This window comes from Melanerpes formicivorus, unplaced genomic scaffold (assembly GCF_026170545.1).
Source record: "Melanerpes formicivorus ecotype bairdi unplaced genomic scaffold, bMelFor1.0.p_v2 SCAF_81, whole genome shotgun sequence".
In the NCBI taxonomy this organism is placed as follows: domain Eukaryota; kingdom Metazoa; phylum Chordata; class Aves; order Piciformes; family Picidae; genus Melanerpes; species Melanerpes formicivorus.
The window spans coordinates 987,250-1,229,777 of NW_027142433.1; the positions used below are offsets into that span (position 1 = coordinate 987,250).

Genomic DNA, 242,528 nt, shown 5'->3' on the forward strand with positions numbered 1-242,528 from the left:
AAGCCCGTGGGGCCCAGACCTCCCCACATCTGGCCAAGAGGGCAATGGCATCCACAGGAACAGTGTGGCCAGCAGGAGCAGGGAGCTCATCCTGCCCTGTGCTCAGCACTGCTCAGGCCACACCTTGAGTCCTGTGCCCAGCTCTGGGCTCCTCAGGTTAGGAAGGAGGTTGAGCTGCTGGAAGGTGTCCAGAGAAGGGCAACGAAGTTGGTGAGGGGCTTGGAGCACAGCCCTGGGAGCAGAGGCTGAGGGAGCTGGGGCTGCTTAGCCTGGAGAAGAGGAGGCTCAGGGGAGACCTTCTTGCTCTCTCCAACTCCCTGCAGGGAGGTTGTAGCCAGGTGGGGGTTGGTCTCTTCTGCCAGGCACCCAGCACCAGAACAAGAGGACACAGTCTCAAGCTGTGCCAGGGGAGGTTTAGGCTGGGGGTTAGGAAGAAGTTCTGCAGAGAGAGTGATTGCCCATTGGAATGGGCTGCCCAGGGAGGTGGTGGAGTCACCACCCCTGGAGGTGTTCAGGAGGAGACTTGATGGGGTGCTTGGTGCCATGGGTTAGTTGTTTAGGTGGTGTTGGATGATAGGTTGGACACCATGATCTTGAAGGTCTCTTCCAACCTGGTATTGTATTGTATTGTATTCTATTCTATTCTATTCTATTCTATTCTATTCTATCCCATCCCATGGGCTTCATCACTCTGCAGCCGGGGGGACGCTGCCAGGCGAGAGATGTGCCCAGGAGCTCTGCTCTGCTCTCATAGGTCTCCTTGCAGAAGGCAAGATGTATTTCAGCACTGTGAGGTGCTTTCTATGTGTCTGTACATGGCTGGTGATCAGCATAGCCTTCTCTGCCCCTCACTTGGGAGGAAGCTCTGGTTCCACCAGCTTTGCATGAGCTCTCAGAACAAATTGTGTTTTCTCTCAGTAACCTCTCAGTGACACTGCTGGAGGCTCAGGCATTCAGACCTCAGCTCGGCCCACACCCAACCCCCTGCCTTACATCCCAGCATTTCACACATCCAGATGAAGGTTTTCTCAGAGCTCCTGCTCTGAGGGTGCTTAGGACAAGTTTGAGTTGTACAGCCCAGCTTTCTCTTTTGGGAACAGAGAGCTGGAGCCCCCTTGAAATGGAAGCTGAGGGTATCTGCTAGTCACAAGACGTCAGCAGCCAAGAGGTTTAAGGAAAGCAGGAGGCAGAGAGGCCTCCAACACAATCCTTGGTGCTGGCAGCACTGTGCTTGTGCTGCAAATAGCTCGTCCTGTGGCTCATCTGCTAACTCTTGACATTCACAAGACTTGGCTTACACTGTGGTTACCTTACCTGCCAGCTAGGCTTGCCTGCAAAAGCAGCAGAGGAGTGCAAAGGCATTCCCACACCGAGCCCTGCAGGAATGTGCTGGGCAGCCTGAGCTGCGGCCCCGCTTAATCGCCCTGGGAATTCGTGCCCTCTGCCCTCCCCGCTGCTGCCCTCGCTCTCAGCAGCCCCAGGAGTATTTATATTGCAGACAGAGCTGCATAGCTTTTACCAAAGTTGGTCTGGCCTGCAGGGTGGCTGCTGAAATGCTCCTGGCTTTGGCCATGGAATAGGCCAAGAATTACACCAGCTAGAAGGAGGAAATTGATTATGCTGAGGGTGATGAAGCACTGGCACAGGCTGCCCAGCAAGGTGGTAGATGTCCCACCCCCAGAAACATTCCAGGTCAGGCTGGACAGGGCTCTGAGCAACCTGCCCCAGTTGAAAATGTCCCTGCTCACTGCAAGGGGGTGGACTAGGTGAGTTTCAAAGTGCCTTCCAACCCAGTCTGTGATTCAGGGCCTTGCAGTCCTCCCCTCCGGGCGGCCGCTGGTGCTGCGTGGGGGTACAGCTGCTGCTCTCCATCTGCCTGCTCAGATCCATCCCTGGCTGCCTTTTTTGGCAACTTCGGAGGGGCTTCCCAGATGGGAGCCTGCAGCTCTCCCTCTTGGCCAGCAGCTGCTGGGGAGCTGCTCCTCTCCCAGCACACCAACGGCTCATGAAAGCCACTCCTTCAGGCACCTCTCACTATGGGCTGGCCACCAGGGCATGCTCCTCATGACCTGCGGTCCCCGTGCAGGCAGGGGCATGGGAAAACAAAACAGAGGCTTCTTCCTACTCCTGTGGGACCCAGAGCTCGGCTTCAGTCCCTTCTGGCACGGCGTGGGAGCCTGGTGCTGCTCCATACAACCAACCCCAAGCCCCTGCTGAGCCGCAGGTCACCCCAATTCCTCCTCACCTTGACATTTGTCTCCCTAGGTGGATGCCGGGGCAGACGCCATCACAGCTGCAAAGGGGCTTCTGGCCATGCGTGGGGGACATGCAGCCCTGGGAAAGGTCCTGGGGAGCCACCCACACCCCAGTCTCTGTGGGCTCCTCGTGGCTGAAGCAGACACATTTAGTTCTGCTCCTCTATGCAAATCCTCTGCTGCTGTGGCGAGGCTGCACTTTCCCCTTCAGGGGCTGTGCCACAATGAGCTGGGGGCAATCCATTTCCAGGGAGCGTGGGCAGCATGCCAGGGGAATGGAGCGTGCTGGGGAGCACTCAGAGGGCCAGGGGGGAGGCTGGTGAGATGCTGGGGGAAGGAGAAGAAAACCCAGAAACACGTCAGGGGCAAGAGGCTGATTGTCGGAGCGCGGTGCGCAGCTCCCCGGTGCAGAGCGCCGGGGCTCAGGCACGAGAGGGTTTCAGAGCCATGCCCCAAAATCATGCTGAGCTCCTCCATGCAGCTCTCAGCCTGGAGGAAGTCCCATGGTGGGGTCTGGCAGCCCTGCTGGGGCATGCAGGGGGAGCAGGGACTCCCCAGCTTCCGCTTTGCCCCCCTGGCAGGTCTGAGAGCTCAGGTGTGACTGCAGCCAGCTGGGAGCAGCCATGTGAGGTGCTGTGAGGCTCAGTGCTGCAGGCACTGCCCCTGGCAAAGCCTGGGACACACCTGCGCTTGCAGGGGACCCAAGGAGTGCCCAAGCAAGAGAAGAGGGACAGGCTGGGGAGGTGAGGTGGCATGGCTGCCACAGGGGAGGCCAAGCCACGGACACAGGTGAGCAGCTGTGTCAGAGGCTGTCCATGAAGGACAGGCAGAGCTCTGTCCCCTGCCCAGGCAAAGCATCTGCAGTAGAGAAGTCATACAGAACCTCTCCCCAGTGTTGGCTGCAGGGGCTCAGGAGCAGCTGGGCCTCCAGGGACCCCCAAAAGGCTCAGGTCTGGGGGGCTGACAGGCATGGAGTGGGGAGGCTGCCAGGAGCTGGGTGGGCACCCCTCTTTGCTGCCCTGGAGCTTGCCAAGAGCCAGAGCTGGGGACCAACCCAGCTGTGTCTCACCTGGGATGGGAGGTGGAGTTTGCTAGGACAGGACATGGAGCTGACTCAGGCCCACGTAGGAGGGCAGGTCCTGGCAGTCAGCTGCCCATGGCCAAGGCCCAAGCCCAGCACCCTGTCATCTGAAGAGCCTTCATCTTCAAGCAGCAGAAAATGGGCATCTTCCTTTCCAAAACATCCCTGTCTCAGCAACACAGCAGTGTGAGAAGGGGAGGAAGGTGACCTCCTGAGCCCTTCTCCCTGGCCCCCGTGGGACTGAGGACTTGCCAAAGGGACAGAGCTGCAGTGGCCCCATGGCAGATCCTAAGGGAGGGAGGACAAGGACCAGGGTGCTCAAAGGATGAACTCCAAGCCCTGCCACCCTTGCCATTGCTGCTCAGGCAGTTACCTGGTGTCGAGTGCCCTGGGCAGGCACTTGCCTCCCTGCAGGGATTCTGGCACAGCCCTCCACACTGTTCCACCCGTGGCAAAGAAGCTGCCAGAAATCACATGGGGACAGAATGCCCAGGAGTCCCAGGGGGAAAGGTGCTGGAAGTGGCCTTTTCTGAGAAGCTGCCCCAAAGCTGAGGCTGCAAGTGCAGAGGCCTGAGTCACAGCAAGGGAAGCAGCTGGTGCCCAGCTAAACACAGGCAGACATCAAGCCCTGCAGTGGCTGAATGGCTGCTCCCATGAGCAAGTGACAGCGCAGAGCACAGCCTCAGCCTGAGCCAGGTGAGACCTGGTTTATACCCAGCACGGTGGCCAGTGCCCACTGCCAGCCCTCGCCACCCTGCCACACTCCTCCTCACCACAGTGCCATGCCCCACCCAGAGCAGGTTTGGCAGCGTGCAGGAACCAGCCCTGCCTGTCTGCTCTTGCTGCTTCGCTCCTCAAACGCTGGGAAAGAACTCTGCCACCCAGCCCTGGCATGCCCAGCAGTGGGCCAGGGTGGGCACAGCCACACATTGTCCCTTCAGCAGGCACCATCCCCCACAGCAACCCTGCCCCTGTGGGGACAAGGACCCCCAGAGGAGTCCAGACCTGTGGAGCAGTGGCAGCAGCAAGCACAGCCCAAAGTGGTATCTTTTCTGCCCCCCCTTGCAATGAGGTTTGTCACCTCTGTGCTCCTGTGTCGAGCTGAGCAGCTCTGGGGGCACCTCACGCCCTCCTCTTTTCTTCTGCACCCTCATGCCCTCTGCCCATACCCTGTCCCAGCAGTCATGGGCATGGCCAGGGCCCCGGGAGGGTCCAGCTCTGCCCCCTAAACCACCCAGCACAGAGGGCTGGAGTGTTTCAGAGGTGCTCCAGGATCCTGCTCCCACCTGGGCCCCGCATGCAGCTGCTGTGGGTCGAAACCTCTCAGCCTCCGACAGACGGAGGGGAAAAGGGGCAGGAACTGTGGGGATGGCTGGTAGGAGAGCACGGCAGACAGGGGCTGCTGCGGAGCCTCCGGAGGCGGCAGGGCAGCTCAGAAACCGAAACGAGACGGGCGCTGGGTAGGAGATGGCTTGGGCAAGGCTCGGGAAGCGTCACCGTCCAGCGCCGTCGCAGCACCCCCGGGGTGAGGCCAGGCAGCGCTAGGTCCGGGAGCCCTGGCAGGTCCGTGGGAGGCAGCCCTGGCCCCGAGAGGCTGCCAGTCTGCGGGGAGGTCAGGGCTTTGCAGCGAGACAGGGACGCCCCTAGGAGGAGCCCCCTTCTCTCACCAGCCCCGGGCACGGCTCCATGGCACACAGCAGCTCCGCGCAGCCACCGCCACCTGCAGGCGGCGGCGCCGTGGCCAGCGGCAGCGCCGAGCGCACGGCGCCCCGCACCCGGCGCCCCGCACCCAGCGCCCCGCACCCCGCACCCAGCGCCCCGCATCCAGCGCCCCGCACCCAGCGCCCCGCACCCGGCGCCCCGCACCCAGCGCCCCGCATCCAGCGCCCCGCACCCGGCGCCCCGCACCCAGCGCCCCGCACCCAGCACCCTGCGCCCCGCACCCGGCGCCCCGCACCCGGCGCCCCGCACCCAGCACCCCGCACCCGGCGCCCCGCACCCAGCGCCCCGCACCCAGCGCCCCGCACCCGGCGCCCCGCACCCAGCGCCCCGCACCCAGCACCCCGCGTCCCGCATCCAGCGCCCCGCATCCAGCGCTCCGCATCCAGCGCCCCGCATCCAGCGCCCCGCATCCAGCGCCCCGCACCCTGCGCCCCGCACCCGGCGCCCCGCACCCTGCGCCCCGCACCCGGGAGCGCTGCAGCCACGGCCCAGCCCCGAGCAAGCTGCTGGCTATGGCACGGAGAAATCATCCATGGCTTCTCCTCCCCTCTGCCTCATGCCTGGCGTCTCAGGAGGGGCACAGAGCCCTGGGGCAAACAAACCCAGGGAGCCCCTTTCGCAGAGCGGCAGCGCCACCCCTGCCCGCTGCCAGGGAGCAAAAGGGACTCCGCGTGTGGAAGAGGAGCTGCTCCTGAAGCGCTCGCTGGAGCCCCACGCTGGCCTCTCTGCGAGCAGCATTTTCAGCTCTCTGCCATTAGTACTCCTACACACCATGGGGGACCCTACCCCAGCCCCACATTCTTCTGCTTCACACAGAGAGCGCTGCAAAAGCGTCCCCTCCAGCCTCTGCCCACGGCCCCGGAGCTCTGCCGTGCCAAAGCCTGCCCCCATCCAACAGGCAGGGAAAGGGAGCCCTGCTACAGCTACAGTGTAGTTTTCCTGCCAGAGAACGGTGGAGAGCACGGATTTCTGCCCCCAGAAAGGAGCCCTCACCCAGCTGGCATCAGCTACAGGGCCTTCACCCTCTTGTGCTCCTGGGAGGAAAGACAGCAGGACAGAAAGACAACACAGGAAACCACACTGCAGAGGGGGGTTTTCAGAAGCCTTTATTTCACTGCTGACACCAGGGCTGCAGGAGGCAACTGCTCACCAAGCCACCCTTCAGCTGCAGAAAGGTCACTCCCCTCCATCACCACAAGCCACCTACCCTCAGCACCTGCTCCCCTCTCAGCACCCACACTACACAGACCTACAGCACTGGGACAGTCACCTGGTAAGGGACACCACTTAGAAGGATTCAAAGTAACGAAGAGAGTAATAACAAAGCAATCGATGAAGTGATGCTTGGAGGCAGATCATGCAGAGTCCAGATGCTTCCTAGACTACATGGCAGGGCAGATTTGCTAGGCTCACTGGTGGATGAATGCTAACTGCTTCCCTGCCAGGCCTGGTGACCATCCCCAGGCAGGACAACAGCTCCCTGTTTCCCACCCAGCTGCAGGAGATGCTTCCAGGCCACAGTTTAGACTTCCTGAAGTACACAAGATGATGTGCTTGTAGGAGGTGCTGGGGAGTCCTGAAACTTCCTTCTGTGGCACTGCCTGCTTCCTACCAAGTGGCAGACAGACACTTGAGTGCAGTGAAGTGCCTGAGCTGTGGGGCTGCTCTTCTAAAATAAACCCAAAAGCTGGCTGCTAAAACGTTATTCTCAGCACAGGTGGAGCAAAGGGAACACAAGCAAGTGAAAAATCACATTGAACTGGAAATAGATTGGCCCAGAAGAAAGAAGCTAGAGACTACTGCCCCATGGTGAGCTTTCCTTCACCTACAGTTTCAGCTTCCCAAGTGAGGTAGGGAGAGGGTGGCCACAGGAAAAAAAGGAGGTGTTTCCAAAGGATTCCCTGTTCTAAAGTCATCCTTTGGAATCCTTCAGCCATGTCAGGCCTTCTCCAAGGAAACACTGCCTTTTCTTCACAACAACATTCAGAGTTTGGGGCTTTTTGGTTGTTTTGTGAGGGAACAAGGGAGGAAGAAAACAAGCACCCAGAGAGGAAGTGCTGGCAGTTTTGACACAGTCATTAAAAACCCAAACCAAAAAGGAAATAATGTAGTGAAACCTGCAGGGTGGAGAGAAAGCTCTGGGTGCTGCCACAGCCTGCACTGTGCCTGCTGCACAGCACTGAGCCTGCTGTACAGCACTGAGCTACACAGCCTGCACTGTGCCTGCTGCCACAGCACTGAGCTGCTCAACCTGCACTGTGCCTGCTGCACAGCACTGAGCTACACAGCCTGCACTGTGCCTGCTGCACAGCACTGAGCTACACAGCCTGCACTGTGCCTGCTGCCACAGCACTGAGCTACACAGCCTGCACTGTGCCTGCTGCACAGCACTGAGCTACACAGCCTGCACTGTGCCTGCTCCACAGCCTGCACTGTGCCTGCTGTACAGCACTGAGCTACACAGCCTGCACTGTGCCTGCTCCACAGCCTGCACTGTGCCTGCTGTACAGCACTGAGCTACACAGCCTGCACTGTGCCTGCTGTACAGCACTGAGCTACACAGCCTGCACTGAGCCTGCTGTACAGCACTGAGCTACACAGCCTGCACTGTGCCTGCTGTACAGCACTGAGCTGCTCAACCTGCACTGTGCCTGCTGCACAGCACTGAGCCTGCTGTACAGCACTGAGCTACACAGCCTGCACTGTGCCTGCTGCCACAGCCTGCACTGTGCCTGCTGTACAGCACTGAGCTACACAGCCTGCACTGTGCCTGCTGTACAGCACTGAGCTACACAGCCTGCACTGAGCCTGCTGCACAGCACTGAGCTACACAGCCTGCACTGAGCCTGCTGCACAGCACTGAGCTACACAGCCTGCACTGTGCCTGCTGCACAGCACTGAGCTACACAGCCTGCACTGTGCCTGCTGCCACAGCCTGCACTGTGCCTGCTGCACAGCACTGAGCCTGCTGTACAGCACTGAGCTGCACAGCCTGCACTGTGCCTGCTGCACAACCTGCACTGTGCCTGCTGCACAGCACTGAGCTACACAGCCTGCACTGTGCCTGCTGCACAGCCTGCACTGTGCCTGCTGCACAGCACTGAGCTACACAGCCTGCACTGTGCCTGCTGCACAGCACTGAGCTACACAGCCTGCACTGTGCCTGCTGCACAGCCTGCACTGTGCCTGCTGCACAGCACTGAGCTGCACAGCCTGCACTGTGCCTGCTGCACAGCACTGAGCTGCACAGCCTGCACTGTGCCTGCTGCACAGCACTGAGCTGCACAGCCTGCACTGTGCCTGCTGCACAGCACTGAGCTGCACAGCCTGCACTGTGCCTGCTGCACAGCCTGCACTGTGCCTGCTGCACAGCACTGAGCTACACAGCCTGCACTGTGCCTGCTGCACAACCTGCACTGTGCCTGCTGCACAGCACTGAGCTACACAGCCTGCACTGTGCCTGCTCCACAGCCTGCACTGTGCCTGCTGCACAGCACTGAGCTACACAGCCTGTTCACATGGAGACAAAGCCTCACACACAGCTGTCAGGAGAGGGAAAGTGGACACTTACAGATGTGTAGTTTAATTTTGTAGGAATCACTAAGACAGAAGCTTCTCCTTGCCCCTCCTAGACCTACACAAAGTATTTTAAGGCATAATTTAACATCCATTTCTTCCTAAAGCAGCTGGAAGTGTAACAAGCCAAGATGCCAGACAGAAAACTCAAGGGCAGCTACTCTGACAGAGGTGAAAGCTTTCCTATGTACAGTGCAGTATTGGCCTGCAAACAGGGGAGTCTTGTCTTTAAAAAACAAGGAAGGAAAAGAACTGCAGACCCAGGGTCTAAAAAAAGCCAACATTGCCACCACAAGGAATGTTCATTAGAGTCCAGCTCCCACCAGAGCTACTCAGCAGGAGAAGGTTTGAGGTGATGATGCCAAACTGCACTGACTGCTCCCAGAGCACGCCCCGGGGAAGGGGGCAGAACCCTGCAGTGCCCTAGTGCAAAGTGCCTCAGGAAAAGCCTGCAGTCAGCAAGCCTCTACACCTAGTGGCAGGCTTCAGGAAGAGGTGCAGCAGCCAGCTGTCACCCAGCAATGTCAGGACTCTCCGGCCAAGGTGATGGTCCTGGGTGGATTCTAATGCACATCCCCGTGAGCAGTGTCCTGCACACATACACCTGCCAGCCTACTGGCCTTCCCTCTTCGTGGCTGCAGCTGCCTCACAGCCACCAGAACCTCACATAGACGATCAGCATGATGAAGAACACAGCCACAGCTGCCAGCTTGGCGTAGGTGGAGCGCATGTTCAGGTACTTGGCGTCCTGGCGGTACTTCTTGGACAAGCTGGACAGGTTGTTGGCCTTGGAATCCAGAGCTGGGAAGGGGGAAAGGAAAACCAACAAGAGAAGCTCATCAATGGTAACCCAGCCAGAGGGCTCCCACATGGTACATGAGCTGTACAAGTTTCTCCAGAGCAGCTGCCAGTGTGGCAGTTTCATGTGGCAGTGCTCTAGTCCTTTCCTGCTGGGATGAGACCCACTCAGGCTGGTCTTGCCTAAAAGAACTTCCAGTACTTGCCAGGTGCTTTGGGATGCAACTGATCCAACTGCAACACCCCCTGAGTACACCCATGGCTTTTCTCAGGAGGCTTTAGAATCAGAGATCTGTCAGGACTGGAAGGGAGCTCAAGGCTCAGCCAGCTCCAAGCCTGAACAGCCCCAGCTCTGTCTAGGTATTAGCAAGCCTTCCCCTCTGCTATGCTCTGCTCACCCAGCTGACTGAGGGGTGAAGGACCCCTACAGCCAGCATTGGCCACTCCATGTACCTGAGAGAGCCTCTCCTCGCTGCAAGACCTCCTCGATGTTGGCCACCATGATCCTCTGCACGTCCTGCAGCTCGGTGTTGATGGAGCCCAGGTTCCTCCTCGCCCGACTATCGATGTAGAGCTTCTTGGTTTTCTGGATGTAGGTGTCTGGAACAAGAGTGGGCAATCAGAGGGCATCTCACCCACAAGAGAGCAGCCTGGTTGCTGAGGGAGTGCAAGCATTGCTGGGACAGCCAGCAGGCTGCTTGCAAATGTTCCCTGGAGCAAAGCCAAGAGGCTCACAGCAGGAAGTCTGAATCAAAGGGCATCTATCATTCCCCTGCTGATTCTCTGCTCCCTTGCTCAAAACATCCATTTCTCCAGTCCCAGGAGGCTGAACTTTCAATTCCATAGGCCAAGCTGGAGAAGATCCCATGGCTGCTACTGCCCCCCAGCCCCCCCCAGGAGATTCCTACTCAGCCCCAAGCAGAGGCACCTCACCAAACTCAATGAAGGAGTACGGCCTGGAGACCGTCGGCACCTTCTTGCCATGCTGCTCGTCAAACTCCGAGTTCAAGTCCTCCAGATAGGCAAAGGCCAGTTTTTTGGGGAATGCAGCTTCACACAGGACCAGGTAGCACACTCCTTTCTCAATGATGTAGCTGGAGGAACAGCAGAGAGAGGGTTAAGCCATTTGGAACCGATCCCTGCGCCTTCACTCCCCTGAGGCAATGGGAGCTGGGCACAGGGACTGCCACTCTGCCCTCTCTGCATCGGGGCTAAACCTTTCTACACAGTAATGGCTCCTGTTTTCTTTACCTGGCAGCTCCAGCCCCCACACCCATGCCAACATGCCTGCACTTTGACTTCCCCAGCACACAAGCTGCCCTGCAAGTCTCTCTGCTTACCAGAACACAGAGGGGCTCGGTTTGCAGAGGAAAGAATCAGGAGGATGTCCTCCTTCCCTCCTGCACTCAGAGGAAGGGAGTGCAGCAAAGCTGTTGCAGAGCAGGGTGCCTGAGGCGTGCAAGGGGGAAACTCTGCCATGAGATTTGGCCACCCAGTGACAGCCAGCTCCCACCTTGCCCTGCAGAAGGCTGAGTATCCCCTTCAGCCCCCAGTGTCAGCCTGCTGGTGGGGTGTCTCTATCCACATGTGACCTCAAGAGCAGCTGGCAAAGCCTACTGCTGCCAGATGGGTTCTGGTGCCTTCCCCAGAGGGTTGCCATGGGCAGGAACAACTGTGCTGCCAGCTCTTCAGCTGTGCTGCTAGGAGTTCCAACCCAGACACTGGAACAGGAGCTGCTCTTGCCCTACACTGCTGTTTGGTTTGCTCAGCAGCAGCACACACACAGACTCTGCTCCTCTCCCTCTCCCACCAGCCCTTCCCCACTGCAGCTAATCTGTGTTTGTTTGCAGGGGTTTAGTGCTGTTTAGTTTCAGGGTGAGCCCCAGTGCCTCTGGCAGCACCAAGAACAGAGGCCTCTCACTGTAGTTCAGCTAAAACCCTGCTGAAGCAAGAGAAGATAGAACCAATCTTCACATTCTGTAGGCTCTGCTGCAGCTCTCTGCTGCAGCTCTCTGCTGCTGCCCCTCCCCAGCTACCTTTGGCTCCCATTTAGCCAACAAACAAAGGCAAGAGGATTTCCAAAGCCAAAGTGGAGACAGCAGACAGCCCTGCATGCACTCTTGAATGTTCATCTCCATCATGCAGGGTGGGACTGGAATGCTGCTTCCCCCTTGCCTGCCTTTGCCTTTGTGCATAATGGCACTCTGCAGCAGCCCAGGGAGCAGAAAGGGTCAGGGTGTGCTGAAGAGCTGCCCCAGCCATGCAGCCCCAGCAGTGAAGGGAGCAGCTTAACATCTGCAGCTGCCTTACGAAAGAACTCCTCCCTCGCTCTGCTTTCCCTCACAGTGCCCAACAGGTCCCAGTGCTTTGAACCAGTCATCCTCAACTTGTTTCTGGCCCCAGGAGTCCCCATACCTCTTCCCCTCACACAGCCCATCAGCATCCAAGTCAAAACTGGTCCAGCCCAAGCAGAAGCAAGAAACTCCAGCTGCTACAATCCATGACCCCTGGGCCCAGGGAGGGGCCACACAAGCGACCAGAGGGCTGGAGCAGCTCTCCTGTGAAGACAGGCTGAGGGGTGGGGGTGTTCAGCCTGGAGAAAAGGTGGATCCAGGGAGACCTTACATCAGCCTTTGGGTACCTGAAAGGGGCCTGCAATAATGCTGGGGAGGAACTCTGCAAGGGCATGGAGCACCAGGACAAAGGGCAGTGGTTTTAAACTGGAGCAGGCGAGACTGGGACTGGACATTAGGAAGAAGTTCTTGACTGTGAGGGTGGTGGAACACTGGGAGAGGCTGCCCAGGGAGTTGGTGGAGGCCCTGTCCCCAAAGACATTCAAGGTCAGGTTTGATGGGGCTCTGAGTGACCTGATCCAGCTGGGATGGTCCTGCTTACTGCAGGGGGGTGCACTGGATAACCTCCAGGTGTCCCTTCCAAGCCAGGGCATTCTGTGATGCTCTGACTCTCACTCCTGCACTTTGTGCCTGCCTCCAAGCCCCAGCACAGCTCCCCTGCACCAGCCTCTCAGTGCTGTACATGCCCAAGGTGCAGGCACTGCTGGGTGCCACTGCCAACTGCTGCACTCTGGAGTTCTGCATGCTGAGCTGTAGTGGTTTGAGCCTTAACTGAGAGTTAAAAGCTCAAATGGGGAAAAGGCTGAGAACCTCTTTCCCACTTCCCCCCCACCTCCTCCCTCCAAACAGGGAGAGGAGGGAAAAAAAAAGGTAAGGAGCAAATCCACTAAGCAACAATCTGGAGTCAGCTTGGAAGTAGAGAGGCAAGTAATTTTTTTTTCTTCAAAACAACAAGAATGGATGGGAGGGGAATAGGAAAAAAAAATAATACAAAACCAGTCTGTCTCTGAGGAGGCGCAGAGGCAGCAGGGAGAAGGAGCAGGTCAGGCCACGTGGCTGAGGATCAGGAGAGCAGCTGCAGGAGCTCTCATCCAGCAGAGGCAGGAGCCAAAAAGGAGATCCAACAGCTATGAGGTCCTGCTTTTTATACCCTTGCTGGGCAGGGAGGGGGGAGTGGAACAGACTCAGCTTTCCCAGGGGGGAGATGCCCTTCAGGGAGGGTAAAGTACCCACAAGCCCTCCCCCTGCTTTCTTCTTTTGTTTTCAGAAAAAGGTGTTAACCCACCACGTGAGCACAGCCAGCAGGCTTCTTGTGCTTATCTTGGATCCTTTTGGAGAGAGAAAAGCTTCACCCTGGTACCAGCAGCAGAGGCCAAGGGTTGCTTTCAACATGACAGGTAAGAGGACCTTCAGCCCTGCACCAGCCAAAGGTCAACTACAGCACAGCAGACTCCACTGTGCTGCAGTACCTCACAGCAGTGTGCACAGTGCTGTCACTGAGAGGTGACACAGCTTTTGGAGCCAAAGTCTAAGCACTGCAGTTGACAGGAGCCACCTCAGCAGGCACAGTTTAAGCTTCACACTGCAGCAAGCCTAGGCTCTTCTCTGCACTGATCAAGCTAGAAGTGTCCTGCATCACCTCAGCAAGTTCAGCAATACCCTCAGCCACACTTCAACCTCCACACCACTAACTGCTCTCCCCCTGGCTTGTGCTGCCCTCAGCAGTCAGAGCTCTGGTTTGGCAGAAAACCTGATGTGCTGCATCACCAAACAGCAAGGCCAGCACTATTTCAAACTAAAGCTCAAACTCCTGCTCCCTCTCCTTGCTGCACTGCCACCACAGCAGGATTCCTGGGCAGGGGGGAGTTTAGGCTTGATCTTAGCAAGAAGTCCTTCCCAGGCAGAGAGATTGCCCTTTGGGATGTGCTGCCCAGGCAGGGGCTGGGGTCAGCATCCCTGGAGGTGTTTAAGAGCAGCCTGGGTGAGGCACTCAGTGCCATGGGCTGGCTGATTAGTTGGGGTTGGCTGATTGGTTGGACTTGGTGAGCTTGGAGGTCTCTTCCAGCCTGGCTGAGTCTGTGGTACCCTTTTTATCCAGGTCCCACCTTAGGAAAGGGCTATCAGTGGAGTGCTTTGCAGCAGCAGCTCTCAGTTCCTGTGGGACTCATCTAGGGCCTAACTCAACACAGGAGGAGAAAGCAGCTGGCAGAACATGAGCTAGCCCAAGCCCTCCTGCCTGGTCAGAAGCAGGGGCATTTACAGCCACCATCAGCAGGCTTCCATTTCCTGGGCACTGCAAGTTGTGCAACTTCCCAGCCACTGCCCTGCCTGCGTCATGGCAGCAGGACACCAAGGGATTTACTGGGATCTGCATGGACTCTTTCCCAAGGCTTCACTGCCAGCCAGAGCCAAACCCTGCAGGGCCATGGAAACACTGAAATCCAGAGGTTTCAAACTGGGGAAAGTTTGTAACCTCTGGAGAGAAGACAAAGCAGTGCAGCACTCTGCAGCTAGCACTGGCAACAACACCCAAACCCAGCAGGAGAGGGATGGCCACGCTGTTTTGGCCAGGGCCACCCTCTGACCAGCAGAGCTCTCTGTGACAGGCAGCCAGAAGCCCAGAGAGAGGAAAAACAGAATTAAGAAGTGTTGTCACAGTCATCACACATAAGCCAGCCCCAAGAAAAGCTGCCCTCCAAACCACATGGCTTGTGACAGGGCCTTCCAAAAGCCTCCTGTCCCTCTTTCCATGCTGCTGAGCTCCTGCAGAAAGGGACAGGGCAGGAGATCTGCTAAAGGGCCCTTGCTGCAGAAGCAGAGGCCTACAGTCAACCTTGCCCTGCATTCAAAGGCCATCCTCCCACCCAGCCAGCCAGATACAGACACACCTGGTCACCAGGGCTCAGGAAGTGAGAGGGAGCTCACTGGCAGTGGCACAGCAGAAGCAGTGCCAAGCATAAAACATCCTGATGCACCTCTGGCAACAGTGCCCAGCTTTGTCTCAGTGCCCTCACGTGGCACCTGAGCTCAGAGACTCCCCACATAATCCCTTCTGGTAATAGCATGATACCTACTGCTGACAAGGTCTGCACTGACTGATTCCTCCCTGATACCTACTGCTGACAAGGCCTGCACTGACTGATTTCTCCCTGATACCTACTGCTGACAAGGCCTGCACTGACTGATTTCTCCCTGATACCTACTGCTGACAAGGTCTGCACTGACTGATTTCTCCCTGACACCTACTGCTGACAAGGCCTGCACTGACTGATTTCTCCCTGATACCTACTGCTGACAAGGTCTGCACTGACTGATTTCTCCCTGACACCTACTGCTGACAAGGCCTGCACTGACTGATTTCTCATGATACCTACTGCTGACAAGGTCTGCACTGACTGATTTCTCATGATACCTACTGCTGACAAGGCCTGCACTGACTGATTTCTCATGATACCTACTGCTGACAAGGCCTGCACTGACTGATTTCTCCCTGATACCTACTGCTGACAAGGTCTGCACTGACTGATTTCTCCCTGACACCTACTGCTGACAAGGCCTGCACTGACTGATTTCTCATGATACCTACTGCTGACAAGGCCTGCACTGACTGATTTCTCATGATACCTACTGCTGACAAGGCCTGCACTGACTGATTTCTCATGATACCTACTGCTGACAAGGTCTGCACTGACTGATTTCTCATGATACCTACTGCTGACAAGGCCTGCACTGACTGATTTCTCATGATACCTACTGCTGACAAGGTCTGCACTGACTGATTTCTCCCTGATACCTACTGCTGACAAGGGCCTGCACTCCTTGATTTCTCCAGCACTGTCCAGCTAGGTCAGTGTGTGCTGTGAGGAGAACTAAACACACTCAGTGCATTTAGGTACAAGATGAAGGAGTGGAGTTGGTCAGATGCTAATGAAGTAAAACCACCTCAGAGGTGCTCCATATGCTTGTGAAGAAGCAGCTGAGGCCTGAAAAGGAGGTATGGAGAGGGAAGTCTTGCACAGGAGGATCTCACAGTTGTACTGCCCAGCTGCTTTGCCCAAGGACTCCTGTTTCTGATGCAAGATGTGGGAGGCACAGAAGAGACACTGAAGGTATCTTAAGAGGGTGCAAGCAGACAGGCAAATCTTCAAGGGCACAGAAGTGCATGGGCTTCAGCAAAGGCAGAGCTAAGAGCCTGGCTGGAAAGCCCACGCCAGGCAGCTGTGCCAAGGGGTAACAACTCACTTGCCCTCCACTGCAGGCTCCTCTTGCCTCGTGGCTGGCAGGGCAGGGGCTCACTGACTCAGCCGCCCTCAGCCCGGTCTGTCAGAGGCTCAGGCGGCAGCGGCCTCGCTCCTTTCCCGGGCGGCAAGAGCCTGCGGTCCCGCGGCTCCCACACTACTTACTGGAACGCCATGGCGCCTGCCTCCAGCGTGCACCTCGTGGGGGACTGATCGTTCAGCTTGCGGAAGAGCTGCTTCGCTTGGCTCTGGTACTGCTGCAGATCGCGGCCTGACTGAGAAGGGAGAGGGAGCTGTCGGGGGCAGCTCTCGTGGGAGAGCCACTGCCGGCCCGCAGGCAGGGGAGTCCCGGCCGGGGTCCCCGGGGCGACGAGCGGCAGCCCGGCAGCACGGAGGCTGCTCCCGCTCCCCACCCGCGACCGCCGGGCGGGAACGGCTTCCACGAGACCCGCTCTGCCTGTGAGCCGGGGCTGCGGGGACCCCGCCGGACGGGCCTCCCCCGGGCCTCCCCACCACAGCGGGCCGACCCCCGCCCGCGCCCCCACCTGCTCGTCCTCCTGCATGGAGGCGGCCAGAGGCAGCCCGTCCGCCACGCGGGCGATCATCGTGAGCAGCACCATCTCCGCGCCCGGCCGCGGCCCGCCCGCCGCTCAGCCCCGCGCCCGCGCCCGCCCCTGCCACGGAGCTGGCCGGAAGCTGCCCTCGCCACATCCGGTCCCGTCGCCGCCAGCGCCACGGGCGCTTCCGGCCGCGCCCCGGGAAACGGCCCGGGCGGCAACACCACCCCGCCGCTAAGCGGCCGCAGCGAGGCAGGGGGAAAGCCAAGCACCGCCGGGCGCGGCCGCATCCCGACCCCGGACACGCCCCCCGCGCACGGACACGCCCCCGGCACGAAACCCCGCCCCCGACAGGAAACCACGCCCCTGACAGGAAACCGCGCCCCCGACGAAAACCCGCCCCCATAACTAGCCCCTCCCGCGCCCCTGGCTCCGCCCCATCGAGCCCCCACCGTGATTTCGCCCCGCCCCGGCCAGCCCCACCCTTTCGCACGTGACGCCCCCCGCCGGGGCGGGGCCGGGCGGCGGCGCGAGCGGCGGCGGCGGCCGGTGGGCGCGCGCCAGGCCGGCAGCCATGGCGGCGGCGGCGGAACGGAGCCGCCTCAGCTTCCCCGGCGGCACCGGGGCCCTGGGGCGGCCCGTGCCTATGAACCTCTTCGCTACCTGGGAGATCGACGGCTCCAGCCCCAGCTGCGTCCCTCGGTAACGCCGGGCGGAACCTTCCCCCTAAGCGCTGAGCCCCCGCGGCCTCACGGGGGGCGCGGGCCTCCGAGGCGCGACCCTCCGGGGTGCCGGCGGCTGCTCCCGCGGGCCCCTTTGCCCTGCGGCGTTGCCGTCCTTCTAGCGGTTGGAGGATCCGCTCCCTCCGCTCCGGCTGCCCCATCCGTAGGCTTACCGCAGTAGCGGGCAGCGTTCCTGAGGGCTCCTGGGTGGGTGGAGGATGCCCCTCCAGCAGGGAGGGAGGGAGCTCTGCCAGCCCTGTGAGAGGGTCACCCTTGCAGGGGCCTGGGCTGTGCGCTGGCGCAGGCTCTGGGCTGTGGGGCTCCTTCTCACGCCGGGCTGTGCTCCCCCGCCTTGCCCTGCGCTCCGTGCCCTGCTCGCGGGGCTCTGCCCGGGGGGTGCCCCGCGGCAGCTGCCTCAGGTTGGGCAGCGGTTTCTCGGCTGCTGGCTTTTCACCTGCTCCCGGGCTGGGTTCTTTCCCTGCCGCTGGTGCGTGACGCGCGGCTGCCATCCCTGCCGGTGCCATTTTCAGCCCCTTCGGGAGGGATCCCCTTCTTGGAGTCTCTCTGCAACTTGTGCCCTTCGAGCCCGGCTTTGGCAGCACGCCTGTGGGGATCTGAACGTGCCGGAGATGGATCTTGGAACTCCTCTTTCCCTTTTGGTTTTTCATGGAGACGCAGCAGATGAGCAAACAGGGGAGCGGAGTCCCTGGGCTGAGCTCTCAGCAGTGCAAAGCTTTGTAAGCTTTACAACACCACCACCCCCAAAGCCCTTTTGTCTTCGGCACCATCCAGCCGGGGACTAGCAGCTTGCTTGTGAGAACAGCGACTGTCTTAGCCTAAACATCAGCCCCAGCTGGAGTGCTTTGGCAGCACGGGCAGGAAGGTAGCATGGGGCAGAAGACAGGCTGAGTCCTGCAGTTGTAGATGATCCTGGTTTGTAACAGTCCTCTGTGCTGACAGCACCTCAGCGTATCTGTTGGGCAGCAACTCTCTCCACTTCGGTCTTGTTCAGCCTTCTCTGCAGCAAGAGGTCTCGGAAGGGGACTGGCACCCAGGGGAACGTGCTCCTCCTCGAGGATTCTCTTTGTGGTGGAAGGGGTTGCCCGTGTGAGGGGAGCTGGAGGGGCAGCTGATGCACTTCTGATCTTTGCACTGGCTTCCAGCGCGGTTTGCAGTGACCCTGCCGTGTCCAGAGGACACAGAGGCCCTCTGGTAAGGCTGCTTTGAACCCTGTGCTCTCCGTTGCGCTCTCCACTGCAGCAGGGTGGTTGGCTTTCCACACTCGTGGCAGTGCCTGTTACACTGACATCAAAACACCCCGAAGTCTGTCGTTGTCAAGGACTTCTAGTGCTGCATTATCATTTATGCTGATAGCTGCAGGGCTGAAAAAGCTCACAGCGTGGCTTGCTTGTTGGCAGATCCACAGATGAGCAGAAAGTGCAGTGTAAGGACATGCCCTGCCTTGGGCTGGTAGGGAATGGGGGGGGGGGTGTGCACCTGCACAGGATCTGGCATTCAGGGTGGGTCCTGGGGACTCGAATTGCATTGGGCTGGTGGGCAGCAGATTGCAGGCAGCTGGTCAGGGTGCCTGGGGGCAGCTGGGTGGTGTGAAGGACAGGTGGCTGTCCGGACAGGCAGGGTGGAACTGGGGCTTGAGAGGGAAGTTCTGGGAGCTGTGAAGCAGGGGCTGGTGCAGGTGCTGAGATTGCATGCAGAACTGGGGCAAGTGGGGGCTTCCTTCTAGGAGCATAGCTGTTTTGTGAGGTGGTTTGTGGGCAGTGGGGGGTCCCTCTGGGTTCCACCCCATGGTCATGGAGCCCAGGGCTATAAGCAGACACCCATCTGCTGCTGCTGAGCAGGGGGGCAGGTCTGCATGCACGGTGCTGTGAGGGCAGGTCTGCAGTTGTTGCAGTGGGTGCCAAGTGGTTTTTGTTACTCTGAGGCTGCAGCTTCTGCAGTGATGGGAGCCTGGCTGGTGGCGAGGTGTGTGCTGTGCTGCAGGTGCTGGGCACACACTGGATGCTGGAGCAGCAGAGGAGGTGCTGGGCAGGAGCCTGGGTGCTTGGCTCTGCTGTTTCTGGTCATTGAACCTTGTGTTTTGTGACGCTGCATTTGGGCCATGCCTTGCATCTCATTACAGGCTTTGCAACAAGCCTCTGCCAGAGAAGGAAGGAGTTGGAAAACCTTTAGGTTATACAACTGCCTCTGTATTTTAAGCTGTAATGATTTTCCCTGTGGCACAGTGGCTTTTTGTTTGAGTGAGAGAGCCCAGGGTCAAAACTGTGTGGTGGGGAAACAATATCCCAAATGAGCTGCTGTTCAAGCAGGAGGATGTGGAGGAGAGTGGGCCTTGGTGTGGCCAAGTGCTGTGGAACTACCTTGCTCTCTTCTGAGATTTCCACCACCTAGGAGTTCCCCTTTGGGTCTCTGTTGGTAGGACAGAGCTTCCTAGCTGAGAAGAGGCTTGAATTTGGCAGAAGTAGGACTTGGAGTGTTGCTTCCTTCCCTTTTCTCCGTGGTACAGTGAATCTCACCCCGTTTCTGACCAGTTTCTCCTGCAGCAAGCTGGTGCTGGAGGTGTTTGGAGCGAGCTGTGCCTGTGTTGCCCTCAATAGTGTGGGTGGGTATGGAGGTGGAGGGCCTCAGCAGATGTGGTGTGTGCTTCCCAGATGATGGCTGGGAGCTGCCCTGGGGGAGGGAGCTCTCTGCAGCACTGCTCTTCGGTGCACTCTGCTTTGCTGAAAGCCCATTCAGCTTGGGTGGGGTGTCAGTGAAAGCTGGAAGGCTCCCTTGGTGCATCTGTGGAACCTTCTTGTGTGAGAAGGCTGAGGCTAAACTTAAGGCAGAGCAGTGTGAAGAGTCATGGAGCTGTTCTGCAGTTGTGTTTTGAAGCACACATGAGGTTAGAGCAGGTCTGCACTGCTCTTGGTCTCTCTCTCCTCTGCCCTTTGCAGAAATGATTTTCCTGTCTTGTCTTCTGTGTTTTCCATCCAGCACATACTGCTCCTGGGGCTCCGGAGCATGCTGCCTCTGAGATGAAATGCTTTCTTTTAGTCATCCTAGCAGTGTGACTCAAACCATCTCACTGGCTGGGTGTAGCTGCTACATACCAGAGGGAAGAGATGCCTACCTTCCCCTGCTGTTTGCTGCTTCTTTGCACTGAAATCTTCTGCTCTGGGGAAGGTTCCATGACTTAGAGGTCTCCCTGCCACCTGCACAACCTGTGTGAGATCTCCCTGCTCTGTGAGCTCTCTGCTGTGGTCACTTCACACTGAACACTGAGAACTATTCTGTGGGGTTTGGCATTTGCTTTTTTCCCTTCCCAATGCCTTGGTGAAGCTGTGGGTGTGGATGGCAGGATGCTGGACTGTCCCATCTTGAAGGAGACAGCACTGTGAGAAGGCTGTGCAGAGGAAGGTGGTCCCAGAGAGAAAGCTTTGTTGGATGGAGGTCTGCTGGAGCAAGGGAAGGCAAAGGTTGGTGCTCCCCTTCAGAGCAGGCTTGGGGTTGGGCTGCTGCCTTAATTGTCTCACAGAATAGAGAAGTTCCTGCTAATGTTTGAACTTCAAAGTGAAGTTGAGCATATTGAGACCAAGCTGCACATGGAGCAGATGTGACCTGGTATCACTTGGAGACACAAAGGGAGCCTGTGGAGCAGACCTGGGAAAGAATGGTGCTGGAGGTGCAAGGCTGCTCACAAGGCACTGCCTAAGTGTTTCAGATGCTGGCTCACCGCTGCAGCTTGCCTGCTGGCCGAGGAAGTATGAAGAGAATCCATCCTCATGCTCCAGACTCAAATAGCAGGCTGCTGGTGCAGGCAGGCTGCCGGTGCAGGCAGGCTGCCTCCTCAGCCTGCTGTGGGATGGCCTTGCAGCAGTCAGGCATCCACACCACCCCGATGTGGACATCCCCCGGGGCAATGGAAACTGCCTGGGCTGAGGCTTCGGAGTCCCAGCGGCTGAGCGGATCCCAGCAGTTTGCTGTGTGCTCCCCTCCCATCTTCTCCCACTGCTCTGCCTGCCTGGCAGTTTGCTGTGGGTGAGTGTCTTGCAGTGGTTTGCAGAGCCTGTGAGTGTGTGAAGGTGAGTGATGTGTGAGCAGGAGGGGCACAGTGAGGAGCAGTGGGGCCTGCAGCCGCTCTAGCGTGTTCATGCTGCTCCGTGGTGTTGATTCCCTCCCCTGGCCCAGTGCTGGGGGTGCTGTGACCTGCATGGAGCCCATGGCTGGCACTTCTCTGTAAGGGTTTGCTGCAAATGTGCTCAGCAGGGTGAGGCCTTGCCTCTTGGGATGAGGGATGCATGCCTGCCCTGGGAATGGGAACCTCTCTTGGCCAGGGAAGGTGTGCTGTGACCTGGCTTAAGCTGCAGCCCCCTTGTGCAGGGGAGAGTACTCCTAGGGTCGTGGCTATGGTGGGGTGGTGCTGCACAATGCTGATCAGTTGAGGGGGGAGTGATGGTCATTGAAATGTAACCACCTTAGCCTCCTGCTCTGGGTGTGCTAACATTTGGGGGGGAGCTCCTGTCTGGGGGATAACTGCTGGCATGTTCAGTGGGAGCTGGTAAGACTTTGGGTCTCTTCTTGGGTTTTGACTGAAGAAGATTGGCTGCAAATGAGCATACTCCATAGGCTTTAGAGAACAAATGGCTGAGGCAGTGCTGCAGGAGGAAAGGCAGTGGAGGTGCCCAGGGGCCAGAACCAGCCCCTTTAGATGCAGGGTCTAGAAATCCAGTTTCTCCTCCTTAGCCTTCATGGAGGAGACCCAGAGCAGAATAGCCTCCCCTCGAGCAGGATGCAGCCATCCCCCCGTGCCAATCCCATCACACGTACTGCCCGCTGTGTTGCCTGGTGTGGCTCTGCTGAATGCAGCTTCAACTCTGTGTTTGGTAGGGAAAAACCTTTCCGTGGAGGCCAGCTTCCAGGTGCTGCTGTTGGGAGTTACCTTGTGGCCGGCGTGAGGCGAAGCCTGTGCGATCAGGCACCCTGCTGGCACGGCTGAGGCTCCCAGCCCTGCTGGAAGGGCTCCGGCTGGAGTCTCGCACATGCCCGGTGCAGAGCCGTGCTGGGAGTGGGCGGGAAGGGCTACTCTGCTAGGCCTGCCCCCAAGAGAAGATGCTCAGGGGACCTTCCCTTTGTGTTCCCTGGCAGGTCTGGCCTGTGCTGCAGCTGCCTGTCCAGGAGAGGAGGGCTCTCTCCTTGCTCCTCCAGCTCTCACCAGCTCTGAGCATGCAGATGACTTCTGTGGCAAGCTTGTGGCTGTATCGCATTAGCTGCGAGCCGATTTGCATAATAGATTAATCAAGCAGCAACAAAACATCCCTCTTTCTGCCAAGAGGAGAAAAGCCCCAGCTCGGCCCTTACAAGAGGCCATTGTGTTCCCTGCAGCCCTTAATCTCTCTTTGCAGGAGCCCTGGCTGCTCTGCCCCGGGCAGGAAGCTGCCCTGCTCGCTGCCTTTATTCACCTCTCCTCTTGGCAGCCCTCCCCAGTTCTTCTGGGCCACAGTTTGCCACCGTTAGGGTGACCTTCGGGGGGGTATTTCCTATGGAACCCCCGGCTCCCTGCCAAGCCATTCTCTACTGCTGGGTAGCCTTTGCCTTTCCACTGACTTACTGCAGGGAGCAGAGCTCCTGTGGGCTCCGGGTGCCTGCAGGAGCGCTGCGTTCCCCGGCAGGCAGGGGAGAGCCTCAGCCTGGGTGGGCAGCAGCTGGCCACTCTGTTTTACCTGTGCTTCTACCTCGCTGCAGGCCAGCACTGTGAATTGCCCCTCCTGTACAGGGTCCTCCTGCAGCTCCAGATGTGACATCTGTGTGTCCTTGGTTGCAAAACCTCTCCCCCCAGCAGTGCTGGGGGAGTCTCCGTCCGTCCGGATCCTAGCGCGGGTGGTGAGAGGCTTAGCTGCCTAATTGAATGTGATAGCGTGAAGCTCCTCTCAGGGTGAGCTTTAATTGGATTATAGCCCTGTGCAGGGACGGGGAGGCTTGCAGGGCACGCAGCCAGCCTCACAAGGAGAGAGTGGATCCTTGCTAATCACTCCTGTGTTTAAAACAAGGAGTTGCCTGGAGGCAGGGCCCAGCCGGCGGCCCTGGGGGAGAAATCCTCAACACCCAGGGTCCCTGATAGGTCCTGCACAGGCCCACCCTGTCCCCGGGGCCAGGGCAGCTGGAGCAGCAGGTCTGCCTGGGGAGCCTGAGTCTTGGGAAGCTCTTGGTGTCTGGAGAAGCAGAGGTGTGGGCTCTCTTGTGTGCTGGAGTCTGGAGCCCATTTCCTTCTCTAGAGCCACCTCAGCCTTTCCTGCAGCACTTTGTGTGCTCGTGTCCCTTGTCACCAGCTGTGCTGTACTTCCCAGGTTGTTCCTTTCCATCTGGCCAGCAGGAGCAGGGAGGTCATTCTGCCCCTGTACACTGCACTGGTTAGGCCACACCTCGAGTACTGTGTCCAGTTCTGGGCCCCTCAGTTTAGGAAGGAGGCTGACTTGCTGGAACGAGTCCAGAGAAGAGCAACAAAGTTGGTGAGGGGTTTGGAACACAGCCCTATGAGGAGAGGCTGAGGGAGCTGGGGTTGCTTAGCCTGGAGAAGAGGAGGCTCAGGGGTGACCTTATTGCTCTCTACAACTACCTGAAGGGAGGTTGTAGACAGGCAGAGGTTGGTCTCTTCTCCCAGGCACCCAGTACCAGAACAAGAGGACACAGTCTCAGGCTGCGCCAGGGGAGGTTCAGGTTGGATGCTAGGAAGAAGTTCTATACAGAGAGAGTGATTGAGCTATGGAATGGGCTGCCCAAGGAGGTGGTGGAGTCGCCGTCATTGAAGGTGTTCAGGAGGAGACTTGCTGGGGTGCTTGGTGCCATGGGTTAGCTGTTTGGGTGGGTTGGATTGGTTGATGGGTTGGACACGATGATCTTGAAGGTCTCTTCCAACCTGGTTTGGTTTATTCTAATAAAGGTTTATCTAGCAGCTGCAGTTCTGCAGACCAGTCTGGCTTCCAGGGCAGTTTCTTGCAGGGCAGTAACTGGTTCTGATCAGGAGCTCAGATGGCAGTGCTGGACCTCCCCTGCTCCAGAAGACAAGTAATCTGATTTGTAATGTTTGTAGGCTGTGAAGTTTGCTTGGTGGAGGCTCTGGTGAGGCTCTGCAGGGCAGGAGGTGTGCTGCTGCTTGGCTGGCTCAGTGTGGCGCCTGCTGGCACCTTGGCAGCCCCTGTGTTTTGGGGGCAGCTCCTGGGGGCTGTGTGCTTTGTGCCTGCCTGAGCTGCCTGCACTGGAAGTGAGAGCGTTTGTTTTGCTGATGTTTCAGAGCAGTCTGAGATCTGCAGAGCTGCTCAGATCTTGCTTCAGAAGAGCTGTCAAGGCAAATGGCATTTGTTCCTCTGCAAGCAGGCAGATGAGCCTCAAACACCAGCTTTGATCTTGTGCACGGGGTGCTGCTCGTCCATGCCCTCTCTGCTGCTCTGGAGAGTTCTCACAGATGTTTGGCCATGCTGAAAAATGCCCCCAGGGACAGTGTGTGCCACAGGGGCCGGGAGCAGCACCCAGACACTGAGTGCTTTGGATCCACTCGCCCTCTCTCCTGCAGAGGCTTCTCTGAGCTGTACTGAAGTGAAAGAGACAAACGGGATCACTCTGCTGTCGCTGGGGCCTGGCCGCCTTTTGCCTGCTGCTCTGGGTGGGACCTCCTCCCCCCGAGCTGTAGCTGGGGCTAAGGACAAAACAATTCCCCTCTCCTGCCCACTCACCTTTCTGGCAGGGAGGTGCTCCGGAGCTGGGAGGAGGTGAAGTGCAAGGGAGTGGGGAAGTGGGAGCGTCAGTGCTGGACCAAAAGCTGCCCAGCTTGCAGGTCCCCCTGAGCCCTGGGGGAGGTAGTTTGGTTTGTTCCAACAAAACCCCGGCCCAAAAGGAAATGAAGAGGCAAACCTTGTGATCCAGGATGGATTTGTGGTTTGGTAGGTGGGTGCTGGGCACTGGGCAGAGGTGCTGCTCTGGAGGTCTGGGGGTGTAAAGGAGGAGAGGGCTCAGGTGTGTGCCTGTGTGCAGAGCCAAGTGAAGCCTGTTTCTACTGCTCAGCAAAGCACTTTGTTTTGCTGCTACAATTCTCCTTCCATCAGATGCCTTTGCTCTGTTGAGCTTGTCTGTTCAAAGAACTCCTGCCCTGCACTTCCTGTTTTCCTACAAAGCCACTGTAGTGTGAGGCTGTGGAGGGCCTCCCTGCTGCTGGTGAGTGAACGTCCTGGGCAGGAGAGAGGCTTCTCAAGGGAGCTTCAGCTCTCCAGGGAAGCACCTGAAGGGCTGCAGATGGAGACAGGGGAAAGCCATGGAGCTGACAGTGTGGTTCTGGCCTGTTTCAAGGGTTTCCAGTGCAGGGCTCTCGCTGCTGGCAGCGCTCTGCACTTGTCTGATGTGTGTTTCCCAGCAGGCACTAGGCCAGATCTAGATATAGAGCAGAGACTAGCAGGCATGGAGAGATTCTTAGGAAGCCTTCTCTATATATAGTCAGTGCAAGGCTGTATCCCCTTTCTGCTGAGGGGACAGGCTCTGCCTGGGCAGCGTGGCTGGGGCAGGCCTGCCCCAGGGTCTGCCCAGCAGGCGTGGGGCTGCAGGGTCACATCTGCTGTGCCCTCTGCCAGTGGCTCCTGCGCTCACCGCAGGGCTGCCCCTGCTGAGAGCCCGGCCTGCACTGCCCTGTGCTCCTGGGGCTGGCTGCTGACAGCTCCTGTGGCAAGCTGCTGACAGCTCCTGGGGCTGGCTGGGCTCATCCTCTGGGGGAGCAGGCGGAGGGAGCAGCTGTGGGGGCTGGGGCACATGGCTCATGCAGAGCTGCCGCTGCCCGTGCCTCCCGAGCACGCTGGGCTGCCGAGGGCTCTCATTAAAGCCGTGAGATCGTAGCTGGGCAGTGACTTGTCATGAAACAGCTCTGGTAGGACTTTGCCAGCACATTGCTTGCCATGAGAGGAACCTGCACAGATGTACTGCCTCTGCTGGAATGAGAAACCATTCACAGAGCTCAGCCTGGTCCAGAAAACCCAAGCCAGGAGCAGGCAGCTTAGGTCAGGAGTGGGAGCACCCAGCGAGGTGGCCAAGGCTGCCCTTCTGCCCTCTCCCACAGCAGTGTGGTCTCCTGTTCATTCATGTCCAGGTGCACTGTCACTGGCAGGGTGTCCATGGCCACTCCCAGCCAGCCTGCCTCTCCATCTGGTACCCAGCTTCTTCCAGCTGGTGCAGCGCTGGGGTTTGGGGCTGTGCTGGCAGCTGCTGGGGGTCAGCCTTGCAGCAGCACAGCCTTCTTTCCCCTGCAGGGAGTTTGCTGGCCACCTGGCATCTTTGCAGTGCATCCTGAGCCTGAAGAAGTCAGACCCTGGGAGCTGTGTACCAGCTTCAGTTCTTGGTCTGTGGATAGCTCCTAGTGTTGGACCTGCTGGAGGCACAGCTTCTCTCTGGGTGCATCTGGCTCTGGGATCGTGGCTCTGGGTCTTGCTTGGTAAAAGAGCAGCCACATTTCTGACACTGGTGAGGCTGATTTCCTTCCTCTTGTCTGAAGGAGCTGGTCTGGCAGCTTAACTCTTACCCCTGTTTAGGCTGGGACACTGGTGAGGCATCCTCTGTCTTGCCTAGGACCGGGGCCGTGGGGGGGCTGTTGGAGGCCATCTCCTCACATGTTTTTACAGCTCCAGCAGGACCCTTCGAGGTCACTCAGGCTTGAGGCTCTTCAGGGAGAGCACATTTCAGCTGGAGGCTGTGCCAGAGCTAGATTTGCCTGCCTCTGGGGGGGCTGTTCTGAAGGTGGGTGCCTACAGCACGGGCTGTCACCTCAGGATGGGCCTGCAGCCTTTCCAGCTCCTCAGATGTGTGCAGTCCTCACTTCCCCTTGGCACGCACCTCCTGATTTCACTGCTCCCTCCACTGTCAGCTCCGTGGTTTGTAACAGGGGGAGGCCCCTGGCAGTGTCCCTTTCCCATCCGTGGGGAGGCAGCCTCAGGGCTCCGTGCCGTGGGGAGCTGAGTGTGAGACACGAGCACTGACCACTCCTGCCTGCCACGGCAACCTTCCAGAGCTCAGCCGCTGAGGAGCTTCCTCCGGTGTGCACAGGGCTCCGAGGTCTGTCCTCACACCTTCGGGCAGGCTTAGGGCTGTTGCCAGCTCCTGCCAGGCCAGTCTGGAAGCTGTTTGTACCCTCCCTGCTTAGGCTGCTGCCTGCCAGCGCCTCCTGCCTTGTGCCGCTGCGAGGGGCTGGGAGCTCCGGCGGGGAAGTGGCCCGGGCAGGATTCGAGGGGGCAGAGGTGAGGCAGTCTGCTGGCCGGCAGTCAGCTCAGCCCTCTGCTCTGCTCTGCTCTGCTCTGCTGCACGGTGGTTCCAAGGAGGGGATGGGGGCAGAGCCTGGGTAACCTCGCAGTGGTGTTGGGGGGTGGCCAGGTGGAAGCAGTAAGAGGCTCTGCACGCTCCCAGCGCCTGCGCCACGCTTCTGAGGTAGCAGAGCTTCCCTCCAGGCGAGGGAAACTGCTCTTAATGGCCGTGGGAGGAGAGGGCCAGCCCCTTGCTTAGAGGCTGCCGTGTTAGCTGCCTGCTGGAAAACCTGGGTGGTCTGAAGCCGTGTGTGTTCCCCAGCCTGGGGCTGCTCCTCAGAGCTGCAGCCTGGGGCACGGGGAAGAGAGGCTCGGGGGGAGGTGCTCTTTCCTCCCTCTAGGCTCCGAGGGCAGGACTCTGGTTTGGGGAGCTCGCCTTCCTGCGGGGAGGTTGTCAGGCCCCTCCTGAGGGGAGCACTTGGCAGTGTAGCCGAAGCTGCTGGAGCTTGCTGGGGATGGAAGCGAATCTTTCACACCGATTCTTATGCAAATTCCAGCATGTGCTCCTGGTTTCTAACGGGACACAGCCGGCTCCCCTCGGGGCTTGGCATCAGTGCCCTGCATCTCTGAGTTGCTAATGCCCTGCCGAGCCCCATCGGGAGTGCTGCTCTTCCCTGGACGCTTGAAGCTTCCCTGGAAGTGCCCTGTGGGGGTTCTGGCCCAAGGCTTGGTGTGTTTGGCACTGAAGCTCTCCATTGCCGTCCTGCTGTGGTTCAGTGGCACCAGAACTGCACTTAAACGTTCAGGCTTTTCTTTGCTGATGGCTTGGTGCTCCCTGAAGGTGAATCAAGTGACTGCCCAGGTCTGCAGAGCACGATTTGGTGTACTTCACACCGAGTGCAAAAGAGCTGAAGTTCTCCCCCCACTTAGTGTGAAAGATCTGAAGTGTCCAGCCAAGAGCTGGTGAGCACATTGGAGAAGGATTGATTTGGGCTCCTGGGGGGGATTGGTGTCTGCAGCCTCCTGGCATGCCATCAAAATGGGGCTGGGGTGTGTTTGGGTTTTATCCATGTGCCATGGGCTAGTGGAGCAGTTGGTGAAGCCCATGTGGGCTTAATTTCCCTCAGATGTGAGCAGCCTGAAGTGCCTGGCATGCACAAAGCTCCAGCAGTGGGGGCAGGCCTTCCACCTGCCTGCAGCAGGGGCAGGCCGTTGTGTAACAGCAGAGTTTCACAGGGCTTAGCTGCCCTCCCAGCTGGCATCAGTTCAGTTGGTGTTTCCAGCTGGGTGACCTCTTGGGGTGGGGAGAAAAGGAGCAGAACAGAAAACGTGGCTGGAAAAGGCCTTCCCAGGCCACCCTCCAGCCCCTGGAGAGCCTGGAGCAGCTCCTCTCTACAGCCCCTGACAGCTGTTGGGGGAGCAGCTAGTCCTGCTGGGCCATGGTCTGTGCTGCTGGGTAGATACTGCGGGAGGTTTGGTTTGAGCTGGCTGTGTGCAGCCCTCCCCCCTGTAGAAATGCTCTTCAGACCAAGCAGATGAGCTGCAGCAGGAAGGGATTCCTGCTTGAACAGACAGGGATTGCCAGAGCAGCCCTTGCAAAGCTCCAGCATCTCTGAGCCCCTTCTCCCACAGACCCTTCCACCTGCCTGCTGACTTAGTTCGTGGGCTCTGCCCTGGGTTTCTTGGGGCTGTCCTGCAGCCTTCCTCTGTGGTCTCCTCCTCTCCTCCAGGCAGCTGTGGGTGTCAGAAGGAAGGCTTCAGGATGTCCTGGTGCATGAGGATCCACCTGCCTGCCCTCTGCCTGGAAGGTGATCGGCTGCTCTGCTGATCGGCTTGCACTCACTGCCTCCAAGGGAAGGATTTGCAAGGAAAGCTGAGAGCTGCCACAACTGCCTCGTGTATATTTAATGGGGCTTGGGGCTTGCTAGGGGCTCAACTCCCTTTTATTTGCTCTCCTGCCTCTCCCCCCCGGGCTGCCTCCCCTCCTGCCTCTCTCCCCCCTGCCGCCCCCTGCCTCTCCCCCCTGCTGTGCCTGAGAGCATGCCAGAATCCAAGGTGCTGCTGCTGCTTCCAGGCTGGTGGGATCTGGCTCTTCCTGCTGGCAGGCTTGTGCTCAGTTTGGGTTACTAGAGCACTAATCCACACCTTGCCCTTGCTTCACAAATGGATTTTGAGTGTCTCCAAGTAGCTGGAGAGGTTTTACCTGCTCCTGTCGGGTCCCAGGGAGGATCTGAGGCTGCTCCTTGCAGCTCCCAAAGCAGATGAGAGAGGGTTTTGCCTTCCCATGTGGCACTCAGCAGCTGAAGAGCCGAAGCTGAGGGGGCTCTTCACTGGGGGCCCAGGTGCTGGAGGAGCAGAAGCCTGGCCAGAGCTCTCAGCAGGAGGAGGGACTGCAGAGGGGTTTCTCAGATCAGCCTTTGGCCAGGCTGCTCTTGTTTTCCTGGCATGGACATGACAGGCCTTGGGGGGTGGCCTTGGGAAACCCTTCTGTAGTAGCCTGTTGCTGCTCCTTCAATTGTTCCCTTGAAGCAGGATCATAAACACAGCCTGGCAGCACTGAGCTGCTCTGTGTTCCTGCTGCACCTGTGCTCAAGGCCAGCCTTGTAGTGCTGCTCCCTTGCTGTGCAGCTCCTGAGGGCAGAGCTGCTCTTGATGCCCTGCACAGCTGCTGCTGGCTCTGCCTTTTGAGAGTGCCTCTGTCTGCCCTCTTGGCTCCAGATGCTTGAGTTTGCTTGCAGCATTGCTCTTCTGCTGTTCCAAGGAGCCTGCTCCCTGGTGCTTCTGCCTTTGTGCCATGCCAGTGTCCAAGAAGCTCTCTGGCTCAGAAGGTGTGCTGCAGCCAGGTGCTGGAGTGCAGGCTGTGGGCCAGAGCAGGACTGGGAGTGGGTTCAGTCTGACCTTGCCAGTATCCAGCTGTGTGCTGTGTTCTCCTGGTGTTTCCTTCTCCCCTGGCTGCTCTCAGCATTGCCCCAGGCTGCTGTTGTGGCTTTGAGCTGTGCTTGGCTGCTCTGGGGCCTTGGAGTCAGTGCATGCTTGCCTGCAGGAGGGGCACTGAAACTCTGCTGAATGTTGCCCAAGCCAGAGCCCTGCACAGAGCTTCTTGGCAGGTGAGGAAAAGCTGCTTTGTGTTTTGTGTGCTGCTGAGAGAGGAGCCTGGCAGTAGGGCAAGGGACTGCAGAGGATTCCTCATTGGCTGTCAGAGTGCTGGGTGTGAGGCTGCACCGAGGTGAGCTCTTGCTTTAGGATCACCAGAGGGGAGGCATCCAGAGGGACCTGGACTGGGCCCAAGCCAACCTCCTGAGGTTCAACAAGATCAGGGGCAGGGTCCTGCAGCTGGGTCAGGGCAATCCTGGGCAGGGACTGGCTGGAGAACAGCCCTGCAAAAAGGGACTCGAGGGTGCTGGTGGATATAAAGCTCAGCAGGAGCCAGCAGGGAGCACTTGCAGCCCAGAGAGCCAAGCAGAGCCTGGGCTGCAGCAAGAGAAGTGTGGCCAGCAGGGCCAGGGAGGGGATTCTGCCCCTCTGCTCCACTCTGCTGAGACCACAGCTGGAGCTCTGGGGCCAGTTCTGGAGCCTCTGTGCCAGGAAGGCTCTGGAGGTGCTGGAAGGTGTCCAGAGAAGGGCCAGGAGGAGGAGCAGAGGGCTGGAGCTGCTCTGCTGTGAGCACAGACTGAGGGAGTTGGGGTTGTGCAGGCTGGAGAGGAGAAGGCTCCCAGGAGACCTCATTGTGGCCTTGCAGGATCTGCAGGGGCCTCCAAGAAAGCTGGGGAGGGACTTGTGAGGGTGTCAGGGAGGGATAGGACTGGGGGGGATGGAGCAGAACTAGAAATGGGGAGATTGAGATTGGCTGTGAGGAAGAAGTTGTTCCCCAGGAGGGTGGTGAGAGCCTGGCACAGGCTGCCCAGGGAGGTGGTGGAAGCCTCCTGCCTGGAGGTGTTTGCAGCCAGGCTGGAGGTGGCTGTGAGCAACCTGCTGTGGTGTGAGGTGTCCCTGGCCATGGCAGGGGGTTGGAGCTGGCTGAGCCTTGAGCTCCCTTCCAGCCCTGCCAGCTCTGTGATTGTATCTGCTCTCTCCCTGTCCCTTGCTTGCCCTTGCTTGCTGTATCTCTGGGGTGGTCAGATTTGCTGATGGTTCATATTTGAGCTGGGCCAACTGCCCCTTGTTGGGATTCTGGTATGTCTGTGTGAGTGGGCTGGGAACAGCTTCCAGCACAGCTCTAGCAGTTTCTTGGAGCTCTTTTGTTCAGCAGAAATTCCTTTCTTTCTCTGCCCCTTCCCATCCCCCTGGCAGCCCACCTCTGTCCCACCAGGGCCTGCTGAGGTAGAAGTCAGTCCTGTGACTGCAGGGAAATGTGCACAGCTGCAAATGCATTGGTGAATGACAGCTCCCTGTGCAGGCATCCATCCCCCTGAACAGGTTGGCAGTTCCTCTGTAGCCAAGTGAGCAGGAGGTGGGAACAAAGAGGATGTTGTGGAAAGCTCTTGGCTCTGGGGCTGTTGGGCTCTGAGGCTGTGTTGACTGCTTGTGAGTGCAGATAGGAGGTGTCTGGAGCAGGGGGGATGCATGCAGGGGGAATGGCTGTGTTGGATGTGGCCCTGAGCAAAGGCTGAGCTCTCCTCTGCCTCCCCACACAGGCAGCTGGGCTGCCCCAAAGCACACACCAGACAGGAGCTCTGTTGGCATGTCCCTGCCAGCTCTCCTCTGCCTCCCCACTGAAGGGGAAAGCTTTGCAGCTCTTTCCTCCTGCTTCTGAGACTTCCTGGGGGTTAAGGTGCCCAACAAAGGGCAGCAACTGGGAGCTGCAGGCCTCCAGGAATCTCTGGCAGTCCCTGTGGGGCAGTGGTGCCAGGATGTGGGTTGGAGCTGAGTGCATCACAGCCAGTGTCTGGTCCTGGGTAAGTTGAAAGAGGTTGACTGGCAGCTGGGCCATCACAGCAGGCTCTGCCCAGGTTGGAGGCAGAGTTTGGTGTGGCTTGGTTGGGCCATTGCTCTGGAATTCCAAGGGTCCATCTTGGCTCCTGCAGAGGGACTCCAGGCTCCTTCTGTAGCTTTTGTTTCTGCTCTGCCCTCTGCCAGCAAGCTGCTGCTGCTCCTGCTGGCAGTCTCCTGGGCTCTCTTTCTTCCAGAGTCATCACCACATTTTCCAAGCTGTTGCATGAGTAACTTTGGGCTCTTCTCTTGTGAGTGCATTCAGAGCCTCCAGCAGCCCTCAGAGGAGCTGCTCTGAGCAGAGCTGCTCTGTGTTTGGATGGTGCCTCTGCATGCTGAGGGCCCTGCTGAGCAGCACCCAGGGGAGGCCATCTGCCTCTGCAGGCTTCTTGCTGCCTCAGCTGCAGAAGCAAAGGGTGCACACAGTAATTAGTGGTTGTGTGAACATCTGTGTGTGGTCAGAGCTGTCACACATAGCACAGGGCAGTGCTTGGAGCTGCAGCATGCCCTCTCCTCGGGCCCAGGGCTTTCCTTTCAGCCAGTTCTGAGGGGCTTGCTGTGAGCTGACCTTTGCTTTGCAGTGGTGAAATGAAAGCTCCAAGTAAACCCCTGGGGAGTGGCAGCAAATCTCTGCTGGTTTTCTGGAGACCTCAGGCTCAGCAGGACTGTGGGAGCCCCCAGACTGCTCCCACTCCCTCTCTGCAGAGACACATCTCTTCAGAGATGTGGGCTTGAGTGCCTTGGTGCTAATTACCATGCCAAGCCATGGCCTCTGGAGACTGCCTGTGGTCTGCAAGCAAAGTCTTCCAGTGAGAGGCATTGCTCTGCTGTCTGTGAGGTGTGACAAGGTAGGGCTTAAGGCTCCACAGGTATCCCACAGGAGAATTTCTTGCCAGTCTCTTGTGTCCAGCTGCAGCCAGGTCTGGTGCTCCTCTCCTAAGAAGGACACAGAGCTGTTGGAGCAAGCCCAGAGGAGAGCCCCAGGGATGATCCAGGGACTGGAGCACCTCTGCTATGAGGACAGGCTGAGGGAGCTGGGGGTGTTCAGCCTGGGGAAGAGAAGGCTCTGGGGGGATCAATACCTGAAGGGATCCTGCAGGAAGCTGCAGAGGAGCTTTTCATGAGGGTGTCTGGCAACAGGACGAGGAGGAATGGCTTAAGGTGAGGGAGAGAAGCTTTAGACTGGATTTTAGGGCTCTGGAATAAGCTGCCCAGGGAGGTTATGGATGTCTCCTGCCTGGGGGTGTTCAAGGCCAGGCTGGATGAGGCCCTGAGCAGCCAAGTCTAGTTGAGAGGTGTCCCTACCCATGGCAGGGAGGTTGGGGCAGGTGGTCTCTAAGGTCCCTTCCAACCTAAGCCATTCTACAATCCTGTGAAAGCTGAGCTCCACCTGCCAGCTGGGGCATGGTTAACAGCTTCAGAAGGTGTTCAGGTCCTTTGCCTGGGCTGTGGTTGAGGCTGTTGGTGGCAGCTGTCAGCAGTGAGACACAGAGAAATGCTCCCCACGTGGAGTCCCTGAGGCAGGCCTGGGCTGCTGGCTGTAAGCTGTGGTCATGTGTTGAGAATCAGAGCTTGAGTGTGGCCCTCTGAGTGGGGAGGGCATGAACCTGAGGGTAAAGCTCACCCTGATGGTTGCAGAAATAGTGAGCTGCTTGTCCCAGTCCCATCCTCAGTGGTGAGCCTCAGCTGTGGCTGTGGCACAAATGCTGCCAGCCTGAGGACCTGCACCGGCTGTCAGGGTGCTCTTTGCCTCACCTCTAGGCAGGAGCCCTGACCACAGGAGCTGCTGGCACACATCCCTTGCTCTCAGCGTCCCTGTGTGAGCTGCTGGCATCAGGCAAAGGCACTAGAGTGCTTGCAGGCAGCTGAGGTGGTGTGGCTGTGGGGCCTGCTCCCCATCAGTGATCTCCTGTGGTCCTGTTCAGAAGTGGAGTAAGCTGTCCTGGTGCTGGGGGCTGCTAGGCGATGCCTCCCAGCAGGGCACCTCCCTGTGCTGCCCAGGAGGAGCTGCCTCCAGCCAGCCTTGGCTGCTTCCTGCCTCACTGGCCTCCAGCTGCAGGGGCTGGAGGGCAGCCACAGTTTATCTGGATGGAGCTGGCTTCAGGGGGAGCTCAGAGAGGAGAGGAAAGCTTGTGGGGACCGAGGGGGTTCTGGTTGTTAAGGAGAACTCTGTCCTGTTGCTTCTCTGCAGTGTCACAAAGGCATGGAGGGGTCTGGCAGGAGTTCTGAGCAGCATCTGAGAGCACCTGCTCTATCTCTCTGCTTTGCTCCCTTGCTGGTTCACACAGGTCACTGATACTGCCATGGACATTCCTGACTCATGGAACCAGCCAGGTCAGGCCTTTGGTTTGCTCTGCTGCTCCCTCTCTGCTTGCAGGGACGACAGAGCTCTGACCACGCTGCTCAGGGAGGGGGATCTCTAAACAATCCTGAACCTCTGCTTGCCAGCTCAGCTCCTGACAGCTGCTGGGGAGGTTCAGAGTGTTAGGGAAATGCAAATGTTTCTCTGGAGCTGATCACTGCACTCTGCCTGCCCCTGCCAGTGCTTGGCACTGGTGGCTCTTAGCTCCTTTAGTAAAAGTTGTGATTCTTTTCTCCCCTGATAAACACAGCAACAGTCAGGCTGGAGCAGACCTCAGCAGCACCAGGCCCAGCCCAGAGCCCTGCTCTGCAAGGCTCACCCCTAAACCACAGCCCCAAGCACCACAGCCAAACCACCTTCAAACACCTCCAGCCTTGGGCACTCCACCACCTCCCTGGGCAGCACATTCCAGTCCCTGACCACTCTTGCCAGCAGAAAATTCTTCCTCCTGCCCAGTCTGAACCTCCCCAGTGGCAGCTTGAGGCCATTCCCTCTGTTCTGTCACTAATGACCTGTGAGGAGAGACCAGCAGCAGCCTCTCCACAAGGTCCTTTCAGGGAGCTGCAGACAGCAGTGAGGTCTCCCTCAGCCTCCTCTGTTCCACACTAACCATCCCCAGCTCCCTCAGTTGCTCTTGACCAGGTTTATTCTCCAGGCCCTTCCCCAGCTTTGTTGCCCTCCTCTGCACTTGATCTAAGCTTTCCTAGGAGAAGGAAAGCAGAATCTGAGTTCCCAGGCCTTCTCCCTTTGCCATGAGCAATGCAGAGAGCTCTGCCATGAGGGGCTTTGCAGAGGCAAAGAGCAAGGGGAAGTGTTGAGCTATTTTCAAAGCAGTGCTTTCTTTTTCAGCAGCAGCTCACTAAAGTGGAGCACACAGAGTATATTTAGATGTGGAGAGAGAGATTGTAGAGGGGGCAGGGAAGATGCTTGTAGGGTGAGAGACGTTTTGAGATCACCTGGATATCAAGAGTTTCCCTACAGAGGGCTGCTTTTGTTGGAGGGGATCAGAAATGCTCTGCAAACCCAAGCTGTTAGCAGCCAGGGTCTGGAAGATCATCTCCTGGCTCTTCCCCAGGCTGCAAGGGACAGCCTGGGAGTGTGGCTCCTTCCTGCTCCCTCCTTAGAGCTGGCTGCAGCTGCTTTAGGCACTCTTGGTCAGTGCTGCTGCTCCACTGTCAAGCAGCCTGTGTGGGTGTTCCTTGGTGAGGTTTGGGTGGGTTCTGCAGTGTTCCAGGCCTTTGGTGGAGAGCTGGTGCTGTGCTTGACAGCAGGCTAGGCTCTGCACCCCAGGGAAACCTTTTCAGTCCACTTCAGCTGGTTTGGGAAGCCCAAACATCACTTCTGCTTCCAGCTCCAGTACCTTCCCTGGCACAAGGGGCTGGTAGTTTCAGTTCAGCCACCTCCTCCTTGCATCAGCCTGGGTACTGTGCTTCACTCTGTGGCTCTGCAGCTCTCACTGGATCCCTTGTGGCCATTTCCCTCCTGGCTTCTCTGTGCTCCTCTGAGCACTCCAGCAGACACTCTGCATATAGGCAAGTGCTGCCCAGAACGCTTGAGAGAGCTGCTGGAGCACAGTGCAGCTTCAGCCAAAGGCTCCCAGGAGCACCTCTTTCCTTGCAAGGACTGCTGAGCACCTGGGCATCTTCAGCCCTTCAGCCCACTGGTGGTGCTGCAAAGCTCCTCTCAGCTTGCCCCTTCTGTGCCAGGGAGGCAAGCCTGCCAGGGCTGGTGCATTCCAGCTGCTTTGCCCCTGATGGCTTGCTCCAGTTGGAGGGCTGTTTAGCAGTGTTGCCAGGGTGTGGGATGCTGAGCAGAGGTCCCCAGCCCCGGTGGCAGTGTGCAGAGCTCTTTGTGCATTGTATTCAGCGCTGGTGGAGGCTGCTTTGTCAGCTGTGTGCTGTTGCCTTGTCAAAGCTGGCACCATTCAGCCCTAAAAGCTGCTGGGAAAGAAAACCCTTCCTTTTAGAACTGTGTGCATGTGTTTGGTTTGGAACATCCTCTGGGCTGTGGCCAAAGAGCAAGTCAGTTGTCAGTGCTCCAGTGCCCTGCTCCAAGCACTCGTGCAGAGATGAGCTGGGCTTGGAGGAGCTCTGCTCCAGGGCCAGGCTGCTCTCAGGGCAGCTGGGGGAGGGAGGTTGGTACAGCTGCAGATCCTGCCCTTGGGGGAGCTGGTGGCTCTCCTGACCCTTCCTTCTGCTCTGCTGTTGAGTACACTGGGGGCTGGAGCTGCAGCTTTCCCTTTGCTGCTCCTGGCCCAGAGCTCAGGCTGCTGGTGGTGTATTTTGGGAGCCTTTTCTGGATGGAAAGAAATCCTGCTTTGGGGTGCCAGACAGCTCTGTGCTTGAGGCATGATGGGAACTGTGCAACAAAAGAAGCTTCCAGCTTAGGTAACAAATTCCCCTGTGTCTTTGACTGTCATCCTCTTCATGTCTGAAGTCAAGGGAGGACTGAGCTGGCCTTAAACATGGGGCAGTTAAGGGAGCAGTGTGGAGCACTGGCTCTGCAAGGTGCTAGGCTGCTGATCTGGAAGAGGGCCAGAAGGGCATTGCTTGGACAGACTTGTGGCCGTGAGGCCAGCTCTGGGGGCTGTGAAGTGTCCTAGTCTGAAAGCAAGCCTGCAGCAGGGTGCTTGGCATGCTTGATTGGTGTGCTGGCTGGGACCAAAGGTGCCACCACAGATGTGTTTCAGTGCTGCTCTGCCTTGTCCTTGCAGGGCACTCTGAGCTCTCAGGGAATAAAGCAAAGAGCCATTTGGGCTCTGAGCCATGCCCATGCACTTCTCCCATCTTGCTTGTTCCAGGCCATGCTGCACACTTCACAACCAAAAGCCTGTGTGTCTGGCGATGGTGGAACTGGTTTAAACCAAGGCTAGAGTGAAGGTCTGTTAGGAATGGGGCACCTGCCCTGGCTTTGCTCCTTGGGTCAAGAGGGGTCAGCCAGGCAAAAGCAAGCTTACAAACAAACACAGAAGGCCACCCCCCAAAATTCCTCTAACAACCCCCCAGAAAGCCCCAAGCAACAGCAAACCCTCCTGGAATGATGCTCAGAAGAGTTTGTTCAGAGGAGCAGGAGGTGGCTGTCTCCCAGAGGAGCACCCTGTCTGCAGAATTGCATGCCATCAGGCCCTTGGCTTTGCTGGGGGAGGATGTGCTTGGCTTGGTTGTGAGCTGGGAAGCCTTGGGAGGTGGTTGAGTGAGAATAATTTGATGTGCCCCGTGGTGTGAGCCTGCCTGGCCCCAGGAGCCACCTGCTCTGCAGCTACCTCTGTGCCAGGAGGTGTGGGGGAAGCTGTTCCAAGCACAGAGGAACAAGGCAGAGGGATGGCAAATTGTTCATGCCCTGAGAGCAGGCTGGGATTTGGGTCTGCTGAGAAGCCATCTGTTTTTCCCTGGCTGCTGTCTGAGCTGGAGGCTTCCCTGATTTCTCAGGATGAAGAGATCACAGTGACAGGTAGCCTGAGCAGAGCTGAGCCCTGCCTTACAGCTCCTCTGGCACCAGCCTCCAGTCAGGGCTCCTCTTGGCTTAGGCTTGGGGATTTGTTTCCTCTTGATGGGGGCCTCTGATGGCTGATTCACAGACAAAGGCAAAACCCAGGATGTTTTGGGCTGAGTCCTGGCCTCTAATGACTTGCAAGCCTTGGGGACAGTAGATGCTGTGCTGGGACTGCAGTTATCTTCTGGAGCCTCTGCTACAAGAAGGCTCTGGAGGTGCTGGAAGGTGTCCAGAGAAGGGCCAGGAGGATGAGCAGAGGGCTGGAGCTGCTCTGCTGTGAGCACAGACTGAGGGAGTTGGGGAAGAGAAGGCTCCCAGGAGACCTCATTGTGGCCTTCCAGGATCTGCAGGGGGCTGCAAGAAAGCTGGGGAGGGACTTGTGAGGGTGTCAGGGAGGGATAGGACTGGGGGGGATGGAGCAGAACTAGAAGTGGGGAGATTGAGATTGGATGTGAGGAAGAAGTTGTTCCCCATGAGGGTGGTGAGAGCCTGGCACAGGCTGCCCAGGGAGGTGGTGGAAGCCTCCTGCCTGGAGGTGTTTGCAGCCAGGCTGGAGGTGGCTGTGAGCAACCTGCTGTGGTGTGAGGTGTCCCTGGCCATGGCAGGGGGTTGGAGCTGGCTGAGCCTTGAGCTCCCTTCCAACCCTGACAGTTCTGTGATTGTGTCTCCTCAGGGTACCAAGTGACTGCCAGGAGTGAGCAGAGAGCACAGCCCCAGGTGGCACAGCCCCAGGTGGCACAGCCCCAGGTGGCACAGCCCCAAGCTCTCTCTGTGGGCCCTTCAGCAGCATGGCACCCAGCATTCTGAAAGATGTCAAGTGCCAGAGTGCTCAGAGACCTGTGCTTCTGCTGTCAAGAGGAAGGCTCTCAGTGCTGGGCCAGCCTGGCTGGTGCTGGCTGCTGGGCACTGCCCCTGCCTGCCCTTGCGTGCCCCGGGGGTGCTCAGGCTGGGGATGGGACAGGAGAGCTGCTGAGCAGTGCTTGTTTGGAGGCCAGAGTTCTTGAGCCAACAGTGAAGGAGGCTTTGCAGACTGCTCTGGAGGGGCCTGAGGAGGGGCAAGCAGGCTGTCAGAGGAGCTGGGCTCGTTTGTTGCCTGCTCCTGGGGCTGGTGACGTGAGGGCTGTGACATCCCTGGTTGCTGTGGAGATGTTACAGCTCCCAACCTGCTGCTGCTGCTGGGTGCTGTGCCCGGGGTTGGGGCAGGATGTGGCGTAGAAGAGAGGGGAGGGAGTGAGGGTTATGGTCCAGGCAAGGCAGATTCTCTTTAACCCTTTGGTCTCCCTGGCTGGTGCCTGCAGCCGAGCCAGCAGTCCCGGCGGGGATTGCCCCGGGGTGTGCTGCCAGGCTCTGTTCCTGCAGCAGCTGCCGCCCGGGGGGGGCACGCCGCTGCAAACGATGTGCTGCCCTGTGCCCGGCCGGGAAGCCTTTAGCCCTGGTGGTACTTGTCTGTGGCTGCGTTGTGCAGCCCCTGCTGGTCCCACGGAGCTGAGGAGGGGCACGCTGCTGCAAAGGAAGGCAGAGGTGTGCTGCCCTGTGCCCGTCCGGGAAGCCTTCAGCCCTGGTACTTGTCTGTGGCTGCGTTGTGCAGCCGCTGCTGGTCCCGCGGGGCTCGGGGGCAGATGGGAATGGCTCCTGGCAGGCGGGAGGGAGGTCCTGTAGCATGCTTGGAATGGCTGATCCCGGTGATCAGCCTGCTGCGTGAGGAGCCCTGCTGCCTGGGGAAGGGGCCGGGCAGGAGAGGGCAGTCAGCATTAAGGAAGTCATGCAAGGGGAGGGGTGAGCTGCGCAGTGGAGTGCTACTGGGTTTGTTCCAGCTGTGAAGGCCTCTCCTCTTCATCCCCCAACCCTGATTTGGTTTTGCTTCCTTCCTCCCAGAGTCTCCTTTTGGCTTGGGGTGATGAGTTCATGCTCTTGTGCCAGTCTGTAGAGCATGCCCTGCACCCTGGCTGGCTCTGAGCTGTGCCTTCTTTTGCTGCTGGCTCCCTGAGAAACAGAGCCCTAGCAGGGAGGTGGCTTGACTGGCTGGCATCCTAAAGGCTCTCCCTCCTGGATGTGCTGCTTTGGCTCTCTGGCTGGGTGCTCCAGTGGCACACTGGCCTTTCAGTGCTGTGAGGCTTTCTGGGCAAGAGGCTCTACTGCAGTCAGTGCAGGGGTGCCTCCTTCCAGCTTTTTAGAGCCACAGGCACCAGTGGCCTTAGGGCAGGTGGATATGCTCCATGTGGCTGCTTGTTCCTTGGTGGAGCTGCCTCTGGTTACTCCAGCTCCCATCACATTAATCAAGCAAATACATCCTGGATGTAATCTAAGAATCCTAGTCCTGAGAGTCTGCCAGTGAAGCCTCAGCTGTGGCTCTGCTTTTTGTTCTTTGTTCACTTCAGTCTTGAAAGCTACTGAAACACCTTCCTCTTGCCTCCAAGCCTTAAAACCCTCCAGCAAACCTAAGACACCAGTGCCAGAGGCTCTTGCATTGATGTTCACTTTGGTGCCAGATGCTGTGCAGTCCTTGTGTCCTGGGTGCTGGAAGATGCAAGCCAGGAGAGGCTTAAGCTAGACTTGTGCCTGTGCTTGGTTTTGCTGGCAGCACGGTGCGGAAATGGGTGAGGTTGCCTAACTCCTGTGTGTCCTGTTGCATGTCTGAGAATCACAGAACATTAGAGGTTGGAAGGGACCTCAAAAGCTCATCCAGGCCAACCCCCCTGCCAGAACAGGATCACCTATACCAGAGCACACAGGAATGTGTCCAGGTGGGTTTTGAGTGTCGAGACTCCACAACCCCTCTGGGCAGCCTGCTCGTGTTTCATCACCATCCTCGCTCCCCCCTGAGTCACCCTGTAAAGCAATTTGAAAGCATCAAAATGAAGAGTGAGAAGCCAAGTGTTCAGCAGTGTGCTGAAGAGCTGAGATCCCAGTTGAAGTCAAGAGATGTGTGAGGAGAGCTGCCTGTGCTCTCCTCGAGATGCCTTCTTGAAGGGAGAGCGAGCTGCTGCTCCTCATCAGCACTGCTCAGTGCATGTACCTGGGGGCAGGCAGCTGGGGGCAGGCTGATTTCCTGCCAGTGTGACTTGGAGTCCATCAGATCTGTGCCAGGCAGTGAGAGCATGGTGTGACACCATTGCCATCTTGCCCTAGAGGCTCTGCTTGACTACCTGGAGAGTTTGTGGAGCTGTGGAGCTGTAGCTGTAACCCCTGTGGGTTTCACCAGCATCGCGGTGCCTCGGCAGTGCCCTTTCCTCTCCAGACTACTGAAGCACTAAGAAATGAGAAGTACCTATGTGAGGTACCTGTGTGAACTCTGCTGTGAGAGAGTTCCTTAGCTTGCAGGGATCCTCATCCCCTTCTGCCTGGGGTGAGTCCCGAAGCCAGGCAGCGCTGCCTTGTCCCGCCGCAGGAAGCCGGCTCGGCGCTGCCCGGCGGTGTGTGGGCCTGGAGCGCCTGAGCGGGGCTGGGCTGCGCTCCTTGCTCCTGCCAGCTGTGTGCTGCTGCTCAAACAGCACAGGCACCCCTGCAGCATCCTAGGGGCTTTGAAAGGTCCTGCAAGTCTGCACAGTGCTGGCACTTGCCCTCAGCTGTGTGTGCTCGGTTTGGAGCAGGTATGTCTGGAGCAGGTCTGAGGTGAGCAGGGCAGTGGTTCAGCTGTGAAAGGGCAGTGTGTGGCTGTGCAGGTGTGGCCCTGCGAGGTCCTGGCTGGAGCCTGTTGTGTACAATAACCTCCCAACCCCTGACCTGCCTGAACAGGACCTGCTTGCTGCAGCCTTTCTGTGCATCTTAATGCCTCCAATCTGAAGAGTTTCATTCTCTGGGAAGAGGATTTCAAGATCCTTGAGCGCAAGAGCAGTGGCAATACTTGCTCTGCAGTCGCTTGCTGAAGCTTACTTGCATGGCTCTGTAGCCAGAACAGCTGGCTGAAGGTTACCACTTAGCTGGGTGGTAAGTGTGGATGAGGGAGAGGCAAATGCAGGGCTCCAGTGTTTATTGCAAGTTACTCAGGTTGTGTTTCTGGCATGACAGAGCGGGGAGCACTTGACCTCAGCCTCCTCATTTACTTTCTTCTTGCCTTGGAGCTCAACTGAGATGAGATGACTTTGAGGGAATTAGCTCCTCAGCTTTGGAAGGTGAAGCAGCACTCTTCTTGCAGCCTCTCCTATTGCAAGCCTTGCCCAAGGGCCCTGCTCTCACACTTCAGTGACAGCAGAGGACAGCTCTTCTCCCTCTGTCTGCCCAAGCTGCCCTAGGCCCTCCCAGAGCTCTGCCTTCAGCAGGAGGTGCAGCATCCATGTGGTGCTGCCTTCTCCCTGGGCGTGGGAGGGCCCCAGGAGCTGCCTGTGCAGTTGGCTCTGGATGCCCTGCATGCTCTCATGCCTCGCTTCAGCAGCTGTCTGCAAAATGCTGTGCAGGGCTTCTGGCTCCAGCCTCTGCTGCACAGGTGCCCTGTAGCTCTGTGCAGAGCAGCCCTGTGTGCCTGGCAAGTGAAGGGCTGGGTGGGTGTCTCTCTCCACTTCTCCTTCAGGCAGCTTCTGGTTTATTTCTGGGACTGGCTCGGGCGTGAAGTGTCAGCGTGGCACAGAGCACTTGGAGTTGAGATTGAGAGCACTGGGGTAGGAAGCTGCTTGCTGGCCTGAAGTGCTGAAGTCACTTGGGTGACATGAAGCTGTCCAGTGACCAAAAAAAGCTGATTCCTTTCTTAGTAGCCTTTGGCTGGTTGAAGCTTACAGGCTTCAGAAGGGAGCTGCCTGGCATGGAACATTTTCTGTGGTGACAGTGCCTCCACAGCTGGGCAAAGGGTACCTGTGCCGTGGGCTAGGCTCTGCCTGTTCCAGCTCCTGCCCTGCAGTTGGTTGAGTCCCCTACAGCTCTCCTTTTCCCTGACTACTGTGGGCCTTAATTAAAATACAGGTCTTTAATTTTTCATTCTCCCTTCCTGTTGATTTGCCTGTCTCTGTGTGAGCAGGAGCTCAGTGCAATTACTGTGCTCCCTGGGGAGAGCAGGCACTCCATTCAGTGAGGCAGACTTTCTTGGAGGGGGTTTGTTTTCCTGGTCTTCCTACTTGGAGGGCTGCAAAAGCAAAGCATTGAGTGAGTAAAGAACGTGAGACCTCCTTTGGCTGCTCTGGACACGTTTGGATCTTGGTTACCAGCATGCTGTGTTCTTTGCAGGTAGCTGCCTCCTTCAGCAGGGAGCTCCTGATGAAGCTATTCAACACAGCTTGCGTTAGCAGGGCCACTAGAAACCATTGGGTCAGGTCCAGATTTCCTCTCTAAAACTGAGTTCTTGCAGCAGTGATGTAAAAAGATGAAGAGTTTTGGTCTTGTGTGATGCACTAAGCTCTCATGATTTGTTAACCTGAGAGCTGAGTCAGGCAGTACCTTGTGCCTCTCTGCTGTGGAGGGGGCTGTGTGCCCCGAGGGAGTGCCAGCCCCTCAGCAGACACTGCCTGCTGCTGTGGGGGACCCAGCTGTGCTCCTAGCAGGGAGATCTACAGTGAGCCTTCAAAAGGGTGGAAGTCTTGGCTTTCAGGCTTCCATTGCCCCTGTTTAAGCATTTGCTAGCTTCACTCGATGTGTGCAGCCAGAGCTCAGGGCTGCAACGAGCCTGCAAAGAAAGGGTTTGTCTGCACCTCCTGTGCTGCAGCCCCAGGCTTTTTAGTACCTCAGGCTCCTTCAGCTCCAGACTTGAGGCTTCCTCGGTTCCTCTTAGGTCTGTCTGCTAGGTTATTTCCCCTGTGTTCACAGAGACCATGTGTGTATGCATTAGAAACTTCCAGCTGCAGCTCTGTTCTTTTCCCCCTCAAATCTTTCCAGGCTGCCCTGTGGCTGTCTTGCTTTGTTCTTGCCAGCGTTTAGCTGTAACAGCCTGGTTGATTGAAGTGTTCTGGGAGACCATCCACCACTTTGGTGGAAGCACAGCAAAACCTAGCCTGAGATAGGTGTATGGAAGGAGCTGCTGCTGCTCTCAGAGGCAGTTACAGCAGACAAACCCTTAGGCAGCCTGAGCATGCGAGCCGGCCAGGCTCCCTGTGCCGGCGGCAGGGCCCCGCGCTGGCTCTGGGTGCAGGGACACACTTGGCAGGTCTGTCCCGACTGAGTGAGGTACGGCCCCGGCCTGCCACCTCTTCCCAAGCTTGCTTTGCTTTGTAAACTGCAAACTTAGACTGCAGACCTGCAGCTTGGTGAGGGTGAGGGTGGCTTGGTGGGATTCAAACCCTGTCGGATTTGTGTCCCGCTCCCCGCGCTGGTGGAGGAGATAAACGTTCCCTTGCTGGCTCGTGTGTGGCTGTGAAGTGCCTTTTGGTACCAGCAGCCCAGCCCTGGGGGATGAAGGAAGCAGATGCATCTCTTGTCGTTTTTAACTGCCTTTGTGTTTCTGGCCATGGTAAAGCAGGCTTTTAATTACTCCTGTTTTCCAAGCAGCAAGTGCTCCGCAGGGCTGGATCAAAGCTCCGAAGGGACGAATGGAGGCAAAGCCCAGTGGAGAACAGAGCACCCTCCTTGTGTTCTGCTCTGCCTGCTCAGAGCCCCATTGTTTCCTCCCGTACCTTTCTCCTCCTGGAGCCCGGGCGGCAGAGAAGAGGCCTTTGTGCCCTGCCTCTGGGCCCAGGCAGTGCCAGCGTGATGTCCTGCCGCTGCTCTCGGCCGCCACGCTCCTGGGTCCTGGCCAGCAGAGCGCGGTTGTGCTACGGCCCTGCAAAGAAGGCAAATGGCATCACAGCCTCTTTCCTCCAGGCCCTGGCCCAGCCAGCGCCTGTGCTTGCTGCCGTGCCGGGGACGTGGAGGGGGAGCTCCTGCAGCACTTGGTGTCGAGAGCTGCTGCTGCTGCTGCTGCAGGTGCCTGCTCTGCCGGGGGGATGCTCAGCCCCTGGCTGCAGGCACGTATGCTTGCCCTCTGCCAGCCCAGCAGCAGCAGCAGCTGTCCTGCTCCTGCCATCCCTCGCCCCAGGACGGCAGCCAGCCCCTCCAGCTGCTGCTGCTGTGTGCCGGGGGCGCTGGGCACAGCTGGCGCCCCTGTGACGGACGGGAGGGGGGCCCAGGCAGGCCTCTCTTTCCCACCTTCCCTGGAACTTCTGTACCATCTCTGGCCTTGCTGTCCCCTGATGCAAAGCCCTGCACTGGAGAGTCTCCTCTGTCTCGGGTTGTAGGGGCCGAGAGCAGGAGGCAGTGTTTGGAAGTGGGCAGAGAGCACAGGTGGTGTGGGCTGTGGTGTGGGCTGTGGTGTGGGCTGTGGTGTGGGCGGTGGTGTGGGCTGTGGTGTGGGCTGTGGTGTGGGCTGTGGTGTGGGCTGTGGTGTGGGCGGTGGTGTGGGCTGTGGTGGGGAGGAGGCTGGCAGGGGCAGGTGTGGGAAAGTGCTTCAGTGAAGGCCATAAATTAAAGACCTCTCTTCCAGCTTCCAAGCCCTGTGTGAGAGGGCAGAGCCCAGGCAGCAGCAGACGTTTCTGGATGAGGCAGGCAGCAGTTGCTTCAGCACCTGCCACTGCTCCTTCTGGAAGAGCCTTTCCTGCAGTTTTGCTCCCAGGATGATTGTTTGCCATCAAGCATTGCAGCAAGGCAGTGCTTCAGCTTGCCCTGTGGTGAAGGAGGTGATGGAGGTGCACACTACCCTTGCAGTGCTGACTTGTGTTGCTGGCACCAGCGTGGAATCATGTGGTTGAGGTGCAGGCTTCAGTGAGTGGCACTTCTGCTGGTGCTGCTGCCTGGGCACACAGCAGCAGCCAGTGCCAGCTCCTCTTCCTTTGCAGCTGACTTGGCCCCTTCAGGAGCAGCCCTGCTGCTGTGCTTGAGCTGGGAGAAGGAGCCCTGCAGTGGGTTTCAGAGCGGCCATGCCGAGGCCTGCTGACACTCCGTGGCAGAGGCCATGCTGGGGGGTAGAGACCTGGCACGAAGGCAGTGCTGGCTCCTGGCCAGCGTGGTGAGGGATGTCGAGTCACCAGAGCCCACCCAGCAACTTCTCTGGCCTCTGCTTTCCTCCAGCTGAGCTGTCACTGCTTTACTCTTTCCCTGAAGCTTGTTTCTAGGCATGCTGCCTCTGGCACACCAGCTGGCGGCAAGGTCTGTGCAGTCATCGAGTCAGTAAGGCTGGAAACGACCTCAGAGACCATCCAGTGCAACCTCACCCAACACTCCTGACAGCTAAACCATGGCTGCAAGTGCCACAGCCAGTCCCCTCTTAACACCTCCAGGGATGGGGACTCACCACCTCCCTGGGCAGCACATCCCCAGGGCCAGTTCCTCTCTCTGGGAAGAACTTTCTCCTCACCTCCAGCCTGAACCTCCCCTGGCACAGCTTGAGACTGTGTCCTCTTGTTCTGGTGCTGGCTGCCTGGGAGAAGAGGCCAACCCCCAGATGGCTACAACCTCCCTGCAGGGAGTTGGAGAGAGCAAGAAGGTCTCCCCTGAGCCTCCTCTTCAGGCTAAACAGCCGGGGCAGTGCCAGGGCTGGGGTCCCGTGCCGGGGCAGTGCCAGGGCTGGGGTCCCGTGCCAGGGCAGTGCCAGGGCCGGGGTCCCGTGCCAGGGCTGGAGTCCCGTGCTGGGGCAGTGCCAGGGCTGGGGTCCCGTGCCAGGGCAGTGCCAGGGCCGGGGTCCCGGGGCAGGGCTGGGGTCCCGGGGCAGTGCCAGGGCCGGGGTCCCGTGCTGGGGCAGTGCCAGGGCTGGGGTCCCGGGGCAGTGCCAGGGCTGGGCTCCCATTACTTCAGAGCCTTAGCTTAGCAGCACCCAGGTTAAACTTTGCCTGCCCCCCAGCTCCCTGTGCTGGAAGGCCGAGGAGCAACCAGCTCTAAGCAGAACAATGGAGCATTGCCTGGGTAGGAATGTGATTTCCTTGCATATGTGTGGCATGTGAGTGCCAGGGCCAGAGGGCACAGCTCCAGGACTCCCTTTTCTTGGTCTTTTCTCCCTTTCCCATCAGAGATGCCCCAGCCACTTGCATGCACTTTTGTCTGGGGGTAGGAGGAGAATGTGTGGGTCACCAGAGGAGGTGGGAATGAGCCTTGGGTGCCAGGAGTTTGAAGCTGCAAAGCCAACGCTCTGGCAAAGCTCTGTAGAGCAGTTCAAAATCAGTCTGACCTGGAGCTCTTCTCTGGCTGGAATGTCAGGCTTCTGACCCCAAGGTCTGGCTCAGAGCTCCCAGGCTGTGGTTGGCTGGAAGACCGTGCTGTGAGGCTCTCAGGTGGCCTTGGGTCTCATCAAACAGAGGCCTCCCTCCTGTCCAGCTCCTTGTGTTTGTGTGGAGCGGTGCAGTCTGAGGAGGCAGGGGGTCTGCACCGGTGTCTGCCTGCTGTCTGCAGCCTGTCCACCCTCACACTGGGGCAGTGCTGGTGGAAAAGCTGTTCAGAGCTTTGCCCTCCTCAGGCACGGCTGTGACTGGTCTTCTTCTGTTCCTTTTGCAGGTTGTGCAGCTTGACCTTAAAGAAACTGGTAGTCTTAAAGGAGCTGGATAAGGAGCATATCTCTGGGGTCATTGCTGTTAAAATGCAGGTAATTGCTGCTCACTTCTGGGAAGGAGATGCATTGCTTGGTAAGAACAGAGGCCTGGCTGAGTCCCTCAGGGCCTTCTGGCTGCGTGGGGCTCCTGTCATCCTTCCCCCAGCTTCTGCTGAGCTGCCCTGCTGTAGGTGCCCAATACTGTTCACTGAGGGCTCAGCATCAGCCTACCTGCATGTACAAATGCTCTTGGCAGCTCACCTGCTGGCACCTCTTCTCCCTGAGCTGCCTCTAAATCCAGGTCTCATTCAGCTCACTTCAGGGCTTAATGTCTTGGGGCCTGGTTTGGGGATCTGCCTCTCTCTGCTGATAGGCAGCTCTGCTGTCAGGCCTCCAAGTCATCTCATAGCCAGGTGCTTGTCAGTGGGTTTGTAAGGGGCCTGTACATTGTAATCTGGTTCCATCCAAGGGGAATAACCCACTTCACAGCACACATCTGTGACATTTAAGTGGGTGCCTCCATGTAGGTCACACTGCCTAGAGGCAGGCTGGGGGACTTGGTACCACAGTGCCTCACAGCATCAGTGCAGCTCACGTGCTCCAACCACTGCAGGTGCTGAGGTGGAAGCCTGGCTGACCTGCAAGTAGAAGACTACCATAAAGCATGCTGAAACCCAGCTAAAAAGCCATGGAAACCCCTGCAGGGAGCTGCTTGTGTCAGAGCTGTCACACAGTCATCCAGCTTGGAAACTGAGGTCCTGCAGGCTCTGTGGTGCAGCTGAGGATGTAACCAACATCCCTCATGGCTGTGAGCAGTCCACCTGGGTCAGAAAGCATCCCTCTGCGTTGGAGGGGCTTTGTGCACCCACAGCAGGGGGCAGGAAGGCAGGGAATTGCTCCACACAGCTGGACTGGTGGAGCCTTGGTTCAAGAAGCACAGCTGTGGGTTTCCAGGCTGTCAGATGCTGCTTATCAGGGCTGACAGCTTCCCATATGTCTGCACTCTTGGGTGGTGGATACATCACTGTGAGGGCCTGGGGCTTGTCAGTGAAGGATCTGCATGCAGAGCATGTCAGGCTTGGGTTGGAGAATGCAGTGGCTTTTGCTGCAGCAAAACCTTCTGCTGCCCAGATGACTGCTGTCTGCTCCCAGCTCCTACGGGTGAAAAGGTTGACAGTGCTGCCCCAGACCTGCAAGTCCAGAGGGAGCTTTCACAGGTGGGACTTGCCTGTCTGTCTGGGGTAGAGGTGAGCTGCCTTGCTCCATCTGACACTGGAACTGAGCACTCCTGCAGTCCCTCCTACGCCAGGGCAGATCGCTGAAGATGTGGAAGGCAGCAGGCCTTGCCCTGGCTGCCCTTTGGGGTGCTCATTGTCAAGTCCCAGGCTGCAGCTCACCCCCCCAGGCTGCAGCTCACCCCCCCAGGCTGCAGCTCACCCCCCCAGGCTGCAGCTCACCCCCCCAGGCTGCAGCTCACCCCCCCAGGCTGCAGCTCACCCCCCCAGGCTGCAGCTCACCCCCCAGGCTGCAGCTCACCCCCCCAGGCTGCAGCTCACCCCCCCAGGCTGTTCTTCTGCCTCTGGTGTGCCCTTTCTGTCGAGCTGGAGGTGAGAGTGGTTGGAGTGATCCCGTGGCTGCGTTCCCAGAGGGTGCCTCACCTTGGCTGCCCCCCGTGCTGGGTCAGCAGCCCTGTTTCTCTGTGCTGTGCTGTTTAGCAGTGGGTCAGTGGCACTGCAGCTCTGGGGCACAGGCAGGTTTGAAGCCCTATCACTGAAAGGCCTTTTACAGCTGGCAGGTTATGGTGCTGCTGCTGCCAAGCTCTTTCAGCACTCAGGTTTCTGACATGGCTGTTGCTGGAGGCTGCTGATCTGGACCATCAGATCCCTGCTCTGTGTGCCAGGCCTCCCTGCCTTTGCTTGGCAGGAGAGAGGTGGCAGGGCCTGAGTCCTTCCTGGGGGTGGCTGAATTCAGGCCCGATGAGAACACCATACCTGCATTTCCCCATGTCTCCTTGCAGCCTCCTGCACAGCCATGTTCAAGGAGCTGTCAGCTGTGTGCCCAAGCTGTTGCTCTCTCTATCTGCTGCAGCCTTTTCAGCGCAGCTGTGCTTGGTCTTTGCTGTTGCATAGCTGGCAAGGCAAGATCGCTGCCACCAGGAGCTTTGCCCCCATGGCACAGCTGCCACTGTGGCCAGCAGCAGGGCTGGCTGGGCTCTTCCTGCAGGCATGCTGCTTTCCTGAGGGAGAGGCACTTGGCCTCCTCACACTGCTCTGCTCTCTCCTGCTCAGCAGGAGCTCAGGTGCCTTGGCACTCCCCAGAGGAGCCCTGCGGGGGCCCAGGCGCTGCTGCCGGCGGCTCTGGCTGCCTGGGCACTGAGTGAGGGGAGGCAGGGATGGAAGTGGGTCTGGGCTGCTCTCTCAGGATGCTGTTTGGGGCTGGTGCTGGCAGACAGGATTTTCTTTTGGATGTGGCTGGAGGTGCTGACTCCCCCAGTCTGTCTCTGCTTTCCCAGATGCTGCCTGTTGTGAGAGCTGCAGCTCTGTGCTTTTGGGAGATCAGCCTGCCTGGGCAAAGCCAGCTCTGCAGCTTCAGCAGAGCTCTGAGCCAGGCACCTCTGAAACTTGTCTCTGTGTTTGGGCAGCACAGAGGGGTTTGCTGGGCAGCACTCACTCACAGTTCCCTTCAAGCTTCCCCTGGGATGAAATGGCCATGCAGGCAACAGCTCCTGACTGGGTTAGCATGCAGCAGCCCAAACTCAGTGCTGGTCTGGACTTGCCCTGCAGGGCTCTCAGCTCTCCAGACTCCACTAGGATGCTTCCTGCACAGTTTCTCTTTTACAAGCCAGGTTTCTGTCAGTTGTTTGAGACAGGTTGAAATCTTCCCTTTGCCCAGGGAGGGATGTGTGCAGGGGTAGGAGAGGCCAGCCTGTGGTGGTGAGGCTGCAGACTGCAGCATGGTGCTGCACTCTCCAAACCCAGGAGGTTATGGGATGTGTACCTCCTGGGCAGAAGTGAGGATGGGAGAGGTTTTAACGTGAGGGGTGGGGGCTGACTCCTGGCTTCGGCCTGCTGGGGTTTGGCAGGAAGCAGAAGGCTGCTGTGCTGTGGGTGGGGGCAGTGAATATGCCCAGACCCTTGCTGGGCAAAGCTCTCCTTGTCCTCTCATTAATGTTTCACTGAAGCACAAGGTCAGGCCCAGTCACTGGCTGTGGCAGGCCTGCTCAGTGTTTCCTGGCTGGCAGGGCTGGCTCCTGGGAAGCTGACCCTGGGCTTTGTCTCGGTGCAGGGCTCCAAGCGCATCCTGCGGTCGCACGAGATCGTCTTGCCCCCGAGCGGGCAGGTGGAGACCGAGCTGGCACTGACCTTCTCGCTGCAGGTGAGCTGCATGGGGGCTGCCATCCGGGGGGCAACAAGCTGAGTGTGGCCAACAGGTTCTGCTCCCCCTCTGCTCTGCCCTGCTCAGACCACAGCTGCAATCCTCTGTCCAGTTCTGGGCTCCCCAGTTCCAGAGAGACAGAGACCTGCTGGGGAGAGTCCAAGGCAGAGCCAGGAGGATGCTGAGGGGACTTGAGCATCTCCCCTGTGGAGAGAGGCTGAGAGCCCTGGGGCTGTTGAGTCTGGAGAGGAGAAGGCTGAGAGGGATCTGATCAATGTCTATCAATAGCTGAGGGGTGGGGGCCAGGGGAGGGGCCAGGCTCTCTTGGGTGGTGCACAGCAATAAGCCAAGAAACAAAGGGTTCAAGATTGAACTGAGAAGGTTTCAGCTCAGCATGAGGAGAAACTTCTTTGGTGTGAGGGTGCCAGAGCCCTGGAGCAGGCTGCCCAGGGGGGCTGTGGAGTCTCCTTCTGGGGAGCCTTTCCAACCCCCCCTGGATGCATTCCTGTGCAGCCTGCCCTGGGTGATGCTGCTCTGGCAGGGGTTGGCCTGGGGGAGCTCTGGAGCTCCCTTCCAGCCTCTCATGTCCTGTGGTTCTGTGACTTGCTGCCTTACAGTGAGCAGAGGTGCACAGTGGGTCAGAGATGACCCTCCCAGTGCTGCCTGAGATGCTGGCTCTTGTGACAGCCCCAGCTACTCCTGAAGAGCTCTCAGAGCTCTTGGCTTCATTCTGGGCTGGGGGCAGTTTGAGCAAAACTGGCCCAGCTGCTTCCAGGATCTGGGGAGGAGGAAGCCCACCAAGAAGGCTGCCATATAAACCCCTGGAATTTTCTTGGGGCCAACCCTGCATCATGGGCATCAGCTCTCTGGTCCTGCCTTGTCTTGGGGCAGCAGACAATTTGCAGGTGCTCAGTGCAGTGACAGAGAGGTTTCTGGATTGCCTCTCAGCAAGGGGGGCCTGGAGCCCAGGGTGCTGGTTCACCTTCCTGGCTGTGCATCCAGCGTTTGGAGTCAGCAGCATGAACACTTTGCTGTAGTCCCTCCTCCTGCTGTAATGGCTGTGGCAAAGCTGAGCCTGATGCATCTTCTTTGCCCTTTGTGGGCACTGGAGGGTGGCAGCCATGGAGGGTGGCATGAAGAATCAGCCTGATGGAAGGCAACAGCAGGAGTGGGACAGGAGAGCTGCTGATGTGGAGTTGCTGAGAGAGACTCTGTTTAGGGAAGCAGAAGCAGAGCACAGGCAGGAGCTCCTGGCTCTGGAGCCATGGGAGTACCTGGGAGCTGCATTTCACTGCTTCCCCTTTTCCTCCAAGTGTGCTGCCCTGGAGCTACCTCCTGAGCAGGCAACTAGACAAATAGAGGCTGGCTTGCTCCCAGCAAGAGGGAGGCAGGGTGCTGCAGGCACTCAGAGGCATTCCTGTCTGGATTAGCAGTGCTTTGGGAACATTGGCTAGCCCTTGAAGTCAAGAGTTTGAGCTGGTAAGGAGGAAGGCTCAGGTGATGCTGAGTTGTAACTGGTTGTTGCTCAGGCCTGTGCAGGCTCCAGGCACCTCAGCTTTCCTTGCTAACCCTGCTGCTGCCCAGGCAGATGCACAGCTGGGGGCTGCTTCTGATCCTCTTCTGCTGAAGCCCACAAACTGTTAGCTGCAGCACTGCATCTCCCTTCTTCTCAGCAGGAATAGCAAAGGCACATGCCAGCACCTCCTGGGTCCTGGGGCTGCAGCTTTCCCATGCTGGGAGCAGAGCTGTGAGAGGAGCTCCCTCTGGCAGGCCTCTGTCAGCAAGGAGCAAGGTTTGCTGCAGGTCTTTCTGAATTCACTGGGAATGTGTGAGGTGGTTGGGTTTTGCTCTGGGGACTCAGAGCAGTGCTGCAGCAGGACACAACATTGCCTTTAACTCAGTTTCCCTTGAGGGGGCTGGGAACTGAGCCAGGACAGGGAGAGCAGTGATGTGTGTGGCACTGAGCCTTCAGAAGGGCCAGCTGAATGCAGGGCTGTGCTGCTGGGCCCTGCTGCAGGAGGGATTGGTGGGCTTGAGTGAGGCCTGGGAAACCTTCCTGAAATAGCAGAGGAGGGTTTTTAGGAGAGATTTATTGTTACTTAATTGGATGAAGCCTGGGAAGCTTCTCCCAGCTGGCAGTGGCAGCTTAAGCCAGCTGCAGCCTGAGTGTAGAGCCTGGGCTGTAGCTGAGAGTGGCAGAGGGCCACAAGGCAGAGCCATGAGGATGTCAGAGCACAGGCAGGTCTCAGTGTCTGCCTGCTGCACTGGCAGCCCTTCAGGCAGTGTGCCTGGCTTTGTGCTGCCTCTGGATTTGCAGCTCCCCTCTCCTCACAGTCACTGCCTTCTCAGCTGCTCCTCCTGGCTGGAGTCTAGGCCTTTGCACTGAGCTGAGCTAGCAAGGTGCCAGTGCAGGCTGGCACCACAGCCTGCTGTCTGGCAGGCCTCTGCTTGAACAGAAGGGAGGAGTTAGCCTTTGCTGTTGTTACACAGCTGGGGAGAGGCTGGAGCCAGGGATGGGTCTGGTCCCTGCTGGCTAGGGCCAGCCCCATGGTAGCTTTTGTGGCAGGTGAGCTTCTGGAGAGGCTGAGAGCCCTGGGGCTGTTCAGTATGGGGGGCAGAAGGCTGAGAGGGATCTGATCAATGGCTATCAATAGCTGAGGGCTGGGGGTCAGGAGGGAGGGGACAGGCTCTGCTCACTTGCACCCTGGGATAGGACAAGGGGCAGTGGATGGAAACTCCAGCACAGGAGGCTCCAGCTCAGCATGAGGAGGAACTTCTGCCCTGGGAGGGTCCCAGAGCCCTGGAGCAGGCTGCCCAGAGAGGTTGTGGAGTCTCCTTCTCTGGAGCCTTCCCAGCCCCCTCTGGATGTGTTCTGTGTGCCCTGTGCTGGGTTCTCTGCTCCTGCTCTGGCAGAGGGTTGGACTCAGTCTCCAGAGGTCCCTTCCAACCCCTGCCATCCTGTGAGCCACTGTGGGTTCCACAGCATCAAGTGAAACTCCCCAAGAGTTTCCAAGCATAACCTTGCAGCTCTGTGGAGCACTTAAGTCCTGTGGAAGGCAGATGGAAGGCAGCACTTCACTAAGGCTTCAGAAAGTGTCTTGTCCTGACTCTCTTCTGGTGAGTGTGGTGATCCCTGCTGCTCACCCCTTGGAGGGGTCTTGGGGTGCTTGGTGCTTCCTCCCCAGGCCTTGTTTCCAGAGGTTTTGAGCCCAACTGTTTTCCCCTCAGCCTGTGTCACAGCCTGAATTACTGAGCAGCTGTGGTTGGCATCGTCCTGCAGAGCTGACAGCCCGTGGCTGCTGTTAAAAATAGCTTGCCTGTGCTCTGGGCATGGCTCAGCTTTCCTCCCAGAGCCCTGGCTCCTGAGGGAGGAGATGAGTGCCTTGCGTCTCACCCTTTCTCTTGTCCCCCCTGTGAGCACTCACCAGGAGTGGTCAGGCAGCACACCTTGGCAAAACACAGACTGCAGGCATGGGCCTGAGCTGTCCAGGTCACTCCCTGAGCGTTGTGCACCTTGGGGTGAAGCTGCCCTGGGACCAGGCATGGCACTGGACTTCAGCTGCAGGCTTGTGCTTAAGGAGCCTTGGTGTGGCCCAGGAGCTTTGAGCTGAGAGTGTGGAGTCCCCATCCTGCTGCCCTGCCAGCCATGAAAGAGCCCCAGAGTTCAAGTGGGTGCCAAAGGTGCCTTGGGCTCTTTGAGCCCCTCTTGCCTCTCCCCTCTAACCCACTGCCAGCCTTGTTTAGGGGTGCTTCAGGTCTGCAATGCAGAGAGCCCATCTGTGTGTGGATGCATGGGCTGGTGCTGCTCCCCTCTGAGGCCTGCTCCCTGGAGCAGTGCTCAGCAGGCCTTGCCCTTGCAGAGCAGTCAGCTCATTAGCATTCTGCTCCCAGCTCTCTGCCCAGCAGTCAGCCTTGCTCTGGACTGCAAATTACCATCTCAGGGGTTCTGGGAGCACTCAGCATTTGTATTTATCAGGTGCTTTGTTCTGCAGGAAGTGATTTTCATATGTCCCAAGGGAAAGGGAAAAAAGGGCAAGAAGAGAAGCTGTAGGTGTAGGCTGCAAGAAGGGCATCCAGCAGAGCATCCTTCCCTTGGCTGTGCCCTGCTTGAGCCCCTGCAGCTGGGCTCTCCTCTGCAGGTTATGGAGGGCTCTGCCCCCTTCACCTCTCCTCTTGAGATGAGGCTGCTCCAGGTGGCTGCTGGATCTGTTCCTGGAGATTGCTCTTCCATTGTGTGGCTTCTTCCTCCCACCACAGAGTGAGCTGAGCCCTGGGCACTGTCAGTGCTCTGAGGAGCATCCTGGCAGAAAGCAGGACCTGGCTGCACTGATGCAGATGAGCAGGGCCAGCTGAGGGAGCAGGCTTAGCCTCACTCTTGCCCTGCAGCCTCTGCTCTTGGGGAGTGCTCTGGAAGGCACACAAACAAATGTGCTGCCTTGTGGAGCACATGCCTTGGGAGGATTTATGACTGCAACATAGTTGGGTAGCAGGGCAGAGATTTTCTGTACTGACCTTGAAGTACAAGCACTGAGCAAGAGAAGTTTGAGGGTGCAAATGCTGGAAGCCACTGGCAGTTGGCAGAGCCAAGTGCCTGAAGGAGACAGCACTGTCCTGGGGAGAGTCAGGGCATGACTGGGCAGGTCTCTGGGCTGTAGCAAAAGAGGGACCAGCAAATCCTGGGCCTCTTCCTAGCTCTGCCTCCCTTTGCTCCCCTTTCACAGCACAGTAAGCTCTGCAATGTGGGCAGCAGCACTGAGAAATGGCCTTGTGCTGGAGGGAAGGTGGTGTTGTACCAGCAGTGCAGGGGTGCTTAGCTGCCTGCCACTGCATGTGGTTTGCTCTTTGCCCAAGGGCAGCAGCTGGTGCCCCAGCTCTGGGCAGTCTCCATTTGCCTCTTGGGGAAAGTGTCTCCTGGAGGCTGTTCCTCTCTCTAGAGCTGGGCTTGGGCTCAGTCCTTCTCAAACTGAACAGCTCCTCTGTGCCCTTGGAATGTGTTTCCAGAGTGCTTTGCTGGGGCAATGAGAGCCCAGAGCTGAGCTGCTGGGACAGAGACGAAGGCTTCCTTGGGACTGTCCAGAGAGCAATTAGCTGTAGGCACCTCTGGAGGCCTGGGGCCAATCCCTGGGAGTGGAGCAGCTTGGGGGATCATGGCAGGAGATGTAATGGTCCTCTCCCTTGTGTTTGCAATGGCAGTACCCTCACTTCTTGAAGAGAGAAGGCAACAAGCTTCAGATCATGCTGCAGCGGCGGAAGCGCTACAAGAACCGAACCATCCTAGGCTACAAGACTCTGGCTGTGGGCTCCATCAACATGGCTGAGGTGGGCAGCACCTGAGATCACCTCTCTTTGCAGCAGTGGGCACCTGCCCTTCTCTCCCAAGCCACTGTTGTCACTTTCCTCACGGAGAAGCACCTGGCAGGATTTCCTGCGGTGGCTGATCAGCGTTCTCAGGCAGTGTCCTAGGCAGGTGTTAGCCTCAGTGGGAGCATTGGACACCTCCTGGGCAGCAGCTGCAGAAGGTGCTGAGAGGTTACCTTAATGTGCAGGGAGGGCTGTGGTGGTGGTGTGGTTGGGGAGGTATTTTCAGAGCTAGGGGGTCCAGATCCTAAGTGCAGAACAGGCTGGTCAGGGCCACCTCAGAAGTCCTGAGGCATGGTTTGCTGTGCTCCTCTGTGCCACTGCGTGAGCTAAGGCTCCAGGGTAGGTTCTCTCCTTCTGCTGTAACACCCTCAGCAATTTCATTTCTTGGCTGTTGGTAGTCTAGGTGGAGTTCTGGTCACACTGGTTGCACTTGGTGGTCCTGAGGGTCTTTTCCAACCTGAATGTTTCTGTGGTTCTGTGAGAATAAAGCTCTCAGGGTTACACAGACTTGGCAGGGCTGGAAGGGAGCTCGAGGATCATCGAGTTCCAGCCCCTCTGCCGTGGGCAGGGCCCCCTCACACTGGATCTGAAGATGAGTGCTGGAGTCAGGCACAGACACAATACTCACTGGGGCTCTCTGGGTGGCTTAGCTCCATGCTTCATTATTTCATGCCCTGCTTAATCCCTGCCACTGCTGTTTCTGAGCATTTAGAGGTGGGCTTAGCTGCAGCAGTTCAGCTCAACACCAGCACATCAGCCTGCATTCTGTCAACAAATCACTGCCCTCCCAAGCCAGCTGGTGTTGTGCTCTGGTGGATTATTGCTCTATTAAATAATTCTTTGCTAAGACCACTCCTTAAACTCCCAGTAAATGGTGAACTCCCTCTTGGAGTGGGCCAAATGCTGATCTGTGCTGCTGCAGCTAACACTTTCCCTGCCCTGTGTTTGATTTGATTAAGAACTGGGAATCAGCTGAAGGCAGCAAACATGTGGGGCTGCCTCATGAGACCCCTGGGTGACCTCCTGGGTGCTGGGCATTTGCTGCTGCTGTGCCACATGGCCTCTGAGGCCTTTCTGTGATGTCAGCTGGCTGAGGCTGGAAGGTCAGAGCTTGTCAGAGGCTGTGTGGTAGGCAATAGTTCTTCTCCAGCTCATCTGGAATATTTCTGACACTGGAGGCTTGAGAACAACAAATTTTACAAGGCTCCCTCTCCCCTCCTTCCCCCTTGGTGGTTTGTGCTGTACTGACCCCTGCACAGCACTGACACATCCAACATTTTGCATGATGATAATGGAGAGAAAAAGTTCCCTTAGCTGCTCAAACAAAGCAGTGAACTGGGGTTGTGAGTCTGGGCAGAGCTGAAGAGCAGCTGGGCTCATGCTGCTGCTCAGCTCAGGTCCTTTTGAAGCCACCTGAGGAGCTCATGAAGCAGCCTGGCACAGGTAGAAAGCTGAGGTGCAGGAGTGGGGAAGCACTTCCTGACTCTGGTGGGGCACAAGAAGAATGTGAGGTTTAGGTTCTGGGGAGAACCCTGTGAGCTGCAGGTGGCAAAGGAAGGAGAAACCCTCACAGGCATAACATCTCCCAGAACACCCTCATGGAGGAGTAACAGCAGGCACCAGGACAGGATAGGAGTTGCCAAGTCCTAGTGGACAGCAAGTTCTGCCTGGGACAGCAATGTGCCCTTGAGGCCAAGAGAGCCAATGGGATCCTGGGCTGCAGCCAGAGAAGTGTGGCCAGCAGGGCTGGGGAGGTTCTGCTCCCCCTCTGCTCTGCCCTGCTCAGACCACAGCTGCAATCCTCTGTCCAGTCCTGGGCTCCCCAGTTCCAGAGAGACAGAGACCTGCTGGGGAGAGTCCAAGGCAGAGCCAGGAGGATGCTGAGGGGACTTGAGCATCTCCCCTGGGAAGAGAGACTGAGAGCCCTGGGGCTGTTGTGTCTGGAGAGGAGAAGGCTGAGAGGGATCTGATCAATGTCTATCAATAGCTGAGGGGTGGGGGGCCAGGGGAGGGGCCAAGCTCTCTTGGGTGGTGCACAGGAATGAGCCAAGGAACAGTAGAGACAAAGTGGAACAGAGAAGGTTTCAGCTCAGCATGAGGAGAAACTTCTTTGGTGTGAGGGTGCCAGAGCCCTGGAGCAGGCTGCCCAGGGGGGCTGTGGAGTCTCCTTCTGGGGAGCCTTTCCAACCCCCCCTGGATGCATTCCTGTGCAGCCTGCCCTGGGTGATGCTGCTCTGGCAGGGGTTGGCCTGGGGGAGCTCTGGAGCTCCCTTCCAGCCTCTGCTGTCCTGTGGTTCTGTGGTTGCCTTGTTTTTTGTGGCCACTGCTTCACCCTCCTGGCATGGCCAGCCCCCCTGAGGCTCAGGTGCCAGCTCTCTGGGGCAGGGTTCTGTGTTTTTTTGCTTGAGGAAGCTCTTTGCAGCTGCATCTCCCCAAGAGTTTTTGCCTTTCCTGACTGCTCTGCTGGGCTTCAACATGAAATGAAGTTCCTTAATCAGGTGTTCAGAAGGGTGGTAACCTGATGATTCAAATCAGTGCTGTGCCATGGAAGCAAATCCATGGTAATGAGGCACTCAGGTATTGTGCTTCAAGGCTCAGGTCAATCAACCATCAAGCTCAGAGCACTTCTTTCCTTCCCTTGCTTCCACCTGTAGTTCAGTGGAATCTCAGCTGGCATTGTGTGTTGCCTGCACGTGGCTCCTGCTCTGGCAGGATGCTGCCTCCCTCCTGTGCTTGGGATCTGCAGTAACTGTTAACCAGCTCCTGTAGTGTGCAGGTGGGGCAGGACTGAATGCATTGCAAACTCTTCTGCTGAACTCCTCTGCCAGGTTATGCAGCACCCCACAGAAGGTGGCCAGGTTCTGAGCCTGTTCAGCAACATCAAAGAGGCTGCAGTGAAGGTAGCAGAGATCTGGATCTTCTCCTTGTCAAGTCAGCCAATTGACCATGAAGACAGCACTATGCAGGCCAGCCAGAAAATCAAGTCCACAGGTAAGAGCTAAGAGCCCAACCACGTGCTGTGAGGGCCAGTGCCTTCCTGAAGTGGCTGGAGTTAAACCTCGCCTGGGCTCAGCTGCATCCTGGGGCAAATGGGAGCCAAGTCATGGCAAAAACCCCACTCTGCAAGCCTGTTGCTGTATGCTGCTCAGGGATTGCAGCAGGAGTGGGGACTGAATGGATTGTCAAAGCTCCTCCAGCATGTGACTCCAGGCCTGAGCCAGCCAGGGTGAGATGTCTTCTGCCAGTGCCCTTCCAGCACTACTGGTAGGAGTGTTGAGAGCCTGTAGCTCCTTGCCAGCCTAGCACTCTTGTGTTCAGAAGATGCACACTTAAGCTGCCTCTGCAACTTCTTTGTCATTCCTTTGGGTGTTCTACAGCAAACCTCCTGAGCTCAGGTGAGACCTGAAAGCCTGCAGCACGTTTTGCTGGGGTGAGGCTCTGGCCTGCTGAGTGCAAGCCCACCGTGCTGTGCACTGCTCTCAGATGTCACAGGCCTCCTGCTCATGACAGTCTTTCTGTGCCACCAGCCCTCTGCTCACTGCTGGAGCAGTGACCTGTTGAAGGCTGTGTGTGCAGGGGTGTCAGTGTTGCCTGAGGCCAGGCAGCTCACCTGCAGTCAGTGAGGGACTGAGACCCTCATGGGGTTGGCTCCTCTAAGCCAGTCATGCCCATGTTGTGTGGGGGAAGCAATTTCCCTTCCAGAGGAGCCTCTTTACTTGCTGCTGTCTACCAGGTTGTTCTTTCCAGGGATGGTATTTTGAGAGGCTTTATCTGTGTGCTGGTCCTTCCAGCACCTCTGCTGGATGTGTTTCTCTTTGCTCCTTACCCCCAGGCATTTTCCACCCCCCTGGTTCTAGCCCAGATAGAAGGCAAACTAGCAGACATCTCCATGCCTGCCTCCTCTCTTGGTTTGTGGTTGCTAGTTGGCCTGCTCTGCTCCTGAGATGAGACTGTGCCCCCTCCCTTGAAGGAGCTGGACAGGATCTCAGCCCTCTTCCCTTCCCTTGCAGACAACTACTCCGAGGAGGAGTACGAGAGCTTCTCTTCGGAGCAGGAGGCCAGCGACGATGCCGTGCAGGGCCAGGTACTGCCTGGGGCATGGCTCCTGCCTGGGAGGCCTTCAGCAGAGCTCTGCGCTCTCAGGGTGTGCTGGGATCTGAAAGCCTGCTCCTGTAGCTAAGCCATGACAGAGGGAGGCTGTCACCAAGTCCCTGCAGTGGCAGGAGGCCTGCACAGTAAACCCTTTTTCCCTCCACGGTGTGCTTTATCGGTTCACACGCTGGGGCTTGAGCTCCCTTTAAGCACTGAGACGTTACATCCTTGTCTGCTCCTCTGCTCAGTGGGCAAGGCATCAGCTGATGGCTTCTGTAAAGCTGATTGGGTTCAGGGAGTCCAATGAGATCCCTGCTGTAGTTAAAGGACCGGTGGGGTCTGAGTCAGTCTTCAGTCTTTAATACCTCCTGCAAAGTCGTTCCCTACACAGACCCCCCTGGCTAGATGGGAGATGCTTCCTGAGTAGCTGCCTTCCGACTCTGGCATCACCTGCCTTCCACCTCTTGAAGAGCACTGAAAGGGGAGCCCACCAAGATGTGGGGTGGTGAAAGGGGAGCCCACCAAGATGTGGGGTGGTGACTGTCCTTGTTCCTGGAACGTTCCCTCGGACCAGGCTCACTTCTCTTTGTCCCTCTGCCGCCACAGCTCCGAGTAAGGCGAGTGCTGAGGGTTGGGCAGACGTAGCAGAAGGCTCATTTTCACAGAGGGAGCATTTCTAGCACTTCAGGAAATGCTGGTGTGTGCCCTGAGGTAACACAGGCCTGCTCTCTCTGCTCAGGACCTGGATGATGATGAGTACGAGCTGGGGAAGCCCAAGAAGCAGCGGAGATCGATAGTAAGAACGACGTCCATAACCAGGGTCGGTGGAAATCAGTCTTACTAACACTGCCGGGGCTGGGCCAGGATGCACAGTGCATGTGGCTTCTGGGAGCAGCTGGGCTAGCATGCTGGCCCAGCAGGCAGCCTGGGAGCGTGCCCACAGCGTGTGAAGAGCTAGACAAGGCACCCAGTTCAGGGAGGCTGCCTGTGCTGGTTCAGGTGTCCCTTGCTGGCAGAGTTAAGCAGCGCCAGAAGTCCTCTGCCCTGGTGCAATTCCACCCCTGTGAACAAGCCAGGGCAGGCTCCGTGCTCAGGGCAGTCCTGGAGGCAGATTACAGTGAGAAGCCCTTCTGTTTGTGCTCTGCATAGGAGAGGCCATTGAGAAGGTGGCAGAGCTAAGTTAAGTAGCTCCATCAGGGGCAGATAAAGCTGAGGTGGTGCCTGTGGTGCTGATACAAAAGAAGTGGTTGGATACTGAAAGCTTTGGCCAGTTGCATGCAGCTCTTCAGCCTCTCCCAGCAAGCATGTGCATGCCTGCAAAGCTGCTCCTCTCTGTGGAGCAGGGGCTTGTGCTTGACCATGCCAGAGCAACAGCTTTCTGCTGACACAAGTGTTTGTGCATGCCTGAGGGGGCAGTAGCTCAGAATCATCCCTCTGAGTTTGGAGAGCATTGTGCCTCCTGGGAGGCTGCTTCTGGAATCCAGGCTTTGGTAAGGTTGGACATGACCTGAATCAGAAAGCTCAGTCTGTCAGCCCAGGAGCATGCTGTTTCACACCTCTCTGTCCTTAGTGCTGCTTTCAAGCTCCTGTGAGAGCACAGACCCAGCAAATGAGCAACTTCCTCCCCCTCAGCGTGGCCTGGTGCCAGCCATGTCCTCCTCCCTTGCCCCCTGATGCAGGGTTACCACCTCAAGTGCTCTGAGCCAGCACTCACACCTGGACCCTTCTCCTCTTCCCTTCAGAGAGCGTTAGGCTGGTCAGTGACAGGCAGCTGTGGCAAGCCCCAGCCGTTTGGCCCTGCAAGAGGGAGAGGGAGCTCCTGGGGCCCAGTGAGGGCAGAGGAGGAGCAGCAGCTTGGCTTGTGCTGTCTTGCAGCCTGGAGGTGGCAGTTTGCTGAGAGACAAGTGCTAAGGACTAGCCCCAGCACTCCTCTTTTGCAGTGCTGCTGCTCAGACAAAGGGAGCTGCTGGAATGAACTTCATTGGTGGAGCAGACATGTGTGCTGCCAGTCAGTCTGGAGAGGCCTCTCTGGGGTCACCCTTGCTAGGGATCCAAAAAGCTGAGTGCCAAACACTTGCCAGAAATGCAGGGGATGGCTGCAGGAGGCAGGATGGGAAGTGACCTTGGTTTGTTAGCCACTGGATGTGCCATCCATCAGGGCCAGAAGGTTTCTATGCTTGGTGCAGTGGGCCCTAGCTAGTGCATGGGTGTGGAAGAGCAGATTTCAACATCAGAGCAGCAGACTTGGTTTGTGGGGCCAGCAGTGTGCTGGTTTGAAGCAGCAGCTGGAGCACCAGAGTCAGAGGTGTCTGGCTGCTTGCAGACCAGGAGGAGAAAGTTCACTGAGCCTTTACTTATGCAAAAGTGTCTTTGACTTACAGCAACAGAACTTCAAACAGAAGGTTGTGGCATTACTGAAGAGGTTTAAAGTGTCTGATGAGGTAAGCAGTGTGTTGTGTGAGCCTTCCTGCCCTGTGTGTGTCTGCCTCTCCCTGGGGCAGCTTGCTGCAGCCTTCAGGGACACTCTCCTGCTTCCTCTGCTTTGTTTTGAGCCTGCAGTGGATGTGAGCTTTGCTTACACCCTGGCCTTGCATGCAGACTCGAGGGCCACGTTTAAAATGCCACCACACATTTTGCAGCTGAGGTTTTATCCAAAGCAGGCCCTGGCAGGGGGGTGTGCACTCACTGCTTTTGCAGCCTGCTTTGGGATGATCTTTGACCCTTCCAAAGGGAAGTACTCTGTGGTGTGTTTTGCTTGGGAGGCTAAACCCCAGCCTGTTTGACCCATCTTGCTACAACAGGCAGGCAAGCCATGAAAAGCTTGGAGAGGGGATGCATATCCACAGGAGAGTCAGCTGTTTGGTCAGAGCTGGGAATGAGAGAGAGCCAGAGCCCAAGCAGCCTGTGTAACCCTGAGCAGCTAACCCCAGAGCAGTGAGCAGCTCGACTGGCTGTGTGCTGACTTGTCTGGCTTGTGGGAAAGAGTGAGCAACTCCTCATGCTCCCCTCTGCTTCCCAACAGTCCTGGGAGCTTTGCTGTTCTTCCCAAGTTAGCTCCTCAGAGTCAGCACCCACGGCTGAGGTCTCAGCCAGCTGAGCTGCTGCTCTTTTGGGGCTGCCATTCAAGAGGGCAGGCAGGCTGTGCACAGTCACCTGCTCACTCTGGTGACTCTCTGAAGCAAGCCACCAGGTCTGTGCTCTCCAGCTCTGCTGTGGGTGACAGCTGCTGCTGGTCCTTGGCCAGGCTTCAGGCGCCTCCTGTGGACGTTTGGGTCCTTTCTGCCTGCCCAGGCATCAAACAGGAAGGGTCCCAGCAGCCTTCTCAGCCCGGCCCAGGCAGGTGACGCTGCCGAGGTGTCCTTGGTTCGACTCGCTCGAGGAAGACCGAGACCTCCACTAAGGCCCTTTCCAAAGCTTTGCTCGTGGTGTGGGGCTGAATACTTGGACATAACACGTGGTTATGGCTTGCTGATGGATGCTTAGTGCAGTAGGTAACTCTGCTTGACCTGGACTGAAGGCAGCACTTCCCACTGCTTAACGCTCCTGTTGCACGCGGTCTCCCTGCGCTGGGAAGGGAGCCTTGCTCCCAGCACTCAAGTGCTGCAGGCCCTGGGGGAGCTTGGGTGATGTGGGATGGCTCTGGCTCCCAGCTGAGTCAGCAGTGTCTGCTTTTGCTCTGCATCTAGGTTCTGGACTCGGAACAGGACCCAGCAGAGCATGTTCAAGAGGTGGAGGAGGACCTCGACCTCCTGTATGACACTCTGGATATAGAGAACCCCAGCGACAGCGGGCCCGAGATGGAGGATGATGACAGTGTCCTGAGCACCCCAAAGCCAAAGCTAAAGTAAGTGTGGGGCAGCTGCTGGGCCAGAGAGAGACCATGTGCACAGACTGGGTGGTGTTTCTGTCCCCACCACTCCATCCTGGTGTCTTCACCTCCTGACCTGCTGCCAGAGCCTAGTGACTGCTTGTGAGCTGGGGGCAGTGTATGTGTGGGGGGGCTCCAGCTTCCCCTCACTCTCACTTCTTCCTTGTCCTCTTTGCTGATGTTCTGCCTGCCCTGCCAGCTGAGCACAGCAGCAGGAGTTGCTGGCAGGCAGTGGATTTAATCCACACACCAGGGTTTTAGAGAGGAGGTAGAAACAGCCAGGAGATGTGTGTGAAGGCAGAAGGGAATGTGGTTGGAAGGTGCAGAAGAAGAGGGAGGAAGAGAGGGGCAAGGCAGGCTGGAGAAGCCATGCAGAAAGGGAGCCTCTGCAGGGATTAAGGATGCAGAAACCAGAGTTGTGCAGGGCTCAGGGGCCTTGGCTGCAGCACCACAGGTAGCACTGAGCCTGCTCTGGGCCCACTGTGTGGGCACTGGCCCGTGGGCAGCACTGCAGAGCTGAGCTGGGGTTGCTGGGGTCTGGAGCAGGTGCAGCACCCTGAGCTGGCAGAGCTGTGGCACATCCCAGCTGAGTGCAGGCTGCAAGCAGGAGGCTGCTGAGGCTGCACTTCTGCTCCTGATGGGCATGTGGTGGCCTGCTGAGGCCTCTGGTGGTGTGACAGCTCTGAAAGAAGGGAAGCCTCCCACTGCAGCTGGCCACTACAGGGTCTGCTAAATGCCAGCTAATTACCAGGTGTCCTAATAGCCTCATTAATGTGGGATAGGCTTGCTGGGCTAAGAGCAGATTCCCACTCTGGAGAGAACTTGTTTCCTCTTGGTGAGCCAGGAGATGCCAGAGCTAGACTGGGGCAGATGTGGTAAGTGGTGGTGCTGGTGGCTTGTAAAGGCAGCTGGAGAGCGAGCCAGTCTGTTGGCAGCTGGTAGGCCCTGCTTTGAAGTGATTTGAAAGTAGATGTGTTCTGGGGAGCAGCTGCTTTGAAACAAGCCCAAAGGCTTTCCTGTAAAGACTGAGAGCTCCTGTCCTGCTCCCTGGAGCCCCAGAGCTAATTCCTAGGGGATATGCTGGGATGAGAGCTCACCATGTCTGGTCCTGGGGACACACTTGGTGGTTTGCTGTGCCCAGCTGTTGAAAGGGATGAAAGTTCATCTCTTGGAAGGGCTGTGATAAATGCTGATGCTTGTAGGCAGGCTGCTCCTGCAGCAGCACCAAAGATCAGCTGCTTGCATTGCCCTTGACTCCCAGGCTGGCCTGATGAGCTGCCTCTTTGCAAGCACAATCTGCTTGGATGTGCTGCCTTATCTTGCTGAGCAAATGTGTAATTGGATGCTAGGGCTGGCAGCCAAATCCAGATACAGAGTGGAAATAGAATGCCTGTTAGCACCAAGGCTCCCTGCCTGCAGCAGCAGGGTGGCAGTGAGGGGCAGCAACTCTGCTTGCTAGACCCTGCCTGGGGTGGCCTGCAGTCCCATCAGCATTTGCAGCACTGGAACAGGAGTTGCTGTGTGAGGCTTTGGTCCTGATCCTTGAGGTGCTGATAACACAGTCACAGAGTGAGCCAGGCTGGAAAAGACCTCCAAGATCACCCAGTCCAACCTCTCCCCCAGCACCATCTGACCAACTAAACCATGGCTCCAAGTGCCTCAGCCAGGCTCTTCTTGAACACTTTCAGGGACAGTGCCTCCACCACCTCCCCAGGCAGCACAGTCCAATGGCAAATCACTTTCTGGGAGGAATTTAGAATAAACTTTATTAGAATAAACCAAACCAGGTTGGAAGAGACCTTCAAGATCATCATGTCCAACCCATCAACCAATCCAACCCACCCAAACAGCTAACCCATGGCACCAAGCACCCCATCAAGTCTCCTTCTGAACACCCTCAACGACGGCGACTCCACCACCTCCCCAGGCAACCCATTCCAATGGGCAATCACTCTCTCTGTGTAGAACTTCTTCCTATAGAATATTCCTGTATAGAATTTCTTCCTCACATCCAGCCCAAGGGCTCTTCCAGCCTGGTTTATTCTAGTCTATCCTATCCAAACCTCCCCTGGCACAGCCTGAGACTGTGTCCTCTTGTTCTGCTTGCCTGGCAGAAGAGACCAACCCCCACCTGGCTCCAGCCTCCCTGCAGGGAGTTGGAGAGAGCAAGAAGGTCTCCCCTGAGCCTCCTCTTCTCCAGGCTAAGCAGCCCCAGCTCCCTCAGCCTCTCCTCCCAGGGCTGTGCTCCAGACCCCTCCCCAGCTTTCTTGCCCTTCTCTGGACACCTTCCAGCAGCTCAACATCTTTCCTAAGCTGAGGAGCCCAGAGCTGGACACAGGACTCAAGGTGTGGCCTGAGCAGTGCTGAGCACAGGGCAGGATGAGCTCCCTGCTGCTGCTGGCCACACTGCTCCTGCTGCAGGCCAGGATGCCACAACAGGACTGCTTGTGTGGATTCTGTTCTGCTGTGGGGAAATCTCTGGGCTGGCTTCTCAGCCTGGCTTTGATGGAAACAAAAGCTGCTGTGTGGTGTGAGGGTGTGGAAGCCTTCTGAGTAAGAGCTTTATAAAGGCAAAAGCTTTATAAGCTGTGTGACAGTTGCCAAGTTGGATCCATTAGATGGAGGTCAGTCAGTTGGTGTCAGGGCTGGGCAGGGGGTCCTGAGCTTTCTGGCTTCTTTTGCTGTCCTGGAGTCCCCCCTCTCCTTTCAGCTCCTGTGCATGTGCCTGGGAGCACTGAGGAGCAGTAGGGCTTTGCTCTGAGCCTGGTGGTCTCTCTCTGCTACTGCTTTCACTAACAAGAGTCTGGGTTTGTTTTCCTCATTCAGACCTTACTTTGAAGGCCTGTCCCACTCCAGCTCACAGACAGAAATTGGCAGCATCCACAGCATCAGGAGCCAGAGAGAGCCATCAAGTCCTGTAAGTAAGGAGGTTGTCTGCCTGCAGGTCGTGGAGCAGCCCTGGGCTGTCTCTGGTGGCATGTGGGAGCTGGAGCACCAGCCCTGACCTCCTCCAAGCCCAGAGGGGAATTCTCTGCCGAGCAAACATGTTTGTTGTCTTGGGGTTTGCCTTCTTCTGGCTTTGTGGGCTGGGTGTGTTGATGCTTTGTGGGGGCTCAGTGTTTGATTTGTTGTATTAACTCAAGGGACATCATCAGGTTACCTGCTGGGGCCTGGCTGTGGCTATGAATAGCTCCAGACCTCTGCATGCTTGAAGTGACTGCCAGGATGGGAGAAGCTGCCCAGGGCCTTTGGGGGCTCCTTGACCCCGTTTGGAGGAACCTCACTGTTGTTAGGATGCTTCTTGTGGTGGCTGGGAGCAAGCAGTGAGGGGCAGCTCAGCCCCTTTCCATCCCCCTGTGGGTGGGCACATCAAGTGTCAGCCCTGTTGCAGGGCACTTTCCTGCCTCTGCTGTGTGTTGTGCATCAGCTGCTGCTTTGCCACAACTCACACTAATGGCCCTGGCACCAGGAGGCACCCCTGGGCATCACACAGGGCTGTGCAGTGTTTAAATGGAGGAGCAGGTCTTGTGAAGAGCCTGACCCAGAGAGTGTGCCTGGAGACTCTGCTGGTGCCTGATGTTTCTCCTCCTCTCAAGCAGGTAGAAGTGCCTGAGAAGGCCAAGAGCCTGGGAGCCAAGCACGCAGGCGACAGTGTTTCTGACAATGCCTCCTATGTAAGTTGGAAGTGCTCTCCATGTTCCCTGGCAGTTTGGGTGGCAGCTGGCAGCTCTTGTGTGCCATGTGCCCAGCCATCCTCACAGCTGCACCTGCAACAGAGCTTCAGTAGGTAGCATTAGCTGCAGTGAAGGCAATGCTGAGCCCTCCTCCTGACCTTAGTTGTTGGAAGTGACCTCAGGGATCATCCAGTCCAACCTTTCAGTTTAAATGAGCTGGCCCTGCACCCTCTCAAGCTGGGCCTTGAAGCTGTCCCATGTAGGGGAATCCTCCACCTCCCTTGGGAGGTTATTCCACTGTCTGAGAGCTCAAATGGTGGAATTGTTTTCCCTGGCATCCAGTCTGAACCTCCTCAGTAGCACCTTGTGGCCATTGCCCCTTGCCTTTACCATGGGACTCTGTACCAAGTTCTTGTCCTTCAGCCTTCTGAGACAGAAATGCTTCATGTGGCCTTTTGTTTCAAGAGCCTCTCTTGGTTTGAGGAAGGCTGGCCCCAAGTGTGCTACTGAGCATGTGTAGCTTCCTGAGAGGGACTCTCAGGGCTGTTCCCTTGCAGCAGGCAGAAGCATTATCTCAGGTTGAGCTGGCAGAAGTCAAGCTGGTCTGGGGGTACAAATGCCAAATCTCAAGCTGCTGTGCTGGGGATGTGCAGCTGCTAACATCTCTCCCATGTCTTTCTCTCTCCCCTGGTTCATGTGGGGAAGCTGAATCAATCTGCAGTTGCATGAGGAGGCAAGTCCCTGGCTTTGAGCTGGGAGTGTGCCTGTTCCAAATAGCATATCTGAGCACCCCTCCTACCTCCAGCTGCTTTGTGAGACAGGACTGGGGACTGGCAGCCCCAGCCAGCCAGCATTGGCTTCTCCCTTGTGGCAGTGAGTGGCATGTCTGGAAGGAGGCAGCCCAGCCTAGCTGCCTCTTCCAGCCCTTGTGGCAGTGAGACAGAGGTGAGGGTTTGTCCTGATCACTGTGTTCCCTGTGCTTTTGCAGGAGTCTAACCAGCAAGCTGAGGCCCAGGAAGCTGAGCTGCCCACTCCAGATGTGTTTGTTGAGAAGCTTCCACCCAGTGGGAAGATCACTAAGACCGAGTCCCTCATCATCCCATCCACCAGGTGACACAGGCTGTGCCTGCTGCAGGCTGCTCAGGGAGCCATGGGCAGCTAGCCAGCATTTGCTCAGGAGGGCTTTAGGCCCCTGGCCGCAAGGAGACCCTTCTGGTGGTCAGGCCCTGGAGTGATGGATCCTGAGCACTTGATGCATGAGTGCTCAGAGCCCGGAAGGGCAGCGCTGCTCCTCGCTTGCTCCTCGCTTGCTCCTCGCTCTGGTCTTGTACCTGCTCCGTGTCCAGGGAAGCTTTTAGGAAACCTGGAAGCTACTTGCTCAAAGATACTCTTGCCAAGTCAACACTGATGCAGACATGAGCCTTAAAGGTGGTTGTCAAGCCTGACTTACTGCCTCTTAACCCTTCCCATCAGGGTAGTGAGTGTGGGCTTCAGCAGCCCCACCACAGAGTTTCTCCCCTCGGTTGCAACCAAGTAGCTTTTCTGTTGAAGAGGCATTTCTGTGCTGCTTTTGGGGGTGAGCCTGCAGTTTGTGGCACTGGATCCTGTTGTGCTGGTGTAGCAAGAGCAGGATGGTGGTGTGGGTCTTAGCATGGGCTGCTGAAGTCTGCCTGGGAGGGCTGGGAGCGCGCTCCGCGGCCGAGCCCCGCGCCCCGCGCTCCGCCCGCAGCCCAGCCCCGCGCTCCGCAGCCCAGCCCCGCGCCCCGCGCTCCGCCCGCAGCCGAGCCCCGCGCTCCGCAGCCCAGCCCCGCGCTCCGCGGCCGAGCCCCGCGCTCCGCAGCCCAGCCCCGCGCTCCGCAGCCCAGCCCCGAGCCCCGCGCTCCGCCCGCAGCCGAGCCCCGCGCCCCGCGCTCCGCCGCCCAGCCCCGAGCCCCGAGCCCCGCGCTCCGCCCGCAGCCCAGCCCCGCGCTCCGCAGCCCAGCCCCGCGCTCCGCAGCCCAGCCCCGCGCTCCGCAGCCCAGCCCCGCGCTCCGCAGCCCAGCCCTGAGCCCCGCGCCCCGCGGCCCAGCCCCGCGCTCCGCAGCCCAGCCCCGCGCCCCGCGCTCCGCCCGCAGCCGAGCCCCGCGCTCCGCAGCCCAGCCCCGCGCTCCGCGGCCGAGCCCCGCGCTCCGCAGCCCAGCCCCGCGCTCCGCAGCCCAGCCCCGAGCCCCGCGCTCCGCCCGCAGCCGAGCCCCGCGCCCCGCGCTCCGCCGCCCAGCCCCGAGCCCCGAGCCCCGCGCTCCGCCCGCAGCCCAGCCCCGCGCTCCGCAGCCCAGCCCCGCGCTCCGCAGCCCAGCCCCGCGCTCCGCAGCCCAGCCCCGCGCTCCGCAGCCCAGCCCTGAGCCCCGCGCCCCGCGGCCCAGCCCCGCGCCCCGCGGCCCAGCCCCGCGCCCCGCGGCCCAGCCCCGCGCTCCGCAGCCCAGCCCCGCGCTCCGCGGCCCAGCCCCGCGCTCCGCGGCCCAGCCCCGCGCTCCGCGGCCCAGCCCCGCGCCCCGCGGCCCAGCCCCGCGCTCCGCAGCCCCAGCCCCGCGCTCCGCAGCCCAGCCCCGAGCCCCGCGCTCCGCAGCCGAGCCCCACGCTCCGCAGGGGCAGGATGAGCTCAGGTCTGCAAGCGCAGCTCCCCGGCGCCTGTGGTCCCCTCGTGGAGGCTGGCAGGCTGGGTGGCAGGGGTCTGGGGGATGTGTCTGGGGAGGCAGCTCTGGAATGCAGTGCTCTGTGCAGCAGGTGTGAGGGGAAGCAGACGGGGCGGCGGGGCAGGAGCACCTCGCTGAAGGAGCGGCAGCCGGTGAGGCCGCAGAACGAGAGAGCCAACAGCCTGGACAACGAGCGCTCCCCAGACACCAGGCATCACCTGCAGGTGGGCACAAGATGGCTCTCTCCAGACACTCCTGGTTATCCTCTTTTCCAACTACCTCCTCATGGTCTGAGTGTGCCATTCCTGCTGGAAAGGAGCTGGTGCCTGCAGCCCCTCAGGAAGGAGGGGGTTAGCCTAGGCCGATAGTCTGTCAGCCCCCCGGGCTGCTGGGTTGTGACAGCTTTCAGCTCTGTCACCCTGCCATAAACTGCAGACACTGGGACAGATTGTTTATGATGAGACATGAATGGGAATGTGTTGAGCAGTTGCTCCTCTGCAGTCAGGTGAGCTGCCAGGGACTGCAAGAGGGGACTGCCTAAGGCTTTAGGTAGCTGCAGGACTCGCTTCATTCCCTCCTTAAAGGCTCCTCTGAATCCAGAATCACTCTTAGTGGTTACTATTAGTGGCTGTAGAGTGATGTAAGCAACAATGCATGGCAGGAGGAGTAATGGCCAGCAGAGCCAAGGTGGCTAAGAGAGCAGGCTGCAGAACACTACAGTGTTGAAGCTGCTCAGTGTCAGTCCCAGCAGCCAGTGCAGCTGCTAGCATGCCTTGGCTGATGGAGTGACCAAGCACTGGCCAGCCACACACAGCCACCCCCCATGAACTGCAAGAGCTCAAGCTGGTGGATTGACAGCTGGAGCTGACATCTCCTGCTGTTCTCTTCTCTCTCTTTCCAGATCCCCAGGAAAACAGTGTATGACCAACTAAATCACATCCTGGTTTCTGATGACCAGCTGCCAGAAAACATTATTCTTGTCAATACTTCTGACTGGCAAGGCCAGGTAAAGGCAGGAGATGGTACCTGAAGCACAGTTCTCCTTCACTGTTCCTCCCCAGGAATGGACAGGCCTTGAGCTCTACCACTAACCAAGTAGGTTCCACTGCTTGGTTGAAGAGCAGTGGTGGTGCGTGGGGGCTGGCAGCATACTGAGTGTTCGGTGCCTGCAGATTGGATTTGCTTTGACCAGGAGGTGCTGTGGATCTTGCAAAGCTTTGCCTCCCTGACTCCTTCCATGGAGGCTTTTTCTCTTCCACAAAATACCATGCCCTCTGGTTAGCACTACACTGAGGATGGCTAGACTCTGCCACAGCTGAGAAGGCTCCAGTGCAGAACTGGGACAGAGGAAGCAGGGAGGATTGACCTGTAATTGAGGCTGAGATTTCTAGGGACAGGGTGGAGAACACAGGAGAAATATTGCAGGTCAGCTGTGTTGCCTTGCCTGCACACTTGTGGTTCCTGCCTGCAGGTGTGTCACCCTGAGTCACAGCTGTGCTAAGGAGCACCCTGAGCAGTGCTTCCTTACCCTGTCAGCATGGGTTGGTTTGCTATGGCTTTGGGACAGATTTTGCTCCCTTCAGAACCTCAGTCTGAGAAAGCAATACAGGATGTGTGGGAGAGGACCAGCAAGCTTGTGCTGGGTGACTGCTGCCTGTAGAACTTGTGCCAGGCTCAAGGAGTTACTTTGTGTTTTGGCTTCCTGCTTCTGGAGGAGCTGGTGTCACAGCTTCTGAGAGGGCAAGCATCCCAGCTGAGGGACTAGCTGCAGCTTCCCTCTGCTTGTAAGACAGAGAGATGCCTTCTGGAGGTGGACAGAAAGCATTCTAGGTCATTTTGTGGTAGCTTTAGGATCTTGAGGCTGCAGTGTCAGAGACATGAAGATGGCAGTGGCTGGGTGTAACAGGTTAGTGGTGCAGAATTTGAAGGTGTGAGGTAATTGCTGAGTCTTCTCAGCATTCTGTCTGTGCACACCCCAGGGGTGAGTGGTTTCCCATTAGCTACATGGAGAGGAAGCAGTCCCTGGAGAGGAACACGTGTTGGCAGCACCCTTCCCTTTTGTTGCTGTTGGGGTGTGGGCAGAACATTGCATTCTTGAAGTCCCTTGGAAATCAGAGCTGCGGTTCCAGAAGCAGGTGAGCAGACAGCATCTGCTCTTACCAAGTGCCATCTGCTAGGCTAGTGGCCTGCTGCTGCTCTGTGAGGCCATGGAACCCCTGCTGTTGGGGAGCTGTCACTGCTGTGTTCTCCATGCAGTGCTGGTGTTTGTCAAGAAGCTGCAATGGTTCCCTTTGCCTGGAGGAAGAGCTCTCCTTTGGCACAGGGAAGAAGCTGCAGTGGTTCCCTTTGCCTGGAGGAAGAGCTCTCCTTTGGCACAGGGAAGAAGCTGCAGTGGTTCCCTTTGCCTGGAGGAAGAGCTCTCCTTTGGCACAGGGAAGAAGCTGCAGTGGTTCCCTTTGCCTGGAGGAAGAGCTCTCCTTTGGCACAGGGAAGAAGCTGCAGTGGTTCCCTTTGCCTGGAGGAAGAGCTCTCCTTTGGCACAGGGAAGAAGCTGCAATGGTTCCCTTTGCCTGGAGGAAGAGCTCTCCTTTGGCACAGGGAAGAAGCTGCAGTGGTTCCCTTTGCCTGGAGGAAGAGCTCTCCTTTGGCACAGGGAAGAAGCTGCAATGGTTCCCTTTGCCTGGAGGAAGAGCTCTCCTTTGGCACAGGGAAGAAGCTGCAGTGGTTCCCTTTGCCTGGAGGAAGAGCTCTCCTTTGGCACAGGGGTGAGGTCTGTGGCAGACAGCCCCATCACTGCAAACTGGGCATGGGCAGAGTGCCCACACCTAGGAGGCTGGGGAAGGCAGGGTTTCTCCTTGTGACCACCTGTGCCCCAAAGGGCTGTGAAATGTTCTCTTCTCTCCCCAGTACCTGTCAGATGTCCTGCAGAAGCACACCCTGCCCGTGGTCTGCACCTGCTCCTCAGCCGACATTCAGGCAGCGTTCAGCACGATTGTCTCCAGGATACAGCGATAGTGAGTTCTCACCTTGCTGGTGGTGGTTGGGTCTCAGCTTTAAAAGCCTCTCAGCTCCTGTGCCATCCAGTAGCTGAGAAACACTGCTCCCTTCCAGTGCTTCTCCCCAGCTGCTCTCCTGAGGTCACCACGCCGCGGAGCTGTGGCTGCTCTGCCATGTGTGGGGGCACAAAGTCTCCTTTCATCCACACCACTGACTGCTAAAAGATTCTGCTTTGGGGACTGCCTCGTGGGTCACAGCTAATAACCAGCAAATCATGCAAAGCTGATAGGTGTTTGAGTGGTTCTTGCCCCCCACCTGCTCCAGTGATTCCCAGATTAATTCCTCAAGACATTCCTTGGGCACTTGCTGAGGGCTGTGTGTACCTCCAGGCCTCTGACACAGCAGTTAGTTGCAGGAGGTACATCCTGACCCAGATGGCTGAGTCCAGCCCTTTAGGTTACCAAAATGTGTGAAAGGAGGAGGAGCAAGGAGAGCAATGAAGAAAACAGTGAACCATGTTGCATTTATTAATGACTGCTTTAAGCTACTGATAGTCATTGTGATACTGCCTTGTGTATTGAGTGAGCTCTCCTCTGGCTTAACTTGCTCTGAGACTGCTGTTTGGAAGCACTATTACAAACATGTTTCCTTTTTCCTTTCCTGTCCAGCTGTAACTGCAACTCACAGCCTCCAAACCCCATTAAAATCGCCGTGGCTGGAGCCCAGAATTACCTCAGTGCTGTCTTGAGGCTCTTTGTAGAGCAGCTCTCTCACAAAACCCCAGACTGGCTTGGCTACATGAGGTTTCTGATCATCCCTTTAGGTAAATGAGGAACCACTTCTCTTCCTAGAGAGATGAATGGCTCAGATGTGATGTGTTCCCTCAGGAGGAGCCCTCCTGCAAGCTGGGGCTGGGTAGCTGGCGGTTCAGGGAGGCGAATGCCAAGCTGCCACAGCACTGTGCAACGTTGCTCTTGCCTGAGTGGAGCTCAGCTTCACACTCTGGATGCCAAAGTCTGCTTGTGAAACCTCCTGTTGAAGCAAGGGGTTGACTGCTTCCTCCCCTGTCCAGGGGGGCTCTTGCTTACCTCTCTGTGATGGCAGAGTGAATGCACAGAATGATGCTCTGGAAGCCCTTTCTCTGATGAAATCCTGGGTTTATTGGGCACTGTGTTTCCCTGAGCAGTGGCTGCTGAGGCCTCTCTGGGGCTGACACACCAAATGTTCATGCAGGAGGCTGGGGTGAATACCTCTCTGAAACTCAAATGACATGAATCTTTTGACTTTATGTGCTGTTCTGCTTGGATTTTCCCCTCACCTTATCTCTGCTGCCCTCCCAGCAGCTCAACAGGTCTGCCTGACTGCAGAGGTACCCGGCTTGGATTGCTTGTGCTGGGGCAAGTAGAGTGGGCTGGTAAATAGCATCAGGGCTCTTGGAGTCAGAAACATGAGGAGGGTGGTAGCAGTGAGGCCTGGGGGGGCAGGCAGGCATTTCTGCATGTGTGCAGGGGCATCTCTTGTGAGGATGTGATGCAAAGCTTGTCTGGGCCAAGGCTTGGCTTGGGTGAACAGGGCACTTGGGGGTGGAGGCAAAAGTAAACTTGAAAAGCACTTTTTGTTGGTATTGGCCTTCAAGGTTTTGGACCAGCTGATGGTAGCTGCTGCAGGAGTCAGAAGCTGCTGCCCCACATCAGGAGCAGTGGGGTTAGGCTGTCAGTTCAGTGGTGGGATTTGCAGAAGTCAATGAAAAGGGCAGAGGAAGAGAGATCCTTTTGTAAGGCAGGCATTCAGGTTCCAAAGTGGCTGGCAGGAAGAGGAGAGAGAACCCTTCAGGGGGCACCAACAAGGGAAAAAGAATTCTGCAAGGTCCAGTGTGCTTCAAACAAGAGTCTGTGTGGCTGAGAACTTGGGGCCTCACAAGCTGACTCTCCTGGCCTCAGCAGAGGAGGTTTGCTGGCCTGCCATTTTGAATGACCTGGAAAGTGTGGGGTTGGGTGTTGCCTCTTTCTTTAGTATCAGAACTTTCTGTGGTGATTGAGGCAAGAGAACAAAGCACTTGGGTAATGGAGCTGCCTCAGAGCTGTGAAGGCTTTTAAAGTGTACTTTAAATATAGAAACTTCCCTAACAGAGCCTTTTCCAGAGAAGTCTGCAGAGCTTCCTGAGGGGATCAAGGGCTTATTTCTGGCCAGCTTTCTGGCAGCTCATTAAAGTGATTGAGGAGCAGCCTCTCTTTTCTGACAACTGAAAAGGCACCAAAGACAGAATGGTGACTGTGCCACAAGTGTCTTAAAGGAAAAGACTTCCTGCTGCTAGCAGGACCTCCAAGGTGGGGCTGGTGGAGTTTGTTCTAAGGTTTACTGTGTCTTTGTAGTCCACTAACTAGGCTCTGCAGTGACAGAAGAGTCAACCTGCTGCAGTGGTTTGTCAACAGAAAAGCTTAGTGAGCATCCATGCTGGGAGATGCAGTCCTCCTGATTCCATGGCTGAAAGACTCTCTGGATGTCCCAGTCAGGGTGTGGACAACAGAAAAGTGGCAAATGTCATAGGGAAGAGGGGAAAAAAAGGCTGGGGATGACTTTGGCTGTTTGGGGTTCAGTTTAGCTTTTACTTAGCTCCTATGGATAGACTACCTTGGGACAGCCTCTACTTAGTCCTTGTTTCCAGCTGCATCTGCTGTGTGCAGTGTGCTTTCTCAGCACGTGGAAAAGCTTCTCCAGTCCATGGAGCTCTTCCCTCTCTGCTGTTTGAAACTCCACTGCAAAAGAAATGAGGGGTCCAAAGTAGCTGTGATCAGGAGGATCCAGGAAAGAACTTAAGCCTCAGTCTCTAATGGCTGAGGGAGCTGGGGGTGTTCAGGCTGGAAAAGAGGAGTCTCTGGGGAGACCTCATAGCAGCCTGCCAGTACCTGAAAGGGGCTCCAGGAAGGATGGAGAGAGACTGTTTGCAAAGGCCTGCAGGGGCAGGACCAGGGGCAATGGCTTCAACTAGAGAAGGGCAGATTGAGATTGGATGTTAGGAGCAAGTTCTGCACCATGAGGCTGGTGGCACACTGGAACAGGCTGCCCAGGGAGGTGGCTGGGGCCCCGTCCCTGGGGATATTCAAGGTGAGGCTGGACAGGGCTCTGGGCCACTGATCTAGTTGGGGATGTCCCTGCAGGGGGCTTGGACTGGATGAGCTTTGGAGGTCACTTCAAACCCAGACTGGTCTGTAGTTCTGTGACACCAAGGAGAGCTCAGAGATTCCTTCTGCTTGAACCTTCCTTGGAAGTTTGGAAATCAGCACTGGTTTGGAGGACTGAGAAGAGACAGTGGATGTTCCCCACTGCAGCTGCACTGGAGGATGCTGACTGGAGTTAAGCAACTGAGGCCTTCTTGGAAGGAGTTGTCAGGTTACCAGTTAGCAGCTGATGACTCAGCTGTTGCAGTCTCTGGAAGTGTGGCTTGATGGGAGAATTTGGTATGCAGGAAGGATAAAAATAAGCTGATTAAGAGACTGTGAGACCACTTCATGGCTGGTTGTAAATGGACAAACTCCTGCTGAGCATGACTTACCTCCTGTGCTGAAAGACTGGAGGAGTAGTTTCAAGAGGACATTGTCTGTGGCCTAAAAGGAAGGCCCCAGGGCAGAGCTTGTCATGCAGATGCCTTCCCTCTCCTGCCCAGCAGAAGGATGAAGCCAGATTTCGATGCAGGGCTGCAAGCTGGAGGCTGGGCACACAAACCTCTTGAGGAGGTCTTTCCAGGCTCATAGAGGAGCCATAAGGCTCAGCTGGAGCAAACAGGGGCTTGGACTCTGCCTTCTGGATTTAATTACAGCGTGTTTATTGCACTTGCAGCCCTTCTCCACAGTCCTCCTGGGGTGGTTTTTCCCTGGGGGGGACACTGCCTTTTCTCAGCTCTGCAAACCAGCTGTGCTGTGTGAATGGGGCTCGGAGGAAGGGCTCTGGCTCCTCTTGGCAGAGGGGAGCTGGATGCGGTGCACACAGTGCAGCCTGGGGGGCAGGAAGGGCTGCTGGGAAAGCCACTTGCAAAACTGAGATGCTGAGGTGGAAAGCCACAGGGCCTCTGTGCTCCAAAGGACTGAGGTCTTCAGCACTTTCCCTGTCCACTTTTCTCTGGCCTTCAAAAATTCCATTTGCAGGGTGAGGAAGGTATCAGTGCAAGGTAGCAGTGGTGCTGAAGCAGCCTCTCTGAAGGGATCAAGTGGAGTAGATGACTTGGTTGTCATTGAAGGGATTTATTTCTGGGGTGTCTAAGTGTGGCTTTGATTGTGGAACTGAATCTCTTACAGATAACACACACCTGGGCAGGGATGGGAAGAAAAGTGTCATGCTTTCCTTTCTTTCTTAGGCTCCCATCCAGTGGCCAAGTATCTGGGGTCTGTAGATTATAGATACAACAACTTCTTCCAAGATCTAGCCTGGAGAGACCTGTTCAACAAACTTGAAGCACAGACCACTGGTAAGACCACGTGGAAAGGCCTGGATGAGTAATTTCAACAAAGGTCAAGTAAATACAAGAGGAAGCAGACAAATGTTGCTGCTCCTCTTTTCCTCTCGCTCTGCCACATTCCCTTTTCAGATGGTGACCTTTCTGTGTCCTCCACGTGGTGGTTTGCTAACAGTTGTTGGCTCCCAGAGGCACTTAGCTGCCTCTGAGTCACTGTTTTTACCTAGCTCTCAGCTTTGTTCTTTGTGGAGGTCTCACTACCAAGGTTCATAGACCTCTTTCTTTGGCCTTGGGAGGCTCTCCAGCCCTTAAAGGATTTGGACAAGTGGAGGCTGTGGGAAGGTTAACTTCCATTAGTGGTGCATGAGCAGGACCTTGACATTTCTGGAGCCTGCTGGGCAGGCCCTTGTTCCTTGTGAAAGAATTTTGTTCTTCAGCAGGGCTGTAACATGTGGGAGCTGCCCCTGGTCAAACCAACAAGCTCCTGTTCAGATCTGAGTGTGAGGCCAGGACAAAACCTCACTGTGGTGAAAGCACTAATCTGCTGAGAACACTAATGCTGACAGTGTCTCCATCTGGCCTGGAAAGGAAGAGAAAGCAGGATTTGCATCTGACATCTAGGCTACAGGAGGGCTTGACCTTGCCCAAGGAGTGATGCTCTCATGGCAGCATTTCTCATACAGGAAATTCCCAAGGAAGAAAGAAACAAGCCTGGGAGGTTTTGGAGCACTGTGAGGGTGGGGAAGTGTGGCTCTCCTGTTGGACTTGCAGGATGCCTGCTGGAGGCTCCCACATTGCTTCTGAAAGCCATCTAACTGCTAGAGAAGGCAGGGTGAGACTTCTTCACAGGTGATTGTTCAGAGCTTTTTGCAGCAGATGGGAACTTGGCTGAACAAAGCCTGTTGTGAAGGTGAAGGGAGCTCTCCTTGAAGCAGGAGGCCAGACTGGAGATGCCTTAGTGTGGCACAGCCTGTGCTTTCCCTTGGTTCTAGGCTCATGGCAGAACAGGTGCCTGGAACTGCTTCTCATTCCTTGCTGCACTTGAAAAGGCAGGCAGATGTAAATACAGACTTGATTTGTGCTTCTGAGGTAGAAATACTTCATTAGCTATAGAAATCCAGCTCAAGAACCCTGTCTGTTCTTTAGCTGGTTGTGCTGCAGCCTTCTTTCTTTGCCTGCAGGCTGTGAGGAAAGCACAGCCTCCTTTCTGTGCTGTCCAGACCTTGTGGATTCTCCACTTCATCTGTGCAGTGAGAACTGCTTAGACAGCCCCTGATGGCATAAGAAGATGTGGCAGAGAATCACAGCTGCTCACAGCTCTCTGTTCAGATACAGAGTCTGGGTTAGAGTGCACCTTCAAGTGTGGTGATGCCTGATGGAGGTCACTTGTGTTCCCTTCCTCTCACAGATGGGAGCTCTGGGCTTGAAACCCAACGATACAGAAGGCATCTCGGTGATCTCTTCTCCTTGACTTGAATCAAACACTCTCAGATCTGGAGCATCCTCGGTGCTGGATGTGGGATCTTTGTGCTCTTCCTGCCCTTGCACAGCTCTCAGTCTTCTCAGTTCACTCAGCAAAGCCATGAGCTCATTAGGAAATCAGGGAACTCAGATGCTGGTGGGAGCAGAGCAGCTCGCCCAGGCCCTGGAGGAGATGGCTTGGCACTTCCTTCAGGAGCTACCTATAGTCAAGGAGCCAAACAGAAGCTGACTCTGGGCAAAGCAACACAAAATAACCACAGCACTTCAGTCAGCAGTGCTGGGTACAGAGCCCTGCACCTCCCCCCTGCTTTGCCTTGGTGTTCTTGCAGGACGTTTGCTTTTGGTCAGAGCTTTACAGTGCTCTGGGGCAGGCTGCAGAGCTTCCTTTGGAGGTTGCAGTTCAGGTGTAGCTGGCTGGGTACCATCAGGTGCTTGGCTGAGCAAATGGAGGGCAGTGCTGGTGGTGACCTGAGAAGCAGGTGAAGTTACTTTCTCTCTGTTCTGTTGCAGTTTCAGAGGCACCTGACGTTGTCTCCCGGATAACGCAGTACATAGCAGGGGCAAACTGTGCACACCAGTTGCCCATTGCTGAAGCAATGCTGACATACAAGCAGAAAAGGTAAGTCACTGACCTGATACTGGCCATCCAGAGCAAGCCTTGGATGGAAAGCAAGGTGCTTTTCTCATCTCATGTGCTAGCAGTCTTAAAATCACTCCAAACTGCAAGCACCTTGGGAGCCTTCCAGTAGCCTGCCCCCAGCACTGTGTCCTGCTTAGGTACCAGGGAGTCTCCAGCTGTGTGGTTGCTGTAAACAGAGATAGCAAGGCTTTGGGGAGGTGAGGATTAGGCAGGGTAGGGATGGACAGATTATAGCAGATCTCTTACTGCAGAGCCCTTAGATGTGTCAGACTGGCCTGTGACAGTTCCCCCCAGAGTACCTTGATGAGACCTGGCCATTCTGCACCAGTGCTGAGCAAACTGAAACCCTTTCCTTTTGGAGTGTAGACAGCAGAGCTGCTCACAGGAGAGTCAAAGTCCTTGTTGACTGGCAGTTGCAGGCTACCAGGTCTCCTACTGGGGAAGCCTGATGTTCACCAGGACTTACTTCCACTTCTCTTAAGGGGTAAGCAGCCTGTAGGAGGGATGGCTGGGGTCTGAGAACAAGCTTCCCAAGGTTGTAGAGCCTCCTGTGGCCGTGGTGCAGGAAGAGGAGTAATGTCACTGCAGGGCAGTGATGCATAGTTTCTGATGCACAGAGAAAACAGACTCCCACTGACATCCCAGTTTCTGAGAGCAAACATTCAGCTCTGGGTTTTCCCCAGTGAAGGACTACACATCTCTTAGGAGGTGTGACTGATGTCAGCTGTTAATTACTACCCCTCTCAAGTTACATCTGCCCCTTCTTTTTTGGCCCATGAACATCCCTCCTTGGTCCCTCCTTTGCATAAGAGCTGGGAGGGGTGAAAGCTGTGGGCAGAGTGACTTCTGCCCCTCTTTTTGGCAAGGCTCTTGTGTGTTGCTTTGCCACTCCTGTCTCTGCTCTGCCTTGCTTTGTGGAAATGATGCAGTAGAATTTGAAGCCCATTCTTCAGGCACTCCTAGGGGAGAGTATGTCCAGCCTGACTAGTCCATGAAAAGGATGTCCTCTCCTCATGCATTTGTGAGCTTCTCTAGTCTTAACCTGGCAAAGGTGAGGTTTGGACAGCCACTCTGAGTTTCAATCTTTGTTGCTGTTTTCCTGTGTGGGAAGACTTAGGATAAGGAGTTTGGACACTCCTAGTGCAGAGTGAGCCCCTTCTGAGGGCTGCCTTTTTCTTTCTTGGCACACTTCAGCTGCTGGGTTATGCACTGCTCTGCACTGCCTTCTCCATTCTGTTGCAGGTTCATTTTTGTCATCAGAATCCACACTACATTTGGTCTTAGCCCACAAGGCTGAGAAGCAATGAGCACACATCATACTGAGCTTCTAATGTGCCTAGAAAGGTCCTTTTGGTACTTGGTGAAGAACATCTGCAGCACAGGGGCTTAGCCCTCCCAGCAGTGAGCATGACCCCTTTACCAAGCTGGTCTGACCCCTTTACCAAGCTGGTCTGACCCCTCTGGGTTTTAGGGATTCTGAACTTGGCAGTGCCATGCCTGAACCTCTTGACAGGTTGGTCAGGCTTAAACCCTGCAGAGGTTACTTGGAGGAGAGGCTGATGAGACTTTAGTCAGACTCCTGCCCTTGGCTGCAGTCTCTTAGTAGCTCTGTGTCTGCTTTGAGGTTACTTCAACCTTGAGCCCAGCACCCCATGAGCCAGCAGGAGAGTGAGCTAGAGGAGCAAGCTCTCCCTTGCAGTGGTGGGCAGGTGTCTCCCCATGTGGCTTTCCTCACCAAAGCAGCTCTCTGACACTGGCAGCATCCTGGGGAGGGTACTGTGCAAAGCACCACAGAGATGGTTTCCATCAGCACTGTCTGAATGAATGCTTCACTTGCTGTAATTCTAATAACTGATTTGTCTCTTTCTTTGGTTGCTTCCTGAAAAGGAAAAAGAGCTTTCATTTTGATTTTACCCTCAGGTATCAACTCCCTTTAGGTTCCCTTTCCCATCTCCTATCTCTTTTCCCCATCAACTGGTCTTCTGTGCCTTGTTTAACAGTTCTTGCAGGTCTGGGAAGCACAGTTTGTGTTTTAGGTCAAACTCTGCTCGCTGCTTTGAAGCCATGGCCCCTGCTGGCAGAAGGCACTGTAGAAATGGCAGCTCTGCCTTTGGACCACACCTGTGGGTTCTCAGGATGTAGACTGAGTGGGAATGAAGGGGTTATTGAGAGAGTAGCTTTGAGCAGTAAACCATGGAGAAGGTAAGATACTGTTTTTCCTTCCCTTCTTGCTAGCCATCAGAGGATATAGTGCAGCTCTGAAGGGATCAGGACTGAGCAGAGGCCTTTCAGGTCTCATCTGTTGGAGCTGCAGTGCTGTAGGTGGCCCTGGGTGGGGTTCAGATGTGTCCAAAGTGCAGACCAGCAAACATTCTCCCTGTAATCAAGAAATGGAGGACTAGTCTGTTACTGGCAGGCTAGCTCAAAGGTAAGGGACTTAGCTGAGCTTAAGGAGACAGAGAGATGCTAGCAGCGGAGCTGTGCTCTCTGAGCTGCCTCCAAAGCCCCCTTGCCCTGCAGGGTCCCCCTGCTTCCAATGGTGTGATTATTGGGCATTGTTTATTTTGTCCTCACAAAGTTCCTGCAGCTCCCTCTCACTCCAGGCCAGAGGTGAATGGCTTCTCCAGGGCCAGCTCCCAAGGCAGCGGTCCCTGTAGAAACAGCAGCACTACCTACAAACTCCTCACAAGAGCAATCTCCCAGTACCGTAGCATCTGCTCTGTTAAACAAGCCCTAGTGGTCCAAGGAAAGCCAGGCCAGGCTTTAGGACATAGCTGTCTGTGATGAGCTGCTTTGTAACTCTCTTGCCAGCTACCCCTATCTGACTCACCTCTGCTGTCCTTCCTGTGCCCCTGTCCTGTCTGTCGTGGCGAGGGGTTGGCGCATGTGCTGCCTGTGCTGGACTGCAACAGTGCCAGAGCTTTGGCCCCTTCTGCTGACCTGACCTGAAATGGAGGGGGCTGGCAATGGGGGAGGGGTGCAGGAAGGAAATGAATTGCCATTTCAGCTCCTCTGCCTTACACTGGGTGACTGACTTGGGAAGCCCTGGGACAGTTAATGGCTGCTGAGCTGTCAAGAAACACTGCAGTCCGGGCAGCACCTGGGGAGCTGAGGCCCTGGTGGCAGAGCTGTGCCTCTCACTAGCAGGGGTGCATCATCCATGTGGCTGTCTCTCTGCTTTGCTGTCTTGAGTGAAAGCTGGTGGCATTTGGGATCTGAGATTGGACAGACACTCATTCCCAGTGGAGCTGGATCGCTCAGCAGTTCTGTGACCCCGGGCTGGTGTCACCCACTGTAATTCAGTGTCCAGCACAGCTCATGCCATGTGGCTTCTGGACAGCCCCCCCAGCTCTGGGGAGCAGCTTGGCTGTTGGAAATACAAGCACTGCTTGCTTTTCAGGGTGAAGGTTGAGTCCTTTCCTACCTAGGTACACCTTGGCTAAAAGCTCTGCACTCTTGTGTTGTACAGCACTTCCCCAGCCCTTGCTCCCTGGAGTACAAGGGCCTTGGGTGGGAGGTTCCTGAGTGCTGGGGGGCAGGGGTAATGCTGCAGGCTGCCTGCTGTGTGCCTCTGGGGCTCTGCAGGGCAACGGCTTGGCAGAGCCCAGGTCGTTTCTCCAAGTGCTGCTTCTAAAACACCCTGCAGCAGCTGCTGAACATGAAGACAGGTGGTGAAGATGGAGCCAGTCCCACCTCTGGCTCAGCAGTGCCCATGGTAGAGATGTTAACAGGAGCTTCCTTGTGCCCCTCACCCAGGGCAGTGCAGCGGGGGAGTCAAGGCCCAAGGAATTCAGGATCTCCTGTTGAGATTGTTCAGCCTGCTGCAGGAGTATGAGGGGTGCTGGATGGGTGTTCCATGGGGAGGCAGAGAGGTGACTCATCTGGTGTGTCCTGGGGACTTGGTGTTGCTTTGTTCCTTTGTTTGATCTGACCACTGGAGACTTGGTGGAACTGGGACAGTGCTAGGCAGCAGCCAGCTGCAGTTGCCCAGTGGGAAGGACAGATGCTCCTTACCAGGTGTGAACCTTGGAGAGTCGTTGGTGGTGCTTGGCCTGAGGTGGCTTAGAGGCCTAATAGTCCTTCAGTGATGAAAGTCAACTCTCCCCTGGTGCCCCCTGCAAGTCTTGCCTGTAGTAGTGCCTGAGACCTGCTGGGAAATCACAGATGTTTGGCTTCATTTGAACCTGTGCTGGGATGCTTAGAATCCTCCTCCAAGGCTCCTGGCCTCCCACTGGCATGGCTGCTCGAAGGGGTGGCTCAGTCCCTCTTGCTGCAGCCTCTGACAGCTTTGTGGCTTCCTCCTTCCCTTTGTCAGGTGGGTGACTCCTGGTGATGTGGCACCCTCTCTTTCCTAAGACTCCTAGATCTTACAAATCTGTATGTCTTTGTTCCAGCTGAATTCATTTCTTGGGCTAGGGAGGAAGCCTGCAAGTGCATTCCTGGGCAGTTTGCCTTTGAAAGACTGGTTGCAGGTGGATGGATTTTGCCCAGGCAAAACCTGAAATTGGACAGCTCCCTCTTCCTGATGAAGATTTTCTTCTGAGCCTCTCTGCATAGGTCTGGTTTGGGGTTGGCTTTTTCCCCTCCAGAATGTGGGAATTGCTGATTTATCTTGGGCAGAGATGAAGTATCAATACCACTGTGAAAGATCCTCAAGCAGGATCAGGTCTGACTTCAAATCAGAGCTGAGATGCCAGGGCCTTCAGAAGCCCTCTGAGTAAAGCCAGTGCCTTGCTCATCACCATGGAGGATAAAACCTCTGCAGCCTGGGGATCTGTGCAGCCCAGGTGATAAAGGGGAGCTGCCTTTACAGGCACAGGCAGTGCTTTAGTGGCAGGGCTGTGGGAGGAGGAGGAGGAGAAGCTGCTGTCAAGGTGAAAGGGCTCTGGATGAATGCTTTGGGATCCTGAAGGAGAAGAATGAGGAATCAGCATGGAAGAGGAGAACAAGCAGGGTCACCTCAGCTCCTGTTCCATCCACATGAGGAGCAGCTGTCCTGATCAGCTGCATTTCTGGAGGCACACGTGCAAGATCCCAGTTCCCACGAGGAGACATGATGGGAGTACCCTGGCTGAGCTGGGAGCCAGCTGGATGGCTGCAGGAGCAGTCTGTGCATCGCTGTGATAAATGGTGAACCAAGCAAATGATGTGTTTCAGAATTGCCCCAGAGCTCTCCTCTGTGGGAGTCTGAGCTCCCAGGAGGAACAAGAATGAGTTCTCTGCTGGAGTTGGGCTGGGCTTGTTTGTCTGAGAACTTGGAGCAAAGCTTCACCACTTTCTGGGTGACAAGGAGACCGCCCTTGCTGGGCCAGCAGCACTCACTTCTGCCTGCTTCTCAGCTGAAGAGAAGAGAGCTGAGCCTCTGTGCCATGATTCTCCCAGCAGCTCTGTGGGTTTCTGGTTTCCCTTGGTGAACTGGAGATGGCCATGCTGTGTTCTAAGGAGATTCATTTGCCTTGCTTGGAAGGATGTGACCTTTCTGCCTTCCAGCACAGGATCAGGAACTTGGTCGTTTTAGCGTGGGCTTCTGCAGGGAGAAGGAAGGTGCAGCACCTGGGGCTGGGAGGTGGGAAGAGGGAGCAAGGCCCCTGGCTTTTCCTTGGAGATGGATAAGCAGAGCTGAGCCAAAGAGAGAAGCTGTTTGCAAAAGCACTCTGGGACCAGGAGGGAGCTCTGGCTGAGTCATGTTCTGTGCCATTCTCTTCACAGGGCTTAGAGGAAGCTGTCCAGCCCGTGCTAATCGCAGTCGTTGGCAACCTTTGTGCGTTTGTGCACTTGGGCTGTGTGCCCGGGAGGAGCACAGGAATACCTGCTTTGCTTTCCTGGGGGGAGGTGATGCTGAGGGGTTAAAAACAGACGAGAAACATGAGAAACCTCCGTGTCTGTCTGCTTCCTACCTGCTTCCTGTGCCTGAGCACCGAGAGCCCTGTGTGTGCTGCCTGTGCAGTCCCTGCCGCTGCCGAGCTGTGGTTCGGGTGTGTGCTGCAGCCCTTTCCCCATCCTGTGGGTCTGTCTTCATGTGTCCCCCTTGAAGGAAGCAGTGGCTCTGCGGGCTCTCCCAGCCTGCCTTCCTCCTCGTTCAGGTCCTTCCCCTTCTTTTGTCTTTCGGAGTCCCTCCCCGATTCCTGCCAGGTGTGACCGTGGCATCCCTTGCTGCGCCTTCCCCGCCCTCTGCCTTCTGACTGCCGGGCAGGGCCAGTGCGGGGGTGGAGGGCGACGCCTCCCTGCCGTCCGAACGTGTGCAGTGTCCTCTTCAGGTGTCGCTGGGCACGGTGTGCTTTGTGTTCTCGGTCTGGCTGTTCGCTGGTCTGGAGTCGGTGTCCTGCCCGGCGCCCCCGGGCTGGCCGCAGCAGGGAGCCCGCGGGCAGGGGGTGTGTGTGTGCCCATGGCCGGTGCTGCCCGAGTAACCACGTGTCACGGCTTGTAACCCCCGTGGCAGGCTGCCTGCTGTAGGGTGCCAGGATGAGCAGGGCATGGCCCGGGGCTCGGCAGGTGCTCGGCGGGAAGGCCGTGCGTGCAGCGCCGCGGGGGTGAGTAAGTAACGCGCGGCCCTGCCCTGGTGTCGTGGTGCTGGCACACGTCCGTTCCCCGCCGCCGGAGCCCTGTGTCCGTGCTGACTGCGCGCCAGCCGAGCATGTTTCTCTGTCCGGCCGGAGGGAGGGAGGAAGAGACCTTGCCGCCCCGCCCCGGCCCCGGGGATGTGCCGCAGGCCGCCTGCTCTTCCCCACCCCTGCGGACTCCGAGCGTGCTGAGAGGAGACCTTGGACTGGCGCTTGCATCCTGCCCGTCCCTGCTGCATGCCTGAATGCAACACGTGGAGGGAGCAGCCTGTGGCAGCAAGCTGTTAACCTCTCTTTTCTCTTTGCCTTTAGCCCTGACGAAGAATCCTCGCAGAAGTTCATTCCCTTTGTCGGGGTGAGTGTTGCATTAGTTAGGCTGGCTCAGGCCGGCCAGCACACGTCCACAGGTGTTAACCCAGGCTTCCCTGCTGGCTGAGGTAGAGCAGGAGGAGCACTGAGGTGCTCTGAGGTAAGCATGAGCATCACAGCTGCCTGCATAAGCAGACCTGCAAGGTCATGGAATCTCCTGGTTGGAAAAGATCCTGCCTCTCCAACCTGATCTCTTTCTATGATCAGGTGACTGCCTGGTGGATGTGGGGAGGCTGTGGATGTGGTCTGCCTGGACTTCAGCAAGGCCTTTGACACCGTCCCCCACAGCAAACTGCTGTCTAAGCTGTCAGCCCCTGGCTTGGACCATTACACTCTGTGCTGGGTTAGGAACTGGCTGGAGGGCTGGGCCCAGAGAGTGGTGGTGAACGGTGCCGCATCCAGCTGGAGGCCAGTCACCAGTGGTGTGCCCCAGGGATCAGTGCTGGGCCCTGTCCTCTTCAACATCTTCATCGATGATCTGGATGAAGGGGTAGAGTCAGTCATCAGCAAGTTTGCAGATGACACCAAGTTAGGGGCAGATGTTAGTCAGTTAGAGGGTGGAAAGGCTCTGCAGAGGGACCTCGACCGACTGGACAGATGGGCAGAGTCCAAGGGGATGGCATTCAACAAGTCCAAGTGCCAGGGGCTGCACTTTGGCTACGGCAATCCCATGTAGAGCTACAGGCTGGGGTCGGAGTGGCTGAGAGCTCCCAAACAGAGAGGGACCTGGGGGTGCTGATTGACAGCCGCCTGAATATGAGCCAGCAGTGTGCCCAGGTGGCCAGGAGGGCCAATAGCATCCTGGCCTGCATTAGGAATAGTGTGGCCAGCAGGAGCAGGGAGGTCATTGTGCCCTGTACTCTGCTTTGGTTAGGCTGCACCTTGAGTACTGTGTCCAGTTCTGGGCCCCTCAGTTTAAGAAGGACATCGAAACACTTGAGCGTGTCCAGAGAAGGGCAACAAGGCTGGGGAGAGGCCTTGAGCACAGCCCTGTGAGGAGAGGCTGAGGGAGCTGGGGTTGCTTAGCCTGGAGAAGAGGAGGCTCAGGGGTGACCTCATTGCCCTCTACAACTACCTGAAGGGTGGTTGTAGCCAGGAGGGGGTTGGCCTCTTCTCCCAGGCACCCAGCACCAGAACAAGAGGACACAGTCTCAGGCTGTGCCAGGGGAGGTTCAGACTCGAGGTGAGGAGGAAGTTCTTCACCCAGCGAGTCATTCGGCATTGGAACGGGTTGCCCAGGGAGGTGGTGGAGTCATCGACCCTGGAGGCGTTCAAGGGGAGATTGGACGTGGCACTTGGTGCCATGGGCTAGTCATGGGGTCTGTGTTGATAGGTTGGACTCGATGATCCTCGAGGTCCTTTCCAACCTAAGCGATACTGTGAGACTGTGACCTGAAGGTCATCGAGTGAGCCATAACCTAACGCCTCTGTGTACACAGTTGTTAGACCACGTCCCTGAGCTCCTCATCCCAATGTCTTTTGAACCCCTTCAGGGATGGTGACTCCCCCACCTCCCTGGGCAGCCTGTGCCAGTGACCTTGTCAGTGAAGACATTTTTCCTAATGCCCAGTCTGAACCTCCCCTGGGGCAGCTTGAGGCCTTTTTCTCTGATGGTTTCACTTGTGACCTGGGAGAAGAGGCCAAGCCTCCACCTTGCTGCAGCCTTGGTATGAGATCCCTCAACAAACTGCAGGCTGGATTTTACCTTCCAGTCAGGTGGCTCTGGCTGCCCTTGTGTTGCATGGCAGATGGCACTGAACTGGGCACCACCATGGCCTTGTTTGTTCCATGCAGAGAGGAAAGTGTGATGCTAGAGTTCTCTGATCTACAGCCTGTGGATCAGCAAGGGCTGCAAGCCAGAACACCTAGTTCTCAGAATCACAGTGTTAGAGGCTGGAAGGGACCTCCAGGGGTCACCACCCCCCTGCCAGAGCAGCATCATCCAGGGCAGGCTGCACAGGAATGCATCCAGGGGGGGTTGGAAAGGCTCCCCAGAAGGTGACTCCACAGCCCCCCTGGGCAGCCTGCTCCAGGGCTCTGGCACCCTCACACCAAAGAAGTTTCTCCTCATGCTGAGCTGAAACCTTCTCTGTTCAAGCTTGAACCTGTTCTTTCTTGTCTTATTGCTGTGCACCACCCAAGAGAGCTTGGCCCCCTCCCCTGGCCCCCCAGCCCTCAGCTATTGATAGGCATTGATCAGGTCCCTCTCAGCCTTCTCTTCTCCAGACTCAACAGCCCCAGGGCTCTCAGCCTCTCTTCGTAGGGGAGGTGCTGCCACTGGTGGAGAATTGCAGCTGGGCCATGTGCAGATAAGTGATGTGTCCCTTCCCAACACTGCCCTGGGTGGTTGATTTGGCCAGATTTGCAGTTCCAGTGTCAGTCCTCTGTGTGCTTGTTGTGAAGGCTCTCCAGTCCTCACTATCCCATCCATTCCTGGGAGTGGAGTACATGCCCCCAGGGAGAGGTTTCACACCAGTGCTGAGCCTGGCCCGTGGCTGTTGAGTGCATTTTATGATGTAACTATGTACCTGGGACAGTAGCCTCTGGCTTTTCCTCCCAGCTGCTCCTGTTCCCAGCTCAGGTGGCCCAGTGCAGAGCTGTGTTTGTGCTTGTCAGTGTGTTGTGTGTCCTGTGTGTCCTTTGCCTTTTCCAGCTTCACTACCCTCATTTGATCACACTCTTCAATTCACAGGATGTTAGGGGTTGGAAGGGACCTCAGGAGATCAGGATCCAACCCCCCTGCCAGAGCAGGAGCAGAGAACCCAGCACAGGTCACACAGAACACATCCAGATGGGGCTGGGAAGGCTCCAGAGCAGGAGACTCCACAACCTCTCCGGGCAGCCTGCTCCAGGGCTCTGGGAGCCTCCCAGTGCAGAAGTTCCTCCTCATGCTGAGCTGGAACCTCCTGTGCTGGAGTTCATTGAGTTTTAGGTACAAAGTCATTGACCTGTGGCCAAAAGGATATCTCCTGACTGCTCTTCCCCTACTGGATGTCCTCTTTGCAGTTTTTGCTGCTCTCTTGCACCTCGGATCCTTGAGTGCTGGCTGTCTTGTTCTGCCTTCTCCATGCCCAGCTGACTTGTGTGCACTGCCCTCCCTGCCTCAGTGCCTCAGAACTAATCTGAGATCCCAAGGCATTTAAGGAGCTTAGTCTCTCTTGCCCTCAGGCTGACCCTGCTTTCACTCTGCTGTCTCTCAGGAGTGCAAGTCTCTCTCTGCAGTATTCCTGAGATGGCAATCTGCTCTTGAAAGCTGTCTCCTGCAGAGGCAGAGCGATGTCTTCCTGATTTGTTCCCTGCTGATGAGCTTTCCTGTGATCTTTGACCCTCCTCCAAACTGCAGTTTCTGGTGAGGGACTGCTGTTGTGAAACATGAGCAGCCCAGAAGGGCTTGGAAGCTCCTGGGCTCCTCTCACCGTAGCTGCTAGGCTCTGCCAAGCCTTCCTCTGGGGCTGCTTTTGTTCAGGCCTGTGCACAGGTCACTCAGGCACAGAGTGTGTGTCCAGTTGTGGTCCTGACACCAGCAGGGCCTTTGCAGTCTGGGTTTGATTGTCTGACAGGGGGAAGAGTGAACAGCTCTGCTGTGTGTCCAGCACTGCCAACCTCCAGAAAGCCTTGCCTTGAAGGCACAGAGTGGCTTCTTGTGTCAGCTGGTGGTGACAAGCAGATCAGTACTGCTTATTCTTGCTTCTGAAGCATCCTGACACAGTGACTCCCCATGGAACACCTCTGAAGAGACTTTGAAGGGCTGGTTGCATGTGTCTCACAAAGTCTGAGGCTGAACATGAGCACCCAAACACCTTCCCTCAGCTGCAGCCTGCTTGGAGCTGAGAGGGAGCTAGCAAGGTCCTGGTGTTGGCTGGATTCTGTTAGCTTTTGGGGTGCAAAACCTGATGTCCTTCAGCTGGGCTGTGCAGCCTTGGGCCAAGAAGTGAGCAGGGCAGCAGTGTGCTGCTCAGCTGGGCCCTGAGGTGCTGGGAAGAGAGCCTCAGGACGGGGCCAGGGGGTGGTGGTGAGGCTGTCAGTTGCCAGGAGAGGCTGCAGGATGTGCCTCCTTGAAGGGAGAGAAGGCTGGCTGCTGCAGCATTCCTGCATGGAGAGCTTGGGAGCTCAGCCATTTCAAGTGCCTCTGGGAGCTGGAGAGAAGAGGAAGTGCTTAACCCTTCTCCCATGTGTCTGAACAGCATCTGCAGTCAGCCAGCGAGGGGGAAGGGATCAGAGGAGATTTCCTGTCTGGCTTGCAGATCAAGGTGGCTGTAGGCACCTTCCTGTGTTATGTGTTCTTCCCCTCACTCTTCTGCCTTCTCTCCTCTTGCTCACAGCTGCTTCAGTCTGTGAAACATCCTCCTGGTGTTTAACACAGCACAAGTGGCTGCTGGACTCAGGACCTGATTTGTTGCCCTGTGGGTGGAGATTGGCCAAACTGAGCTACAGCTGCCTTCTCCTGAGCCAGTGCTCCCTCAGGGAGCCTCTGCACACACTGCTGCGGTCACGGTGGCTTTTCCAAGGCTGGAGCTAGCAGAATCCACCAGAGAGCCTGACAGCTCTTCAAGACCCAGCACTGAGCATGCAGCCCCTGCTCCAAAATGTGCAGAGTTCAGGGGGTTTGTCTTCCATGATTAGCTGCTTTTTGCTGATCCCATAGCACAGAAATGTGCTCCCCAGAGCTGTGGCCCAGGTGTGGTCATGTGTGATCTTAAGGAGCCTTTTGCTTCCAAGCACTGACATTGGTCCTCCTCGACTTGAGATTCCTCTGCAGCTCTTTCCCATTTGTCAGCATTTATATTAGCAGCCCTAGCTCCAAGCTTCTTCAGGACCTTAAGAAGGGTCTCTGCAGTGTTGAGGGTGCACCACAGCAGTGGCTCACTGCAGAAGGTCCCTGCTTTTATTCCCCAAGGGTCACTTTATCTTCCTGGGCACACTGTGTTCTTGGGAGCTTGTCTGTGGCAAGCTCTGCTCCAGAGACTCCTGCCAGAGGCATTGATCTTTAACCTAGGCCCAGCAGCTGGGGGTTGGCCATGTCAGAACACATTGGTTTCCTTACTCCAGTGGGATTGGGATTGTTCTGTCCATGTGATGGTTATCTATGTCTGTGCCCAGAGAATACATAGAATAAACCAGGTTGGAAGAGTCCTCCAGAGGCTTTGCTAGAAGCTTTATCATCTTTGCCACACACTTCCCTTCTTTGGAGACTAGAAAAGTGCCCAGGAGCTGACTGCACCTTGTGGCTTTTGTGGTTTGCTGAGATTCCAAGTGTGCTGCAGCCTGGAAGTGGCTGCACCTGTGGAAGCAAGGTGCCTGCAACTGGCAGCTCTGTCAAAGCAGTGCTAAAAGGTTACTGCTCTTCCTTTCTTCTCCCTGCCCTGTTCCCACAGGTGTCACAGAGAGGAGTGGTAGCTGCCATAGCTTGAGGCTGAAGAGCTATTCAGAGCTGTGCAAGTCTGCACCAGCTCATAGGTTCTGTGCTGTCTCCTGTATAGGTCAGGGAAGGGCTTGGCTGGACCCCTGCCCAGCCTCCGCTCGGTGCGGTACTTCAACACGACCTTGCCTGCAGGGGCAACAGTAAGGGGGCTGTAGGGATGAGCTTGGTTTGGAGGCTGGGGTTCCTGATGTTCAGAGGACTTGTGTTTCACAGAGCTCTTCTGGTTTGCCCCCTCTAGGTGGTGAAGGTTGGGATAGTGGAGCAGTCTTCTGCAACATCAGGTAAGCAGCGTCTGAGCCTGGGGGAAGTCTCCCTTCACAGGCAGAAGGAACTTTGCTGATGGCTTGGAGTTCCATGAGGGGGAGCTAGATGTTATTAGCTGCCAGTTCTGCTGCTTCACTCCCAGCAGCTGCCTGCAGAAAGAGACAGCCTCTCCCTTTTGAAAGGGGCCCTTTTTCTTGTCCTTTTACAAGGAGCTTCAGCCTGCTGGAATTCCCACACCCTCACCCAGGGAAGCTCCAGTCACATGTGCAAACACCTCCTCTTCTGATCTGTGTTCTCAGGGGGTGCTTGCACTGCTGTGGCTGAGGTTCCTGCTCCAGGCTCATGCCAGTCCCCCTGCACTGGGCTCAGCTGGCTGAAAGAATCAGTCTCCATCATGTGCCTGACCCTGGGAACACCAGGGCAGGCAACCAGACCAGCCTGAGCCCCAGTGTGTTTAGTGAAGGGGAGCAAAGCTGAGTGACACAGCAGTGCCTGCTTAGACACAGGGCCATGGGCTGGTGCTCCTTCACATGCACTACTAATCAGGAGCATTTTGCCTTGTTGGGATTGGTTTGTGTGTTGCTTCACTGTGAAACCCAGAGTCCTCTGGCCTGGGCCACACAGGGCCTGGGCAGCCCTCCTGTGGGTCACTGCTTGCTGACACAGAGCTCTTGCCATGCTAGAGGGCCAACACATGAAGGGGTTGATGCTTTGGTGGTGGAGGGTGGAAGCAGAGGGAAGGGGCAGGTCCCTGAGGAGCCCAGGGCTACAGGATTCCCCAAGAGTCTCAGCACTGTGCTGCCCTGCAGTGGCTCCAGGTGGAGATTGCCCAGCAGAGGTCCATGTGCTGGAGGCTCAAAATCAGCTGGGAGCAAAGGCTAGGCAGGCAGGTGCCAGATGGGGAGCCCAGAGGAGGGTGGCTGTGTGTGAAGGTGCCTGGCTGGAGCGAGGAGGCCGTCAGGCCTGACGGGGTGGCTGACCTCTGGGCTGAGTCTGAGCCAGCCCTGGGCAGCAGGAGCCTGGGCAAAGGGAGCTGTGCCAGCACGTCTGTGCTGGGCTGGGGGACAAACCTAGACAAACATTCTGTCATTTCTTCTGCAAGGTGACTCTGATGATGCAGCCCCCTCAAGCTCCAGTGTCCTTTCTTCTACTCCACCTTCTGTGTCTCCTGCTGTGAAGGAAGCCTCCCCCACGCCGCCCTCCTCGCCCTCCGTCACAGGCAGCTTCTCGTCCTCCAGGTAGAGCATGTTGTGTCTCTGGGCAGCTCCACTGGCTCTCCTGTCTGGCATGTCTGAGAGCAAAGCTCTTCTGGAGGAGAACCCAAGCCCTGCTTTCTTCCTCCTTAGCAAACACTCCAAGCTGTCACCTTGCCCCTTCACCTCTTTTTTCCCCCTGGAGTGCCTGTGTCCTTGCCAGCTGACACAGACCTGGGGAGGGCAGAGGAGACCTTCCACCCAGGGGGAAGATTGCTCTTCTCAAGGCCAGATCTACTGACACTAGAAGGGCAGCCTTGCTTCTGATAGTCTGGCAGAAACCCTGACTCTGAGTCATTGTAGCAGCCTTCTGAGGGCAGGTTTGTGTTCTCCATCTGCTGGTGTTTTCCCTTTGGGGCTGGATTCTCTTGGGGAAGTGTGTAGGCAAAGAGAAACCTGCTCAGACTCAGGAGTGCTGGCCTAGGCCCTCATGACTTATGTTTGTAAAGCCCAAGCCAGTGTAAGGTCAGAGTGACCCTGTGGAAGAGCAGAGAGCAAGCTTGTCCTCTGTGAGGGGTGAGCTGACAGCTTAAGGTGGGGAGTGGAGCTGCAGTTCCCAGTCATGTGCGTGCCTGAAAGCATACCAGAGCAGCAGGCTGGGCCCAGCAGCTGCTGGATGGCAGTGCAGGGAGCTGAGGGATGTGCAGGCTCTGGAGAGCAGAGCTGACTTCTCCTGTGTGAGCTCTGTGGGCTTTCCAAAGCTGCAGTGGTTTGGGAGCCTGTAGCCACAAGGGTGTAGGCTGTTGAAGTTGAGAGCCATGGCTGTGGTACAGCTGAAGCTGGCCCCTTGGCTTGGGAATCTGGTTCTGGTTTATGCTGTGTAATGAAATCCCCAAGAAAGGAGGGGAGTCAGGTTCAGCACTGTCCCATCCCCACTGCTCTGTGTGTGACTGCCCAGGAGCTGGAGGGTTCCCAGCCTGGAAGGTGAAGCCACATGCTGAGGCAGGAAGGGAGCAGAACCTCCTGCCTGGCCATGGTGAGCTCCGGAATTCTTCATTTTAACTTTCCATCCTTCACACCTGAGCTGAGGAGGGATGCAAAGGAGCCTTAAAACCCAAAGCTGCATTTCCAAATCCTCCTCATCCTTGAAGGATCTTGCTTCTGAAGTTGCCCTGAGAGCCCAAATCCTGACTTTGGTGCCCAAAGGTGAACTCTGCTTTGCAGTCTGGCTTCCAGCTGAAGAGGTGGCAAAGACCAGGAGATGATGTGCTGGGAAGAGCTGAGCGATGGGCTGCCCCTGCTTCCCCTCAGGCAGTGTAAGGGGATGCATATGTCATTCAAGGGCACAGACTCATCTTCCTTAACAGTTCTCAAGCAGGGGACACAGACTGGTGGATAAATGAAGTTCCTTTTCTGTCTGGGACTTGTTGTCCAACACTCTGCCCAGGAACAAGTCCAGGGCAGCAGCCCCAGGTGTGCTGAGCCCCCTGCTTCACTCAGGGTTAGCTGGGCAGGGCCAGGCAGGGGGTGGCATTTCCCAGGCTGCTCACCTTGCCTTTTCTGCCTGAGGAAGTGCTGGCAGCATGGTTTGGTGACACATGGCTGCTGCCAGGATGCACAGGAGTCTTCAACAGCAGATCATGGCCTGAAATCTGCCATTGTTTAGCAAACAGCACAGGGCTGGCAGAGCTTTTCCCAGCGCTGGAATTCCCCAGCACGCAGCAGGGCTCTGGGGCAGACTGCCCCTGCCAGCTCCTTTACAGGGACCTGGGGAGAGCTGAGGTCCTGTGTGAACTGGTGGAGCTTCTGGACAGGATGGGAAGCAGCTGATGACAGAAGAGCTCCTGAACACTGAGATGGAAGCAAGTCAGGCAGACTGAGTTCAGGCACCTGCCAGCTCTCTGCTGACTCCTGTTCAGAGCTGGTTTTGTTGGTGTTGGGCCTGGCCAGAATCATTCACTCATCAGTGCTTAGGAGACAGCAGCAATGTCTTACAGCTTCTCTTCCCCACTGGAAAAGTGGGAGTGATCTGGGTCACCCCAGGGTTGCCTTTGCTGTCTGGGTCACTGAACTCAGCATTAGGGAGCTCTTGTCTGTTCCCTTTCCCTTTGTTCATCCCTGTGGCCGTACAGCAGCTCAGCTTCTCTCAGCTCATTGCCGCTCTGTGCTGCCAAGCCAATGCCACTCTGCTGTGTGAGCCAGGCTGCATCACTCAGTGGTGGCTCCTTGTGATTGCCAGGTCTGACTGCAAACCCTGCTGGCTGCTTCCCCACCAGGGTCCTTTGGTGAGGCCCAGCAGCCTGCCCGCAGGGGCACGGATGGGGGATCTCCACCGAGCGCGGGGCAGAAGTTACCTTCTCCTCTTGTTTTCCAGCCAGAACCTGGGTGCTGAGCTGATGGGCCTGCAGGTGGATTACTGGATTGCAGCTCCCCCCGTGGACAGAAAGAGAGACCCAGAGAAGAAGGACCTCTCCACTACCAAAAACACACTGAAATGCACTTTCCGGTCCCTGCAGGTCAGCAGGCTGCCTGCCGGCGGCGAGATCGCCTCCACTCCTACCATGTCCATGACGGTGGTGACAAAGGAGAAGAACAAGAAAGGTGAGGGGGACACAGCTGCTGGGGCCAGAGGCCACAGTGTGCACTGCTGCCTCCCTGTGCTCCTGCTCCAGGGCTGCCTGACTTGGCAGTCCTGCCGTACAGCACTTCAGTTGTGTTTTATCCCCCAGGTCCTGGTCTGTCTGTAGGTGAGAAGTGACTGCCTGAGGTGGTTGATCCTTATCCCCCCAGTCCCGGCCTGCCTGCCTGTCTGTCTGTCTGCATGAGGTGGTTCCTCCTTGTGCTGTGTGGCAGGAACATGTTCACCCTTGCAGCTGAGATGGTATAGCCCAGAAGAGCAAAGGTGGGGACAGAACATGGACATTTGTGGGTGGCTGTTCTGAAGACCAGGAGACAGGCTGCTCTGGACAGCTTCCCTTTGTCCCTTGTGAGCCTGCTGGGGTTGGGTTGGGCACTGGATTAGGTAAGAGGCAGCTTCTGCCCCAGCCACCAGAGTCAGGGCAGACTCTTCAGCCTGTACAGCTCCCTGCTCTGGTCTCTCCTCTGCCACAGGGCACAGGTGCAGAGAGAGGCAGGACCTGTGTGCATCCCTTCAAGTTGCAGCCTGTGGCAGCAGCCCCAGAAGAGATGTTTGCTGGCTTTGGCATGGTGGTGTCCTGTCAAGTGCCACTGTTAGTGCCCCCAGCCAGGTGGCACCAGCCAGGCCTACCAAGCCCTGGCTGGGTGTGCTTGTAGGTACGAGAGCAGGGGTGCAGCAGTGGAACCTCTTCCACAGGAGCTCTCCTGTGAACTCAGTTCCCAGTCTCCCTGCCTTGCTTCCATCTGCTGTGCTCATCAGCTGCTTTGTGGGACAGGAGAGGGAGAGAAATGCTCTCAGTGCACAGCCTGATGGCAACTGCTCTAATCTGCTCTTACACTTATGGCTGTGGGTTTACTTGCTCAAAACAAAGTGATTTGTTCCTGGCCTTGGGCATGTGAAACAGGAGACAGTGAGAACAGCTCTGCAGCCAGGTATTTCCTGGGAAGGAGCAAGGCAGTCAAGCACTTGGGTTTGCCCTTCCTGCTACCTTCCTGCCTGAGCACCTGGGAGTTGCTCCTGGTGGATTGAAAGGAGATGTGCAGAGGCTCCTGGAGCAGTGGCTGCAGCACATGGGTGCAGCGCTGGGCTGAGAGCTGTGGCACTGCTGGTACCACCCCTGACCACAGCCCTTTTGAGTGGCAATGCCTGTGGGCAAAGCAGCCCTGAGGCACTTCAGGTGTTTGTCCCTGGGGCTGGCCTAGCCTGGAGTGGTGGTCAGTGTCACCAGCTTTTGTGAAGCCAATTTCATAGAGGCACAGAGTGCTTTGGGTTGGAGGAGACCTTTAAAGGTCATCTGGTCCAACCCCCCTGAAGTGAGCAGGGACACCCATCCAGCCTGACCTGAAGTATTTGTGGGTGTGGGGTATCTACCACCTCTCTGGGCACCCTGGGCCAGCCTTTGATCACTCTCAGTGTAAGAAATGTCTTCCTTGTATCTTGTGTATCCTTCTTTCAGCCTAAACCCATCCCCCCCGGGCCTGTCACAGCAGGCCCTGCTGAAAAAGGTTGTCCACATCCTTCTTATAGGCCTCCTTTAAGTACTGGAAGGTTGCAATAAGGTCTCCGTGGAGCCTTCTCTCCTCCAAGCTGAGCAGAACTGAAAAACCTCTCTCAGCCTTTCTCCAGCCCTCTGATCACTTTTGTGGCCCCCTCTGGACCTGCTCCAACAGGTCTTTCATGTGCTGAGTTTGTACATCTGTCCTTGTGCATTCGCAGGCTCACAGGATGTCAGGGCTTGGAAGGGACCTGAGGAGATCGAGTCCAGCCGCCCTTAGCTCTCCTAATGCCCTTCCCTCCCCACCAGCTTCCCTCCTGCTCTGCAGGTGCCCGTGCAGCCCGGCTCCCGCAGAGCCCCGGGGGGGGCTGGAGCTGGGCGCTGCCGGCAGCCCGGGGTGCACTGTGTGGCACTGCCCCTAGGTGGGGCGGCCCCGGGGTGGGCTGGAGCTGGGCGCTGCCGGCAGCCCGGGGTGCACTGTGTGGCACTGCCCCTAGGTGGGGCGGCCCCAGAGCCCCGGGGTGGGCTGGAGCTGGGCGCTGCCGGCAGCCCGGGGTGCACTGTGTGGCACTGCCCCTAGGTGGGATGGCCCCAGAGCCCCGGGGGGGGCTGGAGCTGGGCGCTGCCGGCAGCCCGGGGTGCACTGTGTGGCACTGCCCCTAGGTGGGGCGGCCCCAGAGCCCCGGGGTGGGCTGGAGCTGGGCGCTGCCGGCAGCCCGGGGTGCACTGTGTGGCACTGCCCCTAGGTGGGATGGCCCCAGAGCCCCGGGGGGGGCTGGAGCTGGGCGCTGCCGGCAGCCCGGGGTGCACTGTGTGGCACTGCCCCTAGCTGGGGCGGCCCCGGGGTGGGCTGGAGCTGGGCGCTGCCGGCAGCCCGGGGTGCACTGTGTGGCACTGCCCCTAGGTGGGGCGGCCGCCCGGCAGATCGCTCCCGGCCGAGCAGCAGGAGTCGCGGCAGGGCTGCCCTCCGGAGCCCGGGGTACGCGCCGGGAGTGCCTCAGGCAGGGACACTTGGGCTGAGGATGTCCCCGCCTGTAGGTGGCGGTGCGGAGCGCTGCCCCAGCCAAGCTCCCGCCGGGCTCGGCGGCTTGAGGACAGCAAACTCAATGAAGACTTTTCAGCTGCAAATGCTGAAGTGTAACCAGCCATCGGCCTTGGGGCAGCTCCTTTGGGCGGCAGAGATTCACCGTGTGCTCCTTTGCTTTGTTCTTGCCTTCCAGTGATGTTTTTGCCCAAGAAAACGAAAGACAAGGAGGTGGAGTCCAAGAGCCAGTGCATTGAAGGGATCAGCAGGCTGATTTGCACAGCCAAGCACCAGCAGAACATGCTGCGAGGTGAGCGCAGCCCCTCGGGCTCCGAGGCTCGGCTCGGCTCTTAGCGTTGTCCTGCAGGCACAGGGCCGGCCTCCTGTCCCGCCCCGTGTCCTGGAGGCAGAGGGTGTTCCTGGGCAATGGGCTGGGGTGGGTCCAGCATGGCAGAGTGTTTCTGTAGGTCTGGGATGTGGGAACATCCTCCCTTATCTGGGAACTCCTCTGAATCTGTGCCCTGGGTGAGAGCAAGGGCTGGGCCGGGATCCATTCCCCCCTCTCCCTGTCACCTTTCTCTGTTTCTCTTGCACACCTGGTGCAAGGGATGGTGGAGAGCCATGAGTGTGGCTGCTCCTCTAGGCAGGACTCTGGCACAAAGGCAAGCCATGGCAGCAGCTGTGCATGCACCTTGCAGAGCTGTGCATCCAGTATCCAACATACCTCTGTGGCCTGTTCACTCTGGCAATCCTCCCCACTGTTGACAGCAGAGGGATCTGCCCAGGTCACCTCCTTAGTCCTAGCCCTGTCCCTGTGAGACTGGTGAGTGTGAGGGGTGGTCACAGAAGGTGTGTGTCCCCTTAGGGAGACACAGCTCTCCCCATGCAGAGTGCCAGTGAGGAGACTGGTGTCCCTCTCTGCAGGAGTGCTTTTGCCCAAAAGAGCACAGGGCATGTGTTTAGGGAATCTGGGAAACCCTCTCAGGTGGCCCTGAGATCAGCAGCCAGGGGAGCTCCAGCGGCACCGAGCGGTGCTGCAGCACCCCTGAGCTCTTCTGCCTCACCTGCTCTGCTCCCAGTGGTCTGCAGCACTGGGTGGCCAGGCAGAGCAGTGCCTACCCCCAGAGCAGAACACAGCCAGGCCTCTCTCTGCTGACAGCAGGGCAGGTCCCAGCAAAACTCTTCCAGGTTGGCCACTTCCATTCAGCATTTCCTAACTCTGCTCTCTTTCTTCCCCCCCTGCAGTGCTGATCGATGGGGTGGAGTGGAACGACGTCAAGTTCTTCCAGCTGGCAGCACAGTGGTCCTCTCACGTCAAGCACTTTCCCATCTGCATATTTGGACACTCCAAATCTAACTTCTAACCCTGCTGGGCAGAGGCACCTTCTGCCCCCGCCGAGGACTGCGCACCAGGAGCCAGCACCCGCGTGCCAACCCCTGACCCGCTCTGCCCTCTCCTGCAGCATTCATTACAGATCTGCTTGGATCACTTGGGAATCACTTTTTTCTATTAACTCCTAAGTTTACTACAAGGGAAGGAAACCCCTTTAAACAAAGGCAAAAAACAAGCAAAACCAACCCAGTCTTAAATGTAGATGTGCTGACCAGGTGAAGCCGTGGGGGCGCTGGCAGGAGCAGGCCCTGCCCCAGAACGCCTCCCGCGTAGGAGCAGGTAGCTGAGGAACTGCACTGCTTATTAACCTGAGACCTCACGGGTGTGAGCGGGCTGGGAGCCGTGCATCAGCTCCCGTGGATCCACTTGGCCCCCTTCTGCTGCATCTCTAGGGAAAGAAGATGGCCAGCCTCTCTTCCTGCTGCCAGAGGATGAGGATGGCTTTGACAACCCCTTGGTGTAGCTGGGGAGGGCTGGAGAGGAGATGTCCTTGGGAGCAGGTGTTTGTGCTGAAGCCATGCCTGAGGAGGGCTGGGTAGGAGCCAGCAGTGAGGGAAGCAGTAGGGGTAAGGCAGCTCCAGTGTCCCAGGTCTGTGACAAAGACCAACCAGAGCCAGTCGCAGCACCCCCACAGCTGGCTGGGCTGCTGGGGGACAGTGCCTCCGTGGGGCCGCCGCTGTTCCCATGCTCACACCCATGACTTACCTGTCAGTGAAACCTCCCCCAGCCCCTGAAGGGAGAGCAGTTTTTTAACAGCTGCAGAGCCTTTTTTTAATGCTTTCTAAAAAAAATAAAAACAAAAAGACAGGAAAAAAATGAAGTTGCCAAAAACCCCAAAGGCAGGAAGCCAGGAGGAGGAGGAGGAGGAGGAGCTCTTGCCTATGAAGTGATCCATCACTGGTGGCTGGACTGGGAGCCAGCCTGTCTCTGCCTGTCCAGCTGCCTTCCCACCCAGCTGTCAAACTGCACACAGGAGCTAGTGGGGGCTGCTCTGTCTGCTGCCTTTGTCCTGCCCTGACTGCACTCTGCTCCCCAGAGCCTGCTGCCATCTCCCCCTGCACTGCCCCAGGCTGGGTGCAGGCTGCCTGGCTTCAGGGCCACCACAGGAGCACATTTTTTGCTGTCCCCTCAAACCACGCTGGACCCTTCCTCAGAGGGTGGAACAAAAATGGAAGGCTCTGGGGGATGGCAGCCTAGCCCTGGCTGCTCTCTGGGTGGGTGTTGTCCTTGAGCTTCTGCTCTCTCAGTATTCCTCCCCATGAGCATTTCTCCATGGCTGGCATCCCTTTGCCAGCAGGCAATGCTTTTGCCCTGGCACAGCACTGCCTGTGGCTTGAGGCTTTGCTCTGGGGGTTTCAGTCCCAGGGTGCAGTGGAAGCTGTAGCACAAGACATGAGAGAGGAGGAGAAAGCCAGCCTGGGTTCTCAGTGCACTTCAGGTAGCAAGATGTCCTGAGGTGGAGGAGTGAGGTATTTGGATGTCTCCCACTGCTGGCTTGGCTGTAGCTGTGCTGGTGTTCACTTGGTGCACCAGAAACGTTTGGGGTGCCAGGCCAAGAGATGCTCTTGGAGGGAGTCAGTATGACAAGCCACAGGTCTGTGTGGCTGTGAGTGCTGCAAGTGTGGCCTTTTGCTCTCCAGGCTTTCCAAGGCATGCCTGGGAGGGACTGGGAGCAGATGGCAGCTGGGGTTTGAGGAGCTGAGTGTGACTGCCATGGAAGAAGAGGCAGCTCCGGCATCTCGGGGTAAGGTCCAGGAGTTTTTGATGGGGCCCTTTGGGGTCCCACCCTTGTGGGCAGGCCAGGCTCTGTGAGCATTTGCAGGAGGTGCTTTCTGAGGGCAGGATGCTGTTGAACTTACTTGTGTTTGTGTGATCTCTTGGCTTTCTGAAGGCTTGGGGAACACACTTTGCAGGGCCTGCCTGGGTTCCTTTGGGCAGGGCAGTGGAGGTGTGCTCTGTTGGACCTTCTCCTGCTGGTGGGGCCTAGGGGTTATTAGGTGAGAGCGTGGTCCTGGATGAGTCTAGTGCCTGCTGCAGCTCACAGCAAGGGCTGCTTCACCCACCCTGCTTTCATTAAGCCCTCTTCCAGCAGCACAAGTGCAACCTGCTCGCCCAGGCTGTTCCCTCCAAACCACACAGGGGAGGAGGACGCGGCCCCAGGCCCGGTGGTCCAGCTGCAGTGCTCTGTTCCTTGCTGCCTGGCTGCAGCTGGGGCTGGGCTGTGCCTTGGCTGCGGCTCGGCTGCTGTCCTGGCCGCCGGCTCAGGTGTTTTGGGGTGCCCCCAGGCGGTGCCCTGGGCCCGGCTGGCGCTGCCGAGCAGCGGGGAGCTGGTGTACGAGCACATCACTTCTTTCTTCGCTGAGGCTGTTGCATACAAAAAGCAAGGAGCAGCTTTTTAAAGGAAATTAGTCAGCCTGTGCCTCCTTCCTGGAGTGCCAAGAGTGACCCTGGGGCTGGGAGCCACCGGCAGCCTGGGCAGCTCTGCAGCACTGTCCCTGCCGCGGGGCTGGGGGCGCTCTGACCGACTGCAATAACTTTGTTTACCAGGGGCTGAGGGGGAACCGTCACTGTGCTCCTCTTTGTACTTCAACCTACTGTAAAGGAAAGCAGCGGCAGCTGGGACAGGGCTCCCGGGGCCCTGCCTGCCGAGTGTGTGTCGCTCTGCTCTGTGTCAGTCTGTGTCTGTGAGAGAAATGCTTCTGCCCATCGCCTTTCACCTTGGTTTGTGTTCTCTTCTGACTTCATGCAAGCCAACCCACCGGGAAGCTCCCCTGAGGGCTTGCAGTGGAAAGCTACTGTTACTCTGAAATGCCTCTTCCGTGTAAGGAAGCATCCCAGATCCTCAGCCTGGGCCTCCTGGAGCGCAGCGGTGCCAGGCTGGGGCTGCCTGCGGGCAGCTGCGTGCCCAGGGGCGGCTGTGGCGTTTCTCAGCCACGGAGGCAAGGCCTGGCAGTTTGGTGGTGCTGTTCCAGGCAGGGTGTTGTGCCTCTCTGCTCTCTCTTTTATTATGTGGAGCCACTTTGTGCAGCTATTTCTGTCCCTGGCTGGCAGAGAAAGGGGTTTCTGCCTCTAAGGAAACGGAGTGTCAGAGCATGCACGTGGCTCAGACCATTCTGGGGAAGGGGCTTTGCCCCTGGTGACAGCAATGAGTGACTGATCTCAGGTCTTGCACCCTCCCAGCTTCCCAACAGTTTTCTGGAGGACCTTGCCAGAAGCAGGCCCCACCAGCCAAAGGATCCCCTGCTGGGGGGCCAGGGAGAGTTGCCAGGGCAGTGATGGGCCCCTGCCTGCAGAGCTGCACCGGCCCAGGGGCTTAGGTGGCTGTGTGCCAGGTGAGGAAGGTGCAACTTGAAGCAGCACAGTGGCTTTATCTCTCCTGCCTGTGTTGGATAGGGCTGGCTTTGGAGCTACATGAAGGCAGGGGCTGGAGCAGGCAGCCTGAGCTGATCTCTGCCTGGAAGGTGCTCTGAAAGCAGTGTCTCCTGGCCTCCCTGTCCCTTGTGTCCCAGACCCCTCCCTGCGGTTTGTCTCTCTTGCTTCCCCGGCTGTGGCTTCTCAAAGCAGCCAGTTTCTCCCCCAGCTGCTCTGGGGTGAAGGGCCCCCAGCTGGCTCAGAGGTGAGACCTGGGGAGCAGGCTCACTGTGCTGAGCAGTGCTGACCTAATTTAACCTTGCTGGCGAGCAGAGGGAAGGTGGAAGGGGTTTGTGGTGTCGCTTTGCACCCTGAGAGCTGCCTGGCCCTCCGGGTTGAGTTTCCTGGAGACACAAGCTGGCCCTCAGGCCTGCCAGCACTCACTCAGGCTTGGCTCTCCCACGGTGCTGATGACTTCATGGACATCTTGCTGCAGCTCGGCAGTGGCTGCAGAGTTCCTGACTACAGCTGGGTCTGGGGACGGCCACTGTCTCCCTGGCTGTGTGCTGCTGCTGGGATGGGCACAGGCACGTGGCTGGAGGCTGCCGGAGATGTACCTGTTTGCTGAGGTCCACACTGCCCCACGCTCAGCCTGCCATGGCAGCAAGGGCCCTGGTGTGATGCTGTGTGTGCTGGAGGGCACGGGAGAGCTGGGGTGGAGGACATTGTACCTAGAAAGAAAATCCTGGCAAGAGGCAGCAGAGGTGGTGAGCACCTCCTGCTGCTTGGTGTGCTGAGGGCTTGGGAAGGCTGGGATTAGGGCAGTGCCACCCTGCAGCAGTGACTGGCTGGGTGCCCTGGAGCTTTCTTGAAGCTGGCTGGATGCAGTGCCTCGGTCACCTTCGTACAGGGGGTTCAATCCTGGCAGATAGCTGTGTGGCAGCTTTCTTGTGTCACGTTCCCTCTGGGCTTGCCTGGCAGAAATGAGCAGCAGCATCTCCCAGAGGCTTCCTGGAGCTTCAGTGGGGCTCTCATGGGAGATACTCCTAAGCAGGGCTGGTTCCTGCAGAGTCATTTAGCTGCTTTGGGATGGATTTGGGGAGCAGGGGACAGGCCAGCCTGGAAAGCAGCAGGTCAGTGGTTTGCTTAAGGGAGAGCACTGGTGTGAGGCCACATGCAGCCGGCTGCAGCTGTGCTCCGTGGCCGGCGTGCTGCCTGCCGTGGCCGCGGGGATGCGCGCTGTGAGCAGGGCTGCCGGCGCTGTGTGCCACCAGCGCTGTGTGCCACGGCCTGGCCGGGCCTGGCACACCAGGGGAGGTTACCGCTCTGCAGGTTCCTGAGTTGTCCATGTGTTTCACTGTTGCATTGTTTGGGCTCTAGGTTGTTTTTCTACCAGGACAGATTCATGTAAATAGCCTTTTTGGGAAGCAGCCTCAACGTGCTCAACCTCCTCAAGTGTTTTATGGTACTAATGCGACACTAATAAAACTGGACCTGAAAGCACAGCCCTGGCCCCCGGCTCGTCTCTCAGCTGGGGCTGCTGGGGCATGGCTGGGCTGGGGCTGCTGGGGCTGGGCTGGGGCAGCTGGGCTGGGCTGGGGCAGTTGTCTCTGGTAGGAGGCAGCAGCATGGCTTTCTGTTCTGGGGGGCACCTCTTGTGTTACCTGTGCAGCTGCCTGGCAGCGCTTCCAGGGCAGAGCTGGTGGATCAGCATGTCCTCATCACCAAGCCCTCCTCTGCTAGTGGCAGACCTGCTTCCCTCTCCCCTACCCCCTGATGCTTTCCTAGAGAGACCTGCTTGCCTCCTCTGGAGCTCCTGGATCTGACATCCCTCTCTAGCACCTCTCACTCCCTCACAGCAAGTAGGGACCAGGCTGGTGCCCATTTCTGGTCCAGGGGCTATGCTGGGTAGATAGAGTGGTGTTAGAGTGCCAGGTTGGGGGGTGGGAGGAGGCATCTCAATGGGGGAAGCCTGAATCTGTTTGTGGTCCTGGGAGAGCAGTGGGAGAGGGACCGGGATGTGTGGGGTGACAAGCACAGGGGTTGGTGCTGGGGGAGTATGGAGGAAGGGAAGCAAAGAGAGGAGGTAAGCAACTGCATTAAGGCAGGAAGGTGAAGGAATCTGGGGAAATGTACTCATGGCCATGGTCCTCAGGATACAGCAGGCTGGAGATGGCAGGGGAATGCCAACCCAGCATAGCTTACATCCCTGTGCTCCACCTGGCAGGAGGGGTGGCTGCTAATGGAACAAGGAGCCAAGGGTGAAGGAAGCTCCTTGCAGCAGGCCAGGCTGCTCTCGATGGATGCCCCAGCTTCCTCACAGGGGCTGGCCAGGCTTGCAGGCATGCCCATGGCCTGAGCCCTCAGCTGGACAAGGGGATGCAAGTCTGCAAGGTGGCACTGGCAGGAGCAAGGTGTGCAGCTCATGAGGGGACAAACCTAGGACTGGAGTGCACAGCACCAAAATCCAGGGAGCGGGCCTGGCAGCTGGTGAGATGGGGGAGCAGCGGGGAGCGGCTGGGGCAGATGTGGCTGTGGCTGAAGGCTGTGCTTTGGAGGTGGTTTTCGCACGGGTCCGGCAATAAACCTGCATGAGAGCCCAGCCCCAAGGCAAGAGGCTCAGCCTGAGCTTCGCCTTTTAGAGCCCAGGGGAAGTTTGTCTTGGCACAAGAAGGATGCAAGCAGAGGGCAGCAGAGTAGGGGGAAGGCTGGAGTGCTGGCAGGGGCAGCAGAGGAGCAGCTTCATGTCACTGAGGACCATGTGTGAGCATTCCACACCAAGCCAAAAGCCCTGGCAGGGCCACAGACACACTCCCCTGTCTTCTGGAAGGGAAGGGATTTAGAGCTGGGTGGAGCAAGGATGGTTCAGGGCCAGGGCGCACCAGATCATGTGCAATGGGCCAAGAGAGCCTTCCTCATCCACATGCTGGGGCAAACCAGCTTCTGCCAGGCAGCCTCTGAACAGGCTCGCAAAGCATCTTCCTCTTGCAGGCCTTGGACTTCCGCAGTGGAGGAGAACCTTCGCTGCCCCGGGAGAGGCCTCCAGCCCAAGTGATGCCCTGCCAGGAGGCACCAAAAGCTTTGCCGAGGGACCAAGCCTGCCACAATGGCAGTCACTGACACCCAGGGGTGGCAGGCACGGGCAGCGTGTGAGCAGGAGCATGGGCAGTGTGTGTGAGCGGGAGCACAGGCTGTGCGTGTGAGCGGGAGCATGGGCAGCGTGTGAGTGGGAGCATGGGCAGCGTGTGTGAGCGTGAGCACAGGCTGTGCGTGTCAGCACAGGCTGTGTGTGTGAGTGTGAGCATGGGCAGTGTGTGTGAGCATGGGCAGCGTGTGTGAGCGTGAGCACAGGCTGTGCGTGTGAGCACAGGCACTGTGTGTGAGTGTGAGCATGGGCAGCGTGTGAGTGTGAGCATGGGCAGCGTGTGAGTGTGAGCACAGGCAGTGTGTGTGTGAGCGGGAGCACGGGCACTGTGTGAGCGGGAGCACAGGCAGCATGTTGTGAGTGCGAGGCCAGGCAGCGTGTGTGAGCACAGGCTGTGTGTGTGTGAGCAGGAGCACGGGCAGTGTGTGTGAGCACGGGCAGTGAGTGTGAGCACAGGCAGTGTGTGTGTGTGTGTGAGCAGAGGCAGTGTGTGCGAGCACGGGCAGTGTGTGTGTGTGTGTGAGCGTGCGGCCGGGCGGGTGTGTGTTGCACGGCGAGGCGCTGCCCGCCCGCAGGCCGCTCGGCTCCGTTCCGTTGGGCTCCGCTCGGTTGGGCTCCCGCGGGGCGCAGGCCGGAGCGCCGCCCTCACACGCTGCGGGCTGGGCGCCGGGGCCGACTTCTTCCCCTCCCTCCCTCCCTGCCTGCCTGCCTGCCGCCGGGCCCCCCTGCTCAGCCCGGGCCCCCTGCTCAGCCCGGGCCCCCCTGCTCAGCCCGGGCCCCCTGCTCAGCCCCGGCCCCCTGCTCAGCCCGGGCCCCCTGCTCAGCCCGGGCCCCCTGCTCAGCCCGGGCGCTCTGCTCAGCCCGGGCCCGCCGCCGCCCCGCCCTCCGCCTGCCGTTCCCTCCCTCGCGGCTGCTCGGCCGGGCGGCAGCCGGCGCGGCCCCTTTAATTCCGCCGCTCCCCTCCCCCGCCGGCCGCTCCAGCCTCCATTTTCCAGCGGATCCGGCACCTGGAGGCGGCGGCGGCGGGAGCGGCCCGCGCCCCGCACCCGGCTCCGTCCCGGGCATGGCCGCCAACATGTACCGGGTCGGAGGTAAGCGGCCCCGGCCCCGGCTCCCTCCCGCGTGCGAGCGGCGCCTGGGGGCCCGCGGGGCAGGCCCGGGGCGGGGCGGCGGGAGGCCGAGCGCGGGTAGGGGCCGGGGGCCCGGGGCAGCCCGGCAGGGAGGCTGGCGGAGCGCGGGGCCCGGGGGCTGCGGGGCCCGGGGGCTGCGGGGCCCGGGGGGTGCGGGGCCCGGGGGCTGCGGGGCGGCGGCGGCGAGGCAGGGCCCTGGCGAGGGAGGGGAGGGGAGGGGAGGCCTGGCGCGGGGTGAAACGGGGTGAGGGGGCCGGGAGCAGCCCCTCCGCCAGCCTGGGGCGAGCAGCCGTGCGGCGTGCCCGAGTGATGCGGGCCGGGGCTGCGGGGCACCGCCGCGAGGGCTTCGGTGAGGGGAGAGGGAGGGAGCAGTGCCGGAGCTCGGGGGTGCGGGGGAGGGCAGGTCCGGGAGTGGGGCACGGGCAAGGCGAGGTGCAGCGGCAGGGCTGAGCCCGCACAGCAGCGAGAGCGCAGAGGCCGCGGGGAGCGGGGTCGGGACGGGTCCCGGGGTGGGACGTGGGGTGGAGAGGCTGCCGGAGGGGGACCCTGCGGGGTGGTGGCGGTGTGCACCGAGCAGGAGTTGCACAGAGATGGGCAGAGGCCGCCGGCACTGGGGGGACTGGTGCGAGGCACGTCCTGGAGGTCTTGGCCTTGGCTTCCCCTCTTGCTGTTTTGTGGTGTGCCCTCCCCTCGGTCTCTCCAGGGCTGTACTTCTGCCTGGTTGTCCTTTGTTTTGGCTCACGTGAGGAGAAGGGGAAGGCAGCGAGGCTCTGGAGTGCATCTCATGGAACACAAACCGAAGGTGGCCTGGCATGAATTCCTGCTCGGCCATTTTCCTTCATTAAAGCGCTTCTGGGAAGCTTCCTCCTCCCCCCCAGGTCGTACAGGATGTGTGGGGAGAGGATTTAGTGGGGTCCCCTCCTTTCTGGAACGCCCCGTTTCCTGGGGGTTCTGTGAAACCGCAGTGAAGTAAACAAGGCAAAAAGTGCAGCAAGGTGGCCAGGCCATCCCACATCAACCACTGCTTCGTGTCCCTTTTGCTCCTCTGGCTCACCCTCACTTGGTGCTCTGAAAGATGTCACTCCTTTGTCTCACTGCTACTTCGTGCCTGGCTGCCCTCAGTTTCGCGGGGGGCAGGTGCTGGTGAGGTGTGTCTCTTGGCTGCCCTGGCTTTGTTTCTTGGGTTGCTGATAGATTGAGTCTTAGCCTTGTGTTGGTTTGGAGATGCTGCAGGTAGGAAGATGGAAGGCCAGATGAGTTGTGGAAATTTACAGCTCGAGCCCTGGTACAACTTGAGAAGGGAGTCGTTTCCTGGAAGTTGTTTTTTGGTACTTAATGTCCCAGGCTCTGGTTTTGTGTGGATTGTTGTCTCTAGTGTGTTGGTGGCAGAATCTCTGCTATGGTCCCTGTGAGTGGTGGGAAGGGACCTCTGGAGACCACCTCTAGCCACCCTCTGTCAGAAGCTTTCCTCTGAGCAGGGTGCTTGGGGCTGTGTGCAGCCCGGTTCTGAGTGTGCCTGAGGCTGGTGATGCCACCCTTCGTTTGGGTCTTGTCCGGGGTGTGACCCTGTTTATGGCAAACACTTGTGTGCTGGGTGGATTTTCTTGTGCTCCAGAGGGTGTCTCTTGTGCTGTTCCTGTGGGTCTGAGAAGAACCTGGCCCCTCTGCACACTCAATAGTGGTAGGGAGCAGAAACATCTTCCCTGAGCCTCCTCCTTCCCAGGCTGACCTCAGCTGCCTCTTTCTGTCTTCCTTTGGTGTCCCATGCTCCTGCACGACCGCCGCAGTGACCTCTGCAGGTCGCTGGCAGTGGGGAGGCCGAGTCGGGCTACAGGGAGCTACCCTGCCCTAGATGTGGGCCTTTGCTCTAGCCATGGCTGAACTCCCGAGGCTCTTGGCAGCCCATTTTCCAGCTGTTGAAGTCTCTGTCCTCTGGCATGGAGCATGCTTTTCCCAAGTGCCCAGACTTTGGAAGGTGCTGTAGTCCCTATCCAGGTGATGAAAGAACTCGTAAGGAGGGATGCTGGTCCTCGAAGGGATGCCGTTGGTAGCCAGCAGCCAGGGGAAGGCTGTGCAGCTAATCACAGTCCTGTCTGGTTATCCAGGCCACGCATCTTCCAGCCCGGGTTTGAAGAATGCTGTGAGAAACAGCTTGGCTGTTGACCCAAAGTCAGGTGTCCAACACCCCCTGCTGTCCCCTCAGCTGCACAGCCAGTCTTCTTTGTCCCACAAGGGGAGCTGGGGTAGTCAGATACGGTTTGCCTTTGGTGTATCCCTTTTGGCTGGTCCCAGTCACCTTCTTGTCCTTCCTGCGTTTGGAAGCGGTGTCCGGGATTTGCGTGGTGATCTTTCTGGGCAAAGGGCAAGGCTGCTGGCTGACAGCTGAGCTTACCTTGCTCTGCTCTTGTACCTAGGGGTGAAGTCTTGGTTTGACATCTTACCACAATCAGCCTGTGGATGGATGCAGCTGTTCCTGTGAGTCCTCTGCTCAGCCTCAGCCAGAGGAGTTTGTGTTGCTGAGTTGTTTCCCACCTCTGCTGCTGCTGTCCCCCACCAGCAGTTCTGTGCTCTGAAGTTGCATAGGAACTCCAGGGCAGGATTAAACCCTGAATGGGATTTGTGCATAGTCATTTCATACACTTCCCACTGGAAGACAAACATTCAGCAGATAATCTGTTATTATCCTTGTGGCTAGTGAATTGTGTTGTGTGACCTCCAGACCCAACTGCTGCTGGGAGCAGCTTGCTCCCTGTGGGTCAGTGAAGCTCCCAGACGTGTAGGTTGACTTTGTGAAGGTGGTCATCGCTTTTGACCCAGTCGTGCAGCACGTTGAGTTTTTGTTCTCAGAAATGGGTGGGTGGATACCACCTCTCTATATGGACTGGCTTTCAATGCATCCTTGACAGCTCTTCCAGAGGACTTGAAGTGTCTTGTTCTTTCAGTATGGCTGTGTGCTGGTGCCTGGATAGAGCCTGCCCTGTGGGTGCTGAAGGTGGCACGCAAGCCTTCTCTGTGGTGTTGTGCAGCAGAGTGAGTGCGCTGAGGAGGGGTAGGAGCTGCCGTGGCAGTGGTTGTACCACTCTCTGGGTGAGTTGCCTGGTGGCCTTGAGTTACTCAGAGAAAGCAACTCATTCTCCTGGCCCTTGCCAAGCTTCTGCTGGTACATCTCTGAGGGGGAGAGAACTGGTGTCCAGTACAAGTGGGACTCATGAGCTCACAAAGGGTGGGATGTGTTTCAAACGTGTGGGGAAGATGCCGGGGTATCAGATCCAGACTGAAGCATGGGATCTTGCTTGTTGTCCATATGGAAATCCTGGAAATGCCTGCCTCCAGCGTGAGAGAAGTGAAGAGTGTGTTTTAGCAGCTGCTGTACAGCCATGGGATAAATGGCAGCACGATGAGAGTGGGCTGCTCCTGCTGGGGAGGAGTCGTGGTGGGCTGGGGTGCCGCTTCACGCAGCGGCCCGGCAGGCTGCACCGTCACAGGCTGCACCGTCACAGGCTGCACGGGAATGCTGGATAAGGACCAGGTCTGAGAGGCCTGGGACCTCTGAGCTGGAGTTTGGGGCCTCTGCTGAAAAAATGCATGTGGGAGAGAGATGTTCATTGTTCTAGCTAGTGCCAGGCTCCGCTTGCAGGAGAGTGCTGTGTCAGCTTCCTGGAAGAGAGCAGGTCATCTTGGTATCAAGAGACTTTCCAACAGCTCTTCTGTCTCCACCTTCTCTGGGAGGGCTTAGCTGTGGTGCCACAAGTACTTCTTTAGTGGCAGTAACTGATCGAGCCCCACTGCGGGTTTATTGCCCCCGTGTCCTTCCCTTTGTGTAATGAAGCCATGATTTTTGTGTTTCCATCTTAAACTGATCTGAGGAACTTCAATTTTTCCACCTTCCCTCCTCCTCACTCGTTGTTGTTTCCTGAATTATTTTTACTGTGCATCAGCTACCCGATCTGGCTCCCTGTGGGACTGTGTGAACAGCTGAATGGGCTCAGTGGGAGGGCTGGGAACAAGGGGATGGGGAAAGAAAAGAGAGGGAGGATGGAGGAAGACCAAGCGAAGCCAGCACTTTTCCTGAGACAAAATATGTCAGTTCATGCTTTTAGATGAAAAGCCTTTTGCAGGTTTTTGACTTTGAGGAGTGCCCCTCTTGGTCAGGAGGGATCTGGGCTACCAAGTGGGCATGGCTTTGGAGTCGGGCACGTTTAAGGTGTGTTTAAATGGCATTGGAAGGTTGGATCAAAGGGCAGTCAAGCACATATGTGGCAGCCATATCTAACATGATTCAGGTGAGTGAAATGATGACCCTGCCAGCGCCTGGCATGGGAATCCAGGATTCCCAGCAGCTTTATTCTGCTGTGCTGAGGACTGAAGCTGCACCACCGAGTTGGTGACTTTATTCTCACCTGCTAATTCGAGCCAGTCGTGGTGTGCCTGCCTGTGCTGCAGTCCCACTTCCCATTCCAGCATAGCCATCCCTGAAGTTTTTGAGCATGGCAGCATGACTTCATCTCTGTTGTTATTGTAGGGTGTTATTAATGCATGCCTGGGGACCGTGGCTCGACCTGCCCCCCGTCCTGTTACATACCCCCCTTCGGCATCCAGACTGCCCTGGCGTCCTCCAACTCCTCACATCCATCCTGCTGCCAGAGAGCTGGGAGCAGATGGGGCCATTGGTCCTCCCAGCATCACAATGATGTCAATGTTTTGTGCTCTTCCTCCTAAAGAGCTGAGGTACTGAGCTGCTGAGGAAGCTCAGATGAAAGCATGTTGTTGAGTCTAGGTCTGGAGCTGGAGTATTTGAAGGTAACCCGGGGTGAGAGAGGGTTTGCTGGAGAGAGGCATTAAATAACCAGCAAAGATAATAGAAATGAGGGTTTGTTCTTGCAAGCTGCTAATAGGTTTCTGCAGTCATCCTAGTAGACACAGGACTGCTGCTAGCTTATCACCTTCCAGCAACAGCCAGGCAGTGGATTTCTTCATCTTTTCCTTTCATTGTTTCTCGTAACACAAGTTTTATCTTCTTGTGTTTTGCAGTGTTCCTTTCCTTCCCTCTCCCCCCCCATATCAGGCTGCTGCAGTATTCATTAGCCTTGAGCTGGGAGATGTTGCACGGTGGGGAAGGATGGCATAAGTCAGCTTAGGTGTGTTGGGGTCTAGGCCTGTAACAGTTGTGCCAGCACAGGCTTTGTGGGTCCATAATAGCTGTGAAGCTGTTTGCAGCTGGCAAATGGAGCACAAGCACTACACTGTTTTCTGTCAGAGGGGGTAATCTCCATGTCTGCAGCAAGATGCTTGCCTAATGCCTCTCCTCATCCTTCTTAGCCACCTCCTTGGCCATGTTGGTGTCACTGGAAAGCTAGCACAGCAGCAGAGACCGTTCTCTGCTGGATTAGTGAGTTTAGGGAGTTCTGGGCTGGTGCATGGGAGGCTGTGCCAGGGTGGCTGGCTGGGAGGGTTGGTCTGGGGTCATGGCCTGCCTGTGCTTGGGCTTCCTGGGTTTTGGTGAGACACCTCCACAAGGGCCATGTGTTGATTCACTCCTTGGTGACCCTTGGAACCTGTTGGTCGTCTTGGTTTGTTTTGCCTTGCAGTGCTGGTGAATAAAAGACACTTGATATGCAGTTGTGGCCAGGGGACTTTTGAAGTCTGTGAGCATCTCCTTTTGTTTACCTAGTGAGATTTGAGATGAATGTAAGAGACACTTCACTTGCATCCAGTTGTTTCTCAAGCAACTTTCTATGTTAAATCATCCTAGGTTTAAATAAATAAAGGGTGCTTAATCTCTCCCCAGTAGGAGGGGAAGAGGATGAGTTGGTTGCTGTTACTATTGTCACTTCAATTTCCAAGCTCCTGAGCAGTTAGGGGTCACTTGAAAGCATAGGTATGGACTGTTCAGGAGTCACCTCCTAGCTCTGCACCTCCTCTGGCAACATGTGGTCTGTTGAAACCACTACACCAAGCAAGGAGTTTTTATACTGCATCTGAAGAGCTTTGCAAGGTCATTATTTGTTTGAAGTCCCAAGCCCTTCAGCTGCTTGGCCTGAGCTTCCCCTCAGGTTTACATTGCTGGACCTGTCAGGAAAGGAGCTCCTGTACAGCCAGTCTGGGTCTTCAGTATGCTGGAGCTCGCTGCCATGGACCCAGTGTGCAGAGGCTGTGCTTCAGAGTGTTGTTTAAAGTCTGGTATGATGCCTCTTCTCTTGTACAACCAAGTGTGGTCTGTTGGACTGTCTGTTGTTAACAAGAACTAATGAGTTTCTGCTGTAATTATTTAATGTGTAAGAAAGCATTTCTGTAGGGAAAGACATGGGAGAGTTTTCCACATCGAAAGAGACAGAGCCCTCTTTTAAAAGGGACTTTGTTATGCCACAGTTCCAAGGGGGCTAAGCCCTGGCACTTAGATGAGTAATTTAATTCCTTCTCCACTGCAGATGGCAACTTTCTCATGTCCAGTTGATGCATCTGCTCGTGCTGAAGGCCAGTACCTTGCTCTCAGTGGTCTTCTGAGTTGGTGCTGGGTATTCCAACGTGACAGAATTCCAGTTTAAATATATCTGGCAACCTTTTTCTGTTCATAGATTTCACACATTTTCTTTAAATATGCAGTAAAGCCTAAAATCAATTTAAGGAAGAAAGTGTTCTTGTTGGAAGCCTCAGGAAACCTCTTCTCCCCCATGCTGCTCCAGCACTTCTGGCTGGCCAGTGGCTTTTGAAAGGCTCTGAGAGGATGGAGCTCTGTCTGGTACCTCAGGACTCATGGAAATCATTCTCATCTTGGAGAAGAATTCAACCTGTAAAGGCAATAGCCTGCATGCTTCTGATTTACTGTTTTACTTTAGAAAACCCAACCAAAACCACCTTAAATTTTCAGCCTGACCTCTCTGTTAATTTAGAATAATCTCTGTGGAGCTGCTGAGACCTTGGCCCGGAGAGGGGAGTGCCCTCCAGCAAAGCTCATCGGCTGTCTGCTGGTTGTGCTGCCACCGTGGGCACTTGCCCTTTGTGTTCATCTCTGTGGACACGGCCTGTGGGGTGTGAATGTGAGCTGTGTCTTCTGAGAAACATGAAGGCTTCTGCAATTTGTTACTCTCCTCAGTCATAAGGGAAGGCTCAGGTCCTGAAGAGTGAGGTTTTCTTCATAGGCTCCTGCAGAATTAAACATCCCTTTGGTTTTGGTGGATGGCTCCTAACTAAACATCAGTCCGAAGGCAGATCACCTTCAACCCAGCCCAGAATGAGCCATGCACAGTCTCCTTTTCCAGATCCCTGACTGGATTATCTTCAGGGAAGAGGAGTGTTCCTGGGGTAATTTTTACTTGAGATGGCTCAATGAAATAAAGCAAAGAAATCAGTTGGCAGCTTTCAAGTGAGTTTGCAAGCGAGACAAGAAATGTCGGCTTCTCCAGTCTTCCATGTGTGTTACTTGCAAGCTGTTTAGTCTTGGTGGCGCCTGGGATTTCACAGCTCTGCTTCTGTGTGTTGCCAGATGCCCAATCATGAGCTGTGTCAGATGTGGCCCATGGTAATGTTTATGTTAAATTGCACATGATGTGCTCTGGCTAATTCGGGGCCTTTGTGCTTTTATGCAAGATGTAGGAGGACAGACGATACTTGATCAAGCATACAGTCAGTGTGGTGTGAGCAGATGATTCCTGATTTAGCACAGAGCTTGTCCTTACAGAGTGAAGTTGTCAACATCTGAGCACATGTGCACCAGCCAAGTGAGACAGTTTCTGTGGATGCTTCTTTAGGTAGCTGTGTCAGCCTGAGCGAGGCCTGTTCACAGACTCTTGGTACTGTCCTCGCCTTGCTTCCTTCCTCGGAGCAGGCAGTGAAGCAGATCAGGGAATTGGTTTGGTTGGGAGACAGCTTTCTGACCCAGGTGAGCTTCTAAAATCAGGTTCACCATGTGTGTGTCTGCCTCCTCCCATCCAAGGAGAAGCTGTCACAACTTGAGGGGGTGCATCAGCTTCCCTGGCGCTCTGGTTTGAAGAAACAGCTGCAAAAGCGTGGCAGGAGTTTGTGACTGCATCTGTGTGCTGCACTGTGAAGCCATGTTGGGCTTGGGCTGGCCCTGAAACACTTACTCCTGGGCTTAACATACTCACACCATGGCCCTCAGCAGTCAATGGGGATTGAATGACTGAAGTTTGATATTGCACTTAACCAACCAAGAAGCAAACCCTTTCTGTTGCTGGTGGTTTTGTTTTCTTTCTCGATGGTGACACTGAGCTTTGGCTTGAGTACTTCAGAGGTTCTTTGCAACTCTCTGGATGCTTGCAAGGAACATGAAGCTCACTTCTTGTCATTCTCTGTGCTGCCTAAGTATCTTTTGGAAAAGAATGTTTTTCTTATCTGTCCTTAGCAATGAGAATTGCACTGGAACAGGCTGTTCTCTTGGCTGCTGCAGGAGAAAATTGTTAGGCTGTAGTTTGAGGATATTCCTCTCCCATGCCCACCCCTCCCCCTCCCAAATACACTCCCATGACTTACCAAGTTGTAGTCTTGCTCGTTTCTCCATCTGCTCAAAAGCTTCTGTCTTTCCTGTGAATTAGACCATCCTGGCATCACCCTTCTAGCCCAGCTTTGGGGAGAGGTTTATCCTTGCAGCCTGGGCTGTTTGCCTGAGCTGGGTGGTGGCTCTGCCCCACAGAGAGGTGCCCCGATGCAACTGCAGTTGCCTAGGCTCACCGCTTTGCTGCTGCGGAAAGGGTTTGTACAGCTCCGCCCTGGGGAGCTGAAGCGCTGGAGGAAGGTAATACAGAGCAGGCTTTGTGTCCAGATGACTTTGAATCACACTTAAATACCTGATGTAAAACAGGAGAAAGAGTGGTTCTCCAGGAGGGTTTAGTGTGTGCTTGTCCTGCAGGAAACTGGGAGGAAGTGATTTAGTGAACCTCGAGGGTCAGAGCTGCACGGAAATGTGCCTCACTCAGAGCTGGGATGTTGGGAGTGGATTCTTTGAACTGGGTTTCCTTGCACTGCCATATAATTGATCTCTAGCAGCAGAATTGCTGCTCTGAGGATAAAGAAGTGCTGTGGAAGTTTCATTGTGTTTCCAGGATTCTCACAAGCTCTCTCTGCAGGTCTGGTTTTGCACAGTCTCCTACTTGAACTCTGAGCTGCCATCCTTGGCAGCAGTTATTTCAAAGTGCCGTAGCTCCTCTCTGAGAAGAGTGACCTGTGAGGCACTGCTGATGCCCAGAACCTCCTTTTCACTAGTACCAGGAGTGCTTAGCTTTTTTACACCAGTCTTCTGCATGCTGAAGACAGCCAACAGTGCAAGGAGGAACACAAATAGTTGTATCCTCCCCCTCTGAGCTGGTTTTTCCCCTTCTCCCACTCCTTGGTGATTTTGCACTCTTACTGGGAAAGGAACTATGTGAACTCTGTGCCCTGTCCATAGGCATGATCTTGGTCTCTGGATTGTTGCTACCAGGCAGAATGCTGGGCTTCTTCCCCAGCACAGAGGGTGTGCTTTTGGGAATGCACGTGGTCACAGTGGCTGAAATCAAAAGTTACTTGAGCCCAAGACCTGCCTGGAGCAGCACTGACAATGGCAGTGTCTGGAGGCATCCAAGAAAGCAAGCACTTCTGATAATGCCCCCAGACACTGGAACCTCCAGTGATTTGCTTTGGAATCTAGTCTGTTAATCGTTTCTGAAATGGGAAGCACCTCATGATGGGCTGTCCTGCCTTTCTCACTTTCTCTTGTAGTTTTAGTGCCTCTGGTTTCAAGATAGGGAACAGTGATCAGAACTTAATTATCTTTGAGTCTCCCATCCCTCTGTGAAACGTTTGAAATCAAAGAAAGGGCTCAGGAGTTAGGAGGGAAGAGCTGATGCATGGATAATGGAGTGGCATAAACCTTCTTTCACTAAAAATCAGGGGGGGAAATAGCCACAGTATAGCTGGACAGAAAACTTTCTTTCTCCTTTTGCCATAATGAAAAGCAAAGACTGGGACACCTTTCACAGTGTCACCAAGGTTGGAGGAGACCTCAAAGATCATTGAGTCCAAGCTGTCACCACAGACCTCATGACTAGACCATGGCACCAAGTGCCACATCCAATCCCCTCTTGAACCCCTCCAGGGATGGGGACTCCACCACCTCCCTGGGCAGCACATCCCAATGGCCAACAATTCTCTCAGTGAAGAACTTTCTCCTCACCTCCAGCTTAAACTTCCCCTGGTGCAGCTTGAGACTGTGTCCTCTTGTTCTGGTGCTGGTTGCTAGAGAGAAGAGACCAACCCCCTCCTGGCTACAACCTCCCTTCAGGTAGCTGTAGAGGGCAATGAGGTCTCCCCTGAGCCTCCTTTGGGAGGTTACAGATCCCTTGGTGCTTCAGAGTTTAGAGTGGATGGAGCAGCCATCCACTTTCCAAGCAAGCTCTGTGTCATCAGCTTACCTGAAGATTTTTGCTCCAGAAAGGTAGAGAATATTTCTTAGCTTGAGTAGTCTTCTGTGTGGCAGTGTTTGAGGCCTTGTTTGTGACTCTGACAGGTCCTTCAAGGGTTTGGGTTTGTCTGAGGGTTTTTGTAGCATCTCTTAGCACAGGAGAAGAACTTGCAGGGATAAAAGCTTTTTTTATTACCTCTTATTGTAGGCCTGTGCCTGTACAACTCATAGGCCTGCTACATGGACCTGGGTACAAGCTGCTGCTCCTGCAGGGTTATGGTTTGATGGTGTTTGAAGGCAAGTCAGGAAAACTGATAGATGATTTTGAGCTCAAAACAGCCAAATTGTTCTCTAGATCCAAGTTCTGCACATCTGGGGGAAGATGCAATGGGAAGGTTCTGTTTAGCACATGAATGTGCAGATAGTCTTTGTTTCTTCAGGCTTAGAGTTTGGGGGTTTTTAAGGTGAGCTGACAGAAGCCTGTTCCTGCTTCTTGATGTTCATGGGTTCGATGCAGCCATTAGAAGAGATCCATTAACAAACTCAGGAAGCCAGAGCCTGGTGCCTGTGGTTTAAGCGTGGCATTAAAGCACGGTGCTGATGTTTTCCCTGATTAGCAGATTCTCCCCATTTTGGTATGGTTAGGAATCTGCCACTTCTTTTTTTTTCCCCTTCTTGCTTGCTGGGGGCTGGAATGGCAACTTGTTCTGTGTTTTGTTGTTGAAAATAGGAGTAGAAGCTGGTGTGAAACTGAGAACGTGGAATTCTGCCAGGCGCTCTGGGTATGGGAGGCTGAACTGCCTTTAGTACAAAGCACTCTTGAGGGGCACTTGTGTGTGTGTAGCTTCAGTGTGGCATTCAGCTGTCACTATAGAAGCTTTAGGTTATTAAATGAGACTTCCTTAGTTCTCCTTTCCTTGCATGTATCCGGACTCCCCACTTCACAGCTCCGGGCTTCTTTCAGGTCCTGGTGTTTTGCTTGGAGAAGGTGTAGGAAGGGGAAGCTGAGCACTCTGCCTGTCCTTGTGTCCTTGCAGCTGTACAGTCAGCTTTTGGGGATTTTGCAGTGTGTGCTTTGAGCTGATAGAATCTGCAGAGGCTATATGCTTCCTCACCACTGAGGTGCTTGGCACATGGGCATTCCTAAAACCCAAAGACATCCTCACACCTAGGCTGTAGTCGTCTCAGTACATCCCTGTCGGCTCAGGATTGTGTGGGCACCCTTGTTGCACTGCCTGCAGGCCCTCCAGGAGGGTAGAAGTGACTTTGCATTGTACTGGCAGGTCTTGTAGGAGAAACAGGCACTTCACCTAATTACAACACAGCATTGTAAATGAAGATTTTCTGCACATACAATTCCAGTGTGTAATTAAGTAGACATAACTGCTGTCTGGGGGCAGTGTGCTCACAGCACGCTCTGCATAGGCCAGCTCTCAGTATCTGCTGAACCTGGAAAGCTATGGGAGCCAACAGGGGAGCCATGCTGTAGAAACTTCCAAGTAAAGACTGTTAGCTGCCAGGCTGAAGTAGGAAGTCATAAAGGGAAGGGTAGGGCTGCAACAGTTCCTTCAACAGTGTTTTCTGGCTCCAGTCTGAGAAGCTGCCAGGACGCCAGGAGAATTTGGCTGTGGATTGCTCTGCTTGTGCATGGAGCCATCCCACCCTCGCTGAATGGTGCTTGCAATGTCTTTAGGCCTGATGGGGATCTGAAATACTTGAGTGAGTGCCAGCACCTGCTGGGTAGCTCTTTAGGGTGGCAGCCTCCCTTGCTGAAGGCAGCCTTGTCTGTTCTTACCTGCCTTGGGACTGTTCTCACAGCGTGCTTACAGACAGGGTACTGGCTGTTCTGGAGCCACAGGCACGGCCTTGGGCTGGCACGGCGACTTTGTACCTAGGAAGCTTACTGCAGGCTTGGGGTTTAAGGAAGTGGGGCAGTGGTGTGTTGATCAGTTGGTGCAAACCAGGCTTTTTCTGCTTTAGCAGTAGGAATGTGTTGCTGAGGTCATTTGTGCATGCTGTGCTCTGGATGAGCCTTTTTACTGAGAGCAGGCAGCTAAGGTGTGTGTGGTGTCAGCAGTGGATTCATAGTAGTGCCATAGTATCACAGTATCATTCAGGGTTGGCAGGGACCACAAGGATCATCTAGTTCCAACCCCCCTGCCATGGGCAGGGACACCCCACACTAGATCAGCCTGGCCAGAGCCTCAGCCAGCCTGGGCTTAAACACCTCCAGGGACAGGGCCCCAGGGCTTCACCACTCTCATGGGGAAGAACTTCCTCCTCCCCTCCAGCCTGAATCTCCCCACCTCCAGCTTCATTCCATTCCCCCTAGTCCTATCACTACCTGAGAGCCTGAGCAGTCCCTCCCCAGCCTTCCTGTAGCCCCCTTCAGATACTGGAAGGCCACAATGAGGTCACCTGGGAGCCTTCTCTTCTCCAGACTGCACAACCCAGTCTGTCCTCAGAGCAGCTCCAGCCCTCTGCTCATCCTTGTGGCCCTTCTCTGGACATCTTCCAGCACCTCCAGGTCCCTCTTGTAATAGGGGCTCCAGAACTGGAGGCAGGACTCCAGGTGGGGTCTCCCCAGAGCTGAGCAGAGGGGGAGAATCCCCTCCCTTACCCTGCTGGCCACAATTCTGAGCTGAGTGGTAGTAGTGGTGTTGCCCATAGCACGGCAAGCTGAGGACAAGCAGTGTGTATCCTGTGTGCAGGAGCCACATACACTGCTGTCCAGTAAATAGGAATTGGGCATGGCCTGGCAGTGTAGCTGGGAAACCTTGGCAGGTCCACTGGAGACGCTCCTCGGAAGTGCCTGGTCCGTGTGTACTGCTGGGGGCATTGCCACATGAATCTTCTAGCAACTGAAACAGCTGTTCCACTTCTGCACTTCTGGTAATGAAAATGTTGTGCTGGTGAGGCTGCTTCTGTTGAGACTCTATCTGTGCTGTAACTAAACATTTCATCAGGTGGCAGCTGCTCTGAGAGCTGCTGGGGTTTGAACAGCCAGAAGGCAAAGGGCACCTATGCTCTCCAGTCTTTGTCATAAGAGCCTAGGCCAGGAGGGTTTGTGTTATCCAAAATACAAAGCAATTGACAGTTTTGGGCCCAAACTGCTGGACAGTTTGAAAACTGGAGCTTGGTGAAAGAAACTGGAGCTTGGTGAAAGAAACTGGCCCAAAGGTGAGTTGGAGCCTCGGGGTGTGAGGATGCCTCTCTTTCCCTTGAAGGAAATAACAACATTAACCAGGTCTTCATAATCTCATGCACTCTCTTGATGCTCATCTTGAATTCAGGGCAGCAGCTCTGTGGATTGGGCAGGGGAAATACTTGCTCCTGTGAAGCTCCATCTTCATCCCATCTGGAAATGTCCATTGTACCCAACAGCAGCAGTGAGTAGCTTCAGCCTCCCTCTGTCCCCAGTGTTTCTGTAGGCCTCCATCATGCGATGTGTAGGACTTGTGGAGGTTAGGCAGGCAGCATCCAGGGAGGTCAGTGCTTGGAAAGCAGTTGTAGCTTGAAAGGCAACTTGAGTTGGGAAGGATGAAAATACTTTTGGGCATTTTTGCAGCTTGTTCACCTAAAAGCCCACAAGGTTATTAGGTAGCTCAGACACATCTGATCATATCAAGATATGACCCCTAGGCAGTGTATGGTGCTTCTGTTGTGGTACCCATTCCTTGGGTACCACATTTCCATGGACCAATGTAAGAGCTGACGTGAGGAAGGCAGAGCAGGAACCTGTTTTACAATAATGTCTTGAAGGCACATGAGAGCAAAAGAAAGTCTGATCTGTTTATTGCTATTGTGGGAACAAATATTTTACTGCCTTTGTGGAAACTGTCCATCTCTGTGGTCCATAGGCTGTGGTTGTAGCTGTGTGCTGCTGTAGGCATGGCTATCTGTGTCTTACAGCAGCTCACAGCACTGCTTGCTAGGGAGTTGTGCATCCTCTCAGCTTCAGGAAACCAGAACAAAACAAAAGCTACACTACAGAAAGACTTTTTGGATAGCTTGACCCATGCAGGTACTTCTGCGCTGTGACAGTACAGGCAAGAGGAAGAAACAAATCTTGAGCTTGAGTCAGAAGGTGGTGATGTGCACGATGCTCCTTGACGGCTTGTGGCACTGCCACGCTCGCTCCTTGCCTTCATGTGATCGTAGGCAATGTCATCATGTGCACAAATGATGCTGATAATTACCACCATGATGCAGATGCATGGCTGATTAAGTCAGGGACCGTGAGTCTAAGCTGCAAGCTGTTGTGAAGCTGGGGGACTGAGTCTCCAGCCTTGGCTGAGGCAGTTGGGTTGTGAGGGGTGAGCTTTGTGTGTTTCTTGCTGTTGGGAAGGAGATGTGCTGTGCACGTGTGTGGCAGAGTGGGTAGCAGAGTCCTTGCCCTCAGTCATGGAGTAAGCAAGGGTAGGCAGTCTGTGTTTGAGGGGTCTGGCTTGTTTTGCTTGCTATTAAAGCTCTACTTTTCTCTGCCTGGACTGTATTTTTTGGGTTTTACTGTACTCTTTCCTTCCTGCTCTGCGGTAGGAGCCGAGATGCATATCTTCCTGTTTAGAGAGTTGTTAGTTTTGTCTCCTTCCCCATCCTCGCCTTCAGCTCAGGGCACAGAGACTCTGGCACTTGTGCACATACAGGATGTCTCCAATCGAGAGCCGGATTGCTGGGAGCCTGCAGAGGGTTCCTGTTACCTGATGTGTGTGCAGTTGTGGCTGTCTTGACAGCAAACTGGGAACAGCATTAGTTGGGCAGGCGGTGTGAGAAGGATGTGCTTCATCCCACGGTGTGGAAGCAAGCTGGATACGAGGGGGAAGTGCTGCTCAAGGGGAAGGGAGGTATTTCAGAGTGTAGGGGTCAAGGGAGCATGGTGCTGTACCTCCTTTAAGCCCTGTGTGCAAGAAATCAGCCTTCGTGGGCTGTGTTGCTTGTGGAACAGTTTGCTTTCCTCCCCTGCTCAGGTGTTGGTCTGGAGGGTGGTTTGTTGGACTTGCCGTTTCCTTGTGGCGCGTGTGCAGCGGTGTGTAACTCCGGCATCGCTCTGTGCAGGATGGCATGTTCCTTTGAGTTAAAGCCTTTACAATCTCCATGAGAAATGCAGATTGCTCCCCTCAGATTTGCTCACATTCTGGTTTAGGTGATTGGCAGTGCACTCTGCAGGACTTGCAGAGAAGAAACTCTTTCCCAGGTAATTTGAGTAATGGGAAATAGGTCTCCATTAGTTGCATAGCTACTGGTGGAATGCTTAGCATAGTTGTGGGATTAGTCTGAAACATGGATGAGATGTGCTGGGCTGTGCATTTGTGATGTGATGAAATCATCAAGCTCTGGTCCAAGTGTGCATCTCTCCACTGTGGCATGTGCCAGCTCTTGGAGAGGCCTGTGGGACAGCTTCAGTTCCACCCTTCTGCCACCGAGGTGCACTTGGCTGTTCTCTGTGAGGTTGGTTTGCAGCTGCTGATCACAGAGTGGATTTGGGGCCGTTCCTGCTGCTGGGCAGAACAATGTTTGGGGGTTTTTATTCTTCACAACCGTTGGATGCCACTGTGAGCTGTTCTTTGGTAAACCATTCATGTGTGATAAAGTGTTCTTTAAATCTGTGCCAGAGTTTGCCATCAATAAACTGGAGCTACATGGAAAACTGCGTTGATGTTCACTTGAGGCAGAAAGTGTCTGAGATGTGCACACACAGCCACCTGTTGATGCTGTGCCTCATGAATGCTTGTGACAGTCACCTGAAACCCCTGGAATTAGGCAAGGTTATCATTTCAAGATGGAAATCGGTGTTCACAACATTTTGGCACTGGCCTCAGTCCAAGTACCTGGAAGGTGGAGGGAAAGAACTTGCCAGTCCTTCAGGTGGTGAAAGGTGGACAGTGAGCTTGGAGGCATCTCAAAGCTTCCCCAGCCTCCCCTGCGCTGCTTTTGTGGGGCTGTGGGCAAAGAGATTTCTCTTTCCTCTGCTGCTCTGCAGACTGCTTGGTGCTTGTCACTGTTACTGCAGTCAGCAGCAGCTGTTATTGCTGAAGCTGTCCAATATCTCTTTGGTTATCTGGCTTCTGATAGAGTTGGTCATAGTGATGTTGAGCCTGTTGTTTCCCATTTGTGTGCCACACAGAGAGGGTGCTGGGAGGGGAAATTCAGGGTCTGGTTACTTGGGTGTTTTAACCATTTCTGGGACCTGTGTTTTCCCACAAAGCAGATGTCCCACCTGAATTCCCGGGATGAGATCGTGCTCCAGTCTAACACCTTCAGGGCAGTGACGTTTAAGAGGAACCAACTCTTGCAATCAGGAGGGAAATTAAGGAGTTGCTCAGATGTGTGTTAGTATGTGTGAAGATAGCTGATGATCAGTCTGGGAGGTCTGGAGCACAGAAGGCACCGACCTGTGGCCAGTCTGGTCAGCACTCTGGGCCGTCCTAGCCCTGCGCGGGGCTGTGTGAGCCAGGCTGCGCGCCGCTGCGCTGCCCGTGCGGCAGCTTGGGCACTCCTGCTTCAGCAAGGCCCACCTTCAGACTGTGGCCAAGGTGTCTGTGGAGCTCATGGAATGTGATTGATTTATGATCTGGTTTTATTAATACCTGAATTGTCACTCTTGGGATTGTAACCCCTGGGACTCCTTGACTTGTGACTGCCCTTCTAGGGCAGCCCAGCCCTGCTCAAAGGGACGTGAGGGCACTTGAGTCCTTTGCAGATGATGCAAGCTGCAGGTCCTGCTGGCTTCTTTGCCTGCTGCTTGCTGCTGTGCTCTGGAGTCTCCTACAGTGAGTAGCTTGGCCTCTTACCTCCGGGGAGATCACAGAGGAAATGGAGGCTGAGTAACGTCGCATGGGGAGTTGCAAGTCCTGCTGTAGGGCATGGTGGGTGAATGGTGCCGCGTCCAGCTGGCAGCCAGGCACCAGTGGTGTGTCCCAGGGATCAGTGCTGGGCCCCATCCTCTTTGATGTCTTTATTGATGATCTGGATGAGGGCATTGAGTCCATCAGCAGTAAGTTTGCAGATGACACCAAACTGGGGGCAGGAGTTGATCTGCTGGAGGGCAGAGAGGCTCTGCAGAGAGACCTCGACAGGCTGGACAGATGGGCAGAGGCCAAGGGCAGGAGATTGAACACATCCCAGTGCCAGGTGCTGCACATTGGCCACAGCAACCCCAGGCAGTGCTACAGGCTGGGGTCAGAGTGGCTGAGAGCAGCCAGGCAGAGAGGGACCTGGGGGTGCTGGTCGATGGTAGGCTGAACATGAGCCTGCAGTGTGCCCAGGCAGCCAAGAGGGCCAATGGCATCCTGGCCTGCATTAAGAACAGTGTGGCCAGCAGGAGCAGGGAGGTCATTCTGCCCCTGTACACTGCACTGGTTAGGCTGCACCTCGAGTCCTGTGTCCAGGTCTGGGCTCCTCAGTTTAGGAAAGATGTTGAGCTGCTGGAAGGTGTCCAGAGAAGGGCAACACAGCTGGGGAGGGGTCTGGAGCACAGCCCTGTGAGGAGAGGCTGAGGGAGCTGGGGTTGCTTAGCCTGGAGAAGAGGAGGCTCAGGGGAGACCTTCTTGCTCTCTCCAACTCCCTGCAGGGAGGTTGTAGCCAGCTGAGGGTTGGTCTCTTCTGCCAGGCAAGCAGCACCAGAACAAGAGGACACAGTCTCAAGCTGTGCCAGGGGAGGTTCAGGCTGGAGGTGAGGAAGAAATTCTTCCCAGCAAGAGAGATTGGCCACTGGAATGTGCTGCCCAGGGAGGTGGTGGAGTCCCCATCCCTGGAGGTGTTTAGGAAGAGACTGGATGGGGTGCTTGGTGCCATGGGTTAGTTGATTAGGTGGTGTTGGGTGATAGGTTGGACTTGGTGATCTCAAAGGTCTCTTCCAACCTGGTTAATTCTATTCTAATGCCCTGGTGTCTCCCCGGCCCCCCTGGAGATAAGAAGGAGCCATTAACTCTCCCGGTGCAGCTCTGCAGGGGCAGAGGCCCTTGAGGAGCGGCGTCTTCCTTCCTCTGAGCTGGAGAAGAGACAAAAGTAGCTGTGACAGCAGCTGCCCTTTTCAGCGAGCATTCTGGGGAGGTTGGGGCCCACAGCTTCACTGCTTGCCTGCACTCACACCGGCTCCCGGTGGAGCACCATGCTGAGGGTCGTTGCAGGGTACCCTAGTCGTGCCCAGGGCTCGGGGTGTTTTGCTCCCAACACAGAGGAGCTGGGGAACCTGGGGGACAAGGCGTCAATAGAGCAGAGAGGAAGGAATGGGTTAGCTCTGCCTGCCAAACCAGCGCCCGGCCTGGGGGCTGCGCAGGGAGCTGAACTCGGCCATCGCTGCTCCCTTTAAGGCTTAGGACTCGGCTGCTGGAGTGTCGGGAGATAAAGACACTCAGGACTCCTGAGCTTCTGTTTCCTTACCCGTACAGAGGTGTGTTTAAGCTTAGGAGTAGCAAATAATGTGTATGTACCTGGAGTACTGTGTCCAGTTCTGGAGCCCCTATTACAAGAGGGATGTGGAGGTGCTGGAAGGTGTCCAGAGCAGGGCCAGGAGGATGAGCAGAGGGCTGGAGCTGCTCTGCTGTGAGGACAGACTGAAGGAGTTGGGGCTGTTCAGTCTGCAGAAGAGAAGGCTCCGAGGTGACCTAATTGTCGCCTTCCAGTATCTGAAGGGGGCCTACAGGAAGGCTGGGGAAGGACTTCTCAGGATCTCAGGTAGTGATAGGACTAGGGGGAATGGAATGAAGCTGGAGGTGGGGAGATTCAGGCTAGATGTGAGGAGGAAGTTCTTCCCCATGAGAGTGGTGAAACCCTGGAATGTGTTGTCCAGGGAGGTGGTCGAGGCCCTGTCCCTGGAGGTGTTTAAGCCCAGGCTGGATGAGGCTCTGTCCAGCCTGATCTAGTGTGGGGTGTCCCTGCCCATGGCAGGGGGGTTGGAACTAGATGATCCTTGTGGTCCCTTCCAACCCTGAATGAAACTATGAAACTATGTCACTCCTCGGTGCTTCTCTGGTGTTTTGAAGGCACTACCTTGGGTAAAGAAAGAATTCCCTTCCTGTAACCCAAGATGTTTATCTTGCTTGGAAAGACGAGTGCTTCTCACCTGTTTGGTTTACTCTGAGGAGTTTTATTGAGGGTGTTCTAGTATAATACAGGTGTAAAAGATCAAGAAGTAGAGGCAAAGATAAGAGGGAAAGACAAGAGAAACTGTTTATGTTCTGGTAAATGGGCAGTAGGTGTCGGGTGAGCTGGAAGGGAAGAGGCAGGATCCCCTATTGCCAGTGAGAAGTGGCTGGGTTTTGGTGAGAGGAGGAAGCAAGCAGAGACAACAGTGTGAACCAATCTCATCTGAGAAGGAAGGTCAAATGCTTTACTCTCCAGGCTGACAGTGGAGCTTTCTTTTTGCCTTGTTTTTAGTGGACTTGTTGCCTTCAGTCTCTGGATGCTCCTTCTGCTGGCATGGATTTTGCATTTCCTCCATCAACTCTTGCAACAACTGCTGGGGCCAAGGGGTGAATTGGGTGCGGGGTCTCAGCAGGGACACGTGTGAGGCTTTGTTTGGCTTGCCAGCAGCACCTGTTTCACAAGTGTTGTTTCTTTTTGTCAGACTATGTCTACTTCGAAAACTCTTCAAGCAACCCCTATTTGATCCGAAGAATAGAAGAGCTCAACAAGGTAAACATTTCTGCCACCACGTGGTTGAGGTTAATTGCATTTATGGTGTGTTTGATTTGATTAAAGTCAAAACGATTCTTGAGCAGTTCTCTGGTCACTAGGAGCTTAAAAACACTTCTGATCATTTTCTGGAGTGCTCTGAGACCTGGTAGATCGTTCTGCTGTGGCAGGGGCTCAGTGGCAGGTCATTCTCAAGGTGATTATGCCCACCTGTAGGGCAGGACGTTTCGGAGTTCTTCAGCTCCTTGCCAGGATCATGAGATAGGAAGATAAAGTAACAGTTTGCCTGGAGGATGCAGAGCTTTGTAATTTGATCTTTCCTGGGGGAAACTCGCTCAACAGGAAGGTTTGGAGCCATTATCTGCTTCCTCGGACTGTCTTTGCTGCTTGTCCTTTGGGCCAGTCTGTTATTTCTTCTGCCAAAGTTCTCTTCCAGTGGATCTAAAAGGGCAGTGCGATTGCTTGTGTGTGGTGAGCCAGCTGCAGCACTCCCTGCTGAAACTGTACCTGCTTGAGGAGGGAAGCTGCTAGCTGTCTGCTCAACACGCCGCTTTCTCAGGTCTAAGAGCAGCCTGTCCATTGCAGCCCGTGCAGAAGGGGCCTGCAACAGCGCTGGAAGGGATCTGAATTTAAATTAACCTACAGTCGCTGGCGATGGGGAAGCATGGCTTTGTAAAGCAGTCTTCCTATGTCAAAACAGCGAATCTGAAGGCTGAAGCATCCTTGTAAGCCCGGGTTTTCAGTCTCTTGAAGAAATGCTTTCCTTCATTAACAACAAGTTCTTAAAGTGATCTGTAGCCATGGAGCATCAGGAGCTGCATTCCATCATTTTCAGAGTTGAAGTTTGTTGATAACTTTTTAAGGAAAGTGTTACCTTGTGCTGCTATTTTCTCTCCTCTTCCACTCCTTTGGAAAAGGAACTTGCAGCCTGGCTCTCTCATCTTGGGGTGGCTCTCGCTCGCAGGTTGGAGTTTCTCTCTCCTGCTCGTTCAAAGGAATCTTTCAGGTTGGGAGGAATAACTCAGGTTGCCTTTTTTCACCGAGTGGCAATTTCACAAATGAAGCCTGGGCAGTGAAATGAAAGAGAATTCTCCTTTGTACGAGCCTGTGTTTTAGCAAGACAGCTCCTGCCTGCCTGCTTTAGTTCCCCAGAGCTCTGAGTTATTTGGGAGAAAAGGGTGGAAGTTCTGCAGACTACCAAAAGCTGCTAGAAGGGGTAGGCTGCCAAGGGAAGTATTTGTGTGCATGTATGTGTTGTCTGTCTGGGCTTGGGGGTTTGATGTTTACTTGTGTTGGCAAAACTGGCATTATAAAAGGTGACATTTTTTTGTCGGTTCCCATTTTGGCAGCAATCAATCAATCACTATATATATTGACTTGTAATGCTGTCTCTTTGTGGTCAGATTGCTGGTCCACTGCCCTTCTGTTAGAGACTTCCCCGTGGGGAATTAGTGTCTTTTTTACTTTCTTAAGCTGTGTGCCACCCCTGTGGGTCTCAGGCACGCTGCAGGAGCAGGGCACAAGTCGTCTAGGTTACACTTTCATTATTTGTTTGTCTGCTTTAGGGACAGTAGATTGGCTTGGACTGCTGCAAGCCAGGAGGGCTATCTCCCCTGCTTTGTACAAAGCCACTTTGACAAGTTGCCATCTTGCAAGGGATTGATCACCTATCCATCTCAAGACAAAAATGCCAAGCATGTCAACAATTCAGATGTGTGTGTGTGTGTTAGCAGTGGTGCAGCTCCCTTGGTCCTCTTTTTGGAATGCTTGGTGGGTTTCTGTGTGGTGGTCATTGTTTAGCTCACCAGTGCTGGCAGAGGAAGAAAACCCTCAATGATTTCTTTTGTGAAAGTAATTGTGACTTGGTTCTTTCTTGCTGCCCTGCAGTCTGGAGAGCAGCCTAAATCTGAATTCCGTTGTTCCACTTCACAGTTCATTTTATTTAAGCTTTTAAAGATACTGAATTGTACCTGAGGCAGGCATCATCTGAGAAGTAGTGCAGTGGCTTGTTAATGTGGTGTTAACTGCAGACAAGTGTTGTGGGATTCAGCTGGTTGGTTTTCTTCTCACCCCTCATACTATCTGTAGCTGCTCAAAATGGTGGTCCCACAGAAACAGTTTGGATGGAAGGCCCAAAGCCTGTTTCCCTACCCTGGAGTGGATCCCACTGGAGTTTGTGTTACAGACTCATAGAATCATTTTGCTTGGAAGAGACCTTTTAAGATCATCAAGTCCCAACTGTTAGATGAGGTGCCTGCAGCTGCTAGGTGCTAAAAGGTGGTGCTGTGCAGGGCTTGTGCAGTATCCAACCTCATGACACTTCTAGCTGGGTGTGTGCAGTTCCCTTCTCCATTCCTGCTCATTTATTTTCTGTTGTTCTTTTTTTCCCTCTTTCAGACTGCCAATGGAAACGTGGAAGCAAAGGTGGTCTGCTTCTACAGAAGAAGAGACATATCAAGTACACTTATTGTGTTGGCAGACAAACATGCAAGTAAGCCTGCTTGTGGTCACTTTGCTTCTACACAGACTGCCAAGCCTGGATAAAACATTGCTGCTGCACTTGCAGATATCACTGTTGTGATTCTGCACTGCCCTTCCGAGTACTCATCCTCAGCAATTTACATGCCTTGTTTGCTTGGCTTTTTTCTCTCTCCCTCTCCTCCCCCCCTTGTTGGTTTTTTTTCCCCTTCAAACCTTTTCAAACCTTATTTGGTGTGTGGTTCGATTGGGGGGGGACAAGACAGAATCCTGTTTTCAGCTGGAACTGACTAAAGACATCTTTGTTGTTTCACAGAAGTGGGTTTCTTAATTTGGAGGATGAGATAAAGTATTGTCCCTGTCTCATTTATTACTTCTTGGTGTTACTTGGTTTGTTGAGTAGAGGAGGGAAGAAACCCCCAAACAACAAACCTCAAACTTCCTGTGAGTAAATCACATAGACTGATCATAGGAACCCAACTTGAAACCTGTAGCAACATAGCTTCCATATGGCCATGCCCAGTAAATACCTTCTAAAAGAGCTGCACTTTACAACATCCTATCACAACTGTGATGGGATCCATCCTAGGGTGCTGAGAGAGCTGTCAGAGGAGCTGGCCAAGCCACTCTCCATCATTTTTCAGCAGTCCTGGCTCACAGGTGAGGTCCCAGGTGACTGGAAACTGGCCAACGTGGTCCCCATCCACAAGAAGGGTCGGATGGAGGAACCTGGAAACTCCAGGCCGGTCAGCCTGACCTCAGTGCCAGGGAAAGTGATGGAGCAGATTATCCTGGCGGCAATAACTGCACCTGAAGGATGGCCAAGGGCTCAGGTCCAGCCAACATGGATTCAGGAAGGGCAGATCCTGCCTCTCCAACCTGATCTCTTTCTATGATCAGGTGACTGCCTGGTGGATGTGGGGAGGCTGTGGATTTGGTCTGCCTGGACTTCAGCAAGGCCTTTGACACCGTCCCCCACAGCAAACTGCTGGCTAAGCCGTCAGCCCGTGGCTTGGACCACTACACTCTGTGCTGGGTTAGGAACTGGCTGGAGGGCCGGGCCCAGAGAGTGGTCGTGAACGGTGCCGCATCCAGCTGGAGGCCAGGCACCAGTGGTGTGCCCCAGGGATCAGTGCTGGGCCCTGTCCTCTTCAACATATTCGTTGATGATCTGGATGAAGGGGTAGAGTCAGTCATCAGCAAGTTTGCAGATGACACAAAGTTAGGGGCAGATGTTAGTCAGTTAGAGGGTAGAAAGGCTCTGCAGAGGGACCTCGACCGACTGGACAGATGGGCAGAGTCCAAGGGGATGGCATTCAACAAGTCCGAGTGCCAGGGGCTGCACTTTGGCTACGGCAATCCCATGCAGAGCTACAGGCTGGGGTCGGAGTGGCTGAGAGCTCCCAAACAGAGAGGGACCTGGGTGTGCTGATCGACAGCCACCTGAATATGAGCCAGCAGTGTGCTCAGGTGGCCAGGAGGGCCAATGGCATCCTGGCCTGCATTAGGAACAGTGTGGCCAGCAGGAGCAGGGAGGTCATTGTGCCCTGGACTCTGCTTTGGTTAGGCTGCACCTTGAGTACTGTGTCCAGTTCTGGGCCCCTCAGTTTGGGAAGGACATCGAAACACTTGAACGTGTCCAGAGAAGGGCAACAAGGCTGGGGAGAGGCCTTGAGCACAGCCCTGTGAGGAGAGGCTGAGGGAGCTGGGGTTGCTTAGCCTGGAGAAGAGGAGGCTCAGGGGTGACCTCATTGCCCTCTACAATTACCTGAAAGGAGGTTGTAGCCAGGAAGGGGTTGGCCTCTTCTCCCAGGCACCCAGCACCAGAACAAGGGGACACAGTCTCAAGCTGCACCAGGGGAGGTTCAGACTCGAGGTGAGGAGGAAGTTCTTCACCCAGCGAGTCATTCGGCATTGGAACGGGCTGCCCAGGGAGGTGGTGGAGTCATCGACCCTGGAGGCGTTCAAGAGGAGATTGGACGTGGCACTTGGTGCCATGGGCTAGGCATGAGGTCTGTGTTGATAGGTTGGACTTGATGATCCTCGAGGTCCTTTCCAACCTAAGTGATACTGTGATACTGTGATATCAAGTCCTTTTTTGGGAGAAAAAGGCAAAACCACCACAGAGATGTGCCTGTGCTGAGAGGAGACTTGAAAGCTATTAACTTTTGTAAGTGCTGTGGTTACTTTCTTGTGAAACTATAAAGTAAAGCTGCCATGAGCCTCCCTTGCATGGGTGCAGTGTGTAACTCATGTCTTGAGTGCCTTGTTCCTTTTGTCCATCAATTCATGGAATGTTGTGTTAACTACTGCTGACATTTGCTCTTCTCCCAAGGAGATCAGAGGCATGTGAGATCCATGAGGCTGAGTGGAGTTGTGAGCTTAGTTCTAAACAAAAATCTCATGCTACAGTTCTCTTTCAATTGTGAAACCAGCTTTTCAGTGCTAAGAAGTGCATACAAACCATAGTTGTGTGTCAGGACAGATGAGATCCTTGCCTGTGTGAATCCGTAAGGCAAGGTACTGCAAAGAAGATTCAGGTGGTTTGAAAGGACACCCCACCTGAGCCACCCCACACAAAATAGCTGAGGAGGTGCTATAGTTCTGTGCATTCTAGCCTGGAAGGGGAGTGAGTGTGGTGTGCTAGCTGGTCTCAAGGGGAGTATCCATCTCTGGGAAGAAGCAGTGCAAGGTTATTGCGTGACACAGGGCTCTTTATCTGGGGCTCTTCCAGCTGCTTTTGACTCCATTCTAGTTGCCAGTGAAGATTAGATTTAGTTTCAGTTCATCTTCCACTGCCAGTTCTGTGTCCATGTTGTCCAGTCCTTGCAAGGTGATGGACACAGTGCTAACAAACCAGAGTTACCAAAGGAGACATGGTGAAAGGGAGAAAAAGGCTAAGCAGGTGGAGTTATTAAACCCTTTAAACTCCTGAATCAGAGAATTGTCAGGGCTGGAAGGGACCTCAAGGCTCAGCCAGTTCCACCCCCCTGCCGTGGGCAGGGACACCTCACACTACAGCAGGTTGCTCACAGCCACATCCAGCCTGGCTGCAAACACCTCCAGGGATGAGGCTGCCACCACCTCCCTGGGCAACCTGTGCCAGGCTCTCACCACCCTCCTGGGGAACAACTTCTTCCTCACATCCAATCTGAATCTCTCCACTTCTAGTTTTGCTTCATCCCCTCCAGTCCTATCACTTCCTGACGCTCTCAGAAGTCCCTCCCCAGCTTTCTTGGAGCCCCCTGCAGATCCTGGAAGGCCACAATAAGGTCTCCTGGGAGCCTTCTCCTCTCCAGACCGAACAGCCCCAGCTCCCTCAGTCTGTGCTCACAGCAGAGCAGCTCCAGCCCTCTGCTCTTCCTCGTGGCCCTTCTCCCAACTATGACATATGTGGTATGTAGCTGTTCACAGTGCTTAAAATGTAGCAAAAAGCATGGAGAGCCATGTCAGTCCTTGTAATTCCAGGCACACAGCTAAATGAAAAGGCAGCAATCAGATCTGGGCATGTTAACTCCTGCTTTAGCTGCCAAGCGTGATTGTCTCTCAATGTGCTGCTCGGCGCATGTCGGCATAGGCTGCGCTGTCCGTGTGATGCAGATCTGCAGCCCTCTACTGCACAGGGACTGATTCCATCAGATACTCAGGTTGAACAATGAATAATAATGTCTTGCTGTGTTCACAGTGCGGTAGTGCTGTTGGGGAAAGCATGTAACAGAACTAGCCTCGTGTTTTTAACCACGAGAGTTCTCTCTTGTGCATTTGGAGTGCCACCATTGCCGCCACACCTGGGGAACGCGCAGCCGCCTGGCATTGAGATGCACCTTGGCTGTGGCCTGGAGTCGTGGCAGCAGGCAAAGCTTTCTTGGTATCTCTTCAGTGCAGCAGTGTTCAGTTTATCTGAGCATACTGGAGCCTAATAGGAGCTTCACCATAAACAACATGACTATTGATTCCTTCAGCTGTGTCACACATCACTAGATTTAGTAAAGACAGCGGGTCGGAATGATTCAAAGAAACTCGTGTGTGAGGCTGAACAGGGGGAAAAGTGTTCTAACCCAACACAGAATCCATATACAAGCTCTTGGAACCCCCAAAGGCTGCTTGCTTTTTCTAGTAACAAATACTAAGATTGGGTTTTAATGCAAACAATTAATTCTCTGTTGCCATCCGCTGGAGTTTGAAAGACAGGGAAATTCTTCTGTAGCCCAATCCTATTAATAGAGCCGCCAGAGAGAGCTGAACCTGCCTCCTGGTGTAAATTTCATCGGGAGCTAACATTTCCCCCCCAGTACGTTTCTTTCTGGTGCAGAATACAATTGTTCCTGAATGGCTCCCATTTCCTCACATAGCTGTGCTGCTGTGTGGCTTCCAGCCTTCGGAGGGAGGGAGGAGAATAAGCTTTTGGACAGCCATTAGTTCTTCACTCTGGAGAAAAACAAAGCACCAACCTCCTGCACCATCCAGTGAAATGGAATGTTGTGGATGTTCAGTCTAGTGCAGGCACTCCACACTCTCACTGACTTGGAGTTCATTTCCACAGTCTCCTGTTGCCTCATTCTGATGCATTTGCAGTGGATGTATGTATCTGCATCACTGATCTTTTAACTGCCTTTGTTCAGCTGATTAATGGAGCTTTTGGGCTGCAGACACTTCTGGAGTCACACAGCCTTCTCTTTAAGATGCCTTTATCCTAGACCTACTGTTGAGATTGGTGCACTCAGAGAGACAAATACTGGGAAGATGTGTGTAGAGCAGGAATGGGGAAAGAAGAGATGCAGGCTGCAGTTTTTGTGTTTCCCATAAAGGAAGGCAAAAGAGGTTGTGGTTGTCAAAGGAATGTTGCAAGGTTTGTGCAGAGTATGTGACCCCCCCCAGCTTGTGCTGTAGCTTGTGTAACCCAGCAGGTAGCTCAAGCAGGCAGCTCTCAGATGCACTGGGTTTTTCTCACAGCTTTGTAAAAAGAAATGATTTGGAAGCCCCTTATTCTGTAGTTGGTGGCTGTAAAACAGTACTTGATAGAAACAACCTGATCCTTAGATTTTATCTGTGATCATCTCACTTTTAGCAGCTGACATAAAGCTTGTCTGGGCTGGCTTGTAAATCATTCAGCCTTATAATGGCTTCCATGCATTGTTAGCACTTTTTATTCAGGAGCCTCTTCCATCACTTCACAAATGAATTCTAGGGAATTTCTCCACCTGTTTGGGGAATGAGCTTGCTTCACCAGTGGGAGACTGTTCAGTGTTCTGCCCAAAGACTTTGCAGTGGTTTAGGATAGATATTGTATGCAAACAAGATTGCAGGCAGAGCTTGGTGGAGGAGAAGCTTACTCCTCAAGCTACTGTCGGATGTTATGACTATATATGTGATATATATATGTAGTTTCTCTGTCTTACAGAGTTTCTCATAAGTAAATATTTCCAACAGCAGAAATAGAACCTCCTGACCTCCCTTCTAACAATCCATCCTCACCCTTCAAACACTTGCTGTGATCTGCCTTATGACCACACTCGCCTCATCAGGAGTGATCCTGGTTTGTAAAAGCAGTGACTAGTTAGTAGTGCTTGGGGAACCGAGCAGTTAGTGCTGGCTGGTTTGGCAGGTCTCTGGTGAGTTTTCAGCAGCTGATGTTGGGGTGCCAGGCAGGCATGGCTGCATGGTTTTGTAAGTGCCAAAGCTTCTAACAAGAAATGTCTTGCAGTGGTGCAGTGTCACTGCTCACTCACTCCTGAGTTGCCTGGGACCTGTGTGCCTAAACAGGAGGAGTGGTCTCTTGCTTCTGGAAGTTTGACAGCCTGTAGGTTACTCCAGCCTAAGTACAGTCTCACAACAGCTTCACAAACGAATTATTTTGATTGATTTCTTCCTTTTTTTCTCCCTTTTCTCCCAACACCGCTCAGGCAGACTTGAGGAGAGTCAGTTTCATTAATCTACCAAAGACACTTTGGCTCTGTCGTTACTGGAAGGAGGAGTCTGTTGTTTCTCCTCTGGGGATGATGCAGTGAGGGAAAGCCTGCTAAATGTCCACACAGCCTCCCTTTGCTCTGGATGCTGCCTGTAACAGTGGCCGTGGCTGCAAAGGCTGATCACAAGAGGGTTTGGAAGGGATTGTAGTGAATGTCCTGATAATGGAGCAGACTCCTGAAGTGTCCAGGTGTAAGGATTTCTGTTTGCCAACACTTCCACAGCTTTCTTTAGCTATGAATCAAACCCTGGGTTTTGGTAGAGACACAGTAAGGCTGAGGCTTCACAGTATCACAGTACAACCAAGGTTGGAAATGACCTCGAGGATCATCGAGTCCAACCTATCAACACAGACCCCATGACCAGACCATGGCACCAAGTGGCTTCATGTAGCCCATTTGGTACTGGACCTGGGAGAAGTAATGTGGTGCTGTATTGTTCATTCCTTCAAATGTAATAGCCTTCCAAGCTGTGTAGCTGAGGTGTTAAAGCACCAAGAATTTAAGCTTCCTTTGCTACCCTGGGAGCTGTTGTGCAGGTCACTGGCATTGGCTTTACTGTTTCAAACATCTTGACCCTGTTTTGTACTTGCTTTCTTCTCTAGGCTTTCCGTTACTGGTAACCGTGCTGGATAGCTCTGCTGCTCCTACAGACTGGCTCCCCCCCCCAGTGTGCTCTCTGCACCTAATTTCTGTGTCTTGTTTGCCTTTGTGTTTCTAAATTCTGCCCTGTAGCCACCTCTGTGCCATCCAGCATGCAGAAGGAGGAGTGTTGTTGAGAGCCTAATCTGATCTGTAGCACATTGCTTTCCGTCTAGTGTCTAGCAAATATTGATGTTGCATTTCCCATCTCACACACCCAGTCATTTTCAATTACAATTGCTGCCTCTTGGCTTTCTCCTGCCAACTCAAAGTTTACTCTTTCTAATTATTTCCCCCATCTCTGTGAGCTCTCACACGAGCCTTGCTGTTTGTGCCCCACCTCCCTCCCTGGCTTTCACTCCCTGCATGAGTTTTCTTTAAGCTTTGTTAGTGTGCTGATAATGGTACTGCCATCAGAAACCAAATAATACTTAATCACATCCACTCTCTGCAGCATTCCCGGGCTGGGTCTGCATAGGTGATTTATTGCTGTTTGCATGAAGACTAAATGTTTAGTTTTAAATCTGCACGAGCAGATCTATCAAGCAGGGAGATTAGTTTGTGAGGTAGGTTTCAGGAGAGCATTGAAGTCCCAGCGTGCTGCACCTGCTGTGTTCCCCTACCCCTTACTCTGCAGACCATGGTTGTGACTTGTTGTGGGCCACCATTCTTGAGTCTGCTTCACTGAGAGCTTGAGCTACAGGAGGCTGAACTGCAGCCATCTCAGACAGGCTTGTCCTGGAAGCTGCGGCTGGGGCCGCCCCTGCTGGGGTTCATAGTCGGACTCAAGCCTTTGCTGTCTGCGCAGGGCGGGCCCCGGGGATTAGTTACAGTTTTTGTCAAAGCCGCTTTGCATAACTTCAGTGAGGCAGAGAGATTCTGTGCTGGATCCAGCCCTGCTTTCTCTCATCCTTCCCTTGGTTCCAAATGCATTTGCCAGGTTCATTCTCTTCAGCACTGAATCATGGCTGTGGAAAAAGGAGGGAAGATACTTGTGTAGATTTCTTTGTTTGTTATTTCTCCCCAGTGTTCCTACCTCTGCCTTCAAGAATGATGACAATTTTACCTCTGTGTGTGTGGGAAGTTGTTTGTTACCTGTAGGGATGTCTGTCTTTGTAGAGAGAGGGGAAAAAAACAAGTTCTGTGGATTTTTCCCTTTGAAAGGCTGTGCATAGCAGAGCTGGCATCAGAGAAAGATGTGAGCTTCCCACTCTCCTTATTTTATTACAGAAGCTAGACACATAAATAAATCACTAGTTGGAAGAAGAGCCTACCTGGAGGGATTCAGTTCCCAAGGTTAGCTTGGCTGTGCTGCTGCTTGCACTTTGTCTGTGGATCTGAGTGGCCTGGAATGGTTGCTGCCAGTTTTAAAGTACCTTTTCTTACCTGTCGTTTGGAAGAGCTGTAGGCTATTAAATGTGCTGGTGACGGTAAGTCTGTTAGGGTGCTCCTGAGAATCTTCCTGCATCACACAGTGCGCTGCTCTCCAAAACCCGGGGAGAGTGCAGGCCTCGGGTGCCTGTGCCTTTGTGCATCCTTCAGTCGCTAGTCCGCCTGGCCCGCAGCTCCCCTGCCCGCAGCTCCCCTGCCCGCAGCTCCCCTGCCCGCAGCTCCCCTGCCCGCAGCTCCCCTGCCCGCAGCTCCCCTGCCCGCAGCTCCCCTGCCCGCAGCTCCCCTGCCCGCAGCTCCCCTGCCCGCCTGGCCCGCAGCTCACCCGCAGCTCCCCCGCAGCTCCCCTGCCCGCCTGGCCCGCAGCTCGCCCGCAGCTTGCCCGCAGCTCCTCTGCCCGCCTGGCCCGCAGCTCCCCTGCCCGCAGCTCCCCTGCCCGCAGCTCCCCTGCCCGCCTGGCCCGCAGCTCCCCTGCCCGCAGCTCCCCTGCCCGCCTGGCCCGCAGCTCCCCTGCCCGCAGCTCCCCTGCCCGCCTGGCCCGCAGCTCCCCTGCCCGCAGCTCCCCTGCCCGCCTGGCCCGCAGCTCCCCTGCCCGCAGCTCCCCTGCCCGCAGCTCCCCTGCCCGCAGCTCCCCTGCCCGCCTGGCCCGCAGCTCCCCTGCCCGCCTGGCCCGCAGCTCCCCTGCCCGCCTGGCCCGCAGCTCACCCGCAGCTTGCCCGCAGCTCCCCTGCCCGCCTGGCCCGCAGCTCCCCTGCCCGCAGCTCCCCTGCCCACCTGGCCCGCAGCTCGCCTGCAGCTCGCCCGCAGCTCCCCTGCCCGCCGGGCCCGTAGCTCGCCTGCCTGCCTTGCAGCTCCCCTGCCCGGCTCGCTTGTGGGCTGCTGCTGCAGTATTTGTAGTCTGGGTCAGCAGCCACAATATTAATTTTCAACTAGAACAGAATCCACTTCAGTAAATAGATTGCAGAACCCTGCAGCTGTGGCACAGATGTAAATTTGCTGTTGCAGTTCCTAGGGAAGTATGAGAATGTGAGTGCAACTGCTGCATGCTTCAGAGCTCCTCTGCTGTCAGAGCAGTGGATGTTGCAGCCTGCTTTAATTATGTTGCTTCATTTTTTTGCCCTTCCTTGCTGGAGCAGCTTACCTGAGGGGCATATAAACCCCAGACAGTAAAACAGTGATAAAGTGTGGGGAACCTGAAGGTACATGAGTTTTTGTCACCCCCTTTGGCACCGTGCAGCCTATTTAAACCAAAATGAATGTTAGTGTTTTCTGAAATGGAGATCTCTCCTTCCCCATTGCTCTGTTTTGGGGATGAATGTGAGGATTACAGTTAACTAATCTTAAGGGTGTATAAATCATAACTGTGCCTGTATGTGTTTCTGACTAGAAAAGGTTCTTGGCAACAACTGTTAAATTAAGCTGCAGGCATGAGTCTGCTCTTTGAGAGTGCTGCTGCCATAAAACGAGAGTTTTACGACTCATACATGAGACTTTACAGCTCATTCTACTGTAGTCTGGGAAACTTACCCTGTGGCTTTGGAAAATACAGTAACTGCCTTGATTTCTTAGGGAAGAAAAAAGTCTGATGCTGTATTTCCCAGTCCTTCATCGTGGAGGAGCTTAGCTTTCTCAAAAATGTTTTGCCTTGTAGAGCTTTGTCTTGCATAATTGCCAAGCTGCTTACTAGTGAGCACAAAGCACACCAGTGTTTTCTTACAAGGTGCCTGGAGATGGTTTGGATCAGTTTATGTATCAGTGTGGAAATGATTTTGTGTGTTTACCTTGGCATTAATTTAAAGCCTGGCTGGGTGGAGACTGGATAGCTCAGAGCCTGAGGTGGTGGATCCTGCCTGCAGGGTAAAGCAAGCTCCTGAAATGCAGGAGTGTTGCACTCAAATGTGTGTGGTGTGATAGGGCAGGGTGGGGTTGCTCGAGTGGCCTTAGGCACCTGGTGACATTCCAGTTAATCTTGTGGCTATGATCTATTGGCTGTGGTTGGGGTGAAGAGAAGGAAGTACACTGATGAAGAAAATAACCTTTTCTGTGAGCATTCAGTGCAGAAGCTGTTGGGATGGGACAGTCTGTGTTACCCTGAAAGAGGAGTAGAGTCTAAGGTAGCTGATGCCTGGCCGAAAGGAAAGGCTTTGGTGTTACTGCCGTGCCCGGCGCGTGTCAGCTTCTTCCTGGGGAACCTCACAGTGCACTGATGGGCTCCAAGAACAGCTTCCTTCAGGGCTTGTCTCTTGGTAGCACATTTGTGTGGCTTTCAGCTTGGTGAGCCAGGGTGACCTGCAGGCACTTGGAATGCTTTGATCCCAGTGGTAAATACATACAGTTCTTCACAGGCATCATCTAAGTGATCTCTACTCATGACCTGATTGTTCACTTGACCGAAATGGAAGGTTTCAGGTGAAGTTAGAGTTCATCTTACTACTGTGTACTGTATGAGAAGGATTTTGGAACAGCCCATCCTGACTGGCTCAGGAGCAGTGTCTGCACTGTTCTTAATGATCAATTTTGTCTCATTGTAACTAGGAGAGATGGAAGAAGAGATGGAAAACCCCGAGATGGTTGATTTGCCAGAGAAGCAGAAACATCAGCTGCGCCATCGCGAGCTGTTCCTCTCGCGACAGCTGGAGTCTCTGCCGGCCACACACATCAGGTGATGACCATTTCCCCCCAGGGCTTTTGTCAAAACCCAAATGGCATTGTTGTTATTCAGGCATTCCTGAATGTAAGCTTAACCCCTGTGTACAGCTGTAGTAATAGCATCTTGTGCATCGTGTGAGTGTTTGAGATCCTTCCTCATCAAGTGTGTTTCTCTGGGTTTTTTTCAGAGGCAAATGCAGTGTCACTCTGTTAAATGAGACAGAATCCCTGAAGTCCTATCTGGAACGGGAGGTATGAGCCATTTTGAGAATTGCCAAGCTTCAACATTTTATTCTGGCAGAGTCTGGGGTTGGTGGCTTTCACAGGCTCTCTGAAAAGTGGGTGGCTCTTTCATTTCTACTCATCCTAGGCATTGACAGTGGGAAGCTGTAGGCTTCATGCAGTTTTCATTCTGATGCACAACTCTGTGGATGTAGAGGCCAGACCTGTTGTTTCACATCCTTGGGACAGTAAGCTGCCTCTCCCTCTATAAAGAGAGCCCTACTTGCTCATCTCCCTGGCAGGCAGAAAGTTCAAGCCTGGAGGCTCGTGCCCCAGATAAGGCAGAGTGAGAGCTGCAGTAAATGGAAGTGGGAGCAAGCCAGCAAGCTGCATTTCTCTCTATTTGCTTTATCCTGAAATCTTGCAGATTTATGTTAATATGGTTTAAGCTTGATCTTGCCTCGGATTTGAGGAGCTTAGTTCCTTGCTTTTTGAGTTCAGTTAAAAACATTTATGTGTAGTACTTCATATGCCACTGCAGACACTTAGATCCTTGAGAAAAGCTTGTCAGTTAACTTGAGTCCTGCAGAGGTTTACCCAACCTGGCTCTTTAAAGGTACCTTTCATACCAAACACTTGAAGCTGACCTGTCTTGCACTGTTCCTCACTGTTCAGAATGCAGAGCATCCTGTAGCCACTCTCAGAGTTGGGCTTCCTGGTTTATAAATGCTGGTTTAGCTTCCCTTGGTATTTATTTAAGTATAAGATTAATTTGGATCTGATACTCTAGGAGAATTTGAAACAAAGCAGAGGGATCAAATAGTTGAGTTTCCCTTTGGAATGTGAGCCTGCTCCGGGCTGCCAAATGGCAGCGCATCAAACAAGGGCCCTTGCAGTCACCAGCACTTGCAAGCAGCTAGCAGCCTAGGATGTGCCACTTGGAAGGCAAAAGTTAATCAAATCGAAATGATTTGAGATTTACTCCTACCCAGCTTTGAAGAAATGTTCTTTCTGGATGCTTCCAACACACTTTTATTAGCACTGGTGTTACCAGAGGTATGCAGAGACAGAGCTGGCTTCCTCTGATCAGGCAACTGCTCAGTTCAGATGTAGCAATAGAAAGAGATTGCTTTTTTTCCCCCCATCCTTCTTTCTGAACTCTCAAGATGCAAGATGAGTGATGGGAGTTATTTTTAAAGCAGAGCAGTCAGTTAGAGATTTCACAGAATGTGAGAGTTCCCTGAATGTGTCCTGTCACTTAGCATGGTATTTTGCTGTGGTGCAAACTAACTTGGGCAGATGGTAAAGAAATTAAAAGCTCAAGAACATAAATGTGCTTGGCTGGAGGGTAAAGAGATTAAGAGAAGGAGGTAGTCACTGCTGGGTGAGTTCCTGACACTGGATGGTATTGTTTTGAACTGTTTTTTTCTCCCCCCTCCCTGTTCTTAAGCTGTTTTGCATTCAGCCTTTTTGTTGCTGCTGGTTTTTAACATGGCTTCTGTCAGTAAAGCCTAAGCACTTCTATGGAATCCATCACTGGATTCCCTGAATGTTATGACCACTCAAAGCAGGCTTTCAGCCTGAGGCTGCCTGGCCTCAGCAGAGGTGACACATGTAGGCAGGTGCTTTTCAGGTGACAGCAAGCCCAGTAAAAACATGGTTGTGTTATCTCTGGTTTCCCCCTTCCAGTTCTCTCTCTGTCATCTTCCTTGGGAAGATTCTCCATTCAGCTTGGAGAGCACTGACTTTTCTTGCTGTGCCTGGAAAAATTGGGTTTGTAGCAGGAGTGAGTAATAGGAAGCAAAAAAAGGAGCTGGAAAACCTGAATTTCCTGTGGAGATCAAGACAAGGGCACAGCCAGTTTCAGCAAAAGCACTGGATCTCTGCATTCTGCAGGAAGCTGTTTTAGATGTACCATCTATTTAATGCTCTACTAGGACAAATCTGGAGGCTTGTGTGAATTTTGCCTCCTGGGCAAGGTACCTGCCATTTCTCTTCCTTTTGGTACTCCCCCTAAAAATAAAATGCTCTCTAGTTAGATGTCTTTCCCTCCCTCACTCAAACTGATGCAATGAAAGGATAGCTTGCAAGCTGCAAAGAACTAAGCCCTGTTTCTGTGCTGGACTTGCACTTTGAGCCTGGTCTGGTTTTCCACTAATGCAGTTTCTAAGTGGCTCTGATTCTTGGCATACAGCTACAGGCAGCTTAGGGGCTTGGGTAGGAAAGCTCTGAGCACATATGTCTGACACTTCAGAATGTCATGGCTTAATTGTTACTCTGGGCAGGTCATTGTGATGTTTCCTAATGCTGGTTATTTTCTGGGGTGTGATATTGAAAGAGAAAACACATCTCTTTCTTCACTGTTGCAACCAACACGCAGAGTTCTGATGGGTAAAATGGACATGAAGGGTTTTGAAGGGCCATATTGGTTGGTTGTGAACATTGCTCTTCTTGTGAAGCCCTTGTGAAACGCTGTTCTTGCTCCTGTGGTGGTTGGGAGTTGCTTCAGCACCACACAAGAATCTGCTTTGTTCCTCGGACTAGAGTTTGCATTGGCACTAACCTGACATTTAGTAAAGCTTTTAGACAGCCCACTCAGTTTGCATGAGCTGAATTTCATGCTTCTGTGGGGGAAGATGGTAGTGGTACTGCATTAGCTCTGGGGCTTACAGCCTGTGTTCTTACTTCAGCCCCTAAACTCCCATCTTTTTGCTGTTGAAGAGGCTCTGGTCAGGGAAAAGAGCTCTTGCTTCTTTCGCTGGAACTGCTTGACTAGGGACAGTGTGAGCACAGAAGGATGAGGTTTCTTTTGTAGGCAAAGTTCATGCTGACAGTCACTAAGAGGCAAGCACTCAAGTACCATCAGTTTTATCCAAAAATGTCATTCATTTTGGGAGCAGCCCTACCCCCAGCCCTAAACCCAACCACAGAGCACCCTGCCAGCAGCCTTGGCTGGGTGATGGAGCAGCGTTTTGTCAGGTGTTAGCTATGACTTTTATCCTGTTACCATTACACAAGCTGAGATTGTTCTTGCCCGTGGAGTTCCTGCCTTCATGGTGGGGCAGCAGCCTGTGTTCTGCTGGAGGAGATGGGCAGGGATTCCTGCCTTGCCTCTCGGGCTGTGCTGCACCAGTGATACCTTTTTGTCAGTAGCTTGCCTGGGTAGCCAAGCAGGTTTAGCTGGCTTGCTTGGCTCTTTGCAGGTTGGGGTTTTTTGTTCCCTCCCCATCCCCCCATAGATGTTGATTTCTTCATGGAAAAATGCTGGGGTTTATTAAAATGAGGATGGAAGATACAGAGTTACCATGTTCAACATCCTTGAGTTCTCTCACTGGAGGCATTATCCATGTAAAGAAAACACTGGAGGCCTTTCCTCTATGGCATCAGCCTTGGACTGATAAGTGTAATGTGCAGGGCTGGGCAACAGAACTAATGTGTTTCTTTGCAGCCCTAGCCCACAGAGGCTTTTGCCATGTTACTGGGGAAGCTCCCAGTGATTCTTCCTTGTGTGACAGACTGGGAGGCTCTTTGCCACCTCTCAGTGAGGCTGAACAGGGCTTGAAACTGGTGCCAATTTTGCCCTAATTTTTGTTGCCTGCTGTTAACACATGCAAATACAGGGAAAGGGAAGGTGAGCATGAAGTGAGATGTATTTAACCACAGATTATTTAACCTGGGATGTGGACGATGGTGCTTTGCACATCCTGTGTTTCTGCTCAGAAGCACTGGCCTTGCCTGGTGGTGGCAGAGCTGATGATGGGTCTGTTCTTTCTTCTCATACCAGAGCTCTCTTCCTGCCCCCTATCCTGTGCTTGACTTTGGAGCATCCCTGGTCTCCAGTGTGTCACTGCATAGCTGTACCTAAGTACTTATCCATGCAGGAAAGATGAATTACTTACACTGTTCAGGTTTAAGTACAGTTTTAACCATAGGACTGTTGAGGTTGGAAGAGACAGTGGAGATCATCAAGGATCTAGTGCTCACAGTCCCACCACTGCTGCTCAACCATGTTCTTGAGCACCACATCCACGTGTCTTCTAAGTACTTCAGGGATGGTGGCTCCACCACTTCCCTGGGCAGCCTTTTCCCATGCTTGACAAGGTTTTGTGAAGAAGTTTTTCTGGTATCCAATCTGAACCTCCCCTGGCACAACTCGAGGCTGCTTCCTCATGTTGGCTCTGAGAAGAGACCAACCCCCACCTTGCTTCAGCCTCCCTTGAGACAGTTGTGGAGGGCAATGAGATCTCCCCTAGGCCTCCTCTTCTGAAGACTAAACATCCCCAGTGGCCTCAGCCACTCCTTACAAGACTTGTGTTCAAGGCCTTTCACCAGTTCAGTTGCTCTTCTTTGGGCATACTGCAGCACCTCAGTGTCCCTACCTCTTGGGTGTTTCCTTTCTCTGCCTTGGCAGGATATTCTCATTCAGATGCAGCTTCTGCTTTGATCTTGCACATCCAGGCAACAGAAGCCCAGCATCAGTTTCAGTCTTTTCCTCCTCTGGTTGAACAGTCCTAACAAATCAATGTGTTAGCAGCTGATTGCTGCTGCTGCTGCCCAATCTGCTACCCCTCTCCAGTAGTGAGGCAGAGAGCAGTGCAGCCATTTAAGCTGAGGTGATGGTAGACAAGTTGGTTAGTAGTGCATTGCTGTGACAAGAAAAGCCAAGCACATCCTAGTCTGTATTAGCAGGAACTCATTGAGCAGGTGGAGGGAACTGATTCATCCCCTCAGGTCATTGCTTGCAAGACCACTTCTGGATTGCTGTGTCCAGCTTTGGGCCTCCCAGCACCAGAGAGAGGTTGGCAGAGCAGAGCAAGTCCAACAGAGACCACAGAGATTCTCTGTGCAGTGTTTCATTGGTATGAAGCTACTCTCTTGTTTGTAGCAGCACTGCTGTGCAGATAAGTCACTAGTACTGCTGTTGTGGTGTATGGGAAGTGCAATTTGGTGTTGTGAAACAGCTGGTATGACTAAAAATGATCTCCTGGCCCTTCTGAGTCCCACTTGTGCAAGAGGAGCTTTGTTCACTTCAAAGGCTTCTAAAGGAATGGCTGCTGCACCTAGGATAGAAGAGAGTGGCAGCGTTTCATGCAGGGGTTTTAAACTGGGGCTTCACTTCTTGTTGGCTCACCTGATCTTAAAATCTTTATGTAGGTAAAAGCTGCTGGTATGTCTGCAGTGCTGCAAGTACAAGCTACTAATGCTGTTTACTTTTTCTTGCTCTTGTTTTATTTGTAGGATTTCTTCTTCTATTCACTAGTGTATGATCCTCAACAGAAGACCCTGCTGGCTGACAAGGGAGAGATTCGAGTCGGAAACAGATACCAGGCAGATATAACAGATTTACTAAAAGAGGGTAATTCCCAGCATTTCTTTCAGTGGTCCAGAGGCCCTGTCAAATGTCCCCACTTTGTGTGCAGCCTGCAGAGGTGTGGGAGGCAGAAATTTCACCTGCCAGGTCATGCTTCCAACGCTGGCCTGGTTCGTTGGTGACCTGAGCTGTTGCCCACTGAAGGCAATTAGTTCTGTCTCAAGCCAGGCTTGAAGTGGGCATTTGTCCAAATCATAAAAGTAGTTGAAGCAAATTGAATTAATTGGCTCTCTCAGAGCCTGCATGCTTTTTATTAAGAGATTTCAGAATTTCCATGGGAAACACAAATTTTCATTGCCTCTGTAAAGCCTTTTGTGTTTCTAATCAAGCCCCACTTCCCTGTATGAACCCTTCCCAAATTGCTGCCAGTTAAATGCTGTCTCCCCTCATCAATTTGCCCATTATTTCTGGTGCCTGTTCCTCAGAGCCCTCTCCCCATCCCAAGTGTTGGCTGCCAGCCTAGGCTTCTCACCTGCACAACAGGCAGGAGGAAGAATTTGCTGGCCTGAGTGTGCTGTAAGACCTCGGCCTGCCCCCACTGCATCATGGAGTGGTAGAACCACCTTGGCCCAAGGAAAAGGGAGCAGTAGCAGTAACTGATATTAGTCACCAAATGTTAGCTAACTTGAGATCTGTCTTTGTGCTACTCCAAAAGTGGATGGAAAAACTGGGAGGGATGGAGACTGTTGGCATCTAATTGCACCTTTCTGACAGCCATGTAATGCATGGGGAAAGGTCTCTCAGCATGCTTCCAGGAGAGTAGGGGTTGTGACCCCAGCCTGCAGACTGGGCAGAGAAGAGACCGAAGAGCTGCTTCTGTCTTTGCTTAGGAGCTTTGCTGATGCTGCCAGCCTTATGTTAGAACAGGCAAACAAATGTTCAGGAATCCTGTTTAATTTGTCCAGGAAAGTGGTGTTTGTTCAGCAGCTGGGCAAGCCTCTTCAGTGAGGATGAACTCATTGGAAAGGCATTCTCTCCCTCAGTGGACCAACATGCAGCTTCAGAAAAGGATAATCTCCAGATGTTTCAAAGAGTTCAGGGGGAGAAAGAAAGAATAAAGTCTCAGCATCTCCTGTGTTTTTCCAAGGTGTTTTGGTTTGTGTAGAGTCAGGAAAACAAAAGCAAGTGAGTCAGATGCCATGGTTCCCCTTGGAAAGCAGCAGATCCAGGGGAACCAACTGCTCTTTGCCTGCTGAGAGCTGCTGGAAGTGTGCCTTCTTTTCCTGGAACTGCTGCAAGACGAAGGAGAAGGGGAGAGGGGCTGAGGAGAGAGTGTCTGGATGGGAGGGGGATGTACTCTGTTTCCCAGAAGGTGTGCCCTTGGAAACCAGTCCTTGGAATTCTGCTTGCCCGATTCAGATGAGCTGTGCCGCTGGGGCTGTCAGGCTGTAATGGTCACAGAGGGAGGTGAAGGGCTTTGTCTCAGAGGCCTGTTAGGAGCAGTACTTTTGCTTTGAAACAGCCACACCAAGCATCTCTGCTGTGTTTGTCAACCAGGTGAGGATGATGGAAGAGATCAGTCAAAGCTTGAGACGAAAGTTTGGGAAGCCTTTAACCCGCTGGTGGACAAGCAGATAGACCAGTTCCTGGTGGTGGCACGGTAAGAGCACGGGCCTCTCCTTTCAGCGTGGAAACGCTCATAACGCTTCCAAGCACTTCCTGTGTTCATTTCCCCTCCCTGGTTTGAATGCTGCTTTTGGTTGCTTGATTCTCTTGCTGCACTGAAACGCTGGAAGTTCTGCAGGCCTGCCTGGGAGCTGCAGGGGCAGCCAATTCACAGCTTAGTTAATCTCTTGCCTGAGAGAAAGGCAAGTGGCATGTAAAAACTATCCTGTCCTTGGTGAGGTTTTCCAGAGACTTCAGGCAGTATACAGAGGCTTAGTGAACTAAATCCTTGACAGCTCATGGCTCTGTCCATTTCTCCATTGCCAAGTCCTGTGACATTTTTAACATCCATTAGGGTCACTCTCAGCTGGGTGTCAACAAGTTGTGCCAGCAAAGCTCACCTACTCTACACGAGGGTCTCTGCAAGGAGCAGCAGCTGCAAAGAGCAAGGATGCAACTAGATGATCTTTAAGGTCCCTTCCAACCCAAACCATTCTGTGATGAGTGTTTTGCTAAGAAGCCTGGGAAAGTGTTTTTGATGGAGCATGGATGCTTTCTAATGCCTAGATTGCAATAGGTAGACACAGTGGAGTTAAACCCTGCAAGTCTGTGCAGAGGGTGAAATGTGTGCTCTCATTTAAGCCCAATGCAAAATGCTTTTGTCCTTTGTCATTGGTGCACATTTGCATGAACAGAAGCCTAAACTCATAGCCACTGGTGACTGAATAATTTTGATGGGGAAAAAAAACAGGTAGTGCTCTTCAAATTCTGTCTTTCAGAGCAGTTTCTAGCACTGTTTCTAGCTCAACAAGAGCAAGTGCAAGGTCAGTCCTCGCCATCAATACAGACTGGAGAAGGAGGTCTTGGAAAGCAGCCCTGTGGAAAAGGATTTGGGGGTGTGATGGATGAGAAGCTGGACAGGAGCAGGAAGTGTGAGCTATGGAGTCTGATGGACATGGACCCTGACTTACAGGGCTGCCTGCTTCAGCCAAGGCCTCTAGCTATGGGAAAACAGAGTGAAGCCTGTATTTCAGATACTCTGTTGAGTTGGGCCCTGGTTCTGTCAGCCTTTTGGTTCAGTTCATTTTTTTTCCCCTCTTGAGTTACCATGCTTTGAATTCCCTCCTCAACTTTCCTGAGTGTGGCATTGCTGTGCCCACTGTGGGGTAAGTACATGAGGTGTTCCCCAGAGAGGCAGTGTGTAAGAATCTGCCTGGACACAGCCCTCCAGTTCTGGCTGAACATTTTCTCCATGTCCTGTGAAGATAAAACTTGCCATTATTAGGAATTTGGGCCAAAGTTGTTTGTTTTTACTATGGGTAATCTGAATTGCAGCACCTGAAAGCCTTTGCCTGGCTGCTTGGGTCGTGTGTGTGAGGCCAGTAACAGAGCCAAGGGTGACACTGGGTTGTTTGAACCAGCAGATGCTCAGTGCAGACTGAAGAAAAGCCCAGAGTGCAGGATCCCATGTTCTGGTTTTGCCTTGGGTTAAGCATGAGCTTTCTGCCATAGGGACTTCTCTAAGCTCATGAAGTTCATGGTGTGCTGGCTACACTAAAGAATCACCGTCAGGTTTAGGTGCTTGGAGGTTTCACTGTGCTGCTCCCCCAAGCTATGGCTGCTTCTCCTGACCTGTGCCAACAGTCAAGCCAAACTGGCTGAACTGAGTGATTCATGTCCAACAGATTATTTCTGCCTGAGCAGATGGACATAGGGAAATGGATGAAAATGGGGGGAGGATCATCTCCACCAGAGATGTGGGACAAAGAAATGGAGTGAAGGGAGAGCTGGGATGTCTCCAGCTGAGGATATTCCTGCTTCTCAAGGTTCCCTTCTTGATAAGGCTGGGGTTTCACAGTTGCTTCTAATCAAGTGAGGCACAGGACACACTGATAAGATGCAAACTTTGTGTTCTGGGTTAATTTTCAGCACTCAGCCACACGGTGGTCTGATGTTGGTGTCAGAAGGACAGGGAAGCAGGAGGGTAGAAGTGCCCCAGCAGGTGGGGTTTGCATGTGGACCACAGGGGCGCTTTGAGAGAGGCATTTCCAGCTTGTGTAAGCTCTTGGTGGCAGAGCTGGCTTGAGTGTTTCTCTCTGGCTATCACTGCTGCCTGCTGGTTTGCCAGGACAGCTGGGTGAAGGTGGGTGCTGTAAGGAGAGTTACTGAGAGGACTGATGTCAAATTGCTGCTGTCCAGAATCAGCAGATTGATCCAGCTCCTCGTTAGACACCGTGCACACACGGCAGCATCTGTTGAGCTGGGGATGGGGGAGCTGTGAAGCTGGGCTGGAGACAGCCCTCTCCCCAGCCTCCCAGGTACTAAGTATGACTTGCCAGAGGTGCTTGGGTGAGGGAGGGTGGTTTGGATTTTGGCCAAAGTAGATATTTAATGACAACTACTGCTTAAGCATTTACCTTTTCTCCTCCTGCACTGCTTGGCACTGGTTTGTTCCTCTACATGCTCAGCTAGTTTGGGGAAGTGATCTGAGCAGAGGAGAGGAAAAACAAGCCATCCTTTTTCGTTGGGGTAGTTGCTCAGAGGAGTTCAGTTTCAGTGTGCTGTGCAGGAGCACAAATGTTTCACCCAGGTGCTGTAGCAGGCAGCGAGGGGAGTAGGCACTGCTGGAACTGATGTTCCTGTTCGAGATTTGCCTGACTGATTTCTTTAGGAAGAAAATGAGGAGCACGGGGATTGTGGGCTCAGATGCAGGAGTGCCTGGCATTGCAGAGTAGTGAAGAATTGGTGTGTCCTCCTCTGGGCTGTATGAAATGTGTGTTACACAGCATTATAAACTGAAGGCTGTTTTCAGGTGCACTGAAACTGCCAGGAAACAAAGCTTGCATTATTGCATCTCTCTCTGGGGTTGGCACCTGTCTGACTCTGGAGCACTGCTCTTGTTATTGTGGAAGAGACTTTTGACATTCATAAAGTTTACTTGTGCTCAGTTTCTGTTAAAGCTCAACTCTTGAGACAAAGTAGAAACTCCTTGTGTGTGATCCTTGAGTGGTTCTTTCCCTGTTTCCCCTCCTACACCTGAGCCCCTTTGGTCACGTGAACAAGGCATTCATAACAACAAACCACATCTGAAGGGGACAGTCTTTGGCTCAGAACTGCTGCCAAACCCTGGAATCCTGTTACTGAGAAAGGGAGTCTGCTGCCCTCAGGAAGAGCTGGTTGGCTGTTTGTGTTGGTGCTTGTTTTGCATGCAAGGTTAACCCACAGCTTGGTTTCTTTCAGGTCTGTTGGTACGTTTGCCCGAGCGCTGGATTGCAGTAGCTCTGTCAGGCAGCCAAGTTTGCACATGAGTGCTGCAGCAGCCTCTAGGGACATCACACTGGTAAGATTTTGAAGAGGACCTTAAGTGTTTGAGAGATGCAAACTATTCACCTCAGCAATAACAGCTGGCAAGGAGAGAGGGGCAGATGGATTGTAATGGTGGCCTGCTGTGGAGCAGATCCTGCCTCTGTAAAGGAACTTTTATGTACATATCCAGTAACTTTTCCTGGCCTTGTGCCTCCTGTGACCCAGCATGGATAATTCCAGGTGATGATTTCTGATGTGTTTGGTTCTATTGCAATGTTTTGATGACATTCTTCATAGCCCATCTCTTGCCTGGGCTCGGTAGCTGTCTTGAGAAGCATGCAAATGGTGGAGCTGCCTATCTGCACTGTTGCATTGCCAAAATGCCCTCTCCTCATCACTTCCCCAACACCAGCCTGTCACAGGCAAGATGATCTCGGGGTGGGGAAGGCTTGTGGTCAGATGACAAATTTCAGTTGCTCCTGTTCCCATTTTGCTGAGCTCCATTTGAGAGTACCCAAGCAGCGGTGGTGGTAACGCTGTACAATCCTGAGCGATTCCAGAGAGGAGAGGAGAGGGAAAAGTTAACTTCTCTGTTAGAGGAAGTTTAATGAAAATGTGTGTAAAATGTATGAAGTCTCCAGGGAGCTGTTCTCAAAGCCTCACCTCATAACTGGAATAATGTGCAATCATATATAAAACACATTCTGGGGTAGATTAATTATGCACGTGCACAGAGCTGGCCTGATGAAAGGCAAATAGCATCCTGATTGAAACGGCAGAGATCAGGAAATAAAGCCAAGCTTTCATTTACTAGCACCAATTCCTCCCCCACAACATGTTCTCACTTCTTGTAAATCACAAATTGCAGACAGTTGTAGTGCAGCTTTCTGAGGAGTAATTGCTCCTGGGAGTAGTTCCTTTTTCCCACTCAGCTGGTATGTGTGACTTGACTCTTTGTGGGCATTTCTGGCCCTTGAGGTGACTGCATGCATGTGTTGCTGCTCTTAAACATTTGATATGCATTTTTGGTGCATTGTTTGACAAAGTGCATGACTGAATTTGTTACAAAACACACCCTTGGACCCCTGTCTTAATGTGCCATCTAACAGCCCCTCGGTGCTGGAGTAAGAGGGTCTCCGTCCTGTGCATTTTCTTACCCATGATGGAGTTGTTGAGTAGCTAAGTAGGAATTGCTGATGTGCAAGGGCTCATGTTCCACAGACCCCACTGCTGGGGAACACTGAACTTGAGCACTGGCAGATACGGTCAGGCTGAGCTGGGAACAAGTTTTTCCTGACTGTGTTAGATCCAGAGTACTGCACCTGCACTCTCGGCATAGAGTTGTTGTTGCTGTTGCACTCTTGAGCCTTTTTCCTCCCTAGATGCTTGTCCTTACCTGTGTCTTTCTCTCTTACAACCATGTAGTTCCATGCTATGGACACTTTGCACAAAAATGTCTATGACATTTCCAAGGCAATCTCTGCCCTCGTGCCACAAGGTGGGCCAGTCCTGTGCAGGGATGAGATGGAGGAGTGGTCTGCTTCAGAGGCAAACCTCTTTGAGGAAGCACTAGAGAAATATGGAAAAGATTTCACTGACATTCAGCAAGATTTTGTAAGTATCTAAAACGAGGGCCCACATGGTCCCCAGTTCTGCTCAGTGACAGAGCTGGGCCACAGCTTGTCTGAACTCTGTGCTTGCTCTCCGTGGTGAGGAAGAGGGCTGTCAACTGGAGCATGTCTTGCTGTAAAGTGGGGAAGGGTGTATTGATGACAGCCTGTTGTACACTCAAACTTCACCTCACAGGTGATAGTTTTTCCTTTAAAGATGTTAATTTCAAATCATCTGCTCCACTACAGCTGAGGGAGGACTCAGGAAAGTGTGACAGCCTAGCTGCTGTAGGTTCATTGGTGTTTGAAGGAGAAGTGCTGGGCCTTCCCAGACACAAACTTGGAGTCACTTCAATAATGTCATTTCAGAAAGGGCCCTTTGAAAGATCAAAAAGGAATCTTGGCCATCCCAGCCAAGTATCCTGTAGTTTGGCCAGAGCTCCAGCCTAGGTGCTCAGCCTGCAGATTGAGTGGAGCACTGTGAAGAGAGGCAAGCCTCACTGCACCGAGCGTGCTGGAGCAAAACAAGTGTTTGCAGTGCTGCTTGTCCCGTGCTCTGATCTCTTAGACAGAGGGACTTGCAAACAGCACAGCTCTGTGCTCCTGCTGAAATCCTCGGGCTTCTCACACAGAGAACAGAGCTGGCAGGGCACAATTCTGTTAGTAGTTATTACTTCTTTTGTGGGCCACGTCCATAGAAGCCAAACAGCTCAGAGCTGTGCTGCTGTGCTTGTGGCTTGTCCTTGAGTCTCTGCCGCTCAAGCAAAGAGGCTGAGCCAGTGGGGGTCCTTCCACATTGCCTGTCCTGAATGGTTCACTGTGGAGCTGATGTGGCACAGAGATTTACCTGCTCCACTTCTGCATGGGAAGCACTATTTTTGAAAGGGTATTTAATTTCCTGGGGGTCTGATGTGCATCTGGCACCCACAGGAGCTTCAGCCACTGAAGGTCTCTCCTTTGTGTGAGGGTTAGCAGTTGGGAGACTCTGCTGTGGAAGGTCTGTCAGGAATGCTGTGGATTTCAGTGAGGCTGTGTGCCAGCTCCCTGCAATGACTGCTGCTTTTCCTTTATCTCCCCAGCTCCCCTGGAAGTCCTTAACAAGCATAATAGAGTATTACTACATGTGGAAAACTACAGACAGATACGTTCAGCAGGTAAGGTCTGTTGTGTCCTAGCAGCCAATGCTTTTCTTGCCCCTCAGACCAATGGTTGTTTCTGTGTTCTGCCTCTTGGGCTTCAGCCCTTCCAGTAGGGCTAGGGCTAGGCTCTGTAATGATCTGAAGCACCAAGCAATCTCTTCTCACTGAACTTACCAGCTTTCAAGAGACACAAACGTGGTGTTGGCATTTGTGCTTTCTTTTTGTGCTTGCTGCTGCTTCGGAGCTTTCAGATCTCTGGGCTGGAATCCAGCAGCTGGGGGGAGGGAATGCAGTTAAGTTCTGCCCATCGAATTCAGGGTCAGCATTGAATTCAGTGTTGACTTTTTATGGAGGAAGGTGAGCAGCTGCTGTACAACAGGCACCCACCCATGCTAACTCTCCATCTCTGCCTGCCCATGGCTCTGATTGCAGGTGCGTGCAGGTTCCCCCAGGAAGGAAAGGGTTTGCCTGGGAAGCATTCCTGCCTCAAATTCCCAGCCTCCTTCCACTTGAGCAGCAACTTTCACCACTGTTTGTTGTGATCATTTTTATCTCTGCTCCTTTAAATATGAAGGCTGCTTGGTCCCTAAACAAAGCAAGCACAATGCAAGCAGCATGCAGAATGCTGCAGAATATCAGTTGCTCAAAACTGCTTCCAGTATTTCATGGGAAAATTAATTAAAAGGGAGAAAGAGAAAATGGTTTTGTCTTGATAACTATCAGCATTGTGTTGAGGCAGCTATTTAAGCAGTCAAACAAGGGGAGGTATGAAAATGTCCTGCCTTAACTTGCTTCATTGGAAATTTAGCCTGAGGTGGAGACAAGGTGCCTGAGGCATTGACTGGTGTTTGGCATGTGCTGTCTTTGGGCACCATGTATTTGCATTTGGGTGTTTAGTGTGATTCTTACCATTCTCTTTCTGGTCAGAACACTGTCTACATCACAGAGGAATCTGTAGAGTCTTTATGACAAATGAGAACCCCTTTATTTTTGTTTTGCATCAACTCTGTATTGCTTCTAAAAGCACCAATTGCATCCTCACCCAGTGCTTGCCCAAGTGCAGTCTGTCATTGAAACTTCCTTCAGCTGAGGAAATGGGTGGTAGGAAAGTGGGAGGTGGTGGGGTAAGAAGGGTGCTGGAGAAATGAGTTCACAATCTTGCCTTGCCCACTGAACTGTGTGTATGGCTGCTGGGGGCAGTTCTGCTGGGGGCAGTTCTGCTGTACTGTCTGGCTACAGCTGTTCAGGACATGATAGCCAGGTGCACTCAGACTGTGCTACACTCAATGTCTGCACTGGGAGGAATCCATTTATCATCTTCCCAGCATCTTTCATCTCACCTCACTTCTTTCAGTGATGTAATCAGTCCAGCAATAAGGTAGGTATCACTTCAGCAGTCAGTGACAGTTAGAGTTTTAGGCTGTTGCATGAAAATGTCACCTGGGTGCAGTCAGAACAGCAAACAGTAGTAAGGAATTCTTGGCAAAGGTGGAACCAGAAAACCTCTTTGTGCTGCTCAGGAAGTCCCTGATACAATGCAGCAGTGAGGCTCAGTGTGTGCCCATCCTGAGCTGTGTAAGCATTGTGGTGGTGGGAATAAGGAACAGGGAGCACTTTCTCCGGTGGTCACTCTCAGGTACTGTAGGAGACATGTTCCAGGTGTTTGCTTCCAGGCCTGTGTGCTGGGACCGTGAAACAGCTGGAGAAACCATGCCTTGATTAGGAGCTGGTTAAATCCCTTTGCTTTCTCCACTTCTTGTCTTTGTGGATAACAGAGCTCAATGATTGCAGTGGCAATGGTTGCCTAAAGGACTTTGCTTGTCCTTGCAGCAGTGAAGAGCCCAACCAAGCTGCAGTTTATGTACTGCTTTGCTGTATGCCTGGGCAGTGAGTTTTCCATCCTGGTTGTACTGTACCTTACATGTGCTGCCCAGCAGCATACCTGGAAGTGGGACTTGGGGAAAACTTCCAATTAGAGGCTCTGTGCTTAGGAGACAGTGTGAATGCAAGCTGAGCAGGTAGAAATTGCAGTCCAGAGACAGCACATCAATTAAGTCTGAACTGAGCTGAAGACCTCATCTGGAATTCCCAGTTTGTGCAAGCAAATAATGCTGTTAAAGATTTATGAAAAGCTTGGGAGAGCTATCTATATATAACCACAAAGAGCATAGGAAGGTGGAGTTGAAATAATGGTGCAATACATTTGTAATTTCCTTGATGAGTGCAGAGTCCTTGGTGAAGCACATTCCTGGCTGCTTCTTTGCAGTGTTTTGTCTGTAGATGCTTGCCCTTAGTCTGGTATCACAAAATGGTGCTGGGGCTGACAGCATCTTTGTGATACTGAAAGTGTGCAAAGTGGGAACATAAAGAGTGTGCATTCTAAGTTGTTCAGTTTGGCCCCCTCCTGAGAGGATGATTTACATTCTGCTCTCAGGCCATGTGTTACTGGCTTTAAGAAGATACTGAGAACTTTCTCATTCTTGAAGAGTCTTTGGCTGAGTGAGCATAAAAATGTCCATTTGAACCAGTGCTGTGAATTGCACAGCATAGCAGTGAAGTTCTGTCACCTGTGAGTTGCCTGCTTTGATGAGGACCACTTAGTTGGGAACTCTGTTCCATCTTTCTGTATTTCCTTGGAGATTTTCTTGGAGCCAGAAGGCAGTGCTCTAATCCTGAAGCAGAACCTCTCTGTTTCTTGGGAACAAGGAAGGTAAATGTTGAGGTGACTTAAACAGAAGATCCTGTCTCAGAACTGAACAATGAGATACACTTATGGTTGGTGTACTTAGGGTTGGAAAGCTTCATAGGGCACTTCCTGGTCTTAAGAGGAGGCTGGTGTGACTGAGCTACGTGCTCACTGATTCATTTTGGAGCATGCATTCGGATCTCTTACCCAGTGATCTCTCTTTGGCTTCAGCCATAACATGCTTTGGAAGGTTACCAACATAGCTAGGGACTCACTCGTGTCAAGAGGAGGACTGACCCTCCAAGAGCACAGCTGTGAGGAGGAGTAACTCTACTGCAGTGTCAACACAGAGCTTGTGCTCTGATGTAGGCTGCTCTGTGTCTGTCCAAAGTGATCCCAAGAGCTGTCCTGTCAAAGACATCCTTTTGGAGTTGTCCTGAAGAAAATGAGGGAGGTGCAATCCAAGTGCAGTATCCTCCTTTGAATGTGTCCTTTCCTTGAGGCAGATCTCCTGTGTCAACTCATAAGAGCATCTATTTCTGGTTTAGGCTTGAAATGGCATCCCCTGAGGAACTGCTGGTCGTTGGCTTCCTCCAGTGGTTTGCAGACTTAGAGTTGCAGTGGTGGTTGGCTGTGCCCTACCTTTTCATGCTCAGTAAAGGTGGAGCTGTGAGTGCCAGTATTGTTGTTAAGTACTTTTAAGTGCTCCTACCCTTTGCACACTGTGAGGGGGAGTTCTGAAGGCTTTAACACAGAACACTTTCCAAATGTTGAGATGCAGTTGAGAGGAGCTTGGGACCTGGCAGTGGCAGGTGACTGTTTGAATTAGTCACAGGCTCCTCTGAGAAGGGAGGGCTTTAATTCCTGCATTCTTATTCACATCTGAGGAGCATGGGACTTGAAAGAGGAAGATCAAATATGCTGGATTTCTACTGTTCTGTGTGTGATGTGGAAGTGCCATTAGAGGTAGGAGGGAGGCAGAAAGTCAGTGTCAAGATACTGGAGAAAGTGGAAGTGCCCTAATATTTGACTGCATCAGGCAGAGAGCTAAAGTGAGCTCTGGGAAAACCTTGATGTGGATAGAAAACATCTTCCTGAAGGGAAGCAAGCCTTCTGTGTACCTAGCCAAGAGCTGAGAGTGACAGCTTGGTGTGCTGGCCTTCAGGAAGTACTGTGTGCTGGCACAGCAGGAACAGCATCACAGCAGTGTTTGTCTGCATATGCAGGACCTTGCACCCCCAACCACCTCCTGGTGAGCTTGCAGGAACATGGAGCTGTGGCAGCTTTGGCAGCCACGTGGCAAGGGGCCATGGGTACCACAGATGTGTGCTGAGATGTGTTGCTGGAGCACAAGCAGCTGGAAACGCTTGTTCCAAACAGATCATGGACTAATTACCTTTCCTGGCCTGCTCTCCTCCACCTCCCAGCAGCACTTCAGAGCTTTGGAAAAGAACAAACAGTGTGGAAGTTCTCCTCTTAATCCAGAAAGGGTAATTTATCTCCTGTGTCATCAGCTAACACAGGCTGAATAGCTGAGGATGTTTGAGGTGTCCCTGTGCTGTCTACCAGCTCAGCTCTTCCCCTGTAGCCCCTTCCATCGTACTCCCCGTGTTTGGTGTCTGTGGTTGTTCCCTGTCACAAAGGTTCACTCTTCAGAAAATGACCACACACGTTGACTTTTTGCTGTGGCACACACTAAAACTCTTGCAGGCTCAGTGGGTAGAAGGAAAGATGTTAGATCTAGGGAGGGGATGCATGAGGGACAGATGCTTGCAGCAGCTGGAATGGGCAGTGCTTAGTGTTTTAACCCCTTGGTCCCTGTGGGATAGACAAGTTGTTGGTATCTGCCTTTTATAGATGGGGAAATAGGATGAAATAAATAAGAGGATGATAGATACTTAAGATGTGCCCATGTAAGTAACCCAAAGACAAAGGATTTTGTTCAGGCCAAACTGCCAGGAGAAGCTGTAAGTGTTCAGGGTGGGTGTTTGTGCCTGAGGACACTGATAACCACAGCAGACAACATTAAGAATTGATAGGCTAAAGAAGCTTCAGGCACAAATCAATTAATAAGTGGCAAAGGAGCTGGGAAAGCACTTTCTCTGGGAAGGGGTTACTCTGAAATTGTGCACAAGTGCATTTCAGGCTCCTCTCTGGTGCCTTCTGGTATTAGTCACTGTCAGAGAACAGGACACTCCTTGTATCTGGTCTGTTGGTTGCCTGCAGTCACAGGTACTTAGTGCAAAACCTTCTCACCCAGTACAGTGTGATACCTTCCATGTCCCTGCTTGGTAATAAAGGTGCACAGCTCAGCACTGATTCCCAGGCAGCTTTGGGAGAGGAGGATATTGCTAGGTCCAGGTAACTCTCAGCAGTTGTTAGCTTGGAGTTCACACCATCACAGACAGAATCTGTGGTGCTGCTTACTACCCTAAACAAACCGTGTCCTCAGGGCAATTGACTTTACCCTGTGGGTAGTCTGTTGTTGACTCCTCAAAGTCTTCAGTTGGGTTTTCTTGAGGACAGTTTCCAGGTACTGTCCTTTTCCTAGATGAGATTTAGCAGAAGCAGTCTGGGAAACTTAACCTGCAGCAGCAGAGTGAGTTCAGCTCTTGGATGCAGCTCTCTGAAGGTCTACTCAGTGTCTCAGGATGACTTTCAGAGGTTCCTTTTCCTCAGTCCTTGTTCTTTTGTCTGACAACTTCATTCTTTGATTTCTAAGACAGATTGACTTCTATTTACAGGAAAAGCAAGGAGGAGAATTCCTTAGGATTCCAGAGAGCTTTGATGAGGAGCTCTGAGCCTGTCAAAGGGAACCCCTTTGCTTAAGCCTGTCCCTGATACCAAAGCAAGCTTTGTGCCCATGGAGGATGTTTGGTTTGTGGTTTCTACATGTGCCCATCATGTCCTTTTGACAAGGACTTTTGTTTGTCCAGAGCCCCACTTCTCCTTCTTACCGCCTTTCCTGGTGCATCCTGTTTCTATGAAGACACTGGCTTCAGCTTTGCCTTTCCTTTTTCTGCCCATAGTCTGTGCCCTGAGGCTTCTGCACAGAAAAGATTAAGCTCATCTATTTGTCTGGAGTTTCACCATGCTGCTGCTCTCTGGGAATCGATGTCATGGCTGTATGCTCTTACTGGCATGGGTGATGAAGAAGAGCATGGGCCTGGCTCTGAGCAGGAGGTTGGGCTAGAGGCCTCCAGAGGTTCACCCTCAGATAATTTAGCTTATGGAATAAAGAGAAAACTTGAACCTCAGAATGTCTCTCTTAACACTTTACAACTCAAAACCTCCACACCCTTTAAAAGCAGCTCTTGGCTAGTTAGTAATTGCCTGTCTCTGCTGTGTTCTTGTTTGCTGTCAGTAAGCTCACAGCTGTAGCTAGACCAAAACAAGGAGCAGTGCTATTCATGGAGAATGTACTCCTTACATCCCATGGGAAGGGTCCTCTAATCCTCCTAACACCCAGAAATGTGGGCAGAGGTTACTGGATGGTGTTACTTAAGCAGGGCCACGTGGAGGGACAACTGATGTATGCTTCTCAGCATGTCTCCCCATGCTCTGAAAGCCTACTTTTGTGTGGTCTTCTTTAAACACAGCTCTTATGTTCCTTAGTATCTCCTGGCCATGGTGGCTTTTGGTAGGGGCTGGCTGTTTGCTCTGGGTAACTTCTCCCTTTCTACTCCTTTTGCAGTTCTTTGCCACCTGTCCCCTGACATCTGCACAGGTGCCTCAGATTTGTTTCCTATTTGTCTCCAGGAGGGATAGATGCATGGTGTCTGTGTGCCTGGAGCCTCTCACCTTTGGCAAGTGCAGATGTGTACAGGTTGCCTGTGGCTGCTGCTTGGTCAGAGGTGACGAGATGCCATAAACAAAACCTGCTGGGTAATTCTGTGCCAGTTTTGAGTTGAGCTCTTGACCCTCCTTGCTTGGAGATAGCGTGTCCTGTGTCACTCCCTCTTCAAATGTGAGCATTGGCAACAGAACAGAAGTCTTTGTTCAAGCTCTTTGGCTTGGTTGAGCTTTTGAGGAGATGTGCTGGAGAGGTGCACTGCTCTGCCTCTTAGTGTCCAACTGGTGAACACTGTGGTAGAGAACAAGCACAGACTGCTATGTCAGATCATCCTCTGCAGAGAGAAGAAGGAACTGTGGGATGTCCAATGCATGAACCTGCACTGCAGAGCAGGGGAATGAAGAGTTTGTCCTCAGAACCAGCAGGCTGTCACCTCTCTGCCCTCGGGGAGCTGTGTGCAGTCGTTCGATGCCTGCAGTTGTTTTCGGTGGAAGTTTTCCTGTCGGAGAGGGATTTTGTGGTAGCTGCTCAGCAGCAGGAAGGTTTGGCTACTTGCTAATAACTGCTGTGTTTTTTGCAGGACTATTGCTTGACTCCTGGGTGAAGTTCTTGGTTTATTCTAACTCTGTGTTTTTCCTCTCCTTTTCCAAGAAACGATTGAAAGCAGCGGAAGCAGAGAGCAAGCTGAAGCAGGTGTACATACCCAACTAGTGAGTATCCTCTTCTGCTCCTGGGCCTTCCTCTTCCTTTGCAGAGGGGCTGCTGGGGCACTGCCCAGGGCCTGCCAGTGGTGTGTCTTTGCTTTAGTTACACAGCAAGAGAGACATGCTTGAGCAAACATGTCAGAGAACTGTTACATTAGGTTACCACCATGACAGACCTTCTCCTGGGCCCCGAACAGGCTTGAGTTCCTGTGTGTTCTAGCTGGGTTAGTGCTGAACCAGCCATCCTGCTGCCAGCCACCAGGAGCCCTGGGAAGGAAACCACAATAGCTTTAGTTGTTCAAAACTGGCTAGAACAAAGCAGCAGTCCTCCCAGGATGCTTATACTGCTGCTTGTGAGTGAAAGGCAAAGCTGTTTCCCCATGCTGACCTTCCACTTGTGGAACACAAGGTATTGCCTCTACCCCTTGGGGCTGGTTTCCTTCATCCTCTGTAATGTTCCCACACTGAAGTCACCATGACTTGTCTTCCAGCTTTTAGCTTTATACCAGCTGTGAGAGCTGGGGACTTGCTGCCAGGTTAGCACAGTTGTGAGCAAAAGGGGAGCCCAAGAACACATCTGGTTTAGTTTCTGCAGTTGAGCACTGATGCATGGGTGCTTTCCAGGGTGCTTTTCTGTGGGGGGCTACTAAAGTGATGCATGTCAGATAGGCTTTATTTCACAAACTCTTAGGAACATGTTTGTTGCATTCCCTGTGCATATCCCAGTCAACACTTGTTACAGGAGGGCATTTTAAACCTCCCCTGTCCCTTCTCATAGCAGCTTTCACTCCCAGATCCATTCCCACGTGTACTATTCCCACTATCTCCTGTGCTCCTTTACATGATCTCCTTTCAAGCCCTTACAGAGTCCTACCATATGCTCTGTTACTTAAGGCAAGGCAGCATTGTACCTAATCAGCTTGCAAGACAGTCCCTTATTTCTTGTGAAAGCCTTTGAAATCTGTCAGTGTCTGCGGAGAATGTACTAAAAATGGGGTGCAGCATTCAGAGTGAAGCCAAACAGATTTCCTGGCCTGCAGTTTTTCCCCAGCTTTGCCTTCTGTGGGTGGCATTGCTCTGCAGGGGGCTGCTGGACACAAATTAAACATGGATTCACAGTGTGATAAGCTTGTAAAGCAGAAGCCAATGGAATTTAGACTGCAGATGCAAAAGGCTACTGCAGCTGAGCAAGCCTGCTTCTCTTGCTGCTGCTCTGGGGTCAGAATGCATGTAGGGAGGGCTTTGTGTTTGCAGGGGGATGGCATTCATTGGCTAAGGCTGGCTGCAGTGGTATCTTATCCCTCCACACTGTAACTTGGCAAGATAATTCTTGTTGCTATCTGCAGAGTATAATCAAATCAGCAGCTTACCTCTCTGCTCCAGGAAGAGGACTTCTTTCCCTGCCCATGTGGTTGCTATTTTTACCTCTGCCTTGGAGTTGCAGTCCTGCTTCTTGTTCCTGAGTGCTGTGCCTGAGCTTCCATCTTGGTTACCTGGTAAAAAGGGTGTCAGCATTGCCTCCTCCTTCCCTATCCCTTTAGGTGTGTCAGGAACAGCAGCAATTGTGTACCTGGCTTATTTAATCCCACATGAATGCTTCTCCTGCTATTAGTACCTCTAAAGGTGGCAACAAGTAAGGGTTTCTGAGGTTTCAGTGTTCTTTCTCCCCAAGTTTCAGCCCAGGGTCTGGCACAGAGGAACATATTGCATCTCTGTCATCTTGGGGCCTATAGGAAGATGATATTCTTGGCTTGTAAGAGTAATAGCTGGTGTAGGGATCTAACTCTCAGTGTTACTGATTTGTCCTTGCTGTGGTACTGAGCCCATTCCTGTTTTGAAGCTTCAACCATAATAATCCACTTGTCACCTGCAAAATAAATGGCTTCATGCAGGCTGTCAGAAGACCTGCACAGGAGCACACCAGCCAGTTCCAGCAATAGCTGGTGCAAAATTGTTTGCAGAGAGACACCCAGGAGGATGTCAGGCTCAAGCAGTTTTATAGAGAGATACATATTTATTTATCCCCTGTCTCTGGCTGTCTTCTGCTGATGGCTTTCTTGTTTGTTGCTAAGAGGAACATCCAGGGAGAGGGGAGGAAAATAATAAGGAACAAATGGAAGTGATCTTCAAGGGTTGTTTCTCCTGTCACATGCATATTGAACAGTGCAAAAGAACAGCTCTACAGGAAGCTGTAGAGTTGAGGCTTTGAATTTGAGACTGTGTCCTAAATTCACATTCTGGGTAATTGAAGCATGGAGACATACAGATCATTGAGGTGAGGTTATCAGGTCCTCAATCAACATCACAGATACTGGACAAATGTTTCTGTCTAGATACTGGACAAACATTTCTATGCTTCTTCCAAGAGCAGCCCTGGGGCTGGGACAGATACCTGTGGCTAATGTGACTGAAAATGTTTGCATGCTTTGGAATGCATCAGGTTGAAAAGCACTAATGAACTCCATGTTGGAAAGTCTAAAATCAGCTGAATTCTGCACTCAGGAAATACTGACAAATATCCTCTAGTTGCTTTCTGTAGCAGTCTCTTTGTCAGTGGGAGTGATGTTAAATGAGCAGCAGAAGCCTGAATGCACAGAGAGATTCATCCTGCCAGCCACCAGCATGAATGTGCAGTTTGGAGATGTTTCTTCTTGCAGATGTAGCCTCAGTCTCTTCCTCCCAGTGTGTATCCGAAAGATACTCTTCAGAATCACAGAACAGGAGAGGCTGGAAGGGAGCTCCAGAGCTCCCCCAGGCCAACCCCTGCCACAGCAGCATCACCCAGGGCAGGCTGCACAGGAATGCATCCAGGGGGGGTTGGAAAGGCTCCCCAGAAGGAGACTCCACAGCCCCCCTGGGCAGCCTGCTCCAGGGCTCTGGCACCCTCACACCAAAGAAGTTTCTCCTCATGCTGAGCTGAAACCTTCTCAGTTCAAGCTTGAACCCTTCGTTTCTTGTCTTATTGCTGTGCACCACCCAAGAGAGCTTGGCCCCTCCCCTGGCCCCCAGCCCTCAGCTATTGATAGGCATTGATCAGATCCCTCTCAGCCTTCTCTTCTCCAGACTCAACAGCCCCAGGGCTCTCAGCCTCTCTTCCCAGGGGAGATGCTCAAGTCCCCTAAGCATCCTGCTGGCTCTGCCTTGGACTCTCCCCAGCAGGTCTCTGTCTCTCTTGACCTGGGGAGCCCAGAACTGGACAGAGGATTGCAGGTGTGGTGTCCCTGGGGCTGTTGTGGAAGTCACACTCTGATTTTAGTCACATACATGATGATCCAGGCTGGTTACTTGAGGGTTTCTGTGATGCTCTGGGAGTGTATCTGCTGCTTTGGGGGATTAGGACATCTGCAAATCCCCAAAGCTGAGACATAGAATTTTGTGTGGCTTTGACCTCAGGGATATCAGAAGGGGTGAGAGCAGTGAGGTAAGAAGGAAGTGCTCCACACCATCCCCAGTCTCCAAAATGTATTGATGCAAAATGCACATTTGAAACTGTCCATCTGTAACTGTAAACCAATACCTTCTGCTGGCAGTGTTTCATCTGAGAACCTGAAAGCACTCCTGAAGCTGCAAATGCTGCCCTGCCAACACTTGGGAGGTAGGGAAATACTTCTCCCTCCCCTGCCTCTTTCTTTAAGCTAACAGGAGAACCAGAGGGATGGGTCAGAGCTCTGGATGCCTGCCAGGGGGACTGCTTCAGCTGAAGAGAATCCCTCTACCTGTCTCTTGGCTGGCCTCTGCTTCAGCAGCAGGACTGTTTTCCCCTTCTCTCTTTGATGGTGCAGAAGTCCATTGCCACATGGCAAGCTTCAAGATGTAGTGCTGCTCTGGTTTTTCACTAGCTGCACTGGTTAAAATTGGGAGCCTGCAGGTTTGCCTGGGCAGAGCTGCTCAGTTTCTAGCAGCATTGCTTAGCAGTCATTAGACCTGCTCTTTGCAGCAGCCTGGAGAGTTGTGTTGGGAGCTCCCTGCCCCTTGCATTACAGTGTCAGAGGTCAGTGGCATGGATGTGCCTTCCCAAAGGTTTTTAACTGCTTCCTCTTTCTGAGGCTTGCTTTCTTGCCTGTTGTGTTGCAGCCATAGCACCGTGGCCTCCTGGACACCAGGAGGTGTGTGTTGGTGGTGTCGGCTCTGCAGGTATTGCTAAGGACTGACACTTTCTCCCTGTGCTGTGGGTCAGATGCTGCTGGTGTAGGGAAGGGATTCTGTGCTGTGGGGCTCAGGACCTGGGGATGCTTGGTTGTGGGTTTGGGGGTGGGGCTGAGGTCCCTGCTGCCTTTCTGCAGTTTTTCAACTGAAACTGGCCTGCAGAATACAGCCCAAACCCCTGCCCTTCCTGATCCCTCTTCTGGCACCACTGACTGCTCCAGTGCAACTGAAACTCACTTCAGAGGTTTCCGTTCTTGATGTAAGAACTGGAGATGGTGATTTACTGCCCCATCAGCATTCTTATTACCTTATTTGCATCTTTCACTTCAGTGTCATTAATTGCCTAATGATTCATCCAGTTATTCATCTCATTCTCTTGTTAATAGCTGTAGCAGGCTTTGGTGATATCAAACAAGTTTAATTAACATATCATCAACAATTAAGAGCTTTTTGCTCCTCATGTGATAAAGACATTAGCTGCCTGAAATTTATTGTTACTGCCCCTGTGAAGCTTGGCCTTAGCTCTGGCCCAGCACAGTTTCTCTTGCTCCTTGTTGTACCCTTCCAAATTCCTGGAGTGAAGTTCTTGCCACAGCTGCAGTGTGACAGTTCTGTGCTCAGCTCTCAGCTGTGCATCCCTCTCGCTTGTGTTTGAAGTTTGAGAAGGGTGTAGAGAGGACAGCAGTCAGACCATCGCTCCCCTTTCTGCACAAGGTCTTACTCTGGATGTGGCTGCTGCTGCACACTGTTGCCTTCTCAGCTGTTTCCAACCAGACACATCAGGGCTCTCCAGCATGCTGTTCCAGCAGACCAAACCCTTGTTGTGTGCTTCCCTCCCTCATGCCCCTTGCAGAGGCTACACCAGAGTGCAGAAGGGAGGCACCGTGTCTGATGCTGAGCCGTGAGACCTGGAGCGAGGCTTCGCTTTCTCTACTTCAGTGTTTTGCTCTGTCTGTTGAGCAACACTGCCTGTAACAGTGGGCATCTGTGAGGGCTGTTTGTTTTACAGCATCTTGGTAATGTTTGCACATGGAGTTTGCTAGTGAATCATTGGCAAAAGTTCTTTTGCAGCAGGTTACTATAGTGACATCCCAGAGCAAATGTGCTGGGTAGCACGAATGTACTTTCTTTCAACTTTCCCTTTGTTAAATGTCTCTGCAGATCTCCTGCCATCTGGGGCTGTCAGAACTTGGTGCTGTTCTGATAAGCACCCCAGAATGCTTTTAATCCTAGCAAGAGCTGGTTTAGTAAGCAAAAGGAGAAATCCATGGCTTGCTAATCCCAATGCCTCTTTTTCCTCCTCTCTGCTTCTTTTCAGTTGTGTATGGGCTGCTCAGTGTGCTGAAGGAACAAACTGTTTGCAGTACTTCTGTGCTGATTAGTCTCCTAAGCTTTCCCTTCTGCAGAAAGGCTCTGAGCCCTGCACCAAGGACTACCTTCAGACTCCCAGCCAAAGCTTTTCTGGGACTGGGCAAATACTTCTTACCTCCTTATGCACTCTGTGTGTGGTCCTCGTAGGTCATTCACAGCAGACCATAGTTGAAGACTTGTCAGAAGGCTCCTAATCAAGAAGATCTGTGTGTGTGTGTGTGTGTGCTATGCCCAAAGCCTGATGCAGTGTTTTGGGTGTGCTGATGTGAATTGTGGCTCCACAATGCAAACCTTTGCAGTAGAGAGCGAGGGGATATTTGTGACTGCCTGAGTAAGGCAGGGGTTGCCCTTCCTCTGCCTAGCTTCCTGCTCCATCCCCCAGCTTTCTTTCTGGGGGCTGGAATGGAAGATTGTGTTGAGGATGGAGATCTGTAGGTGAGATTTTATTTCCTCACCTAGCTAAGAATGTCAGGGATAGTAAGATACAGGATCAAACAGGTCGGAAGAGACCTCCAAGATCACCAAGGCCAATCAATCAGCCAACCCTAACCAATCAACCAGCCCATGGCACTGAGTGCCTCACCCAGGCTGCTCTTAAACACCTCCAGGGATGCTGACCCCAGCCCCTCCCTGGGCAGCACATCCCAAAGGGCAATCTCTCTGTCTGGGAAGAACTTCTTGCTAAGATCAAGCCTAAACCTCCCCTGGCACAGCTTGAGACTGTGTCCTCTTGTTCTGGTGCTGCTTGCCTGGGAGAAGAGACCAACCCCCACCTGGCTACAACCTCCCTGCAGGGAGTTGGAGAGAGCAAGAAGGTCTCCCCTGAGCCTCCTCTTCTCCAGGCTAAGCAACCCCAGCTCCCTCAGCCTCTCCTCACAGGGCTGTGCTCCAGACCCCTCCCCAGCCTCCTTGCCCTTCTCTGGACATGTTCAAGCATCTCAACATCTTTCTTGAATTGAGGGCCCAGAGCTGGACACACACCTACCTGGCCTTCTGGTTTATTGTTTTCAAATGAGCTTGGATGCTTGAAAATGGCATCTGAGTGTCACTACAGTAATCCTGGTACTGCTGTTGTGATTTCAATATTCTCCAGAGCCAGTGTATCCCTGGGGGTCAGACTGCTGGCAAGTACAGCCTGTTCTGCAAGCCACTCAGGGAATGAAATCCAACTCCTCAAAACATTTTGGGTTGTGCTTTTGAAATGGCATGCCTTAATTAACGTTTGTCTTCCTCTTTGCTTTGTGTTTTAAGCAACAAGCCAAACCCCAACCAGATCAATGTAAATAATGTCAAACCAGGAGTGGTAAATGGTACTGGAGTCCAGGCACAGAACGCGGGAGCAGGCCGGGCCTGTGAGAGCTGTTACAGTAAGTGCCACACCAGCCTGCCCTTGGCATGGGGAGGGAGAGCGCTGTGTGCAAACAGCTGGGTGGAAGCTGTCTGGGGGGGAGGTGGTAGAGAAGGGTGGGGGCACAGAATTTTACACAGTGGCATTTGAGCCAAGGTGGGGCTGGAGCTACTCCATTTGAGGTTACATTTGTGAATGGAATTAAGAAGCACTGAAGGGGGAGTTACTACATGCCCTCTGTAATGTCAGGTGGCTGTTGAGCAAAGACTTGAATCAGCAGGGTGTGGGTTTGACAGGTAGATTTCAGATTGCCTGATGATGCTGTATCTGCTCTGCTCTCTGGTATTGATCTGCTGAGCTCTAATGAGTGTGCTGGTTTATGGGGAGCCTTTGGAGATGCTGGAATGTGGGACAGAGCAGACTGTATACATTCCTTAGCCATAAAGTGAGTGTACAAGGGGTTCTGAGGACAATCTTCCCTCTCCCATCCTCTGCAGAAATTGTTGTCTGCCAGTCCTGCAAAATGGGAACTTCCAGTTCCATCAGCAGGAAGTCCTCCCAGTCTTAAAAGGGATTGGTGTGTGTAATTAATGATGCTGAAGCCCTAAGTAGGTTGGGCAGAGCTGGCAGTGAAGCTGCTCTTGGCTTTCTGAAGGCCTGCCTGAGCTCTGTGCTGGCTGTGTGTGGGTTTGCTTTTGTGCTCGTTTGCTGTTGTGATGATTCTAAAGAGATAAGCTCTGAAAACTGATCCTGGTTAAGGACATATATAATTTCCACCTTTGTTATCTCTAGCCACACAGTCTTACCAGTGGTATTCTTGGGGTCCCCCTAACATGCAGTGTCGCCTCTGTGCCTCCTGTTGGACGTACTGGAAGAAATATGGTGGCTTGAAAATGCCAACACGCTTAGATGGGGAGAGGCCAGGACCAAACCGCAACAATCTGGTAGGTATCTGCAGAGCAGGCTGCCCAGGGCTCTGCCTGGGGCACAGCCTGGGGCACCACAGCTAGCTGCTTGTTCACTGTTCTTAAATATTTAACAACAAAAAGAATGCCTCCTGCCTCCATTTTTGTCCCGGGGGGTTGGGCTTGCAGGTCTTGCTAAAGCCGAGTGCCGCCCTGCCGGGTACTGCCCCAGGGGAGCCCAGCTGCCCTTGGTTTGGCTTCACTGAAGGAAGATGGAGAGCGCTGAAGGGCCAGCCAGTGTTCCTGCTACTGGGTTTCCATGACTTCTGCTGGAGGGGGAAGAGGGCTTTCTTGTGTTCCTTGATGGAATTCCTTGTCTCCTGCAACCTGTTCCCTTTCCCGGGGCACGTTCAGAATCGGACACCACAAACAGCTAGTGGTGGTTTAGAGGTCCCCTCTCCTGTTCTTCTGGTTCATCCTGGTTTGGATCTTTTGGTTTTTTAATCAATCCCTCCTTTTGGGTAGGTTTGAATAAGCAGCATATGTGCTGCTTCTCTTGACTTTTCCCTCTTACTGTAAAGTGCCCAGTTTTGATCCCTGGGAATGGAGGTGCCCATGCTGACGTGGCACACTGATGAAGGGGCAGATGATCCCCCAGGCTTATGACCAGGTCACTATCAGCTGGGGTGTCAACCAGTTGTGCCAACAAACCTCACCTGTTGTGCACGAGCAGCAGCTACAGACAGCCAGGTTGGAAGCAGATGATCTTTATGGTCCCTTCCAACCCAAACTGTTCTGTGATTCTATGAAGTTCAGTCTGGGAGCCTCAAGATAACTGGGGAAAGTACATGGACAGAGAAAAAGTGCACATTGCCCCTCTCTCCTAGTCATGCCCTTGCTGTAGGGTTCCTTTAGTTTAACCCCTCTCCAGGCCTCTGTTTGCCCTCTGAAGCTACCTAAGTGCTGAGGTAACTGCCAAGTTTTATCAGCCTCATTATCCCTCTCGTTTGGTAATTAAAAGTGTGTATTCAGTCCCCCAGGGGAAAGCCTCATTCTCCCCACACTGCAACTTCTTTTATTTTCCAGCTGTGGGATAACAAGATACTGCTTCCATTATTTTGTTGGTTGGCTCAGTAGCTTTTCCTGGAGAAGATGCAGCTTTGGCACTGTGTGGTCACTGCCTTTCAGTAGCATTCTGTACTACATGCAGTGGCTGTTCCATGCATTCATGGAGGTCAGAGCAAGAAACCAAAGAGGTGTTCCTGCAGCTTTTAGACAAGAATCTTCTTGCATGCTCTAAGTTTGCTGTGGGAAGCAAGCCTGTGATGTGTGTTTTAGCCATTCCTTCTGGTTTTCCTCTCCCTCTTACAAATGATGTGGTGTGAAGAGTTTGCATTGTATACCCAGAGTAGCTCTTGGGTGTCTGAATTTGCAGGGTCTCTTTCTGTTGTCTCTGTAAGCACTGAATCAGGTGACAGCACCAGGTGACTTCTTCAGGTCTGGCTTTTGTATCCCTGCATTAAAACTCGGGAGAGCACGGAAGTAAATACTTGCTGTGAAAGAGAAAAGGTTTACCCTCATTTTATCTTTTCAGGTATTTCTGGTCTGCAGGAATATGCCAAATGTGGATGTGTAAGATCTGGGGAATGGGGGTTGCTGGGCTGACAGTGTTTGGGTCTGCAGTGCTGCCTCTGTTCCTGTGTCTGTGGGTCAGCAGCTGGAAGTGGGGTTAGAGTATGTTCTTCCTTTGCTTTAGAACCCAGCCTAGGCTCTAGCAATTACACTTGAGAAACCATGCTTCGTTTCTTCTCTTTGTAGAGTCCTCATGGGGTGCCAGTACGAAACAGTGGGAGTCCCAAATTTGCCATGAAGACACGGCAAGCTTTCTATCTGCACACCACCAAGCTGACCAGGATTGCCAGACGCCTGTGCCGAGACATCCTGCGGCCCTGGCACGCGGCGCGCCATCCCTACCTGCCCATCAACAGCGCGGCCATCAAGGCAGAATGTGAGTGGGCCCGCGGAGGAGCCCCTTGGGAGTTCCCTTCCTACAAAGCCTTGAGTGCCAGCCTCTTCACATCATAGCATCACAGGATGTTAGGAGTTGGAAGGGACCTTCAGAGATCAGAGAGTGCAAGCCCCTGCCAGAGCAGGACCACAGAATCCAGCACAGGTCACACAGAACACATCCAGAGGGGGCTGGAAAGGCTCCAGAGAAGGAGACTCCACAACCTCTCTGGGCAGCCTGCTCCAGTGCAATTAGTTTCACAAAACCTAGCTGTACTTGAAGAGCATTCTAACTGATTGCAGGCTGGACAGAGAACTTTGACAAGCCAGGAGCTGTTTGGTTTCAAACTAATTGTTTGCTGATACATGTGGTGTTCTTCTCCATTTGTTGTGTCCTGCTGCTGCTGAGACATGCTTGCAAACTGTAACACTTCTTCTAATTGGAAAGCTCTTCCAGAACACTTGAGTTGTTACCTATTAATACCTGGGTGACTTTACCCTCCAATGCTTTCTCTTTGTTTTGCAGGCACAGCACGCTTGCCTGAGGCATCAGAAAACCCTTTGCTGTTGAAGCAGGTGGTTCGAAAGCCTTTAGAAGCAGTACTCCGGTATTTAGGTATTGAACCCCCCAAACAAACTACATCAAACCCTGCTAGCTAGTTCTGCCAACCATTTCCTCTTCCATTTGCTTCTGGATTTAGATGATGGTTCTGAATTAAAAACCAAACCATGAAAACCTTCCTGTGAACTTTTTTCCTACTTGGCTTGCCAGCCCCAGTGGCTCAGCAGGCCCCTCTGGGCTCACAGAACTCCTTCAAGTGAAGGAGGGATGTGTTTGCTGTGGTTTCTGATGTATGTGGGGACAGGTTGCAAGGCATGAACATGTTTTGGGAACAGCTGGTCAGTCAGCTGTTCCAGTTTTTGGGCTGTCTGGAGGCAGTTCCTATAGTTGGGACCTTCAAGAGGCCTCTTGGGTTAGGGACAGCACTGTGTCCCACAGTCTGAGAGTCAGTTGCTGACTCTTCTGTGCTGGAGCACCCTTTCTTCTTGGTTTGGGGTTTCTGTGTTTTTCTTGAGGTCTTGGACCTTATCAGCTGATCTGTCAGGGGAGTACTGAGTAGATCTGTCTGGAACTTCACTCCAAGTTGTAGGGGCTGGAAGCATCTGAAATGATGCTGCGTGACATGCCAGCTCTGACTACAAACGAAGGCCAAATCGTTTTCCCTAGTGCTGCCAGTTGCTAGAGATACCCTGAAGACATGTCTGAGGCTGTTAGAGCAGGCTCCTGTGAGTCTAACCCCAGGAAGCTAGCTTGGACAGTATCCTTTGAAGGCTTCCAGATTAGCAAGGAAATTGATTGCCTTTTTATTCTGATAGGAACCACTGGAGTTGTTGTTTCTTTGAACATTTTGTTGATGAAATACTGTAAGGCTTAGAGTTTATTAAATATTTACTGCTGCTCTGGTGAGTGTGGTACTTCTGCTGTATACTAATGAGGTACTCAGGCTGAGAAACCTTTGGATGTGTGTAGTGCAAGCAAAGAAAGCCAGTAGAAGAAGTCTTGCAGTTGGATAAAATCCTGCTTTTAATAGCTGTACAGGATGTAGAGTGGGGTTTGAGATTTCCTCAGAGCTCTCTCAGGGTCAACATTTCCCTGTTGAGCTGGGAGAAGGGAGTGAGGGAAATGAAGGGAAGCTGCTGGACTGGCAAGAACTTTCTCAGCCTTTTCAGTGGAAGGGCTTGTGCTTGATCTCTGCCTTGGCCAAAAGCCTTAACTCATCCTCAGGGTGTTCTTTGTGATACTGTTTTGAATCTCGATTTAGTTTGGCCACTTTGCAAACTGTTTTTTTACAACCTTGCAGAACTGGTGAGGTTGGAATTTTCCCCAGAGTTTAGGGTGTGCCATGACTGCTCAAAGATGGCCTTTAATAGAGAGCCATCCCCAGAAGGATCCCAAATTATTGGGAGAAAAGTGGTTTGGCAAGAGATACTAAATACTTTTGTTACCAATGTTTAATTGAGGGTAATGTTAGGTCATTGATTTTGAGCATTTTCAGCATGGCTGAGTTCTCAAGTATGCTTTAAATGCTTCATATAAATAGCACTCTCCACTCAGAGTTATTGACTGAGGTGGTTTGTGTGTAAGGGAAGGTGTACTGGGTCACCTTGAAGCTTGCTTTCAGGTTTGTACTCCTAGTGCCTTTGCTAATGAACCCCCCTCCTTGCTGTCTCACCACAGAGTCTCATCCATGTCCTCCGAAGCCAGACCCTGCAAAGAGCTTGTCAGGTTCTCTCAACAGCCTGACCCCTGCTAAGTTTACTCCTGTCATTAACAATGGGTCCCCAACTATCCTGGGAAAGAGAAGCTATGAGCAACACAACGGAATGGATGGTAAATACTGCTCTGCAAACCCTCTCTTGCCAGTGTGGGCTTGGCCTCCTCTCCTGTGGCTGTGGAAGGAGGTGATCTCCAGCTGTAGTCCTTTGTAGATAATCCCAGTTGCTTATTCTTCAGGGAGGTTATTTTTTTCCCCCTTTGGTAAAAGTCACTTGGCCTGTTCCTCCTGGGTGAGGCACATGTGTACTGCCTGGGTGGTGCTTGCACAAAGCTGCTGTGCTAGTGGAACTCTGCCTGGCTTGGCCAGCCTTGCAAATGGGACAGTGAAGGAGAAGTTTCTATTCTGGTTTTGAGTAGTGTGAAGAAAACCCAAATAGCTTTTTCCAGTGATGCTTCCTTTTTCTTTGGAGGTTTCCAGTTTTTTAACCTGTAGGTAGTAACAGTTCCCAGGTGGCTTTGCAGGATGTGGATGCACCTGGCTTTCAGCAAAGCTGTCAGAGCCTGCATGCCCCTGGCAAAGGCAGACCTGCTGTGGCAGAGACCTGCTCCTGCCCTGCAGGAAACCAGCATTTGCTTTTCTTGGCCCTGTCACCCAGCACCTCTGTGCAGTGGAGTCTGGGCTTCATCTCCTCAAGAAAGAAAAGCAAAGAGAAGGTGTTTGAAGTGGGAGACAGACATAGGGGGGTCCTGGCATGGACTCCAGGACTCTGTTCTGAAGAGTTGCTCTTGCCTGAGAGCCCTGGGGAAGAGAAACTGCAGGCTTTTTCTCAGGTGAGGACAGGTCAAGGGTCTGGTCTCAGTGGGAGTAAGACTATGGCAGGTAGCTTTCCTTAGCAGGGGGAAGGAGCAGTTGGTGTAGTGGTGCCTGAACAGAGAGGGAGCTACAGGGAATCTCTCTTTTTTTTCACCTTTGTGGCTTGTCTGAAGTATAATTACAAACATTTGATTTCTTGCTGCTTGTGTTTTAACGTTAAGAACTTGTGAAACTGCTGCTGTTCAGGTTGCTGATGTGATGTTTTTCTCTTTTCACTTGTGCTCTATCAGGCAACATGAAGAAGCGCCTGTTGATGCCTAGCAGGGGTAAGACCTTGAAGCTGCGCTCAGCTTATGCTAGGAGAGTGATATTTTAGTTTCATCTGCTGGCTTGTCTGTGCTTTGTGGCTATGAGTCTATGTGCACCTTCTGTGTTGATGTCTGAGTGTTCTGTGGGTAACCATTTCCAGCCATGGTTATGCTGCTCACCTTCCAGGCTTTCCACCTGCAGATGGCAAGCTGTGCAGCTCTGCTGAAGACCTGAGGGGCGATGTTCAGAGCCCATTGCTGAGTCCTCAAGAGCACACAACAGTTTTGTGGCAGTTCTGTGAAACTGTGGAAGGCTCTGAGGGTTGGTTTGAAACTAGGTGTGGTGTCACTGTTGGACTTGGAAGAAATTGAGTTGCATGTGTTCTGAACTACTTTGAAATCACTTTGGCCAAAGGAAATAGAACGGGTTTTGAACCTGGCACAGGTTACAGAGCAGTCTGTTCAGACTGCTGGATAGGCCTCAGGAGCTTTAGCTTGTGATAATGCAGGCAACATACAGATGATGTCACTTCAGCAAATCCCATAGAGCAGACCAGGTGTGAGCAGTTGGGACATCCAGGTGCCATCATGAGACAGGCAAACACCAGACTTCAGCTTGTGTGTTCCTGTGGAGCGACTGCTGCTGCATGCCCTGCCGTGTGGGATGGCTGAGGCAGCGGCTGGCTGCTCCCACTGGTCACATGCATGCATGTGTGAGTGCATGGGCAGAGTACAACACGGAGGAGCACAGTGATGGTCTGCTCTCTTTGCATCTTTACACCTTGGTACTGTGGTGCTGAGTTTTTAGTGGCCTTTCACACTTTGGTGTTTTGGGAAGAATAACCAAAGCCTGCTGCCTTGGTCAGGTTAGCTTCCTGAGAAGCTTTGCCCGGGAATGAGCAATGTAGATGTGGAGCAGCTCACTGAATTTCTGCAGCTCCCAGTGGCTACCTGCATATGGCATGCCTGCTACTCCCTGCTAAATGCCCTCCTCAGCAGGGGGACTGCTGAGTCACTCAGCAGATTACACCCTCCTGAATCTCTGAGGTCTTGTGGCCTGACAGAGGGAAGCAGAAGAACAGGTCCTGCTCTCAGGAAGGCTCTGCACAGAGCACTGGATCTGATAACCTGAGACCCTTTGCTTCCTCCAAGTGGAAGGCTCTTGGTTGAGCATTTTAAGTTGTGTCTCTGCTGGAATACATACTGGATTAGGTACATGTTAGTCATAACAGTTGCTGGAGCAGTGCAGCCCCAGGATTTTTAGTGATGTACCTTCCAGGCTCCTCACCATGCCTGTTTCTCTGGCACATCCATGCAGAGCTGTGCAGGGGCTGGCTCTCACTGAGCACCTGCTGCTTTATCTGCTCAGTCTCTTCCTAGCCAGCCACTGAAATACTTGGAGTAGTGTTTGTTCCTGTAACTGCTAGGTAGCAGAACATGATTCAGTGCCAGAAGCTGTGCACCTGCTGGGGTAGTGAGTCTCAACTGGATCTCTTGTTGAACAGTTCAGCTGAAACTTGTTGCTGAAGATTTAGCTGTGAATGGAAAACGTTTTCCATGCTGCATTTCTGACATCCAGAATGTTTTATGACCCTGGATTGCTGGGAACCCTGCCAGGATAGAGGGAAGGGAACCACCTGCAAGGAGACAAGATTTAAATAACTTGGATCAAGATCCTCTGGGCACAGGGAAGCAGATGGTAGAGGTTTGGTGGATCTGTTCCTGGCCTGGAGCCAGCCTGTGTACCAGTGCCCCTCAGCACTGCTTCCCAATGGCTTGCATGTGAGCTGGTGAGCTTTGCTAGCTCCAGGCATGGCTGATGCTGGTTTCCTGTGCTGTCTCAGAACTAGGAGCATGATGCTGAGGCTTCTCCTTGGCTCTGGATGGAGTCATACAGGCTTGCTAATTTGGGGGTGGGCTGCTGGTGGGAAGGAGGAGGTCAGAGGAGAGAAAAGGCTTTAAGTTGGATCCATTGTGAAGGAGAGAATGGCAGCAAGAGTAATGAAGCTTGTGACCAGCATTCAGGAGCCAAGGAGTTAGTATAAAAGGACTGAAATAAACCCTCCATCCAGAATGACTGAATTTGGGATTATAGCTGACCTAAAAGAGAAGAAAAAGATTGGTGAGAGTAAAACTGAGTTGTTGTGACCACTGAGGGTCTTCATTTGTGTAGCTCTTATGGATACTGCAGGAAATGGGGAGAGGTTCTTGCTGTTTGTGCTTTCCCCCTCCCCTTAGTGATGCTTGCTTTGCTGGCAGAGAGGCTGAAACTGTTTTGTGCACAAACTAAGCTGCAGGAAAGCCACTGTCCAGCTGGACTGGAGATGTTAGCCTACTGCCATGCTACATGAATTATCCAGGGGTGGTTTTGCTTCCTGCAGATGTGCTGTGTTGGTGGCACCTGGAAGATACCTTACAGCTTTGACTGGTCACCCTGTCAAAGTCTCAGGCATAGAATCAGAGAACTGGTGTAGTTGGAAAAGACCTCTGAGACTGGCTGGAAAAGACCTCTAAGACATGTGGCAGTGGCCAGCTGTTGGGGGCAGCTTTAGCTGAAGTCTCTCTGCCGGTGCTAAGATCCTTCTGGTGCTGGGCTGTTGCTTCAGAGCTCGTGGGAGAAGAATGTATACTGTGAATTATGGCTGGTTGCTCTGCTGGTTGCATCTGATGGGTGTGTAAGGCTTTCCTCATGGCCAGAGCATAAAGCAGTATCAAATCCAGAGATTGCTTCGCAGGGAGCAAGCCAAGCAGCAGCTTGTACTCCTGCTTAGTGTAAAGCATTGAGAGCCACATGAATCCCTGTGTCTGGTTGGTCTGAAGCATTGAAATCCCAATGGCATCTCCTGCCTCTCTTCAGAATTGGGCTGCTTAAGGTTGCTGCAAATCAAACTGTTCAGGTAGGGTTGTGGTTGTTTCTTCAAGCAATGCTGCTGGAAGATTTTCATCCAAGTCTCTACCACCCATGGTCAGTGCTTGGAACTGAGCCCTCGGGACAGTGACTGACTGAGGTGCCTTGATGAACCTTGCTGTGTGACTGCCAGCACCATCCCTGAGGGCTCCCAAATGATGGCTGAGGCTGAAGAAGGGCTTGGAGGTGGAAGACCAATTAGTCTGTGGGTGGGTGTGGGATGGTTAGGTTGAACTTTGTGTGAAGAGACAGTAATGGGAAGAAAAGGCTGGGAAAAGGAGAGCCTTGGTTGTGAGAGAGCAAGGAGGAGAAGGAAAGGAGAGTGGTGTTGGAGGGCTGTGGCCAGAGATAGCTGAAGCTGTGGAAGCTGATGAATGTAAGAGCACTGGAGACTGCTCCTTTGGAGTACTGGGGTTATTTGTTTGGTTGTTCTTGGGTTTGTCTTGCTTCTGTAACTTCAGCTTAACATAACTTTAACTTCTCTTTGTCTGACTGATCCCTGCTGAGCCCTAGAGAGCTGAGCTTTCTCAAGCTGGGGATGTTACTTGTCTGGCCAGGCGCCTGCAGTTTGGCCTGGTGCTTGAATTCTGAGAACAGGAAAATATTCTTCATCTCTCTCTTCCTACCATCTCCACTCTATAGGAAGAGTGTGAGCCCTTCTTCTGGTTTGTTTTCCTCTTCTTTAAACTGCACTGAAGGCATCATTTGCACACAGAGTGTCCTTCCCAGCTCTCCCTCAGCACTGGGTTAGCATGAGCAAACTGCTGCCCGAGCCTGGGTTTGGAGTGTGAAAAGCAGGTGGAGTCCTGCAGGATGTCTCATGCAGCCAGGTGCTGAGAAACTAACAGCTCACTGCTGCTTCATTAATGTTCTGGGGCTTGACTGACAATACTTGCCATGAAACTTCCTCTGAAAGAGCATGTGTTGTGTTCTGGCCCTTGTTTACTCTTTTCCTTGCAGATGTGCAGTCCGGGGGCTGTGTGATACTTGCCCATGCACATTGCTGCTGGGGGAAGGCAGGGAGCACTGTTAGAGGTGGTTGGGGCTTTTCCTCCCTTCTCTTTTACAGCATGCTGGCTTTCATATGATCAAACTTGTTTTTCAGGGTCATCACATGCCCTCTAAAATTGGCAGAGAGGGAACATGAATGAGCAGCTGAAATAAAGGGAAGGCTTTTCCCAACAACAAACTTGCATTGATGAAATGGTAGCAGATCCAACGCTGAAAATTGGAGAGGGTTTCTAGAAGAGCCATGAGAGCAGTGAAGGGCCTGGAAAACCCCCTGCATAGTGCAGGCTGCTTTTTATCACAGTGGAACTTGTAGATGTTTGTCCCTGCTGACAGGAACAGCAGAAGTGTGATAATAGAGGGCTTTTCAGTCTGGCTGGGAATGGAATAATGAGCTGCAGTGGCCAGAAGGTACAGCAGAAAAACCTTGGCTGGAAACAAGCTGCACGTTTTTGAGTGAGGTTAATTAACTGTTGGGATACCTTGCTTCTGCTGCTGGAGATTTCTGAACCAAAATGGAGTGGCAGTCTAATGTAACATGTTCTGGGTTATTGTTTCTCACCTCCTCCTGGGGGAACACAACTAAACTCCTAGAGCTGGGAGCATTCATCGGCCTGGCCTGGCATTGGTTTAGTTGTCAAGAGCTGAGCATGAGAGTGGAAATGCTGTTCTAGATCAAGGTGTCAAGGTGGGAATATATGGAAGTTCTCCAGTATCATCTCTGTAGGGGACCAGACTTCTCTCAAAGATAGTTTCTGACTTAGCTGTTGCAGGAGGTTTGGACATAGCTGTATTGCATAAGTTCCATTAGAATGCTGCCTTCATCAGCGGTGTGGCCCTGGCCAGCCCTCCAAAGTCAAGGATAAGCAGGCAAAGGAAATCTCCCCATCCAAGATGACTGTAAACAGCAGGGAGTATTGGTTCTTTGATGAGTTCTGTGGTGCATGGGGAAATGTCCTGGCTTGAGCTGTTGCTATGCAGACCAGAGTAATGTGACTAGTGTCAGGAGAGAAAATACTCAGTGCTTCTTAAAGGAAAGACTGTTTCTTGCCAGCAGCAGTACAGCTGGGAGGAATGACAACTTGCTTGACATGCTTTTGGAGACCTCAGGAACTGTGTGCCTGTGCAACTTCCTAGCTTCAAACTCCATGCCAAAAGTACAGATGATTTTTGAGAGCAGTATTTAGGATTTGTATTCAGATGTCAAGTGAAACTTCGTTCACTTGCCTTTAGCTTAGCCATGACACTCACTGCCTTCAGTTTCTTTTAGTGTTAAGGAGAAAGATCTGGAAATGAAACTGAGAGACAAGCATCATGCTCTGTGGATCAGCTAGTGAAAAGCATTTCATTTAGGAGGGACAGCATGGAGTGAGATGCAAATGGTGGTGGAGAGGAGAGAGCATTTCCCAGTGCCCTGGCAGGGGGCAGGAGTAATGAATCTGAAAGGAAATGACTGTACAGCAGTGCAAGGGCAGAACTGCACATGTCCCACTAGGACAAAGCCCACATTTGTAGTTAATTGGGATCTACATGCATGATACAGATCATACACACACACCTCTGTGTGTGTGAGGTACTCCCAGCTCTAAGAGCAGTGAATAATTCAGTGGCTTCTAGTTTCCTAGCTTAGATCAGAAAATCCCTAAGCAGTGAGGTGCATGGGTTTGTTGCCTCTTGTTTTTAAGCACTCAGTAGGTTACAGCCAGCCAGACAATATCCTGATGCTCTTTTGGGAGCATGGGTGGATGGCATGGAGGAACTCAACACCACGAGAGACAGCAGCTCTCCATTCTCCATACTTGTCCAAGTGGAACTACTGACTCACTGTAGTCAGATGACACTGCCCAGGAAGTATTGGTAGGGTCCTGGGAGTGCTCTCAACAGAAGGTGCAGCTTTGCAGGAGCAAAGGTGAGGGGCTGTGAAGCAAATGAATGTGAACTGTTAGACCAAGCATTTTAGGCAGTACCATCCAAACCCCATGAGGTTAGTGGAAGGAGGTGGGTGACAAACCACTACTTACCTGAAACTAAAGCTCCTCTCTGTGCAATCTCCTTTGGAGCTACTGTTTGTTTGACATGTCTCACATTTACCTGTCCAGCAGAGAACTGTGGTCACTTCTGTGTTTCATCACCACCAGGCACTCTGTGTTTCTCTGCTTGCTGCATGGGGCTGGGCTGCTGTGTTCTGCACTGTGACACTCTCCTTTTTTTAACCCTGAATCTCTTTTTTCCTTCTCCTTTGCCAATCTTGGTAGGAACTTACTTAGGTAAGTAAATTATGACTTTCACATTGGGTTTATGTGCAACAGAATTTGAAGAGAGTGTTAGTCTAGGTGGTGTTTGGTACAATTTATGCTCTGCTCTGCTTGTTGCACCTACATTGCTGAAGGTTGATAGCCTTTGGTCGTTGGAAGGTGGACACTCAGCCTGCTCACAGCAGTAACACACTCCTGGCAGTTTAGAGAGAGGGCTGCTGAGGCAGTCTAAAGCTTGCAGAAACTGTAGGTGTGACTGTGGCAGCCCAGAGGCTTCTTCACTTCAACCAGCAACTTAGAGGTGAACTCCTTGTTCATCAGGCCTGATTCATGCAAGTGTGGTACTGTTGATGTTTCTGTTAGTGCTGGGAGGAGTCCCAGGGGAAGGATTGCTTTAGGGGAAGGAGGCTGCATAGAAGGGTGCATGGACTGTTGCAAGCAGTGCATTTCAGTACAGTGACCTTGCTGGTGGGGAGTGTGTGCATTAGATCTCCACACTGGTTGGGACTGAAGATGTGCATGTGAACACTGCTGCTTATTGAATCTCCTGCACCATACTGCTCCTTGGGAAACTGCAGTTGAAACCAAAATGCCATCTGGGACCAACTGCTTGGTGTCCTGATTGGTAAAAAAACTAGAAACCAGGAATGATTCTCCTGTGAGATCAGGGACCCTGTGTGTGTGGTGAATATGCTGAAGATTGGAGTTAGTAAGCTTTGAGAAACTAATTAGGTTCAACAACTCTCAAGGTATGTCCAGGGGCTGGAAGCTGGACTGCTCTTTCTCCTGGGTGTTAGAATCAACTCTGTACAGATTTCCTTTGCCTAGCTGTGAAATGGTGTGTGAACACACAGGCAGCAGTGTGTCTGGTTAGGCTTGGAAAAGCACTGGAAGGTTTCACTCCATCAGAGAAGTGGCCATGGTTGGTACTTACTCTGCAGCTTCCTTGCTGTAGTAACTCTGTGGAAGCAGCCCTGCACTCCAGCCTGCAGCAGATAGCTGCTGGGGTTTAGGCTCTCCTGCTTTTCAGTAGGTCAGCTGTGTGTTGTGTGGGGCTGGCAAGAAAGCAGGCTGAATTTGAATGGTGGGAGTAGGTTCTTGGATGCTACCATTCAGATGCTGAGGTCCTCCTTCTGGGAGGTGGGAGTGGATCAGCAAAGAGCATTCACATCTACTCTCAGGCTTCTAGTGGGATCAGATATGCTGGTTTGCTTTCTGTGGGGAAATTAGACTCCACTGCTGCACTGTGTTGTGGCTGCCTGTTGTTCCCACAGCGTGCTGCTGCTGGAGCCTGAGATGCTCTCTCATTTTATTGTACTGGCTTGGCAAATCTGAAAGCATTAGATTCCAATGATAGGAGCCTGTTGGAGGCTGGTTGACTGAGAGGTTGTCCCCTTCATCCCCAGAAGATCAAGCTGCAAAGCAAGAGCAGTAATAAGAGACTTGGCTTGCTGGTTTTGCTGGTCCTTCCCCACCTGTGTTTCTGTGGGTGAAAGCAGATTGGGCTGCAGCTTTGATACCTCAAGAGTGAAAGGATCATTAGGGCATAGTAACCTGCTGTGGCTGGTTTGGAGCCAAGAGCTCTGTGCTGCTGCTTGAGGAACAGTTCAGAAGTCTCTGTCAGTAAGCTGTGGGGGCTGGAGGCATGCTCTGAGAGTATCAATCATTCTCTGCACCCTGCTAGGTGTTCTACTGCCAGTTCAGTCACAATGCAGAATCCTCTGTGGCAAAGGACATTCATCTGCTCTGGACATCTGCATTAATCTGCAAAGGACATCTGCTCTGCAGATGCACCTCCAGTTTACCTCCTCTTCCTTTACCCTCTGGGACTCCCTCCTTGTTGCATTGCACAGAGCAGGCTGACAGAATGACTTGAATGGCAGGAGTTTTCCCTAGGACTTTGCAGTGGGAAAAACCATTTAACATTGAGTTTGTAGAGTGCATTTCAGCTTCTGTGGCTGCAAGAGAGTGGGAGACCTGCTTAGATTCTTCATTGTGGACCTTTATGGTTTGTTGGTTTGCAGTTTGGCCGGTCCTGAAAACACTCCTGTCTTTGCTTGCTTGGGGTTTTTTCTCTCTTTTGGAGGAGTTCAGTGTTGCTTCTGATGTGGGGCTGTTTAAATTCAAGTAGTTGGACCTCCAGTGTAACTGAAGGGAATAGTCATGCTGTCTTGTGGCTTCTCTGGACACCCCTTAATAAAGACAGGGCTGTTCTGCCCTGGAGAGGACCTGCCAGAGCTCTGCCATACCTTGCTCCTGCTTATGTCCATATGCTGTCTTACACCTGCAACCTGCTTGTGGATGCATGTCTGTGAGAAGCTTGCTCTCAAACTTTGGTCAGTGACAATGGAGCAAGCAGCTTGGGGAGGCCCCAGCCTGATGTGCTGAGGTAACCTCCCTGCACCACTTCTTGGCCAGAGGTGGAGGCTCGGTTTTGTTCTTACAGGTGCCTGTCTCGCAGGCTTTGTCTACTGCCTGGAAGCCAGCACAGCCTTTTGGGTGAGAATCCGTTGTTTCTGGTACAGATAGATCCTGCTGGTGGGACAGCTGGTCTGTATTAAGTTACAGATCAGCTCTCTGCAGCTCTTCAGTGGCAGCTGCAGGTGAAAGTTGCCTGTTTCACAGCAGGCTGCAGAGGCTTTTAGTGTGAGTCCTCCTTTTGGTTTATGGCACACTAAAGCTCATCTTGTAGTGTGGGTTTTCATTCTTGGTAGCTCCAGTTAGTGCAGTGTGACTAAGGCAAAACTCACAGAGTGAAGTGATTGTGCTAATGGATAGCTCATTGCTGTGATAGCAAGAGTATGAATTGTACTGAAACTCTGGCTGTATTTTGTGTCCTCTTTTCCTGGAGCAAAGAGCTGTCCTGGGCAGCTTTAGCCCCGAAACAGCAGCTTAGGCAGTGAGCTGTGTCCCTGTGGCTAGCCCTGCTTCTCTGCTTCTGGAGGGCTCTGAAGCTTTGGGACTCGGGCAGCAGCAGTTCTGCTCAGCCCTCACTCCCTCTGTATCGGTTTCAATGTCTCTCTCCACCGCAGAATGCTCTGGGTGAGCTTTGGTGTTCCTGAAGTGATGTCTGTTGTGCACCCAGCAGCAGCCATCACAGCAGCCACCTCTCAGCTGCTCCTGTAAGCCAGTCTCTTCTGGCATCAAAATGCTCCTAGCACGAGGAAAGAGCTGGCGTGGGGCGTAGGTAAAATGGAACGTGTGGCTTCGGCCGCCTCGCATCCCTCGCTTCTCCTGTGAAGGGAGAAAATGGTATCCTCCTGTGATGGAAGGGGAAGGAGGAGAACAAGTGCTGGAGCTTAGCTCTGAAGCCAGCATATTCAGGTTGCGTCCTGCTGGCTGTGCTGTTTCCCAGCACCCACGGAGCTCTCTGTCCATCCATCCCTGAGCGGCTGCTCACAGCTGTGTTTTGGATGCGAGTGCTGCTCCCATGGAAAAGGAGCAATTATCTGGAGCCTGCATGGCCTTTGTCAACAGCCAGAGGTTGTCACTGGTCTTCTAACTTGGTGCCTGGTACATCTCTCCTACAGATTTGATGGAAATCTTTTTGGCAACTTCATCTTTAGAGATACTTGAGCACAAAAGTGCTGCAACCCCCCTGAAACTCTGCTCATATCTGACATGGCTAACAGCATGCTTCTGCCGAGGGTGGAAACCTCCCTTGTGTATCAGCTGTGGATTTTAACCTAGTGTGATGCCACCCAGTGCCCAGGAAATGCCCCTGTGCCGCCTTCCCCCCGCTCCTGATGCACTGCTGTGCCATGTGTTTCCTGGCATGCTTCCTGTGACTACTCAGTGTTGGGTTTCACCGAGGAGAACCACAGGGAATGTATTGGACTGAGTCAGGAGCTGTGAAAGCTAATTTTTGCTGGATTCTTTAAAAGCCTTTGCTGTTTCATCACAGCTTCACTCACTGGCAGTGGGAGGTTTCAGAAGTCAAGCTGGGGAGCTTGCTGTAAATGTGAAAGTAGGGTTCATAGTAGTCATTGCTGCAGCCAGTGATAGCCTTTGCTGATGGCTGTCCTGTAGTACCTGTTGGATTTGGTGTACCGATGCTTTGGCTCTCAGGCAGAAGGGACTGAGAAGGATGTTTTGGTGCACTGTTGTTAATGAAATGGTGTTTGCTGGGAGCACACATCTTGGAAAACTAAAGGGTGCTAGCAGAAAGGTTTCTCAGGGCTCCAGTCCCTTCCCTGCCATGCCCTGCTGCCTTATGGCCACACATCATCCTCTAGTACCACAAGACCTTCGTGTGTCCCACAGGGTCTGCACAGCTACAGTACAGCTCAGTCCATGCTCTGGGGCAGCGTGCTAGGGTTTCTGCTAGTCTGGCAAACAAGCTGGGCTGATCAAGCCACTGTGCTTGGTGCTTTCTGGTGCTGTTTGGTGCTGGGGAAGGGCTCTGTGTGGTGGCTGGAGCCGCTGTGCCCTGTGACTGAGGGAGCTATGCCTGTGGAGGTACTTGCTTGTGTTAGGTTCAGTAGATACAGCCTGGTTGCTAACAGCTTGTAGCTAATGTCTGAGCTCAAGAGTTCCCTGGGGATCCAAGGATGATAGGAAAGATTTTATTTGTTGCTGTCTTGACAGTGTGTAATCCCTTTCACTTTCTCCTTGGTGTCAGTAAATTCCTCCAAAAGGAAGCCAGAACAGCAGAGTTCCCCCAGCCTGGAGGGAAACCACAGGTCTGAAGGAGGAGGTCTGCTTCAGAGGTAGCTTGAAGAAAGGTGTGAGTTAAACAGAGAAGTCCAAGTGAATGGAACATGATTTGAACTTGGGGCCTCTGCTCTCAACCATGTTGTTAAGGAAGCTCCTCTGTCAGTGACCCCTCTAGGAGGGGAGAAGTTAGCTGGGTAGAGAAGTCTGACTGTAGCACAACAGCCCAGTGCGATGCTAGCTGCGTGTGTTTTGATTTTGTACTTTTCTGTCTTGGCAAAGCAATGGTCTTACCAGCTCTATTCTCTTTCCTGTTTGTTAGGTCTGCCTAACCACGGACAAACCAGACAAATGGTAAGAGAATGTTCCTTTAACCAAAACAGGGAAAAGCAAAGTTGTTAACCCATGCTAGATAGACGACCCCGTTGCACCGCAGTGTTTCACTGCCATCCTTGCTGTTTGCAGCTGCTCACGCCTCCCCGCCCCCTGACGAGCTTAAACCAAGCCCAGACAGACAGCATGCTTTTGGACCATGTGAAACATCCAATACAAACCCAACCTCAACTCTGTCCATGTGTGCACAAACGAGATTCTGTTTGGAATAGGACATCTTGTTTCTGCTCGTGCAGCAGTGGCGTGGCTGTTCGTAGCAGAGCCCTGGGATGTGTTTCTAGGTGGAATGTTTCCCTGGAGGAGGAAGGTTTAAAGGATGGAGGGGGTTGAGTTTCTGTTTCTGTTGTTTTTTTCCTAGTTGGTGTGCAAGCTGGGTGCTGAGACTGCTTGGGGTTTTGTGTTCTTTTTGGGGTGATTTGAGTGAAAGGTGTGCCTAGTCTTTCCCCCATGGCGCTGAGTTTATCAGAGGACAGAAGCAAATAGCCAGTCTGATCCCTGTGGCTCTGGCAGGATGCTCTCTCAAGGAAGTCTTCTCAGTAGGGAGGGGCCAGCACAAGGGCTGTGCAGCACCTTCCCCCTTACACATGGCTTGTGGGAGAGAACTTCAAGCAGAAAGGGTTTTTTTTTTCCCCCAGCAATGATTTGGTGTTGCTAAAGTGGTGCTTGCCTCATTGCTGGAAGTGCCACAGCGTCTTGGCACCAGTGGAGAGTCACTCTGAGACGGGGCACTCAGCTGTGGGGGGGACTGGTGGTCACTGACTGGTGGTCACAAGCATTACTAAAACTAATAATGTCCTTGGATGGTGTGCAGTGTCCTGAGGGTAGGCTGGAGCTTGAGCATGCTGGTCTGCTTGTGATGATGAATTCATTTGGTTTGGTACTTGAGCATCTGATCCAAAGTGGTAAATTGTGTCCCCCCAGGAATTCAGCTTCACTTCTTGTCCCAGGGGAGACTGGCTACTTGGTTGTGTCTGCTGAATAAATCAACTCAGTGCAGTGGGGAGAAGTCTGTGATGACTGTTCACTTGTTTGGGGGTGAAAGCCCTGAACTGCCTTGACTTCTGGTTGCTTGAAGTGTGCTGCTGAACTGGAAGTCAAGAGCCCACACTTCAGGATGTATCATTTGGAACAGACTGTGCAGATAGAGCGAGGGGAACCCCTGCCAGGTGTTTCCAAGAACTTCCTCCAGAGTTTTCTCTGTGCATGTAGCAGGTGCAGAGGAAATATCCTTTGCAGCACTAATGAAAGGACTTGCTTGGAAAACTCTGGAAGGGGGGGAGGGGAGGAAGGAAAAGGTCTACTCGAAACCTTTTCCTTAATAAAATCTCAAGTGTAAAATCAGTCCTTGAGGTCTTTCAGTGGTCTGCTGCAGTGCTGGAGTTGTCTTGTGTAAGATGGAGCTGGGCAACTGAGAAATGACATTGTTAGTGCCCTTGTGCACAACAGCTTGAAAGAGCTTAGGGCTTTGAAAGGTGGATTTGGGTTGTTGAGCTCTGAAGCCTTGATTTCCTACAGGAAGTAGATCTTGATAGCAAAGTTGACAAAGGCTGATCAAAAAACCCCAACATCTATCAATTTTTGGTGTTTTCTCCTCAGATAGCAATGAGATGGATGCAGGGGGTTGTTGTTTTGGGTTTTTCCTTGGCTGAGAGTCTGAAGGCTTCAATTTCTAAGTCAAATGTTAACATTTGGTTGAGTTTTTGTCATAACTTGACACTTACGGACTCCAAGACCTCATGTCCCTACCTTTCACTTGGAGGTGGATCTCAGTTTCCCACTTCATGGGCAGCAGGGGAAGCCTCAGTGCATGGAAATGGGCTGCCCTCAGATGATGGCCTGTGTGAAACACCAGAATCTCCACTGGGCTGTTGCTGACCAGCTTCAGTTCCTGCAGATCCATTTTGCCAGGCCCTTGTTTCGCATCCTTCCTGCCTGTCCAGTGTCACTGATTGCAGTGGGATTTCTCAGTGTGCTAGTCAGCAGGAATGGACTTCAGATGATCAAGGACAGCTGCATTTGAGAGGCTTAATGCTTTGCTCCTTTTCAACTGCACCTCTCTCAGTAACAGCTCGTGGCTTTCCTGTTGGTCGGAAGGGGCTGCTGTGGGTCTGAGACACGATGGCTGTGTTGGATCTCCCAGCAAAGGCTTTGTGTGGGAACCCTGGGGTGTTAAACAAGAGAGAGTTGATTGTGAAAGCTGCTAAGCTTTGTAGGACTGGTTTTGTTCTCAACAACATCTTTAATGACATGCTGTCCTCCTTAATTATTAACCTTCCCCAGAACAAAGAGGATATGGGTAAGTCTGGTACCCCAGGAAAGCTGCTGATTGTCCTCTTGGATTTGTGGCTACGTTTCCTCCCCTGAACTCCACAGAGTCAGTCTAGGTTTATGGTGGTAGCTGAGATCCAAGCCTAACGCTCACATCTTTTGAACTTGATGTCATCTTTGAGACACAAGCAACAGCTTATTGGTCATGCCTTCCATTTATGACTTGTCCTGTCGCTGGAGTTTTGCTGTCCTATTGCATACTGGAGGTGCTTCACTTCTACCGCTTGTGGACGATCGCTTCTGTGTGACTTCTGTGTTCAGCCTTGGGCAGGAGGGGGAATACTGAGCATAAGCTGATAGGAAAACTTGCATTGTCTTTTCCTGTGAGTGCTTAGCACATGCTACTGCAGGTCTGTTGCAGCCCCTAATTGCGCTCTTTCATGTATCACGTCAGGGACCAAGCCGAAACTTGCTGCTCAATGGGAAATCATACCCAACAAAAGTCCGGTTAATTCGTGGTGGATCCATGCCTCCGGTGAAAAGGAGGAGGATGAACTGGATTGATGCTCCAGATGATGTTTTTTACATGGCCACTGAAGAAACCAGGTAGGACACTTGGCATTCCAGAGGATGTTAAAGGGAGGTCTTTGGGTTTGTGTTGGTGGGGGTGCTGCAGCTGATGTTGTGGTTCGATGGGGAGATCTGCTGCTCCAGACTGAATGCAGGAGACCACTGCTTGTGCTGGGTGGGTAGAGGCTGGGATACACCCCTTCGTGTCTGGGGTGCCTGATCCTGCACTCCAGAGAAAGCAGAGTCCTGTGAGAGATGGGCTGTAAGGGGAGGAAGGCCAAGGTGGGGAGTTGACTGGCTCAGACCTGCAAATGGCTTTGTAGATCTCACCCCTGTCTCAGTAACAGGACAGGAGCCTTCAAGCATGTGCTGAGGAGCAGAGCCTCCCATAGACAGAGCTCTGCATGCCCTCTTGTCTGCTCTAAGTCTCTTGTGTGACCTCTCAGAACGTCTCCTTGTGTGTCTGAGCACGGAACCCTGCAAGTGACACAGTGTTTCTGGGGCAGAGTTGCCTCCTGTTGGTGGTTTCTGTTTGCCACCAGGAGTGGTGAGATCTAGCCCTGCAGTGCCCATCTTCCTCCTTTGGTGGTACTGCTTCTGCTAGTCCTTCTTCTTAGTCTGCCTACAGCATACCAATAGGAAAAGAAACTTTCCTTGCTGGAGTTCCACTTTAAATCCAGGCTGCTGACAGAGCAGTAGAAGCTATGTGACCTGACCCCTACAGCAAAGCTCTTGTGTGCATGTTTCCAGTACTCTGCAATTCTTAGGATGGGAGGACTGCTCATGGGTGTGGTGAGAAAGACAGACATGTTTGTGTGGTTTCCTCCCAAGAGCCATGGGTCACCTTGAAGAGGTCAGAGCAGAGCCCCAGCCCAGCTTTTCAGCCCTCTGTGCAAGCAGAGCTGCTCTCTGGCTTTTGTCTGTCTGAAGCCTGGAGCTATCAACACTTCCAGTATCAGAGTCCCAACTTGCCTTCCTCTCCAGTGCTTAGCAGAGATGGAGATGGGATGGCTGGTTGTCTGAACCCTTAGAAGTGACCAAGGAGGTCAGGAGTTTCCTTTGTCTCTTCCTGGTACTGATGCATTTGGCTCTGCTCTGAGTGTATTCATTTGTACAGCATGAAGTGCATAGTCAGAGTCCTGACACCCCCAGCATCCCCCTTGGTCTGCAGAGCATTTCAAGTGTCAAGTGGCTGTGCTGTGGGGCTCCTGTCAGAGCTGGGCTCCACTGACAAGCCAGGACTGGTAACGTTCATGTTGCTGACCACCAGTCTGTTGGATTACCAGATTTCAGTGCAGGAAACCCTCCTGTTAGAACCCTGAAGAAACATGACATTGATTTCCTGCTCAGGTCAGCCTCATTCCTATGGACACCTGTAGTACAGCTGTGCATTTCACCCCAGCTCATATCTTGACCTCATCTTTCCCATCTCCTTTTCTGTTCTGTGAGGTGCTGTGGCAGTGAGCAGTGGGATCCTGTCTATAACTGCAACTGAAGCGAGAGGAGGAGTTGGTTTTCAGGGGAAGCAGCTTCCTTACTCCTGTTGTCCTCTTGCTGTAGTAAGGAGGTGCTGGGATCCTGCTGCAGCCCTGCAGCTCTGACAGATTCCCGTGCCATTGTGGGTGCAGGGCACTCAGTCTCTCACTCAGTCCTGAGGTGTTCAAGGCTTATTTGATCTACAAAACATCTTTGTCATGCTACCCAGAGGAAATACTGCAGGTTAATGGGAGTAATGTCTTGGTACTACCAGGAGGTCCTGCCCTTCAGTTTGCGCAGAACAGTGAGAGTGTTCATCAGGCATGATGTTGGTTGTGAGAACAACTTACTGTGCAGGCACAGAACCTCCTGCTTGTACAGAACCCCTGGCAGAGGCAGGAAAGGTCAGTCCCACAGCACCCAGCACAGCTCGTGTGCAGCAGAGGCAGGAAAGGTCAGTCCCACAGCACCCAGCACAGCTCGTGTGCAGCAGTGGTAGTGCAGCTCAGTGAGACCTCACCTCTTCCATTCAGAGCAGAAAAAGACCAGGCAGCTCTGTGGAAGAGCCTCAGTGCTGTGCTGAGAGGAGACGTGTGGCAGGCTGCTGGGAAGCAGGGAAGCCTGAGCAGTGCAGCCCTGGGAGCGGCACAGCTTTTCTGCCGGGCACTGCACCTCTGACTTGCCCCTGAACCATCTGCCGCATTCCAGCGTGGGGAATGCAAGAGTTGTTTGTGAGCTCTGGAACAATCTGAGCTTTGTGCTGCCTCCATGGCAATCAGGCTAGCAGTGGTTTCTGCGTGTCATCCTCCAGCTGAGGGTCAGGCTGTGTTTTCACTCACAGCAAGCAGGTTGGCCTCCAGTCTTACACCCCCCACAGCCCTTCCTCCCCTCTTTGTGCAGCACTCTGGAGAATGCTGCTAGCAGCCTGGATTGCTGTGAGGGAGCAGTTGAGAAAGCTGGCCAGTTGAAAGGAACACATTTTTGGACCAAGCCTCACAGTAAGGGACTGGGCAGTTATAATTCATGCAAGTGGAGGCAGCAAGTGACCTGCTCAGAATCTAGAGCTGCTGCGAGACACACTGCTGCTGGCAGCGTGTCGAATTGAGCGCACGTCGATGCTCCGAGCGGCTCTGCTGGCTACAAGTAGATCAACTTCAGCTAACTGAGTCTTGGAAGAATCATGACATTGAGATGATTTTTTGTCTTCCTCTGTTGTTTTTTTTCCCCCACTGCTGCTTTGTCACCCTGTGCTCTCCTCCCCTGCTCAATGGCCTTTCAACTTCAGAAGGCACTGGAGAAATGGGGACACTGAGCGAACAAAAGCTGTGTCTCTCTGTTGTGAGCACTATAGAGCAGGCTTGTTCTGCTCAGTGAGCAAAAAAAGCAAGTGGAGAGATGACCAAATGTGGCCAGAGTGGGTTCAAAATCTTCATCTGGGGCTGATGTGTCAGTGCTGCTGGGGGTAAAGGCACATTTTATGGGGAGCAGGTATTTTGTCTGGTTTGCTCAGCAAACAGCACATCTCAAACACAGAGATGGGAGCAGAGTGATAGACTTCATCTCCATAAGGCTCTGTCTCTTCAGTTGAAAAGCACCACCAAGGCAATAAACAACCAACTCCTCCTCCCACCCCCCAAAAAAACCCCAAACAACAAAATGGTTTCTTGAGCCTAGTAATGTTAACTAACCAAAACTGTTGCTGTTGGGGATTAAAGGGCAGTTGAGTTGTGGGCTGTAAAGCCATGAGGCTGCCCTTCCTCTAGTGCAGTATCAGGTGTAATGGTAAAGCCAAACAGTGGTTAGGGTGGAAGCCTGTAAGGTTGGCACTGCTCCCCTGTCAGGCCTCCCTTGTGCCCCAGTGCCTGAACAGAAGGCTGTGTACAGTGGGTGCTGGTGGACTGCTCCTGTCAATATTGATTGCTTTCCTTTCTAATCTCTCTGTGCCTTGGTCCACCACAATGTCCTCAATCTAACTATGCAGTACATTCTTCACTGCTGCTGGGTTTTGGGGGTTTGTGGGGTTTCTCTAGCTTGGAGCCTGGCATGGGCACAAGGAGACAGGCAGTCACTCTGTATTGTCTGCTTCTACCTTATTTTGCTGACATTTAAAGCACCAGTGCCTCCTCTCTCCATTCTCTCCTTTGCTTTCTCTCCATGAGGCAAAGTGCTTCCTGCACCTGATGAGACTTGTTGCTGCTCCTGCAACATGTGCAGAAACTTAGCAAAGGCAGGGTGTGAGTGTTGCCCATTTCTGGGCTGGGCACAGGCCGTGGGGGAGAAAGAAGAGGGACAGCCAGCCTGTTGGTGCTCCCAGAGAGAGGGAGGGCTGTGTGATGGGTTCAGTGGTTAGTGCCCATTGTGGAGCTCCCCTGCAGCAGCTCAGCCTTGAGCTGTAGCTGCATGGGAGACCTGCTGTGGCTGGCTCCTGCCGTGATGGGCTGCTTCTGAAGAGGCAGCTGTGTGCAGCTGCTGGGGCTGTGCATGTCAGAGGGCCCTGTGAGAGCTGGATGAGCAGGCAGGGCAGTGAGCAGCGTTGCCAGAGGAGGTTTGGTTGTAAGTTGGCTTTGTGAGTCCCACACCGCTGCCAGCAGCGCGTCCAGCCGGCGTGTCTGCCTGCATCAACAGAGCCGAGTGCTACAGGAGCTGCCCCTCATAGCTGCCTCATCTGTGGTACTGACAGCAGGAGACCCTGGCCCGAGGAGGCTGGACCAGAATGCCTCCTGCTCTGCAGGGGAAGGGTTCTGGAACAGAATGCAATTTCATCAAGATTAGTGGGTTTACAAATCAGAAAAGAAAAGCTCCTGGGGAAGATGTTGCTGAAACAAGCAGTGTCAGCCCACCCCACAGGCTCACAGGACGTCAGGGCTTGGAAGGGACCTGTGGAGATCATCCAGTCCACCCCCCCTGCCAGAGCAGGAGCAGAGAATCCAGCACAGGTTGCCCAGGAACACATCCAGAGGGGTCTGGAAAGGCTCCACAGAAGGAGACTCCACAACCTCTCTGGGCAGCCTGCTCCTGGGCTCTGGGACCCTCACAATGAAGAAGTTCCTCCTCATCTTGGGGTGGAACTTCTCTCAGCCTCTCCTCCCGGGGCAGTGCTCCTGTCCCTGGAGCCCTCCGTCGGACTCTCTCGAGTGCCGCTGGCTCCAGCCCGTGTGTGTGCAGCCGGGTTTCGCCGGGAGCAGCCTGCGGCGGCTCAGCCTGTGTCTAACCGCTGCCTCTCCTCCTTGCTGTCCGCAGGAAGATCCGCAAGCTGCTTTCCTCCTGCGAAGCCAAGCGAGCCGCCCGGCGCCCGTACAAGCCGATCATCCTGCGGCCCGTGCAGGCGGTGCAGCTGCGCCAGCCCATGAACGACGAACCAATCATCATTGAGGACTAGCGCCGCCCCCAGCCTCTCCTCCGGGCTCTGCTTGAGTTTCTATGGCTACAGCCTGGAGCTCCCTGGCGAAGAGAGGGAACTCTTGAGGAACCGTTTTGCATCTTTTACACCCTTAAAAGGAACTCGGCCCTGCTCTGAGCCCCTGACCACAGACTGCTCTCTCTCTCGCGCTCTCCTCTCTCCTTTCCCCCTTTCTTCCCCCCCACCCCCTCTTTCTTTTAAGTTTGTTTTATTTTCTTCTTCTATTTTTTGGTAGTCTCTCTTCCCCTTTGCTTCTACCCCTTTTGTAGACCAGGGGGAGGGAAAGTAAGTTTAACTTATTAAGAGAATGTGGACTAGTACTTTTTAGCTTTGTTTTGCCTCTTCTGATGCTGGAGGAGCTCGGGCCCCCGCGCTGCGAGCCAGCTCTCCCTGCCAGGCCGTGTTCTGAGGCTGTGTTGTCAGAGGGTCTTCTGCTTTGGGTTTCTGTTTCCATTTTGTGGACGGTGCCATTTTTTTATTTCCTTTATATGATTTCTTTTGTAGATAACTTTCCAACCTCTCACTGATCTTTGGAAACAGGAGCTGACAGCCAGCCCCAGGTTCAGCCAGTTTGCTTTGGTCCTGTCCCTTAACGTTTTTCGGATCGTTTCGCACGGCCGCTTGTGCGCAGGCACAAGACAGAAACAACTCAGGCTGAGAAAGGAGTGAGCTAAGGACTGAAGAACCTTGCAGAACATTACACTCATGTTGTGTGCAGTGGAGGCCAGGCTCCCAGGATTAGGTGACCTTCCTCTAGAGATCTGTCCGTGGCATTTCTCCCAGTAACCAGCAGTTTGCGTGCTGCCTTCTCTGACATCTGGAATCCTGCCTGCTGGTATTGCCACCAGGAGCCAGCGGTAGGCCCAGCAAGTGTAATGAATTGCTTTGCTCTGGCTCCAAGAGTCAAGTACACCAATGCCCAGGGACATTTTGCTTAGAACTCTGAACCTGTTTGTGCATCAGTGTTTTGGACACATCTCTGCCAGGGCGAGGCCTGGTTTCTCCTCACTTGCGTTCTGTACGTTCCCCGTTTTGAAGGGAATCTCAGTGACACCTGGCTTTTTATTTCAACACGTTGTGTCTGAAACTGAGTGGGTTTCCCCCTCCCCCTTGACATTTCTTGTGTTTGAGGTTTCTTGCATCTCTTGAACTTCTTCTGTATTTGCAAGTCTGTATGATTTCTTTCTCATGTGTCTTCTCATTGCAGCGCATTTGCCGAATGCCCTGCCCCCTTTGGAAAGGATGTAAGCTGTCATTTGCAACTTGTGCTGACCTGTACGTGTCCCTGCCTCCAGCAGACACAGCATGTAATACCCCCCGAGTCATTCCATACGTGTCAGCGGTGAGATGAGCCAAAGTTGTATTTGGGTTATCACAGTCCCCTCTGTGATTCTGTGCAACTCTGCTAACCCCCCGGGTTAGATGGAAAGGAATCCCCACAAAATGAAAACAATTCAGTTAACTTTACTTAATAAACCTGGAAAGTGAGCTTTTGTGAAACATCTGCTTTTTGTCTCTTCTGAAGCAGCTGCTGGGTCCCTGGCCGGGGCTGTGCCCTGCCCAGCGCGCTCCCCTGCGCTCCTTTCTTCGCACCCCAGAGCTGTGTTCCGCTCTGGAGCCTGTGCCTGCCCTCACCGTGTGCCTCTGCAGCCGGTGCAGGGTGAGAGTCGCGCAGCTTGATTCCCCCCCTGCGCAGCTTAAACGTTCCCAGCACTTCAGGCTGTGACTCCCTCTCTCCCTCCTCTCAAATGGGGCAGCAGATGCAGGCTCTGAGCAAGCCTTCTGTCCGTGGTGGCTCACACACCTTGCTGCTCAGGGGCATGACTCCGGCGTGCGGCAGAGCGAAGTCCCTGGGGGTCAGCGGCTGGCCCCACTGCCACTGAAGTGCTGCTTCACTTCTGCATCACTCCTTGCTGGGCTGAGCAAAACCAGCTCAGGGGTTGGTCTCATTTGCTGCTCGGGGAGTGGTTAGATTTACTCTGTGGCTGTGAGTAGCTCTGCAGCTTAGCAGATGCTGTAAGCGTGTCCTGGGCTGCTGGTGACACTCTCCTATCCTTCACTTAAAAGCAGGAGGGGACGTGGGTTCCTGAAGGACTTGCTGTGTAGGAAGGGCTCCAAGCTTACTGGCTGGAAGCCTCCAGGCTGTGTACAGTGGTGCAGGACTGCACCAATGACATTTGGCAGCTTTCCTTCACCTCCATCAGGCTGTAGGGCTGACACAATGCTGCTGACTGCAGGAAGGTTGGGTAACACTTGATTTTTCTCTGGGAGGGAAAGCTCCCAGGGGTTCATTGCAAAATGAAATCTGAAGAGATCCCTTTGAAAGAAGGCAGTGCCTGAACTGGGTTCAGCCTCTCTGCAGGGGGGTGTAGAGCTGATGCCTCAGCTGCAGCAGGGGTCTGTACTCTGCCTTGGTCTGCTGGGAGCGTGGAAATCCCTGGGTGCTGGGAGCAGGCTCTGGTTGTCGTTTGTTGGATGAACTGTTCCTGAGCCTGGGGGAAGCTGTTCGGGCGGGGAGTCACCACGTGGGGGTGCCAGCTCTGCAGTTTGCAGCCACTTGAAAGCTTTCTTGGAGCAGCTCCACAGATGACTCTGGGAGTCAGTCCAGGCAAGCAGAAAATATCCTGTGCTGCCCCAGCTCTGAGGGATCAGGATCCCTTGTGTGCCCTCTAGCATGGATGCAGACCTCACTCCCTTGTGTCTCGCTGCTTATGTTTGTGCCAGCTTGGGAGGAGGGGCTGGCAGATACCTAATGTTGGCTGAGGAAGTGCCCAGGGAATGGCAGGTCCCACCACTGACCTATCTAAGCCTGAGCTGTCACTTTCTTAAGCTGGCTGTGCTGATGTGTTGTTGCTGCAGGCACGATGTGTTGCTGCTGCAGAGCCTTGTAAAAGAAATCAAAGGTGTGTACAGCTGGGGCAGTGTTCCATTTCCAGTGACCTTTCCATCCTCTGCTTCCACCTCCTGAAGAGCCCTTGAGATTGTAGGGAACAAACAGCGATGGGCTGGCAGTGAGAGGCACCGCGCTGGCTCCGTGGTGCAGAGCCTGGCATCTGCAAGTGCTCGCTCACCTGGCACAGGTCACATCTACCACCCTCATCCCCAGCCTGTAGTCAGTGCTGCCACAGGCATTTGGCTATTCCCTGAGCCATGCCCATGCTTCACTCGCTGCTCTGCCTGGCAGAGGTGGGGGCAGCCCTGCCACGGGCTCAGCTCCTGCCCCTTGGAGCAGGCTGTGCTTCCTGCTCACGTGGACGGAGCACGCTGCCCGCCAGACTCGCTGCCTTTCACAGGCTCGAAAGCAGCAGGGAGCTGCTCAGGGAGGACTTCTGAAACCAAAACAGGAATCTGAGCATTCCTACAAGGTTTGGTGGGAAATGTTTTTGTTACAGACTGTTGGGGGTTGGTTTTCTGTGGGATTCTGGGTTTGGGGGGTTTTGTTTTTCATTTTGCATTTCACCAGCTTGTCAGCAGCAGCTCCTGTGCTCCCCTGCTTCTGATGCTGTGACATGAAAGCAGAGCACTGTCTGTAGCAGCACTGTTGAAACTCTGTGGAAAAACAGCAAAGCATGACCAAAACTAACAGTTCTGAACCTGGCATTCCTGCTGTGGGAGGAGGGCCCTAGCAGGGACACTACTGGAGAGCTGCAAGGCAAAATCCAGGCTGAAACTGCCTTTGAAATGGAAATTCGGAGCCCGTGCCAGCTCTGCTGCAGGCTCTGGCTCTGGGAGAGAGCATTACACAAGCCAGGCCTTGGGAAGCCTGAGTCTCTCAGATGGTCACTTTGCATCACGGGGGAGCTGCTTTCCACCACTGAGCTGTGAGGCCGTGGAGGAGGAGGGCACAGTTCACCTGCTCAGGCAGCAGCAGGCCTGTGCTGCTGCCCTGGTAGTGCTGTGGGGGCTGGGCAAGCTAGAGGCATTTCAGAGAAGACCCAAGAATGAAGTCAAGGAGGAGGAAGGGGTTTGATAGAGTTATGGAAACTGCCCCACATCTGCTGGCTGCCTTCATTCAGCAGGAGAGTACAGGCCTGGAGAGACTTTTCTCTTAAAATCAGCCTTGGCAGCAGGGTCAGAGAAAGGAGAGTGGTGCAGGAAGGCAAGCCCTGGCCTGACAGCCTCCCTGGCTGGCAAGAGTTTGTTTTCCTGTAAGTGTGCTTTTGAGTCAATGCTTCTCTGGCACAGCCTGCAAAAGCCAATCACAATCACAGGGCTGGAAGGGACCTCAAGGATCTTCCAGTTCCAGCCCCCCTGCCACGGGCAGGGCCACCTCACACTACAGCAGGTTGTGATGGGCTCTGCTGTGATCCCCATCTTCAGGACACCAGCGGGTCTTGATCCTGGGTGGTCTTTGCTTCCCTCCTGAAGGGAAGAGGCTGCTGTGCCCCATGTCCCCCTGTGCCTGCTGCCCTCCCTTCCCTTCCTGGGGGCGGGGCAGAAGGGTTCTGCTCTGCTCAGCCACTGTTGAAACTCAGTGAAAGACTCAGCCTCTGATGATCACATTTCACCCCTGCAGGCTCTTGGGAAGGGGAAAGCTGTTGCACAAAGAGGCACGCAGTAAATTCAGATGGGCTGTGAGGCCAGGGGCTTGTCCCCATCTCCTCTTCAGCCTGGAACAAAGTCAGGCAAGGTCAGGGCTGAAGCACTCTCGATTCCCGCCCCAGGCTCTGTGAGTTCATTCAGCACATTCCTGGGCTGAGCAGGAGGAGTGTAAACTCAGCATCCTCCTGCAGACAGCTTCCTCCCCTCCCTCCTGCACTGGGACTCTCCACCTGGATCCTGTGCTCGGTGGGATGCTGGCAGCACCACAGTGAGCAGATCTGCAGGGCCTTGCTGCAGGGCTTCAGCCAAGTTCAGACTTCCACCCGAGCAGGAGCGAGTGGAGCCCCTGCTGCCGGCGCCTTGGCTGCCTCTGTGCAGCACGGGGAGCTGGAGCTGAGCTGGAAGTGTTGGCAGGCTCCTCTCCTGGGGCCGGGGGCAAATGAGCCCTACTGGGGGCACCTTCCCCCTTGTGCTGCTGAGGGAGAGGATACTGCTGTGGGGACATGGCAGCAGCCACGGGGCGCTGGGGTACGTGTGTCCAGCCCTGTCCCCACCCCGGGGAGCTCGCTAAGGGCTGTGTCCTAGCGGTGACGTGCAGGTGGAGCACAGGCAATGCTGTACACACTTGTCCTGCTGCCATCCTGGCCTCCAGAACTGTGTTGCACCACGGCCAGCTCGACCTCTGGCCACAGTGTGTCTGGGAGGGGCCACAGGACACAGAGAACCTAATGGCAAACTGCCCCAGGGTGCCTGACACATCCAGGGGCTGACCTTTGCTACTGAAGCCCAGCTCTGAGCGCTGGCTGTCCCCCGTAACACTCTTTCCTTCCCCTGGAAAAGCAGGGGCAGAGCTGCCAGTGCCAGTCCCGCCCTGCACAGCCTCCCCTCTGTCACCTGGGGCTGGCTGCAGCCCCAGGAGGGCGCCCAGCTCTGCCAGGGGGTTGAGAGCCATGCTCGCTGTGTCTCTCCAGCTGGCCTGCTGCCTGGTTTTGGTTACAGCCCTGCTCCCCAGGCTTCTGCATGCGGCCCCGTAGAGGTGTCCCAGCTGCCCGATGGAGATTCACCTTCCCCACACCAAGTGTCTGCATCCTCGGCACCCTCATGCAGCCTGCTGGAATGCTCACTGCCCCCTCGAGCTGGCAGCTGCAGGCCTTTGGGAAGGGGACATGGGGACGATGGGGACATCCACTCCTGCGTGCAAGGGCAAGGGGGCTGTCTGTAAAGCCGTCTGTCAGAGGCATGACAGCGCTATCTGCCCTGCCTGATAACCAGGGGGGCTCCAATGCCTTTTAAAGGAGAGCAGCAACAAGTGGGTGCTTGGAGCTCCAGATAGTGGGCGCCAGGGCCGGGTGGTGACGTGCTGAGCCCTGATCGGTGTGGCATGTGCTGCCTGATGGGACCCAGCTCCTGCCAGCCCCTTGGGCTGCTTCTGCTCGGATCCTCCACCTCCGGCCCGAGCCCCCAGGCTCCCCTTTCCGAGCTGTGTTGCTTATCCTGCAGTGGCCAAGCACCTGCCGTGGGTGGCTGTCTCCTCCTCCCAGCTCGCCCTGGGCTCCCTGTGTTGGGGAGCAGGCAGGGTGCTGCCCTGCTCACCCCCTGCCCAGCCCAGCCTCAGGACACAGGGTGGCTGGATCCAGGCTGGCCAGCCCTGGGGCCAGCTCCAAGCTCTCTCTGTGCTGCACACCCAGGAGGGCTTTGCAGAAGAAAATAAAGTAATACATGTTTTGCCTGGCTCCTCTGTCCCCTCCCTCAGCACCTCCTGCCACGAGTGCCATCCTGCCCAGTTTGACCATGAAGCTCCTGCCCAACAGCAAGGACCAAGGCAAAGCAGGGACGGAGCTGGGGCAGCTGGTGGTCGGTGGCTGTTGCTGTGGCCTGTGGCAGCCACTGCTGCTCTGCTGTTTGTCACCCTGGCCACAGGCTCTGTCCAGGGGTGTGAAAGCTTTAGGGGGGACAGAAGGGCTCAGTGTGTCATCCTAGGGAGACCTTCACCCAGGGCTGGGGGAGTCTGAGTTTGTGGGTGCCCATGATGCACCAGCTGGGTGTCTGCAGCCCAGGCATGGAGAGCTCAGCCAGCAGTTGGACTTCTTTTTCCTTAACCTTTTTTAGTGGGTAGTTTCTTCCCCACAACTCTTCTTGCCCTGTAACAAATCCAGCTGATACTAGGTGCCAGAAAATGTGAGACACACAAGCAGCAGTGAGTAGAGGAAGGCTTTCCAGCCCCAGCTCCCTGAGCAGCCCTGTCTGGGTGTGTGAGTTTTTGTGGTATCTGCATCTGAAGGAAGAAGAAAGAGTCGAAGGGAGGCAGCATGGGGAGGGGGAGAGGTGAGCCAAAGGAGAAGCAGCCTGAGGGGAGTTATTCCTTATTTATTCTTTGCTTTCCCTTAATCTCCCTGCAAAGCTCTCCAGCTGACCTGCCCTAGACAGAGGTCCCAAACAGCTTTGTGTCTTTCAAAGGCTCCTGGAGAAGGCAACTCCTGCTTCACAGCCCTGCAACATCAGCAAAACCCTACACCCACACATCTTGCAGCTCCCCTTGGCTCCGGGGTGGTTGATGCTGCCCAAGAGGTGACTGTGTGTGCTGGCACCGGCTCTGGGATCTGGCTTTGGTTTGGCCTCGGTCCTGTCTGGGAAGGGGGATGCTACAGGGACACAACCCCCACTCCATTCCATGCAGCATCCCTGTGGGAAGGGGTTGGGTTATAAAGCCCTGACTGTGTGGTCCTTGCTTTGTCGGGGAGGGGGCTGTTGGGCTGCCAGGCGCTCCATGGCCTCTCCCCTCTGCGCCCCCACACCCCCTGCGTGAGTAACTGCAGGCACAGGCAGAGGGGTGCAGATCAGAGGTCGGTGCCTGTCAGGCGCTGTGTGCTGGGCCAGGGAGCCAGCTGGCCGCGGCGGCTCAGGAAAGCCCCAGGCTGCGCGGGGCCGGGCGCCATTGGAGGGAAATTGGGTCACCCGCTGCTGGCGGGGGGAGCCGGGGCCAGAGGGGACGGTGCCCTTGGCAGGGATGCCCCTGGGTATGGCTGCAGGGTGCATCACCCGCACCAAAAACCTCCCCCGGGTGCTGAAAGGTGGTTTTGGCTGGCAGGGAAGCCCCAGCTCGGTCTTGGGGCAGGGATGGAGCATCCACATTTCTGCATCAGCTGCTGAAAATGGCTCTCTGGGCTGGTCCTCAGCCTGCTTCTCCTGGCCTTGGCACGGTGGCAGATACGTTCCCAGCCTGGGTATTGATGCAGCTGTCTGGAAATGCAGCACAAGGATGTGCCTGTGTGTGACCGTGCCGCTGCGTACCCCTCGGCAGCAGCTCATCCCATGGGCGCACATCCATGCCAGGCCACGCCATCACCCTGCTGGCTCAGCCACTGTCACCCGAGTCACCCGCCGGCCCCACGGCCCCAGACAGCCCTGCCCTTGGTGCAGGAGCATGCCAAGCCTAAACCAGGGCAGATTAAGGCACAGCAAGCTAAAGCCACTTTGCTCCCGGCCGAGCATATCCGCTGGGGATTTAGCGCATTTGCAGGCAGGGATTCACACCTTTAGGTGATTTGCTTTAATTCCTCACAGCCTCTGCGTGTGAAAAGCCCTTGGAGAGTGACAGCCTGGCTGGGTGCTGCTTCTGCAGCATGCCTGAGCCCAGGCCTTCCTCACCTGTGGCTGTCCCACACACACAGTCAGGTGGCTTCATTCCCTCCTCATCCTCCTGTCTCCCCAGCCCCCCGGGCTGGGACACCAGCTGAGATTTAGCCAGCAGACCGTTTTGAGGGTGTCCCTCTCAGTGTGGGACAGGAGCTGCTGAGAGCACGGGGACAACGCTGCTGGTGCTGTGCTGGCACCTCCCTTCTGCCATGGGGTGCCTTAAGAGCAGCAGACACTGGGTGCTGCAGAGGCGTCCACAGGAGCACCCCTGGGGCTGTGCTGGCAGAGGCAGTTGGCCTCCCCGCAATCAACAGCCTTGCAAACCCCCAGCAGGAGCCAGCACCGCGGGGAGGGGGGCTGCTGGCTGGGGCCTGGGCATGCCGGCTCCATCCTGGGGCCGCAGGGTTCAGCCCCCCCCTCCCCGGGGCCATGCGGGGCCGTGGCGTCCCAGGGGCACCATCACCACCTGCCCCTGCGCGGGGACCTGCGGGCCACAAAGGGCTGCATTGTTGTGGCAGCAGCTGGGCGCCGAGTGACGGCGACGCCTGGGTCCTGCTGCCCCAGCGGGGTGCACGGCCGAGGGAGAAATCTGCAGGTCGGGGTCACCCCATCCCGTGGCGGAGCCTTGAGCTGCCTGCCCAGGGCTGTCCCTGCGCGGCGATGGCAGCCGCGCCAGCTGCTGCCAGCCAGAGGAGGCATTGGATGACAATGGCGGCAGGAGAGGAGAGCCTGGCTGCCGGCTGATGAATAATGCAGCGGCTTCGCTTTCAGCAGCGGCACATTTCCTCTTTGCCAGCCCCCGGGCAGAGCCTGCGGAGCGCCGGTGCAGAGGTGCGGCCCCCGGGGCACCCCAGCCGAGGACCCAGCTGCCCCTCTCGCCTGCCCACTTCCCAGGCCCCCGCTGTCCGTAGCAGCCCCGTGGGGCAGGATCCGGCCCTCCCAGCACAGAGGGGCATCCCCTGGTGCAGGCGGTCCGCACCCCACCGTGGGGCTCGTTCTAGAGCGGGTGAAGCTGGCGCTCCCGCCTCGGCATCGCTTCACGGCTCCCTGAGCATCCCTGCGCAGCCAGAGGGATTTCTGACATGGGCGTTTCCATGGCAACGGAGCAAAATGGCGCCAGGAGGCTGCTGGGCGCTGTGGCAAGGCAGCCTGCGCTGCTAGAGCCGGGTCCTGGCGAGGAAGGGCTGAGTGTGCCAGGGCAGCAGGCACACCTGCTCGCCCTGCAGATGGGATGGGAGATGCCCGAGCCCCTCTGCTGGGGCTGGCCCCAGGACCTGCACCCTCAACTTGTGCCCCAGTGCGGCTGTGAGGGACAACACTGCCCCACGCCATGTGATGCCATGTGTGCCGTGTGGCACCGGCAAGGCCACCAGCAGCCACGCCTTCTGCCCTTGCCTCGGCCGCCTGCCACCGCTATCTTCGCTCCCCCCAGGGCCTCCCGCCCCCTTACCCCTGCCAAGCTCTCCCGTATCAGGCTTGTTGTCCCGGCTACTTAATCTGGGTTTCTCAGTTACCCCATCCGGAAAAAATGTGTCTAAGAATACCCAGCGCTGCTTCCTGGGGTAGGGGGCTGCTGCTTGTCCCCTTCGTATCTGCTGCCAGCCCCTGTGCCCTTCACCCCACCTTGCCATCATCCCACCAAAGCTGGGCACCGTCCCACCAAAACATCTCCTGCACAGCCACGGCTGTGAGTGCTCCAGCGCTGTGCCCAGGCTCTCCGAAGGCTGTCAGGATGCAGCCGGTGGTCCCTTGGCCAGTGCCCTCGGTGCTGGGCTTCTCCACACACCAGTCTGCCACCCCTGAAGGAGCACAGCAGCTGGTTGTGCACCTCCGCAGCCACACAGCCCAGCACCTTGACCTTCCTGCGCTGTGTGCACGCAGTGCACCCCCGCAGGTGCTCTCCTGTCCCTAAAAGAGGGGGCCGTGGGTGTCCCTAAAAGAGGGGGCCGTGGGTGCCCCTAAAAGAGGGGGCTGTGGGTGTCCCTAAAAGACAGAACGAGACAGCTCCTGTGCTTGCTGCATTTCTAACATGGGCTTTGTGGCTGGAGTCGTGGTAAGGGGCACCGCTGGCTCCGTGGGTGGGCGCGGGGGCTGCGGGGCTCCCCCAGGGCCAGGCAAGGTGCGTGCAGGGGAGGGGGCTGGGCACAGAGCTGGTCAAACCCCACAAGTCACGTCCCGCAATGGCAACCTGCTTGTTTTCCCGGGACAGGGCAGCCGGGAGCACTGGCATCCTTGGGGCTTTCGGAGGTAGGGACCAGCACACGGGAGGTTTGCCCGGGGCGGGAAACCCTCAGGCGGGCACCATGCACCTGCCGAGCCGTGCCGAGCCGAGCCGAGCCGAGCCGGACAGACGCTCCGCGGACAGCCCCGCCCCGTTCCCCCCCGGGCGGCGGCGGGGGCAGTGGGCGGGGGCCGGGCGGAGCGGGGCGCACGGCACGGCTCGTCTCGGCTCAGCGCGGCACAGCACGGCTCGGCTCGGCTCGGCTCCGCTCTCCCGCCATGGCATCCAAGTGCCCCAAGTGCGACAAGACCGTGTACTTCGGTGAGCGCAGACCCGGGGCGCGGCCCCGAATCCCCATCCCCGAGACCCCCGCTCTGGCTCCCCATCCCGGAGCCGGCGCTCATCCCTGCCTCCCCAACCCTCGGCGCATCCCCGGGTCCTCTTCTCCTTCTCGGCCCCAGGGGCTGTCCCCCCGTCCGGCGCATCCCCATGTCCCCCCAGCACCCTGCCTGGCAGTGGCTGTTCCTCCCCCTGCGTCTCACTCAGCGGCCGCGGCTCCCCGCTCTGCCCTCCCCTGACCCCCATTCCCGGGTTGTGTTGGGGACCGCTTCCTCCGGGGGCGGGGGACAGGAGGGTGTGAGTGGCAGGGGGGTCCTGGAGACTCTCCCCTGCTCCCTGGGCTGAGGAGGTGAAGCAGGGTGTGAGGAGCCCTGTTTGGGGTGTGTGCCTGCAGCCTGGATTGCTGTTGGGGGGGCTCACGTTCCCCTGTACCCACTGGCTGGGGTCGCAGAGGAACCAAGCCCAGCCAGCATGGACAGAGTGCTGGGCAGGGGGCTCCTGGGCGCCGAGGGGGTCTCTTGGTGAGGAGGAGCAGGAGGTGGCAGGTGCAGACAAATCCTCCTCCCAGCCGATTTGTTCCCATTCTCTGCCAGCCTCGCTCCAGCTGTGCCGCTCGTCCGGGCCCCGCTCGCAGCCCTCTGCCGGCCCTGCCCCGGCCGCAGAGCTGGTGAAAGGGTTGGGGCTTCCGCGGGACTTTTTCAAAGGCAGTGCCCGGGCGTGGAGGTTCATCTTGGCATGCTCGGGCTGCGTTTGGGATCAGCGAGCCCCTGCAGGTCTGTGAGGGCCCTGCAGCGGGCTGTGGCTGGTCAGGATCTCTGGGAATCGGGGCTGCCCGGGGTGTCTCCTGCCGGACACCCTTGGGGTGAGCACTGCCACCCAGGCTGCAGAACATGCCGGGAGCAGAAGTGGGAGTGAGGGCTGATCCTCTCCTTGGGATTCCTCACCACCACTCCCCAAGGAGCTTGCCCTAGCCTGCTCTGGGCCCAGCTGAGAACTTCTCATGGAGTGACCTGATCCACCCCCCCACCCCCCCCCCAGGTCCTGGGCATTGGCATCTTCAGGGTAGGCATCCTCGGGACTGTACTGCAGCTTCAGCTGGACTCTAGAGATGGCTCCAGCACTCTAACCCCAGCTGCCCACAGGGTCCAGCTGACCTGGCCTGGTGCTGCCTGCTCCCCCCCACCTCCCTCCTCCAGTCTCCTTCTGGTGCTCCTGGGTCCAGTCCCTGCTGCCTCAGCATGGTGGTTTGGTTGTGGAGAAATACCAATGGGTCCTGATGGTGCCTGAGTGTTTGAGCCATTGGTGCTTTCATTCCTTCCCGGCCATCTCCAAGTAAACACAGAGAAATAGGAATTTGCTGTCTTCCTCCTTTAAATAAACCTATTTGTGTGGGGGTGGGAAGGGCTCAGCCCCTTGGAAGTCTTTCCTTGTGTGACTCCTTTCCTTTTTAAGCAGAAAATAGCACGTCTGTCCAGCCAGCTGGGCACTGGCCTGGGGTCAGAGTCGCTCCCTGTGCTCAGGGGATAAGCCTCGCCTGCGTGGGAGGGGCTGGGGCTGGTTCAGAGACACCCCCTCCTGCCTTGCTGCTGGAGGAGGCCAGGCGGTGAAGCGCCAGCCCCCAGCGGTGCTTGTGCCCTTTCTCCCCATGTGCTGGGGGGTTTCTGGGTCTCTCAAGGATGTGGTCTGGGTGGGAATGATGCTGTACCCCATGCCCCCAGCTGTGTGCCAGCTCTCTTTCCCTAGGTGGGTTTCTGTACTTGCAGTGGTCCCTGCCCAGGTCTCTGCTGCTCTTTAGCTTCCTCACTCCTGCCTCCCTGGGGCACATGTTGTTGGCGTTCAGGGAGTGACAGCCCCCATCACAGACCTCCCTGCAGGGGCCACGCAGCTCCTGCTGCCCCTAAGAGAGACTGGGGGTGAGGTAGGGAGCAGGGGTGAGTCAAAACAGGAGTAAGCCAAAAAGTTCTCTGGGCTTGGAGCTGAGGCAGGCTGGAGCAGCACCTCCTTGCTGATGCCTTGAGCTTTTCCTTCAGGAACCGCCCAGGCTCGGGCAGAATGAGTCTGGGTCTGTTTGTTGAATGCACAGGAACCGGGCTGAGCCATCTTTCCAGCACATGTCTGTGGGGATTTCCTCCCAAGGGCCCAGATGGTTCAGTGGGAAGGTGCTGGGAGCGCCGTGCCAGGGGTTTTGGGAACGCTTGTGCATTCCTCGGCTGGCCCGAAGCTGAGCGGGGAGGCGATTCATAAAGCCCTGCTTGTTCGGGAGCACTCCTCGCCCGTGCTGAATGAACGCTGGCAGCTAGCGCTTCTCGGATGCCTGGGATTGCAGCCGTGGCTGCTGGGTGAGAAATGCCACCGTGCCCCGCTGCCGGCCCTGCGCCCTGCCCGAGCAGCGCCGGCAGCCGTGGGTGCCCATGGAAAACTCATTTTCAGCCTGCCTGTTGCTTCATGCTCCCTGGAAAAATCCAGCGGGCTCCTCCCTGAGTCGTCAGGAGGATGTGGGCGTTTCCTGAGCTACAGAATGAGCTTTTTTCCTTTAAAAAGCACAGGGAAATATAAAAATAGTTTTCTGGCTTTTTTTCCCCCTAAGCAGGCTGAGGTCTGTGACATCGTTTCCAGGGGTGGCTGGGACTGCCCTTCCTGCCTTAGGGAGGTTGGAGGGATGGAGTGAATGTTTAACTGGAGAAGCAGTGCTGCTGGCAACTGCCGGGGCTGGTTCCCATCCCGCGCTGGCAGGTGGCGGCGGTTTGGGACTGGGGCTGGGGTTGGGTTATCTCTTCTAGCAGGAAGCGCTGGAGGGACCGCGGCCGCCCGAAGCCAAACAGCCGCGCATTTCCCCGGCTCCCTTTTGCATCCTTAGCCTTAAATGAGTTTTGCAGGGTCGCCGGGAGCCCTGGCCAAGCCTTTCCGCCTCCTGTCCTTTCTTCCCAGGGAACTGCGGGGGATCGCGGCTGCGGGGGGTTTCCTGTTTTCCCATCCAAAGTGCGAGGCAGGCGAAGGGCCCAGGGACGTGGCCGGCACACGTGCAACAGGCTCTGCCAGCGGGTAGTTCCCAGGGCACACTCTGCACACGCTGGGGTGTCTGCGGGCAGCAGGAGCCTGCCGCGCTGCTTGCTTCCGAAGGGGCATACTGAAGGCACGGGGGGGCACAGTGGGGGCATACTGAAGGCGCAGGGGAGGCACACAGTAGCCCCAGGCTTGTCCCGTCTGTGTCTGCAGGGCTGGGGTTAGCTGCTCCCCGGTGACTGCTGGTGGGCTGTTTGCTGTTGGGGACGAAACACGTGGAAGCATTCAGGTGGGAAGCAAGGAGGGTCCAAGCCTGTCATGCCCAGAGGGGCTGGCAGCAGATGCCTGGCCCTGCTGTCATGCCGATGTCCTGAGCGTGCCCGGAGGAGAGAGATGCAGAGAGGCGGGGGGGTCCCTCCCTGCAGAGCCCCGTCAGAGGGTCAGCTCTGCAGAAAGTCAAGCTGCAGAAGCCACTCTGTCATTAATAAGTAACCGCTGTCCTTGGCTGCAGGCACTGGCTGTCGGGAGAGGGTGGCCCGCCAGCGGCCGGGCGGGAGAGATTTGTTTTGATGGGAGCCGTCCCTAACAAAGGAAGCAGCTCTCCGAGCGCAGCAGCCAGCACGTCAGCAGCGGCACAGCCCCTGGCTTGCCAGCGCGAAGGCTGGCTGTGCTCCTTGGGTAGCTGCCTGCTCTGATGCCTCAAGTCTCTGCTCTGGGAGCGTGCGTGGACCTCGCAGATCATTCGGTAACTAAGGAGGTGCCAGCTGCCAGCTCCCCGCTCCCCGCGCAGGGCCCTGCTGGGGCGGGATGCCTCTGTGGGAAGCTGAAGGATGGGCTGATTAGCATTAGCTTTTCCCTCAGGAAAAGAGCTCCAGCTCTAGAAAATCATCTGTAGGAGGGCAGGAGGGGACGGTGTGAGGTCTCAGCCCCCTTGCTGTTTTGTTGTGCACTGGGGGAGGAGCACACTTCGGTGGAGCTCCTGCACGGAACAGTGCTGGCATCTCGAGTGTGTGTTCACAGGATCATAGCATGGTTTGAGTTGAAGGAGCCTTAAAGAGCAGTTAAGATCCAACCCTCTCGCCATGGGCAAGGAGACCTATAACTAGACCAGGCTGCTCAGAGCCCTGCCCAACCTGGCCTTCCAGGGATGGGGCATCCACAACTCCTCTGAGCAGCCAGAGCCTCACCACCTACATGGTGAAGAATTCCTTCCCAAAATCTAATTGAAATCTCCCCTCTTCCAGTTTGAAACTGTTACCTCTCATCCTATCACTGCACTCCCTGATGGAGTCCATCCCCAGCTTTCCTGTAGGCTGCCATTAATTATTTGAAGGTCACTACAAGGTCTCCCTGGCGTCTTGTCTCCTCCAGGCTGAACAACTGCAGCTCTCTCAGCCTATCCTCAGCCCCCTGATCATGTTCATGGCCCTTCTCTGCACCTGCTCCCACAGGTCCATATCTTTCTTGTGCTGAGGACCCCAGAGTTGGATGCAGCACTCCAAGTAGGGTCTCCCCAGGGCACGGTAGAGGGGCAGAATTACCTCCCTCATGCTGCTGGCCACCCTTTTGATGCAGCCCAGAATAGGGTTGGCCTTTGGCTGTGAGCACACGTTGACAGCTCATGTCCAGTTCTTCAACCACCTGTACCTCTAAGCCCTTCTCCACAGGGCTGCTCTCAATCCACACATTTGTCCAGCCACTATTTGTGCTTAGGATGGCCTTGCAGGCAGCTGGGGCTCAGCTGCTGTGGGACACAGGGATCCACTTGGATGTGCCTGCAGGGTTTGTGCCAGGGGGCTGTGCTGGCCAGCGTGGGTGTCCTGCTCTCCTGATGTTGCTGGCCCGTGGGGAGCCCTGCTGCTCCTGGGGCTGTGGCTGCCACAGGCTTTTGGCTGGCAGCTCTCTGCAAGCCTGCTGGTTCCAAGTGACTTCCTTTGGTCTCTGGTTTGTGGAACTCTGCACCCATGTCACAGTTTCTAGACAGGTCTCAGGCAAAGTTCCTTGTGCTTCTGTCCTCCCTCCCACCCCCTGGCAGGAGCACATGGCTGGGGAAAGGAGCAGTGATGGTACTGGAAAGCAAAGCTGAGGAAAGGTGGAGCAGGAACGCCCAGGGGAGAGGTAATGGAAAAGCTGTCACTGCAATGGTGCAATCAAACACAGATCCTGGAGCCTCTGCATGCTGCCACTCTTGGCTGTAGTGAACTGGTGGTGCCCATCGCTCCTGCCAGTGGTCTGGGAGGCCCTGAAGCAGCCAGGGAGGTGATGGAGAGGGACAGGTCCTGGTACGTGGGTGGGCAGAGCTCTCCCCCCAGTTTGCTGTGCACCTGCTGGTGGGGAGTGCCCCTGCTGTGGCCCCTAGGGAGATTCTGAGCATCCTTTTCTCCTGCCTTCCCTGTTCACACTGTCTTGCCCACAGCTCTGGGCTGAACCCTGCTTAAAGCTGCCACTACAGGAAGCCAGGAGGGTGGGGGGTGAGGAGCCTTGGAGCTGGAGAAACACTTAGATGGGCTTGGCTGCTTCAATACGTCTCTGACTTCTGCTCTCACCAGCACAAGCCAGGAAACTGCCTCATCCCCCTGGCTCTGCCTGCCAGAGATGGTATCTCAGTGCACAGGAGGAACACCGAGCTCTGGACCAGCAGTTAGCCAGGGAGAGGTTTTGCTCAGGTACCTGCCCATGCCCCAGCTCCCTGCCGACCATTCTGCCCTTCGCCATGTGGTGGGGTGAGGGGAGAGCTGCCGGCTGCCTGCATCCCCCCTGCTGGCCCAGGGTCCTGCGGGCAACGCCTCGGGTGTGGGTCTGTGCTGCAGCAAGCAAGCAACCAGCTGATTTCTTGAGCGCAGCCCCGGCTGAGCCCAGTGCCTGCCAAGAGTCGCTGCTGGTCCTCTCCCAGGCACAGCCGCAGCGGAGCTACCTCAGAGCCGGAGGGAGGCATCCTGCGCGGATGCTGCCTGATGAAGCACAGGAGCTCCATGGGATTTGGAGAGTGGCTTGCGGAGGCTGCCCTGGCCCCAGCAGGCAGAGAGGGAGGTTGAAGGCTGACGGCCAGGAAAGTGCTTGCAGTAGGGGAGGTTTTGTGGCCAGAGGGGCCGGGAGCGGCGGGAGCCGCGGCTGGAGACCAAACAGCCCTCGCTCGGGCTCGGCTGTGCGGGGGCTGGGCGCCCAGGGAACACCTCACCTCGCTGTGAGGGCCTGGGACACGGGAGCCCCTGCCTGGGGTATTCCTTGTTCCCCCTCTGGCTGCATTGGGCTGGCTTTGCTGCGTCCTTGTAGAGAGCCCAGGGAGCGAGCGAGCGGCTCGGGCTGGAGGGCTCGCCTGGCCTTGCTGCGGGAGGGCTACAGGCGCCTCTCGGCCACGGAAAAGCCCAGGGTGGTTCCCGGTGGCACTGACTGTCTGATGGGGGAGAGGAGCTGCCTGGTTGTGCCTGAGGAGGGCATGAGGTGTGGGGTGTGGGAAGAGCCTTCCTAAAGGACTGGTGGGGCACCACGATTGGTGGCACAGCACGGAAAGAAAATCCTCAAGCTCTCCCTCTGCCTGTTCCATCTCCTGGCCATGCTATGAGGAGCTGGGAAGGGGATGAAGCTACTGGCTGCCTGAGCTCCCGGCTTTGTTTCCAGCCATTCACCAGGCTCCTTTTCCCTGTGCTCGTTCATTCTTTTGTGCCTGCCACTGCTTTGAAATGCATCTGCGATTGGTCTGACGGCATCCCTCTCCTCCAGGGATGCTGGTCCCTGGGGGGATTTGGCAGCTTCATCTCCAGACTGGGCTTTGTCAGCCCTTCTCCGCATCCTCCCGGGGCTGCGGTGGGGTGGATGGGGCACAGCCCAGCTCTTCGCAGAGACGCTATGGTGGTTTCTGCTGAATAAGCCTCCTGCTGGAAGCAGCGCCGATGTCAGCCCGTGGAAATACCTGTGCGAGGGCCTGGAGCCAGCTCGCTGCAGCCCCCGGCGCTGAGACTCGGAGGAGGGATGTGCCCTTCCCACCCCAAAACGATGCACCCACCTCTGCCCCGCACCAACTGCCTTGTCCAGGCACGGTGGGTAATTGAGGGAGGAGCTGTGTTGTCTCTGGGGTGGGGCTGCTGCGTGGAGCAAACTGCTCCTGACCTCTGGTTTTCACTAGCTCCTCGGCAGCAGGGGCTGCACACTGCAAGTCCATCCCTGTGTTTCGCAGACGGCCACATGCCTCCACGGGGCCATTTTCCCTCGGGAAGAGTTTTGTTATGCACGGGCATGGAAAGCTGCTGTCTCTGCCTGTCTCTGGAGCAGGGGTCTCTGCCGCACGGGGAGGACACAGAGAGAGGCTTCTCCTCCGGAGCTGATGCAACGGCGGAGCTGCCGTGGCTGGGTGTCAGGAAATCTGGGCGCTGGTGCTTTCCCTCCCAGTGATTTATGGGGCGGTGTGGCCACGGGCGAGATGCCACTGCCCTGGAAATGGGCTGGGGAGGCTCCAAGCTGCTTCCTCTGCTCGGCGTGAACAATGCTGCATGGAAAGCCCTGCGGCTGTGCCGGCCCCGGCCCCGGCCCCGGCCCCGGCCCCGGCCCCTGGGAGCCTCCGTTTGCAGCCAGAGGATGTCTGACCAATCTCTTGGTGACATTCTCCACCCCTGGGCAAGGGGCAGCCCCGGTGGTTCCCAGGCTCTCCCCATGCCCTGGGAGCAGGACAGGGCACGGGGCCACCTCCTCTCTCCTGCCCTGCCCACCATCGAGGTCCCTCTTGTCCTGCATGGCCCGGGGATGCCTGGTGAGGGGTTGCACACGTCCGGGAGCACCAGGGATTACAGCTGCCTGCCCTGCTGTGGGGGACACTGCAGGGACCTCGCATCTCGTGGGGGGCAGGAAGGAGCTGGTGTGGGCTGTGGCCGTCCTGTCATTGCAACGGCCTCTGGAAAACATCCGCCCGGAGTTTCCTCCTCGCTGTGGAGCCAGGGCCGGGGTGTCGCGGAGCCGGCGGCGGCCGGGGGGAGCCAGGGGTGACACAGCCGCAGCACAGCCTGGCCTGGCTCTGCCTCCACCGGGACAAAGCCAAGCAGCTCTTTGGCCCTGAGCCTCTGGCTCAGCTTCCAGCCCATCACGCTCCGTTTCCCTCCGTGCTCACCCTGGGCAGGCACCCGTTCCTGCCGGGAAGAGCTGGGGCTGCAGGGCTCCTGCCACAGCGGCTGCTGCAGCGTCTGTATGTCCCTGTCTCGTCTGGGGAGCACTGGAGGGACTGGGGGAATCTGTGCCCTGGGGCTGGGGCTCTGCCTCCAGGGGCAGCTGAGGGCTGCAGAGGAAGAGGAAGCCAGGGTCTGGCCTTGGCCCCTTTCCTGTGAGCTGCCTGCTGCCAAGGGCTGAGGAGACATAAACTCTCCTCAGCCCCTGGCTTGGGGCCAGCAGGGATTCAGCCTGGAGAAGAGAAAGATCTGGAAAGACCTTGTAGCACCTTCCAGTACTGAAAGGGGGCTACAGGAAAGCTGGGGAGGGACTCTTTATCAGGCAGCATAGTGATAGCTGGGTGTAGTGATGGCTGGAGGGGTAACAGTCTCAAACTGAAAGAGGGGAGATTGACAGTAGATATGAGGAGGAAATTCTTTATCACAAGGGTGGTGAGGCACTGGAACAGTGCCCAGAGGGGTTGTGGGTGGCTCCTCCATGGAAACATTCAAAGCCAGGTTGGATGGGGCTGTGGGCAATCTGATCTGGTGGAAGGTGTCCCTGTCCATGGCAGAGAGGCTGGAACTAGGTGGTCTTAGGGTCCCCTCCAACCCAACCCATTCTGTGATTTGGCCTGGCAGCTCTGAGCAGGCAGGCAGAGAGCCCTGGCTGTGGGGGCACATCCTTTCACCCTGCTGCCCTCTCCCTCCTGCGCTTAGGTCCAACAGCCTGGACTTGTGCATAGCATCACCAGGAGGTCAGTTCAGAGCTGCTGGTCCCCCATGTGCTTTCTTGGGGATACTCTTGGGGCTGTCCTCTGCATCCTGGTGCAATGGCTCTGCCTCCCCCCTCTCATGCTGCCCTCCTCTGCCACTGGCCACCTCAGGCTGCACTGGGACTGACGTTTTGTGTGGTGCTGGCAGTTGTTCAATCATCTCAGCCCTGCAACGTGCCCCGGATGCAGCTGTTTGCCTTGGGAAGGTGGCTCCAGGAGCCTGCACCTGCCCTTGGGGAGCTCTTGACCCCTATCTTGACCTGATGCATGCAGGTGACATTTACTGAGGTCCTTGGAGAGGAAAAGGGCAGGGAAATGCAGCATTGTGGAGGAGGTGTAGCTGTAGAGCAGGCCAGGGCTCCAGTTGCACTTTTATTTGCTTGTTAAATATTTTATTTGGCTCTTCAACCTCGGTTTTACAGTGGCTGCAGTGCAGTCACACTGCTCCCAGCTGTCTCCACACGTGTGGGGGAGAGCGAGGGTGAGGGGGAGTCGCTGGGGGGCACAGGGCAGCACCTGGCCCCACAGGAGCTGGGAAGGAGCAGGGATGGTGTGAGGCTGGGATGCAGGATGAGGACTGGCAGCTCATTCTACCTCCTGGGTGTTCCTGGAGATGCACAGCAGTTTCCTCCCCTGAGTTTGCTCACTGATGCTTTGAAACTTGTTGGTGCCGGCAGGGAGTTGCTTCACAGGTTCCTGGCACTCCAGGGCAACGCAGGGATGTTGTCTGTGTGCCTGTCTTCATGCTGCGCCTGCCCCCAGGCTGGGGGCGAGGGGAGAGCATCTGCATGGACAAGGGATGAGTGTTTTCCTGGGCCAAGCATCCATCCATCCTTGGTGGCCCTGGAGGCTGTCTGCTGTCTGTGCTCACAGCTGGAGGCAGGAGGGCATCCTGGGAGCAGCACTGGGGCAGATCCAGCTGCGGACTGGGAGTGCAGCCGAAGCTTCCCAGGGAGGCTGAGGCTGGGTGTGTGTGGGGGAGGGATGACTAAATGGGTGGGGTGGGCATGGTAACACCAAATATTTGAATGGGAGCAGGGTCACGCTGGGTAACGTGGTAGGTAAAAATAGTTGCAGGGATTAGAAAGGAAAACTATACTGTTGCTGGCTTGGCCTGTGGGAAAGGGCATCTGTGTGATGGCACTGGGGGACAGAGGCTGGGGGGGCTTGTGCTTGTGGCTTGAATGGCCCCAGGGACCCTGCAGGCTGAAGCAGATTGGTCTCTGCGGTGTGGTTGCTTGACACTTCACACTGATGAGCAGCCCCCCTCCGAGGCAGCCCAGAGCTGGGCCTCCCCAGGGGCTTTGACAGGTGCTGGCCCCTCACTCACCCTCTCCCGTGTTCCCTGCAGCTGAGAAGGTGTCCTCCCTGGGCAAGGACTGGCACAAGTTCTGCCTGAAGTGTGAGCGCTGCAACAAGACCCTGACCCCAGGCGGGCACGCCGAGGTAAGAGCTGCTGGGGTGGCCTGGCTGGGAATCTGTGCTGCCATGCAGGGGTGACCTGCTGGGCTCTCCAGCACCCCAGGGACAGGGAGTCCCATGAACTGGGTTGTGGCAGGTACCCAGTGCCATGCAGAGGGACTGTCCCTGCTGCTGCTGCTACCCGTGGTGCTCAAGAGCTCTTGTGCACAGTCCTGGGCGAGCCGCTGAGCGGTGCTGGTGCCACGTGTCGGTGCCCTAGCTGTGCCACCGCAGGACGTGCTCCCAGACAGCCTGTGACAGGGCTCAGCATGTCCCAGCAAGCACTGGGAGCAGGTCTGTGCACCTTGCTTGGGCACGGCCCTGGCTTCAAAGGTGTGTGGGTGCCAAGAGCCTGCACTGCAGCGTGGTTAAAAACAGACAGAACCGGGAACGTGTGGGTGGCCGTGGCAGCGCTGGCTCAGCTCTGGGCTGTGGGCTGCAGTGTGATGCCCCCATGGCTGCCCATCACTTGGGAGCATGAGGGTGCTGTGCCAGCAGTGGCAGGTGCTGAGGCCTGGGAGCAACTGTGTTTTCCTTGCGTGATGCCCCAGGGTGGCACGCGCAGCGCCTGTCATGCCAGCGTGTCACCAGCTCTTTAGCAGGGTGCTAGGAAGCAGGACAGCTGGGCAGCAGGTGGCAGGGACAGCCGTGCTGGTTTCCCCCAGCCCGTGGGGAAGCAGGGCAGGATGCTGGGGAGGATGGGGCTGCGTGTGCCGGATCTGTGCTTCGGGCTGGGTTAAGCCCGGGGGATTTGCTGCTTCTCCATATAAGGCTGGGTTGTGCTCCCCGGGGAGACGGCAGCCAATCCCCCACCGACTGCTCCGGTGGCAGGAGCTGGCCCTTCCCTGCTTTTTCTCCCTCCTTTCAAGCCAGCAGGCCTGGCCGGGTTGGAAAGGTGTCGCGGGGAGACCAGCTAAATGTTTACCCTCCCCTCCGGCATGGTAACGCTGCGAGCGCGCTGAGATTTATGCCTTGCAATGCTCAGCAGCTGCCTGCTGCCAGCCTGCTGCCTGCTGCCAGCCCCAGCCGTGCCCCCAGCCGCTCCCGGCCCTCGCCTTCAGCTCGGGAAGGCAAGGCAAGGGACCCTGCTGCTGCTGCTCAGCCCCCGCCCCGCCCGGCTTGGGCAAGGTGTGCTCCGAGGGGAGGCAGAGCAGGAGCAGTGGGGCACGAAGCGCGGCTGAGATGCTGGATGGAGCTGAGCAGGCAGTGGGGTGGGTTTGTGCCGCAGGATGGGGTCCCAGTGGGTGCTCCGTGGGTGGGTGGTGTGCGTGGCAGCCCCGCTGGCCCCCTGCCCCAGCCACAAAAGCTCTTTCTTTTCTCTTGGCCTCGGTTCACGCTGGTCCATGAGAAAGGGCCGTGGGGAGCTCTGGGGCTTATCGCCGGCTTTGTGCCTTCCTGTGATAATCGACCCCGGCTGATAGCGGGGTGATAGCAGCCGGGCTGGGACCAGCGCCCGCGCAGGGCCTCTGATCTCAGGCCAAGGCCGGGGGGAAGCCGTGGGGCTGTGTGTGCACAGCGGCAGTCCCGGTGCCACGCCGCTGGGCTGGGGCTCGGGAGTGCCCCCGAGCCGCGCTGCTGCGGGCTGCTGGCGCTCCGGCCCCGGGGCACGGCCGCAGGGCTGGGTGCAGGCAAACCCCTTGGGTGCTTGGATCGGGCTGGGCTGTCCCTGGCAGACCCACGGGCCGGGCGCAGGTCGGAGTGTGGGCATGGCCACAGCGCCCTCCGAACGCCGGTGGGGATGGAAGCGATCCCAAGGGAACTACGGTGGCTGCTCAGCATCCTAACGCCCCCTTCTCCCCCCAGCACGATGGGAAGCCCTTCTGCCACAAGCCCTGCTACGCCACGCTGTTCGGCCCCAAAGGTACGTGGGTGCTGTGCCGGTGCAGCCGTGCCCAAGGCTCCAGCAGGAGCCGGGTCCCCCCCTCCCCGCCGGCAGGAGCCGGGCTCGCATGGGCTGAGCATCCAGGCAGCGTCCCCTGGTGTAGGAGAGCAGAGCTGCTGGAGGGAGGGAGGGATCCGTCCGGACAGCTGCCGCCATTTCCCGCTTTGTAATTAAACATTTGAAAAGCAAATTCCCCTTCAAACAGAAGGTGGAGGCATTGCCCCAGCCCAGGCACAGCCGGGGAAGGCCCGCAGGCAGCAAGCCAGGGCCAAGGCGCAGCGGTGCCCATAGTGGGGCTGGGGGAGGTGGGACCGGGGTCTGGGAGGAGGATGGAGACCCCAAGTGCTCCCAGGCCTCTCTTTGCCCCACTGCAGGGGTGAACATCGGTGGTGCTGGGTCCTACATCTACGACAAGCCGCAGATCGAGGGGCAGACTGCTCCAGGACCCATCGAGCACCCAGTGAAGGTGGAGGAGAGGAAGGTGAATGCTGCACCTCCCAAGGGACCCAGCAAAGGTGAGGGGCAGGGCGGGACGGACAGCCTGGCCCCCCACTGTCATCCAGAGCCACTGTCTCTGGCAGTGGGGTGGGGTATAGGAGGTGTGGGGTCCTCTGCACTCGAGTATCCTGGCTAAGCTCTCTTTCCATTTCCCACTTCCATGCTCTCTCTCTCTTACAGCCTCCAGTGTCACCACCTTCACCGGGGAGCCCAACATGTGCCCACGCTGTGGCAAGAGAGTCTACTTTGGTAAGGTGCCCAGTGGGCAGTGGGTGCATGCCCTGGGCTGGCATGCAGAGGGGCTGGCAGAAGGGTTTGTCTCAGAGATGGGACTGGGGGCACAGAGGAACCTGCAGAGGGGAGTCCCTGGGTGCAGGGGTTCATCCTGTCCCCTGCTGCACCTCCCAGGTGGATGCTGTGAGCTTCGCAGCTGTCCTCAGCTGACCTCTGTCACCTACAGGGCAGCAGAGGGGTGGGAGGGGTGGGGAGGCTGGGGTGCACAGGGCTGCCTCGGGGTTTTGTACGCAGAGGGGATGTCCCCACGAGGGGCACTCCCCTTGGCACGTGTGCAGGGGGCATGGTGACCCTCCCTCTCGCCCTGCTGTAGCCGAGAAGGTGACTTCGCTGGGGAAGGACTGGCACCGCCCCTGCCTGCGCTGCGAGCGCTGCAGCAAGACCCTGACCCCGGGGGGCCACGCTGAGGTAAGGGTGCCCAGGAGCCCTGGGCAGCTCGTGCAGGGTGCCCTTGGGCCCTGGCTGAGCCACGCTGCGCTGCACCTGCCTTTGCCAGAGGGCAGGGCTGACAGGAGCAGCTCCCGTGGTCTGGGGGAGCGCTGGAGGTGCTGGGGTGCGGCTGCTGCAGGGGATGAGCAGAGGAGAGGTGCCTAGGCAGGGGGATGTGTCCTGGGGCCTGGCCTTGGCCTGGCTCACCCCGGGTGACATGCTTCTCTGCCCTGCACAGCATGATGGACAGCCCTACTGCCACAAGCCCTGCTATGGGATCCTCTTCGGGCCAAAGGGTGAGTGCCTGGGGGAGTCTGGGGTGGGAAGCTGGGCCAGGGGCAGGAGCCTCACCTGGGCTGCCTCTCTCAGTGCTCCTGCCAGCACCCAGAGGGGACATCTCCCTGGAGCACGCCGCTTCCCCTCCCCTCACCCCTCTGTATCTTCCCCCATGCAGGTGTCAACACTGGAGCTGTGGGAAGCTACATCTATGACAAAGACCCTGAGGTGAAGAACCAGCCCTAGACGGTGGCCTCCTGCCCGTCCATCTGCCTGCTCTGTGCCCCCTTACTAACCTCTGCTCACAGCTGGAGCAGACCCTTGCTAGGCTGGCCACAGAGCGGTGCTCTCTCTGCTGTCTCCCCTCTGGGCAGGATGGCCCTGCCCCCTGGGTTATATATTATAGCCTCTAATATAAGCTTTGGTGTTTAAAGGCAAAGGTAGAAGGTGTTTCTGGTGGTTCCCAATGTGCTCTGTCCTCCCCAGCCCTCCCGCCAGCCCCCCGAGTGCAGGAGGCGGCAGGGCGGGTGTGGGGATGTCACCCTGTGCAGGGGACAGTGAGTGGCACCCAAGGGGCTGAGAGCAGGGGGAGGTCCTACCCTGAACGTGTGCCCCTCGCTGGGCTGATGGTCAGGGTGCCCAGCTCTCTTCCTCACCAGCTGCTGGGGATGTGTGGGTCCCCTGAGGACTCTGGCTCATCTGGCAGCTTCCTGCCCTCCATGCCCTGGCTCTCACTCTCCCCAGGGCCCACAGCCAAGCTCAGCAGCTGCTGAGGTTGCAGGTCCTTGCGTGCCCATCCCTGCACACCCAGGGCATCCCTGTACGCGCCCTTAGGCAGGTGCCCACCCCGCTCTGCCGGCTGTTTTGGGTTGGTGCCCCCCTGCAGCCTGGTTGCCCATGGCAGCAGAGCCTGTGCCAGGGAAGTGAGCTGCCCCCTGCTCCCTGAGGGCAGAGCGCATTGGGCTGGCGGCTCCGGGGCAGGGCTGTGCCTGCCTCCCCGAGCCGGAGGTTTCTCGTTGTTGTTGTTGTTTATTTATAACCAGTTGTACATGTGCCCCTTGCTTTGGAGAGTGACACCTCCCCCAGCCTCCCCCCAGCCTCCCCCGGCCCCCCTGCACCCCCAGCCCTGCTGCTGCCCAGCAGCCCAGGGAGGGGCTGCTGCAGGGGCCCCTCTGGGGCAGCGAGCCCTGGGGTGCCAGCACCCTGCTCTCCCTTGGGCTTCCCTGGGGCTGTTTTGTTATTTGCTGACAATAAAGGTTTTGAGAGATGTGTTGTGTGGCTCCCTTCTGGGGGGAAGCTGTGTGCGCTTCCTAGCATCCCTCTGCTGCCAGGGCAGTGTGGGGACCCTGCTGCTGTGGTCCTGCCCCAGCTGGCTCCTCCCAGCCAGAGGGAGAGCAGCCTTAGGCTCAGCCAAGGTGCTCTTGGTGCAGCACAAGCCACGGCTGCTCCCTGAGCTGTGAGCAGGATGGGGTTGTAGAAAGCTGTGCTGGCCCTGGGGATGGGATGGGATCCTCCCTGGCTTTGCAGGGTGGAAAACCGATGGAGGGATGTCACACAGCAGGTGACACTGCACCACCAGCCCCGGCTTGCTGAACAGGCACGGCGCCTGAGCAGGGCTGCTGGTGGGAAAGCTCAGCCCACTGGCAGAGGGGCAGGAATGCAGTGGAATGCAGTGCTGGGGCATGGTCTTCTCCCCCACCACCCCTTGGGAGCTGCTGTGTCCCCAGCCAGATACCAGCCCCGCCGCCAGGCCTGGTTTTAGACACGCAGCCATTCCCCCTAGGAGCTCAGCGTCTGCAGAGCCGGGCAGGGAGCCTGGGGCTGCCAAGGCAAACAGCGGCGCTGGGAACCGCCGCTCAGCTCCGGCAGCTCCCTGCAACGGCCCTGCTGAGCCATCTGCTGGCTGTGCTCCCCGGGGCCTCAGGGACCCCTCCAGCCTGCTTTGCTGGGGAAAACGAGGACCTGGTGCCCCCTGCAACGTCCTGCATCCCTGTAGCAGCTTCTCCCCTGGAGCTGCTCCATCACCTAGCAGGAAGGGATGGGTGGATGCTGGCCATGGCCTCTGGCCCGGGCATGGCCAGACAGTGCAGCAGGCCCTGCAGAAGGGGAGTGCTGCCTGTGCCCCTGCCTGCTGCAGTGGCACCCTCTGGGCTCAGGCAGCTGGCAGAGCATTGGGTGCAGGAGCTGCTGGCTCTCCCTCTCCCAGGGGCACGCAGCCTTTTCCCAGGCACGGAGGGCTTGCTGGAACGGTTCTTGAGCTGGGGGTGGGCTCTGTGTGCTTGTCTTCGTGTTTTGGTGGGGTTTCTATAGAGACCTGACCCCTCTGCTGCTTTAGGGGCCAAGGCTGCTGTGTAAACCAGAGCAGTGTCACTCCTCTGGCTCCTTCCCTGACCCGCAGCAGAGAGCTGGGCCCTTGCAGCCAAACTCTGCCAAGTCTGCCCCGTGCAGCAGCAATGTTGGGTCCCCATCACCCACCTGGGACCCATCCCTGCTGCCAGTGAAGCTCCACTGCTGCTGCTGGAGCACCAATCTGGCTCTCTTTGCTACCTTTATTTACCACCATTAGTCGAGCTTAACAAGCCAGCCTTTTTTGCTAGCCAGCAGCAATCCCTGCAGCAAGGAGTTTCCCCAATGGACTGCAGAGCCTGATCTTCCTTCCCACCACCCTGTCTGCAGCCCAGGGTGGGGTTCAAGCTCCCAGGCACCCACCCAGCACCACAGGCCTAACAGCATCCTTGCCATGGCCCTCAGCTCTGGCCCCTTGGAGGGGCAGCTCCAGGCAGGATGCTTTCTGCAGGGGGGAGCTGGGCACACCCCAGACAGCTGAGACCAAGAGTGTGGCCAGGGTGGGATGGGAAAGAGCTGATGCAGGGCTGCTGGGGCTAGTTAAGCCTTGAGATAACATAAATTGAGATAGTTAAGCCTAGAGATAGGCAGGAGGGCAGCTTGGTGGTGGCAGGAATGGGGAGAGGGTGTTCCAGCATCTGGTGCTTGGGATAGTTCTGGGTGTGAAGGGATGTGGAGCAGGATGGGTCCAGCATCAGACACAGGATTATTTTGGGGCTGCATTTTTTCCCCCCCTTCCTTTCTTTTCCCACTTATATTTTCTGTTCCCCATGAGAGTTCTGCTGGGGGAAAGAAATGAAGTTAAAAATAGACAGAACTCAGCTCTGCTGCAAGAGAGGCTGCCAGGAAGCCTGCATCCATCCCAGCTCCCTGCTGCCCCAAAGGGGACAACACAGCTGCTCAGACCCCAGGTGGGTGATGTCTCCTTACTATCCCTGCACCCTGCGGTGGTGAGGGGGCTGGGTACCCCTCATGGCAGAATGTGGCCCCCATGTGCAGTGGGGACCCACAGAGAGGATGCTAAGCCCAGGAAAATGAAGGCAGTAGCAGGGCTTTGGGTTCTCGTGTGGGGTTAGCTGTGTGCATGCCAAGGGCTTGGGGATGCCCCCAGGCTGCTGGGTTGGTGTGGGCACCAGGATTCTGACACCACAAAGTGGCACTGCTCAAGCAGAGAGGGCAGCTTTGGCCTCTAACCCTTGGTAAGTGCTTGTATTTATTTTTGGGAGGCCTATGTGAGCTGAAAATGCTCCTTTAGTGGAGGCTTGGAAAGCATCCTTCCCCTGGGAATGTCAAATAGTCTTCTTTTTTTCAGCTGGAACTTGATTTGGGGATAAAAAAGTTGTAGGGCTCTGGAGACTGCAGACATGCTCTCCAGGGTATGGAGGAAAACAGAACAAAGTGGATGAAGCTGTGCCTGGAAGTCCCCCAGGCTCTGTGAACTTGTCCTGGGCCATTACCCTCACTGCCCCCAGCTTTTCTGGGAGCTCAGCAGGGAGCTGTGCCTCGCAGGTCCTTGCTGGGTGGAGGGCAGGGACCCCGCCAGCTGCCACCGTGCACCGGTGCTCAACCTGTTCTGAAGGCAGGCCAGGTGATGGGTGCTAGCCTAGGTATCCCCAGGCTGTGGGAGAAGCAGGATTGTCACCCTGTGGTGCTTCTCAACAGAAGGCTGAGGCCACCCATGCCACCAAACCCGGGGCTGTATCACTGGAGCTGTTGTCAGTGGTGCCACTACCCAGGAAAAGGAGCTGGTGAGTGTACAAAGGCTGCTCCCAGAGGGTCAGGGCAGGCTGCCCACAGGGAAGCACCAGGGAGGGACTTGTTGTGTCCTCATCATTCCTACCCCCACCACCTGAGCCAGCCTGTGCAGGGAAGGGAGATGCAGCCCTCGTGGTGTGGAGGAGCTCCTGAAATGCAGGGAGAGGGCAGGGCTGCAGGGCTGTGGCTGGCAGCATGGCTCTGATGTGCCAGGGGCTGGAGCAGCACAGCTGGGCAGCAAAGCAAGAGAGATTTAAAGCATTTGCTGGGAAGTCAATAAATAGAAGCCCAAAGGGATGGAGTGCTGGAAGATGTGATTTAAGATGGGATATTAAAAGTGACCCAGTAAGAACAGCTTGGATCCACCAGGGCCAAAAACCAGCTCCAAAACACCCTGATGTCAGTGGCATTGCTCTCCTTGGCTTGGCTGGGGTTTGGCTCTGCCCCAGGAGGAGGCTAAAGTACTGAGTGTGAATACTGGAGAGGGTGTAGCAGAGCAGGCAGGGATGAAGGAGAAGGAATAGCATAAAACCAAAGAGAGGAAGATTTGGGTTGTAAATCCCAAATGCACTGGGCTGGGCTGTGGCACAGGGAGAGCTGCTGGCACAGGCTCCAGCCATGGCACTGGCAAGGAAGATGCTGGCTCAGTTCTTCAGCAGCTCCTCAGCTTGTTGCTGTCTTGGGGAGGGATCTGTGAGGGACTTTCCCTGAGGGGTGCAGGCTGGGCTTTGCAGCAGCCTTTATATCACCAGCTGGTTTCCAGGTGGGGTGAGCAGCCTTGGGACTGACTACTCGAGGGGCTCCTAGAGTGCCCTGGGGCTGCTTGCTGGCAGTGGAACACTTGTGCTGGTGGGCTGGAGGTGTGCACGCTGCTAATGGGGCAGCAAAGCTGAGATTGCTTGTGCTCCTCTCTCCTGCTCTGGCCTGACCTTCTGTCTGGCTTTGGTAGGGCAGGGAGGAGCAGCTGTGCCCCTCTCCCCTCCCTGTGCTGTCACCATGGCATGACCATGCTGAGCAGCCAGCTAGGAGAGAGAGCAAACACCTCTGCAGCCCTTCTCCTCATCTCCAGTGAATTTTTAACCAGGAATAAAAGGTGTGGCGGCAGCAGCCTGGACCCAGCCCAGGACAAGTGGCTGGACCCACCCCAGGGCAGGGCTGGGGAGCTTGTCCCTGGCACTGCTCTCCTCCTGGCCAGCCCCTGCAGCATGGATGTGCATCTCACTGGCAGGCAGAGGCGATGCCTCATGGGTGCTGGGCAGCTTCCCAGAGCAGCGGGCGTTGCTTCCTCAACAATCCTGGCTGAGTTTGATAGCCACAACAGAAACAGCCAGGGCTGTGCCAGGAACATGCACCAAACCCTCCCCCAGCAGAATTTATCCAGGAGGTTTCCTTGGATTGCCACTAATGGAAAGCTTGCAGAAAAGAACAGATGGCAGTGGAGGCTTTGGCCAGACCCTATACAGGGCGAGTGGGCGAACGGCGCCTGGATGAAACCAGAGAAGATTCTCCATGTAGCTGGTACTTGGAGGGGCAGGATAGGTGGGTGAGGGCTACCACCTTCTGCTATCCAAGGGATGGAAATCCCAGATGCAGCCCCAGCCTGGCCATGCATGCAGCAGGGCTCTCCCTGTCCCCACCGTGTCCTGGTGCCACCCAGCAGTGCCTCGCAGGGCTGGGAGCTGGCCCTGGGGCTCCTGTGTTTGTTATTGCTCACGCAGTGTAATATTAACTGCAGGATAGTCGTTCACACCCTGCCTTTTGAGGCTGAGCACTGACCCCACAGGTGACTGCTGTGGGCAGCCAGCTGCCTCACCTGGCCTGAAAGGTTTGCTGCTAGAACCGGCTGTGTGATTGCCCCTGCCCACGGAGGGGTGGACTCTGCACCCACCAAGGAGGGAAGCAAGCACAGATTTTTGGCACAGCAGTGAGCAGATCTCACAGGCTCTGAACCTTCTGGGCTGGGGTCTGGAGCACAGCCCTGTGAGGAGAGGCTGAAGGAACTGGGGGTGTTCAGCCTGGAGAGGAGGAGGCTTAGGGGAGGCCTTATTGCTTTCTACAACTACCTGCAGGGAGGTTGTAGCCAGGTGGGGGTTGGTCTCTTCTCCCAGGCAAGCAGCACCAGAACAAGAGGACACAGTCTCAAGCTGTGCCAGGGGAGGTTTAGGCTTGATTTTAGCAAGAAGTCCTTCCCAGACAGAGAGGCTGCCTTTTGGAATGGGCTGTCCAGGGTGGGGGCAGCATCCCTGGAGGTATTTAAGAGTAGCCTGGATGAGGCACTGGTTGATTAGTTAGGGTTGGGTGATTGGTGGGACCTGGTGATCTTGGAGGTCTCTTCCAACCTGGTTGATTCTGTGATTTACAGCACCAGGCAGCTGGTGGTGGTTGTGGTTGAGCCCCTTCCCCATGCCCCGTGTTCCCGCACCGCCTTTCCCGATGCTGTCCCAGCTAACTCCCAGCCGTCTGCCGCCGGTCAGCCTCATGCAGACGTACCCCCGCGTGTTTCCCGGGGGGTGTAATTTGCCCTGACGGCCGCCTCCACGCCCTTGTTTTCCCAGCCAGGCACTAATGGGATTAGCCACATGCAAATCCGGAGGGGCTGGAAGGCGAGGGGGCGCGGGGGGCGCTGCAGCCCCCCGCCGTGAGCCGCCCTGTGCCGCTCGGCAGCGCTGCTCTGCGGCGCCGGCACTGCGCGGCTCTTTGGAGGGGATCCGGGGCCTGGCAGCTGCCCTCCGCCGCTGCGGGGATTTCGTTTTTAAAGCCTCCCTGTAATTTTCTTGTCAAATTAGAGTCTCAAAGCTGAGCTGGGTAGGGCCTGTGCTACACCGAATAGTTTTGGATGAGCAAGCTGTTGACTTGCACGAGTGTGGGCTTGAAACGTGGCCAGGGAGGGAGGTTTTTTTTCCCAGGACTTGCAGCTGTGCCATTGCTGGGCAAACACTGGACTGAGGTGCCACCAGCCCCTGGGTTATACCTTCACTGGTGGATTGTCTGCCTGCTGTGGGGCAGTGACACGAGAAGCATGGAGAGCAGGAGGGGAGCTGGGAGCTGCTGCCCTGGCAGCCGGGCTGGTTCGCTGCATGGAAATGGCTGATCCTTCTTGCTGTGCTAGCAAACCCAACCCAAAGCAGCTTATGTTACCCACCCAGCCTGCTAGAATGCTGGTGACTTTTCCAGTCGTTGCTCCAGTAATCAACAGGGGCCAAGCTGCTTGGGGTGGGTATTTGGGCAGGCAGCATGTGCCCTCTGCTCTAGCATGCCCAGGAGCTCTCACCTTGCAGCCTTGCCCCATCAGCTTGGGAAACTCTTGTGGGGCCCTTGGGAGCTGCCAGGAGCTTGCACAAAACAAGCTGCAGATAGGCCTGAGGAGCTGGTGCTGGCTCCTTCTGGTGCTCACTTGAAGGACCAGGGAGTGACCCTGGCCATAACAACACCACCCAAACAAACAAGCAGGGCAGCCCCGGGTTTGTTGAGGGCCGTTGCTATGCCGTGAGCACTGGCACCTGATGCTCCAGCGTGGAGCCTCACCCTCAGATCTCTATCAGAGGGCACAGACAGCTGAGGCATGCTCTGCTCTAATGGTTAAATTAGCTGGGACAAGGGCTGCAGATAAGATAACTGCTGTGGTTTGCTGAGGAGGCTGTTCTCCCCTGGCACTGGCAGGGTTGTTTCCCTGGCAGGCTATGATGCTGGGGCTGAGACCTGGCTTTGCCGAAGACACAGCCCCTGCCCCTGTCCTGCTGCTCCCTGGAGCCATCTCTGCCCAGCACCAGAGCCTGGCTGCTGCCTGCCCTTGCCCATGTTTGTGGGCATGGTGCCGTGGGCAGTGGCCTGCTGTGGAGGGACAAACTGGCTACTTCTCGCTGCCACTCCAGAACAGTTCATGGATGGTTGCAGCATAGTTTTGTCTCCCAGGGCAACCCTGACTGGCAGAGGAGCAGTGACCCCAAGCATCAGGCTACTGCAGTGTTTCCAGCCAGCTCCTTCCAATGCAGGCTGGTGGGGGCTAGGTTTATTGCCCCTCTGATGGGTTCCACAGACCAGCATTAGGAGTGTTTATGGACTTGCTCCCTCTCAAACCATCAAGAGGTCACATCCCATGAGCCCCTGAGGTGCTGCCATACTCAAGGAGCACCTGCAGCCCTCCCTCCCTCCCTGACAGGGCCCTCTGCCAGACAGCTCTGCTGTGCTGCCCTATGTGCCCACTGTCAGATGGGATGAGAGCAGGGTAGTGGTGATCAACAGGATGCATGCACAGCCCCAGCAGGGTGTAGAAACTGGAGTGTCTGACCCGAGGCAGTCTTCACCCAGGTCCTGACTCGCTGTCGTTCCTGTAGGTTGGCACAGTGCACCATACACTGACACCATGTTTGGGCTCACCCCTTTGTGCAGCAACCTAGGGGTAACCCAAAGTGTGTGCCTCCCTGCCAGGCTAAACTGGGGGGGTGTAGGGTGCTGCCAGGCATACAGCCCTGCGTGGGCAGGGCTGGCAGAGAGCAGTGGCTCGGTGGCGCCGGCTGCATGAGAGCTGATGCCAGGTTTGTGCCTGTTCTGCTGTGTGAATAGTCTCCAGTAAGGGCAGGGGGTACCCATTGCGGGGGGGGCTAGGCACTGCTTTGGCCGGGTCACTTGGCATGTGGTGCCGTGTGGGGGCATGGGCTGAGCTGGCTGGGACAGGAGCACTCCTGCCACAAGCTGAGAGGTCCATGGGGACCAGCTGCAGAGCTGGGCCAGCTGCAGGGGACCTGTGAGGGGTCAGCATTCAGCTGCCCCCTGGCACAAAACCTGCCTTAAAAGGGAGTGTAGCCGAGGATGGCTCTCGTAGCCAGGCAGTGGCCCCAGAGCAGCCTGGCATTATGTGGGAGGAGAAGCAGGGCCAGTGGAGAGGGGAGAGGACATGCCCTGCCCCTCCTGTTTCATCGGGGTGCCAGCTGCACCCCATGTGGTGCCGGGGGGGGTGTGTCTGCCCCCCCAGAGGTGCTCGTGGGGTGCTGTGGCTCGGTGCAGGGGGACGTGGCACGGCTGAAATCTGGTGCTTGCATGTGTGTTGTCTCTCAGGGCAGGAAAACAGGGAGGAGGGTGGGTGGAGGCAGCAGCCCTTGCGGGACACCTTCCCCTCCCATGCTGCAGACACTGTCTCGGCGTGACTCACGCCCGGGTCGGGAGCAGGCTTCCCAGCGACACTGCTGCCAGCCTGGGCTGACGACCACCTCTCTGAGCCCAGCAGCCCCCTTGCAGCAGTGTGCCTGGGGTGCTCCCCGGCCTGCAGCGGGGCTGCTGGCAGATGGTGTGGGCACAGGACCACGGGCAGCAGCAGGGAGCATCAGCGGGATGAGGGCTCCCGCGGGGAAGGGAAAGCGGAGCCAGGCGGAGTCATAAAGCAATCTCAGCTGAACCATGAACTGTGCCTCCAGGCGCAGCTTGCCGCCTCTCCTCTTGCACCCATGGGTGGGATCCAGTGTCAGCAGGGCCTGGTCCGTGCCAGCAGAAGGGCGAGGGGTGCCCTGCATTTCGGGAGGCAGACACTAGGCGTGCTGGCACTGGGTTTCACAAGCTCTCATGACCTTCGCGGCACAGTAACGTGCCCTGGGGAGGATTGCCTCATACAGAACAGACCTTTGGATAAGCTTTTCATTTCCTCCTCAGCCAAGCACAAAGGAACAACAAGTCCTCGGTCCCAACAGAATGACACCAGTCAGAGACCCAGATGGGCTGAGTCTGTGGTGAGCAGAGCCGTAGCCTGCACCCACGCCATTCCCCAGCTCCTGCAAGAGGGGGGTCACAGCCCTATAGCTCCCTGCTGCTTCACCTTAAAGGTCTTCTCCAGCCTCGGCCCTTCTGTGATTCTCTGCGTGCGGCTGTGGTGCTCAGTGCCATGGTTTCCTGGCGGTCTTGGCAGTGCCGAGTTAATGATTGGACTCAATTAGCTTAAAGGTCTTTTCCAACCGAAATGATTCCATGATTTGATCCTCCCCTGTACCCCAAACTTTCCCTGTGGGCAGGAGGCGCTGCTTGACAGTCAAATTTTACACCCCCTTGGGAGAAACAGATCTGTGCTCGGAGGGGGTGAGCCTTGGTGGTCAGCACCCCAGGAGGCTTTATCTGGGATGTGGCTAATTGACAGATGCCAATCACACCTCTAGCCCCGCTCAGAGGGGGGCTCTTGGGAGTCGGGGTGCAGCCACTTGGGGTGCAGAGCGCAGGGTGTGCAAGGGATATGAGGTGCAGGGGTGGTGGGGTGCTGGTGTAGGGCTGCAGGATGCAGAGGGCATGGGGGTGGGAAGGGTGAAGGGGGATGCGGGTGGAGGAATTCTGGGGGCGAGGCTGCGCAGGATGCAAGGGGCGCGGGATGCAAGGGGCGCGGGATGCAAGGGGCGCAGGACGCAAGGGGCGCGGGATGCAAGGGGCGCAGGATGCAAGGGGCGCAGGACGCAAGGGGCGCAGGGCTGTGCCTCGGGCGGTGCCTCCGGCTGCGGGCGGGGCCGCACGGCGGGGCGGGGCCGCACGGCGGGGCGGGGCGGCCGGGCAGTGACTCCAGCGGGGCCGGAGCGCAGCATCCCAGAGCTGGTGCGAGAGGTGCCCCGAGTCCAGCCGAGCCGACACCATGCCCAAGTGCCCCCGCTGCCAGAAGGAGGTCTACTTCGGTAAGGGCTTCCTGCTCCCCCCCCCGGCTGCTTCCACCCCGCAGGGCTGCCGGGCTGCTTAAACCCTGGTGCCCCGACGGTGCGCTCTGCCAGGCTGTGGGTCCCCGGACCCAAAGGGTCCCCGGGGCACCCTGGTGCTTACACGCCCCTGCGCACCCCAGCATCTCGAGTTCTGGGTGCACCCCAGCGATGCAAATCCTTGTGCTCTCCCAAAGCTGTGCACCCCTGCACTGTGTCCCTGGGTTCCCTGGGGGTTGAGCCTGTGAATCCACCCAAGGAAGTGCCTCGCTGGAGGGGATGGGCTCCAGTGGGTGGTCTTGGCTTACAGAGGGGTCCCTGCTGCCTCCCCAGCATCACCCACAGCATCAGCCCTGTGCCAGTTCAGAGCCCAAAGGCCTGGCTGGTGCAACCTGTGGCTCTGACAGCCTGGGTAGGCAAGCAAGCACCTTCCTAGGAGAAAATCCTGCCCTCGGGCATGTTCCTGGATCACTGGCTTGCCCACACGTTGTCCTGCGTGGTTTAGCACAGTGAGATGACAGCCCTGGGGTGTTGTTTTTCAAGCCACTGTTGCAGGCTAGCATCTTTGGGCTACTGTGTGCTGCTGGGCTTCAGCCACATGTCCTCCCTCTGAGCCAGGGTGCTGAAGCTCCAGGTTCCTGCCTCTTCTGGTGCTGTGGTTCCACTGTCCTGCTCGAGAGTATCTGGGGGGACACTGAGCCCCTCACCTTGCTGGCAGCAGCTGCTGGAGCACGCAGGCTCCATCTGCCAGATCTCCCCATTTCCCTGGCTGAGCTGCACTTGAGAGGGTTTTGTGCTTTTTAATTTACTGGAGATGAGGGTTCTGGGAGCTGAGTGCCATCACTGACTTCTGCTCTCTCTGCCTTACTTTGCCTCTGCCTACATGTGTGTCCCAGCTTCTAATTCTGCTCTGCCAAGGCAAGGGGAGGCTCCCACACAGGGGCTGCTCACCCTGCAAAACAGCCCTGGCCCTTGGTGATGCCCACCCTGAGCAGGTGTGCTGGGTGCTGCCTGAAGGGCTGCTAGAGATGTGGCTTCTGTGCTTGAGGAATATCTCTGCCCAGACTTGAACTCACTGCTTGCAGCCAGGCTTTGGGGTGGTGTGGGCACAATGCAGTTCATGGCTCCCTCCGGCAACCAAGGGTCCTGGGGTGTCACTTACCCACGTGGCTCCCAGGGTGCTGCTGTCAGTGTCCTGCCTTTCCCATGGCTCTGGGGATCTGCTTCAGTCCCAGTCAGGGTGAGCTGGTTTGGCCATGGAGGTGCCATGACAGGGCCACTTGACCAAGGAGAGGTTTGGCCCTGTGCTTATCAGGCTGCTCTTGCAAAACCCTCTCTGTTGATGCAGAGGCTGAGGAGTGTTCTAAAGCTGCTGGAGGGCTGAGCTCACTGCCTGGTTTCTATCCTTGAAGATAAGGAGTGCTGGTAGAGGAGGCAGGGCAAAGCCTGGGTCCAGGAGCCTCAGAGCCTGGTGGCCCTGCTCAGCTGAGCCTTGGGCTGCTTTCAGCCAAATAGTGTCTGCAGGAAGGCTGAGGAGAGGCTGACACTGAGAGGTGTGGGGATGGTGTTTGCAGAGCCACCTTTCCAGGGGCATCTTGCCTGCGTGGCTGAGAGCTGAGGGGTCCCTGCTGCAGTGAGCCTTGGCAAGCTCCTGCCCAAGTGCTGGTGCAAATGTTTGTGTGAGAGGTGGGGAGGTTGAGATCCTTCCAGAAACCCTGTGATGGGAGGGCCCAGCCACGGGCCAGGCTTGGGCTTCTGGGGCTGCCTGGGGGGAGCATTCTGTGCCCCGAGCCTGGCTGCAGGCACAGGAGGCTCTTTGTGCTGCCTGGGGGCTAACAGCAGGGCTGCCTCATGACATTTGGGCTCTGCCTCCGCTCCCACCTCTGCAGCCACTGGCTTGCTCCTTGTGTAAGCTGTTGTGGGCATATTTGGACTCCAAAGAAGAGGTGCTTCAGGCTGCTGAGTCCCCCCCCGGACCTGGGCTGCCAGCAGTGACTCAGTTCCATTGCTCGATCTCCTTTTGCAGTCATGGAGAAAGTGATGGAACCTGGCTCTGAGGAGTTCCTGTGGAACCTTATCACTTCATAAATCCCCAGGAGCACTGCTGACAATATGAAGGGCATGTGCCTGCAGAAAATAACCCTCCTCCCCCGCTGTGCCACAATTAAAAGCCACCCTGTTCTCCAGAGACACCTCCTGGCCCCAGCAAACAGCATGTTGTCCCTTCTGCAGCAGCTGGAGCCCCAGCCAATTCCAGCCCCACTGTGATTTGCCATGGTGCATGCAGAATCTGAGCTGTAGCCAGGATGCCAGCAGCTGGAGGGGACTGCTTTGTGCGGGCAGGTCACGGCGATGGCTTCTCCTCCCTGGTCCTCACCAGCATCCCCCCTCTACTCCTGCTAACTCTAGTGACTGCTTGGGCTCCAGCCAGCTGGAGAGAAATTCATCCCCTTGTAGGTTGCTGTTGGAAGGGGAGAGGTCCCCAGATCTTTGGAAGCCAGGCAGAGGTCAGTTCATCCACATGGATTCGGCAGTGCTCACCCCGGGCACGGCACTGCTGCTTCAGTTCCAGGCTGTGCAAAGCGAGCTCTTGGGTTTGAAGCATGATGCCCTCTGTCCCGGACAGAAAAACACAGCAAAATCCCCCCAGATGTCCTCCTCGGGTAGGGTGGCAGGGAGGTCAACCTGCCAAACCAGACCTGTGCTTGGTCAGTGCCTCAACTAACCCCCTGCTTTCTGGGACAGCCGAGAAGGTGACTTCTCTGGGGAAGGACTGGCACCGGCCCTGCTTGAGATGTGAGAAGTGTAACAAGACGCTGACATCTGGAGGCCATGCAGAGGTGAGGTTTGCTGCTCACAAGGTTCCTGTCCCCTGCAGCCAGGTGGGGTGGAAGAGGCAGAGATGGAGCCGAAAGGCCGTCGGGGCTGATGTTCTTTCTCTCTCCCTGCAGCACGACGGCAAGCCCTACTGCAACCACCCCTGCTATGCCGCCTTGTTCGGGCCCAAAGGTAGGGTCACTGCAGCTGGGGCTGTGGGAGGGGGAGCAAGGGGGTGGGGGTTCCTGTCTCTTGCCCAGGTGTGTCCCTCGCTGCACACCCCACAAGGACGCTGACCCTGCTCCGTCTCTCTTCCAGGGTTCGGCCGGGGAGGAGCTGAGAGCCACACATTCAAGTAAACCTCAGGTTGGTGTCTCCCTTGGGACTCCCCTTGGAACTCCCCTTGGCACCCCCCTTGGCACCCCCCTTGGAACCCCCCTTGGAACTCCCCTCCTGCCTTGGGCTCCGTGGGCTGCCTGGGGCTGTCCCCCCCCCCCAGGCAAGCACCATCTTTCTGGGTTGGCTGTGACTCCCAGCCCTTCTGCTGGTGCTCTGGAGCAACCTGCTGGGTGCCATCTCCTCTTCCTTGCCAGCCCCAAGCGACCACCAGTAGTACCTTGCTTAGCTCTGGCAGTGGATGCCAAAAGCTTTTACTTTGTGACCTGTCAAGCAGCAAAGACAGAGTCTGTCCTGCAGCACTGCTGCCCCTGGGATGTCTGTGCTTTCAGCCCAGCCTGACTTCATCGGCCCCTCTCTTCCATCCCTCCCTCTCCAGGTCTTCCAGGGTTGCCAGCACCGCCTGAAGCCAGCACAAACGCACCGCGACAGACAAAGCATTTCAGATTTAATTCCCTCTAGACTAGACTAGCACGTTAAAAGCAATACGTAACCACGGCTGGGGCTGGGGCTGGGGCTGGAGCGGCGAGGGGCTGGGCTGCAGTCGGAGCGCTGCTGGACTGGGGGCGCTGCCGGTCGGGGGAGCTTGGGACGTCCTGCTGGCGAGGAAATCTGCCGGATATCGCCAAAAGCTGCCTGGAGAGGAGACCACACCCTCCCAGCCACAACCCAGCCCTGCTTCTGGCATCCCCCGCTCCTGCCGGGGCCCACGGTTGTATGCTCAATCTTTAATAAACCCAGACCAAAAGATGCTTCCCCCCAGCCCCGCAGCAGCTGTGCTCTCTGTACGGTCAATCCGGCGGGGACCCATTTGTGATACACTTGTTGCTTGCTTAAGGACCTCTGGATCAGTCCCCACACCATGCAACGGCTCCATGTGCCTTGGCTCCTGACGAGTGTGGGGTCCTGCCCTTGGCTGCCCAGCCCAGGGGCTGATTGAGCGATGGGGAGGGGATGGGGCATGACACAAGAGCAGCCCCCAGGTGCTGGAGGAATCGCAGATGAGTGCTCCCCAGGGGAAGGGCTGGTGGGTGTGCTTCTGTTTGCCCAGGGACTCCCTGGGCCTGGGGGAAAGTCCTGGCCACCCCCAGCTTCCCTGGGTTTGTGTCATGGCGCTTGCAGCAGTCGGGAAGGGAGCGGCTCCTGCTTGCTCGGGCACTTGCCCTTCCTGCGCCCGGGGAAAGGTCGTGCCCCACCCACAGCCTGGCTTCGCTGCAGGGGTGACCTTGGCAGAAGTCTAGAAGTGGTAGCTCCTGCCATAAACCACCTCTTGCTGCCTGTGGTGGTGATGTGGTTAAAGCAGAGGCAAGCAGTGCTGCTCCACAAGGGTCTGAGCCTGCAGGCCCATGGTCTCTCCAGCCCTCTGGCTGAGTTCCAGCCCCCCCTGGTAGTGCCATGCTGGAAAGCCATGCCCATGGGCAGACCCCTGCCCCCAGCTCTTTGCTCCTGGATCTTTGCAGCCCTCAGTTTGGGCAGGAAGTTGTCTTGTGGGGATGTGGTGAACTGTCACATAAGGGCTACCTGCTGTGTGTTGCTTTCCCTCTGAGCAGCCACGTGAAAATGCCAAGCAGGGTGGAGGTTGCTGGAGAGGCAGAGGCAGCCTCCTGCAGCAGGGGCAGCAAGGCTGCAGCATCACAGAGCGAGAGCTGGCTCCCAAGCGCTTTGCTCGTTTGTGGTTCAGCCTCTTTGCCTCGCTGGAGAAACAGCACTGAGAGATGGAAAAGGTGCCAACTCGAGGGACATTTCTCAAATGGTTTCTTAACCACATCTTCCTTAACCTGGACCACCCCATTTTCATAGCCAGCGATGTGTCATTGCACGCTGGGATGTTTTTGTCTAGGGTTTGTTTCCTTAGAGACTGCCTTGCATCTGACTGCCACGCCAGCCCTGCGAGCTGGCCCAAACCCTCAGGGGCCAGAGGTTCATGTCCCATGTCAAAAACTTTGGTGTCAAAAGCAGCCCAATCCGATAAGCAGCTTAAAACTTCCCATGTGTGGGATGCCAAAAGACTCTGCACCCAGGAGGCGTGCTTCAGCGGGGCAAACTTGAGCAGCTGGCGCTGCCTCGCCTCCCACCCGGTCAGCACAGCAAACGCAGGCTTCTGTGTCAAAGGCAAACCCTGGCTGTTGCTGTTTGGCCACCACCAGGGCTAATTGGACACCCTGCCCCCCCACTCCCATCGCTGCCCTCACCAGCAGGCTCCCAGGAGTGCCGGCACCCACAGCTCCCAGCCAGACATGGCCGTGCTCTACACCGCCGCTGGCACACAGCCTGTCCCTGGGGCACTGGGACGAGGCTTTCCTCTGCCAACCAGGCTTCAAAGCAAACTGCTGATACACTCTCAGCAGCCTTGAATGTGCTACTGAGATACTATCTACCCTTAGCTTTAAAAATAATGGCAAACACAAGGCTCGTCATCCCCTGGGCTTGGGTAAGGGCATGCAGCTGGGAACAGCAGCTGGGAACTGGGCTCCTGGTCTTTCCCAACAGGGCCCTGCACCACAGGTTGTCAGGAGCAGCTAATTCCAGGTGCAAGGGGCTAGGCTAGAAAGAACGAGTAGGGAACTGGTGAGAGGTATAAAAGTAAGTGCTGCCTGGGGAGAGGCTGTGGTGCAGCCCTTGCTGCCTGCAGTGTGCTGCTGCTGCTGCCTGCAGTGTGCTGCATGGAGCTGGGGTAGGAGTGGTGCAAGGTCTGTGCAGCCCCAGGAAGCCTGCAAAGAAGGTAAAGCTGATTCTGCAGCTGCTTTGCTTCGAGTGGGGTTAAAACCAGGGGATGCCTCAAGCAGGCTCTGGGGATAAGCCTTTGAGTATTGATTTCCACAAAGCTCCTTCTGATTATCCTCTCTCTTTGCCAGCCCTGCAACAGGCACTCCCAGCGAGATGGTGCTTAGCCCCAGGGCTTGCTGTCAGGATCCTCCCCTCAGTGCTGTGCTTGTACGAGTCAGGCTCTCTGCCTGCTCAGCCTCGGTGCCGGGAGGCTGGGCAGTTCAGGCGCGGGTTACATCCACAAGGAGCCTCGCTCAAAGAAAATACCTGATAAATTGATTTTTTAGAACTCTCTTTGGTCTTTGGAGAGGAAGCAGGAGCAGCTGTATCTCATTTGGATAGGAAATCCACGCCCGAGCCGGGCGCTCCCCTCGGATGCGCGGCGAGGCTCGGCAGCGGCCGGCGTGCGGCTGAGGCTGGCTGTCAGCAGGCGCAAGCTTCTCTCCATCCGGCAGTAAATCTCCATGCCCTGGAGCGTGAGCTGCGTGGACTCCATGCAGCAGGGTGGCTTCTCGTGCAGCTCAGCTGATGCTCTCCCCTCTGCGCCCCGGTGCGAGCTGGGCACAGGCACGGACACTCCCTCCCGTCCCAGCGCTGTGATGTCCTGGGTTGTGCTGCTCCTGCAGGAGGGAAGATGGGGAGAGCAGGATGCTCAGGGAAAATGCCAGCTCTTTTGGGGTGTAGCCAAGGGCTGCCGGCTCGCTGTGCCACATCAGCTGCTCCCACTGCTCTTGAGGGAGAGAGGAGACCCTGGGGAGGTGGCTGGCAGCCCCTACAGCCTGCCCGGTCACCAGCCATCAGCCGCAGGGATATTGTGGCCATTGCAGGCGGGCTCAGGGCACGGCCCCAGCCTCGAGGTGCCTGTCTGGGACAGCAAAAGGCCTTGGGTGATCTCCAGCATGGCGATGCCCAGCATAAGGGTCCTCTGCTTCAGTGCCCTGAAACACAACCGTTGCTGACCCCGGAGGAAGCGGCTGTGCTTCCTCCGCAATTATTTCGGAAGCTGGGGCTGGGATCAGTGAGGTTTGTGGATTGTGGAGCGCTGGTTGCTATAAACACTTCGTCACGGTGACAAAACAAACAAGCAGCATCAGCCGTTCCTCTGGGCGCGGGCGAGCCCCACGGCCCTGGGTAGGGAAGCAGAAGAGGTTTTGGCAGAGGGCAGGAAACAGCACGGGTTGAGAAACGAAACTGCTGCTGCTCCCCACCCTGACTCTGCGGCTTTCTATACGGGAGGAAAGGAGAGGGGGGCGGCAAGGGGGCTGAGGGTCATTTAGCTGATCTGTAGGAGGTGAAAGTGGTGCTTCAGCTCCCAGGGAAGGCAGAGGGCTTGCAGGAGGGGACAGTGTGGGTTGCTTGGCCCTGCATCTTCCTCTCAGCACGCTATGGGACAGACCTTAATCTGAAGCAGGGGATGGCTTTCACTGGAAGCCCTACAGCAGGGTGCTGCCCTTGGCATCAGCCCCTGAGGATCTGTCCTTAGTGGAAGCAGCAGCCTGAGGACAGGGCTGTGTCCTGCCAGCGTGGCCACAGGAGCAAGCTGCAGCTCACAGCTGGGTTAATCTGTGCTGAGGAGCCTGAGGGTCTGGTTCAACACTGCCTTGCTGAGGTGCCCGTGGGGCCAGCCACCCTTCCCTGCCAGCTCTGATGGGGACACTGCTGATACCTCCAGTTTATTGATTTTGCTTCTCACTCATGCAGGCTTTGCTGTCTTGAGGCCATGGCAGCCCTTGCAGCACGACAGGGCCAGGCCCCTGCCACGGAGTGCCAAGTGGTTTATTTCCCTGCAGTGTTGCTGGAAATGCAGCTGTGTCCCTTCCAGGGGCAAGCAGGGTGCAGCAGGGCTGGGCTAGTGCAGCATGGGTTCTGTGGCTGCAGGGCTCCTGCTCTGCTGTGTGGCTCTCATAGGGATGAAGCTGGTGGTGGTACCCAGCTCACCACTACTTTGGGTGTTTCTAAGGCTGATTTGTGTTAAGCTCAAAGAGCTCTGATACCTTTCAGGCTGAGAAAGTGTCTGCTCATCTCCCAAACACCTCAGAAATCTGCCTTCTTCTCCAGGCAGTGGTAAGAGGGACTGTGCAGCTGAAGTCAGGCAGCAGGAGCTCTGCAAGCTCCTGTGGTGAGCAGGGACTTCCCAGCCCAGCTCTGCAAAGCAGTGGGTTGGGGAAGCCCCGTCCCAGCAGACGGAAACAGCTTCACAGAGGTGGCAAAGAGGGGCTCAGACCTCGTTCCTGATGGGGAAGAGCACCCCAGCAGATGCTGATGCAGCAGAGATGGCCATTGGTGTAATGGGAAGTGGCTTAAACTGCAAATCATGGTACTGGAGACTGAGCTCTACTAAGGGAACAAGGGATGGGCTGATGCACCATCACCCTGTCCCCGGTGCTGTAGAGCAGCTGGGTGTGAAGAGCCCTGGGGACATCTGCTGGATCCTGGGTGGCTTTCCCTTTCAAGTAGCAGGAGCAGAGAAGTTGTCATGGGGCACTAGAGCTGCATTTTACCTCCACACTTTCCTTTTCAAGGAAGCAGGGAGACTTTCCAGGGAGGGAGGTGTGGGAGCTTCCCACCAAAGCCTCTGCCTTTCTTTGGTGAGTCTTGGGTTACAGGCCCAGGGGAGAGAGGGCAGAGGGCATTTCCCCTGCTACAGAGGAGCATCAGCTTGGCTGTTTAAGTAGAAAGAAAAGAAAATAAAAGGCTGAAACTCCCAAGAACAGAGAACTGTGAGATCTCAGATCTCTTTTCCACCCCCTGCCCTCCCCCCCAGTCTTTCCCAATCAATTTGTCACACTGAAAGAGCAGGCCCTGCATCAGAGGGTCTGAAATGCCATCACCTGTCTTCAACTGCCAGGGGCTGACCTTTCATTCTGGTGTTACAGCCCCCACACAGGCCTCTTGCAGAGCCCCCCCCTTGTCCAGCAAGAGCTGCACTGGAGCTTTGGTGGAGCTGTTAGGGTCCCTCTCAGGGAGGCAGTGATCTGTAGCTGTTATGTGATGTGACTCAGCCTGCTAAAGGCGTGCAGGCCATGCTTGCAGTACCAGCACCCCTTGCAGCTACCAGTGAGGACGGTGCCAGGGGGCATCTCATTGCTCTCTGGAAAGGAGAGGACCCTTTGCAACCTGACATGACTGCCCTGAGTGTGCCAACAGCTGGACTCTGTCAGCACAGACTGCAGGGTGGCTGCTCTGCAGGGCACCATCCTCTCCCCTGTTAGGGAGGACTACTCAGCTAATGAGGACACAAGCCCACCACAGATCATCATCAGATGCTGGGGCTGCTCTGTGCCTGGTGGGAGCTGTGACCTGTGACCCTCCCCCAGGTGGTACAGGTCTCAGCATCACTGCAGGCTGGCCTCTACTCAGGCAGCCTATGTTCACAGTCCCTGTGTTGCTCTGCTCCTTCCTGCTGGCATGATGTTTGCCCAGCTGCCAGGCCATGCCTTTTACCCACTCAGGTGAACCTGGCAGCACAGTGAGGGAGAGAGTGTGTGTATAAAAGGGCTGGGGAGGTGCTGGGGAGGTGCTGGGGAGGTGCTGGAAACATTTACAAGAGGAAGCAGTCCAGCCAGCCTGATCTGCTCAGGGTATGAGATGCTACAGCCACGCAAGACAGGGAGAGCAGCTGGGCTCTGCTCTGCTGTCAGCTCAGCTGCTGCTGCTGTTGTGGGGAGGAGAGGAACTCGGAGAGGAGCTCTGGCTGCCCTAAGCTGGCGACACAGCGTGGGAAGCAGCGATGCACAGCCCAGGGCCCTGGCCCGGAGACTGGCTGGCTCCTGCCTGCGCCTTCACGGGGATAAAAGCATTACAAAATGAGTAAAGAAGAGAAGATCAGAAGGTTTGCTTTGCCAGGAGGAGAGCTCCCACCTTTCCCTGGCAGGGCTGGGCTGAGGTGACAGCAGGAAGCCGTGCTGGTGCCGGAGCCAGCAGAGATTGCCCTTATCGCATACAATCTGCATGAGGCAATGGGACGTGGCCGTCATCTGTGGCAAGGGCTGCCAACAGTGGGGCTGGCTGTGGCGGTGGGTTGCCATGGCACAGATGCAAACAGGCACCCTGGGCCCTGGCTGAGTCATCTGGGGCGGGCATGGCCCCAGCTGGCACATGGGGCCACAACCGGCTGGCTTGGGGCTGCGCAGCACCGCTAGAGCCCCAGGAAGCCAGAGCGGGCAAAGCCCACTGCCCCCTGGGCTCTTCAGTCTGGGGAAGGCTGAGAGGGATCCGATCAATGATCATCAATAGCTGAGGGCTGGGGGGCAGGAGGGAGGGGACAGGCTCTGCTCACTTGCTCCCTGGGATAGGACAAGGGGCAGAGGATGGAAACTCCAGCACAGGAGGTTCCAGCTCAGCATGAGGAGGAACTTCTGCCCTGGGAGGGTCCCAGAGGCCTGGAGCAGGCTGCCCAGAGAGGTTGTGGAGTCTCCTTCTCTGGAGCCTTCCCAGCCCCCTCTGGATGTGTTCTGTGTGCCCTGTGCTGGGTTCTCTGCTCCTGCTCTGGCAGTGGGGTTGGACTGGATGATCTTCAGAGGTCCTTTCCAGCCCCTGACCTCTGTGATCTCCCCAGGAGAAGCATTCCTCACCTCTCGGTACCCTCCTGGACCTTCCCTTCCCATTGTGGTCCCCACAGCTGCTCCCACCGCTGGGGCAACCTACAGCTCTGCTCCTGCTGAAACTGCCTTTGTGCTGGAGCAGAGCTGGGGGCCCTGGAGGAGCAGTCAGGCTGGTTGAGCTGGGCTCTTGGAGGCTTCTGCCAGCGCTTATGGTGACACCAGGGTGGTGTGCTGATGTCAGCCAGTCACTGCTCGTTTGCATCTGGCAGTCAATGGAGAATGATTCTTATGAGTGACTGAGGGAGCTGGGGATGGTTAGTGTGGAACAGAGGAGGCTGAGGGAGACCTCACTGCTGTCTGCAGCTCCCTGAAAGGACCTTGTGGAGAGGCTGCTGCTGGTCTCTCCTCACAGGTCATTAGTGACAGAACAGAGGGAATGGCCTCAAGCTGCCACTGGGGAGGTTCAGAGTGGACAGGAGGAAGAATTTTCTGCTGGCAAGAGTGGTCAGGGACTGGAATGTGCTGCCCAGGGAGGTGGTGGAGTGCCCAAGCCTGGAGGTGTTTGAAGGTGGTTTGGCTGTGGTGCTTGGGGCTGTGGTTTAGGGCTGAGCTTTGCAGAGCAGGGCTCTGGGCTGGGCTTGGTGGTGCTGAGGCTCTGCTCCAACCTGAATGTTTGTGTGATTCTGTAATGTCCATGGGGTGAAGGCTTGGAACAGGTGAGGGTGCCCAAGATACAGCAGGGCAAGACCTCTGCTCCTGTGGGGTGACACAGCTGTCTCTGCCAGGACAGCATGCCAAGTCCATCATGCCATCACCTCCTTCATCTGTCCACAGCACAAGGTCCATCCCTGCAGCAGGAAGCCATGGCTTTCCCATTGGCTTCTCCCACCCTGGGAGAACTGCCCAGGCAGCCAGCAGAGCGGATAAGTGAGACCCTGCATGCTGGGATTGAGCCCCTGCCATGCTGTGCCAGGCTGGGGGGGGCAGGGATTGAGCCCCTGCCATGCTGTGCCAGGCTGGGGGGGGGCAGGGATTGAGCCCCTGCCATGCTGTGCCAGGCTGGAGGGGCTGGGATTGAGCCCCTGCCATGCTGTGCCAGGCTGGGGGGGGCAGGGATTGAACCCCTGCCACACCATGCCAGGCTGGGGGGGCAGGGATTGAACCCCTGCCACACCATACCAGGCTGTGGGGGCAGGGATTTGCTGCCTGGTGTCTGACTCACCCATGGCTGGGCACCAACCCACCACAGTGCCAGATGTCTTGTGTCAGCTGTGCCCACGGGGTGCATGCCAAGGGAGCCACAGGGCCAGGGACCAGGAGCTGGTGGCAGAGAGGGTGGGCAGCCGGCTCTGGGGTGCCACAGGGCTGGTCCAGGCAGTGGGATGGAGGGGTGGCACGGGGGGCTCTGGGTGTGCCAGGGTGGTGTGCATGCCAGGTGCTGCTGCCACGCCAGGGGATGATGCTCACTGGTGGGGGCCCTGTGCACTGGCTGGGTGACAGAAGCCCAGAGGGGCTGTGTTGGGCAGGCTCACCCACTGGGGTGCTGCAGGAGAGTCCTTGTCTCAGCAGTGGCAAAGCAGGAGGCTGCCCTGGGGAGGAAGGGCCCAGACAGAGGAATGTGTGCAGGGACAGGGATGGCTTTGAGCAGGGTTTATGGAGTGGTCAAGAAAACACAGGAAATTGGCTCCAGCTGAAGGTTCTCCTGCTTGGGGACTGCAGCAGGGACGGGAAAATAGACAAGAGATGGTGTCATGGAGGGACCAGACAGGGCCTGATAGCAGCAAGGTATGGAAAGCTGAGAAGGATGCCAAAGACAGCAGAGGATTATCCAGGTCTGATAAGGCTCTGGGCAGTATAAAAGGACTTTATGGGCTGTGGAGGAGCAAAGGCAAGGAACTGCATGGAGATGCCAAACCTGCTAGGAAAGAGAGCAAAGTGGATAGAGATTGCTGAGCTAGAGCTGGATGAGGGATAAGGCAAATGCTTTCCAGGCCATTAGGAAAGGAGGAGGATGTGAGACAGCAGCTGCTGGAGATGATATGTTAGAAATCCTTAAGCCTGGATAACTCACACCCAGGGGTCCCTTCAGGGCTGGCTGGAGCAGCAGCCAGGATCTGTGGGACTGGGAGAGCACTAATGCAGTGTTGGAAAGGGGTGGGAAGCAGGAGAGGCAGCAGCCAGGGGAGAGAGTGCAAACACAGTTCAAGCTAGCAAGCGGGGCTGTGCCGAAGGTCTCGTCGGAGCACGGTGGTCTCTCTCCTGGCTGTGAGCAGCTGCTTGGCTGCAAGAGGCCATTCCATAGCTGCAAGGAATTTCGTGTGTTGCTTCATGGTGTTCAGATGTTGGGGGGAAATGAAAGGAAAAGCATCCTGCCAGAGCCATAGACAGCACAGTAATGGGCTATGAACTGGGTAATTGGCCAGGAAAGCATCGGTGGGAGCTCTGAGGAGGTCTGAAGTGCTGGCAGAGGCAGGATCCTCACTGTGCTGGTGCAGCAGATCAGTCTTCCCGGCACACACACTGGTTGTGGTCCTTCTGTAAGGCTCACAGTGGTATCCATCTCGGGGCTGAGTTTTGGCAGGGGTGGGCTCTTCCTTTCACTGACTCAAGCCATCCAAACGACAGAACTGTTTCTCCCTTGCCCCAGTTATTAATCCCTGGGATTGCTTCAGTTAAGAGTTTCTATGCCTGGGGA

The 242,528-nt window shown here is 55.4% G+C and overlaps 5 protein-coding genes and 1 long non-coding RNA gene across 20 annotated transcripts; 4 read left to right on the forward strand and 2 right to left on the reverse strand.

The window, feature by feature from the left end:
- Window positions 1–6,139: 6,139 nt before the first annotated feature.
- LOC137454558 (uncharacterized) lies at window positions 6,140–7,516 on the reverse strand. Its single transcript, XR_010990645.1, has 2 exons — window positions 7,486–7,516; window positions 6,140–7,270 (listed from the first exon to the last, which is right to left on the reverse strand). It is a non-coding gene; the product is annotated as an uncharacterized lncRNA (long non-coding RNA).
- Window positions 7,517–8,462: 946 nt separating this feature from the next.
- SEC22B (SEC22 homolog B, vesicle trafficking protein) lies at window positions 8,463–16,702 on the reverse strand. The gene is made up of 5 exons (XM_068164640.1): window positions 16,570–16,702; window positions 16,190–16,299; window positions 10,366–10,526; window positions 9,886–10,032; window positions 8,463–9,435 (listed from the first exon to the last, which is right to left on the reverse strand). Exons 1-5 carry the CDS (start codon window positions 16,642–16,644, stop codon window positions 9,281–9,283), a joined length of 648 nt encoding a protein of 215 aa, XP_068020741.1. The 5' UTR covers window positions 16,645–16,702; the 3' UTR covers window positions 8,463–9,280.
- A 395-nt stretch (window positions 16,703–17,097) lies between these two features.
- On the forward strand, window positions 17,098–100,831 carry PACS2 (phosphofurin acidic cluster sorting protein 2). 11 transcript variants are annotated; one of them, XM_068164600.1, is made up of 25 exons: window positions 17,103–17,283; window positions 47,733–47,820; window positions 51,052–51,141; window positions 56,335–56,460; window positions 59,331–59,493; window positions 60,513–60,586; window positions 61,334–61,390; window positions 62,976–63,035; window positions 64,281–64,438; window positions 67,289–67,379; window positions 68,059–68,136; window positions 69,125–69,246; window positions 70,897–71,032; window positions 71,710–71,814; window positions 73,716–73,822; window positions 74,474–74,628; window positions 78,157–78,267; window positions 80,248–80,356; window positions 82,265–82,297; window positions 87,250–87,292; window positions 92,967–93,009; window positions 94,095–94,230; window positions 96,560–96,786; window positions 99,539–99,652; window positions 100,588–100,831. In XM_068164600.1, the coding sequence occupies exons 1-25, from the start codon at window positions 17,156–17,158 to the stop codon at window positions 100,704–100,706; spliced, it is 2,673 nt and encodes an 890-aa protein (XP_068020701.1). In that variant the 5' UTR covers window positions 17,103–17,155; the 3' UTR covers window positions 100,707–100,831. The 11 variants fall into 11 exon arrangements, with proteins under 11 accessions (XP_068020707.1, XP_068020701.1, XP_068020702.1 ...); XM_068164601.1 differs by having other exon boundaries at window positions 68,062–68,136; XM_068164597.1 differs by having other exon boundaries at window positions 17,104–17,283; window positions 61,334–61,414.
- Window positions 100,832–108,164: 7,333 nt separating this feature from the next.
- Window positions 108,165–195,561, forward strand: MTA1 (metastasis associated 1). 5 transcript variants are annotated; one of them, XM_068164609.1, is made up of 21 exons: window positions 108,170–108,322; window positions 128,326–128,393; window positions 130,791–130,884; window positions 141,404–141,530; window positions 141,706–141,769; window positions 146,978–147,095; window positions 148,608–148,710; window positions 151,956–152,055; window positions 153,447–153,635; window positions 154,711–154,785; window positions 161,901–161,959; window positions 168,722–168,837; window positions 169,611–169,762; window positions 171,542–171,731; window positions 172,257–172,346; window positions 173,970–174,122; window positions 175,113–175,148; window positions 181,302–181,313; window positions 186,277–186,308; window positions 189,070–189,221; window positions 193,902–195,561. In XM_068164609.1, exons 1-21 carry the CDS (start codon window positions 108,295–108,297, stop codon window positions 194,038–194,040), a joined length of 2,097 nt encoding a protein of 698 aa, XP_068020710.1. In that variant the 5' UTR covers window positions 108,170–108,294; the 3' UTR covers window positions 194,041–195,561. The 5 variants fall into 5 exon arrangements, 4 of the variants coding, with proteins under 4 accessions (XP_068020713.1, XP_068020710.1, XP_068020712.1 ...); XM_068164610.1 differs by lacking the exon at window positions 181,302–181,313 and having other exon boundaries at window positions 108,171–108,322; XM_068164612.1 differs by lacking the exons at window positions 181,302–181,313; window positions 186,277–186,308 and having other exon boundaries at window positions 108,168–108,322; window positions 193,902–193,988.
- A 9,090-nt stretch (window positions 195,562–204,651) lies between these two features.
- On the forward strand, window positions 204,652–219,817 carry CRIP2 (cysteine rich protein 2). Its single transcript, XM_068164627.1, has 8 exons — window positions 204,652–204,781; window positions 215,062–215,156; window positions 216,975–217,032; window positions 217,428–217,568; window positions 217,732–217,800; window positions 218,159–218,253; window positions 218,513–218,570; window positions 218,729–219,817. Exons 1-8 carry the CDS (start codon window positions 204,739–204,741, stop codon window positions 218,794–218,796), a joined length of 627 nt encoding a protein of 208 aa, XP_068020728.1. The 5' UTR covers window positions 204,652–204,738; the 3' UTR covers window positions 218,797–219,817.
- Window positions 219,818–229,182: 9,365 nt separating this feature from the next.
- On the forward strand, window positions 229,183–233,285 carry CRIP1 (cysteine rich protein 1). The gene is made up of 5 exons (XM_068164628.1): window positions 229,183–229,292; window positions 232,056–232,150; window positions 232,262–232,319; window positions 232,446–232,493; window positions 232,903–233,285. Exons 1-4 carry the CDS (start codon window positions 229,253–229,255, stop codon window positions 232,484–232,486), a joined length of 234 nt encoding a protein of 77 aa, XP_068020729.1. The 5' UTR covers window positions 229,183–229,252; the 3' UTR covers window positions 232,487–232,493; window positions 232,903–233,285.
- The last annotated feature ends 9,243 nt before the right edge of the window (window positions 233,286–242,528 follow it).

Coding starts and splice junctions, on each gene's coding strand:
- SEC22B (XM_068164640.1), bottom strand. CDS start 16,644: ATGGTGCTGCTCACGATGATCGCCCGCGTGGCGGACGGGCTGCCTCTG. Junction 10,527..16,189: donor GCAGGCGCCATGGCGTTCCA/GTAAGTAGTGTG, acceptor CTGTTCCTCCAG/CTACATCATTGAGAAAGGAG. Junction 9,436..9,885: donor GCGAGGAGAGGCTCTCTCAG/GTACATGGAGTG, acceptor CCCCCTTCCCAG/CTCTGGATTCCAAGGCCAAC.
- PACS2 (XM_068164597.1), top strand. CDS start 17,156: ATGGCGGCGGCGGCGGAACGGAGCCGCCTCAGCTTCCCCGGCGGCACC. Junction 56,461..59,330: donor GCTCCATCAACATGGCTGAG/GTGGGCAGCACC, acceptor CTCCTCTGCCAG/GTTATGCAGCACCCCACAGA. Junction 96,787..99,538: donor AAAGGAGAAGAACAAGAAAG/GTGAGGGGGACA, acceptor CTTGCCTTCCAG/TGATGTTTTTGCCCAAGAAA.
- MTA1 (XM_068164609.1), top strand. CDS start 108,295: ATGGCCGCCAACATGTACCGGGTCGGAG. Junction 141,770..146,977: donor AGTCCTATCTGGAACGGGAG/GTATGAGCCATT, acceptor TTTTATTTGTAG/GATTTCTTCTTCTATTCACT. Junction 174,123..175,112: donor GCAACACAACGGAATGGATG/GTAAATACTGCT, acceptor GTGCTCTATCAG/GCAACATGAAGAAGCGCCTG.
- CRIP2 (XM_068164627.1), top strand. CDS start 204,739: ATGGCATCCAAGTGCCCCAAGTGCGACAAGACCGTGTACTTCG. Junction 217,569..217,731: donor TCCCAAGGGACCCAGCAAAG/GTGAGGGGCAGG, acceptor TCTCTCTTACAG/CCTCCAGTGTCACCACCTTC. Junction 218,571..218,728: donor GATCCTCTTCGGGCCAAAGG/GTGAGTGCCTGG, acceptor TCCCCCATGCAG/GTGTCAACACTGGAGCTGTG.
- CRIP1 (XM_068164628.1), top strand. CDS start 229,253: ATGCCCAAGTGCCCCCGCTGCCAGAAGGAGGTCTACTTCG. Junction 229,293..232,055: donor CCAGAAGGAGGTCTACTTCG/GTAAGGGCTTCC, acceptor TTTCTGGGACAG/CCGAGAAGGTGACTTCTCTG. Junction 232,320..232,445: donor CGCCTTGTTCGGGCCCAAAG/GTAGGGTCACTG, acceptor TCTCTCTTCCAG/GGTTCGGCCGGGGAGGAGCT.